General features: G+C 40.9%; 14 protein-coding genes and 1 pseudogene across 24 annotated transcripts; 7 read left to right on the top strand and 8 right to left on the bottom strand.

Annotated features, from left to right (window-relative positions):
* The first annotated feature begins 27,528 nt into the window (after positions 1 to 27,528).
* krt18a.1 (keratin 18a, tandem duplicate 1) lies at positions 27,529 to 32,522 on the top strand. The gene is made up of 7 exons (XM_085903755.1): positions 27,529 to 28,002; positions 29,886 to 29,968; positions 30,301 to 30,457; positions 31,067 to 31,231; positions 31,314 to 31,439; positions 31,651 to 31,871; positions 31,965 to 32,522. The coding sequence occupies exons 1-7, from the start codon at positions 27,604 to 27,606 to the stop codon at positions 32,077 to 32,079; spliced, it is 1,266 nt and encodes a 421-aa protein (XP_085759881.1). The 5' UTR covers positions 27,529 to 27,603; the 3' UTR covers positions 32,080 to 32,522.
* A 1,888-nt stretch (positions 32,523 to 34,410) lies between these two features.
* On the top strand, positions 34,411 to 36,782 carry LOC147061994 (keratin, type I cytoskeletal 18-like). Its single transcript, XM_085903887.1, has 7 exons — positions 34,411 to 34,816; positions 35,270 to 35,352; positions 35,546 to 35,702; positions 35,869 to 36,033; positions 36,108 to 36,233; positions 36,306 to 36,529; positions 36,650 to 36,782. Exons 1-7 carry the CDS (start codon positions 34,466 to 34,468, stop codon positions 36,774 to 36,776), a joined length of 1,233 nt encoding a protein of 410 aa, XP_085760013.1. The 5' UTR covers positions 34,411 to 34,465; the 3' UTR covers positions 36,777 to 36,782.
* An 11,963-nt stretch (positions 36,783 to 48,745) lies between these two features.
* tmem106c (transmembrane protein 106C) lies at positions 48,746 to 52,385 on the top strand. Of its 4 annotated transcripts, none has more exons than XM_085907961.1 (8): positions 48,746 to 48,796; positions 49,143 to 49,407; positions 49,855 to 49,918; positions 50,001 to 50,160; positions 50,405 to 50,545; positions 50,639 to 50,688; positions 50,950 to 51,003; positions 51,517 to 52,385. In XM_085907961.1, exons 2-8 carry the CDS (start codon positions 49,194 to 49,196, stop codon positions 51,614 to 51,616), a joined length of 783 nt encoding a protein of 260 aa, XP_085764087.1. In that variant the 5' UTR covers positions 48,746 to 48,796; positions 49,143 to 49,193; the 3' UTR covers positions 51,617 to 52,385. The 4 variants fall into 4 exon arrangements, with proteins under 4 accessions (XP_085764087.1, XP_085764167.1, XP_085764003.1 ...); XM_085908041.1 differs by having other exon boundaries at positions 48,780 to 48,800; XM_085907877.1 differs by lacking the exon at positions 48,746 to 48,796 and adding an exon at positions 48,809 to 48,887.
* A 68-nt stretch (positions 52,386 to 52,453) lies between these two features.
* tns2a (tensin 2a) lies at positions 52,454 to 91,507 on the bottom strand. 5 transcript variants are annotated; one of them, XM_085907340.1, is made up of 28 exons: positions 90,600 to 91,507; positions 77,501 to 77,606; positions 77,042 to 77,079; positions 67,896 to 67,934; positions 67,216 to 67,257; positions 66,621 to 66,670; positions 66,188 to 66,371; positions 65,863 to 65,913; positions 65,644 to 65,766; positions 64,882 to 64,946; positions 64,301 to 64,384; positions 63,987 to 64,099; positions 63,518 to 63,578; positions 62,902 to 62,977; positions 62,133 to 62,262; positions 61,360 to 61,425; positions 60,751 to 60,867; positions 58,799 to 60,328; positions 58,555 to 58,720; positions 56,925 to 58,084; positions 56,400 to 56,531; positions 56,127 to 56,222; positions 55,973 to 56,050; positions 55,765 to 55,842; positions 55,252 to 55,420; positions 54,858 to 54,926; positions 54,602 to 54,631; positions 52,454 to 53,918 (listed from the first exon to the last, which is right to left on the bottom strand). In XM_085907340.1, exons 1-28 carry the CDS (start codon positions 90,726 to 90,728, stop codon positions 53,780 to 53,782), a joined length of 5,121 nt encoding a protein of 1,706 aa, XP_085763466.1. In that variant the 5' UTR covers positions 90,729 to 91,507; the 3' UTR covers positions 52,454 to 53,779. The 5 variants fall into 5 exon arrangements, with proteins under 5 accessions (XP_085763466.1, XP_085763550.1, XP_085763808.1 ...); XM_085907424.1 differs by having other exon boundaries at positions 56,127 to 56,219; XM_085907682.1 differs by lacking the exon at positions 90,600 to 91,507 and adding an exon at positions 84,964 to 85,241.
* A 2,264-nt stretch (positions 91,508 to 93,771) lies between these two features.
* Positions 93,772 to 95,023, bottom strand: LOC147061991 (PTB domain-containing engulfment adapter protein 1). The gene is made up of 6 exons (XM_085922264.1): positions 94,960 to 95,023; positions 94,787 to 94,858; positions 94,494 to 94,592; positions 94,283 to 94,420; positions 94,105 to 94,209; positions 93,772 to 94,034 (listed from the first exon to the last, which is right to left on the bottom strand). The coding sequence occupies exons 1-6, from the start codon at positions 95,002 to 95,004 to the stop codon at positions 93,966 to 93,968; spliced, it is 528 nt and encodes a 175-aa protein (XP_085778390.1). The 5' UTR covers positions 95,005 to 95,023; the 3' UTR covers positions 93,772 to 93,965.
* Positions 95,024 to 95,323: 300 nt separating this feature from the next.
* On the bottom strand, positions 95,324 to 102,066 carry sars1 (seryl-tRNA synthetase 1). Its single transcript, XM_085923688.1, has 11 exons — positions 101,888 to 102,066; positions 100,943 to 101,013; positions 100,772 to 100,852; positions 99,932 to 100,090; positions 99,334 to 99,477; positions 99,102 to 99,257; positions 98,319 to 98,540; positions 98,111 to 98,240; positions 97,638 to 97,795; positions 96,956 to 97,085; positions 95,324 to 96,057 (listed from the first exon to the last, which is right to left on the bottom strand). Exons 1-11 carry the CDS (start codon positions 102,021 to 102,023, stop codon positions 95,915 to 95,917), a joined length of 1,530 nt encoding a protein of 509 aa, XP_085779814.1. The 5' UTR covers positions 102,024 to 102,066; the 3' UTR covers positions 95,324 to 95,914.
* Positions 102,067 to 102,698: 632 nt separating this feature from the next.
* On the bottom strand, positions 102,699 to 111,252 carry LOC147061989 (interleukin-17 receptor D). The gene is made up of 12 exons (XM_085920612.1): positions 110,987 to 111,252; positions 109,799 to 109,883; positions 108,918 to 109,076; positions 107,913 to 108,031; positions 106,838 to 106,961; positions 106,469 to 106,507; positions 106,087 to 106,232; positions 105,808 to 105,882; positions 105,544 to 105,604; positions 105,198 to 105,332; positions 104,942 to 105,117; positions 102,699 to 104,092 (listed from the first exon to the last, which is right to left on the bottom strand). Exons 1-12 carry the CDS (start codon positions 111,116 to 111,118, stop codon positions 103,610 to 103,612), a joined length of 1,734 nt encoding a protein of 577 aa, XP_085776738.1. The 5' UTR covers positions 111,119 to 111,252; the 3' UTR covers positions 102,699 to 103,609.
* Positions 111,253 to 111,369: 117 nt separating this feature from the next.
* On the bottom strand, positions 111,370 to 116,306 carry fam50a (family with sequence similarity 50 member A). The gene is made up of 13 exons (XM_085920624.1): positions 116,022 to 116,306; positions 115,810 to 115,894; positions 115,565 to 115,664; positions 115,290 to 115,450; positions 114,657 to 114,733; positions 113,961 to 114,027; positions 113,786 to 113,847; positions 113,635 to 113,711; positions 112,831 to 112,885; positions 112,696 to 112,744; positions 112,062 to 112,132; positions 111,880 to 111,990; positions 111,370 to 111,535 (listed from the first exon to the last, which is right to left on the bottom strand). Exons 1-13 carry the CDS (start codon positions 116,130 to 116,132, stop codon positions 111,527 to 111,529), a joined length of 1,035 nt encoding a protein of 344 aa, XP_085776750.1. The 5' UTR covers positions 116,133 to 116,306; the 3' UTR covers positions 111,370 to 111,526.
* A 497-nt stretch (positions 116,307 to 116,803) lies between these two features.
* Positions 116,804 to 138,322, bottom strand: arhgap4b (Rho GTPase activating protein 4b). Of its 2 annotated transcripts, none has more exons than XM_085916942.1 (24): positions 138,171 to 138,322; positions 131,686 to 132,002; positions 128,948 to 129,119; positions 128,700 to 128,862; positions 128,080 to 128,142; positions 127,803 to 127,976; positions 127,152 to 127,280; positions 126,567 to 126,788; positions 126,391 to 126,492; positions 126,012 to 126,197; positions 125,749 to 125,833; positions 125,232 to 125,259; positions 124,883 to 124,979; positions 123,803 to 123,863; positions 123,490 to 123,567; positions 123,026 to 123,154; positions 122,746 to 122,851; positions 122,084 to 122,311; positions 121,351 to 121,406; positions 121,037 to 121,208; positions 120,434 to 120,568; positions 119,895 to 120,002; positions 119,332 to 119,434; positions 116,804 to 118,954 (listed from the first exon to the last, which is right to left on the bottom strand). In XM_085916942.1, the coding sequence occupies exons 2-24, from the start codon at positions 131,753 to 131,755 to the stop codon at positions 118,757 to 118,759; spliced, it is 2,865 nt and encodes a 954-aa protein (XP_085773068.1). In that variant the 5' UTR covers positions 131,756 to 132,002; positions 138,171 to 138,322; the 3' UTR covers positions 116,804 to 118,756. The 2 variants fall into 2 exon arrangements, with proteins under 2 accessions (XP_085773068.1, XP_085773076.1); XM_085916950.1 differs by having other exon boundaries at positions 138,151 to 138,319.
* A 1,485-nt stretch (positions 138,323 to 139,807) lies between these two features.
* LOC147061986 (U8 snoRNA-decapping enzyme) lies at positions 139,808 to 144,879 on the bottom strand. The gene is made up of 5 exons (XM_085921647.1): positions 144,491 to 144,879; positions 142,517 to 142,648; positions 142,316 to 142,356; positions 140,545 to 140,782; positions 139,808 to 140,458 (listed from the first exon to the last, which is right to left on the bottom strand). The coding sequence occupies exons 1-5, from the start codon at positions 144,647 to 144,649 to the stop codon at positions 140,213 to 140,215; spliced, it is 816 nt and encodes a 271-aa protein (XP_085777773.1). The 5' UTR covers positions 144,650 to 144,879; the 3' UTR covers positions 139,808 to 140,212.
* A 41-nt stretch (positions 144,880 to 144,920) lies between these two features.
* Positions 144,921 to 152,684, top strand: gss (glutathione synthetase). Its single transcript, XM_085921633.1, has 13 exons — positions 144,921 to 145,087; positions 145,530 to 145,662; positions 147,025 to 147,170; positions 147,366 to 147,441; positions 147,729 to 147,868; positions 148,626 to 148,742; positions 148,933 to 149,013; positions 149,145 to 149,222; positions 149,300 to 149,369; positions 150,011 to 150,205; positions 150,389 to 150,470; positions 151,391 to 151,580; positions 151,706 to 152,684. Exons 2-13 carry the CDS (start codon positions 145,531 to 145,533, stop codon positions 151,827 to 151,829), a joined length of 1,431 nt encoding a protein of 476 aa, XP_085777759.1. The 5' UTR covers positions 144,921 to 145,087; position 145,530; the 3' UTR covers positions 151,830 to 152,684.
* Positions 152,685 to 153,766: 1,082 nt separating this feature from the next.
* LOC147061984 (glutathione synthetase-like) lies at positions 153,767 to 159,772 on the top strand (annotated as a pseudogene). The gene is made up of 13 exons (XR_015067584.1): positions 153,767 to 153,797; positions 154,364 to 154,514; positions 154,645 to 154,790; positions 154,998 to 155,073; positions 155,916 to 156,052; positions 156,297 to 156,413; positions 156,600 to 156,680; positions 156,790 to 156,873; positions 156,954 to 157,036; positions 157,499 to 157,680; positions 158,229 to 158,310; positions 158,526 to 158,715; positions 158,859 to 159,772. The product of XR_015067584.1 is annotated as a glutathione synthetase-like (transcript).
* A 1,188-nt stretch (positions 159,773 to 160,960) lies between these two features.
* LOC147061983 (glutathione synthetase-like) lies at positions 160,961 to 169,313 on the top strand. The gene is made up of 13 exons (XM_085915504.1): positions 160,961 to 161,108; positions 161,874 to 162,024; positions 162,155 to 162,300; positions 162,522 to 162,597; positions 162,930 to 163,066; positions 163,674 to 163,790; positions 163,976 to 164,056; positions 164,199 to 164,276; positions 164,363 to 164,432; positions 166,955 to 167,149; positions 167,628 to 167,709; positions 167,863 to 168,052; positions 168,198 to 169,313. Exons 2-13 carry the CDS (start codon positions 161,893 to 161,895, stop codon positions 168,319 to 168,321), a joined length of 1,428 nt encoding a protein of 475 aa, XP_085771630.1. The 5' UTR covers positions 160,961 to 161,108; positions 161,874 to 161,892; the 3' UTR covers positions 168,322 to 169,313.
* A 2,707-nt stretch (positions 169,314 to 172,020) lies between these two features.
* LOC147061982 (glutathione synthetase-like) lies at positions 172,021 to 178,013 on the top strand. Of its 2 annotated transcripts, none has more exons than XM_085924132.1 (13): positions 172,021 to 172,096; positions 173,149 to 173,299; positions 173,430 to 173,575; positions 173,970 to 174,045; positions 174,409 to 174,545; positions 174,758 to 174,874; positions 175,052 to 175,132; positions 175,279 to 175,356; positions 175,436 to 175,505; positions 176,239 to 176,433; positions 176,888 to 176,969; positions 177,120 to 177,309; positions 177,455 to 178,013. In XM_085924132.1, the coding sequence occupies exons 2-13, from the start codon at positions 173,168 to 173,170 to the stop codon at positions 177,576 to 177,578; spliced, it is 1,428 nt and encodes a 475-aa protein (XP_085780258.1). In that variant the 5' UTR covers positions 172,021 to 172,096; positions 173,149 to 173,167; the 3' UTR covers positions 177,579 to 178,013. The 2 variants fall into 2 exon arrangements, with proteins under 2 accessions (XP_085780258.1, XP_085780267.1); XM_085924141.1 differs by having other exon boundaries at positions 172,025 to 172,096; positions 173,167 to 173,299.
* Positions 178,014 to 187,279: 9,266 nt separating this feature from the next.
* On the bottom strand, positions 187,280 to 190,870 carry pim1 (Pim-1 proto-oncogene, serine/threonine kinase). The gene is made up of 6 exons (XM_085923676.1): positions 190,453 to 190,870; positions 190,128 to 190,228; positions 189,968 to 190,018; positions 189,506 to 189,872; positions 188,718 to 188,894; positions 187,280 to 188,630 (listed from the first exon to the last, which is right to left on the bottom strand). Exons 1-6 carry the CDS (start codon positions 190,523 to 190,525, stop codon positions 188,416 to 188,418), a joined length of 984 nt encoding a protein of 327 aa, XP_085779802.1. The 5' UTR covers positions 190,526 to 190,870; the 3' UTR covers positions 187,280 to 188,415.
* Positions 190,871 to 233,695: the final 42,825 nt, after the last annotated feature.

The following is a 233,695-nucleotide window of genomic DNA, read 5'->3' as shown; positions in this document are numbered from 1 at the left end:
AGAAATATTACAGTGGAAAACATTGGGTGGTGACCATCACAGTAGTTTTGGCCTTGATTGAACCATCAAAGGCCCTTTTTCATGCCTGTATCTAACTGTGCACGAGTGAAGTTTTTGTTCTTTAGGCATTTTCGTAGACAGTGCAGGTAGAAAGGGGCATTTGCGCCACTGTAGGATGGAACGTAAGTGACTTATACTTCCTGGCCAATGAAAGAGGCTCCACTCATTCCCTTTAAATCCAGCACAGGAGAGGTGCAGACAGTCGTTGACGTTGCAGAAGAAATAGTCGAAAGTCTAGTTTACTGTCTCCTCTGTCTCAATTTACACGAAACGTGATAGCGTACAAAAGAAAAAAATATTTGACCTACTCACGGTCCTTGTTGCGTAGAAGTGACGCATAATAGTCATTATTGATGATTTTGGGTTTTCAGGAAGATGTGTCAAGTTTTAAGATGATCCAACAATTTATTGATTAAATATAAGACATAGCTCCACCAGTTGCAATTCTTGAGAATTTTGCACTTTTTTCCAACACGTCTGTAGAAATTCTGTGACAGTGACACTTTCTGGCAAGTGAATCAGTTTAGGCGTGACATATCTTTGGAGGAATTAAAACGGACCTTCCCTTCCAAATGATGTAATGACAGCATGCAGCGTAATCCCAAACTTGATCATTCAGTCGGGAGTAAAACTGGGCGGGAGAATCAAATGTTGAGATGCTGTTACCACTAAAATTGGTTACTAAAAATGTGTTTATTTGTGTTAAATATTTTTTTCTTTTACATGTTTTAATGTACTTTAGTAAATAATCATAACTATAGTTAATTATAAATAATACAATTTAAATGTGACTGATGTTATATTATCATGATTAAAATAAAGTATTTTCCATGTTTTAATGTATTTTAGTAAATAATCATAACTATACTTAATTATAAATAATAAAATTTAAATGTGACTGATTATTATTATTATTAAGTATTTTACATGTTGTAGATATGAGTGATAGGCTCCAGCAACCCCGCGACCCCTATGGGGACAAGCCGTATAGAAAATGGATGGATGGATAGATATGAGTGTTTTAGATGCCATCTACAAATGACTTGGGCCATCTGCTTGTCTTTGGTTTTAATACGCCCCTTGAGCACAAACGTTTGCCCCCCCTCCCTTCCTTTCTATGCTCACTTAGTTGACATTTCATGCAAATGCACACTTTGCTTACGTCCGTGTTTTTGTAGAAGTTGACTGTACCCTGCCCATGAATTTAAGTTGAACCGCTGCCATAGTTTGTACATCTGCTTAGGTACAGGCCATAGGTTTTAGCTAGTTGAGCTTTAGTTTCGGCTCACCGCCCCGAGTTGCTTTCAAGCGCTAGACGCACTTTTACCACAGACTAAGTACTGAGTGAAAGCACAAGACTTGTGGCCCTGTGTTGTTGCTGTCTCCAGGACAACAAAAGCCACCAAAGAGGAAGTGACTTTTAACCCTTCACAGGGCACTCATTAGAGTATGTGCACATTGTCAGTAAGCAGTGCATATAACAAGAATGCTGTGTTATGTAACATAAGTTATTTTTTTTTAAATCTATCAGTGTGGTGTTCATGTCAGCAATCATTTTTCAAGTCCACATGGAGTACAACTTTATCATATTGCTGCAATTTTTTACACAGTTGCCACGGAGCCGTGATTCATGCCAGGCTCATTCCTTGCTGTGTCTTGAGCCAATCAAATCAAAGCTTGGATTTGGACACAGATGCGGCAAGAGGGAAAACCAATATGTTCCATGGAAAAACCTGATGGTACAAGTAGTGCCCACATAAAAATAAAACATTGGTTTCCTAATTTGATTCGGACTCCTCCGCACTCTTTTAAACTGCAACATTTCCTGTTTGTAGAAAAATAGTGAGTTTACAGTGATTATTTATTGTTCACACAGCACATGTTCCACTTTTGTCTCCCCATGATCCCTCTTCCGTAGCACTTTTTTCTCCCCGCCCACCACCCTACTGACTACACCACACCCACGGTCGCCATGGCAATGGGGGTTTACCACAGAGCACTGATGACCAAACCAGAAGCATATGTGACTGCCATGGAAATAGTTTGCGTATGGCCGCCATGGATACGGCTACACAAAGAACCTTGACTTATGAAGCATAGCTACTATAACGTGATGGAGTCACAGGCAGCACTGTCCTTAATTCACAGTAATAATATGCCATCCAAACTTGGAAGGGGCGGAGACTAATGTGTTCACTTTGGCACTTTATATGCTGTGAGGAATGTCTGTGTTATAACCCAAACAGTCCTGTGGGACTGTCGAACAATACAAAGACAAATAAACAGCAAATGTTGAAACAGAAAAGGGAAGTCTATAAATGTGTCTGCTTCAGATGGTTTGTTTATTGTTCTACCTGAGGGTAAAAGAAATGTGCAAATGTGTTGCCAATAAAATTCTTTCTCACAAAAGTCTCTTGTGCAGAGCAAGCAAGATGTTAACCAACCTTAGCAAGTGATGTCTATAGACAAATCCCTAAGGTGACATCAATTTTTAAACAATATATTATTGTCATGGTTTCCTGAGGCGACATCTGTCTGGACATGGAGGTTTCCCCAAACAAGAATAATACAAACAAACCATAAGTTTAGCGTAACGTTATGTAACTGCGTAAAAATGCTGAGTATTTCTTTATACACTATATGCACTCATTGTTCCCAGAGGATCATGGAGAGGGACTATCTTGGCTTATTTGGACCGCACTTAACATCTGGCTCATCAATACACTACTGCATGCAACAGCAGAGTGACAATTATAGTAGGTACAGTGGGTATAAAAAGTTGCTTTGGTTATCTTTTGGCAGCTAGCAGTTCAAAGTAATCTTTAAATTAGTATTATCGTCAAAATTAAGTGCTTAAATTTGTACAAAAAATTAAATAGCATACAATGCTACTGCAGAGTGGCAACCTTTGAAACATCCACTTGACGATTTTAACCTTTTAACATAAGACCCTGTGTCATCTCCTGCATGTATTGTTAAAAGCATGTTATAGAATGGCATGCAAGAACAAGCCATGGCAGCAAATATTGCTTTAAACCACTCCTTCACCATTCACAAATAATCATAACCATAAGCAACAATGCAACATGAACATCTGATATTCAAGCAGCCCATGACTCTTAACAGTTTATGTTTAATTTCAATACGGGAGCAGAATAAAATCAAAGAAACAAAGAAAAAACATAGGTAAAATGGCAATGTCAACACAAACTTCGATGGCATGTTGTATTTGGTATAACATAAATATTATTATCATTTTTGTCGGCGTGAAGCAAGGTTTTAGCAAGATCTGAACCTAAATGTACATTTTGATTAAGTGTGACCTTCTTTTACCGACCGGTATTCCGATCACGTACTGTAATTTCTGGATTGTGTAGGCTTGCTCATACATTGTGACAATCTGCTCGATCTCTTTAACGTAAAGAGGTATATCCAGAACTTGCTTCTGTACTGTATATCAAGTGGACTGACTTTGCCTCATCTTAACGGCCAAATTAGGCCATCTGCACCAACAAAAAGAGATACATATTGTGTTATTTCAAGCAGTAGAATTGATGTTCTGATGGCTAAGTGTGGAATAATTCATCCAGCGCAGGAAAATTGGGTATAATGACTCTATGCTTGCAGATATCATGTGACAACAAGTGTCACACAATACAGATGATCTCTCAATAGAAGCTGAAAAGATCACATTATCTCGTAAAGTAAAGCCCTTGAACAGATTACATCTATTGACACAATATTCAATAATGGCCTGAGTGACAAAAGTCTTGTATTCCCAATCAATGGAGTCACAGGACAGAACAATAGTACCAGTGTATGCAGTTTAAATGTCACTGCAGTACATCCAAAAAGTACTTCTGAAAAGTGTCAGGAAAAAAAAAAAAAACACCCTGGAGTCAAGCCCGGAAAACAAGATTGTGTGACGTAAATGTTCAACGGAGAGTTTTTTTTTTACCCTTTTGTCACTACTGGTACCTTAGATGAACTGTATGTCAGAGTAAGTCACAATTAGTTGAAAGCAGAGGACATGCGTTGCAAATTTGACTATTTCATAGCTTGTGTACTCATATTTAGATCTCTCGAGAGCCGTTCCCAACCATCACGTGTGAAATTACGCAACCATTCATTTTTTTGTGAGCTGCCTATTTCAGAAAATGTGCACCCAGTGGGTCGTTTGCATAAAAAGCAAGTCAAAATTGGCGGCTTTACAAGAAGACTTGAGACTGGGAGATTAATGTGCTGATATTATTGACCCTGGGGGTATTTGAGTCTCAGACATTTTATTAAGGCGCTTGGGTAATATTTGAATTTGTGGGAAACTCTCTTAATGCCACATAGTGAAAACTGTATGAGTCATGAGTCACTCCATGTGAATTGCTTCCTCACGTTTAAATCCCAGTTCTGAATATATTTTGTGCATTAATAGAATTAATCGCCTCAAACTGAATCTTCCATAATTTAAGACATGAAACCCCACAAAAGCAGTCGAACACGCAAACCTCCCACTTGAAGGCCCGTGCAGAAATTCAGATTGAAATACTACTCACTTTGAGACAGACGAACCACACCACCATGTGCTAATCACATGCTTACTGTGGCACCCACTTTTGTCTTTGTTGAATATTCATATTTTTGTTTGCTCTTTTCTGGTGCAACACATGATTGGATAAGAAATAAGAGCAGCTACTACAGTGTGTCACTATAGAGGTCCCTCGACAGCAAAGCGAATGACGCGCCTGTCCCTTCCACCCTCCCACCACATTCTGACGAGCAGTAATTCAGCATGTCATTCAAAAAGAATGCTCCTTGCTAATAACATCACTCATGTCGTGGAAACAAGACGATTAGCATCAGAACAAGTCTCATGTGACCACCAAATGTTCTGCCATTGATTTGCAGTATTTAAGGCTTCAGAAGGCCGTCTTCAAGCTGAGTGCAACAATGGATTAGGACTGATGATTTCTTGTCTTTTCATAAAAAGTCAGTGCAAAGTGTCATGATTGCTTTGTATACTTGTTGGGTGTGTCTGTGTTTAAGCAAGCTTACAAAAGTGCCAAGCATACAAAGAGTGCAGTGTTTGCATGGTGTTCTGAATATCGGTGTAATGAAGATAATTTGAATTTAAACGTTAGCCACTGATTACTAGTGAAATACACATACCCTGAAAAAACAACTCAGGACATATCACACATGTAATCGCTGAAAGTTGGCAGAAAAAAATACCCATAAAGTTTGGAAAGGTGGCTCTGGTACATATAGCATAACTGAATATAAAGTCAAGCCACCAAAGATGTAAAATCACTAGCTGAGAAGAAGCAATTGTAACCAAGAGCAGTCAAAAGCAGCCATCAGACCACTGAGCTACAGCAAAGCCAGTCGATCTTTATTCCTTACTGACACCTCACCTCTTGCTGTATGTGACAATTGTGGAAAACAAAAAACTCACCCTCCTCTGCATCATTTCCTCTTTGAAGCTCAAATCTTAAAGTGACGTTAGATTTACAAATGAATTAGTTCAAACTGAGAGCATTCATTTTTGAATCCACATCATTCTGCAATGTTGACTAAAGTGGAAAACTCGTGTCTCTTCTGTTTAGATTCACACTCAAATGGGTTACGTTTAGTTTTTTCTCAATCCAGCAAACTAAAAATAAACATAATCTACTACTTCTAAATACTGTTACCTTCACAAACACACACTTTTTTAATTATTCTAGAATTGTGTGTGCCACCCAGTGACTGATTATAGCTTAGGGGGACACCCGCCAGAACCAGCAGCCACTAAATTAACTCGTGTTCAACCTGGAAAATAACAAACATAAATAGGTTTTCTTGGCCTCTGGTGACAAGTGCTGGACCCTTGTTGGTCAAGAATAGATAATCAGGAGCACTAAGTTGGTTGCATGGATACCATAAAGTGGTGAGAAGACTTCAAATGAGATACTATGCATGAAGATCCTTCTAAAGAACCAGTTTTCTTCTATCTTTTGGTGATTGTACAAATGGCATGATAGGATAGTGGGTATAGAAAATGAATGGTGAAACTCTACACGTTATAAATCGGACTTGTGAGCCCATTGTTCAGAATAACTGGTAACGCCCTTAATGGTGATGGCATTGATGATAGAAAAAAACATGCTACATTGTGGAGACACTGACTCCGAAGTCTCCCTTCACTGAGCAAGAAAGATGATAGCGGTGTTATGAGAAAAATGTGAAAAATGCCAAATGGCCTCCCACACGGTTCATCATCAAAGAACAAAGCTGTGCCGTGGAAAACATGAAAGAATGAAAAGGATGATTTTTATTTTGGACATGGAGGTTGTTCCAAAGCAAATGGAAGTAAGTGAGTCCATTGTGGATGTTTCAGTTTGTTTGCCACTGTGTGAGGAATTTTTCATGGTTGTGTTGGATTCAGTTATATGGAATTAGAAGAAAGTCAGGACAGGAAAATGATTTAAAAAAAAATGGTGGTCGAAGTTATTCCTATTTATTTTGTCAAGTGGTTGCACAAAATGAAATCATCTGGATCCAGATACAATTTTGTTCAGTTGATCTACAGTAAAGTCTACGTGATATATCCATAGAGTCACATGGTTTCATTTCGTACTGAATAAAATTGAGTAAATTGAGAAAAGACTTATTGTTTTTTTCAGTGAAGAACCAAGGAACACAGTACCTTCAAGGCTATTGTGCTATTGTAAAGGTGTGTCACCTTGGCACTAGCAGAGTAAGATGTATGACACTGATAGCCTGTGTTCTCTTTTCCTGCTTGATTGTTCTGACTTCCCACTTGATCCTACATTTCAAGCTTTCCCATGCTGACAACTCTTTAATCAAACAGTATATTTGTCTTCACAACCACAACTTTGATTCTCTGAAGCCTTAAAACACCTTCCAAAGCGTTTTGTAAACTAGCTTGCAGTTAAATGGTCAAATTTGAGATTTACACAATCGTGTGGCACTCTCAAAAGGGAAATAAAGCTGATATGAGTCATTCACTCGTGGCTACTGCTTGAAAAAAATAATTAGAAAACAGACAAGTTAAGTTTCAATCTGGTTTTGGTCTCCTGACCAAGAATGACTCATAAAGAGTTGTCATATGTGCAGCAGGAGATGAAGCTTGGGCTGTTTGTTTACTATAGGAAAAGGAAAAGCATCCCACAGTTTCAACACTGTCACGCGATACAAATTGATAATCCTTGAAACCAGTCAAAGTGTTTGTCATTTAGTTTGGCTTTTTTTTTTTTTAAATCGATGGTCTTTCATTCTGTGCTAGTACTAGGAACAGTGTGCAGAGTAAGAACAGAGAGTCTTTGTCCAAAACATGGTTTAGTGGAGCGAAGTAAACCCCTGTGCTGCAGTCAGTGCCTGGATGATGACTACAGAGCATTGGAATGTGGCCGAATGGGCAAAAGGGGCAAAGGAAGAAAGAAAACGGGAGCGAAAGTCATCAGGCATGGAGGGGAGCGCCTGCAGAAGGGCGGAGCCGCACTGATAGGGAATGGAGAAAGGATTTGCAGGATGGATGGCTGAAGGGAAGACAACAGGGCAGAGCAGCTGTAGGTCAGGCTAAAACAACATGTTCTCATCCATGAGAGGAGGGCTTTACCGTCCCCCGCATTATACATACTACATGCTTTTAAAATGTATGAAACAGGTTCTGTTTCATAAAAGACAACAAAGTATTTTGCAAGTGACAAGACCGACATTGAGTTGAATGCAGACCTCTCCACTAAGGTGTAAAGATGGAGGTCTGTTCATAAAAACTAATCAGTGGTGTCATCTTTGCGTTGTTGAATCTTTTGGCTTGTCCCATCAGGGGTCGCCACAGCAAGTTACTCACATTTGGTAATTTTTACACCGGATGCCCTTCCTGGCACAACCCACTCATGATTTATCCAGGCTCAGGACCAGTCATAGCTGGATATTGGGGGACTGGTTAGGAATCGAACCTGCACTATTTGCAGCAGACAGCATGAAAGGCAGCAGTTCTGTTATGTCGTTCATCAAATATTTTGAAAAAGAGCTGACCAGCCAATATTAATGTGCCATACATGTTAGTGTTGAAATGTGCAAGCAAAGAGGGAAGCTTAAAGGTGTGGTATTTTGAATTTTATTAATATTCCCTGCTGAGTATTCCATGAAAAAGAATTCCATTGTCTCTGTAAACACACTGTCTTTTTTGAAGCGGGCTATACACATCGTAACAATTGGGCCGAATTTGAGCATTTTCCCTCTCTAGTCAACAAGGGCTGAATTCTCGGATGCCTCCGAAAGATTATCCTGAGCGATTTATCCTGTGGTGTGAGGTGTGTTAAGAGGGTTTTTTTCCTCACCCACACTGTTTGCAAACAGGTTGGGGCCACCAATCTTATCACAACATGTTTATTACTTTAGCTTGAAAATCAACCACGCTGTGCGATTGAAACAGGGAACAGTACAAAGTGACACATTAAAAATAAATAGAGGTGCAATCGGTTGTGTTGATTGTTTGTATATGGTCATCACAATATCATACATAAAACAATGGGTTTAAAGGTGCATTATTTTTGTGAAGCATTACACCTGTCAAACAGTTTGTTCTACAATGTGTATTAGACAGATTTAGCGCCATTATGCTAGGATCAGACTGCTCATAAATACACTCTCGGTTTACTGCGTAAGCATAATAAAAATGCAAAGTTGAAACACAGCAAACTAGGACCATACCACAGGAGTTAGAATTCCACATAACATTTTATCAGCCCTCCAACAAGTAAACCACTAGTTAAATCTTTTGGATGTTTTGGGGAGTGCAAACATGTGACTGGTGCCACATAAAACTGTCTCCCTGCAGACTTGCTTCTTCTGGATGATATGCAGACTCTCGCTTTACTTGTGCTAGATAGAGTACAGTCAGACTGCTAAAGCTGAAGCGTTTTACAGTTGTCCCATTTGGAATTTCATCAAACGGATGATGACGTGTTTTTTTTAATGCTTCATCCCAGCGTTGTTTTTAGGTGACCAGGCAAATTTATAAAGATTAAAATCATGAATATCTGAGTGATAGCTTCCATAATCATCTTGTCAACTTAATCTCAAAACTTTTGTTTTCTTTGCGGTGTGGCTCTAATACTCCTCCCCAATGTTCTGATGTAGGAATGTTTCTGTGTTTTATATAATGTGCTGCAAGACACAAATCTGAACTTGACTTTGGCCACCACAATTATAAACTCATAAAGAAAGAGGGTACAAAATTAACCAATGATACAAAAGGAAAGAGATGCATTAGAAACAAAGATAACAGTGTACTATAATGATAAAGATTTATAGTCTCTGGATAGTGAAGCATCATTGGATATCATTCTTTTGATGTTTATCTGCCACGCCACTCACCTTGAAGTATGACTTTAAAGAGTACTTTTTGTTTTGAAGATTTACTTTTGGTTCATTTATCTGTACACTTACAAGACAATTAAAAATATTAAAAACTCCCTGTAGTAAGAAAGATTTTATAAAGACAAGAATTTCACCTTGCGCAGATGCATATAGAGACTTGGCATAGTGGGGCAGAAGTTGTTTTGCTGAAAGACTGAAAACAGGAACCTTGTAAATGTGCTGTATGTAAACACTGAGGCAGGTCATACAAATGTAGATCACAGGATAGGCAGCATGGCAATGAAGTGAAAGTACAGGTAAAGAAATGGAGGGCCTCATCAAACAAGAGCTTCAGTGTGCAAACAGAGTCTGATTTATGGCTGTGAGGGAAGAATTTGAGGTGCCCAATTCCTCACTTGTCTTCACTCCACAAGTCACAGTCAAACCTGGTGCAATCTTTTCTTTTCAAGGTCAACACAACAAATATAAAGCCACAGATGGGAACTTGTTTAGATGTCTATGAGTCTGATAATGGTAAGACAAAAAATTCCATCATTTCATCACGAAGAATGAAACCCATATTTTTGCAATGCAAAGTTTTTACCATACATTTATTTACTTGGCGTTACTCCCTTACAACTTGCTTATCATATGTAAGGGAAGTGTGATTCATTCCCACTAGACTTCCACACCCAGGTCAATAATTCTGTCGGACATTTGGAGTGAATTAGTGGGCCTGACTCGTTGGGTGAGGACCAAGAAGGGAGTGGTGTGTGTATGTGTATGCGCCTGTGAACACATATGGTTTAGTGTTCCAATGCGGACATCAAAGTAAGTTCACCTGTTATAACAAAAAGGTACTCATGGGCAAGTGCTGTAGGATCTTTATGAAAACTGAAATGCATGCACATACACATGCAAGGACGCATAGGCGCGCACAGAATTAAGCCAAAATAGAATAGTTTTGTGTGTGTGTGTGTGTGTGTGTGTGTGTGTGCGTTTGTGTAAAACCATCCCAACTTGGCAGCCACATACACATGCAAGGACGCATAGGCACGCACAGAATTAAGCCAAAATAGAATAGTTTTGTGTGTGTGTGTGTGTGTGTGTGTGTTTGTGTGCGCGCGTTTGTGTAAAACCATCCCAACTTGGCAGCCACAAAGCGTTGTACATCACACTATCGTAAAAATGCTTGCGATAAGTGGAGGTAGATTCACATTTGCAGACTAACAGGTTTAACCACCAGTATTACATTTGGATTAACTATAGTGTGTGTTCGCGTGTGTGTGCAGGGAAAATAATATAAATAGCCCGCTGGCTGACTGTCAATTTTCCTTTTGGCTCGATTGAAAGTAAGTAGGACAGCATTTGGCACCAGATTAGGTGAAGTGAGTTTCCTTGTGTAACATATAGTTCTCATCGTGCCCCTGTGGTATTTGTTTTGTTTTATTTATGATTTTATGAATGCATATAAGCTTCATAAAAATGTGTGCTGACAACCTCTGAGAATCTATTGGAGAATGGAAACATCCATACAGCCACTAGCGAAATGTCGACTGCTTTACTAACCAAATTTAGGGCTGCTATCTCACCAGGCTTAGCACTGTCACGGTTGGAGAATGGAGCAGGGCAACCAAGTGCAGCTTGGACCAGGGTTTATTGGCAAAACTCAAAATCCAGACTCTGCAAACCGACATGACAAAACAATAACATGACTGACTAACCAAAACGTACTTCAAGATGACAGGAACCAAAAGGACATGAAGACGACACAACAACAACAACAACAACAACAACAACAACAACAACAACAAAACAACAGCAACCGCGACAAACCGACAATGACCCGAGGGGGAGTTAGGGGCAGACAGGACTTATATACACGACAGGTAACAAGAGGCAGGTGAGAACAATCAAACCAATCATGGGCACACAGGAGGGGAGGGGCGAGCACACAGAAACCAAGACAACCGACACATAGTGGAACAGCTGGGGACGAGACCTGACAAGCACCAAGCTTAGCGTAAAACCCAGAGGTGATTGCTCAAATGTTTTGGCAAACTCAGAAAATGTACAGACTGAAGTTGATTAAGAACAAAAATATACCTTATAGTGACAGCAGTATAAAAAAAAACTTTGAAGGGAAATGTCATGTTTAGATCTGTTCAGTTCGGTGGTCGCTGTTACACGGCCCATATGTTGACCAACTTCAATCCGACTAGCATGTTTAGAAATATGTCAAAGGTCCAGCGGACTGATGAAATAGTTAAAGTTTTTCAAACACCACATACACTTAATGAATGTGTCTTAGTAAAGCAATTAGATGAAGATATTAGAGCTATTCGTTCTATCAACAAAGTTCTTGTCTGGTGTCTCATTCTGATAAAACTAGAGTCCACACTAATCTCTTTGTTTACGAGATCACAGTCAATTCAAACACCACTTACGGGTATGTTTATGCAACAGTATGCCAGCAACAACATTTAAGTGTTTACTTTGAATACTTTCCTGTACAGTTTCATCACTTCTCAGTGGAAATGCATCACAAGCAACAGTTGAAGGTTCACACACATTTTCCCATCGATAATTGGCAGCACACTTTCATAAAAGTGAAGGGTAATGAAGAAAACGCGTTGCTCAAATTTGCCTTTGAAACACACACACATATCACACGTTTATTTTTAAAGATAACTACACATTTAAATCTTAAAGAGCATTTGTGAACTTATTGAAAAACTGAGGTTGAAGATGAAAATTACATGTTCAAAAATGAACAGTCAAATTGAATATCAGTAGCACCTATGATATTGCCCGCACAGTAGTAAAATCCTAATTACAATAAGTAATATATAAGAAATATATTCATTACGGCACAAAATTTGAGCGGCTCCTTGTAACAAATTTTGTTATGCCTTTTCACATTTTTGTTCATTGTGAAAGGTCCGTTAAAGGACTGCTACAACCTTGCCCCTATTTGGTAGACGTGACGTATCAGGAAGTACAGGCAGTCTTTTGATTTGGATGAGAAGTAGACTGCACCTCGGCTATGCTCAATTTAAGGAAAAAGAGGATACAAACAGCAGAAAAAAGGGGAATGGGTGTGTTGTATTAGTTGGTGACAAAGTACAGCGTGTGTAAACTCATTCATAAGCTACAGTTCAACCAAGATTGCTTTGTTTCAGGTTGAGCAGGGTCTATGACTGTATGTTCAGCTGGGTGGAAAACCCCCTCCATCACTATGGCTCCTTAATCACGTCACGGTATGTCATTCTTTTCGTCTCCCAAAACTCAGGACAGTTATTTATGAGGTATTTCCCAATCTACCTCATGCCGTTTTTACTGTAAAGGTCTGCCAATGTACCTCTCAAAAATCCCTTTGCCACAACCTTTCCTTTTGAAAGCACTTTGCCACTCTTCAATAGAACTTTTTTTTTTTTTTTTTTTTTAAATTAGATTCAAATACCATTTAATAAAGAGGTTCGGTGTTGGCACTCTGCTTATTGCCAGGTACAGTATGACAAGGACTATATGCCATAGCACAAAGTAGTTCATGCATACCTCAACTAGTTCAATCTCGTTTGTACCTTCCTTATCTTGCACGATGGTTCTATTGCAAACTAGAGACCCCCATGCAATTATTTACTACGTGCCTACGTTCTAACCGTAATGCGGCCAAAATCACTGTAGTCTACTGTCGATTGTGCACTCTCATTCTCCAATGAGTCAGTTTAAGTTAGCTGAGGTCAGGTTACTTCTTAAGACCATTCCAAATATTTTTCATTAGAACTAAATTTGATTTTTATGATAGGATGTTCATCCAATGAACACAACCAAACCCATGCAGCAGTGATGAAATTGATAGTGTGTTTGGGTGCATTGATGTTGTTGCATGCACATGTGATGCTCTATAGAGACTATCACATGACACCTGTTGTAGATGCCTGTGCGACACTTAATAATTGATCTCCACCTGCATAATGTGTTCACGCCCAGTCATTGCACAACTTTTTGCCATATCTAGAAAATGAGGTTGGTGAGTTTCTTGTACAAGCTGTGAAAAGATGAGGACTTGACATATGCTACGCTACAACCAACAAAATGTATCATTCCTTTATGGGAGTGTCTTTCTTTTCTTACATGCCACTATGCATTGCACACACTGCCTGACAATTCAAGTTCTGCATTTATGTAATAAATCTCAACAAATTGTAATCCATATTACAGTTAATCAAGAACAAGTTCTGCATTTATGTAATAAATCTCAACAAATTGTAATCCATATTACAGTTAATCAATGACATAATGACTGTAGGACCAAAGCCAAAACCTCACTTTCGAAGCCACTGTGTCATTCGCCAAAGGTAAGGTAAACTCACTTTGCATATTTCTATTTGAGCACACACAGTGTACTCCGTGAATGTGTGCCGTGTACTCGCAAGGCCATGTTGGCACGACTGGAGTGCAGCCATTGTATACAGTACTTTCCTGAAATGAGGATTGCGTAATCCCTACAGTCAGTTTAAGCAGTCCCAGAAACTGAAGGTTTACATGGGTACAGACTCACTCTACAAACAATTTGTATCCACTAAGTCCCGTACACACTACTTTGTGTTCAGTTGTATCATCTGTCACATTTCTTTATCGTAACTAGGGTTGCCACTGCTTTACGTCATTTTCGATAGTACTTACCCTTATTAGGGTCGCGGGTGAGCAAAGTCTATCCCAGTTGACTTTGGATGAGAAGTGAGGTCCAATGGCCTGGCAGGGCACAGACAAACAGTCATTCACACCTAAGGCAAAATTTTGTTTCAATAAACCCAACATGCTTGCTTTTTGGAATGTCCAATGGCCAGGCCAACCATGAATGAATAACCGAATAAAAGAATAAGTAAGTAAAGAAAGAAAGAAAGAAAGAAAGAAAGAAAGAAAGAAAGAAAGAAAGAAAGAAAGAAAGAAAGAAAGAAAGAAAGAAAGAAAGAAAGAAAGAAAGAAAGAAATGGGGAGAAAATGCTAATCCCACTCAGAAAGGCTAAAGCCTGGATTCTGTGACTGCTCTCAGTTTTTTTTAGCATGTAATATTATAATTATAGGATCTATCAGATCCAATTTTGGCCAATCCAATGAGTTGTTTTTAATTGCTGCTTGACAAATTTATCAGACTACCATCAACAATTTGTCTATCCATCAACTTTTCCATTTCAATGTCAGTTTTTCAATTTCACTTTTGATAGTAATGAGGAATTCTACATTGAAATCACCTTGTAATACCTAAATTTCAGTTAGCAGGGCTTCCCTGTGCAGTCAGAAATGAATCAAGCAGAACATTCAACTGATACTGTTGATCATAAAATGCAGTGAATTGGTTCTGAAAGATTAGATTTAAAGGAGAAAAAATGAACCATGCAGAGAGCAATGTGATGTTTGGTCTTAGAATGAAAATGACATTTTGCGCTTGGACTGAGTTTGGAGCCTCCAGTGATAACCTGTAGGGCAAAATTAACTGAACGGCACAGTATAACGGTGAAAATAGAAGAGCAGCATTACTCAATTTTCTACGTTTCTTTTCTTTTATTACATTGCGACAATGGGTCCACTGTGGGGGTATATAAATCCCATCTCATAGATTTTGGATGCCTGCTGCTAAGGGGAAAGCACAATGAAGTTTGGAAGAGATCACCCACAAATTTCCGTGTTCTTGTTTTGATGATGTCATACTGTCAATTTCAAACATGGTATTAACAAAGTTTACTTGACTTTGCTTCATGTTTTTGATATCATTCAGGTTTTTGAGTAATATGGAATGATCTCGTCAGGCCTGTCAACATTCCAAAGAACGGCTGCTTGGTTGTCAAAGGCATCCGGTCTAACAGTTGCTTTTGGTTCTCGAGATCTGGAGTGCATTCCACAAAGCAAATTGTTTAGGAAAACATAACCAGGTAGACAGGTTTGATGACACGTGTCGTGGCCCGAAGAAGAATACCTGAAGATCACACTGTGGTTGAAAGGACAAAGGATATAGTGAGACACACGTTTGGGAAGAAAATTACACAGGGATTGTGGTTTGGAAAGGAATAAATGCTTCTGGTGGTAAGAAGGCGTAGCAAGGAGGAGTGCATGAGCAGAGCTGCTATTTCCTACCCACTGAGTATGCCGCGGTGAGATAACAATCCAACACTTTTTTAAAAAGCATGTGGGGATATGGAGTTTGTTTTTTTTCTCCAACAGGCATTGTTTTAGAACACAGTGGCTACACTTCTCTTGTTGCTCGCTCTCCCTGCCGACTGATAAGGCCCCAAGTGTGCAACAACATGCCGACGCCCTCCCCACTGCTTTGAAACTCCATCTGAGCTACTTGGTTAAATTTGCTGGATGTCTCTCTATTTCCCTCACTCAATCACAATCTCACAATCGACAAACACTTGAGCGCGTGTACTCGCATGCACGCACGCACGCACGCATATAGACTTGCAATCAGTCAAAAGTGAGTTGCAGCAGACGCATGAAGACATTTGCACACAGTGGGGCGGGGGTTGCCTGTTACGCAATAAAGGGGAGTTACAGCTCTGTAAAAAAAAAGGCTCCATGTGCATGGAAAGGAATATAGCATGGTATTTCTTTTTTCACTGCTTACCTGGCACACCTGCACCATACTGCCCCCTACTGCAACAAAGACACACAAAGTCAAGTTACAGACTTGTGCCAGTCACATTTTTATTAGTTTTGTAAGACTGATGAAAATTACTGTACAACTAATAAATGAATGAATGAATGAATGAATGAATAAATAACTATACAAACTTTAGACTTTATTGATAACTTGTCTTCACTCGCATCATTCCAAAGGAATTATAGTGACATCTAGCATAATTGAGAACATTTTAATCAACCATAGAGTTGGAACATTCTAATCAACCATAGAGTTGGAATGTTTGTTAATGTTTCAAAATGTTATATTTTGTCAAAATGTAAAACCAATAGCAAAAAGATCAATCAGTCTTTTGCCACTTTCCTTTGTCCTTTCGACAAAACGTGACCCATTTATCAAAGACAATGTATTGTTATACAAGAAATTTATCTTGACCAATAATTTTGATCTTAACTGTCAATAAATGTAGGATTACCACTGCTCGAGGGGATTACGGGGGGGAGGCCGTTGTTGGGTAATACTATTATATTGAGCAGCCACATAATGTTTTTTTAACAAAGTCTTTCGTACATGACCTCATGAGGTTCACGGGTGAGCTGGTGTCATTTCCTGCTGACTTTAGGCGAGCCCATGACTTTATTATATTTGAATTTAGAACAACCTGAATTGTTTTATTTGCTTTTTTGTTTCTTGGTTGCTTTGTTGTTTGTTTGACAATATCTTATTTAGATACATGAAGCGGTAGAATTTGGTGTCATTGTTCCACCGAATTACATTCACTCTAGTTGTCCACATGACAATGTCCAGATGTCTTCTGAGCACAGTGGCAAAAGAACAAGCCCCCATTGTGCAGCTCATCTGCACGGGTGTGTAACCTGATGCCGTTATATAATAGCTTGGCTCGAACGATTTGCACATCTGAGGAAGGAGATCCCAGGGATGTTAAGCCAATCAACGAGAAAATATGCAGGATGTTTGAAGTGATTTCCTATTTTTGAGGGAAGCATGTTTTCTCCATTTTGGTCAATGAGTCAACTTCTACAAATTGTTGCCACAGAGTTTCCAATGCATCCATACTAGTCATTTCGCGGGAGGCTGGCGCAGGCATCCATGACTAAATAGCTCCACGCAGCTGCTGTTCACTGGAGCTTAAACACTCTAGTTATCCAGTAAACCATTGATAAATAAGTCAGGGGTAAGGGTCATCTCAACAGAGTGCTGACTAAATAAAATCGGTGAGATGACATCATACCTGGTTTGAGAATGCGTCCACTTGTTCAGGGGACATTTCCCCACATACTGGAACCCAAAGAGTTAAAAGAGTTCATGAGAACACATTTACAGGCATGCCAGATAAGGATTTCTTATCCAATCAGAAGTCAGAAGTAAGTCAGTTGTGGAAAAGGCAAATTTGGTCAAATAATCAAAAATGAATTCAAGACATGTTAAGAGGTGTTGAACTAAAAAACTGAGGATCTGGATTGGGAAATAAAAGGACATAAAAGTCTGTCTTTGCTTTATCATAACAGTGATTAATTTTACGACATGAAGGTGTCTACTAAGTGAATAAATCATTAAACTCATCAGGTATTCCCCACCAATTTAACGACTAATCCAGCCTTCCTTCCGCCGCGGCTCCCCCTGATAAGGGCCAGTTTCAGCTGTCCTTGTGGAGACATGCCCTTATCAGTGCTTTTGTTGTGTTTAGGTACAAACAGCGCATTCCTGCGGGGGAGATGGGTGTGCGCCGTTGGATCGGAACACAGCCCTGAAGTTGGAAGGTCAGAAAACGATAGAAGGCAGGATTGAAGGTAAAAGAGTGTGGGAGGCCTTGGGTAAGAGAAGGAGGGAATGAGGGAGGAATGAGTAAAAAGAAAAAAAGGCGCTGCACACCAGCTCTGGGTCGGACGAAAGGGCGAGGGGGAGTAAATCACAAAGTGTGTGAAAGATAGACGACCCTGGGAAGAAGAAGCGGTGGCAGACTGTAACTGTAAAATGTAAACTGCAGTTGCAACTTGAAGGGGAGTCGTGGAGAAAAAGCAGGAAGGCGATAAGAGTCAACCAAGAAGAAGACTGCATAATTAGCACTTGGCACATAGCCTTAGTTGTGGGATAAACAGTCTTAATGAAAAGCCAGAGCATAGAGAGTGTGGGAGGCCACCAAAGTCTTGCAACTGTTGCATTTTCCTGCACTGTGATTGGTCATTGGCCACCACTCCCAAAAAGTCAAAAGGTCACTTGGCAAGACAAAGTGATCAAACGTAATGAAATAACAGCAAAGGCCATTGCTCAAGCTGTCGGGAAAGAAAATTGAATTGAGCAAACAGTGGGAGGGGTTTTCATGACTCAAAAATAGTCATAGTAGTTGTAGTAGTAGTGAGTTTTCCTTTGACATGGTGTCCCACCAGATGGCACAGTTTTTCTTTCCTGACAATTTGCATTTTATATTTAATGCAGAGCATGTAAATAAATGTACATCTTTTTTAGCCCTAGTGGCCTAAATGAGAAAACAGAGAGCACCGAGCTCCAAAAGGTCACCGCCTGACATGTCAACATATAGCTGCCAGACAGACAAATTCCTGGAGCAGATCCTAGCGGCACTGTGAGAGGCGTCCAAATTGTCATTTTGCCTTTTCATATAGATACGCTGCTACTGGTATACATATGTTATATTCTTCACTCGTCTCACTCATTTTCAATATGTATGTGCAGTATGTAGTCACACAGGAGCGTGTTTGCCTGCAAATTGGAGAGGTGACAAAGGCCATAGCACAAAGAGTGCACTGCTTTTTGCACCATTTGGAATCCATTAAATTCATACAACGCTGCTTTGAGGTGGCGTGGAAAAAAAAAAGGAATGGAAAGGCAGAAATAAAAAAAGCGAGTGGAAAGCCATCGCTGAATGTAATGCTTTCCAGACGTGCATATGGTCGTTTCGGATATCTGAGGGGGGCGACGAGCGGGAAAGATACACAAAAGAACTTCCTGAAAGGGGGATACCCTTATGCGAGAAGGATTTCCCTCGAGCCGCCTCCACTCCGTATCCACGTCTCATTTCATGTGAAGCGGCCGTTGGGTAGCCACAAGCTGATTATATGGTAGAAATGAGTCAGTCACCTGAAATAGACTCCAAATTCAAGAGGCACTTATGAGATGGGCGGGGAAAACCAATGGCATCCAAAAAATAGGGATGACTTTTCCTTTCTATATTGCTTTTCAAGTTATAAAACCCTGGTCTGCAGAATTTTCTGGATATATCTGTTGTCAACTAGTCATACTTGGGAATACTGTTCATTTAAGAGGCCGTTCTCACATTTCCTCACAATATCTCATTAGATTATGGACATTTTCTTAAATGAGTTATTTGTAGTTTGGATGTAATTCGGTGCTTGAATAAAAATAGACATTGCCAACTTAGATTTCATTGGAACATTTGGGTCAGTAGCTCTGGTAAAGCAAAGCAGTTTCAGTCTATTTGATTGTCACTGAACATGTTTCACAATCATATGAAACCCAAGAAATGATGAGTTGTCAATTCTGAAAAAGGAAGCCCTCCCATGACAAAAGAGACGCCCTTGTCATCGGCTTCTCCTTTGAATCATGCGCAATGAAGAAGAACACTTCACTCTCACACGCATTGCTATCAATGGATGATTCTTCCCAAGACCATCTTGGCCAGTTGGTACATTCCTTGTGACCAGACAGTGGTCATTTTTCCACCCACTCACTTCAGGCTTTTTGTCCTTCACTATGAATTGCCTGGAAGGACTTTCTTCACCGTCCACTCAAACGCCCATTGTGTCCAAAAACATCTCTCGCAGCAGCTCGGCTCCACGGGAGTCGAGCACCTAAAAAATCAACTGCGGCTACTGCGGTGTGGTCTTGCACACACTTGTGAAATGTGGTGTGTCGTATCCAGCAGGGGTTTGCCAGGAGCCTTCTGAACCGGCCTTTTGTGTGTGCTCAAAGGACGGGTAAAAATAATAGCCTGCCGAAACAGAGGCCGCCTTCCCAAAATGAAGTCTGATGTGTTTCCCGTTGTCGTGGAAACACAGCGAGGACTCGGTTTGGAATTTTTCTTTTCCTTGCACAATTCAACATCAGTCAGTGGGAGGAGGTTCTGGGAGCAATTACAGTGTGAAGACGCGGGTTGCAATGGGAGAGAGGAGACGCGGTGGCCATAATGTTTGCGTGGAAGAAAGAAGCTGACAGGGTGAAAAAGAAGATTTAGGCCATGTATTCACTCTTGTGCGAGCACTATAGGAAGAAGAAGAAGAAAAGAACAACAACTTTCCACCCCATTGCACCGTAGACTGTGTTTCGTTAAGGAAAATACCGTCCCATAGGTCAGATCCTGGCTTTGCCTTCTTTTGTAGCTCGGATCTTCCCTCAATGCTCTTGTAATGTCATTCTGTACAGCCACTAGAGGAAAACACAATGTTCCTGTTCAGAATTCATGTTTCCCTTTCATGTGCAGGAGTACACGTCTCCACTATTGCATCCCAACCAAACAACTGCCACCTGGTGTAAATCATCACACTCCGCCTAGTCTCTGCACAGAACGCATCTAACCATTGCACAGACTGTGTATACATTCCAGGTCTGAGCTGGTTGTGAGCTAGACAGACAGACAGACAGACAGACAGACAGACAGACAGACAAGCAGACAGGCGGTTATGTAGTTACACGGATAGATAGATAGATAGATAGATAGATAGATAGATAGATAGATAGATAGATAGATAGATAGACAGACAGACAGACAGACAGACAGACAGACAGACAGACAGACAGACAGACAGACAGACAGACAGACAGACAGACAGACAGACAGACAGACTGATAGATAGATAGATAGATAGTATTCAACAAATGGCATATTGTTTAAAAAGGTCACTTTTGCACGTCACTGCGCCCATAACGTTATGTAACAGGGCTTTAAAGAGACTCCACAGCAACAGACAAAAATATTTATGTATGAATGTATGTGTGTGTGTGTGTGTGTGTGTGTGTGTGTGTGTGTGTGTGTGTGTTTGTGTGTTTGTGTGTTTGTGTGTGTGTGCCTGCGCGTTTGTTTGAGTAAAAGGACCAAAATGCACATAAAATGCACAAGGGGCTCGGCAGCACACATTCCCAGATGGATGTTCCCTCTCAGTTTATGATATAAATCCTGTGTCAAGAAGTGTTGGTACTAATATCATATAGCAAAGTAATGTCTTCCATATGTGCGTGTTTAGTTTAGGGGACGTTTTTCCAGTGCCCCACCCTGAAAATACCAGAATTTAAGTACTCACTCCACCCAGACATGCAACCTCTGACCACCAGGAAGTGCGTCTGAATCAAACCGTTGTTGTGGCTTTTTTTGTGCTTATTTGCATTGTTCCAGCTGTCACGCTTTGCCTTCTGATATTTAGTCTGATATTAGATTGCAGCAAACCCTCACTGGGCACTTCATTAGAAATACCTTTACATGAAGGACTGTTTTTGACTGTATATTTCGTGGTGTCAGATTATTTGATTGTTTGGAGTCTTAAGAATCGATATGTGAGTTGGGCTTACTGTTTCATGCATGACTTAATAACACAAATGTCATTCATTCATTCATTCATTCATTCATTCATTCATTCATTCATTCATTCATTCATTCATTCATTCATTCATGTATTCATGCATTCATTCATTCATTCATTCATTCATTCGTTCATTCATTCATCCACCGCCAACAACAACAGTGTAAATTGAACTTGCCAGAGAGATATTAAGTCGCCAATTTGAGAGGTATTGTGTCAATTGGTGTTTGTTCATCATAGTCAAAAGTCAAAGTCAAAGTCTGCTTTATTGTACAAGGTTATGGAAAAACTACATTGAAACCTTTCGAAAACACGGTAATTGTTGGTGCAAACCCATGTAAAAAATGCAAATATTCCCCCACCCCTAGAAATACCAACGATAGAGCCCAGTCTGTCTATCCTAACATTTAATGTCAAGACTTAAACATGAGTTAACAGAGAGTCTTGGCTTTTGTGTTTGTGTGCAGCTTTACAATATGATTGTCAATGCGCTGCTAATTGGGTAACATCCTGATCAATTTGATAATGCAAATGTGAAGGATAATACAGGGGCGGACTGCACAAGCACATTTTAAAAAGTATATCAAGAGTACAAATGACATTGTAAGAGACTATAAAGGTATTCTAGAAGATACAATCAAATCTAAGATATAATTACTTTGCAAGCATACATGCAAACACAGCTCAGGATGATGCACTGCGACGTTGCGCACAACTGGAATTGGTCGATGTCACTTCATCAATGCTTACAACACAAGTTTGAGTCTTTTCTCACTCTTTTCTCACAATCTCACATAGTTACAATGTCAGCTTTGTGACATTGGAGCTGACCTACCCCACCACCCCCAGAAAATAAAAGCTGCAACAGTATTGAAGCTGTGACTGAAGGCCTACTGTAGGAGTTTCACTGAAATTCTCTACTGTGGCTTGTTCTCCTACTGATTTAGGTGTCTAGTTATGAGAAGCCAAGGGCTTGATTAGCAGCTGACCCCTTGTCAAAAACTGGACAATCCTTTGACTGGGTGTGCGAATGAAACTTCTCAGTTGTCTCATTGCTGCCGAATTGTCAGGGCTTGCTCTGATTTAACGCTTTCCGTGGGTGTTCTGGCCTCAAAGGTCAAAACAGAGAAAGGATGGACCCCTTGAACAAAAAGTCCACAGTCTGAGTTGTCCAAGTCAGCCAAGATGCTGAATTTTTTTTCTTTCTCTCCCTCTTTCTCTTTTATTGGGGGATTTAAAAGAACCGACCAGCACAGTACTGATGTCTAAACTGTGGATTAGCTCAGTGACGACACCTTTCACACACACAGGGTATAAATACCACACCAAATGTGTTTATGGGTGAGTGCACGCTCGGGACTTTTACACCAACACATACTTACAAGGAGCGTGCTACATTCAGACTTCAGGTGCAATTGCCTTGTGACTTCCTGAGTCAGCGTCTGTCAAGTAATGAGCATCTCCACTCCTATTCCAAGTACTCATGAACGCCTCTCACACTAAGGTGTGGCTATAGTAGTTAGTTAAAACTCAAGAATAGTTTATTGTTATTATTCCTATTATTACAGCGTGACTTCTCAGAGTAAACAAAATCCAGTCCAGTGACGACGTGTATGGGACAGCTGGAGATTTGAATGTAATTTGTAGTGTTGTTTTTACTCTTTATATCACATTCTTCTTCTATTAAGGTTGCTCATGTTTTTTTGAAAAAAAGCCACACAAAGTCAAAGATAGCACAAAACACCCAGTTAATCCATCTCTCATGACATCATGCGTGACCGTGGTTCCATGACCTCAGTTAAATACGACTTTAGAGATCTCACGTTATGTATTTTCTCTGCTCAGTTTACTCAAATCATTAACTTGGGAATACATTTTTCCACTTATGTTAGCAATGCGTCCAGGCCCTGAGGAGCAAAAGCAGTCCAAAAGCATGATTTCCTCTCCATCATGCTTCACAGTGTGTTCAAGTTTTGATGGTGTCTCTTTCATTTCATAACAAATGCCATCAGTAGAGAACTTTCCCTATCTATAGACTGCACTGAAGAATATCAAAGTTTTTAGGAATATTTTTGTGAATATTTCCAGCCAAGCGCAGACACGTCCAATCAATACGCATGTAGCTTGGTTGTTTCCTGACGCTGATTAGCACTCTGAGAAGTCATCATAGGATATGGGTTCAAATACCTTTTTCACTCAGCACTGTCCAACAGATATATTGAAAACATTGTCTTTTTTTGGTGTGAAAGCTCAGCTCACTATGAAACTCTGCTTGTGTGTGTGTGGATGTGTGTGTGCGTGTAAGCGAGAAAGTGAGAGAGAGCACACGTGATTTAACTTTTCAATAGGGACTTCAAAGTAACTTCACTGAGATACTCATGGGCCAGTGCACCAGCTTCCCCCTCTTGAAAGCCCCCTAAAACACACATACGCACACTTTCGCACACACAAGCTATGCAAGTGGATTCATGTTTGATCAAAAGGTTAAAAATCTATTTACACAACACAAAACATTTCTCTGTCGTGATTTCTCAAATGGGCTTTTCCTGCGAATGCGTGAAAATTCTTCTATCTTTTGGGGTTCAGGACAACCTGTTGCAATGGCCTACTGAATTTGTTGACGGGAACTAAATTGTTTTGCCTCCTTAGTGTGAAGGTATTAGTGAGTAGCTGGAAACCATTCATAATGTGGAGATGACTGCCTAATAATGGACTAAATTCTTGACAGTGGGCCAGAACCTTTGAGGCTTTATAAGTCCTTGCCGTCATTAAAGTCTGACTAAACTTTCCTGTGTGACCAAATACAGAATTAAGTCCTACATTCAACATAATTGTTAGATGTTGCTAATGTTTGCTTTTGTTAAATAAATAAATGGAATAGAAAAATAGAAACAGACAATTGCAACATTACAGTATGAAGCATGTTTTCATCTGAGTTTGTTCGACTCAATTGATGCCAACTGATAACTGATTTACATAAAACTTTGGGAGGAAGTGGAATAAGAAGAAAAAAAAAAAGTTAAATAAAGTATATCTGGTTGTGGCTCTGGATATGGGTGAATTATTAGTTCAGTACGATCTTGACCCAAGGTTGCTTTTGCATCCTGTAAGCATCTAAATTTCATTTATTGTGTTATGTTTGACATTAACATTTCATGTTTAATCATTAATGTTCATATTAAAGTCATTGAAAGAGCCCATCAAACTAGGTGTTATGTCTGTCGGTTTGCATGAGAAAGTCAAGGCACCGCAATTCCAAATAATGTCCATATGTAATCTTTAAAAGGCTACTGTAACTTCGAAACTGGATACCCTCATCTGCTTTGTCTTATCGCTGAATCTTAGTGTCAGTTTTCACATTAAGGTGTGACCACCTTCAGATGAAGACAAAATACTGGATGATGTTTACGACAACCAGACATACCAGAGCCTCCGACTGGGCTAGCAATAACTGAGGCTTGTTTGCTCAGGGATGGTCTACAGTATTTTGGGACTAATACCTTAAGGGGGTAAAGTCTTAGGATGGATGTACTAAGATTTGGCTGATGCCTGTGCTCAATGTAAGTCGCGTTTGTTCAACTTTTTACTGCTGCGCAAGGGTAGTTGTCTTGTATTTCCTAGCCTTAAATGTCCTGCCAAGTGTACCTTCCTGAAAAACAAACACACAAAACACAGGGGTGAGACTCAACAACATGATGGGGCGGAAGACAAATTATCAGCAATCAAGTCAGCATAACCCGATGCTGACTCACTTCAATGTGGATTCCAAAGAAGATGGAATTGCTTCATATTTGTTTTCCAGTAAAAGCCTGAAATTCCTATCTGAAAGATAATCTTATATTTTTATATGATTCAAGCATGGGTCCTTGAATATCTTTGAGCTTTATTGGTCTTTTGAATGGAATGTGTGTTTGTTAAAAACCTGCAGGAGGGATCTTTGGAATGTTTTACCCAAGCTCAGAAGTCATTGTTCTGATGTGCATACTAAGGAGACTGTGCAATTGTTTCTTTGTTTGACCATATCCTTCATGGGAGCAGGACAATTACGATCTACATCCTGCTCGGAGGGAACAACATCACGCTCAAACGAGGTCAAGATAACTCATGTCATGCTTAATGATATTTAAGAAACATTATGACTAATATTGCTTACAAACAAATAATGTTTCTCTTAATATTACAAGTGATCTGAAGTCTACACTAGCTATATTTAGTATTTTCAAACCAGTTCTTGATTCAGCACTGACTGGAAATTCCACACAAATTAAATCAAAGGCAGCTATGCAATTGCCCGTCCATAGAAATGATTAAAAAGATGGATTTGATGGAGTGATTTTCAAAGACTAGTCCATTTCTTATGTTCAAGTAGTGTTCATACTCACATGTGAGATAACATCTTCACGCGGATGGAACACACGAAATAGCAAAACATATCAAGTGCAAACACGACTAAAAATTTGCAGATTACAAGATGTTGGGTTCTTGAGCAAGCTCTCATTTTGGTTGAATGTACATATTTATAGTTATGGTGGAAGATTCATTTGATTAAAAGTCAACAAAATAGAATTGAGAGTTTACCGCCTGCTTTCTGGTGTGAAAACCACAAGAACCTTTCCTGCCTTTCGGATCTTTATTGGAATCCTGCATCATGGTACTTGAGTGATGCTGTTCCTGCCCATTTTACATCCCCTTTGTCCAACTGTCAATTGAAATGATCAGCTCATCAGCAATCTCTGAATGAGCCTGATAAAGATCCTAATCCTTTGAAAAAGGGGTGTTGGAAGAGGGAGACGTGTAAAACTTTCAGGACAGCAGCCCTTGAGGACTGAATTTGGACCACCCCTGCTATAGATGCGATGTGATTTCAAATGTATTAAATTGACACTAATATGATGAAAGCCAAGCTGATGTCGATTTGTCAATAATGGCATTGACTTTTTTTTTTAATACAATACTGAAAAAATAGAAGGAATCAATACAGCCAAAAATCTTCAAAAAATATTTTGTTGAATTTGATCAATATATTCAAAGTCGCAAGTATTTGCTAAAAAAATCTTGCATTTCTTCAAATTGGAAACCATTAAAATCCACTCAGCTGTTTCATGAGAATCTTGATGATCAGAAGTTCATTGCAGTACACTTCTTTATTTTCTGACATAATCAAAACTGAATGACTTTTGGCGGGTGTGGTAATAATTTACAGAATGTGACCTGGGTGACTAAATGGGATCGAGAAACAACTTGAGTAATAGTTGTTTCTCAATCCTATACCAGTGAAGAATGTCATGTGCGTCACAAAGATAAACAACAACTCAAAAATGTATTTTGGCCAACTGAAAAAAATAATAATTATATCCTATAAAGTTGCAAGTGAAGTAGTCATCTTGTAAACACTTATAATATATATGTATATTAAATATATCCTAATAAAGTTGCAAGTGAAGTAACTTTTTTCTTAAATGCTTTATTAAATTTTGGACTATATGGTATTTGCGATGTACTTGTGTGTGGCTTATGCAGAATAACAGAATTTAAAATTTTATTTTATCTTATGTTTAAAAAAAAAGTCAAGTTTAAGACGAGGAATGATGCTGCTTTATTGTTGATTTATTGTTCAAAACTGACATGTAATGAATGACACTATAGGGAATAGCTTTCTTTTCAGTTGACACATGTTGACACATGAACATAAAGATATAAACTATTCAAAATGGCAGGGCTACGATGGATATACCATTTGGGGACAAGCTGTAAAGGATAGAGGCATGCTAGAATCACTGCTGTGGTTTTGGCCAGTGGAAAAGGAGGAGGTAACTAAGGGTGAGGGGGAGTGGTCTGATGGGCGGACCTGAGGGCCCAAAAGGTTTATATAGTTTAGCGGCCCTCTCTTTCTGCCTTGTGTCTGTGAGATCCCATTTCAGCTACCCCAGCCTCTGCCTCACTCTTTGAGTCTCTCCAGCAAAGATGCAAACCTCCAAGCAAACTACATACTCGGTGCGCACCACGTCCTCTGGCAAAGGTTCTGTCTACAGGGCCCCCACCATCCACGGTGGCGCTGGGGGGAACCGTGTCAGCATCTCATCCAGTCAGCGCAGTGGGCAGGTAGCGGGAATGGGCCAAATAGGAGGGGGCTTCTCCAGCAGCATCCAGGTGTCTGGGAGCGGTAGCAGCATCACGGGCAATGAGAAGTTTGCCATGCAGAACCTCAACGACCGCTTGGCCAACTACCTGGAGACAGTCAGAAGCCTGGAGCAGGCCAACCAGAAGCTGGAAATTAAGATCAAGGAGGCCCTGGCCAAGAGTGGACCGGACTTCAGAGACTACAGCAAGTACCAGGCCATCCTGGATGACCTGAGGAGGAAGGTGAGGCAATGTACTTTAAGGAAGGATAAATTTAGGCAATGTACTGTATGTCCTTTACATTAAAACCATGCTGGATGGGGCTGCCAGGTCATCGGTGAGATGAATGAATGAAACCAAGTGTCAGACATTAACTGAGAAGAATCGTGTGTTTTTGTGAGAAACCTTTAAACGGTCTGTGTTAATCATCAGCAGTGAATACCTAGCAAACAGTGTAGACTGGCCTCCTGTGGGTCCATGGCAAAGAACCCCCCCCCCCCCCCCTTCAACAGTAATTCCCACCCCTCTGCCTCTGTGGGGGCTTGACCGAAAACAGTAGGGAGTAAGATCAGGACAGGTCACAGAGACCGGAAAATGAAGATAAACAAAATGAAATAACTATAAAGCCTCGGGACAAAAACGCTCACTTTAGTTATTTTAATTCACTGCAATGTGGAATATTGTGTATCAATTTTCCATTTGCTATTTAGCACTCACTCACTCACTCACTCACTCACTCACTCACTCACTCACTCACTCACTCACTCACTCACTCACTCACTCACTCACTCACTCACTCACTCACTCAATCCAGTGAGTAAAAGCCTTAAGTGGTAAAACAGAATTGGGAAGGAAAACAATGAGAACCTACAGTTTCATACAGGCAGCAACACAAATATCATGGGGTCACGTTGGTAAAAACATGACACCTATTAATGTAAATATTTTCCTTGTGGCCATCCTCAAACTATTGCGCAAGCAAAGGCATGAAAATTATAATTAGGTGGTGTTATTTACTTTTCGGAGGATTCAGTTCTTAAAAACATATTAAACATGTTCTCAATGTTTCTACTGTTTGAATGCAATATATATATATATATATATATATATATATATATATATATATATATATATATATATATATATATATATATATATTTATTTATTTATTTATTTATTTATTTATTTATATATATATATATATTTTTTTTTACGGTTTATTCAACCCCCATCTGAAAAAATACAGACTCTAACATCAGCAACAACCACACAGCGCTAAAGTCAACGGAACATTGCAGACGCTCACACGCAAGCTTTAACACACAAACAGGCCTCTATTACCACCATCTTTATGCAAATCACGTGCCCCCATCCTGTTGTCCTAAATATCCTGTTTAGCAGCAGTTGACTCTGTGGCAGTCGCTCATTGGCTCTTTGGCTTTTCCACCTGGATGCCCCCATTTATCTACTGTAGTCTTTCCAAAAGTAAACAGTGCCAGCCATGAGTCTGTTGAAATGTACATATGAAGTCAGTAACTCTTGTGTAAAAAGCAATTGACCTACTTTTTCGTTGAACATTTATTTAATAGGAAAGTGATTGATATGGTAACATGGTAGGTCTTTGGACAAGAACATACAAAATCCTCTTAAATGCGAGACTTTTACTTTATAGTGCAAGTCAAAGTACATCTGTTTTCTACATTCCTTTTGGTCCAAAATAATGTGGTATAGTATTGTATCCGCTTACTTGGGGGAATATTACATTTCTTGAAAAAAAAAAAACTAAACTCATTCGAGCTGCTATCTAGCTGGACTTGTTTTAGCATAAAGGCCAATGGCTTGGGGTGACAGTAGTAAGGTAAAACAAAAACGAGATTCATTTAATCCATTATCCAAAATGTTAGGCGATGCTGCCAAAGAACGGAGGGCCATTGGATAAATCTCTCATATTAAGATGAGATATATTACTAATAGCTTTTGTTTGTTGCTGCTGCTTAAAGGCCGTCCCACATTCTTTTTATATTTGAACGCCTTTTGGCGTCAATGTCAACAGAAAGTGTTTTGATCCACCCCTTGTCATCGGATTTCAATCTGAATAGCGTTCCTCTTTTGTAAACCTGTTGCAGGTGTTTGATGCCACCATGGACAATGCCCGCCTGGTCCTCAGCATTGACAACGCTCGCTTGGCAGCCGACGATTTTAGAGTGAAGTAAGGCGCGATTGTTTAATCTAACACGCAACCTGAAGCCAAACAGCTGCAGGCACGTCCTGTTTGACTGCTGAATGGCTCCAAGGATGAATATGTCCTTGTCATGATCATAATTGTTCTGTCATGATAAATCGTCACTTTTTCATCATCATTGCATTTGTGTCCCAAATTACACAATAATACAGACAGATGACTAATGTTTGTTATCAAAATACTAAATGTGCTAAATGATTAGCAATTGAGGTTGGGCAAAAGAGTTTTCAGATAAGAAAAGTAGGTCTAATTTGGAATCTTACCTTTTATTTTACACGTAATCAATATGTTATGATTAGATTCGAGTCTGAACTGGCTATCCGCCAATCAGTGGAGGCCGATATTGTTGGTCTGAGGAAGGTGATTGATGACACCAACATGAGCCGCATGAACCTTGAGAGCGAGATTGAGACCCTGAAGGAGGAGCTCATCCACCTTAAGAAGAACCATGACAGCGTGAGTAAAACTGCAAACAATTTGTCTCTTAGGTATTCTGAGACCTGTCCATACAAACGGCTATTTTTAAAAACTACCCATTTTGCTTATTATGCTCTTCAGATGACTAGTAGTAGGCATTTAAAATTGATAACTTCCAAATGTGTTTCAATAAGGCCAAATATATATTTTGCATACAAAGATCAAAGATCTATTTCTATCATAGTTCCGCAAGCCAAAACAGAGAGGAATATTGGTTTAGAATTACTAATTTGGACATAGCCTTGCACACAATAGTGTAATATCAGACATTTCCTGAGAGATTCTCGTACACCCAGGAAAACAATAAATTTAAATGATATAAAATAAAATAGATAGAAAATTTCCATGTCAGTGTTTTGTAGAAGAAATCTGAAACAAGAATATATTGATTTTATTTTGGTAAAGCCAATATAATCATGAAATCCATATTTGGCGTTTTAGAAAAAGGTCAGACATACGTTCAGAGGCTTAAGATAGTTTTACTATATATGCACCTATTTTACCTCAACAAGGTATGACAAGAAGTTCGAAAGACACCAATTTCTGAATGACTTTTTACAACAACTGTATTGCGGCCTCTCTCTCCAGGAAGTACTATTGCTTCGTAACCAGATCGCCCAGTCTGGAGTCCACGTAGATGTTGACGCTCCTAAAGGACAGGACCTCGCTCAGATCATGGCAGAAATAAGGGCTAAGTATGAGAAGATGGCACAGAAGAACCAAGATGAACTAAAAGCATGGCATGAATCTCAGGTAAACATCTGAAAACAAATTGCAATTCGCCCAAACCGAGTGCCTTTGTTTGAGGTACCTTACACTCCAATTTTAACTTCAGATCACAGAAGTGCAGACCCAAGTCCATGTGAACACAGAGGCCCTGAAGATGTCCCAGACAGAGTTGAATGACCTACGCAGACAGCTTCAAACCTTGGAGATCGAGCTGGAGTCCCAGAGGAGCATGGTGAGAAGCACTTAGCTGACATACTTCATTGACCTGAACACATCGCTTATCTCAGCTCCCTGAAATGCCCAACTCAGCACCCACCCATGGACTTTGTTGCCATAAGCTTTACACATGGCTGACCCGTCGCTATGGTGCTGTCATCAGCCAGATGGCTTCGTTCTTTTCACATGGTTAACTCCTTCGTTTCATGTCTCGTCCACTTTTGCAGAAAGTATCCCTGGAAGGCACGCTGAGGGAGACAGAGATGCGCTACAACATGGAGATCGAGTCACTTAACAGTATCATCCTGGGCCTGGAGGCCGAACTCACGCAGCTTCGCAACAGCATCCAGTTGCAGACCCAAGACTACGAAGCTCTGCTCAATATGAAGATGAAGCTAGAGGCCGAGATTGCTACTTACAGACGGCTGCTGGATGGCGGAGACTTCAAGTGTGTAGATTACTCAGTCGAGACAACTCTGTTTGGAAACTGAGCTCTCGGGTTTGATATTTGATGTTTTACTGCTTTTTTCTCTCTCTTCAGGTTACAGGATGCTCTGGAAGAGCAGAAAACAATCAAGACCAAGGTCATGACAGTGACACAGACCCTGGTGGATGGCAAGGTTGTGTCCTCTACCACCGACACCAAGAACCTCTGAACACCAGAGGCAGCCATCAAACATTTGCTGCAACAATAATAACAATAACCTCAATTATGCCCAAACTGATCTTTTGCTCCAATTGGCTAATGGTATCTTAGTTCAACAGTAACTAACCCTTAGACTAAAACCATTGCAGTGATTAGCTTGACTTCTTTAGTAAAACCCCTGCACAAGCTGACTGAATCGAAAACTGGACAAGAAGAAAACGAAACCATCTTTTATTTATTTCATCATAGACGTTCTGCTATATGTGTATGTATGCTGCCCTGCAGATTGTCTGCTCATGTTATGAGGCGAGTTGAGGGATGTTTTGAAACAATACGAGGGCCATTTAATTACAAACAGTTTTCTGACATCCTGGTTTTTCTTTCTGTCCGGTTGAGTCTGTCTGTTAGTCGTGCTGTGAGGTTCAAACATATCAATAAAGTTAATTCCAGGGATTTATGTGTTTTATTTTAAACTTGATATCGCAAATAAGACATCAATTTTTAGTTACCCTATTCAAGGTCATGAGGAATTCAAACCTTATCGGTAGCTGACGTTGGGTGATATAGTCACCCTGGATTAGTACACTATACCCTGGATTAGTAGCCAATTAATCACCGGGCACACAAATAGAAACATCAAATTCAACCTCATTTTCTCACTTTGATCAGTAATCCATCACACGGTGTCTGAAAAAGTCAATTGAGTTAACTGCAAGACTACCAAACACAAACAGTACACAGTAGACATTAGAAGAAAGTTTTGCATACTACACGTGCAGAGCACATCTACATTTTCTTTGTTTATATCTTAGTTTGTCCAAACACAAACAGTACACAGTAGACATTAGAAGAAAGTGTTACATACTACACATACAGAGCACATCGCCATTTTCATTGCTTACATTTTAGTTTGTCAATTGTGACATTTTATGAAACCTAAACTACATACACACAGAAATATAGGATTCTTTCATGATAGGACAGGCAGATGACTCCCACCACGCAAACTGCAACTAGCCTTTAGACTAATAGATCATTCCATACCCTCTGGACCAAGACTACCCAGTTCAAGTCATGGATTTTCCCTATTTATTTTTTTGTGAAATCTACAAATAGAATTAGAACATCAAGCATATTCAGTCGAATCAGTTTCACTATCCGCCATGCCGAGGACTATCAGTGCACCACTTGCACATCACATTTCGAGGGAATGAGAGGTGCTTTAATTGGATAGAATTGTTGTCAGACACGCCCACACCTCGTCCTTCCACAACACGATTATCACTACGGGTTGTAACTACCTCCTCAGGTGCAGTGCTGAAGTCATGTCTGTTACGTAAATAGATATCTCCATCTCTTCAATTCAGCGGTACAATTTTCAATCTTTTCACAATGTGAGCAATTATATTCATATGTATACTGTTTAGTAACAAATCTCTGAATTGACGTCAGAGGATATTGAAGGATAATCGAAGTTAGAATTCAACCGTAAAATTTTCATTATAACAGTTTATTTTCTTAGCATTCCAAATTATCTCAAAAGACTTACTCCTTATCTTTGTGGGACACACTTCATAAACTCTTGTTTAACTCCCTCTGTCATTATGATTCGGTGCATTTTGAATTTAACTCCTGATCTTTGACAGCTAATGTGTCAAATTGAACATCCAACCGGTAATATAATTGCAAAAATGAATGATATAGATGTCTGAAACAAATGGCAGATGAATATCGAGACCATTATTTGATTTTTCATATAAATCTATGAAATTGTAACACACAGATTATGATAAACATAGTCGTTCAAATTGGTATTCAAATATTTTATTGCACCCCCCCCGATCAAAACGCTGACTTGGGAAGTGGGGTCACTCTGGACAGGTCAAAAGTCAATTGCACAATGCGCTTTGAAAAAAGGAATTGACATTCAAAATTAGGGCTAAAGAAACATGAGATTAAAAGTGAAAGTGAGCGTTATCATTGAAAAAGTTTTTATGACTTTTATTCAACAAAGTTTATCTCATTAGATTAGATTGTGCAAGTGGAGAGCAGATTTTGACCATATAATTGAAATTCTTCCAGCATCCCTTTAGCTGCTATTGTAATCATAGATATCACACATACTGCAGTATAATGTAAATCCCAGCACACCTTCATGTCTTTGATAGTTTGCTTGGACAAAGTCTACACAGACTGGTTAAAGGTTAGATAGATAGATACTTTATTGATCCCCGGGGTGAAAGTCAGGTGAAAATGCAATATAGTTCGGAAAGGTGTGGCAAGAGGGTATACTGCCTTCCACAATTATATATAAGACTCCAGCACTCTCCTACAGCTTTACTCTCAGCAGCCAAAGATTCCTGCCCCAGACGCTTCTGCTCAATCAACAATTAGCCATGGAGCCCCTCGCCGTAAGACAGAAGACTTATTCGTACGCCCCCACTGTGTATGGCGGGGCAGGTGGCCGTGGAATCTTGATCTCTAGCAGCATTGGTAACAGGTACAGCGGTGGGTATGACTACCTGTCCTCAGGGTACACTTCTGGAACCCTGGCCATCGAGAATGAGAAGTTTGCCCTGCAGCAGCTGAACGACCGCCTGGCCAGCTACATGGAGACTGTGAAAAGTCTGGAAAAGGCCAACAGCAAGCTGGAGATCAAAATCAGAGAAGCTGTTGAGACAAGAGGCCCACTGGAGGGGAGGGAGTACAGCAAATATAATGCCATCATTGCAGATCTGAGAGAAAAGGTGAGACAATGTAAGACTGCTATCATGTAGATTGCTTTTGGCCAATTCCCACTGCAACAGTTACAATTTCTCATGATTACCTAGTGAACGGTTTAGGCTGTAGTTTACAAAAAAGAACTGGGGTTAGGTTTCAGCCCCTGCCATGATCCAGAGGAGGATACTTATTATTGAAAATAGATGGTTTAGTAAAAAGGAGATGGAGAGATAGCAGAATAACCAAACACAAAAAATCATGATTCATCCCAATGTATATTAGAACATTTGTTGTTGTTACATTTTGAGCTCGGGCTCTAACTATAGTAGAGTTTTTTATCTTTATGTGGCAATGATAGATATATAGTATTATCCTAGATTGTTTTCCCAACTATTTTATTGATCAAAGTGAAAATCACAAACTGTCTATCAATGTACAAAATCGCAAATTTCATACATTGAAATGAAGGAATGTTTCAGATTTTTGACAAGATTAAGGGCAACATGAAAATTGCTATCGCCCTTGACAACGCCCGGTTGGCCTCAGATGATTTCAGGATCAAGTGAGTACTGAGTTTTTTAAGCTCTGGGTTCCGATTTGGAGTCATGACAAAACAAATATGATCAAACAAATCTCTCTCTCTCTCTCTCTCTCTCTCTCTCTCTCTCTCTCTCTCTCTCTCTCTCTCTCTCTCTCTCTCTCTCTCTCTCTCTCTCACTCTCTCTCTCTCTCTCTCACTCGCTCGCTCTCTCTAGGATGGAGTACGAGCTATCCATGCGTCAGACAGTGGAGTCTGATGTTGCAAGACTTCGAAAGATTCTGGATGACACCAATGTGATCCGACTGCACTTGGAGAGCGACATTGAATCACTGAAGGAAGAATTAATCACCCTTAAGAAGAACCATAATATTGTGAGGGAGCGCCAACAGTAGAGCGTTACAGTTCACCAAAAACAATTCAACGACTCACACACTTAAGCATCATCTCTAAAGTGTACCATTTTATGCGTTCTTTGACTGATTGCACAGGATAGGCATAGCACAGGAAATCACTCCCTGTTTATTTCCCCTTTGACAGGATGTTGCTGAATTGCGTGCCAAGATCACTGAGGTTGGAGTCCATGTTGATGTTGATGCCCCCAAAGGGCAGGACATAAGCAGGGTTATGGAAGAGATGAGGGCTAAGTATGAGAAGATCATATTGAAGAATGCAGAGGAAGTCAAAGAATGGCACGAGTACCAGGTACTCCAAGTGATTAGTTTGAGGCACTTTGTTGAGTGCCAGTAAGAACTCTCCATCTTTGATATTGTGCGCAGATGAAAGATGTGCGGGCCAAAGTAACTGAGCAGAACACAGCCCTGAAAGGAGAAGTACAGATCTTAACTGAAACCAAGAGGAAATATCAGACATTGGAGATTGAATATCAGTCAGCACTGAGCATGGTAACGTTTGTCTTGAATATCCATAATACAAAATAATTGCTCAGTCATATAGCTCAACCTCTTTTCGACCAGCTCGAGAACCTGATGGCCACAATCCAGGACATTGATATGCGCTACAGCACGGAGGTGAATAAATACAACGAGCTGATTCTGAAGCTGAAGGAAGAGCTCACTCAACTCCGCGCTGATATCAGGCAAAACAGAAGTGAATACGAACTCCTCCTCAACATTAAGATCAAACTGGAAGCTGAGATAGCCGAGTACAGGCGGCTGCTTGACGGAGGGATAGACTTCAAGTGAGTTGGAGCAAATATGGCAACAATCCTCACACAACATGGTGTAGACTCAAATCCAAACCAAGGTATTTTTTGTTGTCAGCTAAAAAATACTTTGTTCTTGTTTTTTGTTTTTTTCAGAATTGAGGACACTATCAAGAAGAAGACCGTTGAGACCAAAGTGGTGACAGTGACTCAGACTTTGGTGGACGGCAAAGTGGTATCAGAGAGCAAGGACATCAAGTCTGGTGTGATTCTGGATGACTAAAAATTGAAAGAATAAACAGAAATGTATCCATATTAAGATGTAAATTTACACCTGTGTGTGACTGGGGCCAAACATGAGCAAAACACTTTGGGCCAATTACGTCCAAAACTGAGGACGGTGATACAAGGGTCCTCACCTTGTCAAATCGTTCAATATGAAGAGCCTCTGCATCCTCTGACCAGTGTACACTCATCCACATGAAGCATAAGAAAAGAGCCAACAAGGCTTCCGGTCTGGCTTCCAGCCAGCATTCTCCCAAGTCTGCATTGAGTGTAGGAAATTCTTTCTGCTTCTGAAAAATGTACACTCTGACCTGTGGTATTTCAAAAGCACCCCGTACTTGGCATAAGGTCATTTTCCCATGCCTTGTCCAAGCAAACCATGTTTATCTGTATTCTTGTTAGTCCAACCTGATAATACACTGTGATGTATAATCGTGTTAAAGACTTTGGCAGTTTTCTGCGGCCTGCAACCTATCTTGAGAGCATACCAATGGAATTAGAGCTGAATTAGAGTCAATCATAAATGTTCTTAATGATCTACTATTATTCCATAAACTAATTTAATTTAGTTCTAAGAGACCATCTATCTTATATCGTTAATATCGAACATTGTATCGCAAATACTTTTAATTTAAACTTTGTGAGTGTTAGACAACAAATCAAACTAAAACGGGGCACACATTTTCTGTAGGGTACCACTGACAAACAGCAAAAGTGTCAAGGATGACAATCAAACTGAAATATAGAACTTACTGACTTGTATAGTATTCTAGCTACGGAAGATTTTATAATGATAAAACTCAGATTTTTGTCCACATGGGGACAATTATGTTGCAATCTGAAACAGCCTCCCTGGACAGATTCACTTTATATTTTCTCAACCTGATAATTTTGTCACAAACTGCTGCACAGTTCTATAATCCAAGCGGTCACGTCAAGTCTGAACTGCAATGTATCCTCCAGATGACACTTTTGTATTTGCTGGAGTTCATTTTTGACACACGAGGCCAGCTGTACGATATTTTGCGTGCGATAATAGACCGAGGCAGATGGCAGCTTCTGGAAATAACAGAAACGTGTATAGTGACGTCACAAACATGCTCAATAAAAGCGGTTTGTTCCTAAATTTTTCAGTAAATGTTTTCCTGCAAGACAATATAATTATCAATCAACATAAACCGTCTCTCTCGTTTAGAATAAAATCTTGATTGGAATGGGCTTGATGCGGTCTAAATATTCTAAATGGAGTGTGTACATAAAGAATTTTTATTCTAATCAGGCATTTGTAATCCGAATAAATGCGTCCATGTAAGCGTAGCCACTGTCTAAATCACTGGTGTTGATTTACACTAAATATAAATTTTGTAAATCCACACTCATTTACTGACTGAAAGGAACTGGGCAGACTTGGCGAAATGGAGAGGGAATTCCAGAGAATAGGGATGTGGGACTAAACACATTCAGGAGACAAATTGGCAGATAAGGAGTGAATTAAAAGAACCCATGGGAATAACTTCAGCATGCCAGTAATTCCTCAGCAGGCCCTGGTCTCCCAATAGAGAGACAGAGGATTTATTGCTCTTGAAACCAGAAGGAGATACGAGACATCACCAGGAAAGTCAGCCCTTATGTTGTTGTATAAGATCCTCGGAATGCAAAAACGCCTGACACCATGGTGAGAGAAAATTTAAATCAAAGTCAAGTAGTCTTCTTTGGCTGAACATCAAATGAGGTGAAATCTCTTAGGGCCGATGATGGGGTTCATGTTATGACTGGTTGTTTTGGACATATATTGAGAAAAATGTACTCCATTGACACAACTTTGCCTCCTGAAATCAAACTCCTGTGTTGTACAATGAGGAATTATTCCAAAATTGCCTCGAGAAAAAAAAGTTTTAATATCGCACAAAGCTACAAACTCTGAAGTTGTGTACAACTTTAAAGTCATCCAAATGATCTAAAAGATGGTTAAAGATAATCTCAGGTCAGTGTTGCGTGCACGTTGCATCACTTTGAGTGTAAGTTAGTTTGGGTTTTTTTCATTTAAAATACTTTAAAGCTGTCATTAAGAGCGGCTTCATTATGGGTTATCAGTGGCTGTGAGTACTTTAGATAAATAGTTTAAAGTAGACTTAAGTAGTTTTCCTTTCAGAAATCTCTTCAGGCCAGAGTAAAGTGCCGCTGTTTCATCTCTGCCTTCTTTTTCTGCAGTAAAACAGTTACGGGCTTGGCCTAGACACACACCATGAATCATTTCTCTCGACTCTCACTGTCACACAATCAAACACACATCGTCTTTCCCTGTGGCCCACACATCTGCTGGGTGTGGGTCATAGAGTAAGTCATCTGACTCCGGCTTCCTCCCAGTGAGAAGGAGAAGGAGGAGGCGGCGGAGTGAAGGGCGGGGTTTCTGCAAAAAGGTTGCAAGGACAGGAGGGTAGCAAGACAAAATGAAAGTCAAAGTAAATACATTGGAGCACTGATGAGGAGACTTTAAACACTCCACAAATGTCACCCACAAGTGAAAAAGTTTTTCTTAAATGGCTCATTAACTTGAATACTGTACTAATTTGCTGTAATGCGACATTTCAATTAAAGGAATGATGAAAAAAAAAAAACACATATCAAGGGCTGGGTTCAGTGCAAACACAAAAAAAAAAGTTGTAAGTGCGGGCAAACTATAGTGAGAAAGTAGATAACTTCTGAAAGTAATATCATGAGGGAAAGGTGAGCGGGGGTGTGTGAGGGCAGTGACGTAGATGAGGCAAAGGGCAAAAATCTAATGAGAACAGAACTAGGCAACGTGCCACCAACCAAATCCCTTCATTTTCATTTTCCAGCCATGTTGCATGTGGGGGAAAGAGAGCTGGGAATCCAAGACCTCGCTTGAAGCGCTGAATCAACTAAACTTGACGCGGGTGACTCATGTCTGGTTTCCGTGGAAACTAAGCCCACCCAAAAACGTTTTAACCAGAAAGTGGCAGGCTTTAAGCAGTATGATGATTACAATCTTTCCTCTGCTAAAAATACAGCGATAACAACTCCAAGATGAAGCACGTATACAATTTATGATGGAGTGTACAAGGGTCGTCTATTCAGTCATTAACCGTAGCACTCTTTAAATGAGTGACTAATTTGTACCAAAGCAACGGACCATAGTAAATTATTAAATCTTAAGGTTTTGCACTATGCATGAAAACCTAACATAATCTTACTTTTGATGTAGATATTCTGAGCTTGGCCCCTGGTCTTGGTCCTCGAAACCCGGATCTCCAAGGTAGTAGGCTTTTGTCTGTCTGCATGTCATGGCAAAACCAAAGGACAGGATATTTGGCTGCCACTCTGGAATGTTGTTGTTGAGCACCTGGGCTCACCAAACATCTTTTTCAGGAGTTTCACAGTGGATCCAACCATTAAATACGTGCCCACTCTTTTCAAAGCAGAATATGTATTTTTCTTTATAGAGATAAATAATATCTATACTATGTATTTGACTTGGTTTGATATATACAATTAATTTGATGTGGAACTTTACGTTTGCCTAAAAAAATTGCCCAACAAGATGTAATTCCCATACTGTCAACAGCCACTACATGTTACAACAGATGGGGAAAGTAGTTCAGCATTTGAGTTGCGGGAGGGTATTTTGTGGAACCTTCAAATTGGAATGCACTAAAACGATTTGGTTACATTACCCTGGCTCTCCTGATACTTTGGTGAGAAAGCACAGTAGATTCATATTTAGTCTGGCTAAAAGCAGGTCTAAATTGTCGCACAAATGATGTCATGCGATTTTGGTGGATTTGATCAACGTACAGGCAGGCACATTCTGAGCTGTGTGTGCGGAGGGTGTCATCGTATTTTGTAAATATAGGGCCTGCAAGTATGTCATTGGACTTTATTTTGTGTTTTTGTAGTGTCACCACAAAAGAGTACCAATGATGGAAAAGAGAAAATGTGTGATGACCAGCACGGAACCATAAATGCTATACTGACGAAGGAAAGTCATAAACATTGTCCTAGCAGCTCAGTAAAATAACATTGGAGGAATACCAGGTGGATCAAGGCAAGGTATACATGTGAAGAGACCCCATTTCTCAATACAATGGTTAGCTTATGTTTACACTTATAAGGGAATTGATGAAGCAAAAAGCTGTTAACACGTAAGTCAACTCAAATCCCTCGCTTCTCTCCACCACACATTATCAAAGGATTACTGTTTGATTGATTGTTTTTGTTAAGATTATACAGTTGTTAATTAAAGCTTTCATGATGGTGTCACTTTGACTATTAATTCAGTGTCAATCATTTTATATAGGAATGTATTGTTTGGAGTAAGAAAACAATTTGGAGGTCGAAGAGCAAGGGGATTTAACGTAGATTCACAACCGTATCCCAATATTTTCTCCCATAATTCTACATCAAAGTCTACAGATGTTCTAGTTATATTCTATTTTAGGTTCATGAAATAAACTTGATTGTTATCTACCTGAGTTGCTGTAACATGGAAGCAGTTTTCCACACTCTATAAATATAGTATATGGGAAATTGACTTGGAGAAGAGGAACTGCATCACAGGAAGGGAGAGTCTGCTATTAAATTGCTCCAAATTTTAGCTTGACCCTCTGTCAAAACAACAACTGGTCCAGGAAGGTGACTCATAAACAAAAACGGTTCAAAGGGAAAAAAAAAACAGATATCTTACACCATTGTGTCACATATTCCTTTAGTATATGAGAACAAAAAGTTTCTGTAACACAATCTTGACACATTTTTAGTGAACTACAAAGAGAGTGAGAAATTGGGTGGGACTATGTGAACTCAAGTCCTTGGGCATCTAAACTATGGCACAAAAACAGACAGAGGGAGACTGCTGAGAGATGCCAGCTCCTAGGTGATGACAAGATGCCCTTGAGCAATGCGCCAAAACCCCCGATTCATTGCGGACTCATTTGTGTGCAGCTGGAGACTTGAAACCATTTCAAAGTCTCATTACCACTACTAATCAGATGAGGTAAAAGGCTATGCGGTGATGAGTTGGTTTGAATTTGTTAATTTATCAGTCATTCCGTCAGTTCACTTGTTAGTTAGGGCCAGGGACCCAACACTGTTGCCTGTGTATCCAAATCCCAATACTAGGATTTAGTCTTATTGTGGTTCTATTATCTTGCACCTAGTGTACAGCTATGGTGTTCACACTGCAGCTCAAAATGTCACCACTTAAGAGGTTTGCTATGATGAGGCTTTGCGGTTGGTGATTGAGGCAGTTTAGAGATCAAATTTGGAATTCCACCCTCTCCCGGCGCAGACCTTGCGCTTTCAGAATCACAACTCATTCTCTTTGGAAGAGATATCCTCTGTGAAATCATATATCCTCTTGGAAGAATTGTCACCAGCGAATTTTGACGAGTTTAGGGTGTTTGCTCAAAGTGGAACGAGAACATACCTGCAGTAAATCCTTCTGCCCGTAGAGGGGTGAAATGTCCATCAGGGATCTTTTTGCAGTGTGTTTACCTAGTTGCCATGGTTATGCAGTGACAGCAAGAACGTGACAGACTATGATAAACACTGAAGCAAATAATGAGTTTAGGACTCATATAAGGAGGGGAATGTTTAGTGCAGTGATGGGCAAACCTAAAGTTTTCAAATTGACATATTAGCCAGATCGTTTGTACATGAGGTATATTAGATAAAAGTTAAAATTGTGTGTGTTTGAATGTACGAGTCGCCTACCGGTAAGAGCCATTGTACTCTTGAGTTCTTTTCTACAGTCAAGTGTTAAACAGGATGTGCTTCTGGATCTCAGAGAGCCCAAGAAGGAAACAATGTTTCCCCTCACTAGATTTTCTCTCAATTACTGACACGTTGCATTCAAGCGCCAGTTATTAGCCCTTCACTCCCTCTAGTGTTTGAGATCCAACAAGGAAGTATACCAGACATTACACTCAATGAAAAAAAAAGTATAATTAACAGAAAGAATTGTCAGAAAAGAAAGATGATTTCATTGTTGAAGAATTTCATTTTAATCTCCAGGCTCAGAATGTACTTCCATCATCTGCGTGTCAGTAGAATGTTGCCAGAGGTCGGTCAAGCAGCAGCAATGTAGCTTCCAGTCAGGCAGACTTATTTGGCTTTCGATCACAGTGACATGACCAAAGAAGGCCTTTTGGCCACATAACAGCAACTGGGAAGCTTGCTTTTATTTAGTATCGGTAAATTGTTGCAAAATGCCACTATAGGGTCACTACTGGTTATTTGGAAAACGCAGTGACATGACCAAAAGTAGTAGTTGAAGCTCAACCCATCCAACCTTCGAAAGTGAGAATATTGATGCGACCTCTCCTGTTTGTGTGATGACTAACCAATTTACCGTCACACGCAGCTATGCGGAAAGATGTATTATTTGATTAGTACTTGCAAACATTTAAAAACCTTGACATGAGAGTGAGAGCAGATAGATCGGCAGAGGAGTCACACAGTACGTGCTGTAGAACAGAATCCAATTATCTACACCGGCCGACTGAGTAAATACTAAGTTATTCCTTCTTTTGATGATAAGCAGCTTCAAGAAGACAGTGATGAAGTTAAACACGGAAAAGGGAAGAGACTGTTCCTGAAATACCTTTGGTCTTTGCCAAGAAACTGAGCTCTTACGTAAGCATGCTAATAGGCACACTGGTCCTTCTTTGGTCTTTAGGGTCAACCTCTCAAGAGAAAAGGCTGAGTCTATGTACGGGAGACTCCCTATGAGCTCAGTATAACGGAATCTTCTGTTTTGTTTGTATTTTTTTCACCCATGCAATGTTTTCCCCTGACTTCCTCACCTAATCTGGTATGTCTCTTGGGAGATGTCCCCCGCCTTCCCCACTATATCCTGAACTGATCTCACTTCAGTTACTGACAAGTCTTCCTTATATGAGCAGAGAGCCCCACGCGATGATGCGTCATCCAAGCAATAAGCTCATATTTAGTTTGCTCCTGGTCCAAAATGTCATCTACAGTAGATCTGAAAAATATCAGTTCAACTATTTGGTTTGTTAGAGATGTGTGTTGTTCAATCCACTTTCAAATCAGCTAGATGGGACTGCAAAACAAAGAAAGGAAATACCATGTAGGCTGTGTTTTCACTCAAGTGGATAGTCACTCCTCTCTTTAAATCCTCAAATTGGCACTTGGCCATTTAATGCACAAATGGTGAAAAACAAGGATGTTCGTTAAAAGCTAACATAGAGGGAGCCTCACCCAAACATTAAGTTAGACCAGCCTTCATCTAAGATCAGTGTTGGCTCCCAGCAGAGCAGATGAAGGAAATCCATGTCTGGTGTTTGAAAAGTACACACACACACACACACACACACACACACACACACACACACACACACACACACGCACACACAAACAACACACCTGTCTATAGAAGAATAGTAGTCAGTGACCGAGTGACACAGGAATGTTTTAGAACTGTTTCCAAAATATTGTTCATCCCAGCCTCTTCATTCTATGACATCACAGGATGAAACCATAATCTCCAAAGATGTTTTGTGTATGTTCAGGTGATGTAATCCAATAAGTAGATGATTTTATTACAGACTTCTTACCAGCTTGATATTTGCTTTTTTGCGCAAGGATTACATTTAGGCTAGTCAACATTTGACGTTTTTACATGCAAGAGTCTGAAATTTTACCCCGCTGAGCCTTCTTTTCATTTTATGCAGAAAACAAACCAAACGAACATTGCTGTGAGTTGGACTGCTGAAAGATCTCATGCAAACCATTTGCTCCCAGAGAAACAATACGGGGAAAAAAGGAGGAACCAACACAATTGGAGGGAGGCAAAAATCACAGCAGAAAGGAGGGTGAGCGTGCTGTGTGATAAGAGCTGATTCAACGGTAGCAGCTGTTCATTCGAGTGATTTCCGGTGCTCTTGCTCTCACTGCTTCATTCAGAGCCCAATGAAAGGGCAAACAAGTAGCAGCTCTGTTGGAAATCTTCCCAAAGCTACATCAGCATTGTGGAGTTCAGACAGACAGTGTAAAAGTCAAGCTTTTACAGTTTACTGCTTTAAGATTGGTGTAGAAGGACAAGTACAAAAACATGAAACACAAATTCTATACAACTAGTCTTTAAATATATACAGAGAGAATGTGGCTGAAGTGTAAAATATAGAAGTTGAATAAGTTTTATTTTACCAAAAGAATCATTTTCAAATGGTAAGAACTTCCGTTACTCGACCTTATCTTTGTTTAACTCATTTGGTACATCTCAATGCTAACAAGAAACCACATACAGTATAACTTGTCAGTTCATTATAATTTAGAAGCTTACATTTATGGCCGTACTGGTCATCTGTGCAAGACCTTTTTGGTTTTATTTTCTTTTATGCAACCATAAATCAGATTTTGTTTTGTTTATGCAAGAGAAGTGGGGGTGCTAGTTATGTAATGGCATGTTCTGTGGTACATAAAATAACTGTCCCATCAGTGAGTGGTACAGGAAACATGTGGTTTTAAATTCATTATCTCAAAATATTTGCCCAGATTTTACGATGCATCCCGCAAGGCTGAAAGGCTGATTCTGATTGGTCAAAGTTTGAAATTCATGTGATACGTCCGGGGACAAAACTCAGAGGGTTGCGGGTTGCTGGACCCTATCTCAACTGACTTCAGGCCAAAGTAAGATTGGTCACCGGTCAGACGCAGGCTAGGGCACATATAAAGACCATCACTGAGTAGGAACTATACGTGTAATTGTCTAATGTTCAATACTTTTCAACTTCTTTGCAAAGTCTGCCGGACTGGAAGGATGTGAAAGGTTTAATGTGAGTTAACCTCCGGGCCTGCCAACTGTGGGATTGTGGAAAAAAAAAACATGAATAAAGTGAGTGTTACATAACATAATTCCATAATTGCAGAGCATTACGTAATTATCACGCTAAGTCGAGCATTTACCTGACAGTTTAGTAAGAGAAGTGAAATTGTTCGTGTTTATGATGGGTAAACATGATTTGGCAAAGTCTGCAAGTTGTTTGTGAATTCTGTATTATTGCAACCATAACAATGGAAAAGTTGTAATGTGAAGACCTCTGTGTGTGTATTTGCGTGAAAGTTAAGTTGAAAGGTCCATGCAAACTCCCTGAAAAATTCTTCCAAAGTTTTATAAAAACTCATTCACTGAGTCACTTGTTCTGAATGTTTGCAGACAGGCAGTAGACAATAAGGTTCTTTCAGTGTAAGGCCCGGTTGGCTGAGGGGGACCAACTGCGGTCTGGTGGATCTAAATGCCTGAAAAGGTTCCAGGAAACCACACTGAGGAAGCACACGCTCAAACAGATTTACCGAGAAGTGACACGGCGTCCCTTCACTCGTTCATTGGCTCAACCAGTCTAACACATCATCGGGTTTTCATTACATCCTCATTGTAGTTTAAAAAAAAACAAAAAAAAACACCATCCATACAAATGAACTAGCAGATGTTAACTTGAGAAGAATTTAATTGTGATGTGATGAAGGCAGCTTTGTCACCACAACATTTTAATCTGTTTTACGTTTTGCAAGCGAATGTTTGTGTTAAATTTAGTCTCCACACACAACTTCAACACTGCTGAGGGAAAAATGACAGGGTGAAAATCACAGTGGAAAATATCCACACGCATGCAGAAAGCCTGCTGCCAAAACAGTGATTTATGTCCATACATCTTCTTTCCAAGCTCCATGTGTCTTACATGCCTACTGCTTACTTACACACCAGTGAGTTCTCCTAAAAATTCAACAGCATACTGCTGGAAAAGTAAGAAGAAAAAAAACTGGACTACTTATACAACGTATGCTTTGTGGTTGCTACAATCTTTCAAGTTACATGCTATTTACATTTACATTACGTTGGGTGAAATTATCATGTATACTTAACATTGTAATTTATCTAAGTACCAGTACTGTGGAATAATTTCCTACATTACAGTATTTTGGTCTTCTGTGGTCATCATTGCATTTTTTGTCTTTTGCCATCACCGTTGTGGTGGCAGCGCATAAAAACGACATTTTCGCCTCCATTTCAAGTTGTGGGCCTTTAAAGACATATGTTTGCAAAGTTGTCAATAATGACTCCTGGTTTTCACAATTTCAGTGTGTATACTTGTGACAGTTTTGCTTAGTGGAGACATTTTTCTCATTTAAAATATTTGCTTTGGCTCAATAATTCTGAACTGCAAGAGACTTTCAACTCTGCTACTATACTGGCAAGTGGACAGTATTCCACTCCGGTCAGACAAGCTTGACAACGTTGCCCTTTCAGTGTACTAAAGAACCTAAATAACGCTACAGTGAAGGCTGTTTGTCGAGAGCTATAAAACACATTTCTATTTGTACTTTCCACACATGCTTCACACTCTCGCATGCACAGACACACAAACTTTGTGAATGTGACTGCACTCTCTGACCAAAACTGCATAAAATGGCAAAACAGTTTAATTAAAATACATTTGGTGTGTGTGTGCCTGTGTGTGTGTGTGTGTGTGTGTGTGTGTGTGTGTGTGTGTGTGTGTGTATTTAATTGTGACATTATGCACATCCTGTTGTGTATACCTAATTACATAAAATGCATGCATATAGTTTATCATGCTGAATTTCTTTGCAGACACTGCCCCCTTGTGCTGATTCTCTCTCTCTCTCTCTCTCTCTCTCTCTCTCTCTCTCTCCATCTCTCTCTCTCTCTCTCTCTTCTCTCTCTCTCTCTCTCTCTCTCTCTCTCTCTCTCTCTCTCTCTCTCTCTCTCTCTCTCTCTCTCTCTCTCTCTCTCTCTCTCTCTCTCTCTCTCTCTCTCTCTCTCTCTCTCTCTCTCTCTCTCTCTCTCTCTCTCTCTCTCTCTCTCTCTCTCTCTCTCTCTCTCTCTCTCTCTCTCTCTCTCTCTCTCTCTCTCTCTCTCTCTCTCTCTCTCTCTCTCTCTCTCTCTCTCTCTCTCTCTCTCTCTCTCTCTCTCTCTCTCTCTCTCTCTCTCTCTCTCTCTCTCTCTCTCTCTCTCTCTCTCTCTGACAGATTTAGAGAAACAATGCATGCTGTTTCTATAAACATATGTGCATGATTATTGCATCCTGAATAGTAGGAAGCAGCATCTCCTAAATATTCAATGTTGATTACTCCAGGGGCAGTTCTAAGGTAGAGGTTTAGGATTGCAAAATCCTGGTCAGGGAAGATACATTTCTCTGTTTTGTACATTTTTTTGCCACATTTATGAAATAGAAGCATAATAGTTTTGTGAAAAGTAGGGGACTAACACATCACATCTGGAAGCAGCAGATGAGGAATTGTATTAATTGTATTATAACCACTATAAGTCCATTCTGGCAGTTCTTGGCACCATCCTGAGGCAGTTTGACACATCAAAGAATCATCATCTGTATCATAAAGAATGGCTTTTCACATTTTTCATTATGTTTTACAAAGTACAGTAAACCCTCTTTTTTTTTTTGCTTGGGTTACGTTCTGAAAAGATAGGTGAAATCTGTGTAGAAACTTTTATTTTTTACCATTATTATGAAAGTAAAACATTGAAACCAAAGGGGAAAACTTGTTTTCAGGCCCAATCGTTTGTTCAACAAAGAGAAGTAAACATTTTCTTCAAGATAACTACAGTAAAATAATAATTCTAATTGCCAGTTGGTGAAGCAGCAAGGCCGTGAAAGGTGAACCGTGATAGAGCGAGGGATTACTGTACGTATATCAAAATAACTAACGGTATCGGAACCTAGTATCTATCGGTGAGCCTGACGAGCGAATCCGCGTAAAGGTATCGGTCTGAAAATAAGTGGTATCGAACATCTCAAATGGCAATGCATAATGCGTTCAAGTTCAACGAAGTAATTTCTACAACTGTTTAAAGAAGACTCATGCATATCTACAAATTAAATATGGTAACATCCACTACACACGTCCACGTTGTTCATGAGGCTGTCTTAAAAACAAGACGCCACGGCACTGGAAACGTCAGGACGCCAAACAATGGACGACTGACAATTGGCAAACGTACGTAAGTTACATGAAAGCACCATGACAAAATGAAATTGCCGGAAACGGCCCGAATGCTCTGTTGTGTTAGTGCTGTCAAACTGAGAGGGTAGACGCTTCCATTGTTTACATTTCTTATCGGTGTAGTTAGTAAACATTATAGTTGGCAATTAGTGTTTGATTGAATGCGATTATTATTATTATTATTTTTTTGCTACGTTTTATTAGTGTCTGGTTGACCGCTCATGTCCTGATGGTGGTTGACAGGTTGCAGCTATCTATCTTAATTCCGCTGTATTCTTAAAGCAATGGAAGCTTACACATGTTGTCGTTTATGAACAAAAATCTCGTTGTCACCAACCAGCAAACGAAGAGACACGAACCAGCCATTGACAGCGGAGACAAGCTGTCCGCCATGGGGAGCGCTTTCTCCCGCGGACTGTCTAACCTGCGGGAGAGGCTGAAGGCCCCCGGGCGGCGGGGCGAGGAGACCCAGAAAGATTCCGACGATGACTCATTGGATGGACATGTCAGGAGGGAAGATATCGCCCAATTTCCTTACGTGGAATTCACTGGCAGAGACAGCATAACTTGCCCAGCTTGTCAAGGAAGTGGACGCATACCATCGGGTTAGTAAAATGGGTGCATGTCAGATTCGCCTTTGGATACGAGTTGTTGTGTGACTTTCGCTTATTATGTGCAAGAATAGGATTTTTCTAACTCTTTAAAAGAGCTCATTCAAACATGTAAAAGCCTATTTTGTCCCCTGTATTGGAAAACACACTTGGAGCCCCCAAGTGTCTTCACTTATGCTGGCAGTTGTGTGGATCATCTAAATGCACCTTCACCCGGTTTGCAGTGAACTGTGGGCTCCACTATTCGAAATGACTGCAGACATAGGCTTATATCCTGGGGCGTTTCTCACATGAGCATCAGAAGTTATTAATTGGTCCCCCACCCCACTTTCTTCCCCAACCGACCAGTCTCAGCACATCTGAGAAACAGCAGTTTATTAAGTCAATGTAATTTACAATTTTTTTAGCATTTTGCATGACAGATTGTCTCTCCTCCAATAGGTCAAGTCAATGAGCTGGTTGCATTGATTCCATATACCGACCAAAGGCTTCAGCCTCAAAGAACGTAAGTCACGAGTGCACGCACTACAATATCCAGCTTATCACGTTTGTGTTCTAACCTAACGTACAAACTGTCATCGTCACAGCAAACTCTATGTGGTTATGTCCGTCGTGCTGTGTTTCCTTGCCTCCATGCTGGTGGCTTTCTTCCTTTTCCCGCGATCGGTGATTGTGCTGGATGATGGGATACATGCCGTGAAGGTGCACTTTGACCCCACGACCTACAATGTCCAGATGAACTTAACGGTGTGTGCTCCGTCGCTAACCCTGACCACTACCTCACGTTTTGCACAATTACATGGACAACTTCAACAAATTGCTCATCTGCGATAACACTGCAGCTCCGCTTACCCTTTGGTTATTTCTGTCTGGAGAAACTCTGCCGATTATTATGCAAGTTAGCCACATTTTTCTCTGTATTCCAGGGTTCTCTCTTTACAGTTGTCAAGTGTAACTCATTTGTACTCAACTCATTCGATCTCCCTTTCAGAGCACACTGAACATCAGCAACCCAAACTTTTTCTCAGTGCTGGTGCAGAGTATCAGCTGCCAGGTGCTTTACATGAAGAAGGTGATTGGTATGCATCAGCTTAATGTTGCCACCACCATTTCACCACTTAGTGAGCGTCAGGTATGTTGTCATCAACACATAGTCAGCATATGTGGCTATGAAATCCTTCCTCTCTCTGCCTGCTTAATTTTACTCCGCTTCATTGTTGTACAGGTGAACTTCACGGTCAGTGTGGAGATTGGCAACAGTGCACCGTATGTCTAGTAAGTGTCAAATTGAGCGACAGTAGAAGCGTTTCACATTTAAAGTCGTTTTTATTTTTACAAAAAGCCTTACTGAGTTTGCAAATGCTCTGATTTGAAGAATGAAAAAAGGAAACTGTTAATTTTACACTAATGAATAAAATGACACGTGTAATTTGAGGGCTTGATGACAAAGTGCTGCCTGCAACAGTTAAAAATACAAATCATGCTTTCATTTTAGTTTTATTAAATTAATCAAATTGTCTTCGTGTATCTTTTCAGTGCCTTCTGCACCATGCGCAGTATCAAGGTCCACAAGATCCTTGTTTTTATGCAGTAAGTATGTCTACATTCAGGTTAAACAAAGTTTATTTATATAGCCCTTAATCACAGAATCGTCTCAAAAATATTACACCAGTGAAAACACAATCCATTCCGGGATGCTGTTAGCCTTCTGTTTTTTTGCATTTAGATTTTTTTTTCTTTATATATGTATATAAAATATGGAAATTGACTTAATCTGTCATCATCATTATTACAAGCAGTTTTAATTGGCATTCTTAACAAGGGTACAAAAGTGTTTGTCGTGTGCGTTCACATGAATTGTCTCTTATTGATGACTTAATTGGCAAACACAATAGTGAGAGGCCAGTATAGACATGTACCACCTTTGTTCTGGTTAAATGATCATCATATTTATCCTCTTTGACATCACAATGAACAAACATTTCATAATAAACCGGTCAAAGTGCTATTCACATAACTTAAAAGGCACAGTTGGAGTGTAAAAATAATGGTTGTGTCCTGGCATGATAGCTGTGCGTCTTCCATTCTTGCCTGTGTTTTCAGAACCTCCGTGAAAACGTCACACCTGGTGCGAACATCCCAAAACAGCCTGGAAGCGTATCACTACGTCGACTGTGCCTTTTTGCCCTCCAGCCAAGTCTAGTTACTACAGCAATGGGTAGAAATGTTCTCTGAAGTGTTGGTCAAAGGTTGCACAATATCTGGTTTGAGGACCAAACTGCCTCTTGAATTGAGCAGCTTCCTAATGAAGGCTACGTGTTGATTTTTTTTTAAAGGACCAGAAAGCATTATCATACCTCTGTCAAACACTCACAATGGAATTGCAGTGTTGTAGCCACATATAAGCTCTTTAAGGGAGCATGTATTTACTTATTATTTTTGCTACTATATTTAACATCGTGCCATTGACAGAAAATTTTGTTGCAAACGCGATAATGTTTAACTAGACCTTTTTGTATAAAAAGAAGTGGGCTTGCAGTTTCAAGGCCAAACTTTGTTGTAAAGCAAAAGTGCCTTGGAAATTCTGTTGATGGTGACAAAGGTTACTCCTGCTGCATTCTTTAATGAAGCCCAAAAGAATTTGTCACCTATCGTGCACATGAATATTTCTGATTAGGAAAAAGTGAAGCTACACTTCTGCGTTTGAACGTTTTTGGATGGCGGAAGGCAATGTGTACGACATTACGAGCCAATCACACTGGAGAGGGAATCTGTATACATGTTTGACTTGAAACTTTTCTTGCTTATCAGAATCTCTAAAGATTTCTAGTTGCCTGTTGTTGTTGTTTTGAAGTTATTTGTACAATTATGCTTTCTCTGACTAATACATTTTAGCAGATGTTTTAAAATAATGACTTTTTGTGTTCTAAGGCTAAAGATGCATTAAAGGAAATGTGAATAAAAACTAATAATGTGAACTTTCTTGACTTTTTTTTTCCACAACCCTGCACCACAAACTAAAATAACCAGTGGCACAAGATTGTAAGGTACCACATTATCACTTTATTCTATTTTCTGAATACAAAAGAGCAGAATATCCTTCCTCAGACAAAACTTTCCTTTTGTTATGTCTCATACATGGTCCTATAGCTGCATGTGAAAATATATTACTACATAATATAGAGCTTGACATGGTGATATCATACAGAGACCACAATATATTATCGCTGTAATAAACATAGTGTTTTGTTTTTTTATGAAGGCAACACACTAAAATAAATGCATAGCAGACCTACAAAGAGCAGTTAAGTACAAAAATATAGCTAGATAAAAAGCTTATTAATTCATACAAGAGTGCTTCATCTTTGGTTAAGTACATTTTTGGCTTCCATGTGAAAATGATCTTCAATACAACAAGAGTACAATAACACTGTACGTTCTTCCTCACGTCTCCTTTACCTGCTTCACTTGCGTTACTTAGATTAACGACACTTGGTCGCCGAAAAACTTTCAAACTGCCTCCGACTCGCACGGTTAAAAAGTTACCATTCTTGTTAATGCTCAGCAGTCTCAAACATGTCACCAACGGTTTATGAGTTGGGGGAATGTAACAAGATTGTCGTTAATGATCGTGTGAGTTACTGTTCATATGTGACGTGACACTAGACCTTATCGGATCTTTGGTCTTTAGATTTTAAATGTCAGCTGGGATGTATTCAAAGTTTGTGATGCTACAAATCTTCTAGTTACCCCCTCCCCTGTCTGGTCTCACACAGCTGATTCATTCGGTTTTCAACTTGCAGCATAATCCCATTATGCAAATTTCAATAACTAGTTGTTTACATATGATGTGTCTGTCCTAGCATGTACTGGATTATACAAAACATAAACTGGTAATTGTAGCCAAAAAGTATGGATTACAACTTCTGACCTTACTTCATCATCTCTGGATTTTTCAGTATATCGGCGCCTAGAGAATTTAGTCATGACAGACTTTGATGTGATCCATTGAACCATCTCAGCAGGTTATCAGGGCTGCTTTGCATTACCTTGGTGAGTGAATAGACTTTTGTTTTAGTGATGCCAGGAGCTGATCAAATAGAACTTTTATTATTGGAGCATGTGTGTTTTGGTCTTTTTGTAACAGTTCCTCTGAGGTTTGTGTGTTCGTTTGTCTATTTGTTTAGAATTGCAAGGTGCGTCAGATCAAATGTTTTTGCAGGTTACTCGGCCCTTTGGAATCGAGATACAACATACTTCATTTTGGTGTAAAAATGTCACATGCCCTCGAGTCCGATTAGCTCCTTAACGAGCGAATCCCAACACAGGGGTTAGGACTCAAGGTCACAACAAAGGCAGGTCCTCTCTACCGGCGCTGTGACAACATGACCTTGTTGATGAAGTTGACGATGGCACAGGCTGGTTGTTCCGGGTCCAGCTCAGCAAACAGGTGGCAGACGTTCTCGGCCAAGCTGCCCGGTTTCTTGGCTACGAAACCGAAAACTCTGGGGGAGAGGATTATGAAGTGCAGAGGCCAGTAAGGATTTGGTCAACTGGTCTCATCAATCACACCAAGGGTTTCCTAAACTTTTTCTCCCCAATAATTACAATTGTGGTTTCCATCCATCCCTGCTCATCAAATAACGATCTAATGAGAGTAATCACTTATATAATTGTGTTGCTATAAAAATGAGAAATACTGTACAGATTATAACAAACATGGCACACGTGAATTAAAAAGCTTTACCAAAACAATTTGCTTGCTTGATCAATAAAACAGCTGAGAATTTTACTTGATACCATGCAGTTGCTACTCTGATACACCAAAATTGACAAAAACATTGAGACCTACCCTTTTGATTCCCATTAAATATCATTTCAGGCATTTTCATATGAATGTTTTTTTTTTTTTGCTGCCTAGGAAAGCATACCTACATGCTACAAATATGAAGTAAATGAAAAGAAGTTACACTTCCTCTACAGAGGTATTGAAGTATAGCATGAGGCAGGGTGAGTTTGCCCAGTCTAGCAAAGAAAGCACACCAGCTAGTAAAATCAGCTCATCTGTATTTTTGCATTACTTAAGCTGTATTTATTTGCAGGCTATCCTGGTTGTTATCATTTACATTTCTAAGGAAGCATACATGCCTTGTCACGCCAGTAACCAAACAAACAGCAGAGCACTTACTTAACAGTTGTGTTGTCTGAGTTAGTCCACCTATTCAAAGAAAAAGAGAGCAGGCTCAGGCAGCTGCAGGCGGCATGCTCACACACACCAACACACACACACGCACGCACGCACGCTCAAATCCAGCATTGCACATAAAACCATGCAAGGATCACAGCAACAGATGCAGCCAAGTGATCCAGGGTGCAATCAGCGGATTTTCTGTTAGTTTCAAGACTAACTGCAGCTAGACAATAACAATCTTTGGCTGGCCCACCTCCTGTCCTTTGGGTCAAGGCTACTGAAGGTTACGCTGTTCACTGCATAATGTCTGCGGAAGAAAACCCTAGAACAAGACAAACAGAACATCATTGAAGAAATTTGAAGATATGGCTCAGTGCACTGGAAATCAAACAAGTTGCTGGAGAATTTAATTGACGTTATTCATCCATCCATTTCCTTTAGCACTTCTCAATATGATTGAGGGTGACCAGAGCCTATGACAGCAGACTTTGGGTGTGATAAAATTGATGAGGAAAATTTCAGATAGCGGTTCAGATACTACACCTACATACCTCTCTACATAACCCTTGCCAGGAGGCATATAAGTAATCCAAGTTAATATTAAAATGAAATATTCGAAGGATATAAGATATTTTGTGACTTTGTACCTGCGCTGGCTGTCGGTCAATGTGATGCCCTGCGACGTCACTTTGAACTGGACTACGGTGGCAGCGGGGCGCGGGTTGCGACCAAGTGTGGCGTCTGTTGCTTTGGCGATGGCCTGAGGGCCAGTCAGAGACTCCGTTTCCACAGAGTTCAGGTAGAGGACGTTACAGGCTGAGGGACAAGAAGCAACATGGGTGAAAACACAGTCGACGCACCTTGCAGAGAATTTGTTTCTCTTATTTTTACATTTAGGGATGGGTATAATACTATTCAACGGGGACTTGGCCAATCGTGGAAAAATGGCAAGATATTGACGCCCCGCCCCAGAAAAATTGTATAGATGTCTATTTTATTACTTTAAACAGTAAAAAGACCACCAAATCTCAAATTACTTTCATTTTTGCTCTCAACAATAAAAAATATTAACACAAAATAGTTTTATCGGTCCATATTTTAACTTCCTGTAAGTGTATTGCAGATATACTTGTAGTTTATGTGAAGATCGGTCAACTCACCTGCTCCTTGTTTGAGCAGGTCAGCGGCAGTGCTGATGTTACTAACAGGCTGAACCTCTGGCACATCTCCTATCAGATCTGACAACATGCAGAAACACAATTATTCAATACAAATTAAGCACTATACACACTTGAAATATTTTTACATTATTTCAATTAATTTCATGAGATGTTTATTCCACAAGCAATAGATGTGATGAATGCTGACCTTTTTCAAGGATCTTCAGAGCACAGGGCAAAGAGATGGGTGTGATGGAGTGTTGATAGACTAATGCAGAAAGACTCCCTAAAAATTAAAACATCTCATGTTGACTCTTCACATATGGTATTGAAAGTATTTTTCCTTGAGAAAAAAGCCCTACCAAAGTAGGGCTCGTTCTGACAGCCTTTAATCTTGACTCCTCGAGGGCCTGTTTCTATGAGGAAGTGCCTGACCAAATGTTCCAGAGGGTCGCCTGCTGTCACAACAGAGAAAATAAATTATAGGCCTAAAATGTTTCTAAAATAAAATCTTAATTTCAAAACATTGTTTTATCAGTGTGTTAGACATGAATGTGCCTGAAAGAGGCGGGTCTGGTGGGATGGCTTGTGATGTTGTAGGATAAGTGAGTAGTGTACATGTATTTATTCATTACCTTTGCTGCTATGCTGGCTGACATTAGGAGGAGGTGTTGCCACCTTCAGTGCCAGGCCATAGGCCCCTTGGAAGGAATTACTATCCCTGATCAGAAAGGTCCCGGGCTCTCTCTCTTTCAAAGCAACAATTGCTACAATCAAGCAGAACCAAAAAATTTTACAATTTTGATATGAGAGTGTCACACCATAGTGATTTTGTTCATTTGAAACATTTCCTAAATGTCAGAAAACACAGAGATAGCTGCTCCAGAGGTAGCTGCTGTTTGTAACTCCCTAACCATGGTAACCAAAGCCTACAGCACTTGTAGAAGAGGGCTGAATGGATAGTGACTATTTAAGTAAAACAGAACTATATATGCATAAGATGTCTTCTTTAAATTATTGCCTGTCCAGTCAACAAAGGTAGTGTGATTGGGACTAGTTCCTATTTCTTTTTTATGAGAAAAATCTTAATTGTTTGATGAACTTCTCAGAATGCAATGTGTTGGTCCTCAGAGGGTCCTTTGTGGAGTTTCGAAACTTACCTTGTTCTCTAGAGATGCCTGGCTTATACCAGAACCTTGAACTGTCCTGGACAAACTTCACACTGACTCTGTTTCCAATCTCATGCTCCTCAGACCCAACATCACTTTGGTGTTCACTAGGTGCAATTTCCCCTACGGTTGGTGAGAAGGTGACATGGTGCTGATGCGGAGTGTTGCTGGAGTGGCTCACACTTGCTTTCGGAGCCTGCGCTTCTTCGGTGGGTGACCAGGGTTGAGCGTGACGTTTCTCCGGTAGGGGCGGCTGTGGGTGAGGAAGCGGGATGGAGATGGTGGAATAGTTGGAGACGGATATTTGATGAAGTTGTGGGGGGTGAGCGGAGTTGTAGTGCCTCTTATTGATGTCTATAGCTGGATTGTGCTCATTTCCTGGGTAGGGATGGTGAGGGGGTCCGTGCTGGACAGGAATGTGGTTGCGATTGTGGAGGTCAGAGCCACTCATCATCAACTTCCTACCCAAAGTGGCAAAGCCGGGAACGGGGCTATCTGAAACGGGGGATCCTTCCGTGTCGTTGGATGTGGCCAGGATTGAAGACGGTGCAGGGGTTGGCATTGTGTGGGAAGTTGTACAGCTGCTGCTATGTTTGGGGGCTTCAGGGAGAGAACTCCTAGTTGGTGAAGAGCATCCATTAATCTGCGACGAGGGACTGGCTACCGAGTTGGTGGCCTGGGTCTGGCTCGGAGGGTGACACACCGCCTGAGTCGATGGGGAAGGCACTGTGGCAGCCTCAGACGGATGGGAGGTATCCAAAGTGGGTTGTTGGGGGTGGTGGACTGGTGCAGGTGAGGTTTGCAGTGCAGATGAAGAGGGGTGGAGGGATCCCTGGTTTGACGCGGTTGTCGTCACAGAGTCCAAACAAGTGTTGTGTGTTGATGATGGTGCACCGTGGTTACAGTGCTGCTGCGGCGGGGCGGTTGTTGTCGAAGATGGAACAGTTGGTGCAGTGCAGTGGTTGTGCGTGTTTGTTTGAGTGACTGAGGTTGTGTTTGACAGTTGGCTTTTCATTGGTGAGGTGCTTTTGGAGATTTCCGTGGACTCTGGGATGACGTTACCAGAAGAGTAGTGCCCATCCTGGGGCTGTGATGCCTCGTGGTCATTGGTGACTGTTTTCCGGATCCCGTACTCTCTCCCTGGACTGGGACTAAAATGGAGGTACATGCATAATTATTAATGTTGGACATTATCTTCAACATATTCTTAAGTATAAATATCGGGACAAAGGTTCACCACAACAACACAAACTTTAACACTTCATTTTAAATCCAAGTGCAAATGTCAGGATACATTTGAGATTGCTTAGTCACAAATCTACAGAAGAGGATTATCAACGTGTACAAAACCATCGAGTTGCAGCAACAGTTTTAACATATTTTGCTCAGACGTTCAACACCTTTTGTGTTGTGCTGGAGCTGAGGAGGGCACATTTTTGGAATCAAACATTTGTGGAAAATGAGAAATTTGCAATCCAAGATGAATGAGGGAATATGTTCCAAATCCACCAAGGATTTTTTTCATTGTCTGTTTGAATTGAATACAAACAACTCAATATTTGCAACCTTCCACTGTTTTGGATTTTGTCATCACAAAAACTCTATTGAATCAGGGTAATACCTTTCCTGTGTACGTAGAGGGCTGCTGGTATGGACGGGAGTGGACGGTCCAGACATGTCTGATGGAGTAGAACACGCACCGTGTCGCTCTCTGTGACCCCTTTTAAAGGAGCCATTGGTGATGTGGTCCCTCCAGCCCACGCTTTCACCAGAGTTACGAATGACATCTACAAAATGACAAAATTCAGTCGAAAGAAATAAAAACAGCGATAAAAATAATGTGCTAACTGAAAAGCGTGTCTCACCAGTGTTTGAGTCAGAGTTGTGTTGTGTGTCTGGATGGTGACGGTGGTGAGTGTGATTATGTTCAGATGACCCGTTGCTATGGCTACAGGGCCCCATCATGGAGGACGCAGGTGGCAACGGCGAAGTGGACTCAGACTGGTAGCCTGAGGCGTAGCCCCTGCTTTCGGACGGCGACGCCTGGTACGGTGAGCAGGGGCACGCCTGCCGGGGTGTTTGGTAGCCGCTGCTGCTGCTGCTGTACTTGAGGTCAAGGTGGGAATGAGCGTGGGACCGCGACGCCTCTGGATAGGCAGGATGACATGATGGCAAAGGGTCAAAGTTGAAGGCAGGGAGATTGTGACTCTGTGCCCCATAGGAGGCTATGGTATCCCTCTTGTGCCAATAATCCGCCTCTCTCTCCCTCTCCCATTGGAGTTCCGCCTCTCTGTCTCGCTCCCAAGGAAGGGAGAACTCTCGGCCACGCCTCTCCCAATGGCTCTCTGATCCTCCTCGAGCTAATTCTGCCTCCCTGGGTCTTCGTAGCCCCGTCTGCTGAAGTTCAGCCTCTCTGTCCCAGTGATAGGCGTTGCCCCGATCAAGCCTCAGGCTGTGATAGGCTGCCGACGCCTCTTCTCTGCTGATGCCACAGTCCCTGCAAGAGCAGCCAGGGTGCGGCAGACCTTCCATTAGCATTACTTCTTGATAGGGTGGGCTGGTGGAGGACTTGGGGTGGTGAGGATGGGGATGGTGGTGACTGTGAGCAAGAGGAGGAAGATGGTAGGGACTGTAATCTTCTTCTCGGCAGCAGAGGCGAGCTGGTGCAGACAGCGGATAATGAGAATGGTTGTGGAGGTCAAACGAAGGGTAGGGGCAGAGATGACGTGACGAGGTAGCTTCCGAGCAGGAGCGGTGCAGGCAGTGTTGCTGGTTGCTCTGGCGATCCCACACCAGGTCTGGTGGTGGGAGAGACTGGTGGGGATGTGGACTGTAGTGCTGGCACAGGTCCATGTGAGAGGGAGGAGCAGCTGAGTTGGAAATGGGAGGAGTCGCGCCATGGTGACCATTGGTACCAGGAGCTCGGTCAAGGCAGTAACCGTTTGGCATTAGGAGGGTGCGGTCACACCCGGGTTCTGCGCAGCGCTGGGACCTGTATCCATCTCGGCAGGAACAGGATCGGCTGAGCCTCAGCGTCCCGGTTTGTTCCGAAGGTGACGAATCGCCGTCATCCAGAATGGCCGTCTCTCGCTCGGCATCCCTGCTTCCCTCAATGCCTCCAAGAAGACGTTCAAGCTCCTCTCGTTCTTGCCTGGTCGGAGGCGGTGGACGTAATGTCTCTTCATGGAGGTCAGGATGGATGGAGGATTGGATGAAAGGGCTAGAATGTGCCGAAAGGGCGGAATCAGAGCGATGTGAGAGAAAGTGATCAGGTCTATCCTCTGCTCCAGGGCTGCTGCCATTGGTTGAAGAAAGAGAGCCAGAACTTGGACCCCGTCGCTTCTTTATCTGCGCATAGAGACTGCCATCGAGAGGACCTCTTGTGTGGGCAATATCTGTGACAGAAACATAGCACTTGGTTTATTACTCATAAAGTATAAACTATTGGAACCTGAAGGAGTAATACCAAGTGATAAATAAAGTTGAGTCTAAGTCTAAGTTATGCTCTATGCGTTGGTAAAAGTCAGAATCAACTATTTAAGTCCACTACAAGCCAAGTGATGGTATTGACTTGAGTGCTCACATAATACATTTGGCGCTATTCCACTTTAGTTGTGTAGGAGTTGAGAACGGGCATGTATGAATAAAAGTTTGTCAGCTGTCAAGTGAATTGAGAAGTAAATCCAAGTTGTAATTTTGCATCTTGATATTTGCGAATGGATTCATTCTTAACTTGAATGTCTTGCACTATTGTAGACACCATTTCTCAGCATTCGGTAGAAATAGCACTTTAAATTGGGCTTTAAATATCTTTTACCCTCAAGACTGTCCTGGTATCGCTGGTTCAAGTTTTCGTAAGAATCCCAGCGAACTACAGGGTCAGCAGTGTTGTAATCGACAGTCACAGCAGGGTCATTTTTGTGGTACTCACGACCTGTGGAGAGATGTAACACTTGAGTTTAAAAACTGAGTCAGTAGATATTGCCATATGCAGTAAGGAGTTAGTATTAAAAAGGGGCGGGGGGGGGGGGGGAGTGGAAAATAAAGATACATTGCCACAATGTCATACAATTTACTTATATGCCAATGCAGCAATAACCATCTCGATTAAATGTCCCGCAGTAGAAAAATCAGTCAAGTTCTAGTTTACTGTTCCAAATGTTACGATGAAAATCTGAATTAAACAGTCCCCAAATGTGCTAATATGGCAGAAAATTGCAGTCATAGTTGACAACAAACAGGGTAGTACTTTAGCATGAAGCGGAACATTTGATGTGGTTTGGTTTGGGTTGGGAAGGTCAGCTGTTTTTTTTATCCGCTGAGAATGACTTGACTTGCCTGTTTGGCTTTGACACTGACATTGATTTGTCTTGTGATTCTGAGCCAGAGATGAACTGGAGATTATTATGTCAATGAGTGTACTGACCTTTGATCTTTTCAGGTCCAGAGGAAAAGACAAACTCCACTGTGGCATCCAATGGAAAACGTTCGTCTAGGGGAGAAGAACGGGAAAAACATACATAACTGAAACGACAGAGCCATAAAATCCACAAAGAGTAGCGATTCAGATCATCGACACAACATGAGAACATTCACAGTAGATCATATCCCCTCATTATACCATAAATGTTGACAGTAGGCTATAATTCAATTGTTTTCTCTATTATGAACTAATATCTTCCACAGATGTGTTCTCAGTTGCATAAAACCACAAAAGTTTATTTAAGTACATCTGTGACACTTCATTGACTGCAACTTAGGGTCTACCCTTACCAAACAATTTCTGTATTGTTCCATGCTGAACAAAAGCAATCAGAGAACTGTTGAAACTGAGAAATTGTTTGGTAGTGGAAGACCCCAAGTTAACCCTGCTAACATACAGTACTCATTAGGCGTGCAACGGTACAACAGTCTGGGATTAATATAATGAATGATTTTGACACTTTAAACCCTAGCGCCTAACCCTAACCACTAGCCCCTAACCCTTAACCCTAACCCCTTACACTAAACCTAACTCTAACCCCTTCTAACCCAAACCAAGAGCCCCTAACAGGCACATACGCATACATGATGGCCTGTAAATGCATCCGTGCAAAATGAAGTACCGAAATCCCGTGTAAGGCGCGTTGTCCCATGCAGAGCAGACCCGAATGTTCAATATTTTGCCGTGTACCATTGCACCCCTAGTGATGAAGGTACCTGTACAAGCTTCGTCCAATTCTCCTTTGCCAAACCACAGCTGGGCTCCATGGATGGTGCAAGTGTGGAACTGGAGCCTGAACACATTGTCCCTGTCAGCACTTTGGGCTCGTCTGTGGTAACATTTGACCTGCAGGGAGCAGCAGAGGGTGAGGCCAACGCAAGTACAGTAAGAACAGTACAGCAGATGGTTGAAAACATATTATTATGCTCTTTGGCAATAGAGACAAAGCACATCTTGACGAGAAATCTATGTTATGCCTGATTTGATCACAAAGAAAAATTCAGGGGTGCCATGCACATTGAGGTAAACAAGTGATGAGGAGGCAGTATTTTCCCATTAGGTGGGGACTGCTATTTATGATATACAGCAAAAAAAAAGTCTCTGCCTATTTTCTTTAATTGGGATTGTATTTTGTTTTGTTTTAGAATTCATTTTGAAATCCTAACGAGGTAGAATTTCTAAATCCTAAATATTTTCTGTATAATGTGTAAATGGTATTTTGGCAGGAAAATATTCATGGATGAAGCCAAAACCCAAAAGAACAACCCCAATCCTTTTTAAGTGGTTGTACAGTATTGCATTACTGAAGGAACAACTAATTAAGTCCGGGGTGGTCTGTTTAGTTTACGACTACTTTTTCATACAGTACATTGGCATTGGCAGGAGTCCCCGGACTGCCATATTTAGTCAATGTTTGTTTCAGATAATGTCACGGTATCTACTTCATCTTGGTTTCTCTGTCATTTCCTCTTAGTGTGAACTCACCATGATGTCACCTTTGAGCAATAGTGCTGGTTCGATGGTCACGCACAGTCGCCTTCCCCCGCTTCCTTGAAGGTCACTGTAGACCAAACAGGGAGAACAACACATGGTAGACTTTGTGACGATGTGCCACAATTGAATGTTGGGTACATCGTTGACTTAATGCTTCAGATGCTTAATTTGTAATTTTTTCCATAGGGCGTGTGGTGCACAAGAAAAAAAGGTGGTCCCACTAATCCGCTCCTCGATATTTACTTTACAATATCTTTGTAGAAATAAATGCCTTGCCTATAATAGACAGCAAATACTCCATTTATGTAACTCAAACCTCCTGGTCAAAGAAGAAAGAAAAACTGTATGAAAGAACAGCATCTGGTAGAGCATTGTGACAAAAGATGAGAAATTATTGAGTTTGATTGTTTTCTAGAATTATTTCGATCTTGCCTACACATGGAAATGAAGGGAAGTCCGTGACATTTGAACACAATGCTGCGTCACTTGTTTGTTGATTGAATTGAAAAGGACAAGAGTCAGCAGCAATTAACTCAGAGACAAAGAGACTATTGCTACGTATTGCTATAATAGAAATATTCACATTATTTTTTGCCAAGACACTCACTATATGCCTGAAGTGTAGACCAACTGCATGGACTGGTAGATCTTCAGGAAGGGATAGTAACCTGTAGAGACATTCGGACAGATAGATGATCAGCATGAAGTCAGAAGAATGTGCTGACTGCCATCCTTCCATCCTGATGGAGTTAATCATCAGATTAAAGACAAACACTCGTGTCTGTGTGGGTGATGTGCTGAATGTGAACAACTATGACAGTGTACGTGGTTAGCATTGTTGGGATTCAGCAGGAAGACTTGTTGATGCATCATTCCGGCACACCGCGTTTTAAAATTTGTTGGACTACATGGATCTGACAAACTCAAATCATAACATAATGTGATCATGCCCAAGACTTTCAAAAAGACATTTGTGTGACACTATAGGTCACTGGGTTTCCACCTGATGGAGACCTTGGCTCTTAATCTCGCTTGTCATACCTGTAGCAGTGCTATCAACGCAAGTAAACACAAACCTCCTTCTCCTTGGAAATTGGGGAGTGACGGGATGAGAACTTGGTGGAGGAAAAGTGGGCTGCTGTTCATCTTGATGGCTCCTGACAGAAGACCCCCAAAGTAATAGATATATCTGCGAGAGATGTAAAACATGTTTGCATGAGTGAAAGTATTCACAGGAATCAGAAGATGGAAAGTGAGAACAATTTATTAACAACTATCAATGGTCCACGTACAGGGTAAGCAAAGAGAATCCAGTCAAAGGGAATAAGAGCTACCGTAGCCTCAAACAAATTTCACCCCCAACCCCTGACTCTGTTTCCTCATTGTCTACCTGTTTTGGGATGGCTGGAGAGAAGTGGACACCTTATCTTCACAGAACTTCCTCATGGCAAGAGTACTGAGAGCTTGGTCCGCCCTGTACAGAAATGCAAGAACATAAGCATACGTGCGCACACATACACACACGCACATGCACTTTCAACAGAAAATTTCCATGATGGGTCTCACACCAGACACTCTTCATGCCAGAAATGACATGGAGAGGATACAGCTGGCACTGGCCACAGGATTCCAGTGTTCCTGTGCTAAAGCCACAACGTTTAATTCATCAAACGTCTCGGGGAGGTCAGAATGGAAATTCTATGTTTTTGCACATTGAGGAAAGCATGAGGCAAATCTCCTACAAATTACGGCTTTGTCGTTTGTCATTAAATTTAGGGCTTGGGAGTTTTATTACCCTTAGGTCTTTGACACTTATGAATGCTAAAATGTGTATTGAAAAAAATGTCTGTACGGTCAATGACTATTTTTGATAGCAAAGGATCCATTCCCATTCAACAGCTACCAAATGAAAATGTATTTTTGATTAAGTTTGATGAAATTCAAAGCAAAGTTGATGTTTGAGACACTCACCCTGCTGAGATCTTGCTATAGTGCATGTAGGCTGCAATGATCACTCCTGTTTTGCCTTTGTTACCCTGCAGGAGGGATAGCAACAACAATGTAAAATATATTCATAGTATAACACATTCATTTTGTAAGTTTTGTACATAAGATTTGTAGTTAAAGGGAGTTTATCTCAGACTCATACTCGAGTGACTACGCTCAAATTATCAAGCTCTCCCCATGATTTTCTTTTCCAAACATCCTGAAGCATTCCAAGAACATTCCAGCATCAAATTCCTAATGCGACCCCTCCAGATAGCAGAAAGGAGGCTGCAGCACTGCACTCACAAATTAAGCTTGTTAGTCAGAGCGCGCTTCTCAGTGAAAGGCTCTGCATTGCCCAAAGAAGTTGTTTACTCCCGTCTTCACTGTGACTTACAGTCGGGAGTGAATTACATGTAGCTCTGGAAGGGCAGCACATCACAAATACGGTCTGGGTTCAGTATTTAAATCCTCCCTGACCGAAACCATAAACATTCTGGCCAAGCCGCTTAGTGCTTGGGCACCCTTCCTATTGCTCGTCTCTGAGCAGTTATCGTTTCTCCAAATATTTGTTACAATCTTTGCATGGTGGTATGCACAGGTTTGCGTCCAACTTCTTTGTCGTGATTTGAAAACATTTTGCCCTACATCGATATTTTTTCCAAACAAGTACATCAGTGCGTTTTCAACCCTGGGAAATGCCTAAAACATCTGTCGGAAATAGACAGTGAACCCAGGAACTCTGACCTTGCAGTGCAGGACCACCACGTGCTGGGGGTCAGAGGTCAGCCACGTCTCCATGGCCTTACATATGGCGCAGATTTTGTCCAAGGGTGGAGCGTGCAGGTCAGGCCAGCCAAAGTCATGAACCTATTGTTGGACATAGCCGGAGGAAAGGATCATGTGAGAGGAGGAGGAGAGTTGAAGAAAGGTTGATGAAATGAGAAATGCAGCACGTAACGCTACCTTTGGATTTAGTCTGCTCATATCTTGGCGCCTTTCGGAGAGATTGAGGAGCTGAAACAGAAAAAAACTAATCTTGATTGATCGGTGATATTAATTCAACACTGTACAATCATCTAAGATGTCCTTTAAATATTTTCTCAAATCTAACTAAATAAGGTGAGTAAAAAAAAAAGTAAAGTTCAAGTTCATTGTATTGTGCAAGTTCCATGAAATGCTAAATATCTGCCGACCCGATCCAGCCAATCAGATCTGTGTTAAGTTTATAAATGGCATGATATGCATAAAACAGGGACTAGTCATAATTTGCCTGCTGCATCTTCCTCACCAGAAACTTGTCTTGATGTTTGGATTTGAGCATGGCGGCCACCTCCTTCAGGTTGAGGCGGTAGCGCTGCTCCTCCAGCTTGGGTGGGAAGAAGACGGAGATGATCCTCTCTGTGATGTAGGTGAGGTCAAAGTCGTAATGGCGCTCCATCACTCGCTCCATCACACGGTCCGCACTGAAGCTCCTGCGTAACGTGGTGAGGAATATACCCATTTATGGAGTTATGACCAACAAAACAAGCTAGGAAAATGAACACGGGCTTAAATCTAAGCATCTATAATGAAGGAAAGGTGACTGATTGTGAGGAAAAAGAGGGGAGTAATAAAAGTAAAGTGCAAGACACAAGCAGAAGAAAGCCCAGGGAGAAATTCTTCTCTTTAGAGGAAAAAACTCATGGGCCAGGTCATAAATGGAAGAATGAGATGACCTTTACCTTGGCAGGGTGTTCCTCTGCTTGGTGTAAGTCAAAGACTTTGTGGAGCCCTGGAGAGAGAATCCGATTAAAACATACAATGAGGGGAACTGCTGTTTTCTATAAATAGAAAATGAATGTGATTGATGCTGCTGTCAAGCATAAAATTAAGAAATGAATCACTCATCATCACAGCAACCAAAGGATGCAATGAAAAAATGGCAACATAGAGGAGTGTAACGTGATTGGACTCTGATTCTGATTCTTGACGCAATTATGAATAGTGTTTAGATTGAGAAAACGTTTTGTAATACAATTTCATTTATTGACATATAAAGACATATTGTTTGTTGTTTCTGAGTGAACGTGAATCTGAATGACAAAATTAGAATAACTGTTACACTAAAGATAATGGGGCTAACAGATGAAATGGCAAAGTGAAAAAGTAAATGTTTTGCCATTCACTGGACTTCAATATATTTTACAAAGTTGCCTCATCCATCCACTGACATAATGATGGGGCACTTGGGATTTCAAAACCACTTGAGCTATCTCTGCCTCGTGGCCCTTGTCTGCAGAATGTAGACGGACAGAGAGAGAACTTAAAGATGCTTACCAGGTGCTGGGCATTTCGAGACGGAGCTGTCCCCCTGCGTTGCTGGAAACAAATGAGGAAAGATGACAGCAAAATGGCAGAAAATGAAAGGAAGGACAACAAGGGGAAGAAAAACACAAGGATTAAGAATAAGAAAGGGGTAAATAATAAGCAAAAGGGGTGAAAATGAGTCCGAAATACAAGGAAGTGAAAAGCAGTGGGTGTACAGGAAGAAGAGGAAAGATAATAAAACAAACAGATTATTTAATGGAGAAGCTAAGGTTTGAGATAACAAAAAATAAAAACCACGCCAAGCCCAACGATTATGGAGCGATACACTGCAAGGACACACGAGCGTGGCGCTTCTATTTTGTGTTATAAAACTTCCAAAAGCATCCAAGCTATAAATGATCATAATATATAATAATGAGCATTTGTTTGAATCATTACCTTTTGCTACTTCCTATACCAACATCAACATTTTTCTTCAGGACAGGAATCGTGCAGAGCACAAGAAATGAACGGAGCTCAAACTGGGCTGAATGCGCAAACAGCTTCCCAGAAGGAATTTGGGGAAGAAAATCATTTAGCGGTTTGGAAAAAAACCCAAACATGTTTTGTAGCCTAGAGCTGAAAAGCATATCAAGTCAATTTGTATACAGAACACTTTTTAGGAAAATTTGGGCACACGAGAGACTTACCAGGTCATTGGCAGGAGCTGGGATACATGCTGTGGTCACCTAAAACACACAAGAGAAGCTGCATGTGATTAACAGACACATGCTTAAAGTAAATACTACTGTAAAGACAATTTTTTGGTTGACTTCCTCTTTAAGAACATCTGGATCATTTGGCCATTCAAAGTGATCAGTTGCTAAAAAACTAGTAACTAATGATACAAAATGTTTATAATTGCCTACTGTAATAGCTGAGACTGATGTGTGGCATGTGATTCACTGGTCTGTTGTCAGCTTTCTTGTCAAAGAATTGCAATTCCAAAAGAAGTAGGAACTTTGGACAGCTGTCTTAATGAAGAAGGTAGTGGCACAGTCACGCTTACATAACGGATGCAACACACGAGGGAGCAAAAACATGAACACGAGGCAACTCCTTCATCATCTGGCTTTTTTTGGATTGTTTATTTGGACACAGGAAAAGGGCAAGGGCTTATGTGTATCTACTCCAGCACACAAAGGAAGCTGCACAGGCCCTGAACTTGTGTGTGTGTGTGTGTGTGGGGGGGGGGGGGGGGGGGGGCATCTCCACATAGGCACATAAGTTTGCTTGTACGGTAATGACAGGAATCAACAGGAAGGCAGAGGGACAGATAATGAGCTAAATCCAGAAGCAGATCCGGGCTGTGATTGTCAAATAGTGGTCTGTTCATGACTTAGTCTGAGAATTGATGGCCTTCTATCCCCACAGGAAAATTAATCTCTGTTCTTTTTCCATGTTGTGGATCCTTGGTGCTTTTCTCATTCCCAGACTGAGCCCAAATTTTGACTATAAACTAACTTTCGGCTTGGCTCTTAACGTCTTTTTCGTCTCTTTCACTGGATCAGGTCTAGCATGTGAACGGTCCAAAGAAATCAAAATCTATTTATGAGTCTGTAGCAGCATATGAAAGCCATTTTCTGGGATGAAATGCGGGATGTTGTAATCCAACAACACTCCCTCCACTGAACGCCTGAATCACATTAACAGGCAATTGAGTATTTTTTCTTTTTGTAAAAAGCCAACATAGCTACTTCTCGTTTTCTTTTTTTTTTTACCAAGGCAGCACAATGGATGAGGGCTTGGTGATGACTGCACATCAGGAAGCGCTTCTGTCTCTAAGTCTTTAAGTTCATCCAGTGAGGCTGGCAAGGTTGGGGAGAAAAATTAGCACTAATCAACTACCTCTGGCGCTCCTTTGAGAACCAGATGAAAATTATTATACTTATGGAGCTATGAAAAGCAACTACTGGTTTCTTTCACAATGACAACACCTTTTAAAAATGGAAAAGAATTATGCAAAATGTAGACATCTTTTTTTGAATAGTTACTAAGTACTAATTTTGATGATGATAATGATATTGTTTAAATTGTATTTTAATGATTGTTTATAATTTTGTTTAACATTTTTGTGTACTTAGCACATACGCCTCACAGTTAGGAGGGTGCGGGTTTGATTCTTACTCCGACCCTCCCTGTGTAGAGTTTGCATGTTCTCCCCGTGCCCACATGGGATTTCTCCGGGCACTACAATTTCCTCCCACATCCCAAAAACATGCTTGGTAGATTGAGAACTCCAAATTGCCCCTAAGTGTGAGTGCGGATGGTTGTTCATCTCTGTGTGCCCTGTGATTGGCTGGCAACCGGTTCAGGGTGTCCCCCGCCTACTGCCCGATGACTGCTGGGATAGGTTCCAGCACGCCCGCGACCCCCGTGGGGACAAGCGGTATAGAAAACAGATGGATATTTGTGCACTAATAATAAGAAAATATTCATGCAAGCAACGACTTACTCAATACCTTAAATAAAAATGGTAAATAATTAAAGTTAGTAATCATGTAGGTGCACTGTAAAAAAAAGTTGAATAAACTCAGGATTTAATAATGAACTTTGTGACATACCCTGTTAGAGCTCCAGTTGTTGTAAAATGCGCTACATAAATAAAGTTGTATTGTATTGTATTGTATTGTATTGTATTGTATTGTATTGTATTGTATTGTATTGTATTGTATTACAAAGTATGCGATTGAATTTCTCTCCTGCTGACAATTCCTTCTGAACTTGCCTTTGTCTGTCTTTTCATTAGCCACCTTTTGCACACTCCAGCCACCTCTCATTATGAATTGGTGGAATAGCTGGGAACTGCAGCATTTCCAAGCTCCTTCCTCAAAACAAGAAGAATTTCTCCTTCCTTAGCCGAGCCTGGAAGGAGGCCACATGGATGCAGTTCAAGGTGTTTCAAATTTCTAGTTGTTATGACTACAGCTATCCAGTGCGTACACCCTGCAGCGTGAATTGGACTATACTCGGGTCGGGATTTACCCGTGTCACCCTTGATTCACCTTTTGTACTGCCTTTTTTTTTCTAAAGAGCTAGAAACTTCATGTTATTCTCGGCGGGTGCCCTGTGAAAGGGCCAGGCAAGAGAGTGGCCGCTAAACCACAACAAAAACATCACACCAGATTCCATCTCCTCAAGCCAATGCTTACGCAGGAACTTCCTGCTAATAGTCCTCCACCCATCCTCTTCTCTTTGTATGCCTTTATGTGTCTCTTCATTTAAGGTCGTACTTTCTTCAAAATTCGAATGTCTTATCACTCAACCCTTCCGTTTAATGTGCCCAACCTTTTCCCGACATCTACCGCTCCCCTCCACTTTTCCTCTTTTCACAGCACCTCCCCATCACCCTCTCTCCGTCAAATACTTCCTTCCTCTTTCTTTAAATCATTTCCAAACCAAGGGGGAAAAAAAAATTCTTTCCTCTCGCTTTAACTCCCTTTCACGTTTGGGTCAAACTTTTCAAAGTACAGTGGTACTTCAAACTCAGGAGTTTCATGTATTATGTGAAGAAAAAAAACAGCCCCAACTTGTAAAATATATTGTTAAAGAATAAGCTGGTTTCAAAACAATGTAATGTGAGCTTTTGACGAAAAAGTCAACCTTTGGAATAAGGAGATGAAGTGTTGCATTTAATATATTGATTTTTGAGTTTTATATAGCTACACTCAATACTTTAGATGATTTTGAGCTCACTTCGAACTGAAAAGGTTTTAGCTTTCATATGAACTAAGCCAGCCAAGCTTTTCTTGTGACTTCTGTGCCTTATGTTAAGCTAATTGCATCATACTCGGATTTGTTGCTATACCAGAGTTATGTTGCATTTATTTTATTTCCTAATAATGAATAAATGAATCAATAATTTAAATTTGCTGTGGGTTTTCACACTTCACGCTTGCTTTCATCCTGTCTTTCTACCGGGGAAAAAGAAGCATATGTCTTAGCCAAAAAACAAGAACAACAACAAATCCTGCAAAGCTTGACACTGTTAAGAAATGAGAACTTGTGTAATTTTCCTGGTCGCCGACCAGTCCCTGTCACCATCCTTAGAAGAGTGAGGAATTTGCTTTGATGACTGGCCTTAGGCCTAATTGCCTCGCCATTCCTTCAACTCCTTAGGGAAGGCCAATCACAGCACACTGATGAAAGCTGCACCAAATCTGCAATGAGAGTCAGAGACGGCTGTGACCCCTGCGGGCTTTCATCTTCGCCATCATCAGAAGGCGAGCTATGATGTGCACAAACCGCGGTGAGGTTTGACTTGCAATAAGATCCGGAAATTGTGGGCATGATTGAGAGAACAACGGCGGGGGAACAGATGTGACACGAGCTACAGACGTGGCAGATGTAATGCACGACAAATACCAGCGATTATCAAGATGAAGCATAAACTCAACTTCAGTGTAAGCGCTGCGCCTAAATTTGGCCCATGAGACGTTTTGCAAGTCATGTTCTATCAATTTACTGTCGCAAATCCCCAAAACATGAGCTTTTCAGTTACTTCAACAAAACTAAAAAAAAAAATTGGACGCACCATAAACTAAATGTCATTTGTTAATCATGATGAATCATTACACCGGTGATATTGTTAACGTCTCATTATCAGTGGTGCTTAATTTGACATTTTGACTATGGAAGGGATTCATTCAATGGAGAATTTTTACTTTTTAAAAATGACCCAGTCAGAAGTTAGTCAGCATCCAGAAGTAAATTGTGCTCAGCCAGTTACATTGTATTATGAATGATATTATAATACTTTCCAAACAGAATAAAAAATGACATTCTTACATAAGATAGTGGCCCCTATAGAGTAGGCAAAGCAATAGCAAAGCTACAGCAGTGCCTTAGTGAAAAACAGGAAGGAATCATTTTACAACAGCACCAAGAGTGACCTGGCCGAGCCTTCAAAGCGCACCTCATAAGTCTAATAAGCATGTCAAGGTGGCGTGCCGGGAAAAAAGAGCACCCAGAGCAACACAGGACGACTTCAAGGCCATGGCTAAACAAAACCAACACCTATGAAGGAAAAACATATACCTGGGGGTATTTCACAACTTTTATTGAGCCAAGATGCCCTTGTAGTCATACCACACTGGTTGGGAGGTGCTTTGTCGGATATGCGAGGCCAGCGAACAAAGACTTGTTCACACAGTTCTGCTTGTTTCCGTCTGTGTTCAGCTCTTGTTCTCACACTATCCTTTGGCTCCAAAAAGGAAAGAAATCAACCTCTGTGTGGTTCGTTCTCACTCTGAGCAGCTGAGAGGAAGGCCGGGGTCACACGGGTCCCCGAGGTGGAGCTTAAACGCAGTTCCATGTTACAGAGTTGGCTGGGTCAGCGTACGCATAAAGAGAAATGCCCACAGTGAGCTTGCGGATGGAGGTCCAAAAAACAAGAATGCACACATGTTCCTGCTTGCACATGAGCGTTCACTGCTGCGTGTGCGTGTGGAAGGCCACACACACAAAGAACAAACTGATGAAAACATCAGCTTTCCCATATGACTGGCGTTACCCTAGCCAAACAAGGACTCAAAGCTGGAAAGACGGTATATAAACAAACATGGCTCAATAAAACAAAACAGGAAGACAAGAATCGGTCGAGATCAACAATGTAAACAGTCGATGGAGCAAACAAGCTTCTCACTCCTTTCCTCCCTCGCTAACCTTTGCGCTTCAGCTGCCGTCCATGACATCGCTTAGAGGTCCTGATCGCGATAAGAACATTCAGATAGCAACACTTGCAAAAATCCCCACACCCCCACATCTCCTTTTCCACAGCTGTAGCTCTTATCCTGAACCCTGTTTAAAGAATGCAAATGAACACATTCTGATTTTTTTTATTTACACTTGTGTAATTTATTATTGGGTTTTTTTGTTTTGTTTTTTTAAATGTTGGGTCAGCTCCAGCTACATGAACTATATACCAATTCGGTTAGTTGGGGTTTGGCCCATTTCAAAGACTCCTACAAATACAGCCTTTTAGCTAGAGAACATAAAGAACTACATGGTTCTGATGAGGTTGCCCCTAAAATATTTTCAGGACCATATTTACTTGCAGTATATCAAACGTCATTCAAGATTCAAGAGTTTTTATTCGCCATGTTTGAGCGTGCCAAACCAGGAATTTGACTTCTGTACATCACAGCCTCTGTTCAACATTTAGGTGACTAACAACACTCAGGACATGTGAAAAAATGACAAATATTCTCAAACATCCCCTGATCTTAAACTCATTGTCACTGATGATGCAATAATTCATCCAATACAGGTTCCCACTCAGTGACAAAGTGAATATGAGTGTGAAAGGTTGTCTGTTCCGATACCCACACTGTGGTTCACTAGCGACAAGTGAAGGGAGTAGTCGGTCTAGCTTTTACCGAAAGTAAATTGGAATACACAAACACACAAGTCAGCCTATCTCTGCAATTACCAGACATGTTTGTGATAGCACAGTTGTCTCTGCTGGTTGATCATCAGCAGAGACACGCATTAGATCCCTGCTCCATTACATTTTGTTTGTGTTATCCTAAATGACTCACTCACATGACTAACGGAAATAAATGGTGGGGGGACATGGCCTGCTGCAGGAGGGGCTGCATTCAAGGCCACGTAAACTATCATGGGTGATACCACAACTGGACTCCCAAGTTTCCTTGCTGAGAAGTAAAACTTGTAAGATTCAGAGAGGGATTTGTTAACCACAAAATGGCCAATCAAACCACTACGTAAGTCAAATGTGCCTCATGTTTCAACAGTATGAAGGGGCAAAGAATCACAGATTACATCACAGCAGAGGTATTATTTGACCTGCACAGGAAATCCAGTGGGACATGGAGGCGGGGGTGTTGGCTCAGCTGCATGATGGGAAAACACAAGACTGTACACCAAGCATGTTTTCTATTTTGGCCGTAGCTTCCTTACTTCCTCACCTCTGTGTTCGAGCTTTCTAGTAAAAGGGTCAGGGTTCCGTTTCCTGCATTCTCTCCCAGCTAGCGTGTCTTTGACTAGATTTGGGAAGACAACACAAGCACCCTAATCAGAAGGATTATGTTGCAACTGGAGCTCTTACAACTTCTCATCGCACTACTTTGCATTTTGGATGACACAAGATGCACGAGTTGTCAGCCCCACTTCCTTCCTTCCATCCTTCCTTCCTTCTCTCCAATGTTTATTGTTCTGTTTAATACAATGTGATAATTCAACTGAGGTGCATACTAAAAGCTGTCTCACATATTTGTGAAGTATGCACCTCCCGTGGTATGCAGTTAGTTTTGTTTATGTTGGACATCATGTTTATGGTGTTATTTCCAAATGTGTGTCAGTGCGAGCACTAAAACAACCTCGTGGACGTGACCTTTCATTTCCATTGTTTTATTGGGCAATTACAAAGGAGCCACATGAACTCTGCCTAGCAACAAGTAATGGCACTTGTGGCTAGTGTTCTCACGTTGACAGTAAAAGAAGAGACTGTTAGCCAGTGTACACGGTTGGGATCTACTTTTTTCATATAAAACTGTTTGAATGCAATACTTGTCAAATGTAGCTCCCCATGTCCAGTAATTTAGAGGACTTCCAAGACAAATGCACATGAAGGATACAAAAACGGGCAGCAGGAATTGTAATTACATGGATGAAGGCCACATACTGTGCCAGTACAACAAATTCCAGGGAATACTTTGAAATTCACATGTACGTATTTTTCTACGTGAAGATAATGTTTATTGTTCTATTGTTGAAACTAAAACAAGAGGAACCAAACCAAAACAACGACGTATGGGGATACTTGAGAAAAATGAGCGCAATGCCAAGTATAAGCTCTGCAAACATGGCGGATGCTCTGCAAGTTCTGCTGTTCCCATTAAAGCGTCAAAAAGTGCTGTTTGGTCTCTTACAGTATGTTCACGTCCTGTGTGGTGTTAAGTTACACATTACAATAATAGGGATGTTTTTTTTCTTATACCTTGATAAGTTACTGTACTTAGTCAGTCAATAAGCATGTGACTCTGACATCTCCAGTCTGAACTTGTGATGTTGAATGGCAATCAATGGCCTCTTTAATCCAGACATCCTGCTGTGCTGATCTAGTTGGCTTGGAACTTTTCAACTTTTGTTTCTCATATACACTGTTTACTTTTGCATTTTTTTCTAAATCTTGTGTAAATGCATATGATACTTGTTAGCTTTCAACGCACTTAGGTGAGAAATTTGAGTGCCAAGTGTTAATATCAACTTTTCCATCCCGACCATCTTATACAAAGTTGGTGTTGCCAGGATAAATTTGGGCCCTGATTTGCGTCTGTGACGTTTATACAAAATAATGACAGTGAAGAGAATAGGCACACTTTGCTCCTTTCTTTTTACAGGCATTGAAAAAGAGGTTTTGGTGAGGTTTTCTGTTAGGTCAACGGAAATTCCCACTCTTTGCCAATTATACAGATGGGCCAGTCAACTTGTCAAAGGTTGCAATTCACAAAACTTAATCCTTCCTTCTCCTACTGTTCCACTCTTCCCTCCTCCCCGTTTCTCTCATTGTCTTGTTCCAAACTTTTCTTCACATCTTTGCCCCTGGGCCTCATGCAGCAAGCCCATTGGATGCCAATTTTCCACTTGGGATCAAGATAAGGAGGGTCTGTTCTCAGAAGAGAAACATCCCCAGAATAAAGTTGTGTTAATTCACGGGAATAGAGATGAACCAGCTGCGGGCTGTCTGTCGACATGGTGGGCAAAGAATTGGGGAAAGAATGATAGAAGAGGAGTGAAATATTCATACCACATCAATGACATGACCTCATCCGTTCCCAACATGGTGCAGTGCATTAAATCGTCGAGAGGGGGATTATTTTGGCAAATACAAGACTAGAAACAAAAATGGGAACACCAGATATTGACCAAACCTTACAATATTGCTCCATTTCGCCAAAAATATGTCATCTTCAGAGGTACACTTTAAGCCAAGCTATCCTGCCATGAGTGCAAAGGTTATTGTTTCACCCTTCCAATAGCTCACGGTTGAAGAAAATTAGAACAGAGTCAATAAAATGTATCAATATGTAAATTCCCACAACTTTCTAAAGAAGATAATTGAAATTGTGTACCGAGGAAGACATTTTGCGTGGATGTATGGCAAACAAGATTATGATCACAACTCAAGAGATTTTTTTTTTTTAAAGCGCAAAATTAAACTAAAGAGGGACAGAAACAGGCTCACGTTTTGACACCCTTTTTGAATAATGAAGTATTTTCTGTCGATTGTGAAGGATTCCTCAATCCAGCTAAAAGAAAAGACAATGGATGCTGGAGTTTTTTTTCCTTGACTTTCAACCAGCCTCTATTTACCCAATCCAAGAAGGGTTGCCCCACATACACGCGCACGCACACACACACACACACACACACACACACACACACACACACACACACACACACACACACACACACACACACACACACACACACACGTGCGCAAACACACGTACACACACACTCCTCAACTCTTGTCTATTCATTAGAGCATCACTCCATCAATGAGCCTTTCACAGAGGCAGCAGGACGGCTTTGGAACAAGCCTGCTGCTCCTTCTGAGGAATGTGACAGGGCGGCTACTCCATAAGCACGCATCTCAAGACTTCTGCACTCAGTGCGTTATATTTTAACACTTTACTGTGCAAATAATGCATCTAACATGCTCATTGATATTACATATTCACAAAAAAATATATATCTAGATGGTGTGACTTTTAAGGTTCACACACACACACACAAGTTCCAAAATGAACTTTGCCACTGTGTATCTTACCTTGCTTTCGCACTTCCTGTGAGTGGCTGCCTTGCATACTGAGAAGCGAAAGGGGAGACACAGAAAGAAAATGACAAGTACAAAATCACAAAAATAGTTCAACTCTATTTCATAAGAATCAAACTGACAATCATGATGTCTAATAGCCAAATGATGTCGAGTCATATTACAAGGCTAGTGAATGTAGCCCTGAAAATTGGAATTCCATCTGAATTAATAGATGAAAACAAGCTCAGGTTGTTGACTCTTGTCCGTGTACCGTCAGGCTACACAGAATGACCCAGGTTTTTAATGAGCGTCTCCTTATGCACTGTGACTTTGGCCAATGGCGATCTTTTATGTACTACAATGCCTCCATGTGGTCTCATGATGTTGACAAGTTAGAACAGAACCCTTTGCCCATTCCTTCAAAATGGACTCATTCCAGCACGCATCAGTTTATAAAAAGGCCAACATTACCTCGGCAGAAGGAGCCCACGTTGTCCACATTCTGGTGACACACGGTGCACTGACGCCGCTTCTTGAAGGTCTTCTCCTTGAAGACATGAGGCTCCCCCTTCCCGGACTGCTCACACAAAAACAAAGGACAGTCAGAAGAGCCGCTGGCATACACCAAGAAAAACTGAATTTCTAAGTTAGTTGCACTCTTTTCTGTCTTTGTGAGGTTGCTATTTGATTTTTTGATGGGGACTGATGTGCATGCGTGGAACGCATACCGACATCCTGACATGTTTTATGAATGGAACAGCGAGCACATCTGCGGTTCACATGCAAATCAATGAAGCGGAAACTGCAAAAGACTAAAGAAGAGGGTGACTTTTAATCACAATGTCTAAGACAGTGCTTGTGCTTGTGACCAGATGAAATTGTCACTTGCACGCTCTGACAGAGAGGTAGCACTTGTGATTGTTTTGCTCACAGTCTCGAGCCCTGAATAAGATTGATGTGAGATGCACAGTTAAAAAATACGTACATTCCAGTACAGAGAAAAAAAAAATATCTTCAAGAGTGATACAATAACTTCCAACATCATTTTATAAATGTGAATATCAAATAAAAAGCACATTCATCAGACTATATCAAGAGATTTCTGGTCATTCTAAATAAATATTCATTTTCTAACCTAAAATTTCACGCAGAGACTATTCCACTAAGATTTGATAACTGAAATGTAATTTTAAAAAATTAACTGAGATTTTTAGTTTATATTGGAATTAATTTGTAACCGCATTTACCCACAACTGCTTTTGCCTGTTTTACCTTTGGTTGTATCACAGTTAAATCTTAAAGTAATAATCCCCATGGTTCCCGCTCATACCACAACCTAATCCTAACTGCGTGTGTGTGTGCGTGCGTGGGTGCGTGTCTTCGATGTACCTATCATGCATGTTTTGGGGATGTGGGAGAAGGCTTGAGTAACACAAGCACAAGGAGAACACGTTCATGCCACACAAGAAGCTGAGATCCAAGTTTTGAACCTTCAACATCAGAATCTTGAGGCAGACATGAAAACCACAGTATTTAGCCTATGATGGTCGCCCCTGGCGTGACACAGCAAAGACTGCACATGAGAACTCTCATGGTTACAAGCTGTGTGCAGATAGTGTGCATGTTTAGTGAGCAAAGGATAAGTGTGAAAAGAATATTTTTCCAGGGCAGGTATCCAGAAGCGAAGTCTCTTTGTACATGAAACGTCTTTTTAACTCGTCTTCTTTTGCAAAAGGGAGGGTTTTTTCCCTTTGTGGTAACTCCTTGGTAACAAAGACACCAAGTAGTTTGCGCACTTTTTTCCATGATCCTCATGCTCCGACTCAGCTCTCGAGGCTGGTCATTGTTTGGACAGCTGCCTGCTTGTTGGCATTGCCCACGACCGACCGTGTTCAGTTGTTCAGTCGTACAAGTGGACACAAAGTGTGCAATAGGCACAATGGTTTGTGAAGGTTCATACGGTCTTCTTATTTAAACAGTTCAGGAAGATTCTTGACGCTTATGAGGAAGGCTACGGGAAGTAGCCCAAACATGTAAAGCAGGTAAAATAATCTTCCCTGTCTGACTGAAAGAACTGTTTCAAGTCGTAGGCACACTGGTTGGATCAGTTATGTAAGCTGTTGTGAAGGGAAAAGTGACACCACTCATTTGATATCTGGTCATGCTTGTGGAAGGATTTCTAACCGGATCTTCACTTTGATCAAATCAATAATGCATGCTAATTTGCAAGGAGTATAGTATAAGCGAAAAACATTCTTTTTCTTATGTTTTCACCATAACAACAAATAATGTTATTTGACCAAGACAGAGTAACAAAGTAAATGGCTTGAATTCTTCTCTGTCACTCTATTACAAGATGCTATGTGGGGTAGACTATTTCTGAGGAAGAACAAAATAGAAATAGACATGGTAGAAATGTAGGCATTGAAAAACCTAAATTTGACTTTTCTTTGCTTGGTGTAATGTCACAGACATGCTCTTTTGATGGTGGAAAAAAAAGAAAACAATTACAGGTCACGATTACTATGGCTGCCTGTGGTTGGGGTTTACATTGTGCTCTTGATGCCTCTCAAACACAAGAATGCTGCCAAACACTTATTGTAAATTTTATTTAACCAGTGTGCTAACCTTAAGATATGGTAAGCCTCATGTATGCTTTTATGAGAGACTTGAGGTTGGAAATTGGGGATGCTCTAGTAACAGTACGAAACTACTATGACAGGCAGTAGGTCACAGATTCTGTCAGATTCCAAATTACTTACAAAATTATTCAACTTAAATCCGAAACAGCCTGCTAGTTCGCAAAACACTGTCTATGTTATGAAATGTCATCTTTATTAATTTTGGGGGAGGAAGTGCAACAAAATGGCCTCTTACAGTAAATGCTTGATGCACTGGATTAAGGCACTAAGGGAGCCACATGTGGCAAGCAGGCCATACAATACATTGCCCTGCACCTTTTTATATAGACCATTAAGATCGAGAGTTATTCTTCTTACTTTAGGCCAGCAACACCATCACTAGTTTGAACGTGATCTATAAAAGATCCAAACATTTGAGCATTTTAACAACTTTCTGGAAGGATAACAGCAGAAGAAACAGAAAACTGTTGGTACATTGTGAGCAGATAAGTATTTAGAAACAAACCGGGCTCCAGGATAGTAATTACTATCACTGGAATAGCTCACTCTGAGATAATTCTCAAGACTTTCTGGTTAGATTGTTGCTGCTAGGCAAATAAAACACATTTAAAATGAGGCAGATGAAATTATTGATCCACAATGTGAATGCACAACCACAATAACCCAGACAATATCTGTCTGCTATTCGAGATCTTTGTAATAATAGACACAAACATGCAGCATCACTGCACATCTTTTTAGGCAAGCTACAATGCATCATCCCACAGCTGATACTAGTCTATATTTGCACTCTGTGGTACTCAATGAAAACATTGCAAACCAGATTATTATTATTAATGTTATTATTATTATTATTATTATTATTATTATTATTATTATTATTATTATCATCATTATTATTGGACTCTACTATTCTAACTATTGTTACATTAACAAAGGACATCAGACTAAAGAATAATGTAGCATCTAGTTAATGCCCCACCAAAACAGCACTTCCAAATCCATAAGAGAATTTTTGTGCCAAGGACTCTTTTGGTAAATAGTCAGTAGAAATTCTTCGTATTCACGTCACAGCAGCACACCATATGCCAGGACAGACCACGACCCCTCAACAACACATGCTACACACACACACAAAATCATACACACACACAAACACATACACTTGCACATGCAAACACGCACGCGCACACACACACACGCACACACACAAGAGGCTCTTTTTTCCCAACTGTTCTGTTCCTCAAGCAGCGTGACGAAGCAGAGATGTTTAAGTCAAAGAGATGCTGTCTAACCCGAAATTCTTCCCTTTGCTCGCCAGTTGGCAAAGAGTGGCAGGATTGAGTGAAGGAGGGGCTGCGCACATGTACAAGTGAGGCACACAGAAGGCAAGGTGCACGCGTGCACGCGAATAAACAGATGCATCGACACAGAGAAGGCCATTGGTGTGCTCCACCCCTGGACGCTTCCTTGCGTCTTCCCTCGTTCTTACTTTCTAAATATAGCCTCATAGTGGGACAAGGATGGCTGCTGTGTGGGAGAGGTGCATGACCAACAGGGTGACTGGGTACCACGGCCTCAGATTAGGCCACACAGGGTCAGTGACAATGACACAAAACACACACTTGTGTCTTCAAAAAGAAGTACGATTCTGGTCACTTAAAAAGCAGGGTGCAAAGGGTGGGGGGGGGGCATGGGGCATGGGGTTGAACTCCCCAGCACTCCTCCGTCTATTTTTATATCCCATCCATCCGTTCATTTTCTGTACCATCTGTCCTGTTGCATGTGGACCCTACATAATCTGACTTTGGAAGAAAACCGGACTACACCCTTGACTGGTCGCGAGTCAATGGCACGTTGTATCACATAGCATCCAGAGTCGATAGTCTTTATGCCAATGGTTTAGAAGTTAGACACTTGTGAGGGACTGACCAGATACCTTGAGAGAATGTACACCATGATAAGAATCACAGATCATTTTATAGTCAGTGCAGATTGGAGGTAGTATACATTCCCGAGGAATTGGAATTCAACAGCACATCAGAATGTTAAACGGAGTTTTGTACATTTAATGGAAAGAAGTCTACCTAAAACAACAGTTCCCCTGTTGAAAAATGTGACTATTCATTCATTGGCTTGTTTGTTATATCATGCTTATGTAAGACCCACCCACCATTGAAATTCTGTCACATGTGTTGCTATCAGGATGCCAGCATCATTTACTGGCATCCATTCCAGTTATTACATGCGTGTTAATTCGTGTGTGTGTGTGTGTGTGTGTGTGTGTGTGTGTGTGTGTGTGTGTGTGTGTGTGTGTGTGTGTGTGTGTGTGTGTGTGTGTGTGTGTGTGTGTGTTTGTTTCCGTGTCCATTGGGTGGGACAGGCAGGGAAGGGAACAGAGAGTGCCTGTTCCTGAGGTGAGGTCAGTGCACCGCCACGGCGTACTTCCGCTCCTCGGGAGTCCTGCTGTTAACAGCAACACACACACATGCGCATACACACACACACACACACACACACACACACACACACGAAGAGAGAGAAATGGTCTCAAAGGACCAGCACTGACATCCCAGCTTCATTTGTTCATGTTTACCAGCAAAATACAACATCTGGTTTTCTTTAAAAATGCTAAGCATGTGCACTGAAGTGGGCCCAGTGGCATCATCCAGTCCAGGCATCAGTCAGCTTGGAGCAAAACAGCTGTTGTTGTACATGATCTATAGCATAAGCTGTCTTAAAGGATACATGTCATGGAGATTTGATCTTTCAAACGCTCGTAGTTGGAGCGCCGCCCTGCCTGTCATGTGCAATTAAACAAGCAAGTCATTCTTTTATCTGCCTATTTATAGAACCACCGTTTCCAAGCACACAACACGGAAGCGCTATAATGTCAAAGCCATAAGGTAAGCAGAGCTGCAGTGTTAGTTAGGGTCAACAAACTTGCGTAGCTTAGCATACGAATTGGCAAGCATCATTTGGTGACTCAGTATGTCCTGCCTCCACAAGTAAACAATTCTGGCTTTCTCTGTTCAAATATTACATTCATTTCTCTTGAAACTCAGGGCTATTTGAAAACAAGAAGCCACTCTCTAGTCAGAACCCACAAGCCTACACCCCCCTTCTCCCACTCACAACAGTAACAAAAGCCTATTGGCACTGTCGAAGTGGGCGGGTGAACTGTGACTCAATTGCATGAGACAGAACCACACCTTCAAAACATCAATTTCATATAAAATGACAAAATATGTATTCCAGCTATTCCAGTGGTGAAATGTCCCCCCACAACCTCTTCATAAAAAGTCATGATATGCCTCTAAATCATGAATCTTTTCACTAACTCCCACTTTTAACCTGACGTTTTTGATAAAAACCTCTGCGCCACTGTCTCGCATCAAATTTGGTTTTCGAAATACTAATGACAGCACCACTACTGATGGAGGTAAAATCGGTGGCACTGCAGACAATGTTATCAGCTTGTTGGTTGTTCTTTAAGCTGTCAAACAGGATGGGGACTCCGACAAGGCGTCATCATGTGGAGCCAACTCAAACAACAATCATTAATCATGTTGACATGCTTTTGACATGATGTCAATAGTATCCCACGCTTTAGGATTTTGAAGATGCCGAATGCATCGTGGGAACTTTACATTTTGGACAGATGGGTCTTTCTAACATTTCTACCAAAAAACAATGGGGCAAGATGCAGGTGGATTAGGCAGATATGCAGTGTGCATCTCAAATGGTCACACAAGAGTAAAATTTTGTCTTGTTTTCATTGTTTATTTAAAAAGGACAATGCACATAAATGGACACAATACCTGCGTATTTGTGCAGGCGTTAGCAAAAAGCAAATTCACATTCTTTGTACCTTGGTAAACACAAAACATAGGCGAGAAATCCTTTGAGACTCAGAAATTCACACGTTCACAGCGAAACAGTCTAAAGCACCAGCAAGCAGTAAATTGTCATTTAGAGTACTAGCGTGTTAAATAGTTATTTTTGCATGAATAATTGCAGATTAAATTGGGAAGAAAATCCAGATGTTCGGGTAGTTTACTAGGGCTGCAACTATATCAAATATAATTAGAGTAATTATAATAATAGATATACATTTAAATGTAAAATATAAATTCATTCATTCATTTATTTGCCATACCGCTTATCCTCACGAGGGTTGTGTGATAATATATTATTATTACTGTTATGATTATTATGATGATGATGATGATTATTATTATTATTATTACGCTAACAATAGAGAACTTGCAGCGTCTGCTGATTGGGCCGTAAACATTAAATATAATGCTGGTGGGTCTTAACTGGGGTTACACAGATCTAGCTATAGCACGATTCAGGCAGACAGACATGAAAGAAATGACGGTGAAAATTTTAAGCCTCTAAGGTTGCTGAGATATTTCATTACTGTATATGCAAACTTTTAGAATAAGTATTAAATATAAAGTACATCCTGAAAACAAAAGATGAAAAGCGCCACCAGATGGGTCTATGCAGTATTGCCCGTATTAATGCACCATGCTCCTATGAACGTTCCCGCATTCCACATGTTTGGAACATGTCTGGCTTCAATTATGAAATAGGACTCTGGTTGAGTTTACATATTTTGCACATGTCAAAAGGTGATGGCAGCGAGAAACAGAGCATAGAAATATAATAATATAGAGATTCCTGACCAGTGTGCGATCAGAATATATAATTTTACTGGACATCATTATTCCGGAAATGATGTTCAATTAATTAACTTATTCTATAGACGCCAGCGAGATAAAGCGGCAGACGAAATAATGCCTTTCCATAAGACAATCTTTTTTATAATGCAAGATGGGAAACACTGTACACACATTGTACACGCACGCACGCACGCGCGCGCGCACGCACGCAAACGCACGCACATCTCCATGCGCTGGTGAGTTTTCTTGTAATCCTAGAATTAACTGTGTGACATTAACTGCAAATGACTTGCTCTGACGCAGTAACCCCGAGGGGGTGAAGGGGTGGGGGCGGCCTGCTTAATGCATCATATGACCCCCTCCCGAAGACGCGCATGTCATTGGAATCAGGTTTATCGCAACAAGGAATCACATTGTGAGAGAACTTATTGGCTCGATCTTCAAGAACCATTGAATAAATTCAGCAACGTGAACTCTGCAACTTGAACCGACATCAAGTTGACGCGGAAAACATGCCCCTCAATCCAAAGTGCGCATCACTCATCCAACACACGCACAAGTTTTGGATTGGGAAGAACAGTTGAACATGAACTGCGCTTACCTTGCTTGCTTTGCTGCTAAACATGCTTCCAGTGGTTGAACTTTCAAAGGGGGCCCCTCATGCCGAGGCAAACTTCCACGAACACGGCCGCACTCTTTTACTGTTGCTGCTATGAGATCACTTGTTTGCTCTGCTCTGGTCCACCCTCAGAGTGTGGTGGTAGTGGGTGGTGGTGGGCTGCAGCAATCGGGTGGGGCCACACGCAGTTCTTTGCAACTAGAGGCGTGACATTACCTCTTTGCGCTTTTCCATTGGTCCCATTGGGGAGTGGAGAAGAAGGCGGCTAGTCTGGATTGGCTCAAATGCCCTCTTCAAGCGAGTTGCGCACCTCTTGTAACAAACAAGGCACAGGTAGAAAATACAGACCCAAATACAGTAGGTAAAAGTTGGAAATTTTCCTTTTTTTCCACAAATCTTTGCGACTCAGTCTAGTCGTATATAGACCAAAATACTGTAACAGTGCTGCTTTTGGGGCAGACTCCTAAAGCAATGTTGGAGGTGCAACGATTTTACCTGACAACAGTACTACTTGAATATAGACAACTATAGAGACACATTTACACGCTTCAACATCGTCTCCCCGGATTAACGACACTTAGGTTATATACATGATATACCCTACATGTGTACTGTAGTATGCATGTGTGTGTGTGTGTGTGTGTGTGTGTGTGTGTGTGTGTGTGTGTGTGTGTGTGTGTGTGTGTGTGTGTGTGTGTGTGTGTGTGTGTGTGTATTTGGGTGGTTCTCAGAATGTGTGGTCCAAATTGCTGTTCAAATGCTGAATCACTGGGAAATTATGATTTTCTCCCCTTCATGATTACTCACCACCTTTCACTGCTTCCAATATTTCAGACACACTACAGGAAAAATACAAACAATTTAGCTGAGATTTATATGTGTATTTTGAGTGGTGAAAAATAGCCATCACAGCCACTTTCTCTTTGTGACATGACAACATGCACATTTAATGAAATCCTTTTTCTACTGTTAAAATGCAACAGCTTCAAAAACAGTTGTCACCAATAAACTTGCAGAATGTCATTATAACACCATACCGTTTAATCGAGTTCCACTGTCCATAATTGACAGTTAATCTTGTTTTAATTAATACATATAAGTGGTTCAGAAGATGGTTGACTGAATCAATGAACGAATGAACGAATGAATGAATGGATGAATGGATGAATGGATGGATGGATGGATGAATAAACCAATTAATTCTCGGACCTTTTGAAGTTTAAAGATATTTTCTTGATGTGTGACAAATAGGCTTTGCATCATGGGCACCAGGACCTTTAATGCCTGTTCAGAAGATGCAAGCGGTCTTTGTCTATTATTATTATTATTATTATTATTATTATCATTTTTATTATTATTACTACTACTACTACTACTACTAGCTACACTGCATGTATTTTATACATAAAACAGCACAGTGACCCAGTTGAAAAAAGCTGAAACACAGTGCTGGTCCTCAACACCTTACAGTGTGCCAGCACTACCATCTAGTGGTGGACATTTGACAACTTAATGTCTGTATGATTAGAACTTAATTTCTCTGGAGCCTTAACTTCTATCTGTGCTTCTATCTGTGATGCCTTAGTACATGACAGATGGGCTGTACACGTATAGCGCTTTTTTACCTTTTGTGCTCAAACACTGTTGCTTCATTTTCTGATGCCGCTGCAGTATCAAGAGCAACTCGGGGGTTCATTGTCTTGCTCAAGGACATTATGTTAGTCAAAATGGCTGGGGATCAAAGTTCCAACCTCTGGGTTGGGAAACGACCACTCTGCCACAGAGCTATGACGGACACCATCTGCATTCACTTCAAAAGTATAATGTTGGGTAACTATATCCCTTACAATCAAAGGAGAACATGACTGCAGTTCTGAACATAAATAATTTGCTAATGCAGTCCATGCCTCTTGCTAATACGTATGGAATGTCTGGATTTCAATTTTCCCCCTTGGAAGTTTATTATTTACGGGACATTTTATGTGACGTGGAATGGAATGGAGGTAAAGTTGGGCAAGTTGGGTGTATCAGAGAAGTGGATTCAAAATAAAATCCACTTTGTTGTAAAAGGTGAAGACCTTTTATTTTGAATCCACTTCTCTGATACACCCAACTTGCCCAACTTTACCTCCGTTCCATTCCACGTCACATAAAATGTCCTGAAAAGTGCTGAATTAAATGCAATGGGTGGGCGCCACTCACGAAGGTAGTGAGGACAGAGAGACAGGAAACTGATGCTTGGGGTTGGAATGAGGCCACGGGTCGGTCACCAAAGTGGGGGAGGGTCCCACGTGAATGGTAGATGGAGTTGGGCATGGGAAAATAGTTGAGGAAGAATGACTTTAGATGTCATGTTATAAAAGTCATCATCATGTTGCCTGTGTTTTTTTGTTTTCTCCAAATGACCACTGGTGGAGGAGGCTAAATGACAAAAAGGACAGAGTAGGGGCCTACAGGAAATGAGGGGAGGAGGAAGAGGAGAAGCGGCGCTGGATTGTGTAAAACAGCACTAAGCCAGAGTGCTGATAAAGTGCAGCTGTTTAAAAGCAACAAAGCATGAGAGATGACTTGCTCTCTCTCGTGTTGTCAGACACTCCAATGACACCAAACAATTTTTTTAGCATGTATAGAGTGGATCCTGGCAACCAAAGATTTCTGGAATATAAATTATGAGGTGAGACGCGATTGGTTTTTGGGCATACGACGATGCTGACCATTGAACTGGCTCAGTGATTGCAAAGAAGAAAAGGAAATGGAACTGACTGCAACATGAGAAAAGATGTGGCTTCTCAATATAATATGTGTAAATGTATTTGTCCATACTATTGTAATCTATCCCAGTCCTTATCTCTTGCCTCTGTCAACACCAAGGACTCGTCCACCAATCAATCAGAGGGCACATACGGACCAACAATCATCCTCACTGCCAGTCAGTCACACTGTAACTGAGTAAAACTGTAGATTGGTCCAAAAATTTGTCTTGGCCAATCACCACAAACAAAGTATCTTTTTTCATCAATCTCAATCAGTCAGCGGCATATGATAACAATTGAACAATTGAATGTTCTTCCTCAAAACAGTAGAAGGTACAAAAGAACTTGTGTTAATTGCCATCAATACTAACAGAATACCCACAAGCCTACAAAAGGTTTGTAATTGCCCATAGATGATACAAGATAGCAGCAAAGTGCATTCCAACATATTTCCTTGAGGTCAAGATGGTGCCGTAGCAATGGTGTCATCGCTTTGTCATGGCCTGAGCTCAGACCAGTAAATACCAAATTTTTTTTTCATGAACAACAAAGGATCAGTTGCATACAACTCTGAAGTATATCGTAAGCATGCATACGCAGGGCTTCACTGTAAATCATAGCTTACCGCCAATATATCAGTTCTGTGGTCACCTAAACATCCCAGATTTTTCATAAAGTATAAATGTCAAATTTTGAAGTAAACTGAAACAAAATCATCATTATTACACCATCGAGATCACATTTCTTGTGAAATTTTGCTTGATGGTGTGCTGTACAACTTTTCTAATGTAGTCTTTGTGCTTTGACTAAATAAAGGCCGTGAAACACTGTTTAAGGGCATTTGAGGGACTCCAAAAGAAAATACTTTATATTTTTCTGCCTTTGCAAGATTTCTAAGTTGAGTCCATATGATCGTTCTGAAACCACAGGACTCTATAGTTTACAGTGTACAGCAACCACACTCAAATCTACGTTGGGTTTTTTTCTCTTTTTTTTTTCATTCAATAATATAGCTGAGAGAGAACGTCTTATGTTGCGTTCTCATTTGAAGTGGCTCTATATTTACCAATAGCTGTTCCTTCAGAGCCCCTTCCTGTCGCGGTTGTGTTTATAGTGAATGCCTGTGGCTTCAGGCCGCAGTCTAGGTCAATCTAAATGTTGTCGTTCACATGAAAATTACAGCGGGAGATAGACAAATGAGACCTAACAAAAATTTGAATGTTAAACCTAATTTGTTTTTCTAATCATGAAAAGCAAAAGTCGTTTCTTTATAGTTTTCAGTGGTTGCTAACATCACTGGAAGATGAGTGAGAACATGAGAATGTTAGTTGTGCATGTTAGAAAATCACTTTTTGGTGAAGTGTCTTTGCTTCTGTGAAGAGCAATGAGTGGATTTGTGTATAGACTAGAAAAATAAAGCTTCAACTTCTACCCTTCTTTATATTTTCTGAAAGCCTGATTGACCTGTTTATTCAACATGGGTGGAGTCTGTCACAAAAACAAATAATCATGGATCGTGGATCACACAGTACGCCTAGATTTCATAACCAAATATTGACGGGAACAAGCCACGGGATCTAAACTGCAATTCACACACTAAAACGTTTGAGACAAACAAGTGCTTTAGAAAAAAAGAAAGAAAAAAAAAACCCTCCTCCATAAATAGAAGAGACAACATCTTTTAGTGGGATCGAGCTGCTTCCCACAGACATCTACTCTAGCAGGGGTCATTCACCGCCAGTTGACGTGGTCCAGAGGGCGCCGCATTCCCACAGTGCTGCCGTGTGATTTTGGCCCCGCGGGGACATGCGGTGCAACCAAGCATACGTGTTTAAATATGGAGCACAGATGGCAGAAGGCAAGCGTCTTGAGAGACTTAAAAGAAAGACTTGTGAATGTACTAAATGTAAGTGAGACAGGTAAATACACAACAAACCATGTTTTGACATTATCTTATCACTTTGTCAGAGACAAGAGCAATACTCAGTCACTATTAACGACTTAACATGATTCATCCAGCAGCCAGACTGCCTCATTGTGCATTATCAGTGTGTCATTGCATTACAGCGCTGACGGCAACGCACCCGTTGCAACACTGCTTTGCGTCACCGCAGATGTGCGATGGGATGGCGATGTCATCCTCATAATCAAGTCACATGGAATAGAGTGGATCATCTGATATGACTTTTCTGAAACTTTGCCATCCTACAATTGCTGTCATGCCATCACAGTCAGTTGACAGTGATTTAAAATAAAATCAAGAGCATTCAATGGCACCACTATGTGGTTTTTTTCCTCAAAGATAATGGTATTTTGTAAGCACTGATGATAATTGACTTGTGTTTATGTAAACAGTCTTCAGTTGCAAAACTACTTTGTATACTGTACAGATTTCTGCCATCATTATTGATTTTGTGACATATTTGTAAACAAAATGTCATTTTTTCTTCAATCACGAAATGACTAAATTCCATAAATAAAATCCAAAGGAAATCCATAAATTCTTTAAAAATATGTTTGGTAAACACTGAAGACAATTTCATAATACTTTTATTTTTGCAAACAAATAATTTAGTCTTCATTTTCATAACACTTGAAGAAAATGTGTTCCATTAATGGAAGATATTTTTTTCTCTAGCTTGTGTGTTTGTAAAAAAAGACAACATCGTAAGTAAGTTCGGAAATACTGAGAGAACCATCCTAAGAAAAAAAATCTGTAAATGCCAAAATAGTCTTCAATGTCATAATGTGTTTGTAAACACTGAAGCCAGTGTTGGTCTTACTTGCGAGCCCCTCATTCACTGAGCCACCCCCACCTTGCACTGTGTAATGCTATGTATGCAGCAATCACACTCCCACACTGACCTTCATCAGCTTCATCCTGCCACTCTCGCTCCTGTCCAGGCTGCGACTCCTCTCGGACGGGCTCCTGACCAACGGCACCGCTGCCACCACGTCCTCCCCACACCAATCCGAACTCAGGATGCAACCCATGTAGGTGGACGGGTCCTGACCTCAGGGATGTCTCCCCTTCCTATTCACCACTGGTGAGCCTCGTCTTCCCGGTCCTCCGCAAAGCCTCTCAATCGAGTTCCGGGCAGCTGTTTTTGTCAGCCAGAAAAAGAGATGGAGGCCCTTCCCCTTTTCCTGGCACTGGTACAGCCTGGCTCGACTTGCGAGAAGGGACAGAGGGGAGGATATGCTCACCCCCCTTTCCTTTCTAAGTACACTTTACAAACACTTCTTACTCAACTCCATGCTGGCACTTGCTGATCCAATTATTCTGCTTTTCCCACACACACTTTCCGCCTTGCCTTATTCCTTTGACTCTCCAGTATCCATCTACACTTTCTTCACTTTTTTCCCCCATTCTTCCCATCCCAAGAACACATCTCCCTCTCCTGCCCGCTCTGCCTCTGCCGCTCAGCTAGGTTACCTCACTCTTATATATACACACAATTACCTCTCTGTTCTTATCCCCTCCTCCCTCTCATCTCATCTCCTTGGGCTTCCTGCCCCCAGATGCAGGCGGCCTCCCCTCGGCCCGGCTCAGTCGTAAAGCACATTGTTGGTATTGTCTGGAAAACAAGCCAGAAAACCACAGCGGTGACGGCGGCAGATAGGATGCTCGTCACGCCGCCAACTCAACCCCGGACTCTTGTTCACTGTGCTCAAGTATGTAAACAACATACATATGGTCCAATCAGCCAAGACATCCTGAAAGGGGAGCCAAGTCTTTCAGCCGAGAGAGCGCAGAAAATACTCCACACGTGTTTCTAGGTTCTTGTTTATTTTGAAATGACTCTGTTGTGATGGTTGCGCATGAGCTCACAAGGCTTGCACAAGAGAGAGCAGACCCCCTTAAAAGGCAAATTCTCTATGCACCTCCACAAGCCCCCACCCTACCCTCCTCTCCACATCTTTGTTATTGCAAGCATTTTGCCTCAAGAAAGCTTCCCAGGAGACCTTCATTGGACACAAATCAATTCCAGAGAGACGAGTAGATCCCCCCTAAAGCCCTGCATTCAACAATCTCACCTTTCTTTGGAAGTTTCTGCTGTCACGCATGAGGTCAGAATGCTCCGTTTTCAACGATATCCCTCCTCCTGGTTTTACATGCTATGAAATTAACTCCAACTAATCAACTGTGAAGATTTCTCACTTATACCTAGTGAAAACCTGATTTTCCGCTTGCAAAATAAGGGGGGGGGGGGCCTCGCAAACCCTCTTTTACACAGTTTTATTGGCCAAAGTGTTTTTCAGCTGTAGCAAAGCAGCATATTTGGCAGGAACAGTCTAACACTCAGTATGTACTCTGGATGAACAAAGATTGATGGTTTATTTCTGGAAGATGGTGAAATGAGGAGAAGGTGGAACAACAGAGTGAGGGCTAGGTCAGAGGGAAGAGCCCAGACAACACAAAAGGAAACCAAAAAAGGGAAAAGTCCAGAGAAAGAGAATGGTGGGGTACACAGAAACAAAGAAACGTTATTCTTTCTTTGAAGAAAATTTAGGAGCCATAGCAGCAAAGTTTTTTTTGGTCTGTTTGGCAGTGGTGTGACTCATTGTGTGTGGCTTTACAGCATGTTTGTTGGGCCAAATATAGCAAGAAAAATATATGGTATGTTGTGTCCTCATGGTGAGGTCTCGTAAAGCATTGCAATGTTAACAATATGCTGTCTCACAGTTTTTATATTCCATCTTTTGTCTCTCTGGGCAGAATTTATGGGCAGGATGCAATGTTAATATGTTAATAAATCACCAGTGTTTTTCCTTTGATGTATAATTTAATGAAGTCATATTTTATTTATGTATATGTAGTTTTTCTGGGTCATGAGGTCATGAAAATGCAATTTAACAGCTCTTCACTTGGTGGAGCAATTTCATTCAAATTAAGTTATCACATACACTCGTTCTGGATAATACATACTTGCCCATTTCTCACCTTACTGCATTTTTGGGCAGAGAGAAATTCTTTATAACATTATCAATACACAGAGAGGATGGGGCTTACTGAGAGAACGGAGTGAGAATTAAAATCTGAAAAACATTGGGATATGGACTATGTAGTCATCGACGGCCATGAATAGATTCTCATTGTCTGTCAATTTTATGGGATTTCTTTTTCATGAAAGTATGACTTAAGACAAAAATATTTGCCAGTTCAAACATAGAAGAAAACATGTCAATTTAACACTTGTAACACCATGACCCCGCAAAGTAAGAGTACAATCACACATCACCCAGGAAAATATTAAGAAAATTGCTTGGGGAACACTTTTGCCACATTGGAGAAAAAAAAATAGTCATTCTTCAACAAACATTTCATGGGACATTGTAAATGTTTGTTAAAGGGTAAAAGAAATATGGAAAGTACAAAAGACGGAAACTGAGTGTCTAGGTCAGTCTGCTCGGTCATCATGGAAAGGATGGGAGGAAGTTGATCTTAAAAGTCAGGTCGAGACCTTTTATGTGCAGAATATTGTGATGATGACGCCGCAAAGAGAAAAAGCCCACTTTGAAACTGTGCAGCATAAATCAGACTTTCAAAAGCCACAACAGTTAACAAATGCTAGCGAATGCGGCACTAGAATAATAAAAAAATATGTCAATATTTTAGCAGCTACGTAAGTACAGAGACAAGTGTCAGCGACATTATTTTCCCAGATGTCTGCAAGCTTTTCGAGCACATCCAGTTGATTCTGTTATGTAAGTTGTTTTAAGACACCCACCTAAATGGTTTTCATTTTCTTTCTGACCAATTACAGGATTACACCACTTAAATCAATAATTTTATTAACTCAGTGACAACTGCCAATTTTATCTGTGTACAAAATTTGTTGTCCATAAAACCACAATTCAGTCAAATGATGCAAAACTGAATGCAACACTGAATGCAAAACAAGAATACAATGCAAACTATATTTAAAAGGGTAAAAACACGATTGAAGGTAATTCCGTTCTACAAGTGATCTTCAAGGTTTCCCTGAAGAAGACAAAAGGGACTAAAGTTGCAGTCAAAATTATTCAGCCCTTATTATGCACATTTGCAAAATGTACACAATTTCTATAAAAAGTGGAGGCATGCATTTTTAAATGTGTCGTTTGGTTGGATCATTTTCAATGACTGATGAGTTTTTGAAGAGGTTATTTGATTTCAGGTGCACAACTGAATAGAATGGTTGGTATTATAGTTACATGCAGATGTAGAAAGACTCCAAGCTCAAGTTCTTATTGTTGGTTGTTTTTGTCTGCAAGCCTCTTCTTGAGCTCAGAATTCTCCTTTTGTAGCATTTTGTTCTGAAAATGACAAAAACAGTGAGAATGCAGTGAACATATTGTCTCATCAATATGCAGCAGGGCTGCTAACCTTGTGCCTGAGGGCCTCCACAATCAGGTCTCGACTGCCTCGGACACTTTCTTCTTTTTTCGTGGCTCGGAAGACATCGCCGATGGCGGAGACCAGCACGTATGCCTGGGAACAGGTTTTGGAAGTTGGGGTCCACCGATAGGCCACCATCCAGTTGTGCGAATGTACGCATGCTCACCAAAGTCTCGCTCTTGAACAAGTAGCAGTGGTACATGTCCACTGCAGGGTGCTTGGCCACAAAGCCAAACACTTTGGGCGACGAGGGCAAGACCCCGCAGAAGGAAATAGTGGGGAGAGGGCAGGTGTACAGCAGAAACTGACAGGCGGACAAAGTCACGTCACGTGTTTGGATGCTATAAGTTCTACATAGGTTCCGGGTTGGAGCACACCTTGGTTTTGTTTTCCAACATGTCAATCCCACTCAGAGACACGAAGAGATGGACTTTGCTCTTCTTGGCAGCCTTGTCTGAGGAGTATGGGTCAGGCGTCTTAGGGATGACAAGGAAGAGCTTTACAAGTCAATTACCACATGATGTACATCTTCAAATCATTACACGGGAGAAAAAGTATGGCACACGGGCCACATACAGTACAGGCACTTTCAATTTGATTCTAGGAATCAAACATATACCTTGTTTAGAACAGGGGTAACAAACTTCATGCAGATACATTTCCGTAATACCTTGAGGTTCTGAGCTGCTTCCTCCAGGATATTAAGTCCATTAGGGCGTACCACCTCCACTCGCCCAAGAAACTAGGTACAGTATGCCAAAGTTTGAGTGCACCGAGATCGCACATACGGAATTCTTTTAAGTGCCAAACTGTCGCAGTCAACAATCAATAGTGAATAGTTACCTTCACTGTAAAAGAGATCTCATTGTCATCCTCTATGTCACTCATCCTTCCCGGTAGCAGATTAAGCCAGGTGGGCAACTACTGTTCATATTTATATACAGTATACACACACATTTGAAAGCACAAACAAAAGGTCAACGCAATCATCAATAATGGCAACACAAAGTATCTTGAGCTTACCGTTTTGGCAGTAGACAATACAGGACTTCCTTGAGTGGACGGGAGTAAAGTCTGCTGGAGTTAATGAACAACTTAAGTCTTTCTTATTGGATGTTATCAGATGTTCATCATGACCACTGGCAAGTGACAACTACAAGTGATTTTGAATTGGAAATGCATTTAGAGACACACACACACAACAAAATTTCCATATGACCTGGATTTATTAGTATGCTTACAGTAAGAGCCACTTTGTGATTCTTTCTCAATACAGGCTGAATATTCAATAGTGACATGATGAAACTGGGAAAAGGCAATATGAGGGGATTTCAGAGCCTAAAATAAACAGTTGACAGAGCACAAATTCAAGATACAACTGGCGATGGTTGAGCCAGTTTTAGCATATATGTTAACCTTTGTAGGATTTTTTTTTTTTTTTTTTTTTTTTAAAACAGGTTTGGTCTTAAATGAGCAGCTCAAGACAAATTTAGTTCCATGCTACAGCCTCGAGCGCTACAAAGTTATCACAAACAAACCAAGCCAGAAATGACAGTGATCCTGTTTGTTTAAGGCTCGGATTGCGTGAGAGTCATTTGTCTGTGACAGCTGAAAAATGCACAGGAACTATCCCATTGTCAATTGTGGTACATGCTGGTAGGACAGAGCCACTCAAAGCATTGGTGATAACCAACATTTATCAATAAATAGTGCCAACTATATTTGTTTTCTTCTCTCTCCAAAACAATTTGGTGGTACAATGAAAGGCTCAATTCCAGAATATTTATTATTTGTGCATCTAAGAGTTGTTGACCGACATCGTCTCCATGGCGTCGGGGAGGTTCTGGTCTCCTGCCTGCTTATTCTTCTGTTTCTTAGCCTTTTTGGACATCTCCTGGTCGATGGGTGCAGGCTTGACAAACTTGATGATTTCGTTCATACCTTGATTGATAAACAGCAGAGACAAGTGGACAAATCTGGTATTACAAACTAGAACAGTTGGTCAATTAATGTACACTGCACACCCACAGTTTGTCGGAGACAGAAGATGGACGACTGCTGCAAATGACAAAAATCCCAGAGTACAGTGGAAAGTCCTGAGGTAAACTTTCACTGGCCCATTTACCTTTAACATTTCTATGTTAACTATAACTCCCCGATGAGTGCGTATTCTCAGTTGAATTGTTTAATGGAATTTAAAACGATCAAGAAGCACCATGCAAACATTTTCTGTCAGATGCAGAAGGTCTAACCTATGTGAAATGGTTGCTTGTTCTCAAACGGTTTTAGCCACGCCCATGCAAGCCGGCAACTTTGCCTAGCCCAAGTCTACCGGCTTAACTGGATTCAGCTGGTAAATCTGCCAAAAGTGCCGTCACTGAAGCATATTTTCCAATTAGACAGGCTTTGGCTTCAACAAATAACTCATTTCAACACCACCCAAAGCCATCACTGTACATTACAATGGACTTTGGGTGGCCATGATACAAGATGTGACTGAAAAATGCATGCGAGACTGGTCAAGTCTTGTAGTTCAAATTCAGCGTAACGAATAGCAAGTCAAACTCAAGTCGAGTCTTTCAAAAGATTTTTACCAAGTCCTGTAACTAAAGTCTGATGTGGATCTGCATATGGGTTCAACCAAATTTGAGGGTGGTGTTCATGGTCTGAATATACAAGAACATTTACAGCTTGGCAGCGACTAGCTGGTAACCAGCTAGGATGTCCTCGGCCTACTGCCCGATGACTGCTGGGATAGGCTCCAGCACGCCCGCGACCCCCGTGGGGATAAGCGGTACAAAAGATGGATGGATGGATTTACAGCTTGGTAACTGCTTACCAGGAGGCATGAATTCCCTGAGCTTCTCTGGAACAATGATGCCCTCCTCTGTTTGGTAATTCTCCAGGATGGCGCACATCACACGTGTGGTGGCACACATGGTGGCGTTAAGCATGTGAACAAACTCTGCCTGAACAGGGGGGGGAAAAAACAGTCTTCACCACACTGATTCACTTACTGGTGCAGTTATTGTTTTCCAAAGTTTACAAATGTCTTGTTCTGATGAAACAAAGAATTTTTTTTTGATGAATGAATACATGAAATGAATTAATAATTACTGTCTAGAGGCTGACATTTGGATTTGGACAATTCTAAAGGAAAACATTGGCTGTAAACGATTCCTCAATTATTAAAGTGGTTATCGATTACTTTGAATTACTTTGAATTGTTGAATAATTGATTAATTTTGGAAAGACATCCAGGTTTTTCCAAAAATTGTTTCCTTGAACAACCAAATTACCGTGAATGGCAAAAAGTAAAAACCCTAACACATAGGATTAAAGTTGATATTTTCTAGTCACACACAAACAGAAAGCGTTTCGAGGGAAAACAAGTTAGACCTGAAATCGCACCCACATCTGATGGTCGCTAACACTCATTCATTCATTCATTTTCTGAACCGCTTTTGATGACCAAAAATCAATTGAGCAACATAATGTCTAAACTGCTGCACTTCTCCCACCTTGTCCATCATCTTTTTGGTCTGTCCGTAGCGGATACGCAAGCGTCTGGCCTGGTAGTCTGTGCAATTGGAACAGGAGACCAGCTCTCTGAAAGCCCCGGAACCCGGGAACCAGGCCTCCAGATCCAGCTTCTTACTCGCAGCGTGATTGAGTGCACCTGAGGATAAATGAGATCGAGTTACCCCGAACCAAAATCCAAGTGTAGTGGTTTTTCAGCGGCAGGATCAAATTAACGGCATTTTGAATTAATATTAATGGAGAATACTAATTTGATGTACAGGTATTGTGTTACAAGCTTTGTTAACAAACAAAACTCAGAAGAATACAGTACTTAAATATATAATTTGGGGAAATCAAATGTAATACCTTTTAAGGCTCTGCAGACAAACTAGATGTTAATAGATGGCCTTTACTGTAAAACACATTCTATTGTCTGTTTTAAAACAACAGATATGGAGGAAATTTGACATACCAGAGACGATGTTGACAATGCGGTAAGGAATACGGAGAGACTGATAAAAGTGTTCCGCGGTCCCGATCATTTCGTCAAACATCTCCCACGATTTTCCATCGTGCGGCGATGCGTAGACAAACTGCTCAATCTAAGCAGAGAGTGACAAAAAATTGACATTTCCCTGCCACTTATCGGGTCATAACCACTTTGGTCCGACAAGGCTGACCTTCTCAAACTGATGCACCCTGAAGATTCCACGCGTGTCTCGACCGTGGGAGCCCACTTCCTGTCTGAAGCAGGTGGAGAAGCCGCCGTAGCGTATGGGCAGATCCTCGGGCTTCAGCCACTCTTCCCTCAAGAAAGCTGCGATGGGCTGCTCAGAAGTGGCGATGAGGTACTTCTCGTCGATAGAGTTGTCATCTGCTCGTTCGCTCCCTTTACCGATGACCTACATAGAAATACAGGGGACAAATGAGTAAAACTTGTAAATTATTGAGCTGCTGCATTAATGACACAGAAACATAATTACACTGGTGACTGATAGGAATTAGCAACAAAATGGGAACTTGCCTGGAAGGGGAATGTTAGTAAATCCCTTCAATTATTCCAGTTAATACTTGAAAAGCAGCAACACCCTCTTTGTTGACACACTTGTTTCCCATTGTTTTATTTTCAACAAATTAGTCACACTCAAAATAACATACATGTCACTGTTTCATTTACACGATGCAATTCTATATCAACAGTGGCTAATGCTGATGGGTTCAATCTGGTTTTATGAATTAAGGTGGCGAATTAGAGAACACAGGCCTACTTCTGCTTGTTTTTTATTCATAGTGCGCATGAGATGTGGTGGTGATTATGGGAAATTGGTGCCAAAACAAAACAAAACAAACTACAAAATGCTATTTCAGACTTTCAGATTGATTTGATTTCTTTGCTTTGTGAAAATGGGTCAAATGTGTTTCAGAAACCCGTTTCAAGTATGACATCTTTTGGTATCATTTACCTTATAAAGCTCTTCATCAAATTGGCTGAGCTGGGCAACTTCCTGCATGACCTCTTTCCTCATAAAGAAGGGCGTGTAAAGCATGGTGTAGTTCTTGCTATGCAAGAGCCTCATGGCGTAAGTGATTAGAGCCTGTTCAAGGAACACCAGCGGGCCCTGAACACAGCAAGAGAGTGAAGCAGTAAGAAAGGCAAAAAACAGGAGAGTCCAGGAGCATGCTTAATCAGTTCACCTTCAAGAAGTAGCCTCTACTCCCAGCCACGACGGCTCCCTTCTCCCCCTCAAAGCCGTCTATCATGACCACCAGGTCAACGTGGGAGTACTTCTTCTGGACACTGCAGTCACCCCATGTCCGCTCCACCTTGTTGTCTGCATCCTGCAAAGACAGGAGATTTGTAAACGATGGGCAAAAAAAAAGTGTGATTGACTTCACTACACGAGTTGGTCAGATTTTAGGAGTGACTCACACAAATGATTGAAAGGCTGGATTTTCGACCTCACTAATTGTCACAATTATTAAAGTCTAACTCAAAAGTGAAGGCACCTTTAAGGAGTTGCAAGCAAATGATTCATTAACCCGATTGACATGACATTAGAAGCATTAATTTTTTTGCGTAACGTCAATCTCGTGCACTTCACTGTCACCAAGACCAGGGATGTGATAACAGCATGTGGCTTCTAAAGCCATCTCCCTGTTGCAGTTCATATAAGCCAACTCAAAACAATTCCGCCATACTATTGACTACATAGAAAAGCGTCTTCATCCCCTGTCGTATTACGTCTGGGCAGTAATTTCGAGTGAAAATTCTTTCATCAGATTCAAAACCCACCTCATCGTTGCTGATGGGTACAGACGGATGCAGAAGATTGCCAATCTCCCTCAGGTATGAAAAGCGTTCCGCCTCCAGCTTCAACCGTTCGCTATCAGTTTTTACCATGGCCTCATCCACCAACACACGCACCTTCTTGATTTGGGTCACTGTTAAGGTCTGCACAGAGTGAGGGAGGGAGAAAACAATATTTAAAGGTTAAGTATTCACAAAAGCTGTTGAAGGGAACAAGTTATGGAAACTTGACTTTTTAATGGCAAAAAAGTTGGTTCTCTGGAGTACCTCACCAATCATTAAGTGTAAAATTAAAAAAGTCTACAATGATCTATTTCCAAAAAATGCTGTTTTTAATTTCTCTGGCTTATGACATGACTGAGTGTTTGGTTTTCAGCCTTTATGTGGCAACTTGTTCTGCCGTTGGACTATGGAGTGGCATTATCATGTCAAAGCCAAAAAAGGTAAACACAGTTGTAGTGTTAGCATTAACTCAATGTGTCCACTTCATGTGCCACATGCATTGATCCACTAACCTATTGAACAAATAGTTTGGCATCTTGTTAAATAATTTGGCAGCAGGTGATAAAAGACTGCATAGCCACTTTCATTGTTGCAAGCTCATAGTGCCAGTTTGCTTCCGGTTGGAAAAATATGTATTTGCCATTGGCATAGCTGCACAGGACGAGCAGTGTGACATAACGGAAAATTTTCAAAAAGGTGGTAAAAGTAGACGTTACATGTACTGTAAATATTTATGGATTTTGGTGGATGACAGTCAGAAAACTTGTATAAAGACATCTTTTTAGTGCTTTCATATAACTAAACTCATCACATATCACATACCGAGAGTGTATCTGCTGTGAGCGCCTCCAGATTCTGTGCCGCCTCTGGAATAGACTCATCCTCGCCAACCGGTTCTTTCCTCTTTAACAACATGATGGGTCAAAAGGTCAAATTTAGATTAAAAAAAAAAAGTATTCTACACTCCTTTTTTTTAAAAAGTCAAGTCTGTACCTTCATCTTCTCCCCAATACTCTTGCTGCAAAGGTTTTTTGCTTTGTTGAGGTTGTCTGCAGTGAAGCGGCCTGTTTCAGATGGGGAAGACATTGAGAGATGAATCATGGGAATATGTTTCTCATAAGCAGCTGTTATGCCACCACGCTGACAGACAATTTTGCACAATCATATTATAGTGTAGCATGCACAAGCAATCGATGTAACAAACAACACTGCCTGTCTGCAGTGTGGGTCACAATGACAAGCCTGGAGGAGTCAGCCAGCTGGGCGAGGTTGTCAAACTGCAAACAGGGATTGCGTCAGATTGCACGATGCTAGCAAGCGAAACTAAGTCAATTCAACCTTAACCATGCCAAAAGAGTCGCCTTTTGTTGAAACTTCCGTTGTGCCTGTGTGTAGATTGCGCTTTTTTGGTTTTCACAGTGAAGCGAAATATAATGCCTTTTGGTTTACTTTGTCTACGGGGTGATGCTAACATTAGCACCACAGCGAGGTAGCATATGCAACCTCACACATCACATTAAACCCTGTGGGAAAATGCTTACTGTCACGACTAAAGTAGAGAGAGACATTTGACTATTAAAATGAAAACAACATGGTAAATTCGGGAGGAATGAAACCCGCTCACTGTCACGATTGTAATTGTAAATCGCGTAAGGCACTGCCACCTGCACTGCAGTCTAAAGTTAAAGCCAACGTAGCGCTGGTTAGCGCGGACACAAACTACATATGGATTAAACACAGTATTTTAATAGTTTCACTGTGCATTGCAATGCCGAACAGTGCCAATGTCCTGACATTATCGGTACATTTCACTTATTGGACGATCGACACATAAAAGACATACAGAACTGGCAATATTAAAATCATTCAAATCTTTGTGGGGTTGTGCTGACGTTAGCAACTGGCTCGAGCGATTGAATGAGTCGGGCGGCATCTTACACTTTCTCCATTCTGTGTCTGCGGCGACCAGCTTATCGACAAGCGTAACATCTTTAAAGCGTTTCCTTTGGACCTCACGGACGAGTTCAGGATCGCCGCCTTTGTCGGTCCGAAACAGGTCCAAGTCGAGAACCATCTTCCCACGTTGTCTGACACTGAAGAGAAAGCCAAAAGGAGCTCCAGTGCTTGTCACGCCTCTTCTGTGTTGCCAGATTCTGTTGCTGAAAAGACAAAAATGTACTATTTCACATTCAACTAGCATTTATTTGCTTCGAATTGAAACTTGGTCACTTAAAAAAACGTTACCATCTAAGAAAACTCTTGTGATTTTTTTATTTATTTTATGGGGTAGTTTTTATTGATTAGTTAATACATTTTGCATCAAAAACTACTTATGGGAAGTGTTCCACACATTTCTGGCAACCCACAATATCGCATAAAATAGGACAATTGCGAAATTAAATCCTTCAATCAATTGAAGAATTAATATTTGGACCATTCAAACGACTGAGGCTTTTCAAATAAGATGTATTTTTTAAAATAACATGTTTTATTACATAATATTTTTCTGGATTGTTTCATGGTGCTTTGATTACATGCACAGGGCACAGGGGCATAGTTGCATGCCTTAGGCATCTTGAGATCATTCCTTTATGCCACACAAAATTTGAATGAAACTCAAAACTCGACATCATCATGTTGTGATTGTCACGATACATTGAATGAGCACGAGGGACATGTCTTACTTTATTAGATATTTTGTTGAAAAGCAATAAATAAATGATATAGTATACAAAATATGATACAAATGCATGATACAAAATACGTCATTTTAATACATAATAAATATTGTCTCCTCTACATACATTCCACACATGAGGATCTTATTGAGCTACATCAAAAGCACAAAATGCATAGTGCACAGTCTCAAGAGAAACCATTTTTGAGGCATTATATGCTACACAAGGACTATCGTGCAATAGCAAAAACGAGTCTGTATGAATTGTTCCTAATAACCACTAAACAATAGTACCATTTCAATTTTGGAAACACATGGGTTACAATCAAACAAGTCAAAGTTCAAACAGGTACTCAATGTCCACAAACATGACTTGTACTCACAACTTGAAAAAACACAATTCACACAATCATACTCATATTTTGAGGTAAATCAATTATTATTCTTCCATTAAGTACAACGTTGATAGCTTATTCATAGACATAAATTATCACAACATAGTTCCATTAGCTTCTTTTAATTTTTTAAATATGATAGCGAATGTTATGTTTTTGATTAGGGTTGATTATGTTTGGGTGCACATACCTAACTACAATTTACAGCATATCTATACATTTTGTGAGGCCAAAGTGAATCACTGAGATAAAGGCATACTGTCCATGGGAAATATCAGCTACAACAGTTTAACCTCTTACATCCTCATCTTAGCCTGCTATGAGAGGTTTGGGGCTGTCAATTACTTCGGCCAATCTATTCCAGGTCATTAACTTCAGCCGGTACGAAGTGGACTAGATGTTTTTGTTTTTTTATCAGTTTTTGTGTTTTTTCTATACAGTTGGTGTGAAAATGTTGACTGGACCTTGAGTCTACCAAGAAAGATAATATAAATTAGAATATTAGCAGAGAGAGGGAAAAAGCATTCTCTTATTCATTTCGCCTTTGCCTTTGCATTTGCATTTCCTTCTCTGCCTTTCTCCTAATGGTCAAATCTCTTTCTCTTCCTTCATTGCTTTCTCTGAGTCTCTGATGGCTTCTTGCAAAGCCTGTCCAGCATGTGACATGGTAAAGTCTTCCTCCGAAATATTGTTTATCTTAACATAGCGGCCCGGAGTGTGAAGGCGAACTTGGTGGAGTTGGGAGAAAAGCAGCATCAAGTCAGTGGTCAGCCTGTAGCGGGACACCAGGCCCAGCTCAGTGGGGATATCTGCCTCCTCTGAGTAATTAAAAATGGCTGCCATATACTTGGAGAGGTCTCTGCCGTCAGATTTTGCTCGACCCACTTCCGCTCCGATGAGGCTGACCATTACCTCAGAGTCCAAGAGACCGTGTTCTGAATGTCTGCTTTTGCGACAAAGACCCTTGGAACAAATAACCAAGACAAAGTCGCTCTCTTGGATCCGATTACAATACCACGCCATGCTTCCTTCTTTGGCAATCCCCAGAGAATCCCAAAGGTCCAGACACACCTTGAGAGAGAACAGATAACTAAAATTACATTCAGTAAAATTGGACAGACACTCATCTCCAATCCAGATTATAATCAAAACCTATTCATCTGATCTTGCTACATACCTAAAATATAGACCGATTATATCCAAATCTGTTCACAACTTAAAAAGTTATGGCCAATTATTATTCTGGATTTAGGACAGGAGGGAAATAACCGGCCAAAAGCAGAGGACTTTGCATAAACCCATATTTAATTCTGGCAGTATGGTAACAGTGAGAAAAAATTGTACCATCACAGGATTGAAATTAAAATGTCTTTTTAACAATATTTGTAACTTCTTTCTGTTGAACACAATCTATATTTCTCTATCCATACATTCTCAACACCGCTTAACCTGTTCAGGGTGGTGAGAAGTGCTGGAACCATCTGACATTGCCGAAAGGCAGACTACACCCTGAACTAGATTGCCGGGCAGCCGCAGGGCACACAGTATTGAGGCGAACAAGCGGCCACACCCACATGCGCTGAGCAGGAATGGAATCCACGCTGCTCAAACACGTGTCGAGCGAATGTACCTCTACACCACTAGTGACTGAATAAACATGTAATAAATCACTACTGAGAGTGCTAACAATTTGAAAACGTTTAAGATGCAAGGTTTTTATAATGATGTGTACGCTGTGAGGAAAAAGTCATTACACTGGTATGTAGGCCTATCCAACTAGTTGCTGCCCCACCATTTTCTTTATTATGAAAACACAGCCAGTGTTCCGACATCAAAACCAATCCACGTACTGTACGTATATCAACTAAAGTTTACCTCTTTCGCTGTTGCAGGGTTGAAACAAAAGGTGAAGTACACTACCTGAGTTGCCATGTGTTGCTGCATGAAGGCGCCAAACTTCATGACCACATTGACGTGGGCGGGGCCATCGTTACTGCTGTAGCATATCAGAAGACGAGGAGGGCTCCTCCGGGTGTCAGGCAGTATCATCACTTCCTCCTGGGCCTTTACTTCTTCTAGCTGCTTTATCAACTCTCCTTAAAACAACATAGCAAAATAATTAGATTTATACTCTTACAATGTCAGTTCAAGTGTTTTAACTTGTAGCTTTTTGCACCTTGTTTGATGTAAATCTTTTTCTTTTGTACGCAGGGCATACGCGTGAGAACAACCCACGCAATAATAAAAATGACCACTCCAGCAAAACCCACAGGAATGGCCAGAGTCCAGCTGGGACCTGTTGAGCCAACTTCTGAGGGCAGGAAAGTATGTGTTAGTTTCACAACACAAGACATTTTAACCTCAGCATTGGCGATATTGCACTCAATTCATTTTTTTCTGTCTGTGTTTCCAAAACTCGTTGAGATCATGTTGTGGGCCACAATAATTACGCAACATAAAATAAGCATTAACCATGTGAAGTTGCATCTCCATTTGAAGGCAATTTAATAATAAATTCACACCTTGTGGCTTGACTTGAAAGTTGAATAATTTCCTCATGGCATCCACTTCGTTTGCAGCTATCTGTTACATAAAGGTTATCAAGATAATTATTCACACTGAATACGTGGAACGTGTTCTCATGAGTATTTAAAATGACAGAAAACACAAGAGTATATACTATATATTGTATATATTGTATATTCCACCAGTCTCCACCTCAAAAACAAGTGCTTTAATGACTACAACATTATTCTAGATCGTGTGCATAGATCGGTTCATTTTACCTCACATGTGTAATTGGCTCCTTCTTTGAGGTCTCTGAGCGCAAAGCTGTGATGTGTTCGGTTTCTGGAATAATTCTGAAGAAATATAAAATAGATTAAATCACTAACTAACTAAATAAATATATAAATACAAACCGCAGCTATACAAGGTTACGTATGATGAGTTTTTGTTTACAGTATTTATCAATGGTGGAAAATAATACAAAAGGCTCTCAACACGTGTAAAATCTGACCGTTGTTAACTCTGTAACAGGTGCATGTTAAAACAAGGTCACTCACAGGTGTTATCTCTTTGTACGTGGTCTTGCCGTTTGCTGAGCAATACGAGAAGTAGCTTGTGATGCCCAAGTTAGGCGGCGCCAGGTTGAATGTGACGGTGATCACAGATCCTTTCTGCTGCACCTCAACGTTAGTTGGATACCAGTCTACAACCACAAGCAACAATTTTACAGAAATGTAAATCTGACAATGAAATAAATATGAGACATTAAAACAAAATACAGTGAAATTATTAACACTATCCATTTTGTTACGCTGCTGGTTGGTCTAATTTCAAAACAACATTCAAGATAAAGTTATGCTGCACAGTACTTAACTTTAGTATCTTTTACAATGTTGTTGTAAAATGTGAAAAATTGAAGATGGGTCTTTGTTTCCTCACCTGCTTTACACTGCTGGAATCCATTTTTCTCTGCACATGCTGTAAAATCGCAAAATATAGTCATTATTAATTGCTATATGTACAGGACTGTACAAAAGTCTTTGGCAATCACTTGCGTTGTTGTGCTCATGACTTTTTTTTATAAAGCAATAAGCTTGTTAAGGTTGACAACTGGGTGTGGGGCTCTAAATCCAAAAGGCTCTGATGTCATTATATATTTAATGAAAAAAGAAATTAATTGGAAAATGAATGCATCACTAAGCATATTTTACATTGCTCATTCATTTCCACTGTCCGCACAGTTCTGTGAATGATAACCTAAAATATTGAGTATTACCGTATAAGAGCAAGTGTGCGTGTGTGTCTTACAGCGTGTAGAGAAGATCTTGCTGCGATAGAAGCGCTCCCACCTCTCAGGCACCGGCACTGCCATCACAGTGATGGCATATTTGGACCCAAGGGGGAGGCCGGGAAAAGGATCTGACTTGTAGACCTGAAAGAGGACAAACACAGTCATGAGTAGTTTATTTTAACAGATTATGTACATGTTTGTATGTCTTTATGTAAGTAACGCTCAGATTCTCTCTGTTCTGCTCTCAAGGTTATTGCTGCAAACTGAGAAATAACGGCATACAGACACACAGACAGGCAAAATACAAAGGACTAAATACAAACTAGCTTTATTTCTACCAGGGAAGAGCGACAGAAGAAAACTTGGGCGCAATGGGGCCAAAAAAGTACCAGGCAACGAACCAAGCAACGAACAATACTTTGGAATTCCCCTTTAACCAGATGAAAAGTCTGGAATCAAAATTCGATAAAATGGAATCAAATCAGCAGAAAACCATGAACACTCGAAATGGAAAGGACACTCAATTGATTGGATTAGAAACCAAAATAGAGGAAACTGCATTTCTCAAAGCCGAGAATACCAGGAAAGAACAGTTGACAAAAAATTCTCACAGAGTGGAAGATATTGACCAACAATACAAAATGAGTGATCTGGGCTTAAGATCTCATTATCATTAATATTATCACAGTCAATTAAGTCATTTTTTTAGTGCTTTTGTCTATGCTCAAGATTTTTTTTTTCCCCCAGATTTTTTGGGCCAGGTTTATTTTTATTTTTATTACTTGCACATGTTACATTTATATTTCAGAGTCCGAGGCTCTTCCAATACAATATTTGTGATTTCATTAAAATATTCTTTTAAAACATTTGATACACTAAAGTAGCACCACCCACAAAGTTTATGTAACATAATTTTAACGGTTTCATCTTCAAAGCACGCAATTCCAAAGTTTGCAGCTAAACTAGATAAACCTGTTACTTGATCAACAACAACATGCTGTGCAATCAGCAAGTGAGAACTATTAACAGACCAAGAATGTAGAAAAACAACTTGATTGCTTTTGTTGGTTTCTCACGCAGCATGATAAATACCATTTCAGAGTGTGAAGCTGAGAGTGTGAGATTTCGCTGGAAAAGAAAGAGCTGACAGCCAGCACTGGAACCTGACAAGGGTTGCACGGTCACTTGGAAGCCTCGGAGGAAGGCAATACCTGCAGCAAAGGGGAAAATAAAAAAGTAAAATTGCATGCTCGTAGGAGACTATGAGACATCCGTACTTCTTAGGATTGTCTCATATTGTTAGCACATTTGAATTAAGTTGTTTTTTTCTTTTGTGCTACATTGGCTTAATTGAGTAATTTGAAGGTGAAGGTGAAGTAAGAACAAAGAAACAAACAAACAAACAAAAAACAATGATTTATTATTCACGCTTCATGTTATTTACAATAGAGTCAATCTAATTATCTAAAGAGATAAATGAACATGGATTAAAATACAACAAATATTATAGGTCTCTTGGTCGTAAAAAAGCGAAGCGGGCTGGATTAAAGAATAGAGTGGGCCCTCGTAGGTAGCTCTATTGACGATATTTTGCTCTTCATGGTTAGGAAGTCAATGATTTAAAGTCCAAACTACCCCTTGACACCGTGCCATGACCTCAAAAAAGAGGTTTGACCCATGTTGGGTACTCTCATACAGTTATAAAAACAAAAAACTGAAATGACTTGTGATTTCAAGACAAAATCCTTCATCAATTTGATATCCTGCATGCTGTTGTTATCGGTAGTAAAGCAGTGGATGTAACAGTTCCTAATTACGCTTTTCCAATCATTATTAAACTTCTGGTAAATTTATATAATGTTCCAAAGTGCAGTGTCTCACATATGAAGAAGCTCCTGCATGCTCATAAATTGACTTGTAATAAATCATGCCTGTGTCAAGCAGAAATATCTGCGGGTGGGTGAGGTTCAGACCTGTCAGACATGTCTGATGTGATGATTTATTATTTTTAAAGCATAATCTAAAGGACAGAGCTTTTAACATACCATGGAGGACAAGATTAGGCGTATGTGCATGTTTAAGTATTGGTCAACTCACCATATCGGCTCGGCTTCCAGGACACAATGATGGAATCGGAATCGGGATCCGGATCGGGTAGAAAATCAACACGCAAATCAGTGGGCGCGTCAACGTAGTGTTGACAGATGCCAGGGTCCTCTTCACCCAACAAAGTGAAACATGGCCAGGGAACGCAACCTATGGTGGCAAAGTGGGTATACAAAATGCTTAGACATTCACATTTGCAACATCGTAACAATCATTTTCACCCAAAGAGACAGCATTCCATCCCATTTAGCTTTACGTGATGCAAAAGAGTGGCGACAAATTCAAAAAGGCTCACTCACAGACCCATTTTCAGAAATACTGTCAGCAAAAATACAGATTTACATGTTTCTTTAAAAGCCACAAAATGGTTTACTTTTTTTTATTCTGCTGATGTTACACTGTATAACACTAGCGAGGAGTTTGGCATCTTAGTCATAGTGAATTGAATGGAAAATTTTTAATAAATTATGCAATAAAAATGGCAGTGGGTGTGCTCTGTAAGAACCGCCTACCGCCCAAAGACTGCTGGGATAGGATCCCGCGACCCTTGTGAGAATAAAGCGGCCAGATAATGAATGGATGGATAATCATAATAATACAATTAAATAAAACAGAAGTGACTCTTTTTTTTATTTACCACACAAAAAAATAACACAAATGTCACACGAAGAAAGAAAATAATTCTTTATGAAATGGTCATCCGCAAGGAAGATGAAAAACCCTGATGGGCTTATAAGGTGTCTCCCTCAGACTTCAAGAAAATTTTATAAAAATATATCAAATCAATCAATTAGCCTACTATAGATATACAGTTCATGAGTCTCAAATCTGTTGATGTCTGAGGTAATGTAAACAAAACGAGTCCCACTTACTTCCCAACTGATTTTTGGAGGTCAGGCCCAGTGCATTGTTCAGATCATCATTGCTTATTCTGCAGTATTCACACCCTGTTCCTCCCTGTAGGTGGCAGAAATGCAATTGATTCTTCGTGAACTTTTTTTTTTCTGTCATTGAGGTAAAATTGCATATTCCTGTCATAAACACTGACTCAAAAAACAAGGAAGCTATAAGCCAGCTGTTCCAACAACACATCTACAGATCAGCTCACCATTTAACTTCTATACATACTGATTTTACAAAACACACTTCATACGAGCTGCTAAAAACAAGTTCATAATAGTCTGGTGTCAGGCCTTCTTCTAAACCTTCTAAACTAGTATGGCTCTCAATTATTAGGTCACTAGAATGTTTTGAAGACTAAAAATATCCACTTGCATGCAAAATCATTACGTCATTTAATTCGCAGCCAGAGGTGCGGTTTCACGTGGCGTTGCAGTTCTCGAGACCGGTCTTAAGAACACTTTTTATTGGGTATCAGTCTCGCCTCGGAATCAAAGTCATTTAACTCATCATACACGTGATTTTTACAAATCTCCGATAGGAGTTCATCTTAGATTAAAAAACTTGTTGGTACAATCTAGCCATAGTCTTGGTCTTGTCTCAATTTTCTAGTCTCAATCATATCTTGGTCTCAAGTTGGTGTGGTCTTTACAACACTAATTTAACATTCTAAAGAGATTCAATCCATTTTAAGGGCTGACGTGTCCTAGAGATTTGGATACTATGCAGTACATGTAAACAATATCAGTACAATCACAAACAGCTTAAATGTAAAAAAAGAAAAGCTGGAGAAAGTTCCAAGTATTGCAAATGCATTCCCTGATAAATATCAGTATATTTTAAGGTTGTTGGGGTGTTCTCTTATGACCTCAGGGAAGTATCAGCACTTGTTTTTTTCACTAAAAGGGACATGTAATAGAATGTCCTGTACCATAAGGAGCGACCCATGTAAAATCGAACTTATACTTTTTGCATATTATTGAAACATTTTTAAAATAAACAATGAGAAATCAAAATATTCAACGCACTGTCCCGGTAAAGCACTCATTACATATGCTGAAGATGGAATCAGCATTAGAGTAATTTTTGATGATTTAATTTTGGCAAAATTCAACACAACAACCATACAATTAAGTCAACGGGACTTGCAGTGGTCTCACCTGGCGGATACACTTCAGGCTGCAGTCCTGAGGAGTGATCACTGTTGTCAAATTACCATGAGATTGGTCAAAGCGACAAGGTGCAAACGCATGGCAGAAAATCATTGCTGTCATCCAGATCTTCAGAGCCATCACAATGCACGACAACTACAAAGCAATGAGCGTCTTCTATTTGGCAAAGTCTACTCAAGAGCTCCTCAGTATGAGTTAGAATGGTTGCAGGAAGGAGAAATCAGTGCAGTGGGCGTGGTGTCTTGAGGCAGAAGGCGGTGCATGTTTGTGTGGTGTGATTTCATGAGCAATCGTACCACACAAACATCCACCCACAGCTCCAAAAAAACCCGTATTAAAAAAAATAAATAAAAGTCTTGTCAGAATTACAGGTTGAATTTAATCAGCAATATTTACATACGTGACTTTACATGGGATACAATGAATGTTTGAGATCACTTTGGGGTAATTAGGATTTAAGTCAGAGTGTTCAATTCTAAGAGGGCGCAGGAGAGATATACTATAATACAGAAGATGGTCACTGTAGCTTCACCGGATCTGGAAGAAACAAAACAGGGAATGGAGTGTTATGTTGGAAAGCCAACCAAACTGCCAATTGGCAGCAGCCAGACATGGGACTTGACCTCTGTTGCACATTCCCTAAGCGTGCCAAAACACCGAGAAACTCATGGGGGTGCCACATTTGTAGTCAATGCCCTCAGGGCGGGGCCAGCATGAAAAAACTGTCAGGAACGGCATTCTTTTCATGACATACCTCTTGACCTGATGTGTGCAATTTTCTTTTTAAACTGGCTGACCACTACGGCTGCTAAATTTGTTCCAGAATGAAGGTGCAAATTCCAAATGATACTCGAAAACCTGTGCAGGACAAAAAAGCTCACCGTATACTTGTCCCATTTCTTCTCAGGGTCGTACGGCTCCCAGCGGCTAGCGGGGAAGATGTGCTTGTTCTTCTCGTACCAGCTCCTCAGCACTACTTTACCTGCGTGAGACTTAAGGAGAAAGAGATGAATTAGAAACAAAGATAACGATTCCATTACACGCTGCTAACAATTGTACATACCTCATCTTTCTCGACAGTGGCGTCATTGACCAGACGGATATCATCATGGACATCAAAGCTGAAGAGTGGTCCTGTGTGCGTTAAAAACAAAACCCAAAGTTTTTTTTTTTAAATAAACACAAAATAACCCACACGTGAGTAGAGGAACAGGACTGTAAACAATGAATATATGGCATTTACTTTGGACTGGATTGAGTCTTCACCCACAGTAAATTCAAGTGATGTGGCGAGAAGACCAAAACTTACCAAAAAGGAAAGTTCAAGGTAAAAAGAAAATGTCTTATGCAACAACAGGTGAGTACAAATGGTTTTGTGATTTATATTTGTTAAGATGGTTTATAAATGACTATATTTTGCCAGTAAGTCAACAGGTGAGTACAAATGTTTTAGTGATTGATATTTGTTAAGATGGTTTATAAATGTCCAAATTTTGCCAACAGTGGCAAAATAACCAGAGTGTGGTTGTGGGCTGCCAGGTACCCATCACTGGATTACATGATACCTGGATCAATAACCATTTTTTTCCCTACCAGAGTTGGATGGATCTGAGGACAGCAATTATTTTTTTTTTCCTCATGCTGGCACTGCCAGCATTCCGGTTCCAAACACAGTTAGTTCTCTCCAGTTAACGTACCTGATTTGCCCCTGGCTTTTGTCACGATGAAGTCGTAAAAGCTGTGGTGCTAAAAGCAGCAGAGGTGGAATGTCAGGTTTTTAATTTTATTTTAATAAAGGTACTTATTGTGTAAACTAATGAAGGGTCACTCACATGCGGAATGATCAGATCCTCTTTAATATACATGAGCTGCTCAACTCCAGCAGACCTGCACAGAGAACAATGCTTTGCAATTAGCACATGTCAAGTTCTCCTGGATCCACCTGACATTCCTGGAAACTAGACCTGAATGAACTTATTTTTTTCAAGGTCTTCTGCTGTATTTAAAAGAAAAAAGAAACCAAGCAATAAATTAATTTGTATTACAATGAACAAGATGAGATTTATTTTACATAAATGTTTTGTTTTTATAGGTTAAGCTTATGCTGAAAGAAAAGCAAATGCAACAATAACGCAGAAAAAAACTGCAACATTAACATTTCACGTTTTATGAAACAATGATGTCAACATCTGGACAACAATTTTTAAGGACTAAATGCTTCCAGACACCACATCTTATTATTTTATTTATTATATATGTATAAATAAAGCACACCAAATGACCAAAATAAAATTGCAGCCTTCAAAAAATAATAATTCAGCCTTTGCAATTTGAAAATTGGAGACTACAACATTGCTACTTGAATTGGCCCTGCACATCTTAAATTAACCAAACCCAAAAATAGAGATCCATTAACTCACTAACAGTTACGCCCAATTCACACCGCATGCCAAACAAAACTATGACTAACTTCTAACTTCCTAATGGTAATTATAACCATGGTGTGTTGCTTCATCTACTCTTTATCACAGTTAGAATGGACTCGTATTAAGTCTATGGATATTTAATCACCTCATTGAGTTGGAGGAAAGTAAAATCTATACAGGACAAATCTGCAAATGTGGTTCTAAACAGACCTGAGCTCACTGAAGTCCTTCCTTAGGACTTCCAGGGCCCTCTGCAGAAAGTTCTGGATCGTGTTTCCTTTCTTCATCTGATGGCAAAAACAAAGAGCATGAAAAAGGAAACCTTTTGCAGATTTTTTTAACGCGGGCCATGCGCCACCACCTTGACTGTTTTGCGATGGCCAGATCCATCCCAGTAACTGAAGGTAATCTCAATCTCCTCACCTGAAAGCAACCATATTCAATGCATCAATGCGTGCTCATGCATGATGAAGACAAAACTGACAGTAAATTATCGCAAAACTCTAGGAGATAGTTTGGTGCTTTTTGACACTCACTCTTGATTTTTTCTTGCTTGAGCTCCCACTCCTGCCTCAGCTCCTCTCTGAGTCGATTCTCCTCCTCCTGAACACAAACATTCACAAACAAAAGGTTTCCTTTGAGGGAGCATTGTGAGGTTAAGGACTTTTAAGACATTTATTTATACAACATTTGAATAATATTGAATTATTTGTCCACGAATAACAAGCCAGCGCTTGCTCATCAATAGCATTTTTTTGGGGGTAATGGACAAGTGGTACAAAGGCGGATGAGCTGGAGCCGGCTTTGGGTGTCAGGCAAAGTACACCGTGGATTGGTCCCCAATACCACATCTGGGTGCAGCAGTACTGCATCTTTCCTGGGATTGTCAAATTGTTGTTTTGGAAATTTTATACGACTATAATAATAGCCTTCAGTCTAACCTCTTGATATGCACCCCCCCCCCCCACACACACAAAAAGGCGTCATGTTAAAACTTTTGACTTTCCACTCCACTCTTTTTTTTTTCCCTTTGTCTGTGGGCGGTGCGTGACAGACAATACATCGCTAGTGGTTCCACATTTTATTTGTCTGTGGGAAAAGAGGAGGCACCTCACCTGAGGTATTTTGTGAAAGTAAATGCAACTACACTCATTGACTAAATGCTGTCCTTTGAGGCGGAGCAACAAGAAACAAGGAAATCATTCCAAATGAACGAAACTATTAAACCACACCTCTCGGTCACGATCAGGAAGGAAACTTGTGTCCACGTCTGGATTTTTTCCTAGCTTCTTCTTCTTTGCGGGGACATCTGTAAGAGAAGAGACCTCGTTATATAGTACAAGTGAGAGTTGTTTATGACACAGGAAAAAAATAAATAAACGCTTCAGCCATGAAAACAAACAGACACTGTGTTTTTATTATGTATTCCCGTACAGTTATGAGTTACCTTTGAAAAAAAATGTAGATAGTAAGTACCATAATAATGAAGTAATGTGACATATACTTTTAATTGCCTTTAGAGTACTCCAATAGGAAATATATATTCCTTTGGTGAACAAGCACTCTTTGTGGGGTATATTTTCAAAACAGTGTTTGAAAAAAAAAGTTCAGACATAGTGGTAAAGTTTTTCCTCTCTTAATGATCTCATAACTTTTGAATTGAAGCGTATATGAAAAATTGGGTGTTTTCAATTGAATGAAATTGTCTGGGCAAGTCCAAACTTTTGAACCTTGATGTACGAGGTTTGATGGATGCAAACATTCGGTACCAGATTCACAGAACGGCAACACAATGATTGTAATGGCAGACAGCGTTCATACTTGAGCAACAGCTCTATTTTAGGAACCCTTAACCAAGAACTCACACTCTTGCTCCTCCTCCTCCTCCTCTTCTTCCTCCTCTTCCTTTTCATCCTCCTCCTCTTCATTGTCATCATCACCGTCATTTTCGGGATTAAATGATAAACTGGCAATTTTTCTTTTCTGTTCTTCTTTTCTCTTTTTTTCCTTCTGCTTCTCAAGCTTGCTGAAAAGTGATGAGGACAGCGTGATGAACAACTTGACAAACACCACAGAAAGAACAAATGGCTCTCGGATCATTGCTGCGTCATGAATTCACAACACAAGTTTATGAACTCACAGCTGGAGCTCCTTGGATTGCTCCTTCTTGGCCAGCTGCTTCTCACGCTCCTTCACAAGAGCCTCCTGCTTGGCTTTCATGTCATTCAATGTCACCAAACCTAATCAAATCAATAGAAATGAAAAACAGACTTCCTCCACCAGGATCATTTTTTAGAATGAATTTGCATGTAGAAGTATTAGAGAAGGCATGCGTGCAACTATGTCTTTACTTGTTAGATGGATTCTGAACAACGATTTGCATACCAACTGTGCTGGACTTCAACTCTGCCTCCACAGCGTCATAGTGAGCTGAGAACTTCTTGTCGATGTTGGACTTGACCATATTGTCCTGCAGGATGGATCACACAGAATGCAAAGTGGATAAGCATTGGTCCAGGTTAAAGCTTCCTCGTGCAGCTAATGCAAGCATTTCGGACAACAATAATGGTTGTTTTGTAAATGTAAGCGTTACAAACCTCTGCGATCCTCTGTTTCAGTTGTTCAAGTTGTTCTCTCTCCTTTTCTCGTTTTTTCATCAGCTGCATTGCTCTCCCGGCCTCGCTCGCGGCTCCTTTGTATTGAGCCATGTTGCTTTATTCTTTCTTAAATGTTATGTCAATACAAGTGAAGATTGCAAATAGCCGAAGCAAAAGATGCACAAATGCTGTATAAATAAAAACAAATAAATTTCCCTCCGCTATCTGAGACTCGATTTTCTCGGAGCACAACAATAATGGCGACCGCGCGATGCATGCTGGGTGAATGAGATGTTGCCTTCAGGTACTGCAAGAATTCTCGTAATTACGACGCTTAAACGCAGTAAACGTCAATATTTTTCGAAAACATGTTCACATACTAGTTAGTAGTCGAGTACGTATATAAAATCAATCTAAATAAATGTATTGTGTGAAGGCCTTTGCCTATGTTTATCATCATTATTATTATTATTATTATTATTATTATTATTATTATTATTATTATTATTATTATGATGATGATGATGACGATGATGATTTCCAGAAGTAAATCCATACATGCAAAGTCCACACATCAGGTCAAAAGCTGAAATCTGAACCCTGAACCTCAGAATGTGAGTTAGCTGTTATAAACTTGAACTCATGATATAATAAATATTATTTTGCCTGAAGAGTATACCAAGGCTAAAATTGAGCTCTGCTGTTTCTCAAATCCAATTGAGCATATGTAATGGAAAAAGTCTTCATAAAATCACTGACAACACTTCAAAAGTCATCACCCCATTCTCTTTTATTCTCATCATAGTTTCTTTCATCACACATATGCCGTAGTTTTACACTTCAAATCTAGTGACATTATCAAACAGTGACTTTGAATAAAAGGGTGCTTTCATTTCATAATAGAAGTCAATTATATTACATCTATGTTTCAATGAAAATTCAACAGAAAAGGGACGGTTGTGCTTTGATTGCACACACATACACATACACACGCACACACACACACACACACACAGAGACAAGCCCCGAATTATTCATACCCGGGGGTATGAATAATTTTGAGTGTAACTCTATCTCGTCTATTTGCAACAGATATAGGCTGACGGTCAAGACCCAAATTATTCACACCTAAGGGTATGAATAATTTCAGGCTTGACTCTGTATACATTAGTGTGTATGAGTGCAATTCCGAGTGGGATGGCCAAACCTTGTTGCCATAGTCACAGTTAAAGACAGAAGAAGTCACATGAGTTCTCCCCTGACATGAGGGCAGTTTTGGCTCTTACACAGACAGCTTGAAGGAAGCCGAGAGAAGCCACTTAATTCTTTCAAAGGCAAACCTGAGTCAGCCCATCTAACTTTGCAAAGCCCTGAGTTTTGCCTTGTCGGCCATGTATCACATATGAAAGGGAATGTTGTTTTGTCTTTTTTCCGTCACGCGTTTGTCAAATCACTGCATGCTATTTCAGATTTTGACATACTTGCTTGTTGCATACAGTAATGTCAATGCAAACATCTTTACAGCTCACATCATATAAAAATATTTTAAATTAACAGAAAATGTGAAAATAATACAGAGGCACTCCTTGACACAGGCCTCAGATTGGCAGTCGTTTTCCTCCTTCAATAATGAACTGAATTAACGCTTTCAGAACCCGACCCTAGAGGTCACGAAGCATGTCAACCAATTAACTGATAATTAGGGCCATACTTAAAAAGAAAACTACTACAATAGACAGACTTACAATAATGAAATTGTAATTCTAAATGGGGAATATTTTGAAAATAAGGTTGTGATTCATGATAATATTACAACCACAAATGGAATTAAATTGTTATATGGAAACTTTTTTTTTTTTTTTTAGAGACTAAACTTGGGTTCTTTTCAATGTATGAGGAAGAGGCTCACACATTTTAAAGTGAATAAAGATGGAAAATTATAAGCATAAAAACACTGGTCAATAGCAAATTTTAGTCAGGGATGGCTTTATGTATCTACACGTAATTTTGATGCTTAAGTCTTCACCCCCCAGCACATCAGGTTTTTGAGACGTTTAATGTTTTGCTTTCAAGTTTGACCAATAAAAGCTTGCGCAATATGAAGTTTAACCACGCGTTGTAATTGATAACTATGACGTTTCAGAGACTACCTGTTGTTTAACCAAACCTTTTATTTGATAGATATGGTTAAATAGATCATTATTGCTACTTTAAAAACCTAATGTGCTAGAGAAAAAACAAGGGAAAATTCAAGAGAAAAGTTTACTTGCATCCTTGAATAAAAAAATAGTCAAACATTCTTGACCAGTGCAAGCTTTTTTTTTCTTACAGATTTTACACCTGCAATAGAACTTTTTTTTCTCATAACATTTCAAGCTTGATTTTTGTAGTATCACATTTTTTTCTTTTCAGCTTGGCCCTAATATCTCCCCACATTAAACAGAACACATCCCTTGTTCTCCACAACTCAAGACCAAAACCAGACTGACAGATCTGGAAGAAAAAGAAGACCAAAAGCAGCTGGAAATCACACAAGACATACTGCAATACAGCACCACATGGCACTATGAAATGGCACAGACATAAATATATAAATCAAGATTTTCCCAGAATGCATGACAACATATTCATTTTCAAGCTTTAAACCTATATTTTGATTCATCCATCCATGACAACATATTCATTTTCAAGCTTTAAACCTATACTTTGATTCATCCATCCAGTTTTAGGCTATGTCAGTCCACTGGCCTGAAAAGGGCCCGTCCTCGAATACTGAAGCCCACTTTTTTGGCAGTTTGAGGGAGTGGAGAAGAAGAGGAGGAGGTGGCGGTAGAAGAGGAAGAAGGGGGGAGAGCAGGGGGAGCCGCAGCCATGGGTGGTTGTCGAGACAAGAGCTCCTTGAAGACAGAGTTCATCTGGCGGCTGATTATCTCCTGACAGGGGCAAAAGGCCGGGGCCAGAGAGGAACATAGGAAATGGAGCATTACATTTATGATGACAAACTTATTCCGTTTTTCACAAAGTACAGCAAGAAGGAAAGTGGCTGCACGGACAGTTCAACTATATGGACAAAATTCTCAGGGCACTATCAATTGCAAAAGGAATGTTTGGGTTGTCTTGAAAGACATTTTGCCTCTCATCTGAGGAGGTTAGGTAGGACAGTGCTAGGCTGAGTCTCAGTATGCTCTCAGAATACAATGACCTGGATGAATGAGAATATTCACAGGGTTTTTTGGCCATTATATCAGAAATTACTTTAAAATATTATTTGACTGTGAAAACAAGCAATCAGTTCAACTAAGATACCAACCTTGTCAACCGATGTCCTCTCTGCCTGAGCAAATGCAGGTCGGTCCACAGGTTTGAACCCTGCCTGTCTCACAGTGTCCAGTGTGTGTCTTCGCTCCTGAGACCTGAGACACAAACACTTTTTTTCTTTGCAAACGTTCCTCAAGAACCCCCCTCAAACCAAAAAATAAGCATCGGGTCTTCTTGTTGATGTTTTCTCCCAACTATGTAGAGAAACCTTAGATGTGATACAATGAGTATGAATAAATGTTTTAAAAAAGGCTGCCACAAGACGCCAACAAATAGCGTACAACCAGTTGTTTTCCATATTCAAATTAAGGAGTACAGCGCACTAATCGGAGAAATAGAGATGATTAGATTTAAACTAGTTGTGAAAAATTCATCCGCCAGCCATTTTGGACCAACTACAATTGCTTGAAAAGGGATTAGGCAAAAAGATTACTTGTGGTTTGGGATTGTTAAAAGTGCTTGGTTCTCTCTACATAATTTCTCCCCCAACTCAAGGGATGTGCAATATTTTAGTCAATACATTTGATACAATTGTGAGTAGTGAGTCGGTCTTACACTGGCAGGTGGCGTGTCGCCGGGGAGGTTGGTGGCTTTCGACCAGGGCTTCCATCACTTCCTCTCTGTCGCCCAGGCAACGAAGCGCCGTCGCTGTTCACCCGCATCCTGTCGAAAAACACACAAAAGATTTTGACTGATACAATTCTGAATGGAACTGACTGTTAAATAGAAAATCATATTGTCTTATCACAAGGTGAGCTATTTTTAGAACAGGTTCGCAGGCTATTCGCGATCCACCACGTTGGTACCCCTGGTCTAGTGCATCTTTTTCTACCTACTGTACTCTGCGACTGGCCAATTTGGACTCATCACACTTGCAAGCAAATGGTCAAACTGTCAGTGCGTCGCTCCAAAAATGACAATTTTAATCGATTTTGGAAAATATGAAATATTTGAGTCATTAGCTAATGGTGAGTGCAACCATCGTTGTTATATTTCAAATTTTCATTTGCTGAAAAACATTGTCTTATTACATGATGTAAAATAAGAGATTACTTGCTAAGCATTTCAAAATGTGAATGTGTGTGTGTTCATACCGAACAGTGTTCTCCGTATGAGGATCATCTGCTGTCAGATTTCCAGTGCTGCCGCCACCACCGCCGCTGCCGCCACCGCCACCGCCGCCGCCACCGCCGCCGCCTCCTCCTTCATCTTTTTTCCCTTTCTCTGACCTGCAGGACAAGACAAGAAATGTTACTAGCACAAATCGAAGTTTAAGCAGGAGATGACATATCAGACAAAATAAGATATTTAGGACACAATGTGTTTTTCCTTTCATTTCTGATCTCACTTTTTACAACACAGAATCTGTATTGTTTATTGCACAATACAATCCACTAAGGTGGTGATTTACATATAAATAACTACATAATAACTATCAAAACTCGAAAAACAATATTAAAAGTGTTTCAAAAAGTGCCTGAATTTGATCTAGAAAAGGTGTACAGATCCTTTTATTTGTAATTTTAACTATATTATGTCAATAAAAGTGCAGCAAATTGTCACTTATGTGCTTTCTTTCACTGAGCAAAAAACAGTGCAAGCCATTTGACTACTGCCTTGCTGTTTTTGCTGGATAAAAAGAATACTAGTGAAGGAAATCAAAATATAATGTGGTTATGGTCCTAAAGATTGCTCACCCTTCCAAGACGCTGATGTACTTGTGTGGGATGAGACCTTTGACCCCACCTGCTTCACCCCTCCACCAATCAGAAGAGGCCTTATTATAAAGAATAAGAAGCTCTCCTTGCTTGAACGACAGCTCTGCCGGCGATCTTGCCGCATAGTCAAACATTGCCACGGCCTCCCACTCTGTACACAAAATGCAGAAAAAAATCTCAGACAGAACCCTTATGATTTGCAGCCATATTCAAAAATGTCATTCCAAAAGAGGAACTACGTATATTCATTGTCAAATGTAGGAACTGTGGGTGCGCTTGTGCGTTTTCCTCACCGTCCTCACTAGGCAGATGTTCAGCCTCTCCATCTCCCTCCTCTGTGATTGGTTCACTGCAGACAAAACAAATAGTGAGTTTGTGGTAGTTTCTTCTTTCGGTCACGGATCTTGTTTACCTGAACCGTCAGTAGATGCTGTACTTATTTTATTGGTTTAATTCAGTGGCAAATCATATGCTGTCTGATGTTAAATTTATTTACATTGCTGATGAAGCTTTCCCTATCCAGCCGACTGTTTTATCTGTCAGATCACAATCATGGTGAATTGAATTGTGCTGATTGGTAGAAATATGGCTTTGAGTAGTAAGTGCTTAAAATTTCAGGCAATGTCTTGAAATCATTTCTGGGGCGTAGCTTTTTTTTTGTCACGTTTGATTTTCTTGCCGAAAAAATTTGATTTGGTACAGATGTGTTTGGCTTTGAAACAAAAAAAACTCAGCTATCCCAAACAGGCAGCAGGTTCTGATCTTTGATTGAGTGCTAATCTCTTCGAAAATGGAAACGACATTCAGTAGTACAATATTTAGCAGTGTCAGAGCGGAATAACAATATCGTGAATGATTGACTCTCTCAGGATTCACAAAATTTGATGCCCAGAATTGCCTTTGATGTGGCATTAAATTCACTTAATAAGCTGGAGGATAAGCTGAAAAAAAGAAGCTGCTTTACATATTTTAAACCACCTCAAACTGGATATTGAATTCTGTCATTCACACAGAATCATCCCTTACCAATATTCCTGCTCAAGAGTCATGTGCTTCTCATAGATAGGGCCTGGCAATTCTGACTGGCCTGGGAATATGACATCATGCTGGAGGATCATGGTTTTGACAAGGTCATTGACCTGCGGCTGCCGAGCAACCACGTCATCAGAATCAACCCCTCTCAGCAGGCTTGGCCCAAAGCAAACGGCCAGGTTGTAAGGCTGCATCATGTTCTCATCACTGTACTGAGTCACGCTGTGAAAACACGCACAAATTCATTGGTACCACCAGAGCGACAATAATCAAATATGCCAATGTGTTCTTGTGAAAGAAAATAGTTGAAAATCATACGGAAACTTAAGCACATTTATACTGGACAATTTGCTAACAAGATGAGCTCTGCGCACAAAGCAGCAGCGACACAATTAAGTATTCTTGTAACACATTCCTGAAAGCTGGCCGTCATGCTGAAAACACATTAAAACGCCATCACAAAAAAAGCTACATGGCTACATGTCTTCAAGACAGATGTTGAGGTACTGTATTTTAGAAATACAGTAATGGAAAAAAATGAAAAGGTCAGACAGATGACTACGAATGTATTGCTCCGGTGGGAAATGAGAACAATTTTACAGCATTTTTTGTACAAAATTCTACATCCTTTCTCATCCACTGATATATGAACTCACTGATTGAGAAATGCAAACAGGTATCGCATTACAATGAGGAGAGGTCGTGGGAAAGCAGAGACAATTGCTTTGACCTGCGCCGCTTTCTCCACCATACCTTCGATTTCTGAATGAAAATGAGAGAAAGGAAGAGAAAACATCAGGCAAAAAATACAAAGTTTCATTTCATTTCGACAATCGTCTAAAGAATTGACCGCAACGACATGTTGAATAGTAGTGGTGGAAATCAAGTGTGACAAGATATTTGCAAACAGAGCACAGAAAAAAAGAGGGGTCTTACGGACACACTCCAGCAGCTGCAAGTAGCTATCATAGGGGAAGAGGGGGGGCTCGAGGCCTCTGAAGTAAAGCTTCAAAACGCCAGCCACCGAGTCCAGGTCACACTCACTGTCCGACAGAGGATCCTCTCCTACACGGGGAGTTATAGATATGCAGAATATACAGATACATTTCCACTTTACTAGAATTAATAGCGTACAAGCTATTTGTACGTTCACCTTGTTTTGTGAACAGAAAGGCGCCTTGAATTGAACTAAGTGTATTTCTCCCAAATACACATTTTCTGTGAACAATCTTCCAAAATCAGCAACAGTTCATATTTGTTCAGATTGACGGTTTTGTTAAATTTCTAGGTAAAACTCGGACTAAACATATTGTAAACAGGGGATAAACACCTTATTTTGCAACCCAAGCTTTCAAGTGGTAAAAAGCATGATGTCAGCTTTTTTCCAAGATTTACTATACCTCTCTCAAAGGCATCCTTGATTAGATTAACCTCTCTTTGTGACCCAGGGACTCGGAATATTCCTTCATGGTGGAGACCTGGAACAAAGACAACAAACACAACATGCGGTTTAACATATTTTTTTACCTTTGCGTTAAGGTTCACAATAAGAATTTGGTTTTACAGGAAAGTATGATTTCATGGGGAGTAAAATATATGACAAATTCTTAATGCCGGTAGTGCGTTGGCATCATGATGACTCCATCCGCTCGTTTTAATGTTCGCAGAAGCTCCCCCAGCATGGTTTACGGCCACTCATGCAAATTGTCTCACCGTGAAGGTTTATGAAGCGGATGCAGCTTTCAACCACCACAGGGATCTGCTGGCCGGAGCTCTGCAGAGAAAAGAGGATTTCAGAGCCAGAAGAAATAGGACACAAAGAAAAGAATATTATAACAGTCTTTGGAGGAGGGGTGGGGATGCAAATAGATGCATGATGTGATAGGAAAATGAATCAAGAGACTGTGAAGGTTGGAAAGCTACAGAAAGTTAGTCATGAAATGATGACAGCTTTGTCTTTAGTTGCTAAGGTGGAAAACATGCATCATTGGCACTGCCAGGGCCGTAGCTAGGATGAGAAAGGTGGTCGAGCAACCCCCGCATCCATTTACTGCAACATTTTCTCTCATCCCAGGTTCATTTATTATTCAATTTGAAGTGAAAATACTGCTATTCTATGTTTTTTTTCAGATATTGTTTGTGGATCCTCATTCAGTGGCTCTGTCAAGAATTATTTTAAAATCATTATGCTACAAAAAGCAAAGCTGAGCTAGAAAACGGCTATGGGATGAAAAATGACCCAATGATCATCAACTACTTGTCTTTTCTTGTACAATATATCATTTTGATCATAGTATTTTTTAATCATCAAACTCCCAGTCATGTGTTTTCAAGGTTGACATAAAATCGTCATATTTCCTGCTTTATAGGAGCAACGACAGAGTTTGGTACCTGTGTACGAGACATTCTTCTTCTTCTTCTACACCAAGCAAAGCACAGCAGTGAACAGAAAGGGAAAAGGCAAGGTAAGGAAAAGAAGTGAATAAAAAATAAGAGTAGGAAAGATTTAGACCCAGTGGTGCAAAGTGCACATAAGTACACACACAAGTTAAAGTTGAGAGAGGAGGCAATGGAGACTCAAGTGTATTTTAATCCCTTTTTAAAAGTGGAACAGAAAAAAAGTAGGAAATGGATTGAAAGGATAGAGTGCCATAAATAAGCCATATGCGTGACCATTCAGTACACACAGGCCCAGAATATTCCACATTAGTTCCTCAGAAAAGCAAAGCCAAATTGCACAAAAGCAAGTCAAAGAAAATGCAATTTTGGGTTTAGAGATTTTCTGATCTTTACCTGTATGTAGGAGAGTAAATCTGTGCTGAAGAGTGTGTGGCAAAATTGGGAAACGGGTCTGGACTTGCGAACTCGCACAGAGCGAGCACATTGAGCTCTGGGAAATACATAAAATGCATTACGCCATTTTGTTTGTGCGTATTAAACCAGGCGGTAATGATGCTTGCTAAATGCAGCTATTAGTCACACTTGAGCTCAGCAGTCCTCATTCCCTCCAAAATTGACCTGTTATGTAATGGAGAATGGCTCAAAATGGCAATGTAAAAACCAATTCTCTGTCCTCACTGCTCCCCTCTCTCCATTTATCCATACCTCATTCAGTCACACTACGTTTACATTTCGTAGGTACCTGGAGGGGTCTGTGTTGACGGCCTCAGCTGAAGGAAAGAGCAAAAAACAAAACAAAGCAAAACAAATGTTTTTTAAGTTGATCTTTCACACATTTCAAGTGTGACCAGCCTTTGAGAAGCTACTGTTGTACAGTGGAACCTCCAAAATTGCTTGAAAAATCTTTAGTTGATGTGTTCTGCCTTTTTTTGTGACGCCACCATTGAAAGTTACCATTAATGACTAACAAGAAAATTGTAACGTTAAACACAGAGAGAGAATAGCAACTCACTAAATTATAGGAAAATATCTGGCTGCTCCAAACACAAGAAGTAAAAAAACATGACACATACAAAATAATTTTACCAAGCTTACACTAATGTAACTTCAATGAGTACAAGCACTATAGAAACGGGCTTGATCGACACAAAACTAAAAGTTGCATAAACACTACAAGCTTATTAATTCACGCAATACCGATGACATCACAAATACGTCAATGTGTCCAAATTTGGCGGTTCCACAGTATAAGGCCGTACCTTTCTGTATGGCATCTTGTAGTAGATCATGTTTGGCTTGAAGTTTGAAAGTTAAAGAGCTACTGGTGAGAAACTCCTTCACTTTCTATAGGAAGGAATGAGAAACTACATGAGCATTCTTTTTTCTAAACAAATCATGCAGGTTGACGATACATAATGTGTTCGTCCAGTAAATGGTAAACCTTGAAATACAGTGTGGAACTTTTATTCTTTCATATCGCTCTTGAGATTATAGCACATGCTATACAGTACGTATAACTCACTGTAAAATAGTAGGTCTCTGTCTCCTGTTGATTGGCTCGACGCTTGGCGAGGGTAAGTTTTGTGGTGGAACCTACTCCGGGGGGCTCATGTAATAGGCTGGTGGGCACGTCGGGGGTGGTGTTGCAGTCGCTGTCACACATAGAGTCCAGCAGGGCTGTGAGTGTCGCTTTGAGGGTTTTACTGACCTGTGGTAAGGCAAGATACAGGGGATCAGGGAATGCTTTTTCGCTTTCTTACCTTTGCTTTCGTCAACTAACTGAAGCTCAGTTATCTATATTTTTGGGGATGCGTCCGTTATTGATGATATTTTTTGCTATTGTTATTAGGGTTTGGTCTTTGACCTCAGTGAAAAGCGAGGTATGATGAAGGTCATCCTACCTCATCTGTCTCCAGAGTGACAGAAGCTAGTCGAGACTGAAGTTGTTGAAATCTGGTCTCCATCTCATATCTAACCTGACTCTCCGCACTCACCTCACACACCTGCAATACAAATCCATCATTAAAATAGAGCAACATTCAGGGTTCATCTCGTTTCCCCAGAAACCCGACGATACCTGGTCGCCTTCATGCGGGTGGTAGATAAACCTAAACGGAAGGCAAAAGGCAGAGTCATGCTGCTGCAGCAGTGCATCTCTGTCTCCTCCCTGGTCCAGCGACGTTACTGCGGCCTCCAGCTGCTTGAGCCCTGCCTCCTCCGTCTTTTGGATGCGCCACCTACTAGCCAGGTAGCACTTCATTACCCTCTCCACAGAAGGATGGAAACCCAGGTCGCAACACTGCCCGGGGGAGACAGGTAGCAATAAAGCGTGGAAAGGGAAAGGAGGAAAGGAGAAGTTGCAGGAGTTGCATTAATAATGTTGATGTTGTGTGAGAGGGAAATGTCTGTATCGTTTGGCCTTTCTGTTTTCAATAATTGGCAATCAAAAATGGAGCTCATTATTTTTAATTGGAAAAAAATATATATATTTTTCATTCAAAGTTCCATTTCAGGCTCAGGTCAAAAAATACGAAATAGAAAAATGAGCCCTAGGACTGACTGATAAAATAATTGTCTTTTGGGATGGGCAATTAAAAACAGAAAGAATATGTATTAGGGGAAAACATGTGATGAGAGAGCTGCTGAAATGTTTGTTTCTTACGTCAATGAGAGTGCTGACGTCCTGCAGGTAGTACTTGTTCATGGCTGCGTTGGCTGCAGCAAGATTGAGCAGATAGTCATTTCGAGCCTTTGTACACTTGAGCTGAGTCTCCTGCACTCGGCCATGCCTCTGCACACATACAAAAACATCCGTATTCATTCAAAAACACAAACAAGACTTTGTGTGTGCAGACATTGCACCAGTGCACCAGCAAAAAAACGGCTTAGCTTAATTTTCATGCAGGTGCAAACCTTATTTTCTTGTTTGAGAATTTGATAGACCGCCTTGTGCTATTGTCAGAGGAGCTGTTTTGATTGGCGTCAGATCAAGTTAGTTGTGTTCCATACCCACAATGGCACAAAAGCCTGTTTTCAACTGAATCTAGCTGTGTGCGTCTTCGAAATTAGTACCAAAACGCAGTCTAGTCCACCACAGTGCAGATTTATACCATGCATCACGCTAGACTTGCACTGGGCCCCAAACAGAGCCCATAATGTCAACCTCTCTCCATCCATTTAGATAAAAACAATACACACAATGGCGGTATTTATCTGTCCCTTTACATTAGCACATAGTAATATAAGCATTCTTTTCACTTCTACACATAATGTGAACATGTTTGTCATACTGAGGGCAACACATGCAATTTACCTTCTCCATTAATCTCTCAATTTTCTTGACGGAGCTCCGCCTCTGCCCTCCTGATTGGCCGAGGCCGAGCTCAGCAGACTTGCCAGTGTGTCTCTCTTCCAACCGCTCAGCCTCCTTCAGCTTGCCTTCAGCTATTAGGCAGTCAGTGTGGTACTGGTTGTATGTCTTCAAGGCCTTCATCGCCATGTGTCGTGTAACACAAAGTGCACATGATTATTTTTACTTTCCTGTGTATCTGACATGATTAATATGCAGAAATTTGATATAAAATGCTCACCGTCTGCAACTCAGTGGTAACCTTAAGCAACTCATCCTGCATCTGGATTCCAACCTCTTTGCTCTGTAGACAAAAAGAATGTCTATTTTATTCCATCTGGACAGATTGTAAATAAAGTTTATTTGCTGATTGAGGGTGTCCTGGATTGAACCAGCCAAATTATTAAGTGACATTTTATATATAGTGATATGATATTAGTAATTATTAAACAAATACAAATATTTGACGAAAATGCATTTTTAATTCAAAAAGATTTTAGTCAGTGAATAAGACAAATTTGCTTTTTTGATGTGAAAATATTCAAAAGGCTGTAACTGATTTTGATTCAAGATTTTTAAGGACTTTTGTCAACACAAGCAATTGTTAAGGCTCAAGATCGAGCTCTGCCTGCTGCTTCAGGGCTGAAGTCAAGGGACCTGCACTTCAGGGCAAACTACCAACGTTCCCCCCCGCCGGCAGGAATGCGTTGACACAAACTTTCTCTTTCTTTTAATATCAACTGCATTAAGTGTGCACACACTGGTCTTACAGAGTGGACATGAAGGGGTGAATAGCTCAACCAAAAACTCTAAATGCAAAAAAACAAAAAAGGTCATCAAACATTTCCGTGTCATACTCACCCGTTTGTGTAGCCGGTGTGTGTCCTCTGTACTGTGCGATAAGCGCTGTGTAAGTGCATTGCAGCAGGTGTCACCCAACGTCGAGTGCTCACGACTTTCCAAACGGGTCTGGGTCAGCAAAACGGACCAGACTTGACACACCGACTGACCCCACTGCTCCTTTCTGCAGAGAAGAATGCATCCTCACTCACACTGAACAACGCATGACTGATAATTCATTCATGTGAAATGAGATATCGCTTCCTCACTTTTTTGTCTTGTGTGTGAACCTCTCGGTGAGTTTATCAAGGGCACGTGCATATTCAGCCTCGATATCACCGCGTCGGCGAAGAAACTCAGAAAGATCTGAGAGCTGCTGCTGTTTCACCTCAACTTGAGAGTCTAAAATCTTAATCTGGTCAGTCAGTTGTGCCCGCAAGTCTGAGACACAGGAGGAGAAAACACAATTGTTAAATTTTCATAATAAATGACATTGTTAAACAAATCAAGCGAGTTCAGTAATTTCTCATACAAAAATCACACAACATTTGCTCTGATGCTGACTTGATTAAAATATGCACACTGATTAATTACTCCCTTTCATCAATTAACATGGGAAAAAATGGCTTACATGAAAAGGAAATCATCATATTTGATGTTTTAGTCATTCCTTGAAGAGACAAAACCGAGGGCTAGGGATCAGACTGTGTTTGACGTTGCAGTTCCTTCCACTCAGGTAACTCATAACCACGCCAACATTCCAATACACTCTCTGGTGAGTGAACTCAGCATGGCCTAATAAATACATCAATGTCTGATCACTAAAGTGTCTGTGCATCACTCTGCATCTCTCGCTCATGTTGCCTTTCTCAGCTTTCTCATCCCCCACACCTCTTTTCGCTTCTTCCCTTCATTTTGGCCGCACACAGCCGAGGGCTGACTGGATGTGAGGAGACAGCGTCTTAAGACCGACTATAAATACAACCTTATAGTACAGTACAGAGCCAATGAGTCACGGTATGCACAGTTACAAAACCCAGCACATCACACACACACACGCACACACACACACTACAATGTGTGTGCTGTGCTGTTAATATTGATTCATGGCTTGGCTTCCATTCAAGGATTTCTTACCGAAGGGTTATTCCATGCAACCTTTCACATGGGTCATCAGGGACCTCTGTACCATGGTTGCATGGTCACCTTGCAACCACCAGTCTTTGGTACTGGGCGGCACAGACCGAAAGGTAAAAGGAAAAACAAATATATACACAGCATTTACTTTGTTTTGCAGGTTAAAAAAGTAAACAGAAAGTAAAAGTAAGAAGTAAACAATGAACATGTGGCTGAGGGAAGACAGGAGTGGGTGTTATCTTGCGAAGATGAAGGAGCTATTTTGACAAGATAAGTTGCTGACAGTAGGTTGCGTGGCAGCAACAAAAGCAATGAGGAGCGAATGAAGCCGGCACGCAAAGTATGCCAGTACTCAAGAGCTTCAGCACAACAAATCTGTCATTTGAAATTCTACCAACCAAATGATGATGTGGAAAGTATGAAAACGCCAGCATCAAACTCCTATCCCAGTGTGTCGCCACCATTTGGAGTGATTTTCCTTGTTGCAAGGAAATTTTGAACATGTTCAAAATTCCCTTGTAACAGGAAAAGTACTAGTGAACGTCTGGCGACCGTTTGGCAAACGTTTGAATCCTGCCTTCGAAAACACTTGCAGATGTTTGCTCCTCAGTGGGCTTCTAATTCACCAATGTAGGGAGAGCAACCATAAGAAAGCCACATAAAAAGCGTTCACTCACCCCATTTAATGCAAATTGTTGTGACTGGCAGTTACCAACATTTTGTGTTATTCTTATATGAACGTGAAAGTATTTTTTTTTCTCAGAAACTGCCAGTAAAATGAACAAACAATTTTCAGAGAAATGCATGAAAATGGGTACTGCGTATGATGGACAAAGAAAATAAAACGCTTCATCTCAGAAAGTGTCAATCCAAACATTAGTACCATTGTTTTCATAAAGGAAGGGTTTTTGATACAGTAGTTGTGATAGTCAGTGTTGGGAGGAAGATGTTGCATTAAGACAGTAACGTAGTAATAAAACATGAAACATATTTTTTGTACTATTATTAGAGTTACTGGGTACGGTAACAAGTTGCAATCACACAGGAAGTCTCAAATAAACGAGAGGAAGTAGATGTTTTAAAACAGATGACGGTTTGATTTGGAGATAATGAGATGGCAGCTACATGAGTCTACTTTTTTTTTGTGGTTGAGTTTGTTTAATGTCGTGTAAAGGTTTGCTTTGTTTAATTAATCTACATCATTGCAATAATTCAGATAGTGGTAACAACTATTTGCAAACGCAATAAAGATCGAATAAGACTTTGTGTCTCTCCCTCCAATTACATGCGGGATTACCATTAATTGAGAGCTAATAAGTAACTTAAAAGTAATAAATAACTACAGCGTCTTGTAATATTGTAGAGAAATGTCTATCCATCCATTTTCTATACCGCTTGTCTCCACGGGGGTCACGGCGTGCTGGAGCCCATCCCAGCAGTCATCGGGCAGTAGGTGGAGGAAACCCTGAACCGGTTGCCAGCCATTCGCAGGGCACACAGAGACAAACAACCATCTGCACTCGCACTAGCGGCAATTTGGAGTGCTCAATCAGCCTACCAAGCATGTTTTTGGGATGTGGGAGGAAAGCGGAGTGCCCGGAGAAAACTCACGCGGGCACGGGGAGAACATGCAAACTCCACACAGGGAGGGTTGAAGGTGGAATCGAACCGGCACCATCCTCACTGTGAGGCGGACATGCTAACCAGTGCGCCACCGAGCCGCCCTGTAGAGGAACATATTACTTCCAAATGCAAGTCAATGGTCATATGAAATTTGGAAGTAACTTTCTGAAAACTGTTGATAGTACAGTACATTACACCGAAAGTGTCTGGTGTGGGCATATGACACAACACATGTGCAGTGACTCACCTTTCATCTGAGATTCATACTCGGCGAGACTCCCTTTCTCCCTCCTCAGTTTTCCGTGTGACGTCATCATCTTTGCCAACCCCCTGATGCTCGTCTGTTCTCTCCTCTTGCTCCTGAGCCTGATGTGTGCTTTGAACGTCCCAGTTGCCTGTCCTTTAACCTTCCAACCCGAGCGCCTGTAGTCTGTGACCTTCCACCTCTTGATTGACCTAGCACCTCATGCAGCACAGTGGCATCAGCGTCGATTGGCCGCACTCGCCAGGGACGTCAGGCCGGTTCGTTCTGTCCATGGAATGTCGATCCATTTGGGGATTGTTCTGAACGTGGGATAGCAAGAGGAGAGTATCATGTTTAGAGGATATGGATGGATGGAAAGGGACAGCTGGGAGAAAAGAGAGAGAGATTTATAGTGAGCGCAATGGGAATGAGAGCACGGGCAAATGAGGCCAGGGTGAGAGCAAAAGGGATAGTGACACCGGAGAAGGGAGGTTTAGTGGGAGGGACAGTCTGATGGGGGTCACGTCAAAGAATAGACAGTGCCGGGACACCGTGATGAGGAGGCTGATGACGGAGGAAGAATAGAGACAGGAGGGGGATGGACGGATGAGAGGTGCTGAGTAACAGTGATAACAAAGGACATTCAGTCGGTGCCTCGGGGTCGGGGATGCCCATAAAGGTAAAAGTCACAGACAAAAAAAAACATGAATTTGATTTGGATGCTAGTATGTCACCTAATCATGGTGCGTGCCAACAGGGATTAAATGAAACATCAATACCTGTTTTTATTCCACAAGTCGTTTGGGATGTTTTTTTTTAATTTTTTATATAGACTACGGATAGTAGAAACTAGTATGCTAATAGGTACCTGTTTGTAAATTGAATATATAAATAAATACATAAATAAATAGGCAGTCCTGGTGAACGAGTGTTTTGCATGTTTACCTTAGTTGTGTGGTTTTGAGTCCGATTATTGTTGTTCTGTTGTCTTTTATGGTTAAAATGAAGAGACTAAAATTAATAGTACTTAATTCACCTCTCAGAACCATCACATTCCAGTGGAAGAAACCATCAATGCATCATAAAAATACAATATAGCAGCCCGCGACTGTGCCACATACATAATTTGGAGTAAAAGTAAAATCAATATTTCCTTAAATAAAATATAGTATATCTTACTCACCCGACTTGCTGATTATCCATTGTATTACTGTGTGAAGATTGCTACAGACGTGTATGCTGGTCAAACTGGGTTTGCTCAGACCAACCATTCAGAGGATGTCAAAAAAGCGAATATTCTTTAGGCCCAGTTATTGACCCTATGATGCAAATTTGAAATGTAATTGGTTCATAAATGTTTAGCATAAATGTTTACTATTTCTACCAAACCTGAAGGTGAAAGTTATTTGCTTTGATTTGTTTTTGACGAGACAGTCGGCAAGATGTAAACCAAGTGATATACTTAGTTAAATCTTGCAAAGAGTTTTTGTGTATACTTTTGTTGACACTTTTGTGAAATGGCTCATAGCGTAGGAAGTTACAGCCCACATTGTCTGAAACCCAGTCAATGAGGTGTGAAAAGAAAAAAAGGCACAAAAATTGTAACTGTACAATTGAAGTGGGTTTGGTTGAGTGCTTTCACATGCAAGGCTATGTATGGGAGCCAAGCACAAACTACCCCCCCCCCCCCAAAAAAAAGCAACCACTCGCCACATCCTGTGTCTCAACAGGTTTCCGCACACTGCAATGAGTGGCAAAGTCTGTCAATTTGACACTACAACGAGCACAATCTGCTGTGTGTGTTTTATAAGCATTGTTTCTTGAGTAAAACATTGACCTAACCTTGCAGAGCAGCGATATTAGTACTAAGATTAAAAAGCTCCATTTCCATCTCCCAGCCAAAGCTCAGCTACAGAAAGACATTGAAAGATAATGGAGAATTATAGTGAACAAATGGAGTGATTTCCCACAGCTGAGAACAGTGAGGACACCGAGACCTTGGAGGAGGCCTTCATCAGCGTGCGACCGTAATCGGCACGGAACAAAGCGAATGTTCAAGATCTGCCTGGGAGGGATTCAACAATTCTGAAGAGAAACACAAAAGGTCATGAAACACTGGTGGAAGAGAATTTTAATATGGTTTTGGACAGGCGGTAATGCAAACAAATATTGTAGAAGAAGATAAAGTATTGATTCAAAATCAAGGGTTTTTAAACTTTTTATTGTAAAATATTCATTGCAAACACAGGCACGATTGCGTTTTATGGAGAGATTGGGGACTACCGACACAAGGTAGCGGAGTGGTGCCGAAAGGTGCCATTCATTTCTGACAGTTTTAACATCAGGAACGAGAAATTAGAAGAATATATTTTTTGTATTAACTTCATTACTTCAAGAAATAAAATTACTAAATTGAATATATAGGTCTTCAAAAATAATTTGTCATTGTTGAAATTTTATGTATCAAAATTACTCAAGAACTGAATACTTGTATTGGTATAGGTCTGAAGAAAAAAAGAGGTTAGTAGTTTTAGTTTATGGATTGAGTTTTAAGTGCACGGCACTGCAGGCTATCATTTATGGTCTAATTGAATCTGACTTTTGTACAGTTTTAAAAGTTCATAGGTTATCATACTATAAGTGTTTTTTTTTTAACATAGTAAGAGTGAAGATAATCCCATAAGTGACTTTAAGAAAGACAAAAAAAAGTGTGGCTCATACTGATACCAAAGGGATTTTCAGCAATTACCATGAAAGAGAAAAAGTGATGCCTCATCAGATGCAACACAGGATATGTTGTAAAATGGAATGAGTGAGGTGGACAATTTATTTGATAGTCGGCCAGATTGTGAGAGCGCATTTCCTGACAGAGACTGTAACGTGCAACTATACTCAGCTTGGGTCACGCAAGTTAGAAAATGAATCAAAATCTGTCATCTGTTGTGCCATTTTTATGACCAGCAAATGCTCACATGGGTACTGAAACAGCAATTTATCAATAAAGCAAATTGTTAAGTGGTGTACTAACTTGAATTTGCCAAACAGTGACAACATACGAAAGTGCCATTAATCCGTTTCAGCTCCACATTGTGCTCCTTTTGGTGCAGTAAAATTATTATTTTTTTCCCGGAGGATAAAGAACCTAGTTTCTGTCCGTGAGTCATTATATTGTCCCTCTAAAAGTGTTGCTTCGCTGTTTGCGTACAAACAGGCTTTGTTTAAAGTGTTATAACACGGTGACCATTGATAGTATTCCGTAGCTTGTCGATGATGATTTGCAATGTGTGTTATTTTCAACACACATGTAATTGTCTTGTGTTTGCTTTGATAGTAAACCCCAAATGGGACTGGAAATGAAAAGCTCTTTTATTTTTAACATGATCAAGTACAGTCAAACTTTTAAAATTGACCATGTATAGTAAGCGTTTGAGTTTTACAGTAAGATTTCAAAATAGGAATAGTGTTTCAAAGTAGGGTCTGCTTTCAGCATCAATACAATAAATAATTCACCCATCCACCCACCCAAAATTCATCCACCCATCCACCCACCCAGCCAATCCATCCGTCTGTCCACCTGCCTGCCAGCCCGTCCGTCCATCCATCTGTCCGTCCGTCCGTCCGTCCATCCATCCGTTCGTCCGTCCATCCATCCATCCATCCATCCATCCATCCATCCATCCATCCATCCATCCATCCATCCATCCATCCATCCAGTCAAGTCATTGAGTGGGAACTAAGCCCACACTCCCTGCAAAAGTCAGACAAGTCTACTACTTCACCATGAAGTGATTCATTTGGCATTTTTAAGGTAAGAAGTGAAAGGCTACAAACATGCATGCTATGCTGTACATTCACTGACCCTCAATGTGTTTGGCTCACTGACATGAGGTTCTCAAGGGGAAATGGTTCACTGCAATAAACTTCTACTAAATCATCCCTCCTCAGAAGTCTCCTGCTCCTGAATCATTCCTTGATGTTGCCTTTGAGCCATAAATCACTGCAACAGCTCAATGACTATCTCACTAGGCTGATATTGATAAAATGAGGCAGAGTTTTACATTTCATGCAAATCATTAAATCTGTTGTTTTACACATTATTGTCATTATTTGGGCATATTTTGTGGCCATTTTGGTTGGAAGTGGCCGTTTTGGGAAATTCTTGGGGTGGGACATTGACAAACACCTATTGGGAAATTCGCCTAGTCGTGAACTTTCACTGCTGCTTGCAGTTTTGATTCAGTCTTCCATGACCACAACTAAGAGAAGGAGGCTCACCTAAAGCACATCACAAAGAAGAGTTGCTTCACAAAAACTGTATTAGCTCCAAAAAAACAAGCAGGTAGCGCAGCCTCATACTGGCCTCTGTCGAAGTCAAACAAAGTGGGCCTTTGCAAAATTTGTTATGAACAAATTATTTATTCTAAATTTAATATATCACTGACAAAATGAGTTCTGGTCAGACTCAGGCTGCACACTCAAATGTTATTTATTCACAGTCTGCCTCTTCAGAAGCTTTCCAGCCTCATTCATTCCTATCAGATACATAAAAACACCGCGGGGACAATTCATTTATGGTTGTGCTGCAGAAGTAAACATCCAGCACAGACCAAATGTCCTCTTGCAGAAAGAAGTAGGCTGACCATTTTTAATCAAAAGCTAGAAATCAACAGCACTGGATATAAATATATATTTTGCTTAGAAGGTGCCTTTTAGGCTTTGGCAAAGCAACTAAACGCAATCGAAGGCAACAAAATCAAAGCCATATTTTACACACAGCTATCAACATTTCTCTGCTTCCTGCTGTGGTTGAGTTGATGTGGAGGATCATTTACAATGTTTGTTTGTGGAAGGCATAGCTGAAGGATTTGGTCGACGGTACAATTAAAACAAACAGCTTGGGACTGTACAGGATGAGAGCCTTACTGTATGTCCCCACTCATAGGACTATACGTGTTCAATAAACTAAAATAAATACACATACATACTGTTGTAACATATTCAGACAAATACAAAAGCACATCCTCATTCTCATCTGTGAAAAACGAGTTATATGATTTGTGGGTGTTTTTTTTGGGGGGGGGGGGTTACGAGATCTAAAGTTGTGTTTTCCTGTTTTCCCAGAAAGTCCCAAGAATTGTGAAAATTAAAAAACAAAAAAATCAAGACAAGATAATAAATAGAGATAGTCACAGTTTGAATGTGTGCGGCTGAATGAAAATGAAAGAAATTTGAATTTTCAAGTCATATATCAAGCTCTTTGGAAAACAAGAAAAAAAAAACCCATACATTTTAGAACACGTTTTTTTTGTTGGGTATTTCTCCTTTGGCTTCACCCATCTGGTGGAATCTTTGCCACAATATCAATACAAAATACCAAAGTGTGTTAAAAAAAGCAAGTATTTTCTTGTTTTTTGAAAACATTGAAATATTATGTTATGTGGCAGACGATTCATAGCGTCATTTGGCAAGAATAAAGTGTTCAACATACAGGGATGTCCCTGACTAAGGGTCCTGACTATATAAGGGTTTGATGATAGTTTTGAGTAGGTGAGTTTTGGGTGATGAATAAATGCAAAGTTTTGAAATCAACAAATAATTGTTTATATTAATGATATTTCTATTAATATTTCTATCATCGCACAGCACTACAGATGGAGACTAGTTTACTTTCCAAACACAGTCAAGGTGCCCTTGAGCAATCAAGGTGCCAAGTGCAACTCATCTGCAGTCCCATTGGTTCGGTTTAGCAGAACGTGTCTTTTGGAACTGGAGGCCAAACTGCACAAACTCATGGAAATTACCACTGGTTGGGGGGATGAACTTCCTGAGCAATGTCCAAATCTCTTTAAGCAAGGCCCCAAAACACTAAACTCTTCAAGGCAGAGGTTAATCGTAAGAGCTTTTTTATTTATTTAGCAGTCTTTTTATTTTTATTTTACATTTATGTACAGTATATTCACTGATTACATGAGCATTAGCTGTAATTTTGATCTTATTTGAACAATGTAAGTGTTTGTTTGTTTTTTACAGCAAAAAGCCCAAAACAAAACCACTTTCATGTGACATCTGCTTATTTCGTTTTCTCGAATAGATGAAAAACAGCACAGATGCGAGACAGGGGCGTCAGATCTAAGAATGAGCTAAAGTGGTGTGTTGACTTCTATTTACAATTGCCATAAATCACCTTGTGTGACCAATGAGACACACAATAGCTACATAAACACCTCTGTGTAATTACACAAGCACTCACACACTCACACACACACACATTGAACATGATGCACACATGTTACATAATACAGTCAGCATGTGTTGCTTACGAATGCTTTGGAACCAAACTAAATACTACATAAAGACAAAGTCATTCACTTTACATGTACACAAGCATGTACACAAGGAGAGTGTAAACACATACTAAATAGGCACGCACACACACTCAAGCAGGCACATGCACACACACAAACACACCGGCTGTCAGCGTTGCATACCTCACTTTGTGCTCCTCTGCTGTCTCTTTCTATCTTTTCCTCAGATCTCTCTTTCCATCCCTTGGTCTCTTCATCGCACAGACAGCGAGAGTCGTGTGTTTTTGAATCTGACAGATTCCTCTCAGCGACGTACTCTCCTACCCCCAGCCCCACCTTTCTCTCTCTCGCTCTCTCTGTCCCCCTTGCATCTCAGACTCAAAAAACAGCCCTCCCTCCCTCCCCTCTTTCTTCCCCTCTCCTGCCAAATACACTAAATAGCCTCCCTCTCACACCGGAGATGCTTCACTCCTCCCAGTTCCTCCCTCTCTGCCTTATGAAGCCAACCAAGCCGCGCCCCCACACTCTCCTCTCCTCCAGGCGGCTATAAATACCACTGCTGCTATGAATATACCAGCTTTCTCTCTGAGCATCCCTTGTTCTTGCTCTCCCTGCATCCAACCATCCATCCAGCGATTGTACCGCAAACAGCCCCCACCCCACCACACCCCATCCCACCGAGTCAATTTCTCTCACCCTCTCGCAAATGTTATTCTGATGACCTTGTATTATTCACCCTCACATGGCTCGCATGCACACACACAAACACGGTGATGGATGCGATAAGCCGCCAACATCGAAAGCACACAGACACCAACAGACAGACATGTTTGCTGTCAGTGATGCCGGATGCAGAGCTTCACCAGGAGCTTACACTCATTACAAGTGCTGCAGACAAATACATTCTTCAATGCTGCTAAAATTAGAGGTCACGGTGAGTGACACCTTTTCCACCATCACGGAAACATTCATCACCTTGTGTGACGGATTTATGATTCAAGGGTGTTCTCCGCACTGGATGCAGTGTAATAAACTTGAACTGGGAAATGCTGCATTTTACACGCATGCGGAGGGAAGTACACGTTGCACTTGGGCTGTGTGCATTGTCCACATTATGACAGTGGTGTGGCTTTGCAACATTGTCTGGGAAGGAGGTCACCAACATCTGGTGCAGGCGCCTTATATGTGCACCGAGGGTACACTTAAACAGAATCAAATCTTCCGCTGCAGGCTATATAGCATGTCACGTGCGTAATTAATCCGCGGATTGCCCTGCAACGTGCTCTCGCTCCATAAACGACGCGGAGCATCCAAGATGCCCAAATCCAGGAAGGGGAAGATACTCTCTGACTAATTTTATTTTGATTGTCAACATATTCGTGCAAACCCTTATGAAGCGAGTTTGTCTTTTTGTGCATAGTGTGTGTGTTGACAATTGCTTAGTGTCCACGTTGGAGTTCGTTGTTGATTTCCAAAATGTGTCTGTATGTAAGACCGTTCAGATTGTTTGAATTTACATAATGCCTCAGCCTACGTTTCTCCGCTTGTGAGCGCTCGGGTGGGCTAAAGGGCAAGCAGAGTTGCAGCAATAGAAAGCATTAGCTAACAGTGTTCTCAACTGACAGTCGTATTTAGTGTTAGCATTTGATAATTTTGCATTTACATTTTGTGCAAATCAGTTTGGCAGTGCGATGAAGCTGTCAACGAGGGGTAATTGTATTGGGCAATGAGCCACATGCATAAAAGTGTAATTTGTTGACAAAAAGAGAAGAAATAAATGCTTTTACTTTGTCTTCATGGAACCTCAGTTTTTTTCCTACAAACTCTGGACTATTTGACAACAAGTTGAGCTTGCTGAGTGAAAGCTATACGTTGTACTCTAAGCGACTGGAGGTAAAAGGACTGATCAATGTGAAGGGCTACAAGCTTCTGAAATAAGACTTGCTCAATTTATTTGGGGTCATTCATCTTTGATATGCTTGTCTCGATCAACCCTAAGGCTTTATCATGGATTACAAATACAATATGCATTGAAGTACAGTCTACATATTTTAGCACTGTAATTTCCAAATGTACACCAATGCAAGTGTTATTTATAAAAGAATATCAACAAAAAATAAGTTACAGCTCAAGATAATGGGTGCTGTTTTTTTTTTGTTTTTTTTTAATAGGAACCTATAACACTATTGTGACTGTACATGTGTGTGTGCTTGAGTAACCGTGATTCAAGACTGATCCCTTTTGGCTGCCGTCAGTGCAAGTGCTGCTTGCAGGTCCACTGCAGTATGTGCATGTGTCTTCAGTGAGTGCTTGAGGGCTTTGTGCAGGTCCTCGGGGGAAAGCAGGTGGAGGCGCAGCAGAGAGTCGAGCAGCTGGGTGCGAGCATTCCCGATGAAAGCGTGTGACAGGAACGAGGAGAGGCCTCCCCCACTTTTTGTAGTGTAGAGCGGGACTCGGACCATCCCAAGGACCTTGTCATAAGAGAGAAAAGAAAGAGGCCATGAGGAACCGAGCATGGGGTTGGGTAAATGGCGGAAATCTATCAATCTGGAGCTACCTCCTGGCCGTGATCACTCGCTGTGGATAGCGACGCTTGCTCGACCTCCCTAATCTGCTCCTCCGTTAGCTTCTTTACATAGAAGTGAGTGATGAGACGGGAGGGCGAGGGGGAGGTTACAGGGGCAAGGCGAGCGTCCACATGATCGTCTTCGGCTATAGAAAGGGCCACACCCAGCTCCTCCTGTAATTCCCTACAAAGCCCCGCCTCCAGGCTCTCATTTGATGGATTAACAAACCTAAATGGGTGGGAGGATAGGTGGTCAAAGGTTAGGAATAAAATACCAGTAGACATCAACAATTGCTGGCATGTTGCTTTTCACTTTTGGTTTCTATCAATATGGAAAGCAGACTGATTGCAAAAGGCCAATGGATGAAGTGTTCAACTCATGTGCCACCAGGCATGTTTCGATGAGCGTTTTAAGATTCACCTTGAAAAAAGGCATTTCTATTCCACTAGTATTTGTTTTGATGGAGATTTGATGGAGAACTGATGATTGTTTTGTTTTGTTTCCTCCTACCAGGCCTCTTAAAGTGCTAATGATGAGATTTCGCTTGTAAATCAATTAAAGCATTTTCAAAATCACAACTTTGAGATGCTGGTTTATCATAGGAAGAACAGCATCCGTGATGTTGCTTTGGTGTCCATAGATCACATTTTGCTGTCTACAATATTGCTTAAGCAAAGTTTCATAATATATAACGTTGCGCTGATGTTACCGTGAAGATTTGTGTGTAAAACTTGGCATGAAACGTTTGAATAGATCTTATCGCTTAAGATCTAACAAGGTCCCTAACCCTAACCCTAACCCTAACCCTAACCCTAACCCTTAACTGCTGTTTTTTTTTTTGTTTTTACTGAGTCAAAGGTGTTGGGTGTGTGGTACTCTGCAGTCATAAAACTGACTCCTGTATAGTCATTTTTGCAATGAGTTCCTTCCTTCCTTCCTCCTTTTTGTCTATCATCAGACTTTTTCAGTCAAAGTAAGCAGGCCTATGCCAGCTCACCTCTGACCCCCATAAAGTCAGGCACAAGAGAATAGATCCATTTTTGACCATTTTATTGAACCTGAACTTTTCTACAACTTTAGAATCGTATATGTCAAATAACATTGAATCCCACAGTGCACAATTAATATTCAACTTTCACTGATACAATGTGGTAGTACGTTTTACTTTGCCCAAAGTGTTTCAAAATGTGAAGGTCAAAAGCTCATCTGAAAGGACTTGGGCTTTAAAAAATGGCAACTAGCAATTGGGGAAATGCTAGTCTGCTTCCTGACAAGTGGCGAGGTTTCCTTGACCAAGTCATTGTAAGCTCAAGAGTTTTATTCAGCACCGCTTTACTTTGACATCTATCATGCCTGCATTCTGTGATTTAGCCATCTGTAATTCAAAGTTTCCACCATGAGAATATAATCAGTCAAATATTTAAAACAATCTAGTTGAACGAAATGATTTTAAACGACGGTGAGTAGGATCTGAAATTCATTTAGAGATCATATAGAAGATGGAGAGATGGTTGTATACTAAACGAAACTTTACCTGTGAGCTGCGGCCATATCAGGATTTATATTTTAATATGATAATGCATGACCTTGTTGAGCTTGCCATAAAAAGGTTTTCTTCTAGTGTCTTTACAGTGGCAACGTGTGAACGTTTGCTCGGGTTTATATCATGTGACAGGGATTGTGTGCGTATGTGTGTGTCATTAAAAAGGATTCTTGGGCACATGAAGGGATAAAACTAAAGCAGAACGAGGAGAGACTCACCCGCCAGGGAAACCCAGCAGACCGTCAAAGCGCATCTGCATCTGTGGGATGTGACAGGGCAGAGGCTGTTACAACACACACACCTATTCTTCCAAACATGTTTCATACACAAAAAAACTAATGGAGAGAATTTGCTTTAAAAATGTGCAGGCTTTTGCTAATGCATAAAAAACATCGGCTTTACACATTTTTCCTCCTCACCAGTATGATATGTTTGATGGGCGTTCTACCGAAAAGCAGACTTTTGGTGTCAGAGTAGAGCATCACATGACACGCGTGTCTGTAGCCTGAGCAGGCCAATGCCTCCGCCCTTGACACCTGTCCATTCGCTATCTATGAGTACACAAGCAAAACACAGTGTACTGAAACACAATATTAGCCACGTCACAGCTCAGAGATTTCTCATATCCCTCAACGTAGCCCTTCTGCATTGCGGTGGCTGAAAGACATCATTCAAGTCCTTATATTGCGCTCCACCTGTCACACTCGAGCTTTTACAAAGACGTGTGTAAAATGAAGCTGAGGATGTGTCAATCCAGAAAGGACCCAGGAAGGGCTGGCTAGACAGACTGCTTCATCACCTGCTGATGGTACGGGTTCAAGTTAGGGCTAGGGTTCAGGTTAGGGTTCAAGTTAGGGTTAAGGTTCAGGTTAGGGCTAGGGTTAGGGTTCAGGTTAGGGTTCAAGTTAGGGTTAAGGTTCAGGTTAGGGCTAGGGTTAGGGTTCAGGTTAGGGCTAGGGTTAGGGTTCAGGATAGGGCTAAGGTTCAGGTTAGAGTTCAGGTTAGGGTTCAAGTTAGGGCTAGGGTTCAGGTTAGGGTTCAAGTAAGGGTTAAGGTTCAGGTTAGGGTTCAGGTTAGGGCTAGGGTTAGGGTTCAGGTTAGGGTTCAGGTTAGGGCTAGGGTTCAGGTTAGAGTTCAGGTTAGGGTTCAAGTTAGAGTTAGGGTTCAGGTTAGGGCTAAGGTTCAGGTTAGGGTTCAAGTTAGGGTTAGGTTTCAGGTTAGGGTTCAAGTTAGGGTTAGGGTTCAGGTTAGGGTTCAAGTTAGGGTTAGGGTTCAGGTTAGGGCTAGGGTTTAGGTTAGGGTTCAGGTTAGGGTTCAAGTTAGGGTTAGGGTTTAGGTTAGGGCTAGGGTTCAGGTTAGGGTTCAAGTTAGGGTTCAGGTTAGGGCTAGTGTTCAGGTTAGTGTTCAGGTTGGGGTTCAAGTTAGGGTTAGGGTTCAGGTTAGGGCTAGGGTTCAGGTTAGGGTTCAGGTTAGGGTTAGGGTTCAGGTTAGGGCTAGGGTTCAGGTTAGGGTTAGTGCTGGAGTTAGGGCTGGGATTAGGGTTGGGGTTAGGACTAAGGGTTAGGGTTAGAGGTAGGGTTAGGGTTGGGGTTAGGACTAAGGGTTAGGACTAGGTGTTAGGGTTAGAGGTAGGGTTAAGGCTAGGGTTCAGGTTAGGATTAGTGCTGGAGTCAGGGTTAGGGCTAAATTGGAGTTAGGGCTAGATTTGGGGTTAAGGTTAGGGCTAGGGTTAGTGGTAGGGTTAGGGATGGGGTTAGGGCTAGGGGTTAGTGCTGGAGTTAGGGCTCGGGTTAGGGTTGGGATTAGGGCTATGGGTTAGGGCTAGGGTTCAGGTTAGGGTAGTGCTGGAGTTTGCACTAGGTTAGGGGTTAGGGCTAGGGTTCAGGTTAGGGTTTACTGCCAAGTAAACTATTCTTAAATATTTGCATCATGGGTTCAAATCCAGTCTATGACTTTTTATTTTTATTTTTAGTGTTTGCTATTTTTTGCAGCCAGTCGGAAATGCAAACAAGACGTTTCGTTCAGTGTTTTTATTCAGAATTTGAACAATTTTGGAATCAGGGAAGTTCCAAGTCGCTTGTGACGAATCTGCAGTCGCGAAACACAAAACTGCGCAACTCGCCTTACCATAACAGTCGTAACTCGAGACGGGGAATAAGATAACGTGGGAGCAATTTGACATGTAACACCGGAACCTTCAAGTTGAAGGTTCTGGTTTTGAAGGCTTCAACTCCCCTCTATCTATTTCTCGCTGATTTCTGTCATTCTCTTCCCTTCGTTCCGAACCACATAGCCTCACTGAAGGTGCGCGTCCCTTTTCTGTTCTCCCTAACTTTCCAATTTCCATCATTTTGTTCCGTGCATTTGCTACTCGATTGCTTACGGAAACTTACTTCCGTCATTTTCCTTTCCCTTTTATTCTTCTCCTGTCCGTCTTCTTCCTCTTTTGTGGTCTTTAACAGCGTAAGTTGCGTTGCATTAGCGCCATGTGTTGGTTCTTTTGCACTGCAAAGTGCATGAGCGCCATCTGTTGTGTGTGTGACGATGATCATTGGGATTTTAACTTGGGACTTTAACTTTTTATTCTTCTGACATCTGTCGAACTAATGTCTGTCACCATTGTCAGAAGGTCGGAAAACTCTGTCTTCCCACTTTCATAGACGCAGCATGTCTGAATTCAAGTATGCAAAGCCTTATACGGACAAATATAGTATTAGTACGTCACGAACGTAAATAATATATTTTACATATGTCCGTGTTTTGTACTGGGCACATTGTGCTCTGTAACTTTCCTGATTTTAATGCAACTCGGCGATTGGGTGCATACATCACGTGACTCTATGTATCCAATAGCGGACCAGGAAAATATTAAATCTCACGTGATTTCACTTGGGAGTCCGATAGTCGGGTGCAAAGCTACCTGCGTCGGTGTTAACAATATTCACCGCTTTCTCGTGCAGCGATCATAGCTCCAGAAGTACTCCGGAAAGGTAACGCAGGTTTCTGTCTGTTTTAATAATGCATATACTTGACAAGAAAAAAAAATACACCATCAAGGAATGTACGTAGTTTTGGAGTACCATGTCCCACACTTGGTTAAAATCCAGTTCACCTGAGGCTAATACCTGCGTTTTTACGTTTCAAACAATGATCAGAAATTAAATTATTACAATAATGACATGCACATGCAAAATATGTATTGTATGTAAGTTGTGCTATTTGTTTTCTCGCCCTTTATTGTCTTTAAACAATAATTGGTTTAACAAAAAATACTGGAGCTCAAAATCAACTTTTACAATTTTATGTTTGGATGGATGTAGTTTACACTACTGTAAAAATAAAGGAATGTTTTCACTACATTCTTTTAATTGCATATGCATTCTACATATGTCTATTTACTTAGTCTTTGTTCTCTGTTTAAATGTTAATCAGAATGGCCCAAGGGATACCATCTGAGCTACTGATGAACACAACCCGAATAAATCATTTAGCGGAAGTGGCAAAAGATGCTGCACTTTTACAAGGTGTCCTTATGAGGATTAAAGAAGTCCCCAACTCATCAGAGGTGAGAATTTCCCATCTTTTTTGGTACCCTCGCCGATCTTGTTTAAGTTGAGTATTATTACCTAAGGGTCCAGAATGAAGGTACTAAGAAAGCACCTATAACCCTGCTGATGCTGAAAATGTGACATGGCATCCTATTAATTGTGATAAAAATGTGTGTTTAATCAAATACTGTGCAGGAACAAAAACATGTCTTGAAGATGGTATAAGTTTGATTGAAATAGCACTTTCTAGAGCAAGGATTCTCAATTAGGAAGGTAAAATGTCCAGACGCTATGAGGAAGTCATAGGTCAACCCCCCCCCCTTGTTTTTGTACATATAATTTGAGGCTGTGAACTATACAGTAATAATGAGTTACTGGAACACACAAAAACATTTCTCTTCAGTAAAGCACTAATAATCTTTCTTGCTTAGTATTATACAATGAAGTAAAAAACAAATAAACAGCTTTCACTTAAGGTAAATCAAGTGTTTTGGGAGTTCCTTTTCCTTTTAGCAAAATTAAATTAATAAACAAAACCCTCATACTGTTCTTTGGTAAACAAAGAAGCAAAATTTTCATTTTCCCCCAAGTAGGTTTTTTTTCCTTGCCCTCCTTGGAGTTTAAGATCAGGGGATGTTTGAGAATGATTGTCCAATTTTTGTATACGTGAGACTTGCCTGTGATTTAGGGCTATATAAATAAACTTGACTTGACAAAAACCTCAATTGTTAAGGTGGAACAAAATCTATGGCACATTCATGAAAGAGTCCCCTCTTTTTAAATACACAGACTGGGAAGGGAGACGGAAACCTACCCATGATTGTTCTGTTTTGCACAAAGTCACGACCCTTGAGCCAGTAACCTGAAGGAGTAGGGTTGGTCTACCGGTTTGCGTAATCATAAGCCAAATAGCATATTTTGTCAGAGGAATGACAGCTTGTAATGCAAGTGTGAGTGCGGGCACAGTCACATGCATACACTAAATAAATTAAACTCTGACAGGACAACTGAAATGATACTTTGGCACTTCACCGCTTCCTTTTTTGTTTTACTCAATGCCCAATGCTGCAGTGGCATTGTGACAGAAGTGCACCTGGCTCAGACACTTGCTGCTTGCCTAATGAAGAGTTACAAAAGTTACAGCATACACATAGCTCTCGGAGTATTGGATAAAGAAAATGTGTGTAAGTATTTGTTATTTTGCTTTATTGCACAAAACTATTCATCCAACCAGCCGTATATCCACTCAAAAGTGATTCCACTTGAACAAAGGCGTGAACAAAGGTAGAACTCATTAATTTTTAGTGTAGAGTCAGATGTGGATCCACATTTTGTTCTAAGCATTCATCTCTATATCACTTTTGCTCTTTGTATTTTAGGTGGTAACGTACGCTCCCATCACACTCTTCCCCACGCCAGTGCCAAAAGCTCTTTTCCTTCAGGCCATGGCAGTGCAAACTCACTACAACACACTTGTGGATAAAATCAGCCAGGATCCGGACTTCCTGCAAGAAGCTCTTTCCAGGTAAGACGCAAGCCTCATACTGCGGTGTAATCATACATTTAGATTGCTAGATGAATCGTAAAACAAGATGAATGGTTGAAATTTGAATCAGAAAAATGTTATTTGAACATACTTACAAAACAGCCTATTTGTTTTCATTTGAGCTGGAGGGACTGCAATTTTCATATTTTGATACATTTTTGTATTGTACTGTAGCACTATTGCGGTGGATGATTTCACTGCAAGGTTGTTCAAGATCCACCAGAAAGTCCTAAAAGAAGGAAGGTTGCAGGTATGCAAGTAAACCTTGCGAATTGTTGCCATAAATGTATTCCGGGAATTTTCAAATTGACACTGGAGCAAAATAAAAGACTTAAACTGTTCTGACTCAGCACGAGTTTAGTTAAGAAGTACAATTGTGCTAGTCCATTCCCTCATAAAATAATAATTAAGATGTGTTTACATACAGTACATACATACATACAGACAGACGGCCTAGTTTCATTTTTGAGGTCACAAGCTTGCTTGAGCTTCAACAAATTGCTCATCTATCATTTGGTATTCTTGCTGTCTTCCCAGTCAGTTGTGTTGGGTTTGAATCGATCAGACTACATGCTGGACCAGAAAGAGGATGGACACACATCTCTCAAACAGATTGAGATCAACACCTTTGCTGCTAGTTTTGGAGGCCTCTCATCACGCACGCCTGATGTGCACCGGTAAAGTGGCCATCAACATGCAACCTAGAAATAATTTGACATTCAAAAATTGGGTTTTTGTGTTAATGTACCAGAGAGCGCTTGACAGTGTACAATTAAGCACCTGAGCAGAATCTCTATGTAAAAATGGGCTCAAACGTGAGCGCTACATATAGTGAAATGCCTTGTATTGTCACTGTACAAATGTCCATTGAGTTTAAAAACAGTGACTTTAACAGTGTTAAATTTAAAATAAATAAATAAAATGTCAAAAACAATATAGTATACTTAACAGCTAGTGCAAGAGGATAAAGAAAACATTTTCAGTCCACGTAGGAGTATTGCAGCGAATAAGGATCTTTCCAAGCACATTTACTCTTCCATAGTAGGTAGATAAAGGATGCATGAGGATAAAGGGTCAGACTGTTGAGTCAATGTTTTTTTTGTGTGGAGTCAATGTGAGTCTAGGGTGGTAATGGCTTTGAGGGGGGGAAAAAAAATCTTGAGTCTTTTACAGCAACATCTGAAATAACATGAACATGACACCATGATAAAATGTTGCTTTAGAAATCAGTTTAGGAACAGTTTTGATATCATAATAATGGATGCAATTCAACAGATTGACTCTCTGTTTGAAAACATTATTTCTGTTTCCATTGTTTTCTGTCAATATTTACAAATTATGATCGACTTCATAGGTTGTACAGAATTTCTTGCATTGGCCTCCATCTCATTTGTGTTTAATATTGACAAAGTGTCCTATGCCTTACTACAACAGACACATTCTTCAAGTGGCTGGCCAGCTGGAGGAGAGCCAGCGCATCATCGACAACAATCCTGCGGTGGGTCTGGCCAAGGCTGTGGCCAAGGCCTGGGAGCTCTATGGATCAAAGCGGTACAGCCACTAAACATCTGCATAAATCACACACTTTATTCTCTAAAAGTACATTTCGAACATGCATACTTAATTTCACATTTTATCCATGGGCTTGCCCAAAAATTCTCATTTGATGCAATTATTCACCATACTTCTGATATAAAATGGGTCTCAGAGTGTGTAACAGGAGCTCGTGTTGTCATTAAAGAGCGGTTGTCATGTTCTTGGTGGAGGAGAACCAGAGGAACATCCTGGATCAACGATTCATCGAGAATGAGCTGTGGAAAAGGTAATGTGTGATTAGTGTAGACCAAGCCTCAATATTTTGTGTAGTCGTTGCAGCTTTGCTGGAAAATATCGTACGTTATTTGCTCAATGACCATTTCTGTCTTTTAATGACAATCTCACACTGTGTTTCAGGAATATTACCGTCATACGAAAGCGTTTTGAGGATGTCTTTGAATCTGGAAAAGTAGATCAGGACAAGAAACTGTTTCTGTAAGTTTCCTTTGTGCATCAATGTCCAACTGCAGTATATTTTTGCTTTTTACAAGTCTGTTCTGCCAATTATTCAGTGATGGTCAGGAAGTTGCTGTGGTCTACTTCAGGAATGGTTACATGCCTCAGAACTACAAGTCTGAACAGGTATACCAGAAAGATTTTCCATATTTCATTCTTCAAGCTAATGGTGAAGTACACTAATTTTTTATTTTGTGTGCTTGTTGTACGTACTTCAAATGTTTAATTGCAGGATCAACTTTAACCTAACAAAGGACGTGAATGTATCAAATATATTCGCCCTTGGATTAATTAGGAAATGTGCTCTTGACCGCAGTATTTCTAGAAGCCTCCAAAATCTGCTAACCATGTGACTAGGATGAAATTCTTCTTTTAGTGTTATCATCTCACAGTCACATGCTTCCTGTACCTCTGTCAAAGTTAAACAAACTTGTTTATGCTCTGTTGCCCAATTGGATCTCTGTTTTGTCAAGGGCGGAGAGCTTATGCACACTTTAAAATCCGTTTACATCCAATTCAGAGTTGAGAAGAGCAGAATCATGTCCTCACTCAGCAGCTGGTTCTGCTTCATGATGTTTTAAGACTTATTCGTTGAATGTGACGTTGACAATGACAAATGTATATGCACTGTCATTTAGACATGTTTGCTCTCAAGGTAGAGGGCAAAGTGTGGCTTGCCTAAAAAGGCAAATAAGAACTTTTAATTATGCTTAGTAGGAAGAATAACACATTTCTGTTACAATATCATGGTTTTTTTTTATTTACAGGCCTGGGATGCCCGCCTGATGATGGAGTGCTCCTTGGCTGTGAAGTGTCCGGATATCGGCACTCAACTTGCTGGAACTAAGAAGGTTCAGCAGGTGCTTGCTAAGCCTGGTGTTCTGGAACATTTCTTCCCAGACCAGCCAGAGGTAGTGGCACAAGTCAGGGCCACATTTGCTGGCCTCTACACTCTGGACATGGTGAGCAAATCACAGTTTTATTCAATGAGTTCCTCCCAAGCTATTTTGTCCCCTGTACCTTTACAAGTGGTCTTAAAGCAGATCTAGTTCATGTCTGTAGAGGAAGTTGCATTTCACAGTCAGTTTTACAAGTGTTGTTGTTACTTAATAATATTGAAAATCTTCCCTTGGTGTGTCCCCAAGGGAGAAGAAGGCGACAAAACAGTCGCAATGGCTTTGGCAACACCAGATCGGTTTGTCCTGAAGCCTCAGCGAGAGGGAGGAGGTACAACCAAAGAAATAAAATATCATCCATATCATCATGCACCAAAACATATTACATTTCTTAATGAGTTCATTTCAGGAGTACAATTGAACGTTGTGTTTAACTACAAATATATAGCAGATTTTAGTGAATCACTTCACTGGTTCTTTTATCTCAAACAAGGTGTTTTAGGTTGCATTACCTGACATGTTTCGGCTGATGAAGGCGGAAGTACTCGCCGAAACATGTCAGGTAATGCAACCTAAAACACCTTGTTTGAGATCTAAAAAAAAAACTGTGATTTACAAGTGAAACAAAATGAACTTTTAGTGAAGGTAGCCATTAGATGTTTAAGACCAAAAATCTTTTGAATCTTGTCATTATTTTAAGAGAGTGACAATATTCATTAATATGTACTTTACAGCCTTGACGTGCTGAGGTTCACGCTCAAGTAATTGTGATAAAATGATAACACACGGATAGCAGTATATGAGCAGACTCCATTTTTGGTTTGCAACAGTTTAGCATAATTTAAGTTTGAGTGTTTATCTCATGATTACAAAAAGAACTCAAGGAACTTTTTCACATTTCATTGAGGTAATTTGACCAATGTAAGGGAACGCTCTGACATGTAGAAGACACGTGCGTGTGGCAACACTGAAAGGCAAAAAGTTACAAGTATGTGTTGTGATAACATTCTTACAATAATTTCCACAACAATACAACTGGAGCAAATTTCACAACAGCTTCAGCTGTAACAAAGCAGTTTGCATATAAAATAATCATAAAACTACAAAGACATTGAAAACAGTAAATTAATTATATGAATATACAGTAGTAGTAATTATTAGTTATTCTGCCTTTTTGCCAAGCATTGCAAATTCTCGTGCCATTAAGATAAGCAAATAAAGGAAATTAACTTTTTTTAAATTTACTTCAAGGAAACAACATTTACGGACAAGAGATTTGTGAGGTTTTGGGCCAAGTGAAGAATAGTGCTGAGAGGATGGCTTATATTCTGATGGATAAAATCCAGCCCGTGCCTACACAGAACTACTTGCTGAGAAGAGACACACCCTTCAAAATCAGCAATTGTCTCAGTGAACTGGGCTTCTTTGGAGCCTATGTCAAGTAAGCAATCACTATTGGTAATCCGAATTGCATTTTAGACACTTGCTTCAGATGGGCATTGCCGCTATCAGATTGGGTAGTAGTCAAAAAAAGTCCACAAAATGTCATCCATCCTATCTGTGCAGACAGGGGAAAGACATGGTGATGAACGACTGTGTGGGCCATCTTCTGAGGACCAAGAGTTCAGAACACTTGGATGGGGGTGTTGCCGCAGGAGTGGCAGTTTTGGACAACCCACTCCTCTTCTGAGAAAGTGCACTAGTATTTGTGCTGCAAAAGACTCACATTTGATGTGTTTGATTGCAATATCCTCTGCTACCTCATGCAAATTCACATGGAGACAGAATAAAGTCAAACGGTACCTCAGGCAGTGCTAAAGCCACAATTTAACGTTGATCAGCATTGCTGAGAGAAATCATTCAAAACGAGCTAGACTTATGCTTTATTTACTTTCTACGTTGCTCAAAATGTTTTTAACAGCCAGATATTCATTTATTTTAAATTGGATCAAACGAGACCTGATATTTGCAGCAATGACCCTTCTTTGGGCGCCAACTACTGTAGCAAAACACTTTTTTAACGAAATTTCACCTTTTTGCTTCACCTGTTCCACCTGTTCCACCTGCCCCTGTTTAAATTGCGCCTTTCACATCAGCACCTTAAGAAATATTGACACATGCACTCCCCCGCTGGAGGTCCACCACAAATATTACATTTGCATTTACCTGCATATAATTGACAGCCATTGAAATGCAAAACAGTATTTTCTATTACAAAAGGGGCGAAAAAACCCCAAAACAAAACAAACAAAAAGAAATATTGAGAAACAAATAGGATGAGAAACAGATTAATCTGCTGGTGCCAATTTGTGGTTATGCATGCGCCCACTGTTCCACCTAAAAGAATAACTCACTGTGTTCCTCTCCTTTCAAAAAACAATGTCTCATAACTATGAATTGGATAGTTGCATTCTAACCTGATCAAAGCTGTTTTTTTTAAACAAAATTTGTCTACTTAGCACTCTGTCAAAGAAGTTTCTGTTCTTCATTCCACTGACATTACTGTTGTCTTACGATCTAGGTCTGACATACTGATAAAAAGTAACTTAAATGTGCAGAAATTTACTTTTGGCCAATTTTGTCAGACTCGTATACACAACAAAAAAACTTGCTCTTGGGAAATGGGCTCTTACTTGTGAAGTGTGCACTGTCTTGACTGGCTCTGGTTGCAACAAGCTGCATGATCACTGTGTAAAACAAATACTGTATGGAAATTGTTTCAAATGAAGCACGCACATACACAATCAGGACAAATTTGAAAATTTTCTCTCTTATGGTACAATACCGCAAAGGTTGTTCTGAAAGATTATCACTATTATTCACTATGAACTGGGACTCAAGGTTGTTTACAAAAGGATGACTGCTGCACGGTTATCTTCAAAGCCTATTGAAAGGCTGGTGCCTTTTAGTTCACTTTAAAATGTACCGTTTTATGGGTGTTAGATTTGAAACAATGATAAAGCGATTGATCAGGATACTGTCTATTTCAGCCCATATAATAATAATAATAATAATAAAAGTGATTTACAAATGGTCCTTTTGTGCTTATTTTAGACCACCTTATATACCTGGCAATTATTAATATATAGTATATCAATGTCCAGAGATGGACATTCCGTCTCAGGGACGAAACCGTTTGTCCCGGCTGGACACCAACTTTGCGGACGGTGAATGCAATGTTTTTTGTTTTTACAGACCAAAGATAGAATATCACGACGCACCATTTTTCTTGTGCGTGTTCACAGTATTTCTACGCACTTTGCTTCAAGCAGAAAAGAGGAGGAACATTTCTCAGTCAAAAAGTTTACACATGGCCAGTCAGTCTGGTGACCAACAATGATTGTGTTGATAGCTAAGTGCTATCTTGTTGACTCCTAAATGGGTCTAAACAATTCAATCCACTCACAGGATATTTTCAGTTGGTTAAGAAAGCTGGCTGTTTTGTGTGACACTGTACGTTTCTTTGCACTCAATATTTGGGTTACGGTCAAAAGTCCCATTTTTGAAACGTTTGGAATAACCTGTTTACCTGCCTCAACGCAGAGAAAATGCAAGCACACCCATTTACATTCCCACCTTCCAACAACATTATTGGCAGGTGTGGCTTCCACCCAGGCAAAGAGGAATAGAAGATCTAGGTCTGACATACTGATAAAAGGTAAGCAGCGTTCTCTGTAAATATCGAGTTGACCTTTTGGTTTGGTCATTAATTTTCCTAATGCAATGTATTCTCAACTTTTGATATAATTTGATTATTATTAATCGGTATCTTATCGATTTTTCCAATTTAACAAAATTGTTTTCTCAGCAATAACGTTTTATACATAACATTTATGTGGGAGGTTGTTGATTCAAATCTTTTGATGTATGTTTTTCGAGGATGTCGAATCCTGAAGCTCAAAAATAAGTGTACAAAGCTTTGTGTATTCCCTCAGAGCATGAACATTTCTATATTATCGTCATTGCATTGCGTGCATACGTGTATCAGATGGACAAAAGCAAATTTTGTACATACACCTACACCTCAATAGAACACGCTTCGATTCAACACGGCTTTCTGTCTAACATGGGTTGGTCATGGTCTGGATCTTAAAATCAAATTTTACAATGTTGCCTTGATTGATGAAAGACGATGAATTCGACAAGCCGCATGTTCCCCAATGTTTTTAATTTCAAGTTTGCTTCCTTCTTTACATGTGATCATTCGCTTTGACTGTATGATAGATCTTAACTCTCCATCAGAATGGCTAACGAGGTACGAAATGAGTTACTGATGAACACAACCCTAATCGATGAACTGGCACAAGTGGCAAAAGAATCAGCATTGGCACATGGTATTCTTATGAGGCTTGACAAATCTCCCAACTCGTCAGAGGTGAGCTTTCCCAATCTTTTTTGGTACCATAATTGAAGTAGAATGAATAGTTACATGAAACCTCTCAAACAATTTTTACAAAAAGTTGTGGAGAGGTGCAACGTGCTCACTTTTGCTTTTTGTTTTTCAGAAGGTGACGTATGCTCCTATCACTCTTTTCCCCACGCCAGTACCAAGAGCTCTTTTCCTCCAGGGCATGGCCGTGCAAACTCACTACAACACACTGATGGATAAGATCAGCCAGGATCCTGACTTCTTAGAAGAGGTTCTTGCCAGGTAGGATGCTGACTCCATACTGGAGTTTAATTACATTTCATAGCTAAAAACATTTATAAGAAAACAAGAGAGATATTTTTAAAACATTGGAGCAGAACATATTACTGGAAAAACATTTCCCCCAAAAGTCATTATTTTTTACAGCACTGTCAGATGATCTATAGTCATTTATTGCAAAGTTTTAATATTGACGTTGACATCTTCTAGCACCATTACAGTGGATGATTTCACTGCAAGGCTGTTCGAGATACACCGGCAGGTCCTTAAAAGAGGAAGGTTGCAGGTATGTATACAAGTCAGGGATGGAACCAGAAATTTTGAACTGATGAAAACCTACAAAGAATTGTTCTGACCTAATTAAGTGAAACAGCACATCCTGCTGTCGTCAAATACACTCTGACACAGTGCACTGACTACTACGGCACGTCATTATATTTCTAGTGTAGCTGTACTTGTAATATCAGCCAGAGGTGAAGATAAAAGACAAGTCAAATAAATTTGAATTGGATGAAAAGGAAATGGTAATGATAGCGTTTGTTTTTCATTGAGAACCGTATCTCTGGCAGTTAGCGAGAAAGTTTGGTCAAGCATCAAGTTAAAAACTGTCACATCTCATTCGCAATGTGAGCAGGTCCAGGCCCTGGGCCAATCAAAATGTGGGCGGGCCTACGACCCCGTGGCCCTAAATACCAATGTCACTGATGCAAGTCCACATTTATAACCTGTATATCAAGCTTGTCTAGCTAAGCATGCCTAAGGGGCTTTGTGGTTTGAGGCAGTGATTGAGGAATGATGGGAGAATAGAAAAAGCCTCAAACTCCCATTACTCACCCAGCATCAATTGTCCAATGTCATGTATTGTCAGGAGCAGTTTTTTTTTAATTTATTTTGTAAACTGTGCACAAAAAAGTGAAAAGATGCTTTACAGGGGTATACAAACAACTTTTTTATTTTTTTTAAACCTGTGCATTAAAAAGTGAAAAAAAGGCTTTACAGGGGTCTACAAACAACACATGTAATAAATAATGATTAATAATAAGTAATAAATATCTCAAAGTATTATTTAGGAAAGCTTATTTTATGCTCAAGTCCACGTTGATGAATCTGATCTTGCCTTCTTTCCAGTCAATTGGGTTGTGTCTGAATCGATCCGACTACATGTGGGAGCAGGAGAATGGACACACATCTCTGAAACAGATTGAGATCAACACCTTTTCTGCTAGTTTTGGAGGCCTCGCATCACGCACACCCAATGTACACCGGTAACATAGTTGTCAACATTTAACCCCAAAATAATTTTATATATTTTATTTACTTTATGTAAATAAGGCTTTTGGATGAATATACCAGAAAAACCCAAATGTTAAGAATCTGAACAAAATTGTTCCCTGTCAAAACAGTTTTAAAATCCAAATTGTGTTTGATTTCAGAGTTCGCTCGAAATGTCTTATCTCACCTTCCTATTTAAAATCCTGTTAACAATGACAAACATCTTGTTTGCAACAGACACATTCTTCAGGTGGCTGGCCAGCTGGAGGAGAGCCAGCGCATCATCGACAACAACCCTGCGGTGGGTCTGGCCAAGGCTTTGGCTAAGGCCTGGGAGCTCTACGGATCAAAGAGGTATGCCCAGGGAACACCCCAAAAAAAAAAAAAAAAAAAACATGCCATTGCCAAGCTTTCATTTTTGAAATACGCACATTCAAATAAAGAATACTTAACATTTCCCTGATTATGCTCCGTACCCCTAATGTAGAATGTGTTTATGAAGCAGTAAAGTGTTAAACAGGTTCTCTGTTGTCATTAAAGAGCGGTTGTCATGTTCGTGGTGGCGGAGAAACAGTTCAATATTCTGGATCAACGAGTAATTGAGAATGAGCTATGGAAAGGGTAAGGTGTGATTACTTACTTATGTTGTTTAAAACAGGTTTGCTTCCAAGTTCATTCTTTGCACACTGGCCCTTTTTCCATTTAGTGATAATCTCAGAATGTGTTTCAGGAATATTGCCACCATACGAAAGCGTTTTGAGGATATCTTTGAATCTGGACGCCTAGATGGGGACAAGAGACTATTTGTCTAAGTGTTCTATTCAATAATATCCAACACGGAGAACAGCGTGTTTTTGCTTGTCATTTCAAAGTTCTGCCCTCCCACAAACTCAGTGATCATCAGGAAGTTGCGGTGGTCTACTTCAGGCACGGTTATATGCCTCAGCACTACAACTCTGAAAAGGTAATGATTTACTGTCTTTCTTGAAGAGAAACCATACAAATTTTGGATCAGACACGTGTAGGCTAAATGATATACTTTTATCGCTAAAAATATTTCTGGAAGCCTCCAAAATCAACTCATAGTGGGCCTCATTTACTAGAAATGCTTACACGCCAATTTGTGATTCATTATCAAAATATTCTTACGTAAATGTGTGCATATTCTGCAAACGTCTGCCTCCTCAGGATTTGCCTGTGGAATCCTGACATATTTCCTTCCAGCAGTTTATTGTCTTATCTTACCTTGATGTCATTCACCCACGCCTATCTAGCCCAAACCACATTCCGATGTCATTGCTGTATTTCCTGTTCCTATGTGAACCACATACATGTATATGTAAAGTCTCATTCTCTCATCGGGATCCCGGACATTTACAAACAATCCATACTTGGCTATGGCTGCCATACAGGTTTTATTTGTCCCAACTCCATTTTAGGCATGATGATGGAGTGCTCCTTAGCTGTGAAATGTCCTGATATCAGCACTCACCTGGCTGGAACTAAGAAGGTCCAGCAGGTGCTTGCCCAGCCAGGTGTTCTGGAACGATTCTTTCTTGACCAGCCGCAAGTAGTGGAGCAACTTAGGGCCACTTTTACTGGCCTCTACTCTCTGGACATGGTGAGAAACAAGATTCAAGAGTCAAGAGTTTTTATTCGCCATGTTTGAGCGTGCCAAACAAGGAATTTGACTCTGGTACATCACAGTCTCTGTTCATCATTTAGGTGACTAACAACACTCAGGACATGTGAAAATGACAAATGACAACTATTCTCAGACCTCCCCTGATCTTAAACTCCCACGAGGGCAAGGAAAAACTCAAAACTCCAACTAGGTGAAATGAGAAAGGTTGAGAAGACACCACAGATGGGAGGGTCCCTCTTCTAGGATGACCAGGCTGCAATGGATGCAGCGAAGACACATAGTACAAACAGTGTAGACAATCCAAAATATGGTTTTATGGAACAGCTCACAAGCGCATAGTATAGATCAGTGGTCCCCAACCCTACTGACCTGGCAGATGTGTTTCTCATTATTTTTTCTGCTGCTCTGTGTGAAATGGCATCTGTTTGTGCCATGCAAAGTACGGGCATATATAAGATATTTTTACTCCGCTTTCATGTGAAAATTGGAAAGCTTGTTTTGTTGTTGTTTGTGTTTAATTAAAGGGAGCAGAAGGAGACAAAGCGGTAGCAATGGCTTTGGCGACACCGGATAGGTTTGTCCTGAAGCCTGAGCGAGAGGGAGGAGGTACAGTCAAAACATAAAAAGTCATTCACTTCATCCTGCAAAACAGTTATCCATTTAACAACTATCCATTTTCTGCATTACTCAGCCTCTGCACTTACACGTCCAAAGATATTGGTAGGTGGGTTGGTTGTCGGATGGGTGGATGGGTAGGCGGACGGACGGACGGACGGGCGGGCCGGTGGACCGACGGAATAATCACAATTCTTTCCTTCAAGGAAACAATATTTACGGACAAGAGATCTGTGAGGTTCTTGGCAAAGTGAAGAGCAGTGCAGCGAGAATGGCCTTTATACTGATGGATAAAATCAAGCCCGGGTCTACAACAAACTACTTGATTAGAATGGGCAAGCCCCTCAAAATTAGTCTTTGTGTTAGTGAACTGGGCTTCTTTGGAACCTATGTCAGGTAAGCACAGTCACGATTCATTTTGTCTATAATTGTATTGTCTGCACCTTTGGATACTTGTTTCATATTGCTACTATCGGGCTGAGGAGTTTGAACAGACAACAAATAATTTCTTATCTAATCCCCACGTCGTTTTTGTGCAGGCATGGTAAAGACATGCTGATGAATGATTGTGTGTTCAGAAAACTCAGAAGGAAGTGTAGATTCTGGAATGGCAGGCTTGGACAGCGTGCTCCTCTTCTGAGTGCCTGGACTTGGCACCATTAGTCAACAATGTGCTCTCGCAATGTTTCCCTGCTCTGCCAGTCTATATCCACCTAAATGGGGCTCTGGTGATGACTCATTCATTGGCAGATTGTTCAATGCACGTGGATACTAGATGCCACGACAGTTTTCAATGGATTGATCCTCTGCACGATCATAAACATAAGTTCCCCCATGGCATCGATTTTATTGATAAGATTTGCATGACTTAAAGTATTAAAAACTATTAATTGCTGCCCGTTTTCATCATCTGCTGCAACATCCAAGGATTTACCATTAAAATGTGTCAAAACTAATTGTGTGACAACTTTTAAATCTGAAACCGTTGATGAAATAATGACACTTAGAAATACCAGCGCTCCAAGCTAAATCCAATCAGAATCTGTACAGTTCCTAGAAGATTTCTGTGTAAAATATTGTGCATTGAGAGAATGAATGAATGAGAATGAAAAGTGACATTTTGGATCAAAAATGGCTAACAAACCACAACTATTTGGAATGAAAAAACATCAGCACACTTACTGTGAGCATTTAGAATAAGTGAAAAGTAGAATGAGGTGAATCGGATGCATTTTGTGGAAGTAAATACGCGTCCAAAAAGTGGGCGGAATAAGTCGAATAATAAAGTACAGTAATAATTTTGAAAAATTCTACCTACAAGTTGAAACACTGAGAAATAAAATCGACTTCAACCAATTCTTACAATATATTACCACCTGCTGGTCTTTTTGCATCACTGCAGTGTCTCAGAAAACCTTTCAAATATTCCAGAGGTCGGTGCCTGTATATTAAATGGACGTAAACAAATTAGCCAAACTGGCCAAATTTGGTCATCTCTGTCTATCTCTCCGCCTGTCTATCAATCAATCGATTGGTGGATAGAGAAGAGGGCGCACAGGTGAGGATGGGGTGGGGGGCTGCGTAGCACTGCTGCCCCCAAGAGCTGTGTGGCCATCCAGCCATCCATCCATTTTCCATCCATACCACTTTTCCCCACGGGGGTCACGGGCGTGCTGGAGCCTATCCCAGCAATCATCGAGCTGTAGGCGGAGACACCCTGAACTGGTCGCTGGCGAATCCCAGGGCAAACCATCTTTACAATGTTATTTAGGAGGCTTGGCTCCTGTATTTTGGGGCTCAAAAAGTGGTACAACCACAGAAACACGCTGCAAAACTTGGAAAATCGACTTGTTTTGCTTTTAAAATTATTGTCTTGTGTATCTGAAGTATCCAGGAGTGTAGAAAATTGTAATATATCCCTCTGGATGCTGCAGAGATACTGTTATGATCCTTTTGGGGGGCTATTTTTTACTACCGTATTTTCCGGACTGTAAGGTGCACCTTCAATGAATGGCCCATTTTAAAACGTTGTCAATATATAAGGCACACTAGACTATAAAGTGCACCGTTCATGCAATCACAATATAATTTGAAATAGTGAAAAAAATAACAATATTTCAATTATGTTAATATCACTCAACACACAAAATAAACATGTAAAGCATACTTTAATAAGTACAAAACAAAACACTCAAATTGATCGGTAAACTTTAAAAGGCATAGTTAAAGATGAAAATAATAACAAGAGTTTGTCTGTGTGAGACAATGCACACAAAGTTCATTGTTGTAAATGTGGTCTTTGGTCTGTGTCTTAGTACTGTAGAAGTCAATTTATGTTATGTTGGTGCATGACATGATAATGTCACACAATAAATTTGGCTGAGCAGAAGTGCGTGTGTGCATGTGTAGGATGAAGGGATGGGGTGATGTTCATGTGTGCTCATGTGTATGATGTGGCTTTTTGCCGTCAAAAATGTGGCTCTTAGTCTCTGACTGGTTGGCCACCCCTGGGCTGTAGCCTTGGTTAAATAAAGATATTTCTAACAAACTCAGAATTTTTTTTTTTTTTCGTGGATACTGCAATCTACTTCAGTTTTACTTTCACTTTCAAATTGACTTCACTTTAACTTTTACTTTCACTTTCAAATAGACTACACAAAGACCGTTGGAAGCTTAATGACTACCTCATAAACCGTAGTGCAAGTGATTTATTTTCCTTGACTAATTTAAAGGCATTTGATCAGAAGTCGTAACAGCACTCCATTGTATGACCACAGAGACAGCAATCGGTAAGGGCTGACTGCTTATACTGCAACAATTGAGGGCACCTCCTGCAGCTCTTCACTTTGAATTGGACATCCACTTTTTCTTTGATTTTTTTATACCATCTATTGTATGTGCACTTTTCCTTTGATTTTTTTTACATTATCTATTCTATGTGCCCTCTCTGCATCTATTGCAGACTGGTCATCCTGGAAGGGGGATCCTCCCATCTGTGGTTCCTTCTCAAGGTTTCTCATTTTTTCCCAGTAGGGTTTTTTTTAGTTTTTCCTTTGGGAGTTTAAGATCAGGGGATAATTGTCAAAAAAATGTTTTTATTATTATTATTTTTTTTATGTGAAGCCCTTTGAGACTTGCTTGTGATATAGGGCTATATAAATAAACTTGACTTGCAATTCTCCGTATGCATGGCTCTGTTTTTATTACACTTTCAAGACTTTCTAAATAACGCGCTTTCAGGGTTAACGTGATTCCCAAATTCTGGACCCAAACTTCATGTAAAATCGTGGTTCTGGTGTTTTGAGTTGACTAATGTGTATTTTATTGACGATACTGTAATTTTACAAAAATGACGAATTGTCATTGTTTAATAATTTAATTTAATTATAATTGAATAATAAACTGGATCTTAAAATTAAGTTTTACAATTTTGTTTTAACTGATGAAAGACGTTGAATTGGATAAGCCGCATGTTCTGGTGTTTTCAATTTCAAGTCTGCATCCTTCTTTACGTGTGATCAGAATGCGGCATTCGCTTTGATTGTGTATTACAGATCTTAACTCTCTATCAGAATGGCCAACGGGGTACGAAATGAGTTACTTATGAACACAACCCTAATCGATGAACTGGTAGAAGTGGTAAAAGATGCAGCATTTACACATGGCTCCCTTGTGAGGCTTAGAAAATCCCCCAACTCATCAGAGGTGAGCTTTCTCAATCTTTTCTGGTACCATAATTGAAAATGTTACCATAGTTACATGAAACTTTTCAAACAATTTTTACAAAATGTTGTGGAGGGGTGGAACGTGCTCACTTTTGCTTTTTGTTTTTCAGGAGGTGACGTATGCTCCTATCTCTCTCTTCCCCACGCCAGTACCAAGAGCTCTTTTCCTCCAAGGCATGGCCGTGCAAACTCACTACAACACATTGATGAATAAGATCAGCCAGGATCCTGACTTCTTGGAAGAGGCTCTTGCCAGGTAGAATGCTGAACTCATACTCGGGTTTAATTCCATTTCATAGCTGAATACGTTCATAAGGAAGTAAGAGAGATAATTTTCTATGTATATTTGAGCAGAACATTACTGGAAAATACAAACATTTCCCCCAAAAGTCATTATTTTTTCCAGCACTTTCAGATGATCTATAGTCATTTATTGCAAAGGATAACACATTTTATTTAAACATTGTCATCTTCTAGCACCATTACTGTGGATGATTTCACTGCAAGACTGTTCGAGATACATCGGCAGGTCCTTAAAAATGGGAGGTTGCAGGTATGTAAGTCAGGGACGTAGCCAGAAATCTTGAACTAGTGGTGGTGGTGGTGGTGGTGGTGAGGGGGGGGGGAACTGATGAAAAAAAAAATGTAAAAATATATATATAATAACCAATCATGCCTACCATAAAAAACCTAAAATGAATTATTCTGACCTAATTAAGTGAAACAGCGCATCCTGCTGCAGTCAAGTGCACTTTGACACAGTGGACTGACTACTACACATCATTATATTTTCAGTGTAGCTGTGCTTGTAATATCAGCCAAGGGGCTATGTGTAATTTTACGCATTAGCCCACATTGATGTATCTGATCTTGCCTTCTTCCCAGACAATTGTGTTGGGTCTGAACCGGTCCGACTACATGTGGGAGCAGGAGAATGGACACACATCTCTGAAACAGATCGAGATCAACACATTTGCTGCTGCTGCTGGAGGCGTGGCTTCTCGCATTTCTGATGTACACAGGTAAGACTTGAGCATTTAACACCAAAATAATTGTATATATTTTATTCCTGTAAATACAGCCTCGGAGGCTCGGTGGCGCACTGGGTAGCACGTCCGCCTCACATTTAGGAGGGTGCAGGTTCGATTCCACCTCCTATCCTCCCTGTGTGGAGTTTGCATGTTCTCCCCGAGCCTGTGTGGGTTTTCTCCGGGCACTCCGGTTTCCTCCCACATCCCAAAAATGCTTGGTAGGCCAATTGAGCACCTAAAAATTGCCCCTAGGTGTGAGTGCGAGTGCGGATGGTTGTTCGTCTCTGTCTGCCCTGCGATTGGTTGGCAACCAGTTTAGGGTGTCCCCCGCCTGCTGACGGCTGGGATAGGCTCCAGCACGCCCGCAACCCAGCTGGGGACAAAGCGGTTCAGAAAATGGATGGATGGATGGATGGATGGATGGATGGATGGATGGATGATAAATAAAGCCCCCGATGTTGAAAATCTGAACAAAATACATTTATTGTAACAACAGTTTCAAAATCCAAATTGTGTTTGACTTAAAAGTTTGCTCTAAAGTTCTTATCTTACCTTCCTATTTAAATTCCTGTTAACAATGACATCTTGTTTACAACAGACACATTCTTCAGGTGGCTGGCCAGCTGGAGGAGAGCCAGCGCATCATCGACAACAACCCTGCACTGGGTCAGGCCAAAGCTGTGGCCAAGGCCTGGGAGCTCTATGGATCAAAGAGGTACGTCCATGGAACACCCACAAAAAACAACACACATGCCATTGCCAAGCTTTCATTTCGGAAATACGCACATTCAAATAAAGGATACTTAACTTCACATTTCCATGATTATGCTCTGTACCCCTAATGTAGAATGTGTTTATGATGCGGTAAAGTGCTCAACAGGTTCTCTGTTTTCATTCAAGAGCGGTTGTCATGTTCTTGGTGGAGGAGACCCAGATAAATATTCTGGATCAACGAGTAATTGAGAATGAGCTGTGGAAAGGGTATGGTGTGATTACTTGAGCTCTTATATATCCAGGATTAATTGTTGATGTAATTTAAAACAAAACCTTTTCAGGTTTGCTTCGAAGTTCATTCTTTGCACTGGCCCTTTTTCCATTTAATGATCATCTCAATGTGTTTCAGGAATATTGCCTCCATGCGAAAGCGTTTTGAAGAAGTCTCTGAATCTGGACACCTAGATGGGGACAAGAGACTATTTGTGTAAGTGTTCTATCCATCAATATCCAACACGGAGAACAACGTGTTTTTGCTCGTCATTTCAAAGTTCTGTCCTCCCACAAACTCAGTGATCATCAGGAAGTTGCGGTGGTCTACTTCAGGCACGGTTATATGCCTCAGCACTACAAGTCTCAAAAGGTAGTGACTTTCTGTCTTTAATAAAGGTAAACCATACTAATTTTGGATCAGACACGTGTGGGCTACATGATGTACTTTTAACGCTAAAAATGTTTCTAGAATCCTCCAAAATCAACTCACAATGGGCCTCTTTTACTAAAAATGCTTATACACCAATTTGTTAGAACATCCTTAGGACACGCATATCGACAAATCATGATGGATCAGTCTTTGAAAAAAAATATTTTCAATGCAGACGCTCATCTTTACTTTAAATCTCATGGGGGCGTCTGCTTTCAGTCTCTTACAAACGGGCTGATCTTATACAGGGACTCCAGCCTACTCCTGGGATTGTGTCTGATCCAGTAGACCCAAGCCTCAACTGATCTTGTGCTTAGGGTCTATTCTTGTGCTGCTATGAAGAGCGCCTCTGTGTTCAGTCCAGCCTTTTCAACTAGGGTGACCAGACATCCTCTTTTTCCCGGACATGTCCTATTTTGAGCCCTAAAAAAGTGTCCGGGGGATTTCAAAAATCCGTCCACCCATCCATTTTCTGAACCCCTTTGTCCCCACGGGGGTCGCAGGCGTGCTGTAGCCTATTGTCCAGGATTTTGTTGGCCGAGTACTTCAAACAGTACATGTACAGTACATTTTCAATAGAATCGCCACTCCATTCCATTTCACACAATTGCAGGTTTTTCTGTATTGTACGCAAATAAGTCACGCCCTTCTCCTCAAATCTCGTCACACAAGTAGAGTGGGCTGTTCAGTCTACATCGAGTATTTACAAGCAATACTGGAACGAAAATGCACGTTCACCGAGGAGTTGAAAAAAAAATCCCGTGCTTTTGTAACCAATACAAGAAGGACACAGGGATTTTGATGACTCGTGCCAAGATTCCATTTTCCCTCTGGAGCCTATTCCAGTCCTCCATAGACATGTCTGGCAAAGAAGAATGTCCCAACACTAGATCTTCAAGATCATCTGAAACCCCACCTTCATCACACAACAAGGTTTCAACGGCTGCTATTTGACTGTCCAAACGCTGTGTTTCCTTTGGTGAAGCTGTATGAGCGTTGGCAACATGACACAAACTCAGCAGTTGTTCATTGCGAGTTCGGTGGACGTCAGTCCTATCTAGCTCGATGCCTCTCGCAGTTTCTTTTGCACAAGCACTGCATTCATTTGATTTGTACATTGTGGCAACATATGTGAATCATCTCCACAGTTGTAACAGAAATTTCCTACCTTTGTGGAATTCACTGTAGGTGTAACTGGGACTGCGGGAGCTGCACTGGCAACTTTAGATCTCTCATACAGCTTACGTACAGGTCTTTCATATTTGAGGGCTTGATATTTTGGTACACAAGGAACTTTCTGAAGCTCAGCCTCGTCTTTCCTCCAGCTTCTCTCATTTTCCTGATGAAGCTGAGTGCTTGACATGTAAGGCAGGCAGTTACGTGTCTGTGGCAAATAAAGGTGTTAACACACCCTGCAAATGCTGCACCGATGGCCGTATTTCTTTTGTCTTATTTTACTTAGTGTACCACTATAAAACAAAAAAAATGTCAGTGTACACATATGTTTTTGTTAGTGTAAATTTGTTTTTGTTTTTGTATATATGTTGTTTTATGTTTTTGCAATTGCTATACAGACACCATGTCATTTGTGTCAACCCCCCCCCCTCCCCCAAAAAAGACCCCCCTCCCAAATGACTGCCCCCCACCTCCGAAAAAAATAGGCGTCCTCTTTTTCAGGACCAGAAATCTGGTCACCCTATATCAACCCACTGATATGTTTTCTCAATGCCAGCCACTTCTTCAAGGGGTGGAATCGTCTATGCATTGTAAGGATCTTTCTTGTCATGATATCAGTGGCTTGCATTTCTTTCAGTGGCCAAGCCATTTTGCCAGCAGCGTCTCTTATTACTGGCAAGGCATAGGTATTATTCTGGAACTTTTTATTGCCGTGCCTATGACTATTCACTATCTGCTTCACCTCTCCTTAAATATTTGGCTTTGGTCAAACTCCAAACTGCCTGATTAATATTTGCCGATGGAATCCTGAGGTAATTGTAGCTGTTCTATGCAGCCTTCCGGTAGTTCAATCCCTTCGATTGACATTATTTTACCTTGACATCATTCGCCCACACTTATCAAGCCCAAATAATATTTTCAAAGTCAAAGTCTGCTTTATTGTCAATTTCTTCACATGTTAAGACACACAAAGAGATCGAAATTACGTTCCCCACCGTCCCATGGTGACTAGACACATCACACAACACATACAAGCAAATGGCACAAAGAGTAAAGACAATAGATAAGAGCGATGAATAAGTAATAAGCAAATACACTAAATAAATAAACCCTAAATAAATAAGTAGACAAATAAGAGGAACGAAATGAAGTTTTAATGTTGTTGCTGTATTTCCTTGTAATGTGAATCACATACATACTCATTCTCTCATCGGGATCCCTAACCATACTTGGCTATGGCTGCCAAACAGGTTTTATTTGTCCCAACTCCATTTTTTTATTTCAAGGCATGGGACGCTCGCCTGATGATGGAGTGCTCCTTGGCTGTGAAATGTCCGGATATCAGCACTCACTTGGCTGGAACTAAGAAGGTCCAGCAGGTGCTTGCCAAGCCAGGTGTTCTGGAAAGATTCTTTCCAGACCAGCCGCAAGTAGTGGAGCAACTTAGGGCCACTTTTACTGGCCTCTACTCTCTGGACATGGTGAGAAAGAACCTGATGCTTTGCTACATGGTGCACAGTGCTCTGAAGAAATCTTCAACATGTTTCATTCAAATTCCCAACTACCAGTACACTCTCAGTTGTTTGTGACTATGCTGAGATCTGAAGTGCTATCTCAGATATTTATTGTTTCACATAACGCGATAACAGCGCCTGTTGAAACATCCTCCAAAGGCGACGAGCCCCAAAAAAACATGTATTTTTCCTGTCTACATCTCGATATTGCAACTGAGGGTATGTTTATACAACAGCAATTTTAACAGAAAACTGCAAAATTGTTTAGCTATGTTGACATTGACATTTACTGGCCTGGCATGTGTGTTTCTAATGATTATTTTTACTGCTCTGTGTGAAAGGGCATCTGTTTCTGCCATGCAAAGTAATATATACAAAAAATTTACGAGGTTTTCATGTGATAATATGAAAGCTTGTTTTTGTTGTTGTTGGGGTTTGTTTAAAGGGACCAGAAGGAGACAAAGCGGTAGAAATGGCTTTGGCAGCACCGGATCGGTTTGTCCTGAAGCCTCAGCGAGAGGGAGGAGGTACAGTCAAAACATAAAACGTCATTCATTTCATCCTGCAAAACAGCTATCCATTTAACATCTATCCATTTTCTGCCTTACTCAACCTCTGCACTTACATGTTCAAAGATATTGGTAGGTGGGTTCGGAATAATCACAATTCTTTCCTTCAAGGAAACAATATTTACGGACAAGAGATCTCTGAGGTTCTTGGCAAAGTGAAGAGCAGTGCAGCGAGAATGGCCTACATACTGATGGATAAAATCCGGCCCGGGTCTACACTGAACTACCTGCTCAGAATGGGCAAGCCCCTCAAAATTAGTAATTGTGTTAGTGAACTGGGCTTCTTTGGAACCTATGTCAGGTAAGCACAGTTACTATTTATTTTGTCTATAATTGTATTGTTGGCACATTTGGATGCTTGTTTCACATTGCTACTATCGGGCTGAGGAGTTTGAACGGACAACAAATGGTTTCTTATCTAATCCTCGCATGGCGTTTTTGTGCAGGCATGGTGAAGACATGCTGATGAATGATTGTGTGGGCTATCTTATGAGGACCAAGAGTACAGAATACTCCGACGGTGGTGTAGCTTCTGGAGCGGCAGTCCTGGACAGTGTGCTCCTCTTCTGAGTACCTGGACTTGGCACAATTCTCTCCCATTAGTTAACGATGTGCTCCCGTAATGTTTCCCCGCTCTGCCAGTCTATATCTACCTAATTGAGGCTCTGGTGATGACTCACCCATTGGCAGATTGTTCAATGCACATGGATACAAGATGTCACAACAGTTTTCAATGATTGATCTTCTGTTTCCAACCCTGTCTGTCCTTGACCTTCCTGCCCTGTTGTTTTCCCAGGAATCATTTCTGCCCCTGACATTGAATTATGCCTTAAGTCTGGTTCACACAGCAAGATTTAAAACAAATTGGTGGACTTTCAAACTCCAAGAGACCCCACAGTTGATGAGACCCAATCACGGGTATAACAGTTTTGAATGTACCGTGTGTGGTGTGCAACCCTCCTGAAGATAAGCAGTTGGCAGAAAATGGATAGATGAATTGACAGATTATAAACTTGCCATTCGACACCTAAATTTTAACTTAAATTGGCATGATAATGAACATTTGTTCTACCATTGTATCAATTTTATTAAAAGAAAAAACTATTAATTGTTGCCTGTTGCCAATACCTGCTGCAACATCTAAGCATTTTTCAACATACAACAAAAGGCTGAGTTGACATTCAGTTTTGACAATATACATGTATAGTTGCTTTTTTTAAAAAACTTGTGATTTAAATGTGTCAAAACTAATTGTGTGACAACTTTTAAATCTGAAACCGTTGATGAAATAATGACACTTAGAAATACCAGCGCTCCAACCTAAATACAATCAAAATCTGTACAGTTCCTAGAAGATTTCTGTGTAAAATATTGTGCATGGAGATAATGAATGAATGAGAATCAAGAGTGACATTTTGGCTCAAAAATGGCTAAAAAACCATTACTATTTGGAATGAAAAAACATCAGCACACTTGCTGTGAGCAGTAGAATGAGGTGAATCGGATGCATTTTGTGGAAGTAGATACGCGTCCAAAAAGTGGGCGGAATAAGTAAAATAATAAAGTACAGTAATAATTTTGAAAAATTCAACCTACAAGTTGAAACACTGACAACAATAAAATCGACTTCAACCAATTCTTCCAATATATTACCACCTGCTGGTCTTTTTGCATCACTCCAGTGTCTTAGAAAACTTCTAAAATATTCCAGACGTCGGTGCCTGTATATTAAATGGACGTAAACAAATTAGCCATTGGACTGACAATGGATGGACCAGTGTCGGAAGCCCTTTTCAATGACAAGGACAGATGAGGACGGGGGACGGCTGGATTATGAGTCAGGACGCAGAGACGAGGACAGAGGGGTGTCCAGGTCAGAAACCAAGAACTGAGTACAAACTGGCCAAATTTGGTCATCTCTGTCTATCTCTCCGCCTGTCTATCAATCAATCGATTGGTAGATAGAGAAGAGGGCACACAGGTGAGGATGGGGTGGGGGGGCTGCGTAGCACTGCTGCCCCCAAGAGCTGTCCGTCCATCCAGCCATCCATCCATTTTCCATCCATACCACTTTACAATGTTATTTAGGAGGTTTAGCTCCTGTATTTTGGGGCCCAAAAAGTGGTACGACCACAGAGAAACGGTGCGAACACACCCACTTACATTCCTACCTTTTATTAGCAGATGTGGCTTCTAGCCAGGGAAAGAGCTAACAAAGCTCTAGGTCTAACATACTAAAAAAAGGTAAGCAGCTTTCTACGTAATTATCAAGTCGACTTTTTGGTTTAGTCAATAATTTTTCTAATGCAATGTATTCTTTAATTTTGACTTAATTTGATTCATATTAATGAGTAGCTTATTCGTTTTTTCCAATTTAACAAAATTGTTTTCTCAACAATAACTTATTGGTTGTGAACATTTATCTGGGAAGTTGCTAATTTAAAGCTGTTAATGTATGATCTTCGAGGAGGTGGATTCCCAAAGCTCAAAAATAGGAGCATTTTTTCATAACCCATGTACAAAAGTGCATTCCCTCTGTCTGGAAAAGATGAATGAATAAAAAAAAGGTCATATTTTACCCAACTGTCTGACTTAAAACATCTAGTATATGTACCAAAGTGCTGTATTGCAACAAAATATCATTATCTATAACTCATGCAACACTCAGACAAACATTTTGGAAGGATGAGTCCAGATTTGCCCAGGAGATCTTCATTCCATCATCAGTTAATCTGACTTAATTTGTTTATATGTTCTTTTTCTTTTTTCGAAATGCCTCTCACCTTCCCAGCAGCAGGTATCCCCCACCCCCCACCCTAACCCGGCATCAAAGCTGGCCCTTCTCAAGGTCACCCATAGACCAAACCACTGATGAAAAAAAAAAATCAACAAAATAACCGTCGGCAAATGAATCCGGATTTGAGTTGTTTTTTTTAATTTAACTCCACCTCTCTCCTATTCACATGTGTAAAAACGTGTATAGTCTTGACACAAGCAATTCATAATTCTCCAAAATTTAGCATTGAAATCCCTTTATCTCATAATTTTGCTTAATCCAATGCCAAAAAGCATGTTCTTTCATTCTTTCTATTTTTTTCTCTCTCAATATCTCTTCACTCAGCCCCCACTGAAAAACAGACAGACTGCTCTTTTCTTTTTCTTTTTTCTTTCTCAGTGTCTCCTCACTCAGCCCCCACCGAAAAATGGGCGGACTGCTCTTGTTCTCTTTTTATTTTTTCAGGGCGACACACTAATCTTATGCGGACCAGTTACTGTTCACAAACAAATCTCCTTATAATTTTACTCGAAACTCGCATTGTTTTGTGGTGCATATCTGACAGACTACAGTCTCCAGCAAATTATTTTGTGCACCATATATCCAATTTCATCCTTATAACATATAATGCAGACAGCACACAAACAACAGAAAAGCCCACAAAGACACAGCACACAGACATCCACTATTTGGTGTTTCTATTTTCTCATAATAATGACTTTCCTCACTCACACCAATGCTTTCACATCACACGCAGCCACAGTACCTCCCGCGTGAAGGCCCACAGGTCAACCATGTCGTTGCTTCCTTCATAATGTTCACATCTGACATCTCTCGACGTCTACTGCACAAAACGTCTATCGTTTATTTCCCGTACTATCAAGCCATCGTTCACACATCACAATTTCTGCCAAACACTTTAATTTTTCCAATGGAACGCACATCCACATACAGATACAGGAACCAACGGGGTGCATTCTTTCCCCACGCACACACATACAAAGACAGAAAGATGACAGACATTTACGGACATTTAAGCACACACAAACAAGTCCACAAGCACTGCGCACTCAAACAAGCCAGCGCTCATAGTGCACAAGTTTGCGCGCACACAACAAGTCCGCGCGCACTGCACGTCTTACATGTCTGTCTTATTCGCTGCTTTGTAATTCTATTACTTTTATTTGCAAATTTTAACTTAAGCGTTTACACCTAATTTAATCTCTGGCTCTTTTGCATCTTGATGCAAATAATTCCTACCAGCAGGCACACCAAAAGCATTCTAGGCTTCCCTAAATCATTTTCACACATCCGCTACTGAGTAGTGTCCCTATATTTCCCTCTCAGGGGACTTCCTCGCTGTAAACATTCATCGGGAAACATAGACCATCCCTTTAATTTCCACTCGGCCCTCACCGAAAAAACGGACGGTTTTGCTTTCCCTTTTTATTTTTTTCTCCACTATGCTCCTCATTCCTTCTGAAAAGCGCACACACTCCCTGCAACGAGGCGCTGCTCCCACGCTTGTTCACCAACAGAGACCAGCTCTTCCAAGCCGTCTCCATTCAGGTATTATACCAACCGATAACTTGCGTTGTTCTAACAACTCAGGGTCAGACGCTTCCAGTCTGCTACCCTAGTACTGCTCGACTTTGTCATCTGAATATCAGTAAACTTAGTCGTAGGTCGGAGCTGCATCTTTTCCGAGGCCTCCCTTGCGCGTCGGGTTCAGGGACGTACTACCAGCTCCTTAGTTACTCTACGGCACTTTTCGCATCGCCTCTACTCACACAGGACCACCAACGCGAGTTCCTAAGCCTCGCTTTGTTTATGCCCCCAACGGTGGGACTTCTCTCAATGCGCAGCCTGCCAAACTTCCTCCCTCAAAGCATACTCTGAGGAGGATGTGCTCCCACGGCAACCCGTAGTCCACAGCGGGCCGGCAGCCGTCAAGAACGACAAACAAAAAAAAAAAGGGCAAGGATCATTCCGAGCAAACGTCGTCATTAGCAACATTATTCAAACCAAATCTAAGCCTTAGCATTCATCTTTGGTCAAATAATTCAAAACTTCAGCGGCTGCCCCTTCAACGGACAGCGCACGGGTTTTGACCGGAAGAGATGACCTCCGGGTCAAGCATTTAGCTGCATCCTGCTCTGATTTCCTCTTTTGCAAACTCAGGCTCTGACTGGGAAGCAATTAATCAATCGTAGCAATTAAACCTTGGGCGCCTTAATGTCAATGGTGCACTTAGTGCAGAGACGGCAATCATTAAGGGCTGTTAGATTTTTTTGACTGCTTATACTGCAACAATCGAGGTTTTAAAGTTTTTCCTTTGGGAGTTTAAGATCAGTGGATGTTTGAGAATAATTGTCTTTTTTTTTTTCATTTGAAGCCCTTTGAGACTTGCTTGTGATTTAGGGCTATATAAATAAACTTGACTTGCAATTCTCCGTATGCATGGCTCTGTTTTTATTACACTTTCAAGACTTTCTAAATAACGCGCTTTCAGGGTTAACGCGATTCCCAAATTCTGGATAAGCCGCATGTTCCCGGTGTTTGTAATTTCAAATCTGCATCCTTCTTTACATGTGATCATTCGCTTTGACTGTGTATGACAGATCTTAACTCTCCATCAGAATGGCTAACGAGGTACGAAATGAGTTACTGATGAACACAACCCTAATCGATGAACTGGCACAAGTGGCAAAAGAATCAGCATTGGCACATGGTATTCTTATGAGGCTTGACAAATCCCCCAACTCATCAGAGGTGAGCTTTCCCAATCTTTTTTGGTACCATAATTGAATATGTTACCATAGTTACATGAAACCTCTCAAACAATTTTTACAAAATGTTGTGGAGGGGTGGAACGTGCTCACTTTTGCTTTTTGTTTTTCAGGAGGTGACGTATATTCCTATCACTCTCTTCCCCACGCCAGTACCAAGAGCTCTTTTCCTCCAAGGCATGGCCGTGCAAACTCACTACAACACACTGATGAATAAGATCAGCCAGGATCCTGACTTCTTAGAAGAGGTTCTTGCCAGGTAGGATGCTGACTCCATACTGGAGTTTAATTACATTTCATAGCTGAATGCATTTATAAGAAGGTATGAGAGATATTTTTATATATAGTTGAACAGAACATCCATCCATTTTCTGTACCGCTTTGTCCCCACGGGGTTGCGGGCGTGTTGGAGCCTATCCCAGCGGTCTTCGGGCAGTAGGCAAGGGATACCCTGAACCGGTTGCCAGCCAATCGCAGGGCACACAGAGACGAACAACCATCCGCACTCGCACTCACACCTAGGGGCAATTTAGTATTACTGGAAAATACAAACATTTCCCTGAAAAGTCATTAATTTTTACATCACTGTCAGATGAATTACAGTCATTTATGCAAAGGATAACAAATTTTATTTAAACATTTTCATCTTCTAGCACCATTTCTGTGGATGAGTTCACTGCAAGGCTATTCGAGATATATCGGCAAGTGCTTAAAAATGGGAGGTTGCAGGTACGTAAGTCAGGGACGTAGCCAGAAATTTTGAAGGAGTGGGTGGGGGCGGCTGATAAAAAGTGGGCGGGCCAAGGGAAATAAATCAATATATAATATCCAACCATGCCTACCAGCAACAACCTAAAATGAATTATTCTGACTTAATTAAATGAAACAATGCATCCTGCCATATAGTCAAGTGCACTCTGACACAGTGGACTGACTACCACAGCACATCATTATATTTCTAGTGGAGCTGTGCTTGTAACACCAGCCAATGGGCAGCGGCTGCTTTTCAGGCATCAGGCTGCATTCTTCGTGTAGTTTTACGCAATAGTCCACATTGATGTATCTGACCTTGCCTTCTCAATCAATTGTCAGTCAATTGGGTTGGGTCTGAATCGGTCCGACTACATGTGGGAGCAGGAGAATGGACACACATCTCTGAAACAGATCGAGATCAACACCTTTGCTGCTGCTGGTGGGGGCATGGCCTCTCACATTTCAGATGTACACAGGTAAGACTTCATATGTTTAATTCATGTAAATAAGGCTTTTGGATGAATATACCAGAAAGCCCCCGATGTTAAAAATCTGAACAAAATGTTTTCATTGTCACAACAGTTTCAAAATCCAAATTGTGTTTGACTTCAAAGTTTGCTCTAAAGTTCTTATCTTACCTTCCTATTTAAATTCCTGTTAACAATGACAAAAATCTTGTTTACAACAGACACATTCTTCAGGTGGCTGGCAAGCTGGAGGAGAGCCAGCGCATCATTGACAACAACCCTGCGGTGGGTCTGGCCAAGGCTTTGGCTAAGGCCTGGGAGCTCTACGGATCAAAGAGGTATGCCCACGGAACACCCCCAAAAAAAATTTCATTTCTGAAATACACACATTTAAATAAGAGTACTTAACATTTCCCTGATGATACTTTTATTTTTGAAATACGCACATTTAAATAAGAATGTAGAATATGTTTGTGAAGCAGTAAAGTTTTTCTGATTCTCTGTTGTCATTAAAGAGCGGTTGTCATGTTCGTGGTGAAGGAGAACGAGATCAATATTATGGATCAACGAGTAATTGAGAATGAGCTGTGGAAAGGGTAAGGTGTGATTACTTGAGCTTTTATATATCCAGAATTAATTGTTGACGTCGTTTAAAACAAAACCCTTTCAGGTTTGCTTCCAAGTTCATTCTTTGCACACTGGCCCTTTTTCCATTTAGTGATAATCTCAGAATGTGTTTCAGGAATATTGCCACCATACGAAAGCGTTTTGAGGATATCTCAGAATCTGGACGCCTAGATGGGGACAAGAGACTATTTGTGTAAGTGTTCTATCCATTAATAACCAACACGGAGAACATTTGCTCGTCCTTTCAAAGTTCTGTCCTCCCACAAACTCAGAGATCATCAGGAAGTTGCGGTGGTCTACTTCAGGCATGGTTATATGCCTCAGCACTACAACTCTGAAAAGGTAATGACTTGCTGTTTTTCTTAAAGGTAAACCATACAAAATTTGCATCAGACACATTTAGGCTACACGCTAAAAACAATTCTGGAACCCTCCAAAATCAATCCACAATGGGCCTCAGTTACTAATAATGCTAACACACCAATTTGTTTGAACATCCTTAGGACACACATATCGACAAATCATGATGGATCAGCCTTTGAAAGAAAAGTTTTTCAATTGCAGACGCTCATCTTTACTTCTTCACGTTTCATGGGGAGGTCTGTTTTCAGTCCCTTACAAACGGGCTGATCTTATAAAAGGACAAGAGCCCACACCTGGGATCTTGTTTGATCCGGTAGACCCACTGATCTTGTGCCTGTTCTTGTGATGCTTCGATTCGCGTCTCTGTGCTGTCTTTCAGTCCAGCTTTTTCAACACACTGATATATTTTCTCACTGCCAGCCAATTCTTCAATTTGATTTTGGTACATGGTATGCGGGGCCTTGTCTTTCCATGACAGTCCATGTGGTTCTTTCTCCTTCTTGGGCAGGTCATCTTTAGGGCCCATCATCTTGATTTATTCTTTAAGGCTTGTTGTTTCCTCCTGGATAGTGCCCTGGGCGCTCAGGAATCCAGTCACAACGGTGCCATAACAAAAATACTCATTCACTTGTCGGGTTCCCTAACATGTGCAAACAAACCATACTTGGCTATGGCGGCCTTACAGGTTTTATTTGTCCCAACTCCATTTTAGGCATGGGATGCTCGTCTGATGATGGAGTGCTCCTTGGCTGTGAAATGTCCCGATATCAGCACTCACCTGGCTGGAACTAAGAAGGTCCAGCAGGTGCTTGCCAAGCCAGGTGTTCTGGAACGATTCTTTCCAGACCAGCCGCAAGTAGTGGAGCAACTTAGGGCCACCTTTACTGGCCTGTACTCTCTGGACATGGTGAGAAAGAACCTGATGCTTTGCTACATGGTGCACAGTGCTCTGAAGAAATCTTCAACATGTTTCATTCAAATTCCCAACTACCAGTACACACTCAGTTCAATGATGATGTTTGTGACTATGCTGAGATCTGAAGTACTGTCTCAGATATTCATTGTTTCACATAACGAGATAACAGCGCCCGTTGAAACATCCTCCAAAGGAGACGAGGCTTAAAAAGCTAAATTTGTTTTCTTGTCCACATCCCGATATTGCAACTTTGGGTATGTTTATGCAACAGCAATTTTAACAGAGAACTGCAAAATCATTTGGCTATGTTGACATTGACTGGCCTGGCATGTGTGTTTCTAATAATCTATTTGCGCCATGCAAAGTAATATATTGGAAGTTTTTACTGGGCTCTCATGTGAAAATTGGAAAGCTTGTTTTTGTTGTTGTTTATGTTTAATTAAAGGGAGCAGAAGGTGACAAAGCGATAGAAATGGCTTTGGCGACACCGGATCGGTTTGTCCTGAAACCTCAGCGAGAGGGAGGAGGTACAGTCAAAACATAAAATATCATCAACCTCTGCACTTACACGTCCAAAGATATTGGTAGGTGGGTTGGTGGTCGGATGGGTGGACGGGTAGGCAGACGGACGGACGGGCCGGCGGACCGACGGAATAATCACAATTCTTTCCTTCAAGGAAACAATATTTACGGACAAGAGATCTGTGAGGTTCTTGGCAAAGTGAAGAGCAGTGCAGCGAGAATGGCCTACATACTGATGGATAAAATCAAGCCCGGGTCTACAACAAACTACTTGATTAGAATGGGCAAGCCCCTCAAAATTAGTCTTTGTGTTAGTGAACTGGGCTTCTTTGGAACCTATGTCAGGTAAGCACAGTTACTATTTATTATGTCTTTAATTGTATTGTTGGCACATTTGGATGCTTGTTTCACATTGCTACTATCGGGCTGAGGAGTTTAAACGGACAACAAATGGTTTCTTATCTAATCCTCGCATGGCGTTTTTGTGCAGGCATGGTGAAGACATGCTGATGAATGATTGTGTGGGCTATCTTATGAGGACCAAGAGTTCAGAAAACTCAGAAGGAGGTGTAGATTCTGGAATGGCAGGCTTGGACACCGTGCTCCTCTTCTGAGTACCTGGACTTGGCACAATTCTCCGCCATTATTTAACACTGCCCAATTGATGCTCTGGTGATGACTCACTCATTGGCAGATTGTTCAATGCACATGGATACAAGATGCCACAAATGTGTCAAAACTAATCGTGTCAGAACTTTCAAATCTGAAACCATTGATTGAGGAATGACACTTAGCAATGGCAGCGCTCCGACCTAAAGCCAATTATAATCCGTAGAGTTCCTAGAGGATATCTGTGTAAAAAATTGTGCAAGGAAAAAATGGGGGCTAATGATATGAATACCTGGAATATGTGGATATGAAATGAGGTGAATTGGATTAATCATGTGGAATAAAATGTATAGCATTTATGCGATTAAGATTAAATATTTCCATGTTAATTGTACCATGATGATAAACTGCTATCCAAAACTTGTTTAAAAAAAACAAAATTTACTCGTCTTAATCTTTCTTAAATTACCCTTAGCTGGTATGGTATTTGATCTGTGAAGTGTACATAATGCATGAGTGATTAAATGGTCTACCATTAGTTCTATGATGACTCTTGTGGTTTTGTAAATAGTTCACTGGGTGGCAGTAAAAGCAAAGGTATTTTTTTACATCAGCATAAGGGATAGGCTCACCCGAGCCGTGGCGCTTGCGAGCATATGGAATATATATACGGTCAGATGGATGAATACATAGTTTTTTTGTGGTTATCTAAATTGACACCTAATAGATTTATCTATGTATGATCATGATATGATTACCAACACCTTTCATATATATACAGTTCATATGACTCCTTCCTTACCGGAAAAACCTCGTCCATTCTCGGAGTCTTCCTGTTATTTTTTTACCCTTAATAGTGTTGACTTGCAAGTGCGACACATTCCTCAGGGTGGGGGGCAGTGGGGGCATCAAACAGAAACAAAGGTCATTGCCGGTGAAGTCTGTCAGCATCAAATCATGTCCCACAGGAAACCCATGCCATCCATTTGTTTTTGCCGTAAGAACCCCAAAAGAAAAAGAACAAAACAAAAAAAACATTTGTGATTTTTGTCCCTTGAACCTGTTGTCACTGGGATAGGGATCAGTCCAGGGCTAAATCCTTTTTAACAGGTGTTTTGCACAAGTAATACAAGGACCGGGGTGCTAAAATCTTACAACCGGCTGTTGTGGTGCAGCCGGCATCTCCCTGCTTTGGTTTTGATCTTGCTTTAATTCCCTATCAACAGCGCCAAGTCTGCCTCAACAATTGTGCTGTAATAAGCCTGTTACACAAGTGCTTTGGCCCAGTTAGTCAGTGACCTCCCTCCCTTAAGTGTGAATCAAGTGTGTGTGTATGTGTGTGTGTGTGTGTGTGTGTGTGTGTGTGTGTGTGTGTGTGTGTGTGTGTGTGTGTGTGTGTGTGTGTGTGTGTGTGTGTGTGTGTGTGTGTGTGTGTGCACGCGTTTGTGTGTGTGTGTGAGCGTGCATGTGTGTGTCACAGCGACACGAGAAGAGAGGCAGGATGCGAGCTGTGAAAGGATGGAATTGGGTCAGAGTCACTCTGCTCTCCTTTCTTCCTCAGGTAGGATGCAGAGATGTCAGCAGGTTTTAAGTACCCCTGTGTGTGCACGTGTACAAACACATGCACACGCATGCGTGTGTTGGGTTGTAGTGGCAGATAGTTTTGCACAACCCTCTTTTTTACCTCCGCTCTATCTTGTTCATGAGAATTGCTATGATGGCTACTGCCTGTTTAACAAGACAAGTTTCACTTTTTTATTTAGTAAACAGCAGGGTCTATTTTTGTAGACAATGAAAATGTCAGGTGTAAAAATCGCTGCATCTTGATTTTCATGAAATTTGACATACAGTACTGCACCATACTGGGCATTGCGGCAGACCATTGGGATTTTCTTCTTCATGCCACTGGTGTACCTGCTATTTTGGTGTCTGAAAGAAGACTAAACTTTAGATAAAACAATAAATTACTTAGGACACAGTAAGTTTCATGTACGTGTCATCAAATTTATTTTCAGATTTTTTCTTTCTATTTCATCAGGTTATTGTGGTATTTTAATTTTCTCTATTTGACCTATGAAAGCTTATGCAATACAGATTTTATTAGTATCAGAGTAAGTTTAATTATAGTAGTACATTTGACACCATGGATGAAAAGAAGCAACCCCAATCTATTGTTTTTCTGTTCCTATTTTTTTTTTCTAATTAAGCTAAATCACTAAACACATGACGAAAGGATGTCTCTGTAGGGAAATAGGCCGCCATTTCCAAGGTTATCACTTGTAAATGAAGGCAAACGAATCACTTGGTCACAGGTTCCCGAAGGTGAGATCTGAATTGTTGCCTTTCTTACAAATGCAATTATTGCCCTTCACAATGTCACATGACCAGATAGCCGAATATCATTTTACACAGAATAGTTCTGGTAGCTGCCTATTTTAGTTATTTTTGTCAGAGCTCTACTGGTTGGGTTTCTCTTTTGCACAGTATAACTGTGCCAAGTATTACATTATGTAACATTTATTCTTGTTTTAAAAGCTACTTCAGCAGAATTATAAAAGGCATCCGTGTGCCTGGTCATATTAACACACTAAGACTTCTGCGACTACTGACTGTAGATTCTTGCGGCATCATGCACAAAGGGAGGAATAAAGATCAGATCCTGTTTTTGAAGCTTTCCAAGTTCATTGCTACTATAAACTGCAATCAATGACAGTCCACTACTATTAATGACCTCTTACCAAACAGCCGGATGGACAAATCCAGGGAGTGCAGTCTGCCAAGGTCACAAACTGCTGACACACCCTCACTACTCATTAGTTACCACCAGCTTGCGCACAGCCAGGCTTCCCTTCCCCTGATCACTCTCATGGAGTCTAAATGGAATTTCATGGCTTGAGGTCACCCCCTACCAAAGTGATACAGGGCTCAGTAAGACTGTAGACTGCGGCTAAAGCAGGTTTTTACATTCTGTCAGAAACGCTGAAACACTTGCGCAATGAGTGCCGACAGAAGCGATTTTCTGCAAAGACGACATCTGGCAAAAAAAAAAATTGTGCCGCACTTTAGCGTGCTAGACACATCTAAACCAAACAGAAATGTTTGTGTGACCGTGCTGCGTCATATCAGTAGCCTGCTGGCTATTGTAATAAAAGACTGTCCATCACAAGCTCTCTGCTTCTGTGATGTTGACAGCAAGCATCCATGATTGGAAGCCCCTCTCCAGGACTTGTGGGTAGATTTATCGAATACAACTCTCTTTCTAGCATCTCTGCCGTGGAGATGTTCTCCACAGTTGGTGACATCCTCAGGCCAGCGCCAACTTCCAAGAGTTGGTGTTTGATTTGATCTGTTAATAATGGTATGTACCACAAGCGGCAGTTTGAAGAGGAGCAGAAGTAGCAGTAATAGTGCAAAATTGACATTTATGTTGTATAGTGGGCAAAACTGTTTCAGATGAAATAAAATAGTGTGCTGTTACCCTTGCAAAAATGTTTTCATTGACAGTCTGAAAATAGCTGTGATGAATTGTAATTTAGCTGAGATAGAAGCGTGTTTTTACGGAAGTACGATAGAACCTTTTGTGAAATACAAATACACATTTGAAGATTCATTTTGTAGATATTTGACATTTAAAAACAGGTCCTTTTTACATAACAGGAAGGTTAAACATAAGTAATCTCCTTCATCACTTCCTATAGTGACCTTGCACCACAGTACATTTTCAGATTTATCAACATCGCTGCCCAGCATTATATTTCCAAACACGCACATGCTCTGCCCCCCCCCCCCCCACCCCAACACACATATATGCACACACCCTGTCAGCACAAGCAAGCAGAAGCTCAACCGTTGCCACATCACAGTTCTTTCAGGAATGGGGAAGTGTTTGAGGCTGCATCTTTACGGGAAGCCAGTGTACGAATGTGTGTGTATGTACGTGTTTGTGTGTGGAGGAGGGGCCATGGGGGAGGGGCTTAATGGGAAACGCGTGGGTGGTAGGGGTATGACAAATATTTGCTAAGGCAAACAGGAAGAGGGGATTAGAAAGAGGCAAAGTGCAAAGGTAGAAGACTTTAATCGTATTCATCAGCAATCACACATTCACGGATGACTACGCCCACGTGCTTCGGGGCAAACACTTGTGATAATTGCAAAAGAAGAAAATGTCATAGCCACGTCTTGCTGTCCACGCTGAGAGGTTATTCAATAAGGGCATTGCCGTTGCTAGTAAAAGTGATACACTGTGTTTTCTTTCACAATGCAGTGGTCTTTTAATGTAAAAAAAAAAGTGGCTGTGCAATTGGCTGGCAACCATTCCGGGGTGTAGACAGCCCAATAAACTAGGCTAGGATCCAGTGCAATCCGCAATCCCACCTGCTGAATCTGGTGGGTCTCAGTCAACTGCTGCCCTTAATGCATATTTCTCAGTACAAATGAGTGGAGTTTTTGTAGTGACAAGCACAGCAAACACACGACTCACAGTCCAATGACACATGCACACGTTTATTGCTATTTGAGTGTGTACAGAGGTCATGTGTGTGTTCTTCATAATACAACAGAGATGGTCATCTCTCACTCAGGACTACCTGCAAGTTGTAGACTTCACCCTCACAGTGAGGGAGGGGACTCTGACCTTTTCCCTTGAAGGACATGGCGGCCAACAGGACCATGTGTCAGGTGCTTCTGAGTCAGCCAACTGGAATGTGGCGCTCCCCCGGCATCTCCTTGAAGGAGTTCTCACCAATTTTATTACCTGTTGTTCTCTCCTTATTCCCACCAGATGATGACATTCTTTTTATTCTTGTCATGTGTACATATTGACTGTTTTTTGGGTGATTTTTTTTTGGGGGGGTGACCCCCTTTTCATGCAAATACCATTGTTTACGCTCCACTTGGAGCCATGGAAAGCTATTTCTTGTATCATCTGGTTCTGGGATAAGTGACCTTTAGCATAAATATTTGAGGTGAAACTCAATAGTCCCACCCAGATTCTTCCATGTGGACAAGTAACCTGAAACAGGTCAACCTGGTTGGCCTGGTTGCAAGCCTGCTTTTCTACCTTGTGGTTCTCTATTTACCGCGAAGATTGCCGGAAGGGCTACTCCCAAAGATCAACAGAAAGTTTGGACAATGTAATTCATTTGGTTGTGATTATTAGGTCATCCTTGCTGTTATGCGCAAGAAGAGTTCATATTGTACAATACAGTTAAGCAAAAATATTATATAACCTGGTTTTCAAGCTTTGGAGGTTTTTCTTTTCATTCACTGAATGGGTATTGTTATCTTTTATACTTTTAATCTAGACATGACAAAAGGACTAAATATAGCTATTTATTATTTCAATTACTATAATTAACCTACCTTTTGCATTTCCACCTTAGTGAAATAAGTGAAGTTGTCAAAACGTGTTTTTTTTTAAGTAGCTGATCAAAAAACTCATAATGATGAGTCATTTTACATTTACAATTTTTCGTTTGAACTAAGGTCATTAATTAGTGCTTTGTAAAATCATTAGCCTGCCAACTATTTTTTCATCAAACAACAAAAATGATACAAACATAGAGTCAACTTCAGTTTCGTTTTTATTTTTGGACAGTTTCCAAAGAAAAGACATCTGAGGGTATCTGGCACTGCTGGTTTAGCTGAGAGCAACTGCCAGGCATGACTGTGTTACAAAAGCATCAGACTACTTACATCAAGCTAATGAGTTTTTTTTTTGTTTTTTTTCTGAAGCACGTATAATGATAGAAATGATGCGTTTTAATTTCATTTTATAGTGAGTTGTCCCATCTGCTAACATAAAGAGAGTTTATGAGCCGGACAGCAGCCTCAGTCATCATGGGCAATCTTTTCCTGGAGGGAATCGAACTTTTTTTTTGAAACAGCTAATAATTTTAAAATGTCAATACAGACGTTGAAAAAAATCTTAAATATGTCTGCCTATATTCCATAGAGGTAACGAGACAAAGAAACAAAAATAACTCATCATGAATTTCCACCAGGATCTTTTCTTTCATAATTCTGTCCAATTCTGTCTATGCAACCTGCTGTTTGAAGCTCTCATTCCCATAACCTTTCGCTGTCCACAAAGTACTGCCTCCCCATCCCGCAGCCTATCAGCTGCTCAGGGAACCGGCCTAAGAGACAGTCAGGGTCGCCCCTGGCTAAGACAACGCAATCCCCACTACCTTGGAAACCCAACAGGCATTCTGGAGACAAACACGGAAACACACTGAGCTAGTGCACTTACTTCCTGGTCTCCCACCGAAGCCTGCCAGGCCTGGGAAAGCTGCCCACCACACATTTTTAACCAAGGCCAAATGCTTTGACTACATTCGCCTGTGTCTTGATGACATTAACTATAGTGGTTACCCCGCAAAAGTTAGCAGGATCGGCATGAGATCGAGTCCATCCAAAACCTGCGCTTATGACCTTCGTTTCCCATGTCGACTTACTAGCTTCTGCTTGTTTTTCTGGAAAAACGTCACAGAACAAACTGTGTGGGAATTCTCCCTTGATTGAAACAGGATCACTTTGTTTTTCCAAACATTCACGCATGGGCCAAGCCTCCCGACACCTTCATCTCACGGTAGTCCTTGCATCTCGTTTGCCCAGACACGTCGGACACAAAGGTGCCAGGGAAGGCCCGGGCCCGTGGGACCCGGCGCCGGAGTGCTGGGGTGGGGCAGGGAGTCGATTCTCTGTGCCTGAGTCACTCGCTGCTCGCATGTGAAAACAAATTCTTACTTTCATGTGAGTACAAGCGCAAGAGGATGACTGCCGGCTGTCTTCTCATGCAGATAAAGCGAGCAGGAGACGTTCACGCATTCCTACTACATGATGCAATGAATAACAGCATCACGGGCTCATCCGTTGATGAGCAAATGCTTTGCTCTGCTTTGTTGGCTTTGATTGAAATCTCACTCTGCTCTTTTCTGTCTTGCACTGAATTAACAACTTGCAAAAACCCCCACAACATACGAACCATGTAAAATGCAACTTTCATTCGAAAACATAAATCTTGCACAGATATTTTATGACTTGAATTTACAACCATTGCTAGACCCACTGGCTGTGAAACAAATATGGTGCTTGCTATTTAAAACTTTAATATAAAACTGCCATATGCAAGTGATCTCTTTGAGTTACAGTGTAAAGGTCATGGGTTCGGGTCTCATCGAGTGAATAAAATATGTGAGGGTTGCTTTAAGATGATGTAGCAACATGTTCTCATGAGAACCTTTTTTTTTTTTGTTTTTCTTTTTTTACCAACATGGCTCCATCTCTACCTGATCTCAAACGTACACACATTTGCTGGGGAATTTTCTCTTTTTTGCTAATTACTAAGCCCTACTAACTAATCGAGTATGTCATCAACCTGTCAGTGGGATGATTTCATCGTGGTTGATGATTGTCAGTTTGTATTTCTTTGACTTGCACATTCCTGAAGCCAAAGTGAAGTAACGTGTACCGTTGACGGAAAGCCCCTCTTCTGTTTGAAGCTGTGAATGATGGACTACAGTCTTTCACATCATCCATCACGCCCATCCATTTTCTACGCCCACTCATTTACAAGACACAGATAAAGAAGTAACCATTCAAACCTTTACTAATTTTGAGTGTTCAATTAACTTAGAATGATTTGGGGCTCTGGAAGGAAACCAGAGTATATGGATAGACAACAAAACAACCCACGTCACTAATGAGTGTTAAATAGACAGTGACTAATGACCATTGGAGTGTCTGGTAGCGCTGCTTGACTCAGATGATGTGACGCGCCATCGGTTCAGGGAGAAACATTGGCTCGAAGTAGTGTTTTGAATATGTCCCAACATAAGTCACATGCTGAACCATAATTTCCCATCTTTCAAGGAATAGTAGCATAATATCAGCATTGTTTAGGGACAGAAAGATGGAGCGATAAGAGTAGGTCGGTGTGATGAGCAATGTTTCCGTCAGTCTTAGCCAATCTAACAGTCAGGACAGATGAGAAGCTGATTATGCAACTGGAATGAGCACTTACTACATGACTTACAGGAAGAGGACGGACATGATCAGCTGGTGGACAACACTCTCACTGATTAAAAATGCAATAAGAAGGAATATACAGTTCACTGTAATCAGATAACATCAAACACCACATTTATCATCATAATCAAGGTGTTGTTTTTTTCTGAAAGCTACTCATAATGACTCATCTCTAAACTAACCTTGTCCGTTGAACGTGTGCAACAATGTTGTGATAAGCTGACACACACCTCCAACAGTTTACTGGCATGCATCTGTGATATGGCACAGTTTCTGCGAATGAAAGAGGAAATGAACCTCGGAGACATTCGTAGAAACCAACTGTGGTACGATGCAGTGGAAGAAGCTGCAACAGAGTGTGCTTCTTTGTTGCTCTGTGCTTGGCTTGCAATCGTCTTTGGTGTTGTCCCCAAATAAGACATGAAACGAATGAACTCATTTTGTTCATAACTGGAGCATGGTAGAATAGTGGTTAGAAAGAGATGAGGGTTCAGCGTTTGAATCTCAGTTGCAGCCTTCCCGTGTGACATTTGCAGATCGCTGATTTATTGTGCAATGACATACGTATTTATCACTTAAGCCTGCACACCCAACATTATTTTCAGTAAGGCCATAACAGATTTGATAGGTCATCAATAAAAAAAAAACACCATTTTTCCTTTATATTTGTTCAGGTTTTAGTGCTAAACCACCTGATTAATTTATGGCCAAAATAGCTACCATAATCAAATAAAATCAAAATTAAATTGAAAAAAAAAGGTTATTTGTAAAGGTTCATGCCTCAAGTAAGGTGGGGGGGGGGGGGGGGGGCACAGCTCCCTAAGGGCCTTCCTATGGCAATGAGTGTGTGTACCAATACAGCCAATTTCACAGTTTCGTTGTTTTCTCATGTACATTCTTTTATTTCTGTTTCCATCCCACAATGCAGCAAACACTACATCAGGAACAGCCGTCTTATTAAACGACATGTAATTTGCTCTGGAGACCCGGCGATGTCTTTTGGAGGAGTCTTGTCGCATGGTGACTGATTAAATGTGCGGCCCCCATCTGTCCAGGTGAGCAGTTTCATAGCCCGCCTGGTGTCTCGATTAACAAGACGAGCATCTTGAGCTTGTTAGTGAGATTAAACACACAGAGACACGCCACCACCATCTCACTTGATTACTTCACACCTCTAAACATTACAACATGGCAAAAAATGTGATTACATCCTCTGCTTGGTAATGCCACAGTGCCCCATCACATTTATATAATATGCTAATAACATGATGGGATGAATGTTGTGTTGTTTTTAAATATAACTACATATTAGTGAACATTTGCAAATGAGTCACAGCACTTTTTGTTCCATTTGGTGGGTTCCATCTACCATCGACTTTAGTGTGTTACATGTTAAATATTGAGGTTATTATAACTTGATGAACTATGAAAGCCAAGCCGGTATATGAGGCTACTGGCGTGTTACGGTAAATGTGGGCTCACTATTTTGCAATCAGATGGTCACTACTACTTTAATAACAAAGAAACTAAGGTATATGATTCAAAAATTAAACCAGATATTCAAATTAATTTTATCCAACCTTATTGTAAAGTAGCCATTTATCCATATACGTTTATAACACAATTTCCATCTATAATCTGTCCAACACGTGTTGAAGTAACACACAAGACTCCAGAGTCATCATTGTAACAAAAATATTTATTGAAGTTGTATAAAAAAATAATTTCTAACATAATTTACAATTCTAATCTGAATGGTTTAAGGAAATAAACAATCAAAGCTGCATCCAAATGAGGTTTCTCGCTTTCATACACACAAACACATTGCATCCAACAGTTCATCAGTAGACGTTCAGTGTTCAAATACACCAACATGGAAGTGCTTTGGGAACTATTTACAAGTTATTTACAAGTAATACACAAACATACATGTGTCTGCTCTTTTATTAAAAACACAAAATTCAAGCCATAATAAATATGGTCAAAAAATATTTTTGCTTTTGCCTCTTAAATAATGGTGGGCCCTTCAGTGACTGTGGAATGAAACATATGAACAGCCCTAATTCTTCTTCTCATAAATAAAATAAATAAAATCTAGATAAGAAGTTTGTCGCGAAAAAAAAATAAATACCATATTATACAATTCATACCTCCCACCAAAAGTTTAAGACCTGTGTGAGGCACTATGTTTTTTTCAAAAACGTCCAGGAGAGCAGAGGATGGTGCATTACGGTATGGATGACTTTGCAATGAGGAGTGGTTTGGGCCGTGGATGAGACACGTGAAGAAAGGGAGGAGGAAGAAGAAAGGCAGATGCTGTGGTTTAGAAGAAGGTGAGGTAAGTCCAGTGTTGTTGTTTGCACAGGATGCTGCCGGATCCGTGAGGTTCGTCTGTTTGCTAATGAGATTGGATTGGGCAGTAGTACTAGTAGTGGTTGTAATGTGATGGCATAGGCTTCACTGATCTAGGCCCATGAGTGGAAAAAGAAGATAAAGGCTTTAGCATAGTAAAAAAAAAAAAAAAAAGACTATCATTAACATGAGCCTTTTTTTGCATTCCAAATATTCAAGTATTTCCAGGTAAATCAACCCAACAGTCTCATAAGGCACTTTTAGGAACAAATCTACAGCAGAACGGTTACATAACTCGCACTCTCCTGGCAACGTGTGCTGTTCTGCAAGCAGAGCACGCCCTCCCACAGTCTAACAATCAGGCATCAGAGCCCGTGGTGATCGATGGTGGTTTGATGTGGTCAAAGGGAGTAAATCAAGTGAGGCACAAGGATGGCGAGGTTGTGATGCTTTTCTCCACCGTTACAGCACCACGGCCACAGAGGTTGACGTGAAGGCCGACGGCTCGTGGCTAATGCTGCGCAACTCGATCTCTGCGCTCGACTTGTCTATTTGCGGTGCGGGCGGCGGCACCGAGGAGGACGTGCTCTGCATCCATGAGTGGTTGATGATGTCCTCGAAGGACGGCCGATCGGTGTGCCGCAAAGACAAGCACCACTTGATCAACTGCTGGCACTCTGCAGGAGGGGAGACCATTTGGTTAGTCACATTATTGTAACACGAGAAAAATGGCAAAATTATGAATCGCCATTTGTGTGTCTTACCGGCAGAGATTCTCCTCCTAAAAAGGACCTGCCCTCCGAGGATCTCCTCGTCGTGTTCGAACGGGATGTCTCCACACACCATGTCGTATAGCAACACACCCAACGACCAAACTGTGGCTGAGCGCCCCTGATAGCGATGGTATTTGATCCATTCTGGTGGGCTGTAGACTCGTGTGCCTTGAAAAAAATAATATAAACACTGTGAGCAACACCAGAGTTGAGGCTAAAATAAACAAAATGTTTGCAATGTTTGTTTCCATGGGGATAAACCGCAATTATTACTTCAGCATAATCCTAAAGCAAAATCCTGATTAAGACAACCAGACTTTAGACAAGCGTGGCGATGGTCCAAGAAGTTACCTCTAATTTGGATTATTTTCTTTTGAAATTTATCAGCAACTTTCCAGAAATGTTCTATCCCTTTGCAACCTTAACAGTAGGTATAAAGAATGTTGTCTCAAATGAAAAATGTGCATCAGGGTAATCCTCTGTGCGTGTGTTATCTTGGCTCGGGTGCCAGGGAGCGTGACAAGGCATGAGAATAGCGAGTACGCTGGGCGGGGGAGCAGCCATGTGACTTTGTTTACAAACTTTGAGTTGTAAAAATACCCCATTCAACCAGTGGGAGGCGCTAAAGTGCCCGCATTATTTTCTGGGCTTGTATTCGAGGGCTACTACACACGGATGATTGAACTTCAAAACATCCGCTTAGCAATTTAGAACTAGAATCAAACTCAACAAAGATTACAAAGGGGTTGGGGAAGCAAATGTTGTTTGAGATGCCTCACCATCAAAGTCTGTGTAAATGGTGTCCTTCAGCAGGGCTCCGGAGCCAAAGTCAATGAGCTTGATCTCGCCTGTCCGGAGGTCGATGAGGATATTTTCGTCCTTGATGTCCCGGTGCACCACGCCACAGCTGTGACAGTGACGCACGGCGTCGAGGACTTGACGGAAGAAGCTGCGTGCAAGCTCCTCGGGCAGCGCCCCCTTTTCCGTGATGAAGTCGAACAAATCCTTGACGTTTTCGGGCCTCTCCATGACGATAATGAAGCTGTCCACTCGTTCGAACCAGTCCAGCATTTTGATGACGCCCCTGAAGCCCGTTCCGACCTTCTTTAATAGCACAATCTCCATCGGGACCCGGGAACCATTGGGCTGGAGGGGAGGAGGAGGAAGAGGAGGTACACACGTCAATTCACGTTCTCACAAAAATGACTAAATCAGTAAATAAAGGGTGCGTCATCACTCACCAGCTCCCCCCATTCGGAGATGCGGTCCTTGGCGACATGTTTGACAGCCACCTGAGCCAAGAAGAATAAACGTTAAAAAAAACAACCCAAAGAATTCTCCAACCCCTGATTTTTATGCACAGTATATTAATAAGACTGATAATAAAACGAAAATACTAACCGGAGCTCCGTCTGACGTCCGAGTGCCGGAATATACGGTGCCGAAACCTCCGCTGCCCAACACCGCCCCAACCTGGTAAAGCTTCTCGAAGGGTTCCCTCGCTGCGCACACAAACACACATCTCCGATTACAATCAACCACCAAATCACCATCCAAAAATGCTCCGTAAACACGAAAACGTTAGAAAAGATGAGGTAAGATTTGACTTCGGGTCGTATATGAGTGGCGCCCTTGAGAGCAGGCTGCCATTACTGCGCCTTGTCCCCCATGACGGCGCAAAAACATGAGCGAGAAAAGAAAGAGAAAAAAAAGAAGGGCGTCTAACCTGGATGAACTTGCGGCTTCACAGGCATGTCGCTGGAAATGTGGGCCAGAGAGTTGAGCTTGGAAAGCAGCATTCCTTTATCTCAAGTCCCCTCGAAAAAGAAAATAACGATGTATATTCGTCTGGGCTTTGACGAGCTGGAGTTAGGATCCGGTTGGCGCGGTTGTCCCGTGTCTCGTGCCCACGTCGCAGGAACAAAAATGCGCTAGGGATCCTTTCATCCGGATAATGGGAAACCCGATTTCGTCCCAAAAGTAAAAAAAGAGTGGAGGATGTCCCGGCGAGAGGCAGCGTATTTACGTTCACACAAAACGCACGTTCACAGCCTTGCCGCGGTGTTTTGTAAACAAATGAGTACAAATCGGCGACATAAACAGACGGCGTTCGGAGTCTCTCAGACACCGGCTTTGGTAATAGAAGGCTGGGGCGGAGAACTGTTATAAGACGGTAGTAATGGGCGTTACTAACCACGCCCCGCGTCGCCCTTCCACCAATAGGACAGCGAGTTCTCACTCCGAACTCACGTCAATCACCGGCATGAAAATAGAGTGAACTCCGTAACCCAGCCCGCCAGACACAGACGTGGCGGGAATCAAAACGCGCCAAAATGTGTGTGTGTGTGTAGAGGGGGGTTGAATTAGGCACTATGAACTCATGTTGGAGAAAGAGAAGAGGGGCATTCAAATCCACGTCCCCCCCTTAAGACTCAGCGGGAAACTGACGACAGTCTGGAGAGCGCGCGCATGAAACAGAAACTCACGTGCTCACAGCTGCAGTTTAAGTTACATAGTTCAATTACACTTGATCATGTTACCCTTATACTGACAAATGTGTTTCGAAAGGATAAAAAGTGATTCTGCTTTTGACATTTGCAATGTTTACATTTCTGCTTTTTGAAAAGTAAAGCACCCACATACCATAAACCGGGGGGGAAGTCCATCAACTACATTCCTACGACTGCAATCCCCTGCAATTTACCTGATTGTTTCCGCATTAAACACGGAGCTTTATTGGCTAAAGTGAAGTCCGGGACTCTGGTCTTCATTTGAGTTGTCTGACAATGCCTCTTAAGCAGTTGGTGCATCAAAGAGCGGGGTTGGGGGGGGGGGGGGGGGGTGGACGCATTCCACTCATTCTTTCAAATTGGGTGGCCGCGTTTGGAGCCGTTCACAGGATGTGGGAAACTGGAGATAAAAAGCTCTCCATTTACTCCCATCCCCCACCAACACCCCACCCCGATCTTTGCTCCTCCCATCCCTGAGCTCCCATTTTCCCGCGCGAAGTTATTGTTTGAAAGGCATGCACAACCACCCACCCCCACGGCATCCACACCCACGCAGCGTGAAAGCTCCAGTTTGGTTTGACTTTGAATGACAAGTGATAAAACGGGTGCACACGCATTCAATTTGAGGAATTTCAGTTGCTCAAAGCGCATTCCCGCTGATATAATCTCTTGCATTCTAGTAAAGTAGTCAGATCTGTTCCACTGAAATTGTACTCGTTACAACTGCAAAGCGTTTTGATTTCCACCAAACCTGCCTTCATATTTTGCTTTATTCATAAGTATTTTATCTTACAAGCATTTAACGCTGTCAGTGCAAATTCCGTTGTTATGTCGACCCACTAAATTGATGCAATAATAAATAGAAATTTGTTTTCCATAATCTTGTAAATGATGTTTTTTCCACTTAGTCGTCTGTATCTTCACGGGGGTGGGGTTGGGATGCATTATAACTTGTTAAAGTCAGGTAGATATTTTTTCTTTGACTTTCTTCAACCTCCCAGTTTGAGTGGCATTCCAGCTCATGTTTTCGGTCAGAAAACTCAGCTGTAACGCAGCATTACAACATGACTGCCAACAGAAAGGAACATAATTAGAAAATCACTGTCAGTGTTGGTAACTTAGTAAGTTAGTCAGTATTTTTCAAACCACTGGCAACTTTAATTATTGCAAAAAACAAACATCTTGCAAATAACACGGAAGGAATCCATTGTAAAACAAGCCAAAGACAAAGTTCGTCATTAGTTGCAAAATATTTATTGACATGTTGGAATTCTTTTTTACCCAAGGCATGTGCTTCCAAAACGATTAAAACCAAGAAGTGTGATTTTTATATTAAAAACAAAGCAAAACTGATTGTATTTTAAGGCCATATTGCTGTGTTGTGGGTATAGTTTGCAGTACCTGTGTAGACATATTGAAATTCAGTGGGCACAGCTTTAATCCTCCCCAAGCAGCGAAAATATTAAGGTCATAGATGAAAAAAGTTCAAATGGAATCAAAACAATTCTTATCTTTTTATACATATTCTTTGCAATTGGCATTATTTATTATTAAAAAAACTGAATTGTATTAGGTGAGGTTTGCCTGAGAATAGTGAGCGTATACATATAACAGCAAAACCATTTTTGGTATGAATGAAAAGGAAAACATATTTAATCACATCTAAATAAAATGTATTTTTAAGGAAAAAAAAACGTTTGCTGGTGGTGGTGGTGGGCCGAGGGCTTCCCCAACTGTTGACTGGGATGACAACGAGAACATCGGAATGTTCATACTTGCTTTTGGGATGCCCGTGGCACATTCCTTTCATACCTTTGAAATGTTCCAAGAAAATATGCAAATCAGGCAGAAATAAACCTGAGGCTTTTCTGTAGCATTATAATAATTGGAAATAATGGGTACAGAGTGCACTATGTAAAAGCTAATCAAACAGATGATCTCTTTTATGTGAATACCTTGCAGCGACTGCTGGGAAGCATGCATGATGTCTATTGTCGGATTCGTGTGAAAGCATGTGTTTTACCCAGTCCTGAAAGGTTCAGAGAGGAGTATGCGTGTGCTGAGCTCATATCCAGTCAGGGCCATTGGAGAGGTGTGTGAAAATGGAGAGGTCCAAGTCAAGCATTATGACAGTGGAAGGCCTTTGAAATGCCAGCGGTGAGTGCGTCTCTCCGGGGTTGCAGCTATGCCCGCCTGCGTGGTCAGCAGGGCTCAAATGACGGCCCATGTGTCAGGGGCGAGTGGTGGTGCGGGAGTTGTTATTAGCTGCACTGCTTCCTTTGGATTTGAAGACAGCAGAGGCAAATAGCTTCTTAGCGCCAAACAAGATCTTTTTCTTGTGGACCTATGATCCTGACACCCTGATATGCCATCGTTTCACTTGCACAATGAAACTTTAGACGTTTTGGGTGAAAATAGCACAGTCACTTGCATAATATTATTCCTCTGCCCTAACCCCTGTGCTTGGTGTCAAAACAGGCGCATTTTCATTTTCTTGACGGGACAAAGGGTTCCATGGATGTGTGCCTTGAATGTCATGAACGGTTTGGGAGATTTCGAGGAAGCTGGGGTACCCAGAACTAACCCACTCAAGTGTGAAACACCAAACACCCAAGTTTGTAACCCAGAGCTTTGGAACCGAGGCCAAAATGTTAGCCATTTGAGAGGCTAACAATTAACAAAACTCCAAGCGATGAAAAGGTCAAAATAATAAAACTTCTTCACGATAGTCTCGTGCTGAAACAAACATTAGAAAGTCCTGACTAAAAGAACAATGTTGTCCTCTGAAGTATTATTCACAATAAGCACTTGCTCTCTATTATTTTTTAAATTTGTTTTATCCCATATTGCAATAGTAGCCTCTCATAAACACTTATCATCTCATTATTTTGATGAGATTAATCATGTCTTTCGTGATAATGTATTTCAAATTCTTTTGCTCAGACAAGTAGAAATAGAATTTTTAGGTCTTACCTGCTGCTGACAGTTTCGACTGATTCTCCAGTCTTCCTCAGAGCCGCCTGAGCATGAGGAAGACTGGAGAATCAGTCGAAACTGTCAGCAGCGGGTAACACCTAAAAATTCTATTTCTACAAAAAATTTGAAATGTATCATCTCAATCCTTCGGCCCACCCTTGACCTGGTGCACTATTTCCCATCCTAGATCACAAAGCTGTCAGACACTTGTAACATATTAACCCAGTTCACATTTTTTGTTGCTACTTTGTGTCTTTCTTGGAAACGTGGAAAAAGAAGGTCTCTGACACTTCCCATCTCAACCACTTGACCAATCTGTCACCTCTGCAGCAGTCTGGAATCAAATCCCACCTGCTGGTGCTCTGAAAGAGGCAGGAAAAGCAGTCAGTGAACCCAAGCCAACAATGAGGTACAACATGATCTTGGAGAATCATGACATATTGCTAGCATTGGGCTGAAATTTCCTGTCACCATTTCTTATTATATTTCTTTCTGTCCAATTTTCTGCTCATATCCATCAATGGTGTGTCAAATGGTCCAAAAGGATGGAATCGTGTGGTATAGTTGGTGGATGGCCATCGTATTCCAAAGCTGCAACATAATCAGGGGAGTAGCTGACATGTTTTGAGCCAGAATCACAGGGAGTGAGCTAATCATCCCCTTTCGCATCCCTGAAGGTGTGACAATAACCCCTAAAAAGTAGATGGCGTTTCTGATCGACTGCTTTCTTTGATGATACAAAATGATGAACAGAATTTTGTGAAATAAAGCCATCTGTGACAATGCACCATCTTAGGCTACTAGAAATTCATCTGCATCATGGCTAGGAGAGAAATTTGCGTGTGTGCCCCCCCCCCCCCCCCCCCCATCCTCCCCTCACGATCAACCTCATGAGAACCTTTGAAGCATCCTTAAGCAAAAGGTCTAAGGGGTTGTGAGGCATTTCACATCCAAACAGCAGATCTGGGTGGATATTCTGACAGCCTGCAAAATAAATAACTAAATAAAATCAAGCAGATGCTGTCCAAAAACCTACAAGTTCAATGAACGCAATACTTGTGAAGCTTCTCTCAAATAAAACTTGACCTTTTAACATATCTTTTGATCCCTGCAAATACGACCTCTTAATGCTGCAACAAATGATCGTTTTTTTTTAAATTCTCTACAATTTACAAAACCACTTGAAATGCTGCTGTGCATGATAAATTGGAAAAGTCCATTTTAACAAAAATATTGACGTTATTTTTTAAATCTTATCATTGGGAGGTATTTTTAAGATCAAGGGATGTCATGAATATTGTCATGTGAAGTTCTTTTTGTGATTAAGGATTAAATAAATACATTTGACTTGACTTTAAATTATTCTTTAGCAGTTGATGACTTAATTATACCTACCATTTGCATTAACTATTTCAAATAATTTGAAAAGAAAATATTTTGGATAACATTTTAAAATGCGGTGTACCCGCAAGGTGTTCAACCAACACATCATATTTGTGTTTCCAATATTAAAATAATCCTTTATTAGGCAAAACACATGTTACGTGGGTGGACCCAACAAAACCTTAAGTGACACAAATATGCCTGATAATGATTTGCATATAATCTTAATTCTAAAGAGGACAGTTGCAGAGCAATCATCTTGTTGTTCTTGGGAGATTTAGCATGTTTCTGAGATCTTAAAATACCAGAAATGTGTCCAGAATACTTTGTATCTCTTTTACAATACCCTTTCCCAATCTATAATGCAACAAGGATCAATATAATCTACATCTAGCAAATTTTGAAGCTTTTCTGCTACATAATTTAAAGCAGTCCTTTCCAACTGATTCCAAAATGGGAATATCTAATTTATGTACAATACCTTCCATCTTTTGTGGATTATTTTTTATTTGTATATCCTTTTAATGTCCTTCTGTCACTTGCCTTGTGTCCTAATACTTAAAACTCCTTCCCCCAGATAATATGATCACAATTTTGCCCCTATTTGTGGCAGTGTTTACATATGTATGTAATACAGATATATTTGCTTATGTATCGAATTTAAATAGAAATAAACAGGGAAAATAGGCCACCCTCATCATAATAAAGCTATAACGGGAAAAGGTCCGTCTCGCACAAGAACCATAAACGTAGACATTAGGCAATCATGCCATGAAGCGCTCCAGTTAAATTGCCCAAAGCACCCTAAAAATCATCTGCTACACTTTCCTCTGACAGCAAGTCATCGTGGAGATGTGACGGATAGAAGCGGACCAGTGCCAGGTGTCTCCTGGTGTTGTGTGTGCCATGACAGTGATTGAAAAAGATTACCCCATAATTAGAGGAGGCTTGTAATACTGCCCTGCGGCACAGCATGAGGACCAGCCTCACTTCTCTCACACAAACAAAGCCTGCCCATGTCACTTATGCTGATGGGACAGGCAAACAATGGGCCTCCTTCACCAATCCGAGCGTACGTACAAATTTGTGCGCCAGGCGTGCATCAAGACAAATGCGCGAATCATCGCTATCTTCATCCTTGAATTAGTTCGTAGTCTGCAAACAAATTTAGAACATATTTCAGTCAATTAATTGACTTTTGTCACGTGCATGTATTCAAAGATAGTGAGCACTCCAGTGAGTGGTCCTGAAGTGAACTTGTAAACATACCAATTATTGCCAAACTATTCTGGTTCTGTGTGGTCTTGCGTTTAATATGTTTATCCTCTCCCAGCAGTGATCTCATCACAAAGGGATGCCCGAGGAGAGAGTTATGGTTGGCAGCTGCCCACTCAACTACGGAGTGCCATAGAAGCTACGAACTTGACCGCCCCGCTCTGACGCACTTAAACACACACAAATAAACACGCAAACCCTGAAATATGATCTGCCGAGGCTTGGAATTAGCCGCCAAGTCATTTTGACTCCTCCCAAATAAGGAAGTCGTCAGTATGTGTGAAAGTTTGCATATGTGTGTTGCAGGGGACCGGATGAGGTAAGGGGTTGGGGTGTTAGTTATTTTTAGAGGTGTCATAAAGGAAAAGGGAATAGCTGTGCGGTGGGTAACCTCCGGTGTGGCCTGACCTCTCCTCAGGTAGCCCCCCACCCTACCCCCGATCTTAAGGAATCTTGACTAGCGAGGCCATGGGAAAAGTGCTCTAGTGGACATCAAAGTGTGGCCTTTGTGGCTAGGCATTCACTGAAAGGCCTGTTAAGGACCTCAAGGGTCACCATGGGTCAACTTTCATGTCAGCACAGGCCTGCTTTGGGGTCAAAGGTGATCAACATACCTGCCCAGCACCACTCGTACTACTCTTCCAGGAAATTATCCCCACTTGTCTCAATTAGGGGTTTAGCTACCGAAGGACTGGCGAATGGTTTGTTTATGACGATTGTAGTGCCTTTTTAAGGGTAGTTGTAATCTGTGTGTAAAAAGGGAGTGACGGTGTGTTTACAACGCTGCCACTGCTGTCACATGCAGACTTCTCCTTATGTGAGTTGAGATCACAGGAAATAAGACCTCTGTCTTTATCCCCCAGATTCTTGCTGGTAATGGCACTGTTGACGGAGGGGATTTTCGAGTATCCTATGAATAGGCTCGTCTGTAATTTGTCATGATCAGTTCCTCAAAGGGTTAACTCAAACTTAGGTGTAATGGTGGATTGTTTCAGATTTACACTCTACCAAACTTGCAAACAAACATTTCTGGTTGGTTTCAGCTTATTGGGGAAACCTGCACTCAGTGAATTCTGTTAAGATTTGGCCCAGAAAGTAATGCACTGTGATTGGTATTGAAAAACAAGTAGATTGAGTAGTAATTAATGTAATTGCAGCATTTGAGGAGGCTATATGGCTAGACTGCATGTTCCTAAAATTCAATTAAAACGAAAGAATCGGAGCCACAATTCGGATCTGTTATCATGTAAACAAACAGCAACGAAAGAATCGGAGCCACAATTCGGATCTGTTATCATGTAAACAAACAGCAACTTGTTTGATGCTCGGATTTCAACTGGTGAATCCCCATCAACTCGCGCAACCTGCTTCTCTATAATTGGCACGTTTTCACAACAATGACTCAGTAAAACTAGCATCGCATTGTTGAAACATTTATTAAGATGACAACTTTGCCATACCAATAGTTGGTAATCACTTGTGAAGATATTTTGTTCTGATCCAAAACAAAAGTGTCCGAAAGAGAGGCCACCAATGATGGGGAGACGCGTGTCTTTCAGAAAGCCTGGCAGAATGACAAGGAATGTGCTGAACCAGAAAGAAGGCTTCTTGTGTCACCTTCCCACGGAGGTTAAGAGAGGAGAGGGGGTGGCTTGTCTACTGAGGTTTGTACACATTTATCCTCGTGGGAAATTGAGAGTGGTGACATATTAAATGTCGTCACCCAAACAACTTGGTACTGTTACTGTTCATTATCAAAGCATGTTGGCAATGGTTAAATTCCTAACCGGAGATGCAAAAAAAGGGTTTTGTTTTTTCTATTTCCCTGTTTACTAATGGAACTTTCAATCACTTAGAAGGAACATTTCAGATGAATAAGAATCCGCGAAAGGTCATCATTCATGGAACCATAAAAATATTCTTATGAGTTATAGTCCTGTATTTTAATTCTACATTTTGTATTTAAAAGACGGTAACTGTTTTATTTTCTACTCTGTCAATACAACCCTGCCTCCGCCCCAACCCCTGACACTGTGCACAGCTGATTTGCATTGGCACCCAGGATAGGGGGGTATTGTTGTTGCTGTGATGGCAGTGGGCTTTTTTTTCCCACCAGCTTCCTCATCTCCTCCCCTTGAATCAAAACACTTCTATGTTGCTGCCACTGATGTCATGACCCAGAAATGACTGAATGCGGCTTCCCTGGGAAACCCCATATCAGGAAGTCCAGATTATTTTCCCCTCTACTTGATTGTTATAACAGGGAATCTTAAAAAAAAGCCCAACCTTTATGATTGGGTTCCCATACGTTGAGACGGTTAGTGTGAACTTGCTGAACCCAGAAACAAATTGGTGTAGAACTGCACTGCATCACACCTACATTCTAACGCAGTATTTTGGCCCTCTTATGAAGCTCTCTCTCTCTCTCTCTCTCTCTCTCTCTCTCTCTCTCTCTCTCTCTCTCTCTCTCTCTCTCTCTCTCTCTCTCTCTCTCTCTCTCTATATATATATATATATATATATATATATATATATATATATATATATATATATATATATATATATATATATATATATATATATATATATATATATATACTGTATATACTGTATATACTGTATATGCTGTTATAGAATAAATATATCCACATCAAAACCCTCACCATGTTTTACATTGAGAATGGATTGAAACCATTGCATGAAGTCCCGTACAGGTCACATGTAGAGGTCAATTCTCTGGAATTGCAACTTCCGTTGCCTGATGAGCGGATTAACCTTTGAATGGTTGAGACACAATGCAGCCTTCAGTAGGATAAGCCACCCACCCTGAGCTGTTGCCCTGAAGAAGAAAAGCGGGAGGCGTCGCCTTGCCATGTTGTCCCCTGGGCATGAATGCTATGCAGAAAAAATTCCTTTACTCCCTGACACCCTCTTCCTTTTCCTCCATCTGTTCTCTTCCGATGACATACTGTTGCCATGTCATCACAGATGATTTCCCCTCTGTGATTAAAATGAGTGAAAAAAACACCAGCTCTCTGGTGGCATGGATATAAATAAACATTAGTGACGATTTAGAAACAAGCGACATGGAGGAAGTAGATGAGCAATGTGGAATTCACAACATCCTGTATTCTTCAAACAATCATGACAGGAAGTGTTTTGATCGTCACAAAATATCCAAATTCTTGTACCAAGACCACATGAATAGTCAATATGTAATCCTTTAAAATCTGTATTTTGAGAATTGTAATATCCAGCAACTCTCAGCATGATACACCACTGGAAACTACAACAAGAGTTAATTAAACTTATTGTTGAATGAATACCTCACAGACAGTGCTGTAGATAAAAAGCACCATTATCATTCTCTATGCACACACTATTTCACACATCTTTTTACATTGTATCTCATTGGATCAGTTCAAATGTAGATCAGTATATAGCGCTATGCTGCACAAGATCCAATAATACTTTCATGGTTCCCAGAATCTACTTTCACTTGAACATAATCGTAAAACTCCAGTGATCAGCCTCGACTTCTGCAAACATGTTAGGCCTCCATCATTATATCAACCATCCTTTATTTTACGAGGACTGACTTGTAGTTTTACGTCAAAGCCAACTGTTTACTTTGCTCCTCTCTCACAGATGACGCCTGACAAGCACTTCTGCACTGAGCTTCAGAATGTGGACACTTCAAACAAAGCAACACAAAAGCATGCTGGAGCAACCTTCTCTTGCCACAGTTGGAACAACACACACGGATGTGGAACTTTCCTTTCATGCTTCTCAGTCACTTGTGTACAGGGAAGCCTATTATAAACATGGGCCATTCATGTGAGCAGGGTAGGAGTGAACGTGGGAGAGGTTTGCCCTGGAGTCCTGGCTTTGTTGACATTCCCCTGGCCTGACGTCAGCAGCTGGAACACAGTGCTTGATGAATCAACAGTGACTGTACATGAGTCCTGTTTACTTACAAAAAAGGTGTGGACTACTTCAACAATTTAAAATAGGGTCCAGGCGTAAGGGAAGATACAAAGGAAGAAAATAGCAAATGCCCTCAAAGTGAGACACCAGAAATTGTTGTTGCGAGCAGGATGCCGTGTGGATCATCCCTCGTGATGACATAGTAAAGATGTGATGAAGGCCTGGCAAAATTTGGTAAAGTGCCCACCTCTGGGAAACAGGTTGTGTAGACGGAAGGGTAAGGGTGTGTCTCCCAACTATTTGTATGACACATAGGAGGCCAGCCTATATTTGTATAGCGTAGTTGAATGATTCTTAAAAAATGTAACAATTCTTTCAGTGCATCTAGCTTCTTTTGATGAAATGAAATTTTTTTTAGAGCTGCATTATTATGCTCATTACCTTCTTCTAGATAAACATAAAAGCAATATGAGTCTCGCTGTCTGGCTATGGCGGTGTATTTTCATCAGTTTTTTTCCTGCACAACATCCCGATAGTTGGACCGACGCCACAAGAGGTAAGCCTCGTCACATTTGACTGATGGCTGATTGGTCTGTCGAGGCCAGGGGTCACCAAGTCTGGTCCTCAAGGACGCCAATCCAGCCTGTTTTATGTGCAGCCCTACTAAAACACTCCTGATTCAAATGTTCAGCTCATCAATTAAGCACTTGAAACGCTTGATGACTGAACTTTGAATCAGGTGTGTTGCAGTAGGGGCTGCATCATAAACAGGCTGGATTGGCGTCCTTGAGGACCGGACTTGGTGACCCCTGGTCTAAGCCTATACAAACTCTAACATACTCAACTGTCAGTGAGTGTGGGTCGGTGTACATGACCCAGTTTTTAACCTCAAACACTTGTGTTTTCATCCAAAACAGTGTTTTGGAGCCTGACAACTAGTTCGCCACAAGCAAATCTTCTTTTGAATCGATTAACCTAGTGATTATTTTGTTTAATTAATCGGGTAATTGAACTCACTTCACTTGTCATTTATTTCCTCACAGTGATAAGCAGGCATTAGCCCATGTTTTCACAGCCCTCTCGACAATCTAATTTTTTTTTAAAAACTGCTATCAAAGAAGTTTTTTGTTGTTTTTTTTTTCTAACAAGAAAAACACTGATTCCTTCAATATGACGCAGAAACAGCAGCTAAGACTGTGAGATATGCTAAATAAATAGAAGCTATTAGAGCAGAACCACCCTCTCAAAGAGTCACCGGGCCAAGCAAAGCTTGTAACCTGAAACTACTGCGGACGTCAATAACACATATGGTAAGATCTCTATTTTGAAACTCCAAGCATGGCTAATCAACCCTTACTATTTTTGGTGCTGACCTACTGGTATGAATGTGCAAAATGGACCCTCATAAATGCCTTCCATAGAGGTGCATCAACACAACAGAATGTGTTAATTATTTTTAATTAAGTTTTTGACAACCATATTGGTCTTGCCAATTTAGCTGCATCCCGAAAAAACACGTGTGGTGCAGTAATCGCATTTTACAAAATCTGCTTTCTACTTAATGCACATCTCTCTCGTTGACAAAAGTTTTATTTGCAGCAATATGTCATCTTTGGGTGTTTAAAATATAAAACAGGAAGGCTGAATGAAAACAGAAGGCTGGTTATATTTTCTTCTGCATGGTTATGACAGATTTTCTTTTTAAAACCAAATTTACTTATCTATTCAGATGTTTCTTTGATTCATGTGTGAAATTTCCCTTCTAAAATCTGGTTAGAATTCACACAATGTGAATGTCCTCAAATCAAATCATGGGGTGGGGAAAAAAATCGTCATTTGAATTGTGCTATGGTATGCAGAATAAGAAGCTTTCAGCTCAAGTAGATTTGATTCAAATCCAAACTTGGAAGCAATTTAGAATGATATTGAAAATCAGCTCACTGACCTCTGGTGTGTTATGTTGACATTTACATACAATAATGTGTATTTGTCAGCCAACATAGTGGAGAATAAAACCTGATCGAATCAGTTAAGGTGTATCTGCATCCGGCACAGATTAGATCAAACTGATCTGCCCTTTATCACACAATTCAAAGTACAGGGTTATATGATAGCGACACTTTCGCTTTCCCAAATGTCACATACAGAAAGTTAAGAGTGGGAGTCCCTGGGATTGCGTAAGACACACTGAAACTTTATATACAGCAGGCCACTCTGGAGAAATTATTGCTACTGAGGGAAACTTTATCTACGGCGTCATAAGTGATGTCTGGATGATTTATTTTTGCTGGATTAAATGACTGAATTCCCAATCGCATCATATTCAGTGTATTTCATTTCTGTAAATTAGTGTTTGGTAAGCAATAAAAATAGATGTAAAAAATAATTAAAAGACAGACATAAAGTATATGTGTATTGTGCATTTCAGAAAGGTCTGCTAGACCACATAACATGTTATTGCTTTTAGACATTTGCTTGACTTGATAGATTTGTTGAACAAAAAGCATCCCCTTTGGTTTGCCAATGTACCTCACAAACCTTGCTTTCTTCTCTATTGCACCCATGCTGAATCACAAAATATAAAGAGCTAAATAAAGACATGCTTGTCATAGTGCGAGTGATAGTTACAGTTAGAAACAGGAATAAAAAAAAATACATTAAAATTCCTAGCATGTTTGTTCCATAAAAGGTTGTACTTGTTTGATTGCTAAGTGAACTGATTCTGTTTTTTGGGTCTGTTCTTTTTTGTGACTTTTTTTATTTTATTTTAAAGTTCTCTTTGTAATTTTGTTTGTACTTCTCAGGCTCAATAATAAAGTATTGAATTGGAGGCAAGACATTTAGTACGGTGGAATTGAACCCACTCTTAGTGACAAATCATTAAATGGATAAAATGACTTGCAATGCAACCTTGCCAAAATGAGTTCCAATGTAACACGGTAGCTTGAATGTTTAACCTCGTTGGAATCAAACCAATAAAAAGTTAAACTACTCATGAATAAGTCTTTGCCACTATGTTTGACTAAAACTGTTAAAGATAGAAATGACCAAATCGTGACAGGAAATCCTTCAAGATTTTTACCAGAATATACTTGTCTCGTTACTCACTGTCTCATGTTGTGCGGCTTAAAGTGGACATAAGCTGCTGTTTTTGTGAGTTGAACGTCAGTGTCAGCAGGTTAAACAGATGATGTTTCATGAATGATTCATCATGTGTCTCAAACACAATCTGCTAACACATGGCAATGGCTGTCACTGACAGACTGTGGAAATGGCCCAACGGTAAAATATTGATTGTCACATGTGGAGGGCAAAGAAAGAATTTGGGGTGACAGCAGACTTGTTAACATTTCAAGTTTGAAATGAAATGAGGTTGATATACAGTGCAGTGCTTTAACTCTATCTGCATTATAATGCTCACATTCAACCTTTAGAGCCATAAAAGTGAACGTCCCTAACATTGTAAAATTCCAAATGTGAAAGCAAAAGTACTGGCATTTCAACTGCCGTTTAGTCAGCATTAGCAATCAAATCCACTCACAAATTGAATGATCTGCGTGTGTGTGTCTGGACATGCTTCGAGAAATCTTGCACTTCAGATGGTTGGTATTGTAGCTTCAGATCTGATCTGTTCCTAACAATGACCTCTGAACCCTGCTCCCTGGTGTACCGTAAGTGAAGAAAACAACTCCCATTCAGGGATCAATAGACGGTCCCCAAAAGTGAGATGAGACCAGCGATAGTTTCTTTGTGCAAATGAAGCATTTCTCAGGGGAAATTTACACTAGATGCACCCCATGGGTCAGGACGCTAAATAGGTTTTGGGCCTATTAGTGGTAGATCCCCTCATGGTAATGTGTTAATGAGCATGGGTCCCACAGCAAGAGACCACATAACACATGCAAGACGAGAAGATTTAACAGGCCATATATGTAGCTGTACTCTACTTTCGATCATGAACATTAATTTGTAAAGGTGTGGTACCGTCTGTAGCCTATAGTAGATTTCTCCACATTGTTCTTACTGGGAGCCTCTAGTGTTGCTATACTTATGATCAGAGTTAAGGTAAAGTGTTTATTGTGCTTCATTTGACACTTTTTATTTTATTATTAAAATTTCCACACAGTTGATATACAATTAGGGGCAGCTTAGTGCGGCACTGGTTAGCACGACTGCCTCGCAGTTAGGAGGTTGTGGGTTCGATTCCAATTCCGGCTCTCCCTGTGTGGAGTTTGCATGTTCTCCCCGTACCCGTGTGGGTTTTCTTCGGGCACTCCGGTTTCCTCCCACATCCTAAAAATATGCTTGGTAGGCCGATTGAGCACTCCAACTGTCCCTAGGTGTGAGTGCGAGTGAGGATGGTTATTCGTCTCTGTGTGCCCTGCGATTGGCTGGCAACCGGTTCAGGGTGTCCCCCGCCACTGCCCGATGACCGCTGGGATAGGCTCCAGCACGCCTGCGACCCCCGTGGGGACAAGCGGTACAAAAGATGGATGGACGATATACAATTATTGACAATTAACGATTTTGAAAACACTTGTATAATTGGGGTAAAATAATCATTTTATGATCCCGACAGAAGAGACTGAATGCTCTTTTTCTAATTTAAAACATTTCCCAGGCGTCGTGTATACATGTGTCGCATGTTTTAATCAAAATACTCAAAAGATTGGTAATCATAGAACGGATTATACACCACAGTTCTTTTTTTGTTGAATTATCTCACTTTGTCATGCAAATGAACGAGCCTTGGTCCCACCCTCATTCCACCCTATACATACTCCTTGACTAATCACAATTCTGGCTGCAATGATTATCACAATGGCTTCATTTCATCAGGCAAGTGTGTACGTTCAGACTCGCTCCTCTTCTGCGTCTTGTGTGGCCTGTTTCTTCGTTGTACGTTGGAAGCAGAGTCCATCATGTGGAAGAAAAAAACGTGTGCTCTTAAAGACAATGAAAGCATTTTCTAACAAGGATTTATCACCCTGTGTTTGTGGGACATATTGTTCACCCCTACCTAATTTCTTGTATGCAGTAAATTATCTCCCATCAGTATCTGTCCTATTTACTATTTTTGTCAAAGTGACTTTTGTGTTGTGCTTTAATTTTAGTGTGTTTGAGTCCTTGGGAGGAAAAATGGTTTCTCGTATGGGTCCAAAAAAACGACTCAATGGTATACACTAAGTGTTGTTAAGGTCTATATGCACTTAACTGGAACCACCTTGCTTGAAGTTCTTGTCATTAACACTCCACACTCTGCACCCCAGGTCCATGCCACGGGAGGACATCGTGCATGGTGGCACATGAATGGGCCACCCAGCATGTAGCCAGAAGAGTCTCATTGTGGCAAACCTCCTATAGTGGAAGAGTGGTCAGAGGGCACAGTCAACACGCAAACGCACATGCAAGCACATGTGCAGAGTCAAGTGTACACACACACACACACACACACACACACACACACACACACACACACACACACACACACACACACACACACACACACACACACACACACCTTGTGCATATGCAATGGTTTTGCATGGCCCACCAAGCCTGGAATGCAATCTATTGTTACAGCCATCACTGTATAACAATGGAGCATCACAGACAGTTAGCACCACAATGACTTCATGCTGATCTGTGCAGAAGCATCCATGCCACTGACTAGCCATTAACTGTAGCTACTTGGAAATTGAGTCCCTTGTAAAACCCGTCAATTATCCATGCTTTCCAAACAATCACTTGAATGGAAATGGCATCGTGCGGCGCCAGCAAAGGGGACTTGAGATGTAGCTACCCAGTATTCATTTGCAAACTAGGACAGCATAGTAGAATGCAATTTGACAAAAGTACCAACTCTGATTTACTGTATGTATTAAAGCACAAAGTATAAATCAATTTTAATGATCAATTATATACAATAGCCAATTCAGTAACTTGGCACAGCAACAACAATAACAATTGTTAAAAATTCCTGAGTTATGTAAATTCTCTGTGAGCCAGATTAAATAGAGGGCTGCATATCTATCTACCTCTTATTAATTGCACTGAGCGGTGCCAATCTGATCATATGTTGCTGATCAGATAGGAACCCATCAAAATGATGTTGCCCAAGTGCCAAGCCAAAGTGAATTTTCGTGCGTGGTTTCCATCTTTCTTGGCAGCGCTTGTTGAACACAAGTTGTTCCGCCACCTTTGATGATCTGATGACACTAGAGATTAAAATGAAAAAGCTGCCACAGTAAACAGAGGCATCCCCTACTGGTGGGTCATAAGCTGTCCGGAAAACCCAGGAGGGGGAAGTGAGTCTAAATTTGCCGAAAGGGAACTGGAAAGCAGTTTTCAATGGGGATTTCTTCCTGCTCAGTTTCCACTTATTCAACAATAGTGTGAGTGAGTTGCACTATTACAGGAAGTCGGTGTTAATATCAGGTGTGACAATGACGCTAATGCTCCTGTCAGGTTTCGCATTGCAGCACCAATACGCAGGTGGGTAAGATGCTATGTAATACACATTGTTGTTGTCATTGTTGCTTACATTTTATTTACCGGTCAATGAAAAGAATTACACAACAGAAACATAACAAATGTAAACCTTACTTTATTTGTGGGTCTAGATAACAGACATATGAGGTACAGGATGTCAGAAAGGTCCCGGGATTGCTGATACAAAATATATATTCAAAGCACAAACTATAAATAATCTCCTTTGAAGTACGGCACCAGAGTTTTAAAACACTTGACCAGCCTTCTTTTCCACATCTTTATGGACTCTTCATAAGATTCTTTTAGGATCCTTGGCACCTGCATTAATGGCCGTCTTACTGTCAGCCTCATCGTCCAAGGTCCCCTAGTACTTGGTGAAGGGGGGGGGGGGGATCACAATGAGCGAGGTGGAATAAGTGAGGAAATTACTCCAGCCCAGGGATGTTCTACTCAGCCAGAAAATGTCAGATGGATGGTCAACGGAGGGCATTGTTAGCAGCCACATTATCATGATGAAGCAACCAGTAGTAGGAGTTGGTGGTTTAGATTTGAAATATATATTTGGTAATACCGGCCCTGGAACCTTTACGACACACTTTTTCATCCTCTTGAGGGTCAAAGGCGATCTTAAGCAGGAGGGCAGGAGGCAGGGCATAAACTCAATCTCAAGGTACACATATAATCAAGCATTTCACCCACAATAATACCTCTTGACAATGTACACGTAACAAAAAATAAGAGGTCGGCGGAATTGGAGAACCCCAACCAAATACTGGAAGGAGATGCAAATCCCACACAGGAAGGTTTGAGCTGATATTTGAACCAAGAACATTTCAACTTTGCGTACGTGTTTGTTTGTGTGTGTGCGTGCGTGCATGTGTGGAGAGGGATGAGGGAATAGGGTGGACAAATATAGAAGCAGAACATGAGTTATTGCTTGTTCTTTTTAGAGGAATGACAGAAGTGGTCCATTTGGAGCGCAAATCATTTTTTCTTCCATTTCAACGTGCAATGCCCACATCCACTCGATACAACCCTGGAGTGTCCACTTAAAGCTAATGAAGTGAAAAGGATGTGACTCATTTACAGTGGCCAAAGTGAACACAGCAACAGCTATGCACGCACCTCTTTTTTGTTTACACGTCACAGAGCACCATTCAAATGACACGAAAGGAGTTGCTTAACAAAGAATGTACTGTATATTATGGGAACATATTTGGTGACAGTTTGTATTTTGGAGTCCGCTCTTTTGTTTGTAAACACAGTAATTGTGATTCACATAGGCTGCTACAATATGTCATGTTGTGCCATATATGAAATGCTTAAACTCTCACTATCATTTTTAAACAGCAGTGGCATCATAGTGAACATTTAAACAGTCTCATTATCCACTAGCCTGGCACAAAATACAATTGTGCAAGAATATGATAAAAGTATTACAGGAATAAGCACCAGCTTGAACTTTTATGTCAGTGTCCTGAGTTTGGAGATTGCTTTCTTTTTTTTTTCTCTGCGATAACGCAGTTTTCAAAAACAATGGTCGAAGCTATCTCAGAACAATTACAATAAATCCATTTTTAGCATTGCTCATCCTTTTCTATATATACCACTTTACTTCTAAACCGTCAGTGACTCGGCAAATCTTTCTAATCGCCCCAATATTTGGATCGATACCATTACAGCGCGTGATCTACAAAGATACATTGATTGTGGTCGGTGTGGTTTACATGTCACTAAAAACGTCACAACAAGGCTGGGAAAATTTTGAAGTGATAGAACATTCAGTCTTTTGCGGTCCACCTTTTCTTCAAAGAGATTGTCTTTTTCCATAAAGTTTCTGTCTGCACTCGGCCAGAATGAACCATGTTTGGTTTTGAACAGAACAGTACACTATTTAATCATAAAGTCAGCAAGGACTGCAAAGACCTCATTCATATAGCGTTAGGCTTGTTATCGTGACTATTGATATGGGGGTGGGTGGATTTGAAATGGGGCTGTCCGTGCGTAAACATGTGTGCGGCCATGATAAAGTCAGTACTATGCTGCTGCTGTCTTCCAAGTGACAAACTGAAATACGTCACAAGAATATATTGGGGCTGGTCAGAAGTCAGTATCATAAATTTTATTTACTCTGAGAACAATACAGATGCCTGAACATGGAAAGACACACACCACACAACTAACAAATGATCAAGTGGAATTGGCATGGCAACTTTCACTGGTTGTGTTGATTGATTTCATGGAAACGTCACCACAAGCGGACGAGAGAAAACGTGAGCAATTGGACCACATTTTGACCTCAGTCGTCAGATTTCTTTGAACTAGTTGTGGACAAGACAAACTTCTGACATATCTCTCTGAGCCTGTTTTTGCCAGACCACCCCCTCTGCTGTCATGTGGCCGCCCCCTATTTCTCTAGAAGTCCTGTGGTCTTATCTCAACCACCCACTTCCAGAGAAACAACACACACCACCCCGAGATGAGGTCTGTGGTAGCATGTATCGCTCGAGGCTATCAAAAAATTTGCTCTATAACCAGCGTGTCATTGCAATACTAAAGTGAACTAAATAGATACAAAATAAAATACACTTAAAAAAATTGTCAAAATTCTAACCAGTCATATTTTTGGAATTTCAGTGCGACCTGTTCTTCATCGTCAGTCTGTCGTTATTTCAAGCCAATCCACCAATAAAAAATTCAGGCAGAAATTGTATTCACCTATTATGCTTGTACTTTTCTGTACAAAATGATTTAGTCACATATTAAAATATATAGTTTTTTAGAAGGGCCAAACCTCAAAGCGAAATATTTTTGATCAAGCACACCCGAGGATTGAAAATCGTCAAAATCGACCCACATTTATTTATTAATTTTCCTATCCTGCCTGGTAAAACGTATATGCTGTATTTTAACCCAACAAAAATGGCACGGGGAAACCATAATTGGGTGCAGAGAGGACGCAGAGGGGTTTCAGTCAGCAGTTCACATTGAACTACTCCCAACCTTTAAGCATTCTAAACTATGATGTCAGTGCATTCCTCAGGCTTCAGAGACATCCTCCAGGCAGCACCGGCAAGCCTGAAATCCTTTTAGTCCTAAAAGGACTTTTTTTCTTTTTACAGCCTTTGAGTGAAGACTCACCCTGAAAGCAAGTTCAGAATATATATATATATATATATATATATATATATATATATATATATATATATATATATATATATATATATATATATATATATATATATATATATATATATATATATATATATATTCCAAAATGTCTACTCACAAACACAGCAGACTAGCTTATTGTAATGTACTATATATATATATATATATATATATATATATATATATATATATATATATATATATATATATATATATATATATATATATATATATACATTAAAATATCCCTTGTTTTGCAAGATGAATTGAGCCATTTTTTTTTTAAACAAGGAGTGATATTTTCCACTTGAGAGGATTCGTTTTTCCCTAGAATAATCCCTGTTGAACAGAAGTTAAGGCTTGTGGGGGGGGGGGGGGGTCGGTACAGGATGGTCTTTTCCAAGACATGTCGCTGCAGGTCACATTCTTTCCAGGAATACACAGCATCTGAAAGCAGTGGGTCTGTTTCAAAGCCTAGTCTGCTTCAAGCTGCACCCTCACTTCGGCCCCACTTAGTCCAAACACAGCTGATCCAAACTCACACACACACACACAACACACACACACACACACACACACACACACACACACACACACAGGGATGCGTTCGGATTCGTCTTATTCCCCCCTTCCACCAACAAAATGACTCTCGCTGTATCAGCACAGCTGCTATTCTCTAAGACGCAAACAAAACGTGTCAACCTCTGGCCGCCGATTCCCCTCTTCTTTGAGGTAATGAGCAGCTGTGTTGCAGATTTTGATCTAGATTTACCAAAACTCCCCTTGAATCACAGTTGGAGTTAGTCCCAGTCTGTGTTGTTGTGATACTATGGAAATCTCATTACTCAACTGTTCCGTCAAAGAGGATGAGAGGTGATTTAAGTTGCCGTTGACTGCACTTGGCTAAATCAGGAGCAACTTGCTGGGGTCATATGGCGTCACAGCATTAAACTAAGCCGCTGAAAAGCTGTTTCTGATAAAGTGGGCTGAATTTCCCATCAAAGGCTTTCTGCTGTTTGTCCTCATAGTCATAACAGTACTTGGTCTTAGGAACCGAAATCATTCAACTCTCACTTTCACTCGGAATGTGTTCCCTCTGAGAGATAAGAGACTTAGCTTGAAAGTGTGAAAGTATGATACACACCCATCGTGTACACACCCAACATCATTGTTTCAGTGAATGCATAGAAAATGCACTTTAGTTGCATTGTTAGGACAATACACACCATGCAACAGTGCTGCCGGATTTTCGCCCCAAAATAACTATTAGTCGATTGCATAGATACATATTAGCAAAATATTTTGCCTGATGTATTTTATTACTGAACTTGGTGACCAATTATTCAGGCACTTGCTGTATTCTCACTAATAAGCAAGCGTGTGTGTGTGTGTGTGTGTGTGTGTGTGTGCATGTGTGTGCATGCGTCCGTGCATGTGAGTCTTGAACAATGCAGCAGTTTTCGACAGCTGCATCCTGGAATTCAGTTACATAAGAAACACATTTGACAAGTTTTTATCATTGACAGACTGTTAGCTTCTGAGGCTCGACTTTGCGTAACAATTCAATTGTTGATCTATTTGTAAGGGACACTGTGGCACTCAAAAGAGATGAACTCAAGCTAAAGGTTAAATCATTTGGACCAGCACTTTATGATAAAATATTTCCTTTACAGATCACAGGGAAACTTAACTATCCAATGAAGCAATTGTATCATCGATCATTTACAACTTTATAATATAGAATTCCGTTTGCAAAGATGTTCTGAACTGTTCCCATGCCATAACCGTATTATGAGGAATAATATTGGTTAAAAGAAATCTTGTACATGAATGTGGCTTAACTTCTCATAGCGTCATCACAGTTTGACTTCTTTTGAGAGCCAGTGAGTTGAGACTGTCACAGCAATACCTCTGCTGGTTGCATCCAAGTAGTGCCCTCTATTTTGTTAACAATTAATTCCTCACCGTTGACATAATTCATTGCAATTCACCAAGAGTCTGAACAGTACCACCCACTTACACTAACACAACATAAGAGGTGGCCTGATTGGTCCACAAATATAACAGTTGGTGATTTGCCATCAGATTGACTTCAAAGCTGATATTTTCATGTCAACTTACTCCACGTTGTTGCTTTAACAGCACCATTGTTTGTTGTCATATTTGATGTTGTGGTGACTTCCGCTATCGTTACCTCAGCTGAACTGCTGAGGCTTTTTGCGGTCTACTTTCTTGGCTGCTATGCTGCCGAGTGTATTTTTTTAACACATTTATGTGTAGTCTCTTGCTGTTTGACTCCTTCTGCTGCTTTGCGCCGCCCCCAATTGACTAAATATTCCTGCAATGCCATCTGTTAGAATGTCTAGCAGCCACTTTTTTTAAATTCCTCTCTTCTTCAGCCATTGCCATCTGCTTTCATCTGATATTTGGAGCGCCTTTCATTCTTCTTTTTTTTTTCGTGCCCAACCATGTCTGTCTGCTGTCTGAGTCATCATATGTTCGTCATGTTTGCCACAGTGCAATCTCTTCAAAAGACAGCATTTTAACATGAACAGATTCCCAAAGCCTGTTTCATTGAGACCTTTATTGAGTGAGAAGACAATGTAAGTATCCTAAAGATAGTTACCTCAACCAAAGTAGTAAAGTAATATATGATGCCGGGGGGCTGTGTGAACCGAATGAACATGCCTTTTTTTCCTTAATAGAATAAAGTGTAATTGCACATCCACTATAGTAGGTGATAATGGCGCTCTCATTGTCACAATTTATACTCTAAGGCACAGATGTCAAACTCAAGGCCCGGGGGCCAGATACGGCCCACCAAATTCGCGGCCCGCGAATATAATGAGTTTGACACCCCTGCTCTAAGGTATAATTTTTATCTTTTGCAATGCAAATGTGAAGATGCAAGTGTGATAATCATTGTGAAACCACACAGGAACCCAAGCATACATGCATCCAAGCATTGATAGCGACGATACGCACCTGCACTGTAAACAAGCATAGTCCCGACCACAGAATGCGGCCACATGAATTGTTATTGTGTGCAGTGAAATGCCACGAGATGTTTCTTTTTCAGAAATTGACCAAAGCACTGCTGAAGCTTTGGTTGTCATGAACCGTGACTTATGAAAGTAGCTGTGTGCTTTGGGCCCCTGTGATCATAATCCAACTTTGCAGATGCAGACACATACACAAATATATTTCTTCTCACTTCTACTCTGACAAAAAATGCTGAAATCACAGAATTGTGAAGCGTGAAACAAAAAACAAAGTCCAAAGAGAAATGATGAGGCCCTAACGTTGCCATGGTGCCCCATATCTCCCAGCTGCTTCCTGGAAGACGAGAAGGAAAGTAGTGGGACCAGAGCCATCTTGGCTTCGGGAATCTCCGCAACAGATTCCCTTGAACAGAATTAGCGCTCCTCTGGGTGCCAGGGATACGGTGGAAGACAGAGCTTGGCTCGCTTCTAACAATTGTGAGTAAATACTTTTGAATCATCGCAAAGCCTTTACTGTGGAAAAGACCAAAAGATGATCATGTTTGGTGGTGTAATTCCTGGTTAAAAGGTCACATCTGGGGTATGCATTGTTTTTGCTGTTGTTGACAAGGTCGGTTTGGGAATTTATTGAAGGAATTTATGAAATCTACTTAATATTTTTTCTTTCAGAATGTAACAATGATTTGTGAAAATATGCAAAGTTTTGGCTACAAGTTAAGCACGGCATGTGGTGCGGTCATTTTAGGAGTTACTGTATTTCCATAATTTTTCTTTTTAAGAAAGGACCTTATTAGTTATAAATATCAGTTTTAATGTAACCAATACATTGCGAAGGGGTAGACTGAGGTAAGATTGCATTTTGTGGAGGGTGTCAAATATGTTGGAAAGAGAATGGGATTCAAGTCTCAGTGGTTTTAATGAAGCGTCACATGTACAAATGAAAGTGTGAGAAATTTAAAATAATCCATTGTTATATCACAACCACAATACTTAAAAACAACAATAATGCCACTTGGCATAGCAATGACTTAAATCATATTGTAATCACTACAATCTATTGTTGCATTTTTATCATTATTTTGTGACATTTTCATTTGTGTATGAATGATTATTCCTCAGTGGACATAGTGAACACACAAATTGGGTTTACATGACTATCGATTCAAAAGGCAATGGTTACACAAATGTTTATATCATAAAACACAGCCAGTGCCCACTTTCAGTCATGAGGGCTGGGTTCGCAGGATGACAAGCAGTTAGCCTTTGAACTGGTCAACTGTAAAGCCGAATCATCAGCTTGCCAGTCAGCCCGTCCGCGTCAGCCAATCGTTTATCCAACAAATCCCAAGAGACTGCAAGGCCAATTTGTCCCAGTATCTACCTGCAGGAGACAGCCGGCTACACAAAACATGTGCCAAGCACTGTTTACACTCGCACGGCCACAGCTGCTTGTTTTGGACCCATGACCCAAAGCAGATAGAAATGTTTTCCACCTCCTTTCAGCCTGTGATTCAGAGGAAGGGTGAGGTATTGTCTCGTGGTTGGGGGATGAAATCATTCTCTGCATGAAAACACTCCCAGACGGGAGGAGTGACAAGAAAAGGGGAACCAGAGGAGCCGTGGATATAGGTCAGGATGAAGTGACACACGAAGCCAGACGTGGTTTTCGGGATAGACTTAAAAAACACCAGTAGTGAGGGAAAAAATGTGTTGTGACTGGTCCATAAACCACAGAAATCTTGCCAACAATGGCATGGCACAAACTGTCGATGAATGTGCTTGAGAAATATTCAAAGTGGGAGTGACTCCAAACAGCTGTGCAACTTGTTATTCTCTTTTTCGGTCCAGAATGTAAACAAAAAAGCTCTGTTGCCAGCATCCATCCATTCAATTCATTTTCTATCACGCTTTTCCCCATTAGGGTTGTGGATACCCAGGAGCCCATCACAGATGTTTTATTCTTTTTTAACTTTATAATCTGTTGTGATAACCCATCATCTTAGGTTGCTCTTGGCAGCCAGAAAATGCTGCTGAACACGTTATTTATTTATTTATTTATTTATTTATTTATTTATTTATTTATTTATTTATTTATTTATTTATTTATTTCTTGGGGACATGTCCACATTATTCAATCTACAAACCATTTAGATTAGTAATAAAGTTTGTTCATTAAATTAAATCAACCAAAAAATGCAAGGCTGTGTTTATCTGCTTAGCTTGCATTTTTATTTTTGTAGTTTTAACCACTCAAACTCTTTCCACATTTGAGTGAATAGATGCTTTCTGGTGAGTCATGTTTTGAGGGGAAAACAGACTTTGTGTGCATATAAAAATTATTGTCTCTTAAATTTCAGAGGAAAGGGAAAGAGTGGCAGAGAACTCCATCCCCTTTAATTCAATTCAGTTGTTTATTTCACAATCATGTTTCATGTAAGATTCAGACTCATCAACAGACTGACAAAGATCAAATTTTGCCTGTGTTTCATTTTACGTTTTATATGGTGGCGGGAAGAAACTATGGAGGTTCAACACTAGTTTTATAATTGCACTACATGTATACAGTGCCTTGATTCATATTAGACAAGTTAAAAAATAATGAGGTTTTAATCAAAGCAGATGGGCCTGGGATGAGTCGACTTTTACTCACAAGTGACTAAAGATCAGAGAAATCAAGACCCCGTATTCTTGTCATGCGTGGCTTTCATTAAAAGCTTTGGATGACTAAAGAAGTTACAGACTAGTTTACTGCAGAAAATATTTTCCCAAAGAGGAGATCCAACCTTAGAATTTAAATGCTCCAAAGCTGCAACAGTAGCAATTGGCTCCATGCATGGATGGTCATCAATAAAATACAGATTAGGGTTGTTGTATGTAACATGGATGTGTCTTCTATGTTTCGTGCTGTGTAATTTCACACTGGAACCAAAGGCTGGGCTGTGAGAGTGTACATCTAACCCTTATTAGCTGACTGGTGATACTCTGGGTTAATCCCAAATAATCCTGTCCAAGACAGACGGGGACATTTCTTGCACTAAACCTTGATCTTGTTGTTACTGCTGTTGCTGTCACACACTTTTAATCAGGAACATTTTTACATCAATATATAAAAGAGGGTGGCTGAATTACGAGCACGCCAGATTTGGTATTCAGATAAAGGAAAAGTGGTAATGGATTGTGCCCAAAAGGTAGGCGTATATTTTTTTACAAAGTGTTCAGTCCAACAATAAATAAATAAATGAAGAAATGTCAGCACCCACATTTGGGAATCTAAAAGAGAGTAATTTGTGCTTGCATGCAGAATCACATAAATATCACCTTTTACCACAGAGAAGGACATGAAGGCAATACAAAAACATCAACTGGAATGACTTCATAGAATGTAGTCCTTTGACGAGGCCAAACTACGTATCAGGAAAAATGACAAGCAAAAAAAGAAAATAAGGTAATGGATAAAGAGTAGGGGGGAGATACCGGGGGAAGACAACGTTACAGCTCTACATTCATCACACGAGTCACTTTCTCTTCAAATCCTGATTAATTGACTCTGTTCTTCTCTTTGCTTACCCTAATGTGGTTTCTGGATATGTGAATGCAAGGTTAGCACGTGTCAGGCTTAATGCAAATTGGGGAAAATGGAAGTGGCCACATTGATTACCTGCTTTTTATCATGTCGCCGGCAAACCCCTTTGGGTTCCGTTTTAGTCTTTGCGGGCACACATTTAACCTGCCGGTAAAAGCGGCGCTTACAATAAGAAATGACATGCCTGCTCCACATTAACACTTCATTAGGGATTACTTTGCGTTATCACACTATTGCGAACTGTGACGTTTACACTGGTACTCAGTAATTCCTTAAAGATGAACTGTAACCTTGCTCTTTAATGGTGAAATGGGTATCTCCTTAAATAACGGGTAATAAACTTCAAGAAGCCTGCTCAGCATTACTCAGCATACCAATGTATCTAAAGATGCATAATGATCAATATTTCAGGGTGTGGTTGACGCTAGCTCAACATTACTGTGCAATCTAGCAGCACCGTACATACGGACGTTGCATGCGATTCTGTCAAGAATGAGTTGAGCCTATGGAATTAATCTACCTAACGCTTTATTATGCACCACTAATGAGCCAGTGTGACAGGGAATACTATAAAGGCAAAAGTGAATTTGCATTTTTAACAGCTATGTTTGATGGGCTCATCTTACATGCATGTGGAATGACACATGCATGCACACGCCCGTCGCCACGTTATGGATGCATACTGTGAAATCGCTGTAGAATGACTCATTTCACATGGTCACACACGTGCACGCGCACACACACACACACACACACACACACACACACACACACACACACACACACACACACACACACACACACACACACGGATATCCAAGGAATATTTTTTCACATCAAAAGCTGGGCTGCTGCACTATAATTTCTTTGTTTTTACATTGTGAATAATGTAATCCCAGCAGTGATATTTGCTTGTGTATACAATAGACTCCTCTATAAGTGCTGATAGAAGCCCACAGCAGGGCGTGCGCGTATACTCTTGCATACTAACGTCCCTTTTTGCTCCTCCCTTGTACTCATTATGTTGCCCTGTAAGTGCAATTCCCTTTGCACAAATGCTTAGCGAGAAATAATGACAATAGAATGAGAGTTGTTAACTTTGAAAGATTCACTCAAATGCACATACTAGACGTCATCTCGTGTAAAACTTTGTTAGGAATTGGCATTATTTTAGGCTGTGTGTATCCTGAATATCCCTATTAGAATTTTAGCAGGAACATCAGAAAATAGCATGAAATCTACGTTTTACCACTTTTCATATTTTTAATTCAGAACAGCAGAGTTCTTCACATTAAACACACACAAAACATGTCACAAAATGCTGAGGTCTATGAAAATGAACAATGTGAACATTACTTTCATCCCATTTACATAAAATAAACCCAGATGGACCAAGTTGCTTATTTTGTTAGCCCTGGTGTAAACTGTTCACTTTTAATCCATGTGTGTACAGATGTAATCGAGGAATAGCAGTCTCTCTCTGAATGTTCTGTACTCCGGTATCCATGCCAGTGTTGAATGAAGCTGAGTATTGCTGCCAGGGGAAGTCGTACTCGAGCAGCATTCTGCACAGAAGTAGGCCATCATCATCATCATTAGGTTGTTCTTCAGATTGCAGACCAGCTGCTGAATGCACAGTGTGTATACTGGTTGCAACCCAAATAGTCCACCCCAAGAAACATTTCTGCAGAAAGAATTCTCAATAATCTCATCCAAAATGCCTTACCTTTGAGCAGAGGTGGTTTTTCTTATAGCTTATTTTGTATTACGCAATTAATTTCATGAAAAGTAGTCATCAATACATGCCACAGAATGTTTGTTGAATTTGTTTTGGTTAGCTTATGGTTAATTATATGTTTTTTTGTGCCGATATGTTCATGTATTTTCTGCTCGTTTGGTCTGGTTGTCTCCACTTGTTCTTCTCAGCCATGTTTCTTGTGTTTACCAATCAGCTCCCCTGAGGCACTCATGCCTCGTGATCTTGTTCGATTTTTTTGTATTTAGTTTCCGAGCTTTGTTCAGTCTAGTTCAGTCCATTGTTGTTGCATTTGTCATCTTGTCAATTTTTGCCGGTACTTTGTGGTCATTTTATTTCTATGTTAATTTGAATCTTTTTTTTAGCCAGATTATTTAGATTTTTTTTTCAAGTTGTTTGGCGTTTTGTTTTTAAAACGACATCCATCCATCCATTTTCTGTACCGCTTTGTCCCCACGGGGGTCGCGGGCGTGCTGGAGCCTATCCCAGCCGTCATCGGGCAGTAGGCGGGGGACACCCTGAACTGGTTGCCAGCCAATCGCAGGGCACACAGAGACGAACAACCATCTTCACACTCACTCACACCTAGGGGCAATTTAGAGCGCTCAATTGGCCTACCAAGCATGTTTTAGGGATGTGGGAGGAAACTGAAGTGCCTGGAGGAAACCCACGTGGGCTCGGGAGAACATGCAAACTTCACTCAGGGAGGGTCTGCTAACCAGTGGCCCACCGAGCCGCCTGAAACAACATTATTGTTATTTTCTTTTATTTTTTGCCTCCATGCTTCCTTTCAATTGAGTTCACCTTTTGCCATCGTCACCACAAAAACCCTAAACCTTGACAAAAAACAGACTTGATGACTTAACTTGATGAGCAAATTTTTCACATTGCACGGGGAAGACAGTAACTGTTTCCACAGTTTAAATGTAAATCCAACCTAATGGAGAGCCTTGACAAAAATGACAATATAAATATTTAATGATGCATTTAATGAGGGTTCTGGCTGCGCATTGTTTATATATTTTTAATTTGTCCCCGTTTATTTGGCTGAACTTCCTTTTAGAATGTAACTGACAACATGTATGAGCAGGGGTATCTGAGGGGTTTTATTTTATTTTTGTTTTAATTGGGATGTGGTGTATCACAAAAGATCAGAACATTAAATAGGAGTATTACGGCCTCACAGAAAATGAACAAAATCATAAAAATATTACTATATAATATTAATAAACAACGCAATGCAATATATAGTAGGCTGTTCTATCTTTATATAGTATTTTTCACGTATGAGATTTAGCACCTTTTTTATACTGAATAAAGAAAAAAATATACATAGCTCATGGTGGAAAAACAACCCTAATATAACCAGTTTAGAGATCAAACAAAATGTTGATATCTGTTGGAACTAAACAAAATCAAATAAAAGTACTCATCTTCACAGTAAAAATGTAAAAAAAAAAAAGATCTGCCTCACACCAAATTTGATATTGTTTGCACATTTGTCTCACTGAATACTGAATACCTTGAACCTCATCAATTGTTGTCAAATCAATACAAGGCACAATGTAAGCTTGTTTAGCCTTTACCTTTTGACACATTTATGATTAGGTGGAGAAAAAATATCCTTTCATACTTTCAAACATGACATTTTGAAAGAACTCCATCATAAATTTCATATTTTTATAATTTTTCATTCAATCATTTTTCAAACCTGATAGGCACTAGTAAAAGGGTCTTAGCGAAGCTAAACCTGACAGTATATAATAGGGCGTATCACAATTTGAAGGCGGTCCCTTGGGAGAAGGGATTATACTATTTTTTTTTTTACCGACATCTCATATTCCCCGCCTACAGCTCTTCCAAAGCTAAGCTGTGTTTAATATACCACAATGCTCTTCGTGGGATACACTATATGTTGGATTTGGTAGAAAGAGAGAGAGAGAGAGAGAGAGAGAGAGAGAGAGAGAGAGAGAGAGAGAGAGACAGACAGACAGACAGACAGACAGACAGACAGACAGACAGACAGACAGACAGACAGACAGACAGACAGACAGAGAGAGAGAGCAATTCAATACATTGCAATCCAATTACATTAACTCTTAATATGGGGGCTAGTTTACATGTTTTGGTTAAAAAAAAAAAAAACAATACTGTATTATCAAATCTTTATTCGCGCAGCTATACTGTATGCAGTAAATGTGCACCACTACCTACGGTTGACACAAACTCTGGATGTGATGCAATGAGCTTCATTTGACTCATGTGACCATGTGAAATACAAACCAGCTATAACATAAAGATCTTTGTAAAGCAAATAAGTGAAAGCCACCTGTGAGATATAATGATGTAGACTAAGTCATGAAACATTGATAATTAAGACTGGTTTCCTTCCACTGAGATAGATATTGGCAGCATTCTGGTTCTCTCCATTCTCTATGAAGTAGATCAAAGCTGTTCAAAGCAGCATCCTCTTGAAATGTTTTCTGTTTTCTGCGGGGGGACCAAATCAAAGAATTGCTTCCTTAATGTGGGGATGTGTCTTAATGTGTCTGGCCCAATACACTACTCCAGGATGAAAGGGTCTTTTCTTATCTATAAATTAAATATTGGGAGTTGTTCATGTAACACAAGAGCAACTGGTTAAGCCAACTGCAAAAGTCGTTTTTTTTAAAAGAATCTAGTCAAAGTTCACATATAAAATACTGCACTTGAATGATGCCGCTTTTCTACTGTACCAGTTCTACCCTGAAACAGCCTGGTTTCGTCCTGTGTGGTCACTTTCCCATGACATATTTTTACGCGACCACACGGTTACAATGGAGTGTTCCCAGTTCTATTCAAGTGAATGAGAGCAAGGGCTGTCTTCTCATTTATTATATTCACGTTCCTCTTCAGGACCACTGCATATTGGACACAAGTTGCTACAGAATGAGGACGTAATTTTGCATTCTAAAAAATAGTGACAATTTTGACTGAAATTTTCAGAGAGGTGAATGTTGCTAAATGTTGCTCTGCAAAGACAAACTTGCAAAATCCACTTTAAGATAAGATACCTTTATTCGCTTCACAATTGGGAAATTTGCTAACTTGGCACCAATATTGACTTTTGTGACATTGTTTGTGTTCTCATGCATGTACTGTGGACAAATGTTGCTTAACAACCAATGAAATCCTGTTTTGCAACTGATGTAATTAATGGGTAGCCCTGTTGGTCACAAAAACCTTTCTTCAAATCATTTGCTTGCGACCACACGTCACATTATTGTGAAAGTGAGCAAAGCCTCACAACGGTCAAGATAAGTATTACTGGTTTGTTCTGATGAACCAATGGCTGACAACCGTGCAAACCAGTTCAGTTGTACCCTACTCTTTCTGAAAGGCAACTTTTAGCCGAATGAGGTTGAACATATAGGATATCTGGGATGAAGTACAAATCTACATTATTGATGAGGATAAGCCCAGTTTTGACTGAAACTTACCTCTCAGTTTAAAGTCTTTTCCCTCTAGTTATCACTGCACTTAACTGACTCCCTGTGAGACATATGGCGCTCCCAACCATAGCATGAAATAACCGTGATGGGGAAAAAAACACTGGGAGAAATAGAACAGCAGAAGAAGGAAAAAGACACCACCCGCTCGAGGGAAACAAAACCCTCTGACAGATACTGTATGTAAATCAATTTACTCACTGCAGGCTTATTTGCCTTCATCTGCTGGTCCAACAAACAAGCTTCATCTACAGATGATGGGGGAGGTGGGCGGGGGTGTGTGTGCTGGCACATGATCATTCCTCAATACTTACATATTTTCTATACGTACCCATTCCCTTTGAGTCCATACATACATAAAATATGTCTTAGAATAAAGTCGGGAGCCATTCAGGGTTTCTACCTGAGGCCAATTTCTCAGTGCTGCTCTCACCACACACAATTAGAATCTGTATGTAAGTCACAACTGAAGAATTTATCCATTCAGATTCTACTGTATCCTGCTTAACAATCTAATTTCTCATCAATTGTCTTATCAGTTCTTGCTGTTTCACTTGAACGCTTTGATATCTTCATCTTTGGACGGAACAGCTAGCATCTCGTATCCACTCACGGGGCCCTATTTTCGTTGACTGATTCACATGCGCTTGGTGTAAAAACCGGTTCATCATTTTTTTGCCAGGGCAAGTCTAGTTAGTCTTGTTTGAGAATCTGGCAGACAGTGTTATACTTTGCTGGGACTTCCAGAGGATCGAAAGCATTTGCTATTACATGTCTTCGGTTCACCTGACAATGTGTGTGTCTATGAAAATACCAAAAGATGGTAAACCCCACCCTTGTGCACATAACACATTTCATTTCCATTATTCATTCCTGCTGGGATACCAACAGTCTTTTAATCCATCAGATACAGATGTAACCTGTCAGATGGGTCGGTGATGTGACCTAGTCTGAACAGGGCCAAATCGGATTTGGACGCTTGCTAAAAACAGTGTGGACAGTCAGCCCTAAAAATTTTATTTGAGGAGGAATGTGATTTGAATCAGATATGCCTGCAGGCAAAACACAGCCAAAGTATGACACTTTGGCTTTAATTGACCTCAGCAGCAGCTGAGTCTTGTTCAAAGCAATGGGGGTTTTTTTCACCCACCTCCTCTCACACTGCACTTTGCCCTCTTCTGCATTAGCCAAATCTCATTCGAGAACGAGACACATTAAGATGCACTGATTGGCCAAGCCCCGTGGTCAAAGTAGAATCGATGAGCCGAATAAGAGAATCGAATAAGAATTGTATTACTGGGAACAATTTGCCATTCATCTCAATTATCAATTGCAGACTTTGCAGAATTTTGAACCAGTTAAACCACATAACTGCGACTGGTTGGCAACCAATTCAGGGTGTCCCCCACCTACTGCCCGATGACGGCTGGGATAGGCTCCAGCACTCCTGCTATCCCTGTGTGGAAAAGCGAATAAATAATGGATGGATGGATGGATGGATGGATGGATGGATGGATGGATGGATGGATGGATGGATGGATGGATGGATGCATGGACCACATATTCAATGGCAAAAAGATGTTTCAAGAAAGCGCTTGCCATTGACCATTTTAGAAATTTCCTTTTCCTTGACCTTTAATTTTGACGTAGCCTATTATGTACAGACTGATTACAAAAAATATGGCACTCCACACTGTTCTTTTGATTCCTTTCACAGTCTGGCGTTGGTAAACCTCTGACCTCCTATGAGTGACATTCTGAGGTCATGAAGTCAGTTTAATTTTCTTTTTTATTCAGATGCAAATTTAAACACTTACTTTTCCAGGCAGTAAACATGTCTCTTCTCTTGCTGTTGCATATTGCCTTTTGTATTGTAAGCTATATGTAATTGTGACTTGTTGCACATGATTGCCATATACTGCTCTTTCATTTCGAGTAGGCTTTGTGCATTAACTGTGCTATAAATATATACAAGCCTTGAGAAAACTGAACAATCCGTCCTTCTATTGCGCCTCTTTCCCACTTCATCCCATCTCGTTGTGTGATCTCCTTCAGCATGCTATTTGACCTGTACAGCACATTAATGAGCGGGAGGCATCAACGGTGCGAATCAGAAGCGTGCTCGCATTCCTGATACACTTGTCCATAGAATGTTTTCAATAGAGAGCTGTAACCTATAGGGCATGTACGTTCAAGCACATGTAGCGCTCACATATCAACACATGATTTCATTTGGCAGAGGAGCCGAATAAGATTGGACTGATGGAACTCTTCCTCAAGCAAGACCTTTTACTGCTGCATGGAACACCTGATGAACGACTGGCAAAGGAGGGGCTTTTATACCATCTATAGCTCAAAAGCCACATGCTTAGAAGTTCAAAGGCCTGCATGGCATCAAGGATCTGCGCGTCTTAGGATATGCTTTTGAGTGCATACTCATGTGGATGTGGGGAATTTCAAGCGATGTGCGATTGAAGGGTGGAGTTAAAACAGATAGGGGGAGTGAGAGTGGAATATCGAGGGTGGGGTGGGGGAGGGGGTGTACATGGTCACATGTACATTCCCTGGCGGGCATTGAGTCTCAAAGAGCACGCTTGGTCTATTTTTTTTTTCTTCTGTGTCAGCTCCTCACGGAGGAAGCCACCTGCTAATTTCTCATGCACTTGACCACTGTCACGCTTCTATACACGCTATACTGTGTGTCGGATGGGTGGATGTGCATTTGAATTAGTCACACGCTCCTTGCCTTGTTGGCAGATGACGATGAATTTGATTGTGTGTTTACTGTATTCTGCCCTTGGCTGCATGTTTGTGGGATCTTTTTCAATTTTAAACTTCCCTTTGCAATTATCAGAATAATATAACATTTTATAGACCTTACATTATCTTTTAAACATCCCTTGACATATATCGTAATCCCTCGCTACATCGCGGTTTGATTATCGCGGCTTCAGTACATCACGGATTGTTGTAAAAATAAGAAATTCACAAATTCAAAATAAACCTTCTAAATTGAGGAATTATGGCACAAAAGTTGCCCACACGCCAGCAGAAGGTAGGGAGTGTCTACACAATTGCAGTACTGTACTGTACTGTACTGTACTGTATTGTTATTTATGTTATATGTAATATGTATGTGAGTGAAAAAAATATTAAAAAATTACAATATTATGAAATACTAATGAAACTGAATGAACACGTTTTTACAAATAAATGTCTGTCCCTCTGCAGTATTTTTTTCAAATAAGTTTGTCTTTATTTAAATTGGAAAGAATAAATAAACCCCCAAATCCTTTGACAACATGTGGACAAAGTAATGTTTTTTACCTCTCAATGGGGAATGTTAGTGTCTTTTAATAGCTGTGCAAGTGTGGAGATTTTACTGTACATTATTGCTTAGATAATTTTGATTCATCTGCTCCTTTATTGTATTGCACTGTTGGCAGGGAACTGGTTTGTTCATTCATCATGTATACGTTGGCTTGGAAGTATTTGCAGTTTGCTGACATGAGACTCTTTTTTTTTTTTTTTTCTTTGCCACAACACACTTTAATGAAATGTCTCAAACGAGCACATTCACTTGTTTCACAACATTTTTTTTCTTTTAGCAAGTAATGTATAAGTTGCTGAAGCAGATCATTCAAGAGACCGAGGTATATTTACAGTGGTAAGCAGATGACCATCACCACTTTCAACAGATCTAAGGGCAGAGAGGCTTTTGATTTTTTTTTCCAGTCAGCATTTCTGAACGATCCTTATGCTTTCGTTCTCATCTTGTTTGACAATGGAAATCCTGCCGGAGTTGTGAGATTGGGTTGTGATGGAGGGATGAAAGGAAATGGAGCGGGGTGGGTGCGGAAGTTTAGAGATACAGCAGTGAGCCGGTGTGGTATGGAAGCCTGAGAGTGATGATGGCCAATTGAAGGGAGGGGTGGGGAGGTTGAAGAAGGTATCTATATGCGAGCAGAATAGGAGTGCGGGTGTGTACATATGAAGTGCACGGCTGTATGTGATGTGTGTAAAATGTGCTGTGATGTAAGGACATTGGGGGAAGGGTTGCGTGTAACCTTGGGAGTAGGGCTGATCGGTAGAAATGGTAAGTGGCTCTGTGTTGGCGTTAAATATGCTTGCAGGCGTCAGTGATGATAATTACTAGAATGTGAAGGGAATTCATGGTCTGATGTTTTTCATTTAAAGCCAACTTGTCAAATTCACAATAAGATGCACAGTATGATATATATAGTATGTGGCCCAAGCCATTTATGCAGAGGAGCTGATTGTGAGAAAGCCAATGGGTGAACAATTTTGGAAATGAAAGCTAAATTTAGATAAGATTTGACAATCAGTGCTGACTGTGTCGTCAGTACATTAATGAGCCCTTATATGCTGCACCCACCTCCCACTTCACTTTGTCATTTTTTCCTTCCACCTCGACCACTTTCTCCACCCACATATTGTCGTCTCTATATCCTACCTGTATTTTCCAAGCTATTCAATCAGCACTTTTTTCTTTGTCATGAAGAAAGGTTTTTGATAATCTCTACTTCGTCTATAAGTGACTATCCTCCAACCTTTCCTTAATTCTAATGCTTGGGTCTTATAATTTCATTTTGTAGCCATTTTGCATGATAGTGATTGGGAAGTTACTTCTGGCTTGTGGGATAATTTAGACTTTCACTTGTTAAAAATATAACTTTCCTCTAGTCATATAACAACTTTTCCTTCATTTGGCACACAAATGATTGTGAACCATGTATCTCCCCTAGCAACTAGCAGCTGCACAAACATCTGTGGCGACCAAAAATAAGGGATTCTGTCGCAGGTTGCAGCGGGGGAACTCACTTGACGGCAGTTGGAGTAGACAATTGGTGAAAATGCTTTTGCACTTTTAGTTCTCTTTTCCCGATAGTAGTGCTTAACTGGTTGGTGCTATTTTCATCATGACAATACTTCCAACTTCCTATTTAGGTCTTTTACCAGCACACTCTATTGTATTCCCTTTTTTCCTCACTCACAATTGATAGACCATTTTTTTCTGTCTTGTCTTCCTGTCATCACACCCTTCCCCATCAACGTTCCTCCCTGATTCTTCTTCATGGTCCCCTCTTCTCCGGCAAGAAGCCGGTATCTTCATCTGCCTCTTTGTCAGCCCTTTCATCTCTTCGTTCTTTCATTTCCACTCTGTGCCTTCTTTTGGCATCATCGCCATCATCATCATTAGCTCCCCCACCCATGAATCCCCACTGGGGAAGGCGCTGCATCCGCACTATGGCAACCACTCAAACACTGTTGCCATGGTAGCCATATCAGCTAATTGAGGCAATTACAACTAAACAGCAGCTGTTCTACCAGTCAAAGCCCTCCCCCCTCCTTGCGGGTCTCGCCTTCTCTTTTCCGTGCTCTCCCTGCCACCTTTCACCTTCATATCCCGCTATTATATTCTCTTTTACCCTCCTCGACTCTTCTGTCTCTCATTGCTCAGCTTGTGTTTTAACCTTTATGCATTTTTTTTGCCACATTATATCTATTTTGTCCATTGAATCCCCACATCTTCCATTTTCAAACTCACAACACAGCTGTAATTATACAATAAAAAAACATGTGTTCTTGTGTGTTGTGCCACTTATCCCCAGTCAGCACAGCACAGGTGTGGCTCATCCCAATCAACCAAGCTGTTCCACATCATCTCGTCGGAGGCGGTCTACAAAACCCCCTGAGAGACAGTAATCGACGCTTCGACGTTAACCTTCCGTGGTCAGCGCTCAACTACACGTCAAACCAGCGTCTCCTCCCTCCTATCCACTTTGGATCACCCCTTTTTTTGTGAGAGAAGTAAATATATTGTTTTTTGCCCTAAAACCTCAGTTTTTGTGTCTTGTCTCCTGGGTTCTCTGCATTTTTGGCTCACCACCCCAGCTGAGCGTAACAGAACGTCGAAGCCATCATGAGCCAAGCCGGGACCCCGGGGGCCGGGCAGCCAAGATCATCCGAATTACTTGGTTCTGTGGCAACACTTTCCAACCAAGTGCAGTCTATTGCAGGAGCGCTATCTGGCATTCAACGGTCCCTGGATGCACTTACTGTCCGTGCCTCAGCCGAAGGAAATCCCGCTCCCGTTCATGGCCCTGCCTCTGCTTCCAACCAACAACCCAGCCCTGTCCTTCCCAACCCACAGCAGTCTCAGTCCGAGCCTGGCCTAGTCAGCCCTAGGCCTTTCAACGGTGACTTCAATCTGAGCAGAGGTTTTTTGGCACAATGTGAGTTACTTTTTACCCATCAGCCCTCTAAATATTCCTCTGACGGGTCTAAAATTGCTTTTGTCATGTCCCTTCTGGTCGAGGACGCCCTCCGCTGGGCCATTGCGGCAGTTGAGAACAACCCAGTTTTTTTTACCGACTACTCTCAGTTCAAGAGTGAGTTTCGGGCTGTGTTTGATCACCCTGCAGATGGTCAAGATGCTTCTAGCCGCCTGCTGGTTATCCGCCAGGGGTCGCGTTCAGTGGCTCAATATACGCTGGAATTTCGGATCCTTGCTGCAGAGAGCCGTTGGAATGACCAAGCCCTCCTCAGTGTCTTTCGCAAGGGGCTGAGGGATTCTATTAAGGACCTCATTGTCCGTGACAGCCCGGAGACCCTTAACGGGCTAATATCCCTGGCTCTCAAGATGGACGCACGACTTCAGGAGCGGCGTACAGACCGAGCCCAACGTAGCCCCCTACAGTCTGTCCCCCGTCGTTTTGCTTCTGTGTTCCCCACCTCACCTTCCAGGCCAACTCCTCATACTCAGGACCCTATGCTTCCCCCGTTCCTATCTACTTCAGGGTCTGGGGAGCCCATGGAGGTTGGCCGATCACGGATCTCGCCAGCAGAAAAGCAGCTGAGGCTGAGCGATGAACAATGTTTCTACTGTGGAGAATCAGGACATTTTCATCCGGTCCTGCCCAAAAGGCCCAGCTCGCCAGTAGGGGCTATACAGGTGAGCAACACCACCATTCCCCAGCCCAAGGTTTGTTCCAACCGTCTTTTCCCCGCAACCCTGGCCTGGGGCAAAGAAACATTGTCTGTTAGTGCATTTATTGATTCTGGTGCGGACGAGAGCCTTATGGACATTTCCTTCGCACGCCAGGCCGGAATTCCTTTGGTTCCCTTAGATCAATCCCTGTCTCCCAGAGCCATCGATGGTCACTCGTTAGGAACCATTTCCTTCTCCACTGAACCTCTTATGCTCACGCTCTCAGGGAATCATACTGAGCCCATCCGTTTTTTTGTCCTTCATGCCCCTACTGCTCCCTTGATATTGGGGAGACCTTGGTTGGAGAGGCATGAACCTCACATCTCCTGGGCCTCTGGTCGGATTTTGGGATGGAGCACAGCCTGTCATGCGACCTGTCTACGCTCTGCCCTTTCACCTCCAAGTAGTCCCAGACCCATGCCCGTAACCCCTGATATCTCTGGAGTTCCGAGTATTTACCATGACCTTGCCTCAGTATTTAGTAAGGATAAAGCCCTTTTACTTCCCCCTCACCGGCCATACGATTGTGCGATCGACCTCCTTCCCGGGGCCCCCTATCCTAAGGGGCGACTCTACAACCTCTCCCTTCCAGAGAAGGAGGCGATGCGCAATTATGTTGCAGAGTCCCTGCTCTCAGGTTTCATAAGACCATCATCATCTCCCTTAGGGGCAGGTTTTTTTTTTGTGGACAGGAAGGATGGCGGCCTGAGACCTTGCATTGACTACCGTGGTCTTAATGACATCACAGTAAAAAACAAGTACCCTTTGCCCCTTATTAGTTCCACTTTTGAGCCTCTTGCTCATGCTCGGGTGTTCACCAAGCTAGATCTCCGCAACGCCTACCACTTAGTCCGGATCAGAGAGGGCGACGAATGGAAGACAGCTTTCAACACCCATCTCGGCCATTTTGAGTACCTCGTGATGCCTTTTGGCTTGTCCAACGCACCAGCAGTTTTCCAATGCCTGGTAAATGATGTGTTAAGAGACATGTTGAACATCTTTGTGGTGGTGTACCTGGACGACATCCTCATCTTCTCCAGGTCATTGAAGGAACACCACCAGCATGTGCGTTTGGTTCTCCAACGGCTGTTGGAGAATCGCCTGTTCGTTAAAGCCGAGAAGTGTGTCTTCCACTCTGACTCTGTTACGTACCTGGGAAACATAGTGGAGGCTGGACGGATGAGTGTCGATCCCTCCAAAGTCAAGGCTGTGGAGGAGTGGCCGCGTCCTACCAACCGGACTCAGCTCAGACGATTCCTGGGTTTCGCAGGCTTCATACGCCGCTTCATCAAGGGATATAGTCAGATCGCTGCCCCTCTCAATGCCCTGACCTCCATCACACGCCCCTTTTCCTGGACGCCCGAAGCCGAGACGGCCTTCACCAGACTCAAGGGTCTGTTCTCTTCAGCTCCAGTGCTTGTCCACCCTGACCCTGAGAGACAATTCATTGTGGAAGTGGATGCTTCTGATACGGGCGTTGGGGCAGTCCTCTCCCAGCGGTCGGAGGAGGATCAGAAGGTGCATCCGTGCGCTTATTTCTCTAGAAGTTACGACCCAGCGGAGAGGAACTATGATGTGGGAAACAAGGAGCTGCTGGCGGTCCATGATGCCCTGAGGGAGTGGAGACACTGGTTGGAGGGAGCAAAACTGCCTTTTGTCGTGTGGTCAGATCACAAGAACCTGACCTACTTAAGAACAGCAAAAAGGATCAACTCCAGGCAGGCCCGCTGGGCTCTGTTCTTAAGCCGGTTTGATTTCACTCTCACATACCGCCCAGGGTCAAAGAACGTCAGAGCTGACGCCCTTTCCCGTCAGTTCTCTGAGGGCCCTGCTGTCCCGGAGATATCCGACACCATCCTTCTTCCTGCCCGTGTGGTTGGGGCAGTCTCCTGGCCCATAGATTCTGTTGTAATGGAGGCCCTGCAGACCCAACCTGACCCTGGCAATGGACCCCCGAACAGGCAGTTTGTTCCAGATGCTGCCCGTCCTCGAGTGTTAGAGTGGGGTCACTCCAGCCGTGTTTCATGTCACCCCGGAGAGCGCCGGACAGCGGAGTTCGTCGGCCGGAGATTCTGGTGGCCCACCCTTAAGAAGGATGTGAAGGAGTATGTTGCTGCCTGCACAGTCTGTGCCCGTAGTAAGGCTTCCCATCGCCCTCCAGCAGGCCTCCTACAACCCCTTCCAATTCCGAGTCGGCCGTGGTCTCACATTGGCATGGACTTTGTCACTGGACTTCCCTTGTCCCAGGGTTATGACACCATCCTGACTGTGGTCGACCGGTTCTCTAAGGCCGTCCACTTCATTCCCCTCCCCAAGCTTCCTTCTGCTGCTGAAACGGCTGACCTCCTCACCCTCCATGTCGTACGCCTCCATGGTATTCCCTCAGACATTGTGTCGGATCGTGGTCCCCAATTCATCTCCAAGGTGTGGCAGGCTTTTTGCAAGGGAATTGGAGCCACGGCCAGCCTTTCCTCCGGGTACCATCCTCAGTCCAATGGGCAGACTGAACGCGCCAACCAGGCAGTGGAAGAGACCCTTCGCTGCGTTGCCTCCAGCAACCCCTCTTCCTGGGCTAAGTACCTACCCTGGGTTGAGTATTCCCTCAACACATTGGAGAGCTCTGCCACCGGAATGTCTCCATTTCAATGCTCTCTGGGTTACCAGCCTCCCTTGTTTCCTCAGCAGGAACTGGAGGTGGCAGTTCCATCCACCAGGGCCCACCTCCGCCGGTGTCGACACATCTGGAGGACTGCTCGGGCTGCGCTACTCCGTGCCTCAGTACGATCTCAGCGTGATGCTAACCGGCGGAGGAGGCATGCCCCGGTTTACCAGCCTGGCCAGAAAGTTTGGCTATTGGCCCGGGACTTGCCCCTCCAAACCTCTCAGACGTCTACCCGCAAGTTGAACCCTCGGTTTGTCGGTCCCTACACCGTGGACCGCATCATCGGCCCTTCCGCAGTGCGTCTGAATCTCCCTCCTGCTCTCAAAGTGCACCCAGTTTTCCATGTGTCCCAGCTGAAGCCAGTCGCCACCAGTCCCCTGGCACCGGCGGTTTCTGCTCCCCCGCCACCTCGACTACTGGCTGATGGTGATCCTGTTTGGTCGGTTCGTGAACTGCTGGCCGTCCGTCGCCGGGGAAGAGGCCTCCAGTTCTTGGTGGACTGGGAGGGCTTCGGCCCTGAAGATCGTAGCTGGGTGCCCAGGTCCTACCTTGCTGACCCTTCGTTGTTGGATGACTTCTACCGGGACAATCCGGGTGCCCAGGGACGGTCGTCCGGTGCCTCCCCTCAGGGGGGGGGTACTGTTGTGCCACTTATCCCCAGTCAGCACAGCACAGGTGTGGCTCATCCCAATCAACCAAGCTGTTCCACATCATCTCGTCGGAGGCGGTCTACAAAACCCCCTGAGAGACAGTAATCGACGCTTCGACGTTAACCTTCCGTGGTCAGCGCTCAACTACACGTCAAACCAGCGTCTCCTCCCTCCTATCCACTTTGGATCACCCCTTTTTTTGTGAGAGAAGTAAATATATTGTTTTTTGCCCTAAAACCTCAGTTTTTGTGTCTTGTCTCCTGGGTTCTCTGCATTTTTGGCTCACCACCCCAGCTGAGCGTAACATTGTGTTTCCATCAACATACAGTACAGTTTATATATACTGTTCATATTTAGAAAAAGTTTTCATGTTTGACTTTCAAATGAAAAATGCTCACAAATGACACATGATGAGACTTTAATTCCACATTATATTGTCACAAAAACATTGAAGCATTCAGGGATCAGTGGTTAAGACTTTATTTCATTAGGCCTGCAAGAGTAAAGTATTTTCAAGAACAAGTTATAGTTGAAATACTATGAAAAAAATTGGCAATATTACAAGTGTATAAACATGTATGTGCTTTGTTGAACCACTAACCAGAAAACCAGATGTTTGTTTTTAATTATCAATACAATATTTAACATTCCATTACCTGCCCTGATCGCCATTTGTGGGGGAATGTTTATTGGTTGAAATTTGTTGACATTATTTATTGTTATAACTGTATCTCAGAAAATTTCTCGGGTAATTTCATTCATAATTATTTAATGACAGCAAAGCAGGAATGTGATTACAGGCAACATCGGGTTGAAATGTTTTTGTGCACTACCACCTGTTTGGTTTTTACAGGCCAATAATGATCACAGTGTTATGATGATAAAATGTGTCGTTAACTCTTTTTGAGGTAAGATGATTGTTATTGCACACATTTATAACTCAGTGGTCAGCTAAATAGGTCATGAAGTTCAGCTGTGCAACACAAATAAAGACCCTCAATCTTGGCAGTCTTGTGATACAGAGGACTATTTTGTCGGCATAAACAACCTCGAACCGATATTCAAGTAATGGTTCATGCAAA

This window comes from Syngnathus leptorhynchus, chromosome 1 (assembly GCF_054491065.1).
Source record: "Syngnathus leptorhynchus isolate UIUO chromosome 1, UIUO_Slep, whole genome shotgun sequence".
Classification (NCBI taxonomy): Eukaryota; Metazoa; Chordata; class Actinopteri; order Syngnathiformes; family Syngnathidae; genus Syngnathus; species Syngnathus leptorhynchus.
This window is presented reverse-complemented; position numbering and strand designations above follow the sequence as displayed.

Coding starts and splice junctions, on each gene's coding strand:
- krt18a.1 (XM_085903755.1), top strand. CDS start 27,604: ATGCAAACCTCCAAGCAAACTACATACTCGGTGCGCACCACGTCCTCT. Junction 30,458..31,066: donor TTAAGAAGAACCATGACAGC/GTGAGTAAAACT, acceptor CTCTCTCTCCAG/GAAGTACTATTGCTTCGTAA. Junction 31,440..31,650: donor TGGAGTCCCAGAGGAGCATG/GTGAGAAGCACT, acceptor CCACTTTTGCAG/AAAGTATCCCTGGAAGGCAC.
- LOC147061994 (XM_085903887.1), top strand. CDS start 34,466: ATGGAGCCCCTCGCCGTAAGACAGAAGACTTATTCGTACGCCCCCACT. Junction 34,817..35,269: donor TTGCAGATCTGAGAGAAAAG/GTGAGACAATGT, acceptor GGAATGTTTCAG/ATTTTTGACAAGATTAAGGG. Junction 36,034..36,107: donor AAGAATGGCACGAGTACCAG/GTACTCCAAGTG, acceptor TATTGTGCGCAG/ATGAAAGATGTGCGGGCCAA.
- tmem106c (XM_085907804.1), top strand. CDS start 49,101: ATGTTGTCGTTTATGAACAAAAATCTCGTTGTCACCAACCAGCAAACG. Junction 50,161..50,404: donor ATGTCCAGATGAACTTAACG/GTGTGTGCTCCG, acceptor TCTCCCTTTCAG/AGCACACTGAACATCAGCAA. Junction 51,004..51,516: donor AAGATCCTTGTTTTTATGCA/GTAAGTATGTCT, acceptor CTGTGTTTTCAG/AACCTCCGTGAAAACGTCAC.
- tns2a (XM_085907340.1), bottom strand. CDS start 90,728: ATGGGTTGCATCCTGAGTTCGGATTGGTGTGGGGAGGACGTGGTGGCA. Junction 65,767..65,862: donor TGAGCAGACTAAATCCAAAG/GTAGCGTTACGT, acceptor GTCCAACAATAG/GTTCATGACTTTGGCTGGCC. Junction 54,632..54,857: donor CTTGACCCAAAGGACAGGAG/GTGGGCCAGCCA, acceptor TTCTTTGAATAG/GTGGACTAACTCAGACAACA.
- LOC147061991 (XM_085922264.1), bottom strand. CDS start 95,004: ATGAGTGACATAGAGGATGACAATGAGATCTCTTTTACAGTGAAG. Junction 94,859..94,959: donor AGATCTCTTTTACAGTGAAG/GTAACTATTCAC, acceptor TACTGTACCTAG/TTTCTTGGGCGAGTGGAGGT. Junction 94,035..94,104: donor TGGAGGCCCTCAGGCACAAG/GTTAGCAGCCCT, acceptor TGTCATTTTCAG/AACAAAATGCTACAAAAGGA.
- sars1 (XM_085923688.1), bottom strand. CDS start 102,023: ATGGTTCTCGACTTGGACCTGTTTCGGACCGACAAAGGCGGCGATCCT. Junction 100,853..100,942: donor GTATTGGGGAGAAGATGAAG/GTACAGACTTGA, acceptor ATGTTGTTAAAG/AGGAAAGAACCGGTTGGCGA. Junction 96,058..96,955: donor CAGGGAATTCATGCCTCCTG/GTAAGCAGTTAC, acceptor TTATCAATCAAG/GTATGAACGAAATCATCAAG.
- LOC147061989 (XM_085920612.1), bottom strand. CDS start 111,118: ATGGCTCTGAAGATCTGGATGACAGCAATGATTTTCTGCCATGCGTTT. Junction 108,032..108,917: donor CTGGAAGCCGAGCCGATATG/GTGAGTTGACCA, acceptor CCTTTGCTGCAG/GTATTGCCTTCCTCCGAGGC. Junction 105,118..105,197: donor AAAGATTTACATCAAACAAG/GTGCAAAAAGCT, acceptor TGTTGTTTTAAG/GAGAGTTGATAAAGCAGCTA.
- fam50a (XM_085920624.1), bottom strand. CDS start 116,132: ATGGCTCAATACAAAGGAGCCGCGAGCGAGGCCGGGAGAGCAATGCAG. Junction 114,734..115,289: donor GGAGGAGGAGGAGCAAGAGT/GTGAGTTCTTGG, acceptor CTTCTCTTACAG/ATGTCCCCGCAAAGAAGAAG. Junction 112,886..113,634: donor AAGGACTTCAGTGAGCTCAG/GTCTGTTTAGAA, acceptor TTCTCTGTGCAG/GTCTGCTGGAGTTGAGCAGC.
- arhgap4b (XM_085916942.1), bottom strand. CDS start 131,755: ATGATGACGTCACACGGAAAACTGAGGAGGGAGAAAGGGAGTCTCGCC. Junction 128,143..128,699: donor CACACCGGCTACACAAACGG/GTGAGTATGACA, acceptor TTTTGTCTACAG/AGCAAAGAGGTTGGAATCCA. Junction 125,260..125,748: donor ACAAGATGCCATACAGAAAG/GTACGGCCTTAT, acceptor TCTTTCCTTCAG/CTGAGGCCGTCAACACAGAC.
- LOC147061986 (XM_085921647.1), bottom strand. CDS start 144,649: ATGATCATCGTCACACACACAACAGATGGCGCTCATGCACTTTGCAGT. Junction 142,649..144,490: donor GGGAAAGGAAAATGACGGAA/GTAAGTTTCCGT, acceptor GTGTACTCATAG/ATAGCGAATGGACAGGTGTC. Junction 140,783..142,315: donor CTGCTGGGTTTCCCTGGCGG/GTGAGTCTCTCC, acceptor CCACCCATTTAG/GTTTGTTAATCCATCAAATG.
- gss (XM_085921633.1), top strand. CDS start 145,531: ATGGCCCAAGGGATACCATCTGAGCTACTGATGAACACAACCCGAATA. Junction 149,014..149,144: donor GAGAATGAGCTGTGGAAAAG/GTAATGTGTGAT, acceptor ACTGTGTTTCAG/GAATATTACCGTCATACGAA. Junction 150,206..150,388: donor GCCTCTACACTCTGGACATG/GTGAGCAAATCA, acceptor TGTGTCCCCAAG/GGAGAAGAAGGCGACAAAAC.
- LOC147061983 (XM_085915504.1), top strand. CDS start 161,893: ATGGCCAACGGGGTACGAAATGAGTTACTTATGAACACAACCCTAATC. Junction 162,301..162,521: donor TTGGAAGAGGCTCTTGCCAG/GTAGAATGCTGA, acceptor GTCATCTTCTAG/CACCATTACTGTGGATGATT. Junction 162,598..162,929: donor TTAAAAATGGGAGGTTGCAG/GTATGTAAGTCA, acceptor CCTTCTTCCCAG/ACAATTGTGTTGGGTCTGAA.
- LOC147061982 (XM_085924132.1), top strand. CDS start 173,168: ATGGCTAACGAGGTACGAAATGAGTTACTGATGAACACAACCCTAATC. Junction 174,046..174,408: donor TTAAAAATGGGAGGTTGCAG/GTACGTAAGTCA, acceptor ATCAATTGTCAG/TCAATTGGGTTGGGTCTGAA. Junction 175,133..175,278: donor GAGAATGAGCTGTGGAAAGG/GTAAGGTGTGAT, acceptor AATGTGTTTCAG/GAATATTGCCACCATACGAA.
- pim1 (XM_085923676.1), bottom strand. CDS start 190,525: ATGCTGCTTTCCAAGCTCAACTCTCTGGCCCACATTTCCAGCGACATG. Junction 190,229..190,452: donor GAAGCCGCAAGTTCATCCAG/GTTAGACGCCCT, acceptor TTGTGTGCGCAG/CGAGGGAACCCTTCGAGAAG. Junction 190,019..190,127: donor GGACGTCAGACGGAGCTCCG/GTTAGTATTTTC, acceptor TTCTTGGCTCAG/GTGGCTGTCAAACATGTCGC.